General features: G+C 36.6%; 18 protein-coding genes, 2 long non-coding RNA genes and 2 pseudogenes across 30 annotated transcripts; 11 read left to right on the plus strand and 11 right to left on the minus strand.

Moving 5' to 3' along the window:
• Positions 1-11,183: 11,183 nt before the first annotated feature.
• capu (formin protein cappuccino) lies at positions 11,184-23,263 on the plus strand. Of its 2 annotated transcripts, XM_028178442.2 has the most exons (10): positions 11,184-12,159; positions 14,103-14,279; positions 17,201-17,376; positions 17,467-19,231; positions 19,574-19,962; positions 20,053-20,262; positions 20,866-21,006; positions 21,096-21,279; positions 21,933-22,275; positions 22,585-23,263. In XM_028178442.2, exons 1-10 carry the CDS (start codon positions 11,232-11,234, stop codon positions 22,691-22,693), a joined length of 4,422 nt encoding a protein of 1,473 aa, XP_028034243.2. In that variant the 5' UTR covers positions 11,184-11,231; the 3' UTR covers positions 22,694-23,263. The 2 variants fall into 2 exon arrangements, with proteins under 2 accessions (XP_028034243.2, XP_089588121.1); XM_089731995.1 differs by lacking the exons at positions 11,184-12,159; positions 14,103-14,279 and adding an exon at positions 15,582-16,148.
• Positions 21,721-24,929, minus strand: LOC114246067 (uncharacterized). The gene is made up of 3 exons (XM_089732005.1): positions 24,526-24,929; positions 23,271-24,341; positions 21,721-21,933 (listed from the first exon to the last, which is right to left on the minus strand). The coding sequence occupies exons 1-3, from the start codon at positions 24,596-24,598 to the stop codon at positions 21,767-21,769; spliced, it is 1,311 nt and encodes a 436-aa protein (XP_089588131.1). The 5' UTR covers positions 24,599-24,929; the 3' UTR covers positions 21,721-21,766.
• A 799-nt stretch (positions 24,930-25,728) lies between these two features.
• On the minus strand, positions 25,729-29,318 carry LOC149501830 (uncharacterized). The gene is made up of 3 exons (XR_016324019.1): positions 27,911-29,318; positions 27,335-27,455; positions 25,729-27,243 (listed from the first exon to the last, which is right to left on the minus strand). It is a non-coding gene; the product is annotated as an uncharacterized LOC149501830 (long non-coding RNA).
• A 156-nt stretch (positions 29,319-29,474) lies between these two features.
• Ssb-c31a (single stranded-binding protein c31A) lies at positions 29,475-30,905 on the plus strand. Its single transcript, XM_028178501.2, has 2 exons — positions 29,475-29,616; positions 30,612-30,905. Exons 1-2 carry the CDS (start codon positions 29,533-29,535, stop codon positions 30,867-30,869), a joined length of 342 nt encoding a protein of 113 aa, XP_028034302.1. The 5' UTR covers positions 29,475-29,532; the 3' UTR covers positions 30,870-30,905.
• Positions 30,906-32,226: 1,321 nt separating this feature from the next.
• Positions 32,227-54,290, minus strand: LOC114246126 (ethanolaminephosphotransferase 1). The gene is made up of 9 exons (XM_028178534.2): positions 54,064-54,290; positions 53,922-53,990; positions 53,453-53,645; positions 45,147-45,273; positions 42,235-42,364; positions 41,178-41,335; positions 40,009-40,189; positions 36,478-36,663; positions 32,227-35,438 (listed from the first exon to the last, which is right to left on the minus strand). Exons 1-9 carry the CDS (start codon positions 54,112-54,114, stop codon positions 35,376-35,378), a joined length of 1,158 nt encoding a protein of 385 aa, XP_028034335.2. The 5' UTR covers positions 54,115-54,290; the 3' UTR covers positions 32,227-35,375.
• LOC149501831 (uncharacterized) lies at positions 54,288-58,172 on the plus strand. Of its 2 annotated transcripts, XR_016324021.1 has the most exons (3): positions 55,306-55,997; positions 56,454-56,574; positions 56,666-58,172. It is a non-coding gene; the product is annotated as an uncharacterized LOC149501831 (long non-coding RNA). The 2 variants fall into 2 exon arrangements; XR_016324020.1 differs by having other exon boundaries at positions 54,288-56,574.
• Positions 58,173-59,978: 1,806 nt separating this feature from the next.
• LKRSDH (lysine ketoglutarate reductase/saccharopine dehydrogenase) lies at positions 59,979-91,568 on the plus strand. Its single transcript, XM_028178503.2, has 20 exons — positions 59,979-60,174; positions 67,906-68,052; positions 68,585-68,761; positions 69,757-69,909; positions 70,979-71,125; positions 71,715-71,793; positions 73,098-73,225; positions 75,175-75,326; positions 75,643-75,765; positions 76,175-76,346; positions 76,949-77,019; positions 79,045-79,169; positions 79,782-80,016; positions 80,404-80,540; positions 81,269-81,381; positions 84,762-84,930; positions 85,293-85,387; positions 86,619-86,820; positions 89,463-89,639; positions 91,305-91,568. The coding sequence occupies exons 1-20, from the start codon at positions 60,100-60,102 to the stop codon at positions 91,421-91,423; spliced, it is 2,796 nt and encodes a 931-aa protein (XP_028034304.2). The 5' UTR covers positions 59,979-60,099; the 3' UTR covers positions 91,424-91,568.
• A 2,682-nt stretch (positions 91,569-94,250) lies between these two features.
• On the plus strand, positions 94,251-115,739 carry klhl10 (kelch-like protein 10). 3 transcript variants are annotated; one of them, XM_089731999.1, is made up of 12 exons: positions 94,251-94,483; positions 95,264-95,515; positions 96,002-96,266; positions 96,338-96,502; positions 96,940-97,173; positions 97,317-97,509; positions 98,448-98,593; positions 101,599-101,816; positions 103,366-103,546; positions 107,104-107,250; positions 111,409-111,493; positions 115,474-115,739. In XM_089731999.1, exons 1-10 carry the CDS (start codon positions 94,269-94,271, stop codon positions 107,230-107,232), a joined length of 1,998 nt encoding a protein of 665 aa, XP_089588125.1. In that variant the 5' UTR covers positions 94,251-94,268; the 3' UTR covers positions 107,233-107,250; positions 111,409-111,493; positions 115,474-115,739. The 3 variants fall into 3 exon arrangements, with proteins under 3 accessions (XP_089588125.1, XP_028034338.2, XP_089588124.1); XM_028178537.2 differs by lacking the exon at positions 111,409-111,493 and having other exon boundaries at positions 94,326-94,483; XM_089731998.1 differs by lacking the exons at positions 107,104-107,250; positions 111,409-111,493 and having other exon boundaries at positions 94,326-94,483.
• Positions 115,583-117,416, minus strand: LOC114246135 (mitochondrial basic amino acids transporter). 4 transcript variants are annotated; one of them, XM_089732001.1, is made up of 3 exons: positions 117,209-117,416; positions 116,910-116,974; positions 115,583-116,696 (listed from the first exon to the last, which is right to left on the minus strand). In XM_089732001.1, the coding sequence occupies exons 2-3, from the start codon at positions 116,918-116,920 to the stop codon at positions 115,946-115,948; spliced, it is 762 nt and encodes a 253-aa protein (XP_089588127.1). In that variant the 5' UTR covers positions 116,921-116,974; positions 117,209-117,416; the 3' UTR covers positions 115,583-115,945. The 4 variants fall into 4 exon arrangements, with proteins under 4 accessions (XP_089588127.1, XP_028034346.1, XP_089588126.1 ...); XM_028178545.2 differs by having other exon boundaries at positions 115,583-116,796; positions 117,209-117,415; XM_089732000.1 differs by lacking the exon at positions 117,209-117,416 and adding an exon at positions 117,049-117,177 and having other exon boundaries at positions 115,583-116,796.
• Positions 117,417-121,822: 4,406 nt separating this feature from the next.
• Positions 121,823-136,655, plus strand: LOC114246098 (uncharacterized). Its single transcript, XM_089732007.1, has 13 exons — positions 121,823-122,310; positions 122,553-122,725; positions 123,136-123,218; positions 127,551-127,623; positions 127,917-127,939; positions 128,947-129,029; positions 129,221-129,404; positions 130,381-130,549; positions 131,272-131,439; positions 131,851-131,981; positions 133,553-133,673; positions 134,889-135,016; positions 135,477-136,655. The coding sequence occupies exons 1-13, from the start codon at positions 122,065-122,067 to the stop codon at positions 136,034-136,036; spliced, it is 2,142 nt and encodes a 713-aa protein (XP_089588133.1). The 5' UTR covers positions 121,823-122,064; the 3' UTR covers positions 136,037-136,655.
• Positions 136,120-138,828, minus strand: Scox (Synthesis of cytochrome c oxidase). The gene is made up of 5 exons (XM_028178487.2): positions 138,411-138,828; positions 138,220-138,343; positions 137,549-137,630; positions 137,097-137,223; positions 136,120-136,352 (listed from the first exon to the last, which is right to left on the minus strand). Exons 1-5 carry the CDS (start codon positions 138,681-138,683, stop codon positions 136,203-136,205), a joined length of 756 nt encoding a protein of 251 aa, XP_028034288.2. The 5' UTR covers positions 138,684-138,828; the 3' UTR covers positions 136,120-136,202.
• A 1,881-nt stretch (positions 138,829-140,709) lies between these two features.
• CPR139 (cuticular protein RR-2 motif 139) lies at positions 140,710-143,363 on the plus strand. The gene is made up of 4 exons (XM_089732009.1): positions 140,710-140,846; positions 140,919-141,017; positions 141,983-142,159; positions 143,085-143,363. Exons 1-4 carry the CDS (start codon positions 140,829-140,831, stop codon positions 143,262-143,264), a joined length of 474 nt encoding a protein of 157 aa, XP_089588135.1. The 5' UTR covers positions 140,710-140,828; the 3' UTR covers positions 143,265-143,363.
• Positions 143,364-143,923: 560 nt separating this feature from the next.
• Positions 143,924-165,060, minus strand: LOC114246065 (uncharacterized). Of its 2 annotated transcripts, none has more exons than XM_028178440.2 (14): positions 164,470-165,060; positions 162,932-163,207; positions 161,322-161,469; positions 159,409-159,581; positions 159,229-159,323; positions 153,854-154,040; positions 153,013-153,220; positions 151,999-152,139; positions 151,474-151,643; positions 150,803-150,900; positions 149,889-150,029; positions 147,898-148,117; positions 145,887-146,010; positions 143,924-145,356 (listed from the first exon to the last, which is right to left on the minus strand). In XM_028178440.2, exons 1-14 carry the CDS (start codon positions 164,519-164,521, stop codon positions 145,224-145,226), a joined length of 2,166 nt encoding a protein of 721 aa, XP_028034241.2. In that variant the 5' UTR covers positions 164,522-165,060; the 3' UTR covers positions 143,924-145,223. The 2 variants fall into 2 exon arrangements, with proteins under 2 accessions (XP_028034241.2, XP_089588132.1); XM_089732006.1 differs by having other exon boundaries at positions 144,623-145,356; positions 145,887-146,013.
• LOC114246141 (U2 spliceosomal RNA) lies at positions 154,983-155,101 on the minus strand (annotated as a pseudogene).
• An 8,172-nt stretch (positions 165,061-173,232) lies between the features above and the next one.
• On the minus strand, positions 173,233-184,525 carry LOC114246127 (leucine-rich repeat-containing protein 40). The gene is made up of 11 exons (XM_028178536.2): positions 183,949-184,525; positions 183,068-183,252; positions 181,707-181,910; positions 179,991-180,114; positions 179,187-179,356; positions 178,639-178,781; positions 178,101-178,283; positions 176,721-176,864; positions 175,923-176,111; positions 174,233-174,424; positions 173,233-173,408 (listed from the first exon to the last, which is right to left on the minus strand). The coding sequence occupies exons 1-11, from the start codon at positions 184,109-184,111 to the stop codon at positions 173,300-173,302; spliced, it is 1,806 nt and encodes a 601-aa protein (XP_028034337.2). The 5' UTR covers positions 184,112-184,525; the 3' UTR covers positions 173,233-173,299.
• A 6,047-nt stretch (positions 184,526-190,572) lies between these two features.
• Positions 190,573-192,850, plus strand: GPB5 (glycoprotein hormone beta 5). Of its 2 annotated transcripts, XM_089731809.1 has the most exons (4): positions 190,573-190,874; positions 191,179-191,396; positions 192,046-192,204; positions 192,568-192,850. In XM_089731809.1, the coding sequence occupies exons 2-4, from the start codon at positions 191,187-191,189 to the stop codon at positions 192,667-192,669; spliced, it is 471 nt and encodes a 156-aa protein (XP_089587935.1). In that variant the 5' UTR covers positions 190,573-190,874; positions 191,179-191,186; the 3' UTR covers positions 192,670-192,850. The 2 variants fall into 2 exon arrangements, with proteins under 2 accessions (XP_089587935.1, XP_028034344.2); XM_028178543.2 differs by having other exon boundaries at positions 190,573-191,396.
• A 1,551-nt stretch (positions 192,851-194,401) lies between these two features.
• On the plus strand, positions 194,402-199,283 carry Ror (tyrosine-protein kinase transmembrane receptor Ror). Its single transcript, XM_089732010.1, is given in 5 exon segments — positions 194,402-196,146; positions 196,149-196,823; positions 196,901-197,043; positions 197,117-197,266; positions 197,805-199,283. Coding segments are annotated over 5 exon segments (2,910 nt in total). The 5' UTR covers positions 194,402-194,574; the 3' UTR covers positions 198,175-199,283.
• A 323-nt stretch (positions 199,284-199,606) lies between these two features.
• On the minus strand, positions 199,607-210,008 carry LOC114246075 (uncharacterized). The gene is made up of 10 exons (XM_089732011.1): positions 209,799-210,008; positions 208,968-209,093; positions 208,217-208,358; positions 207,927-208,049; positions 206,654-206,886; positions 206,007-206,125; positions 205,435-205,543; positions 204,478-204,627; positions 203,378-203,573; positions 199,607-199,849 (listed from the first exon to the last, which is right to left on the minus strand). The coding sequence occupies exons 1-10, from the start codon at positions 209,892-209,894 to the stop codon at positions 199,716-199,718; spliced, it is 1,428 nt and encodes a 475-aa protein (XP_089588137.1). The 5' UTR covers positions 209,895-210,008; the 3' UTR covers positions 199,607-199,715.
• Positions 200,605-202,386, plus strand: LOC114250938 (uncharacterized; annotated as a pseudogene).
• A 555-nt stretch (positions 210,009-210,563) lies between the features above and the next one.
• Positions 210,564-224,227, plus strand: Syn1 (Syntrophin-like 1). Its single transcript, XM_089732012.1, has 6 exons — positions 210,564-211,426; positions 215,251-215,445; positions 215,796-216,013; positions 216,281-216,366; positions 216,511-216,949; positions 217,838-224,227. Exons 1-6 carry the CDS (start codon positions 210,931-210,933, stop codon positions 217,943-217,945), a joined length of 1,542 nt encoding a protein of 513 aa, XP_089588138.1. The 5' UTR covers positions 210,564-210,930; the 3' UTR covers positions 217,946-224,227.
• Positions 224,228-250,389: 26,162 nt separating this feature from the next.
• On the minus strand, positions 250,390-254,658 carry LOC149501832 (uncharacterized). 2 transcript variants are annotated; one of them, XM_089732015.1, is made up of 2 exons: positions 253,234-254,319; positions 250,390-250,809 (listed from the first exon to the last, which is right to left on the minus strand). In XM_089732015.1, exons 1-2 carry the CDS (start codon positions 253,450-253,452, stop codon positions 250,729-250,731), a joined length of 300 nt encoding a protein of 99 aa, XP_089588141.1. In that variant the 5' UTR covers positions 253,453-254,319; the 3' UTR covers positions 250,390-250,728. The 2 variants fall into 2 exon arrangements, with proteins under 2 accessions (XP_089588141.1, XP_089588140.1); XM_089732014.1 differs by lacking the exon at positions 250,390-250,809 and adding an exon at positions 251,169-252,338 and having other exon boundaries at positions 253,234-254,658.
• A 4,467-nt stretch (positions 254,659-259,125) lies between these two features.
• Positions 259,126-259,735, minus strand: LOC149501833 (uncharacterized). The gene is made up of 2 exons (XM_089731797.1): positions 259,724-259,735; positions 259,126-259,470 (listed from the first exon to the last, which is right to left on the minus strand). The coding sequence occupies exons 1-2, from the start codon at positions 259,733-259,735 to the stop codon at positions 259,126-259,128; spliced, it is 357 nt and encodes a 118-aa protein (XP_089587923.1).
• Positions 259,736-286,152: the final 26,417 nt, after the last annotated feature.

Consider the following 286,152-nt stretch of genomic DNA (forward strand, 5'->3'; position numbering starts at 1 on the left):
GCTGTGAAGGCGCGAATTCAAAGAAATCTCAAACGTAAGCAGAAACTGTTGGCCCTTCAGATGGGGTTAAGCAGAACCACGGTGAAAAGGGTGTTAAATGAAGACTTAGGGCTTCGGGCATATCGAAGAAAAACAGGACATCGTTTGAATGCTCGTCTAATGGACCTGAGACTGAAGAAATGCCGCGCTTTGTTGAAGCGGTACGCGGGAAAAAAATATCGGGAAATTCTTTTTTCGGATGAAAAATTTTTTACCGTAGAAGAGAGCTACAACAAACAAAATGATAAGGTGTACGCACACAGTAGTGAAGAAGCGAGCGTATTCCACGTGTCCAACGAGGTCATTTTCCATCCTCGCTCATGGTATGGTTGAGAGTTTCTTATTGGGGCTTAACAGAGGTACATTTTTGTGAGAAAGGTGTAAAAACGAATGCAGTTGTGTATCAAAATACAGTCCTGACGAACCTTGTGGAACCTGTTTCTCATACCATGTTCAATAACAGGCACTGGGTATTCCAACAAGATTCGGCGCCAGCTCATAGAGCGAAGAGCACACAAGACTGGCTGGCGGCGCGTAAAATCGACTTCATCCGGCACGAAGACTGGCCCTCCTCCAGTCCAGATTTGAATCCGTTAGATTACAAGATATGGCAACACTTGGAGGAAAAGGCGTGCGCAAAGCCTCATCCCAATTTGGAGTCACTCAAGACATCCTTGATTAAGGCAGCCGCCGATATTGACATGGACCTCGTTCGTGCTGCGATAGACGACTGGCCGCGCAGATTGAAGGCCTGTATTCAAAATGACGGAGGTCATTTTGAATAAACTTTAGTGTCATAAGAATCTATGTTTTGTTAAGTTCATTTTGGTATATGAATGGTTACATAATGAATAAACTTGTTTCAATTATTTTACATTAAACATGTGACAGAATTTATGACCTGACTAGGTATATGGGTATGTAAGGTGAGCTGAGATCACGAGTGGATCAGTGGCGAGCCCTCAATGTGTAAACAAAACCGCACAAATTCTATTCATATGCATATCTACCTTCCAATCTATCTATGCTACCTATAAAATTATAAAGGTCTTTAATAATTGTATTAAAAGTTTAATTTAGGAAAGTTAACAAATAACGGTACACACATAATCCATCTCATTATTCCCGAGAATATTTAACAGGAAAATATTCACCGCTTTTCATTTACATCGCCTAGTTCCTTATTAAACTTCCTTAACAAATTACTATTTTATGCTTTTAATTAAAAAGAATATGAAAAAACGGTCACACACACACACAGCGAGATATTAAGCTCTTAAATGATGATTTCGCGGTTAATACGTATCTATACGATGGGCCGTAAAAGTGGATATGCATTAAACCAACCCACATCCCGGTCTCTGTGAGTTAAAGTGACATTAAAATACTCACATTCACCTTTTCTTGAAGTTATGAAGACAGTGCATTAGCGGCTCTCGAAGTGAGCAAGGATACTTTACTTTATACTTGTATTGAACAATACAAGTATAATAGATGTGTGGTGCTATTTTTTTCTTTTTAGATATTCAACGAGCAGAGTTCTACCGGGAAACGATGACGCCATAGATAATACACTTAAATATGCGGTATACGTCTTAATGCAATGCAATTAAGATTTCGAGCTAATTATAGGAGACGCTGATGTGACGTGAAAATAGCTACACCGTATGTTTTGTGAGGCACCACAGGCAAAGTAAGTTTTGTGATTCAGTGAACTAAAATTAAATAATGTTTTTTTTTTGTTGGGCGAAGTAGCTCACCGCCCACCTGGTGTTAAGTGGTTACCGGAACCCATAGACATCTACAAAGTAAATCCCGCCACCCACCTTGAGACATGAGTTGTAAGGTCTCAGTCTTAACAATACAACGGCTGCTCTTCAAACCGAAACGCATTACTGCTTCACGGCAGAAATAGGCAGTGTGATGGTACCCACCCGTACGGACTCACAAGACGTTCTACCACCAGTAAAAAAAACGTATTCTTCTGACTCACGTGATGATCTTCAAGCCTCTTCTCTCCAGCGATAGGATTACTCTTTTTTTCCTACCTATTCGAAGGGTCATATTATATTCATCGGGCGAGTAAGTGAGCTCACGGGGCTCTAACCTGGAATTTTTAACTCGCAAGCTAGAAACAATCACTCCACAATAATATCTATCATCAGTACTAGTACGTTGCATTTGTGATGAAATCAATCAGCCTAGTTCATCTTGAAAACTAGGCTTTAGTCTTCTGTGATCTCTAAACAGATGTCTTAACTGATCACTTTGACGTGTTGGACCCAAGGCTGGGCCTGCAAGCATCGAAGTGGGCTAACTAAAATAAAATTAAGTACATTTTACAATATCACGTATGCACAAAAAGTATGCACAAAGGGGACTTTAACTAGAACTTCGGTTATGTACCAGCAAACCTCAAATTTATCAAGGGAAATAAGATATGAACCGGTCTAAAGTACAATTAGTAAAAATAATCAAATAGTGATGATTACTTATTTAGTGACGCGCGAATCTTTTTTTTCTTCTTTTTTTCTACCTATTCTGATAGCCTTGAGAGGCTATTTCAGCTTTGCCCTAGCATATAGGTGAGCTCACGGGACTCAAACCGGAGTATTGCTAACACTGGCCCTAGCAAGAGCAGTGCTTCGCAGAATCTACCACCGGATCGGAAATGCGACCCACAGAAGATCCGGCGAGAAACGCGGTGGGCTGTGTCTGTGAGTTGATTCGCTCGTCGAGCCCTTCGTCGCAAGCGACGGGTTCGACGAGGACGGTGACCGGCGAATCTGGCAATGAATTGATATTGAATACTGTAACACATTGGTGTAGTATGTATTTGTCGGTTTGATGAAAAATCACAGTTAAATGTTACACTGATATGTACTTACATAAAAGATACTATATTATAATCAGTCTACAAATTACAGAAGTTGAAAGTAGTCAAACTTTGAACAGCTTTATATTATCATCGAAGTAAGCTAAGTAACGGCCTATCTAGTAAATAGTTACCGTAGCTCAATTTTATTACCAATGCTAAGTTTCCCAAAGTTATATTAATGCTCATTTCGCGCGCTATGAAATGCCTGCCTATCTTTAAGGGAAGCACTATGGAAGAAATTTCATTCTACAGATTGATGTAACGTTTTTTTTTATTGCTTAGATAGGTAGACGAGCTCACAGCCCACCTGGTGTTAAGTGGTTACTGGAGCCCATAGACATCTACAACGTAAATGCGCCACCCACCTTGAGATATAAGTTCTAAGGTCTCAGTATAGTTACAAAAGCTACCCCACCCTTCGAACCGAAACGTATTACTGCTTCACGGCAGAAACAGGCGGGCTGGTGGTACCTACCCGTGCGGACTCCCAAGAGGTCCTACCACCAGTGATTACGCATGTTATTCCTTTACCGTGGAAGTCAATCTCGAAGATTTGTTGAGTACGTATTTCATTAGGAAAATTGGTATCCGCCTGCGGGATTCGAACACCGGTGCATCATTACATACGAATGCACCGGACGTCTTATCCTTAAAGACGACTGAATCGTAATCTTACGTGGCAGAATCGTATCTGAGAACGATCTGAAATGACGAGATAACTCAAACCAAAATTTAAATCCCTTATCAATTATGGTAGTAGTACTGAAATGTTTTCGAAAATAACTTTACAAAGCATTTTTGCAAATAAAACATCGTTTTGTGAGAAAAACAGAAAACAGCGCAACGACTTTTTGATTAGTTCGTAGGTACTTAAGAAATAATATTAATTAACTTACGTACAGAAAAACGTTTGTGCTAAATACCAAGAGTTTTTTTTTTGCAAAGCCTAATGCTCCCGGAGGCCTCTTGAGACCGATTCCGCTTAGTCACTTCTAAAGGTCGTTAGGTGATAATGACTTAAGTTATTTCAACAGAAAAAATATTGAAAATATATAATTTTCACAATTTCGTTGACTTAGGAATAAAAGAGAGAGAGAGGTTCTACTGGTGGTAGGACCTCTTGTGAGTCCGCGCGGGTAGGTACCATCGCCCTGCCTATTTCTGCCGTGAAGCAGTTATGCGTTTCGGTTTGAAGGGTGGGGCAGCCGTTGTAACTATACTGAGATCTTTAGAACTTATATCTCAAGGTGGGTGGCGCATTTACGTTGTAGATGTCCATGGGCTCCAGTAACCACTTAACACCAGGTGGACTGTGAGCTCGTCCACCCACATAAGCAATAAAAAAATAAAAAATAAAGAGAGAGAGAGAGAACATACTTTATTGCACACACCAAAACACAATTAACATCAGAAAACAGTCAACAAGCAGATACGTTTGTACAATAGGCGGTCTTATCGCTAAAAGCGATCTCTTCCAGACAACCGTTTAATTACCCGAAATTCTGGACAGATAAAGATACAGCAGGTATGTTACGGTGTACTATTAACAACACATTATTAAAGAAAATACACACATACAATAAATATATACCTATATACCGTTAGACACAATCAATAAGTTTTTTAAGATTATGTAATCATTTGGCATAAAACAATTTGTCTGTCGCAGTCCTTCCACACGATGCCGGCACTACATACAGGTATGTGTTAAGATAGGCGAAGATCAGGAGCCGTGCTGGTATAGTGTTGTTTGGTTGAGATTGATGATTACCGCATAAGTTAGTCGCACGCCGTCACCGGCTCGTATCACTCCTGTGCTATATACGTAGAAATCTGTTTTCTTTAATTATACGTTATTAAACCCAATAATCACATCTGTCGAGCCAGCGACGCCAGGTGGGGGAGGAAAGTCCTCGAATGGAGGCCACGGATGGGTACCAGGAGCGTGGGGCGTCCTCCAACCAGGTGGACTGACGACTTAGTGCGCACGGCGGGAAGTCGTTGGATGCGGAAGGCGGAGGACCGCATTATGTGGAAGGCATTGGGGAAGGCAGTGGGCAGATAAAAGCTGATGATGATGAAACCCAATAAAAGTCTTAAATAAACGTTCTACTGTGTTTCGATTCACGCCCCAATAGTATGTATAGAAATAATTACTATCGTGCGTTTACTAACAATAGTAGGCCATTCAGAATTCTGTTTTCTAAAACGATGGTCAACTGAGGTCACAATAAAGTGCCAAACTAATTTTTGAAACTAAATTAATGACGACCGTTCAAAACGGAACAACCTACTCTTGCTAGTAGTTGTAAACCATAGATTATACACTGTTGTAAACTGAACCCAAAAATTTCATAAACATTTTTAACGTCAAATAAATGAAACGATTGAATAAAAACTTTTCAAGTGAAAACCAGGCTTTTGGATTGTAGCGACATCTATTAATCGAACCTTGAACTACAAAACGCCTTTTAGAAACTAGCAACTTAATATCGCAGTTTACGTCTATCGGACCGGAAAGATAACCCAAAATGTGTTAGAAAGTGATGAAATCGCAGACCAGACCACTCCTTATTGACATGTCAAATCTCATTATAACCCTCACACAGTGTTTCGTCCGCTCAGCAGACTACGCAGTACGCGCGTCATTGTATGTAAACTGTCTTAAAATGGCATGTTAATGAAATTCATGATCGAATAAAGAATCTAATATAAGTCTATTTGAAATCAATAAAAGACGGAGCACTGTTTTATTTTGAAAATCAATTGAAATAACTTTTATTGAGCCGAAAATCGGCTAAAATAATAAAAACGCGTCAATTAAAGTCATTCAAAGAAATTACACTATTGAAGTTTTGCGTTTTTAACCTTATATCCATATAACAATAATACATATTATGTAATTTATTCAAGCTCCGTGCCAGTCTCGCCAAATTTAACAAAAACTAATCATCAGCTCTAGTCTTGATTCCATAAGAGAAACTGTTCTTGTCTATCAGAAATAAGCCTTTCGCATTTACATATTTTGAAAATTATAAACGTAATTAAATTTATGAAGATGGTAATACCTTAATTTTTCAGTAAGAATCGAAGTCATTTGTTTTTGTTTTTTGTTCATAAATAGCATTTGTTAATTAATTATTTCTTGAAATTTTCAGTACAGGAAACATTTTGCTTCTCATAACTCACTTGATACGAAATATACGCTTTTGAACAAAATGCCACCAACCGTGAAACATTATAGAACTCTACAATAGCAACCTGAAGAACTGGCTGCCCTAATCTTCAAGCCGGAACGCTTCAGTGCTCTAAAGCAGAAACGGGTGAATCGATAGGATAAACTCGTGCCGACTCTACATTAAGTGAGAGTAACTCTACTACTCTAAAAATCTCGAACTGTTCATGTTAATACCAAATAAAACGGACATTTAATTATAAAGATAAATGTCGCATGTTAAGTGAAATTTCACCCCTCGATATGATTATCACTTTACCTGTTCTGATGTGTTAACGCCTTATGTTCATACTGATCTTTTTAATTCGTATATAATATTAGCGCCATATTATATTTGTATTACTATTTTTATTGCCCTTGTAGGCCGACGAGAATACGACCAACCTGATGGTCATGGCTCATGCACGTCAGCAATGCCAGGGGCAGAGCCAAGCCGCTGCCTACCGCTTAATACTCTCCACAAGCCTCGTTTGAAGAAGGACATGTCATAGCGCTCGGGAAACATCGTGGAGGGGAGCTCATTCCAAAGCCGAATGGTACGTGGCAAAAAAGATCTCTGTGAAACGCACTGTGGATGAACGCAGTGGCTCCAGGTAGTATGGATGAACTCTAACTCCAGTAGCGGGCGGTGCGATGGTAAAAACGAGATGACGGTATCATCTCAAACAATTCCTCCGAGCACTCCCCGTGGAACATACGGTACGGTAAGGGCTGCATTTATTTTGCGTTGTCTACTCGCTGCAATAGCCAATAATAATTATACAGTACTCTAAGTTACCGCGGAACTATACTTATCTACGCCAATGTCAAAAACAAATAAAATCTCTGAAAATGCCGATATACTCACATAGTATTAGATATGATTAACGAAACAAAACCTTCAGAGAATTTTCTACAAAGCCCTCAACTAAAAGTTCAAAAAGTTCTGTTAAGTTTCACGTACCTAGCTTTAAGCTTATCTTACTTGTGAACGAAGTATTGTAATTCAACGAATTCTTGTGTTTTATATTTTAGTTACTCTTCTACTGTTCCCGGCTATAATAGATCTAGGACAAGAAGAACAAAGATAAGTTATGTCGCCTGGAATTACAGATTTTCGATACCTAAATATGTCTTTGTAGCATAATTACTTCTTAGAATATTGAATAAAAGATCAAAAAGATGTTCCATATAACATCATTAAAACGTGGATTGCGTAACAGTTAAGTGTACCCAAAAAACAATATACTGACCCGCTCTGGAAAGCTTTCGACTGGAAATTGTTCACGATTGTTTTCTTTACAGTTCCCCAAGGACAGTCCTTCTTGTAAAGAAGTATAAAGAGGCAAAATATCGCTTGTACAGTTTCGCTTCAACTTATATATTTTTTTTTTATTCTTTTCATCGGCATGAGAAGTCGTTCCTTTATTATTGTTAAGCGTTGTTGTACTTTATTTATTTACGAGAAGAAAAGTCCACGACTTTATGCGATTTTTGATGATATGAATAAATTAATGATTTTTTGCATTAAACGAACATTAGTTCTTCTTAGAATTCGAGTTACTGTTAATTCGAAATAAGGTCGAATTCACGTACACGGATGTTCGGAATCCATACACAACACAAAGTTAATGCCGCCACTCACTTTGAAATATGAATATAGGTAGTCGTCTCAATGGTATTGTAATACAGCTCTAACCTTCAGACTCGAACATAAAAATTGTTTCATGGCAAAAACAAACAAAATAGAATACCCACTAACGCGTTTTCGCATCATACTTTGCCACCTGTGAAAATGAGGCGGTACAAATTTGGATAAGGGTAGATACTTAGTGTCGAAAAAAAGCTGTAATAGTCGAAATCTTTTTATTATTTTATTTTCCCTACCTTTGCCTTGAGAGGCAATTTCAGCTTCTCCTTGACGTGTAGGTGAGCTCACGGGGCTCTAACCGGGAGTGTTGCTAACACTAACCCTAGCAAGAGCAGTGCTTCGCAGAGTCTACCACCCGATCGTAAACGCGACCCACTGAGAAGATCCGGCGAGAAACACAGCGGGCTGAATCTTTCTTTTTTTTTATTGCTTATATGCGTGCACGAGCTCACAGCCCACCTCGTGTTAAGTGGTTACTGGAACCCATAGACATCCACAACGTAAATGCGCCACCCACCTCGAGATATAAGTTCTAAGGTCTCAGTATGATTACAACGGCCGCCCCACCCTTCAAAACGAAACGCATAACTGCTTCACGGCAGAAATAGGCAGGGTGGTGGTACCCACCCGCGCGGACTCACAGGAGGTCCTACTACCAGTTTTATGGGTTAATTCACTCGTCGAGCCCTTCGTCGCAGGCGATGGGTTCGACGGGTACGGTGACCGGTGCTTGTGGTACCTAACAGCACCGTTAATGGATCGGGAGGATCCGTAATGACGTGATTAGGGCGACCTCGACTGTTTCCATTCGGTCCACAGGATCGGGTATGAGGCCGAAATCGCGAGCCGTATACCATTATCTATATATATAAAAATGAAACCCGTTTTCCGTTGTCACGACATAACATGAAAACGGCTTGACCGATTTGGCTAATTTTGGTCTTGAATTATTTGTGGAAGTCCAGAGAAGGTTTAAAAGGTATAAAAATATGAAAATTCTCGGAATTAAATAAAAATAACAATTTTGTTTTCCCTTTGACGTGTCCCCCGTCGGACGGATTCCTTTTGTTTGTTTTAAGTTTATTCTATATAAAAGTTTAGGTCTTTTATTTATCGATTGAGGCACTACGAAGTCTGCCGGGTCAGCTAGTAAGTGTATAATTCTTAACATGATTAATTCGACACTAGTTCGGGTACTGATAATTTTAGTTTCAATAAATGCAACGGTAATCTCACAATAATCACCTAAATGTCTACTAATTTTAAAATAATATAAGTACTATAAAAAATTACATTAATTTTTCGTATGTTTCATGAACGTATTTGATTTGTGCGCGATCCGAAAAATGCAATGACAACTTACGTAGGTATGCACATAGGTAGAACTTAGTTATGAACAATGTATATTACGTAGTGTAATCAGGAAAATGTTTATTGTTACACAATGTCTTTCCGTCTCATATCGTCTATAGAAAAAAAAAATATTTTGTGAAATAAAGATGACGTAGTTTTAACGTGATATTGGAGGTAAAAAAGAGAGAGAATAACAAAATATTTGTAACAAAAAACATATCTAAAAGTTAGGTACACAAAAACATTTTTATTATTACTTAAATTTCTCTTTAACGTAAGGCTAAATCTAAAAATGTATGAGGAATTTTGCCTTCGTTTACGAAATTTTCGGATATGATTAACAATTTTTTTTACACATTTTTAATAGTATAAGTAAAGTAACGCTTCCTTGGCTTATGCCTATTTTTTCTCTACTATTCCTAATTTTTTTTTTGGGATGAAGGCCTGTTTTCCCGGGTTGCTTTCCAATTTTACCAGGACAGGTGGGCGAGTAAAAGTTCAGCCAGGAGAGAAGGGATTTGCTAACAGTTACACAGAGGATACCCAACAACTCAAAAGCAGCTGCTTCGCTAATGAACTTACTACCTGACTGAACGGAATCGCGAGACGCTGAGAAAATCCGATGAGAAACTCAGCGGGTTGATGATGTATGGGTTAGGTTGCACGTCGAACTTTTTGCGGAGTTCGACGAGTACGGTTACATAGTCCCTAAGCCTGCTCTCAGTGTTAGAGCTGAAAGCGTCTAATGCAAGAGTTATTGGATCTGATGGATCCGTTAATGACTTATCTAGACCGTCGACGGTGCGTGGCTCCTGTGTTGGCAGGAGTCAGGGCTGTGTCTATTGGACATGTTTGTATTTTAATGCATCGAAATTTTTGAGAGATTGGATTCTAAATATTTAGTTTTTCTGTCATAATACATTGCATATCAATACAATCATTTTATTGCGCATTTTGAACTTGTTAAAAGTAGTTTGTAGGATATTTAAAATACTATTTACTTTCCCGAGTTACGAACTAAGCGATACTGACTTCAATGTTCATCGTATTCGCGCTTCATTGCATTCAGGTTTGACGAAGCTTGAAGCATTGTTAATTTCCAAACCATTGACGCCTTAGGATTATTTGTTGTGAGATCTAAATCAATCGTTTTACCACCGGTGGTAGATTCTGCGAAGCACGGCTCTTGCTAGGGTTCGTGTTAGCAACGTCGTCAGGTTTGAGCCCCGTGAGCTCACCTACTAGTTAAGGTTCCGCTTATATAGCACCTCAAGGCTATCAGCTTAGGTAAGAAAAGAAAAAAAAGTTTAACTTATTTGTAGTAGGTCAGATAACCAGAGCTAATCACGGCCTACCCTTTGAAAAGCTGTAAATACAGCCTGAAGAAAGATACGACGTAATAACCAGCCCACTTTGATACATAAAACTGGAGTCTCACCACAGCATCGGGTGCACGATTGCTTCGCTGCCAAAATATAGACTATGAAAGATGATTATTCCAATTTGGAAAGTCGTTTTTATCTAGTTTTCTAATTGGCTAAACAAATTTTACTGTGGTAAAAATGATTAAATTTTATCAAGGAACTTTAATCGTGAAATAATATATTGTTTCACAAGATAATGACTTGCGGTAGGCAGCGGCTTGGCTCTACCTCTAGTATTACTGACATCCACGAGCGGCGGTAATATCTCATCATCCGATGGGCGGTATGCTCGTCTGCCTACAAGGGCAATAAAAAAACGTAAATTATTTGATGACAAGTTGGCTAGAAAAACAAATGCCGAATGCCATCTAGCGGTAGATAATGTCTTTCTATGATTAGTTTCAGTTTCGAACCTTTTCACGGCAGGCAACCTTTATCAATTCCCTCAAGGTTTTTCAAAAAACTCTTTAAGTTATTTTCTTAGTTCTTAAATATATATAGAGGCGGTTTAGTAAAAAGTAAAAATTCTAATAACATTAGTTCATAGTGTAATTATTGTTAAAGATGTAAACAGCTTTATTTATTGATTTTTCATTGCGCGTAATGCGCATGTCCGTCAATGGGTACGAACTGAAAATACTACAGATACTATTAAATGATCGTGAAGGTTGTATGTTTTACAGTTCACTTTTTGGCTCAGTTTTAAGTGAAACAAGATTTTCTTCCTATTTTCCAAACAGTATTCCCAAAATGGGAAATACACAAGCTAACGAAAAACAATTAAAGACGGGAAAATCACCCGCTAAAGGTAAACATTTCATAAGAAACCTCAATAGGAAATCGCCCGGTCGGGACAGCAAAAAGCACGGCAGAAAGAAAAGTGATGCGAAACGAGATGCGATCGACAGGTGCTATGATAAAACGCCAGATTCAGATAACCACGAGCCGCCCGATGCGTCAGATAACGATATGTTCGAGTGCGTGTTCAAAATATTGGAGCGGGAAGGGGGCGAGTCGAACGAGCAGTCAGAGGTAACGGTGACCAGGTGCGAGCCGTGCGCGGAGCCGCGGTCACCGACCCGCGACCAGCCACCCGCCGCGCCGCCTGCTTGCTCGCCCGCTGGCGACTCCGCATCAGAGTCAGTGTTCACGGACCCGCTCACGCCGCTCGCCGTCGAACTAAATCAGTGTTATTATTCCGCCGAGAGTGACAGCGCACTCGACGAGCACCTGCGCACCCTCACACCCTCCCCGACAGATGCGCGAGCGGCGCCCGTCGCTACCTCAACACCGCGAGTCATAGACATGCCGCACGACGACGCCGCCTCCCTGCTTCCTACCGATCACGCAGAAAAAGAAGACAAGCTTGACACATTCGACGACGTAACTGACAGGGCCGATAATGACAGAAACATGGGTGGAATATTCTCCGGGAACCGCATCGAAAACGCAGTACGTGACCCTCACGAGTGCAACCACGACTTCCGCGACAACAGACTGAAGGCTTGTCACACACAAACATCATTTACGCTGTCGAAACATAGAAAAGTAGAACTACCTCCGGTGGCTTGTGACCCGTCACTTGCGTTACTTGACCATGGTCAGTGTTTATATAATTATATTTTTGTAGTTAATCCAAAACGCAACCTGTGCACCACTAACAAACAACTCTAATATAGTTCTTGAATAAATCATTGGTGTAAACGTGATCAAGTTCGGTTACAACAAAAACAGTTAGAGAACTTATTAACCATGGCATGTTCACAATTATGCAACTATTATCCACGGCATGTTCACAGTTATGCTGATTTGTTTGGAGACTTTTATAAATCTTCACTGTTATTAACCGACTGTGAATGGTATGACGCTTCTTTTACCGTACTACGTTTTCTAATTATAATTCTCACACATCCGAATTAGGTTGATGAGTAAGATTTCATTGAAACAAACACTATTTTTTTTAGTAATATAGTAGTTTTTTTTACAGTACTAGAATCGGTGTTAAATATATAAAATCATATTGTTTAATTTTAATAGAAAGTTACACACGGTGAAACAATTGTAAAAACCTTTATAGTTTCGTTTCCCATGGGTAGAGTTGTCTACTATTCTAATCATTTTCAGATCGTTGATAAGTACAGTTTCTGATATTTCTCGCAACGTTTTCAAACTGATAAAAATTTACAGATACTGTTATCGTTTTCGTCAACAAGTACAAACGCATTTAAATCATCTACCGGCATATCTGTTGGACGGTTAAATTTGAGGGAGATTGGGTTCTGTAGGTTGATGAAGGGCTATTTAAAAACACACTGCTTCATTATAATTATATTGCAGATAGTTTGAACACTGTTACACCATTTTAAAATTATTATCTTTATATTTTTATAAAACTATTACATGTTTCTTTGACCGTGTCTAGATTAGAAGTCTTGACTTTTTCTTACTAGAGGACAATCATCTGTTTTTTAAACATTTAAAATAATTCTAATATTCGAAATCTGTAATCATGTGTCAAGTGTTGCCTGCCATTACATTTATATTCAAACTCCAACAATATCAACACACTACCTAGTTATTCTCGCTTTATACGTATCTGTATATATAAAAATGAATCTGCGTAATGTATGTACGCGCATAACTTCAGAACGCCGACAACAAAATTGGATAATTCTTTTTTTGTTGTGCTTATTATTGTAAGAAGGTTCCTATGAAAAAAATTTTTAATAAAATTGCGAAAATTTGAAAAGAAGAAGAAATTAATTTAAGAAAACTTAGCTACCATTATTAAATTTTGTAATGGAACCTTTTGGCGTTTGACATAACATTGACAGAATGCGTGCTGCAAATTTCAGATTTATATAAAAGAAAATTCAATAAAATCAATGATAAATTTTAATCTCCGAAGCAAAGCGAGGTCGGGTCGCTAGTTTTGTTTAATAAAATTCTTTCCAATTCCAAGTAACCTGTTTTGATGATCTTGAATGCATTGAATGTGAAGGGCATCACCAAGCAATTTTGAAATCTAATACTATTCTTTAAAGATCTTTTTTAAAAGTCTTATTTTTACCCCTACCGTACGGCAAAGAAACAATGAGATCAAGTTGTGTTATGAAAGTTGAATGAGAAATAAGAAAATGTTTGTAAATAACAATGCTAGCAGCGTACAAACATGTACATATTTTTGATTATAGATAGATACATAAGTTTACTTAGATTCAGAAATACTTTCAGATTTATCGCTTTAATGCATCAATTACATTTTAACCGACTAAAAATAAGAGGAGGTTCTCAAGTTGACTTAATATTTTTTTACCTTAGAACTTTTTCTAGGAGAACGATTTTAATGATTATTATTTGCATTCCGTTGCTTCTCATTTTTTTCGGCCCTATTCAAATTTATATCAAAATCTGACCAGTAGTTGTTGACTAATTCTTAATTTTATTATTAATAGATTATATATTTAGTTCACTTTGATTTCATTGATTGAATTCCCTTTTTATTTCTTGTAAAAATTTTGTATTACATATCCCTGTTTCCAGCTATTTCTGAAAAAGAGAAGCGGCCCGCGAGCGTCAGTGACGTTCCAGTGCTTCCAGAATCGAACGTGCTACGGAAGGTTGCCTCCTTGACCCTTGAGAAACACTCGGACAACAAAATAGTACGACCAAAATTCGTTCCGGACAAACTGGATTTCAGGCTTTACGAGAAATTTGAAGGTAATTTTAGATTAAAGAGCAAAAATTTTATTTTTGGCAGTGTATTTATGTAAGCAACGTTGAAAATACGATGTTACTGAGCAAGTGCTGAATTTAAATTAAAATGTCTAATGACATTTTAATTTGTTCCTGGTGTCGATTGCTAGATGAGCTCATGATACTATTTCTAATAAGCACTTATCGAGTCCACGTATAATGAATATTGCTGCAGCGACATTGAGTAACAAATATAGACTAACCCTTAAAACTAGAACTAATGATTGATCCTCGTCAGAAATATGGAAAACTGTGCTAATAAAGTATTTTGTGGCTACCTATCATCGAAAACTTAGTAAAAATACGTTTTAAAATGTTATCGAAGCTTTGCTTTCATAAAATAGCTATAACCCATGTGCTATTTTACTCAGAGATGTTAGGTTCGAAGTCGTCGTGGCCTAAAAGATAAGACGTCCGGAGCATTCGTGTCGAAGCGATGCACCGGTGTTCGAATCCCGCAGGCGGGTACCAATTTTTCTAATGAAATACGTACTCAACAAATGTTCACGATTGACTTCCACGGTGAAGGAGTTATTCCTTCACCGTGTAATAGAAGTGAAACCCGCAAAATTATAATTTGCGTAATTACTGGTGGTAGGACCTGTTCTGAGTCCGCGCGGGTAGGTACCATCGCCCTGCCTATTTCTACCGTGAAGCAGTAATGCGTTTCGGTTTGAAGGGTGGGGCAGCCGTTGTAACTATACTGAGACCTAACAACTTATATCTCAAGGTGGCGCATTTACGTTGTAGATGTCTATGGGCTCCAGTAACCAGTTATCACCAGGTGGGCAGTGAGCTCGTCCAACCATCTAAGCAATAAAAAATTAAAAAAACCTATAGTATACCAAAGGTAAAAGCTAGTGCACATACCTAAGTATGAAAATTATTAACCTACTTCTCGGGAATCAACCCTAAGCTCAGTACAATAAAAGTCACATGGTTATAACGATTGTTGGACGTTTACCTTCGTATTTAAAATTCAGTTGGACAAGCGAATTAGGACTACGTTAATACTCAAATTCTTCATACTTCTCTTTAACCAATATTTATTTAGGATAGGTAATAAAATTATGTTTTCTAACATTTCTTATAATAATCACGAAATTTATCACTATACCTATTGTTGAACATTTGGTTATGCCAAAGAACTTAAGAGTTTATTTAGTTATTGTTTCTAAATAATCATAAAAGATGCATTTTTTGCGTCAAAACGCTAACAGGTGAATGAACATGAATCCTTATCTTTTATTAACCCCTCATTCTTATCAGTGTAATCATTGTTCTTGTAAAGATAGGGCTCATTAGTAGCGACGATGCATACGTGACTAAACAGTGTCTTCTAAAATTGGAAACCAAGTAATAATTTGGTCATGCAAATTTCAACGAGCCGCGTCAATTTTACTAGTTCATCGGTGGCACAAATTAATTATGTGGAATTTGTCAATAAGTTCCGGACGACGAAGAAAGGCGTTCAAGACATAGTGACGATATTAGGTGTACACACTGAAGATGTTTTTATGAAAACCAAAAAGAAATCTCCCAAATCATTATGGAGGCTGTCGTTAGACAAGTGTTTAATAAAAAAAAGCAAACAAAACCAACTGGCGCTGGTAAAATGTGTACCGTTACAAAGGATAAAGGTTAATTTTGAGCGGACTTTAGAATGGTTTCAGTCTGTGATATTAAATATTAATAATAATGGATATAATACTGAAATGAGATGTGATTTACGAATGGCACTGTTGAAAACAAAACTTTGGATGAAAAATGAACGTTTATATGTATTTGTTTTGCAACAGTCTAATCGAGTTACGCCAATAAAATTAGAACGTGGTAAGCGGAATTATCCTATATAAAATTAATATCCAAAACTAAATCAAAATGAACTTTTTTACACCTATTGGAATTTACGTGTCATGGTAGTTTTCTCAAGTTCACAGTCGTAAAAGGAGACAGCTTCAAAGGGTCTTTTTTGAGAGGAAAAACGTATTTAGATCAAACTGGTGTTAAATCATAGTTAATATAGTCACATAACGTCACTAATAGTTGTGGTCAATTTGGCGATCTATGAGCAAAGATAAACATGCTCTCAGTTTGTCAGGTTTGTAAAAGTGAGGTTATACTTTAATTATACTACATTTCTTCTAGAAGTGCTACTGATTGGTGGTCATTTTTTGGTAATAATGATAAAGTATGAAAAAAAAAAACATATTTTTATAGCGCCAGAATGTTAAAACATATACCTAACTACATCGTATTTTAAAATGAGTTTAAAAAGGTTTTTATTTAATTTAAAAAGGCATACATACAAAAACTGAGATATGTCTTGATAGATTCCTAGCCAAACTTAGGCACCATACTATAAATGTTTTAATTAAATAGCGTTCTCCAGTTGTGTTGAAGTACGATTCGTTACCAAAAGTTTTTATCAACATATAAGACGCTTTCGTTCTCTAGCTATGTTAAGAGCCTGGCACAGAGATAGTCAGTCTTGATACGGCACTTATCGTGAGGATGCACCACACTTTAAAGCTTACTAATGGCTTCGACTGTTAAAATGCTTTCAACGGAAATAAGTGCATATATAGTATAGTGATTTACAAATATCTATATAATTTTCGTCTAGAGATTTAATTTCAGCCTTAAATAAAAATACTTAATTGTATGGAATAAATTCCTTTTGCTAGTCTAATAAAATAAACAATCAAACGATTAAATGACTTTGACAATTGACAATCGGCAACATAAATTAACATAATATTCATTCTGTACCGTGATTTGGGATTTAATTTATTTCATGAGTTACATACCTACATAGCTTAGTTTAAATATAATGTTTGCAAATTACTTAAAAGTTAATTTTTAGTTTTTATATACGCTTCCAGGGCAAATGCTTCTAAATTGGTTTATGTCGTCGATATCAGAAAACAAACATCTCAAAACTGTGTTAAACCCACAAGATTTAAAAAATCTTGGAATACAATATTGTACGCATCTTCTAGCAGCTGGTGTACTCAGACAAATCTCAGATAAAGATGCCCCCACCGAAAATCTATTTAAGGTAAAGGTCACATTCTCTGCTATTTGTATTTAGTTAACATAATGATAACAATTATTAATTTTAATGACTCATGATTATTATGAATTTCAGCCTAATCTAATGTACTATTGGGCCCATATGGAGGTACCACCTTCACAGCCAGTAACACCTGGCAGATTGCAAAGTTCAGCATGGCCCCCAGATAAAGACAGTAATCGAATAGTGAATCAAGAAAATGTCACGAACGGGGCCAATGTGGACAACAGGTTTTTTAATCAAAATAACAGTGAAGATATTAGTGATATTGGTGAAGCAAAAATTATAATTGCTGACTTAAAACGAAAACTACAAGAACTTGAAAATCAATTGGAAAGATATAAAATTCATTCAGAAATTGACACACTTAATAAAAACTTGGAAAAAAGCTTTGACAATGTACCCGGATACAGTTTAGTTAAAAATCGAAATGATTTGATAAATAAGGAAGTGCAAACACTATTTGGTAATGAACATAAGTTGCTTAGTAAACCTGTGATAAATTTTCCTGAAAATGATCAACTCAAAGAACATATAAAAGATCATAGATCAATAGAATTAAGTAGTTTAGATATGAGCATTAAAGACTCTGTAAATAAATTAGACAAAAGATCTGAAAAAATAGAAAATTACTGTAAGCTAAATAAAAGTAGGGATTGTGAAAAAACATTGAAGAAAGACAGTATAAATGAAAATAGACAAGAAAAAGAAGAGATTCAAAACCAAGATCCCAAAAAAGACATTGAGAAGGATAGTAAAACTGAGCAAAATTTTGATAAAGAGTCAAATACATCTTTTGTTAGCACATGTTCATCTACCAAGATTACAGATACTACTAGTACATATTCTGAAACAAAAAAAATTTATAATAAAGATATTATAGAAAAACTGGATTCAAATGTACGAGAATTATATGGCAGCATTGGTAAACAAATGCCATCATCTGAGGCTAACCATCTACCATCTGAATTATTGCAAGCTGACATATCAAAAGATGTAGATAGAAATAAAGAAAAATCTCCAGTATGTTCAAATGAAAACATTTCAACAAGCAAATCTCCAACTGTAGAAGTTGAGTCTTCATCAATTCAAGATGATGTTTTTGTTTTTCCAAGTGATGTGAAAGTTCAACAAAGTATAAACCAACCTGTACCAGAAATCAAGTTAGATCTTCCTCTTCATTCACCACCTCCTATGCCCGGGAGGCCACCGCCCCCACCTCCCATGCCAGGAACATATGTAGACATTGCATCAGATGTAAACAAAAGTGATCTAAACCAACCTACATCTTTAATATCTGTTATGGGTCCACCTCTGCCACCACCCATGCCAGGCATGGAACCTTCATCATCACTAATGACTGATATGAGACCACCTCCTCCACCTATGCAAGATATGGGACCACCTCCGCCGCCAATGCCTGGCATGGGTCCGCCCCCTCCACCTATGCCAGATATGGGACCACCTCCACCGCCAATGCCTAGTATGGGTCCTCCCCCTCCACCTATGCCAGGTATGGGACCACCTCCACCGCCAATGCCTAGTATGGGTCCGCCCCCTCCACCTATGCCAGGTATGGGACCACCTCCACCGCCAATGCCTGGTATGGGTCCGCCCCCTCCACCTATGCCAGGTATGGGACCACCTCCACCGCCAATGCAAGGGATGGGTCCACCCCCTCCACCTATGCCAGGCATAACCCCTATGCCACCTGCAATGCCAGGTGCACCCCCTCCTCCAGGTATGCCAGGATTGGGGCCTGGTCCCCCTCCACCACCGCCGACAGGACCAGCACCATTTCCAGCACCTCCTGTAGGTGGTTGGACTACACAACGATCAAGTTAGTGAATCTTACATCTTACCAATTGATTACAATTAATCTTTTGACAAAACTTTCTTATTTAAAACTTAAAACTTATTTTGTTTTTTCATGTAGTTTTTAGGTTTCTCTTTCCATCAAGAATTAAATGGTTACTAGAGTTTATAGAAACTAAAATGTGAATGTCTCTACTACCCTTCAAATCAGAACAAATTAATTACTTCTTCACATTTCTTAACAATCTGTTGCCCCCAAAAATGTTGTTTTTAATATAATTTAAATTATTATGTCTAATACATATATTAAATTATTATGAACCACATATTACGGTATACATTTGTCTTAATTAAAAACATTTTTCAGCACTTCGAAAAACCCCAGTGAAACCTGCTGCCCCAATGAAACCTTTATATTGGACACGTATTTTAGCTCAACCCAGTATTCCAACGTGTCATGGAGAATTAGATTCTATATTGAAACCACTATGGTTAGAAATTGAAGAAACTAGTTTAGATAATATTGACGAGTTTACTGATCTATTCTCGCGTCAAGTTATAAAAGCCCCTACCAAAAAGAAAGTGGAAGTCAAAACGAAAATTCAACCAGTGAAGATTTTGGATAGTAAGAGATCGCAAAATGTCGGAATACTTGCCCAGAGCTTGCATGTAGAATTTTCAGAGATTGAAAATGCAGTTTACAATTTTGATACATCCGTTGTTAGTTTAGAAGCATTACAGCAAATTTATGAACTGGTAATTAATCTTTATAATATAATATATTATTTATTATCTTAATTGTTATATAGGCTAAATCATTAAAATTAAATATGCTATGTATTGCAGCGGGCCAGTGAAGAAGAACTTGCAATGATAAAGGAACATCTAAAATGCAAGCCGGACATACCACTGGATCGCCCAGAGGCGTTTTTGCACGATTTGTCCGGTATACCGAATTTTGCTGAAAGAATATCGTGTTTTATGTTTCAAACTGATTTTGAGGATGCCATAAACACAACCATGCACAAATTAGACAACTTGAAACATACATGTGAGGTATATCTAAATACAAGACAATTAATGGTATCTTATACCCACTGAGTTTCTCGCCGGATCTTCTCAGTGGGTCGCGTTTCCGATCCGTTAGTAGATTCAGCAAAGCACTGCTCTTGCTACGGCTAGTGTAAGCAATTCTCTCAGGTTGAGCCCGTGAGCTCACGTGCCAGTCCGCGCGAAGTTGGAATAGCCCCTTAGGCTGGCTATCAACGATTAGGTGGGGGGAAATAGGTATAATAAGCGAAACTAATTTTAAAAAATCGTAGATAAATCAGGTAGCGAAATTACAGTACTGTATTATTTTCAGAAAACTTAAATCGTCCGTTATTTTCAAATGTGACTAGACGTGTTCCCCGGTTTCACCCGCGGAACATTTGTAATTCAAAATTAATAAAACTCGTTGCCTTTTCCCGGAATATTGAGTTGCTATGTCACTTAGGTCCATTCCAATCTGCTCCGCATGGCATCAGGATACTCTATTTTTTTGTTCTTACCCAAGTACACCACTATTATTTGATGGTACTGACTGACTTTATTAAAATTGTAATCCAGTTCTTTATTCATATCCAGTGCTTGAGGCAAATTAATGTATCCTTATTTCAGTTTCTCATGACTAGTGAATCTCTGAAGAAATTGTTTGCAATTATTTTAACTCTGGGAAACTACATGAACGGGGGTAACGGACAACGGGGCCAAGCCGATGGATTCGGCCTAGAAATACTTGCCAAACTAAAAGATGTCAAGGTAATTAAATATTTTTTAATTAAATAACTCAAATTGATATTTTTGTTTCAGTGTTGCTATACTAAGAACTTTGTTTTTGTGTTTTGTAGTCGAAGCAATCGAACGTGACGTTATTGCACTTCATAGTTCGCACGTACATGCGTTGTACGGGCGGCGCGTTGTCGGCCACCTGCGTGCTGCCGGTGCCGGAACCCGGTGACGTCACCCGAGCCGCCGCCATCGACTTTGCCGATGTCGCTTCGAATTTAACTAATTTAGGAAAACAACTTGACGGTTTGTAGATTAATAACTAGTTCGGTTTAAATTGTTTAAAACATCCGAGAATATTATGAAAACGTTTTTTTATTTTTATTACTTAGATAGGTAGACGAGCTCACAGCCCACCTGGTGTTAAGTGGTTAATGCAGCCCATAAATATCTACCTAATAAATGCGCTACCCACCTTGAGATATAAGTTCTAAGGTCTCAAGTATAGTTACAACGGCTGCCCCACCCTTCAAACCGAAACGCGTTACTGCTTCACGGCAGAAATAGGCAGGGTGGTGGTACCTACCCGCGCGGACTCACAAGAGTTCCTACAACCAATAAAATGATTGATTGATAAAGCACATAGTAACAGTTTTCTTCGTATATCACGCCTGTATAACCTCATGTAACGCGTTGTGTATGGTGGTTAAATGGTGTTTAAATCGATACTAGGAAGTGAAACTATGATAAGAACGAAATATGTGAAGGTTTATTAAAATGAAATTAAACTCATTTAATATACACACAGACATATCTGTGGAATCACCGTGTCTGAACGGTGATATCCACCTGAACTGCCAGTCATAATAAAAACAGTCCTTGCAGTAGCAACAGAAAAGATTAGGAGGGTTTGGAGAATTATATTATTTGGCCATCTATGTTTTTTTTTTTTCCAACAGCCTGCAAAGAAAAAACGAAAAAGGTAATAGAATCAGATGCTCAATCACGAAATACAAGCAACGAAGAACCCCCTGGTAATATGAGTAAGGGTAATCTAGAAGTGTTCAAAGACAAAATGACCACATTCCTAAATGCTGCTGAAGAGAAACTTAAGACTGAAAACGAAAATTTAGAGGAGTGTCGCAATAAATTTATTGCAACAGTAAAATTCTATCAATATTCATCAAAGTGCGGTAAAATAGAGGAATGCGAACCGAAGGAGTTCTTCTCTCTTTGGACGTCGTTCTGTAGTGATTTCAAGGATATATTTAAGAAAGAAGAACAGCTTGCTATAAAAGAAAGGTAGGTGGTATTTGTTGGATGTGCGGTTTGATAGTCTAAAAGGTTCCCAATTCAGCATGAATGTTCAAGGTTAAAATAAAAAGTGCTGATCCATGTAAAAGCTGATGTTCATCTTGAGTTAGTGATATCAAATGTATCCATACAGCAGTTGCTTAATAGTTCTGCTGTAGTATTAAAGACAATTATGGGAGGCCAGGCTCGCATATTAACGACTAGCAATGGCAGATCGTCATTGGTAATAACAAGAGCATAACTATACCAGTCTTTGTAAAGAAATTGTGTTTGAAAATAGAAATGTTAATTTTTCAGATTAAAAGAAACCAGAAAGTTACAGGATGAGAGGAAATCTCTAACACAGCCCATTAAAGAAGGTGGACTCAAAGCTAGACTGCAAAAACTCTCCAGTTCTCGAAAATAGCTCTTAAACAATACTTAAAATATTAAAAACCGCTTTAGCTCATATAAATTTATCAATTGTTACTAAAAGTATAAAATAAAACTTATAAAACATTACCTTCAGCTGTCGGAATATTATGTCAAACTCAGCATTTACGCAATACTTTAAATATATATTTCATTATCAACTTTACTGTATATTAAATTATTTAATATGACAAAGTTCAGCATTCTTATTACAAACTATGATTATACATAAATATGAGTTTTCTATGAATACCTGTTTTACAGGCCACAAAAACATTTCAATAGTGTTCTTATAAATAATAAAAATTAAAAATATAATGTTATAAGATTTGACAAAGAACTAAATAAGCTATATATAAATAAGCCTTGTTCTTCATGCATTCCAAACTAGGCAGACTTCAATAGTAATAATAAAAGCTTGGAAAAATTGTACCTGAACATGCTGTCTAATATCCATAGATATTTTTTTTTATATAAAAATGGTGCTGTATTTACTGTTTTTGTAAATATAGTTAGTAAAAAAAATTTTTAAATTCAATAAAATTTTATTCATTAATATAAACAATCCTCACATTTTTCTTTCCAGATATTTTTTATTTTCTTTTCAATGTTCTTGTTTCCTGATGTATTACGCAAATTGTTTAATGCCCTTTTCAATGATTCCCATTGCATAAAACTCAAATGGTTTGTTAAAGACATTGCATTATTTTCATTTCTGTATATTTCTTCTTTGTGTAAAAAAGTTTCCAATGTTGGTGTATCTTTTATACCATTAATATCATGCTTACAAACTATAGCTTGTTTTTTAGTTTGGCAATTGAGTAACATGTTGAAAGTATCTCTAGAAACTGCCTCACCATGATCAATTTTGGTTTCACCTATATCTAACTGCTGAGTATCTCTCTTTTCATTTACAGTTAATCCTAAATCTATTTCTTGATTATCTTCACAGAGTTTATTTACATGACCAAGTAAATTCTCAAATATACCAATATCATTGTCATCATCTAACGATAAGTCAATCTCAACACCATGTTTTTGAGACCATTCAAATCTTCCAAAGCAATCTAAATTTTTCATATTGAGCCATAATTCTAAATTGTCAGGTAATGTGTAATTTTCAGGTAAGAAATTCAAACCTTTTATTTGTAACTGGTTTACATACTGGTGTAAAGAGTTGTACCATCTAACAGCATGTTTAGTAAGAACCAAACTTAATGACCAAATTCTGCTCAACAATGCATATGGCGTTAAAGACATCCAGTAACTTTCTCCATTCTTTACTCTATTCAAATAAAATATTGCTGCCTGCTTTGTACATATACATATTCTCACCATAATCTTAGAGAATGTCATTAACCTAATCAAAATATATTCTAGCATTTGTCGAGTAGGTAAATAATCATTGTTTTTTTCTGGAAGAATACCAACAAAATTTTCTATGTCTTTTAATAGTTTAATTGCCAAGTACCTCTTCAGTCCAATGTTGACTTTTTTAAAGTATCTGTAGCCAATATCGTGTCGAAACTTCTTGTCATATTTATACACAAGTCTAGAGAAAACTGCCCCTTCTCTATGTAATGGTGACTGTCTGGACAATATCAATATAATATTATTGCAGATATGCCGTAAATCTTTGACATCTGCAAATAAATTAGATGTTTCAATAAAAAATAACAGTAAGTGCTTTCGTTAATTAATAGGGGTTTCTGTTGAGGAATTCCACAAGTAAACCATCAAATCGAATTTGACGTTCCACTTTCATAATCAACCTGTCCATCTGACACTAAAAATTATGTTCTGGAAACTAATAAAAAATATATTTACCTGCACTAGTTTCACTTGAGCATGTATTAACCGGTGGTGGTTGAAGATTAGCATCATTCCACGGTTCTATCATCTTGATGTCAAACCTCGTTTTCTTTTTAATATACCCAATAATTCAACCACAAATTACCTCAGTACATAATGTTTCTAGTAGCTTATTGGCAGTTTAGCGTTAATGAAAGTAAGCACAACGTGGGTAAATGTAACTAAATCACATGGCTTCTGTTAAAAAAATAATTGAAGTCTTATTAAATTCGCACTGCTTTATTGAGAGTTTACACAACAACTTGCGACTTCATTTCAATCATTTCGCTACAGATATGGCTTCATTGGCTTCAGTGTTTGTTATGTACAAAAAAAAAGGATGTAAAGAATAATGAAATATCCCTTTGCGTAACAGATCAAGTAGCAAGTGACAAGAAATGTCAATTTCAAATCTTAATCGTGTTGTCTATGGTACAAAAGTAGGTACGGTATCAGGCCCTTTTTGGCGGGAGCGCGAGGAGTGAAGTTGTGTGATTTGTTTTATTTTGTCTATTTAGTGATTCTTCAGATTTAAATGTGTAATTACGGTGGTTTATTAACTGTTTAGTATCTGTGAAAGTGCACAAATGTAAGAAAATTAAATAAAGCCGCTTTACGTAACTTCTCGGAATCCGCCAAACAGTCCACTGAAAAATCTCAGTAAATGATCACCATTTTACTGAGATTATATTTCATCCCATTTCATTTAATTTCATCCCAGTTGATAAATGCCTCAAATTAATCATGTTCATTTCACTCCATTTATTTCATAAAAATAAGAATATAAATTAAAATAAGACATGACCGAAAGATCTCAGTTACCAGGTCCTAAAATCCATTAAAAAAATACATACCTATCATTAACGGCATAGATTATACACTTAATATATTAGAGATAGATGCGCAACTCTCGTTTTTATTTTTGCTTTAGTTAAAGCCCGGTCCAGCAGGCGTCGCTACGGTCGATTATTAGTCTCCCTACCCCCCACCAGGTGGCTTTTTTAGTAATTTTAATATTTTTAATAACTCTCTTTATGAAAAAATCTTATCGTTTAGAATCGCTGGAATTCCCGGTAGTACTTATGAGATATTAAGGAATGTTTGATTGTGTTCAGCATTCTAATCGATAAGATCTTTTCATACAGAGAGAAAACAGTTTTTTAAAATAAAAAGCTGTAATTCTCTGTAAGCTATTTAATTTCCCTATATTACAAACAATTTTCGGTTAAAAGATTGTATGAACGTACAATTGTATAAAACTTCGAATAACAATAACTCCTCTAGATTAATCCTACTAGCGTACTTATTAACATTAAATCGAAAGTTATCTAAAAGTTAATTAAGTCTAGATAATCAAATCATTCAATGTCAATTAAGTCATTTGTGCGAAATATAAACATGTCAGCTTTCCATTATAAACATAGTAGACAATTTGAATTAAATTTAATAAATTTGTTTCTTAATGATAGCAGTTCTTGCTTAAAGTTGATCGTGACAGATCATGACCTTGTATGAAAATATTACATCTATATATACCTATGCTTCGTCATACAATAATTGTCATTTAAACTAGCATTGTAGAGATAATACACACACTAAAGTGAATACTAAATTATTCTTAGCATTCTTATAAACATTTAGAAATTTAAGAAACGATCAACCCACAATCATGTTCATAACATGTGACATTTTGTTCTGCACAAAAGTTTTGTTACATGATTTGAAAAACAAAAAAAAAACAAAAAATGTTTAAAAAATGTAATGATGATTTAAAGTACTCTTAAATATTGATAGTTTGTACTTAATGACACTTATAGTAATCTTAGACATGATTACAATAGTTATACTTTTATTCTTTAACTAAATTATTTCTATTCTGACGTTTCTGATGCTTTAGCTTTGGTAATACTAGATGAAACAAACAGCAGATTGAAAGAAAATCATCTTAAAGTTAATTACATTCATTACAAACCATTAGTTTGCATTTTGTTACAAAAGAAACTGATGTTCGTTACATGCAAATGAATTATAAACATACACATGCAAACATAAAATGTAAATTTATCTTTTAATCCAAATTAAATGTACATTAATATTACATCTAAATAATAGAAAGGGTCTCGAAAATTTTTATTGCACTCAACAGCAGACGAGCACACAACCCGGCTCATGATAAGTGGTCACCAGTGCTTATAAACTTCAGCAGTGTCATAGGGGTTGCTGTCTATCACTTAAGTTTTAATAAATTATTAATATACTCAGTCACAAGCATATTGATTTCACATAATGAAAATGTAAGAAACATAATCATGTTTGGGCATTTTCATTTATATCTGCTCATACAGAAAACACAAGTTAGCAAATATATTCCACAGTTAATCTAAATAATTGCAAATAATGCTTTTGAAGATCGTTGACTTTTGATCATTAATTAAAATCATCTTCTCGTAGAATTTACAAAAGCTCATTTACAAAAATTTATATCAGTATTTTCATATATTACTAACTTACTAATTACAACTATTCAAACGTAATAGTATAACTATAAGAACTAAACAACCTATTTTAAAACAAAATTGGCATCAATTTAGTTCTTATGAACTATTTCATCTATTAATTTATAAATTATAAACATATTTAAAAAAAATTAAGATCCCTTGTGAGTTCACATTCCTTGCTGAATCAGTTTCTCTTCTGAAACGGAGAAACAAAGTATCTTAAGTATGTAACAAATATAGAAAAAATACGACCATGAAAAATTTAGTGTTAATGTAATCATACTTACAAATTAATATATTACATAACACGTTCTGGTTCAAATATAGTGCATCAATCTTTTCATGTTTCAGACATTTTAGTGCTCCTTATAATTTTTCCATAAAATTTTGTCATTATCAAACCTTTGTCTACAAAAATAAAAACATTATTTTATATTGGGTAGAAGGATGAACGTGGTCACAGGCCACTTGGTGTAACTTGGTTATCAAACACCAGGAAACAAAATGTGAATGCCATCATCTAACTTTGGATGTGAGATCAATTGTGCTGTATTTTATTTAAACAGGAAAGCATGACTGATTGATCATTCCAAAAAACTAGTTCGGGCCCACTTGACAATAAGCATATAATACGCTGAGTTGCAAAACATAAATACTTCCACCCACTCGAGACAATTTTATTATCTGAGTTGTGTGTGTGATAGTACGAGACTTAACACCGACTGTTTTAATCAAACTTAACATATATGATAGCTAGGCAGCAGAAATAGGAAGGACCATTAGTTGGTGCTAATTCATTTAATTATATTATGAATAATAATTCTGTTAGCAAATAATATACCGGGAAAATAGTGTAAACTCACCGTTATCAAGGCATCCGAAATAGCATTTCATTTTCGATCTTCGAGGCATGCTGATTTTTAATAATAAACTTTCTGTAAGAAACGAAAATAGTTACACAGGCTTACGAAACGCTAACGAAGAAAAAAGTATTGGAACCAAGTTATGTCTAAAGAGAATTCAAAACAGAGTTTCTCAATGTCTAATCGTCTAATATTCTCATAAAGCTAAAAGATGCTCTAAATTAATACTACAACGTAAAATAACTCACACCAAGACCAAAAAAAAACGATTTAAAAAATTAAATCGTTACGACATTTTGAAAACTTTTTTTTTTTTTTTGAGATTGTTTTACGGCCCTGGAATTTTGAAAACTTCAAAGCAGTGTTTCCACTTAAGTTTTTTTTAACACATTTTACCCTAGTTTCTTTTGAATTTATCCCTAAAATTTCCTAGACAACTTTCATAAATCCTTTATATAGAAAGCATAAATAAAATACAGAAAATAAACCACAGCATATTATTTAATGTAGGTATATATAATATAAACGCCCCCAGAAGATCATAGATCTATAGGATTAGAATTTTCAAGGAAGTCGACGCATTTCTTTTATATTCTTTTGCTGCACGCAACCTAACACTGTTCGGTTCTAAAATTGAGCAATTGTTTGCTGCCAAAGTTGGGAACTTTCTATGAAGCAAGCCGTTCAGGGTTTCATTAGAAAGCCTGTTTCTTTTGTCAGTTTTTACATTTGAGAACACTGAATAATCTTTCCACCTCAGTCTTTGAAGAAGGAACTGCTAGCAAAAGTGAAATGACAATTACAAGGTTTTTGTAAATGAAATTACCATGATAATCTTTCATGGTACATGAAGTACCTGTATATTACAATACAAGTAAGTTCTGGTGACATCAACGAAAATAGGTAAATAAAAGTTTGGCGGATTATACTTATTGGGATTCTGGGGAATCCCTAAGAAAAAAGCAGTGGCTTAATCTATGATTTACTTTACTAGAGGGTTACTGTTGAATCAAACCTCTTAATAGTTTTTATACACAACTCTGTTTTATTCTTTTACTTGTCAACTCGACTTAATGTCATTCTCTCTCCATAAAATAAAATGTTCATTGTTTTACTTTAAAAACCGTTTATTTTAAAATTCACAACAGTTACTAGTATAGGCTTTGCTTTTTATATTTTTTAAATTGTCTTTATCATCCAAAATATCAGCTATTTTTCCCTAAAAAAGGGAGAATTCCCTAAAAATGGAAGCACTGCTTCAAAGTACGCTAACCTTTTTTATTGAGTCAGAACTCGTATCTGCCATCTAGTGAGTTTATTAGTTCATTAAGGCCAAAACGTTTCAAAAATGACCTCGCCGGTTCCTAAAGATGACGCTAGTTGTATGTTATTTTCCTTTGTATGGGAGTTGCACCCCCCTGATTAACGGCGTTATAAGGCAAACATTTAATAAAGTTTAAAAATTACTTCTACCTTCCTTTTGTTTTTTGAAATTTTCCTTTAAATAATAATAGGAAAAAAAAATTTTTCCTTAAACATATTAATTCTACCTTGTGGTACTGCCGGTTAAGTTTAGTTAGGTTATATCTTATACAGAATTCAATCGTTTGCAATTTTCAATAATGCCTAAACAAAAGAGAGAAGAAAAACCTAAGAACAAGAAAAACGATAGTTCTAGTAGTGACAGTGATGACGGCCCTGAAGATGTAAGTAACTTTAATTCTATCTTTATACAACGGCAGTATTTTTTGTCTACGTGGATGACAAAAAATAAAAAAACATGCGTAAAGATAGGTTGCCGGTGTTGTGGCTTTTTGTCATATATAAGATTGATAATGTGCATCGAAATAAAGTTTCACTTCAAAATTACATATATATATTACTATTAATTAAATTGTCGGCGTCTTCATTCTCTCCAAATCTTTAAGTAATTCCTTGGGTACTTCATTTTGAAACCCTTTATTCTCAACATTTTTTTCTCAATATCTGATCACTAATTACCTACCTACCTTTAGCACTGGAAAAATAACTTAAAAAATATTACCTCCAAAAATAAGAACTTGTCTTTTGGTAAAGTAACTGATATTATTTAGTGGTTTTGTTTGCTGCAAAGACTTGTTGGTACAATACTGAAAAATTCCTACGATTTTTAAGTATTAAATCCAGAGTTTTTGAGGGACTTAGTGAATTAGGAATACATAGATACTATGCCCTGCCAAGGTTTAGAGGTAAAACCAATTATACCCCATCTTTTGAACAAATAAAAATGACACCTAATAAACCTAAAATAAACTGCTCATGTACTGCTTCCATTGACCACTGGGCTATTCACTAATTTAGTTAGTTACATGAAGAACTCTTTGGAAGAGTTGGGATCTCAGTGATATGCCACCCATCAGCAGAAAATCATGAGAATCAGAAAACTATGCAAAAGTATGCCTGTCTGTGTATAGACATCTACTAAATAATGTAATATCCATATTAAAGGGTCTTGACTATGCCCCTGACATTGCTGAGGTCTACGAGAGACCCAATACCAACATGTGTGTTGTACGTTCATGCACATGTACATGTTGGACCAATAAAAAAGCCTACTAAGTTGACTATTTGTATTTAATTATAGATTTTATTTATTTCAGATTATAGTTTTATTTATTATAAAATAACTCACTTTTCATCAATGTAAAATTTTTGCTCCCAGAGGAACCCTCCTGCTGAAAAAAAGGCAAAAATGGCAGACAGGACTAATGATAAAGAGCCAACATGGGTGTTACAGGGCAAGAAATTACTGAAAGTCCGAGAATTCAAAGGAAAAGTATATGTAGACATAAGAGAATTTTATGAAAAGAATGGTGAACTTTTACCAGGTAAAAAAGGGATAAGTCTCACTCCAGAACAATGGAGAAAATTGTTATCAATAGGTGAAGAGGTTAATGAGACTGTTAGTTCTATGTGTTAATTGTTTTTTTTGTTAATAAATGCATTGATTATAATATTAACCTTGTTTTTATTTCTGCTGCTGTTTGTGCGGAGGTCAAAAGTCGACCATAATTTTTAACACCAAATGTTTCTTTTATTTATATTGCTTAGAATAGCTTAGATGGGTAGAAGAGTTTACAGCCTACCTTGTGTTAACTGGTTATGGTAACACAAAAACGTCAATAATGTAAATCCCCATGAACCTTAAAACACATGCACTAAGTGTCAATTTTATAGTATAATTGCTGCCACAACTGTCAAACCGAACCGCATTGCTGTTCCATGCCAGAAATTGGAAGACTAGAGACTATTACTATTGATCATGCAGATTAAAATTATGTATTGCGAGTTCGATTTTCATTACACAATTGTTGCTTCTTTACTATGGTAGTTATTCGTGAACATGTTTTAGTTGCGTATTTATTAGAAAAATATATACTGGCCTGCGTGATTCAAACACCAGCGCAGTCGCATCGATCGATACCGGGCAGCACCAGGCGTCCTTATCCTTGGTCACAACGACTTCAATATTCATCTGTCTAATGCATTTTCTCTTTTGTATTATTAATATTTTATTGTAATTGTGGAATTTTTTGTATTTACTAAAACATTTGCCAATTGCTAAAAAATAATATCTGTTGACAAACGCAGGAAAATAAGTTGAGGTTCGAGGACGCTTTAAAAAAATACATGTTTCATTTCATAAGGCGATTAATTGCCACCGAATTCAACTTAGTAATAATCTTATTTAATTTTTTGCATTGGACCACCATGACACTGGAGAAATTTATACTTTTTTTTCCTACCAAAGCTGATAGTCTAGTGAGACCAGATCGGCGTCACCGGGCTAGTAGGTGTGCTCACGGGGCTCAAACCTGACCATGTTGCTAACACGAATCCTAGCAAGAGCCGTGCTTCGCAGAATCTACCACCGGATCGGAAACGCGACCCACTGAAAAGATCCGGCGAGGAACTCAGTGGGCGAAATTTATACGAACTCTGCGTTTACATACGTTTACGTTTAATGAGTTGAGTAATGGCCGCTGAGTACGGTGTCTACTAGATATCTTCTTCTTAGTCGAATACTTCATTGCTGAAGGTCGTGTCGCTGAAAGCCCTTCGTGCCTCTTTGTACCATTTGCTTCGGTTTTCGGCTTTTTTCAGGGCATTTGCAAGAGTCCAGTGAGCGCAGTTATCTGATCCGACCAAAGGTACTAGAGATAACTGAGTTAAATTTTGTACTGCACTCTTTTGTATTTGCTTATTTGTTTTGAATTTTTTTCCTCATTATGTATTTTTTTTATTGCTCAATATAAGATAAATAAAACACGATCAAATTGTAAATAAATAATCTTTATTGCAAAGTAAACAACATTCTGCCACTTGAAAGATCGTAATTTAATAACATCTACACAATCTTTATGTAGTCACCATAACATAATTTAACCCCCAAAATAATAAAGTCCACTAGCTTTGATTATATACCTACATAATCAAAGTCCACTAGTCCACAAAGTCTACTAAATAAAAACGAAAAATATAATAAATGGAATTATGACATTTAAAAAAATACCATTTGTTTGAGTACAACATTTACCATTTCAAATTAAAAGAAAATTTGCTATAAGCATTCATTGGGAAATGTTAAATTTTGCGTGGCCTCCGCTCAGTCTAGGATGAGCACAGGAACAAAAATTTGGATTTAAAAAATAAACTGATAGCTTGCGACCTTTTTTTCTCACTTATTTTTACTGTTAAATAAAAGATAGCAACTTCAAACAGTAAATTACTAATAAAGGCAGTAAGATAATCCACTGAGACCATATTCAATCATTGACAGTTTAGTGCATAAATTATACACTTCATATATTAGGTTTTTTTAATTGGTAATAGAACAAGACGTTTATCGCCTTCACATCAATATTTCATAGTATCAATGTTAAAGAAAGTAGTGACGTATGCAGATTCACAAAATATCCATGATTAGTAATTATAAATTTAACTCCACCGCCTCCTTGGTCAAATGGTTAGTTATTCTCACTACGGGGGATACCTGTGTGCTTAGTGCGAGTTTCTTGACGTTCTCCATAGCGTAAAAGTGAAGCCAATTTTGTATGCAGTTGGAACAGCGCCCCTAGTGGCAGACGAAGGCAAACGATCCCATTCCATACAATATGAGCTAACTTTTACGCTATCGAGAACGTTAAGACGTAAGAACGATCTTACTGGTGGTAGGACCTCTTGTGAGTCCGCGCGGGTAGGTACCACCACTCCGCCTATTTCTGCCGTGAAGCATTAATGCGTTTCGGTTTGAAGGGTGGGGCAGCCGTTGTAACTATACGTGAGACCTTAGAACATATCTCAAGGCTGGTGGCGCATTTACGTTGTGGATGTCTATGGGCTCCAGTAACCACTTAACACCAGGTGGGCTCTGAGCTCGTCCACCCAAATAAGCAATACAAAAAAAAAACGCACTAAGCACACTGGTTGGAATCCCAGTCGATCACCTTTGTGAAAGTTATTTGGAATCTGGCTGTACTTATTTTGTCTTTTGTATTTCCAGGACCCATAAAAACATTAGAAAATCCTACATTGAGGCTATTTTTATTACATTGCGAACATTGAGTACTTACGTAAATTTTTACAAACATGGGTATAATGCTTGTCCCAAATGGTTATAATGCCTGTACAAGTACACGTACATTTATTAGGCCACTGATATTTCTGGCAATATCTGCTACCACATATTCGCGTGTAGCATATTTTGTTACGATGAGTCCAATATTTTTGGATATTCTTTTAAATGTTACATTTGAGTAAAACCGGTAAGAATTTTGGATAATTTTAAATTCATCATTGTATAGTTAGTGTAAGTGATGCGTTTTTAACATTATCATTTCTTATTTATATATTCAGAATTCGCATCACCGATACAATTTATACATTAAATTGAAATAATAATAAGAGATTCCATTTTGAAGACAATGTAAAAAAATAATGTGTGTAAGAAACAGAATAACGTTTTTATTACACTAGTCGTGAGTAGAGCATTCAAACAATATATGGACCGTTTATTTTGAAAGTGCTGTAAGTCCATTTTTGAGAAAAATGAGCTATCACGTAATTCATGTAATTTTTTTATATATAACTAGCCCGTGTTTAATTTCTCAAAAAAAAATCCCATGTTTTGTACAACTTAAAATCGGTCGGTAAATGAAATTGCATAATCATCGATTATGAAAGTGGTGTAAGTCCAATTGACAGAGGTAGGTGGCATAGCCAGACCTCATATGATTTGCCTGTAACAAAAGAAAATGGACTTACGCCACTTTCAAAATAAACGGTCCATATATGCAATGCTATTGAGTGCTGTGTTGCCTTTTAAATCAGCATGCACAATTTCATATACCAAAAGCATATAATAAACTATATCTAAAATAGTACAAAATAAACATTGAAATTTAATATATTATCATAACAAAATGAAACGTCAGATAGTTTTTTAATTCATTTTTTGTACAGCTATAATTTCTCACAGTGATCAATTTTACTGTAGTATGTGACATATTGTTTAACCAATGTCCAATATTAATGTTTCCGGAAAAAGTTCAACTCATTACAATCCTTTCGAGTACAATTTTACTATTTAAAATATAATGGTAACATGCAACAAAAACTACTAATTCAATTCCACATCAAATAAGTTTTCTTGTAAATGCTTAAGCGATTTTTGGTATTGAAAAAATATAATACACCAGGGGACAAAACAGTGTATATTAGAACTAAAGATCACGATAATTATTTTCTAAAATAGTAGGAGATGAGGATCTTTAGTTACATGAATAATTTAATTCAGATTCGTATTACAGGATTCCACACACTGCACAGTAACATCAGTTTAGTGAAATTTAATCTGAAGCACACCATTTAAAATTAACAGATAAAAATTCTGATGGTGGCTACAAGAGTCCTACATACTATAATTAATGGCAAATTAAACAATATGTATATATATATTTTATAATTAGGCAAATAAAATCGATAATGACTAGTTTCACTAGTTTTATGACCACAAAGATCAGTCCCTCAGAAAAATTAATAATAAAAATAATGTTTAGTAGACAAAAAATTCCTACAATTTGTAATTTTGAATTTAATGTTAATTTCTAAGTCTTGACACTTCCCAGGTCAATCCAAAATTATAATGGTCTACTATAAACAAGACCATAATGGGCTCGCCCTTCCAATTATTAAGGTATTCATTATTATAAACTTAACTATGAGTCCGTATATCACATAACAATAGTATATCTATAAGACTTGCACATTCACCTACAAAATTTCAAATTTCTAAACGTTTACCATCACAAGTGACACTACCACTACATTAACTATGTAACATTAAATACACATACAACCACACAATTTTAAAGAGGTATAATATGTTGATCAGATCAATAGATTAAAAACTAATGGAATAAAATAGTTACTTTATCTTTGGCTTGATATGGAAACATTCGATTTTGAAATGTTCGCACATTTCTTGCACCTGAAAAATTTTGATTAATTCAGTACAGATAAACTTGTAATTTCGTTTTTCTTATCAAAATTTTCTGTATTTTTATTATGGTATAAAGTTAAGTTTCTTAATTTCATTCTCTGAGTCGAAATGCTTTAATTTTATGAACTGATGGTAAGGTATCTCGTGAGTCCGTACACATACAAACCAACACCCTTTTTTTTTTTAACGCCGGGGAATCCATGTACAAATACCCGGTCGAGGGGGGTAACGGGGTTATGTCGGACTCCGGCGCCTCCTGAGAGGAAGAAGGGGAGAAGAGAAGGGCCGAGGTGATACCACCACCCTGCTCATTTCTGCCGTGAAGCAGTACGTACTGCATTTCGGTTTGAAGGGTGGGGTAGCCGTTGTACTGTAAAACTGAGACTTAGAACTTACGACTCAAAGTGATTGACGGTATTTATGTTGCTGATGTTTTTTTTTATTGCTTAGATGGGTGGACGGGCTCACAGCCCACCTGGTGTTAAGTGGTTACTGGAGTCCATAGACATCTACAACGTAAATGCGCCACCCACCTTGAGATATATAAGGTCTCAGGTCAAAGGCTGCCCTCACCCTTCACCGAAATGCATTACTGCTCCACGGCAGAAATAGGCAGGGTGGTGGTGCCTATCCGCCAGGACTCACAAGAGGTCCTACCACCAGTAACCAGACCACCAGTCTATGGGTTCCCGTGAGCTGGTCCTAGAGATTTATACACGGTAACCGTACTCGTCGAACTCGACAAAGAGGTCGACGTGCAACCTAACCCATGCATCAACCCCCTGAGTTTCTCGCTGGATCTTCTCAGCGGGTCGCGATTGCGATCGGGTAGTAGATTCATTCGCGAAGCCATTGCTCTTGAGTTGTTAGGTCTCCTTCGGAGGCACTCGGGCAGCTGTTAGCTAATCCCACCCCTCCTGGCTGAGCCTTTGCTCGCCCACCTGTCCTGGTGAAACTGGAAAGGCCTTCGGGCCACCAGTAATCTTTCAATCATAAAAAAAGGTTTATACACTAAATAGAAACTCACCACTTTAGTGCCATAGTATATGTGTGCGAGGGAGCTGGCGACACACAGCCCAGCCAGCATCATGAGCTCGGTGGAGGCGGACACGGGCCGCCACAGCGCCACCGCCACCACCGCCGCGTACGGAACCAACAGCTCGTTCAGCGCCTCACAACGAGTGTCACTCATCTGAGACACGATTAGGCGACACTAGAAATCAACAAAGACGTGGTCATTGGAACCCGTAGACAACACGTGAACAACCGCCCCCCAACTGTGAGGTCTAATTAACAAGTTTAATATGAGAGAGAATACACTTTATTGTACACCAAAACACAATTTACATTCAAAAAACAATCAAAAAAGCAGATACATTTGTACAATAGGTGGTCTTATCGCTAAAAGCGATCTCTTCCAGACAACCGTTTAATTTATAGAAATTCTGGAAAATATAAAATATAGCATAAAATATAGCAGGTATTTTGCGGTGTACTATAGATAATACATTATTATATAAAATATATACATACAATAAACAAAATATATATACCGTTTACATATAATAATAATATGAAATATATTCCAATATTTATATACCAATTATTTACATACTAATGTACTTTCATACACATAATACACCAACAGTATGGAAATAATAAATGATGATGCAAACAAACAGCACTAAGCAGATAAGTAGTGTTTCTTCACAATTCTTTTAAAACAGTTAAAAGTTGGAACACTTCTCACTGCATCCGGCAGAGTATTCCACAATCGAACCGCTTGGACGGTGAATGTATATTCAAAGATATGATAAGATATGATACTCTTCTATGGCATATGATATATTTCTGGTGCTCAGTTAGAACTATTTAATATAAAATTCAATGTATTGCGAAAGCGATCACAACTTATTAATAAACATGGCAGGGATTATCTCACGAAGTTACAGATTTTTACTGTCTGTAGCGGTGGCTATTTTTTAATATTGTTTAACATGTGATCACTTGTTCTTCGTAGGATATCAGAAGCTTGCCAAGTCATTTGCACAAACATCAGAGCAGACTGCGTTAGTGCGCCAACTTCGAACTAAAGTTTCGTGTAAGGGTGAGACCCATATATTAGTATTCATTATGATATTCGTAATACAGCTTGTATTCGTGTATCGGTAATCCGTCGAATTCTGATATGCTAATATTCCGTATTCACTTATTCATAATATTAGCCAACTCACATCCGTCGGGTTGTATCTCTATCCACAGAACACTGTTACTTCTAGCGAAGTATTTATCACTCGAAAATATACTGGCATACGCCGTACGTGTCTCGCGGATATCTGTCTATCACATTCATAACAATACTGCATGCGCTAAGAGTAAGTGAGATAAACTATATGTTTATATACTGAGCAATGCAAATAAGTACATATCACTATGAGTTTAAGGACTATTTTGTATTGCACTTTTTACATGTCAAAGATGCTAGTGGGATTTTTTAAATGCATTACTTTTTAATGTTTGAACCTTCATTTCTTGATTCAACTAAAGATTCTACTCAAGGCAAAATACAACATTTTTACATTTATTGGGATAAAATCGGGGAGCTTTATTTTCATTATTTTAATTTTATTTTCTGTTCCCTTCGAATTAGTTGGTTTTAAAACGATGTTTGAAAAACGGAAGTAGGTAGTTGACATTGTTTACCAATGTCATAAATTAAAATATTTCTACACAAAACGTAATACGGCCAGAACTAAATTAAGTCTTTTTACGTAATAAATTATGATGACCATATATTTTTGCGGTGGTATTTAATTATCTTCTAAGAACTTCTCAAAGTATAAATAAAAGTTTGATTTTTGAATTGAAATTACTTTCTAAACATTCTAAACAAACGGTTCGTGGATTATAATATTATAACTGTTGTGTACCTACTGGCCACCTAAGTACCGTGTGAGACGATTTTTTCAAAATCTCGTAAACTCATTTCTGACCGACGTACCAGTCTTTCGGCAGAAAAAGTAAAAAAGCTGATGTTTTTATGCACCAATAAGAAATAAATAATATTACTAACTTGTTGTTTATATTAATGTACAATGTTGACCAAATTCTGATTTAATAATAATATTAATTTTAATGTACATAATATTACTTGTAAAATATTTAGTATGAAGTCAAATTCAACCTAGATACAATATACTATTTATATTCTTAAGAACTAATTTATGTGTATTATCTATGATTATCAAATTATTTCACGAATACCGTATTAGGTTTAACTCGTTTACCCGTTTTATCGAAGTATATTAAGATATCAGGATATTCACGTATTAGTTAAGGTATTATAATATTACATAATGAATATATTAGTATTCGCTAATATTAACAAATATCGGTATTAACCCATCTTTAGTTTCGTGTATAAGCAATGAGAGTAGAGACAAGGAAAACACTCTGTGTATAAAAACTTGTCGAAATAGGATGGCGCCACCGTAGCAAGTGGTGTCATTTCAAAGATAGCGCCAAAAATTATTGTATTAAATCGTTCAACTCGGCATACTTCTACACTACACCCATTTTACACCACTTGCTACGGTAGCAATGCTTCGGTGGGTTTTTAGGTTATGACTCTCCGCTTACAGCTCGACATTTACTCTTTTTTTTAGGAATTTTATGACCTGCTAAGACCTTTAGGTCAAGTCTATTTTAATTTTAATGAAAACTGCACTATGACTTTTATATATAAATGAAAAATGATAATATGAAGTGGAATGAAATGAAGTTGATTAATATGAAACATGGTATGGCATGAAATGAATGAGATGAGATGATATGGGATGAAATATAATCTCAGTAAAATGGTGGTTATTTACGGAGATTTTTTGGAGGATCTCGAGAAGTTACGTCCAGCGACTTTGTTTTATTTTCCCACATTTGTGCACTTTCACAGATACTAAACAGTTAATAAACCACCGTTATTACACATTTAAACCTGAAGAAACACTAAATAGACAAAATAAAACAAATCACACAAGTTCACTCCTCGCGTTCCCGCCAAAAAGTCATTTACTTTTTTTAAGGGATTTTATGACCTGGTTACTAAGACCTTTAAGTCATGTCTTATTTTAATTTATATTCTTATTTTTATGAAAAATATGGAGTAAAATGAGATGAAATGAAATGAAGATGATTAATTTGAGACATTAATCAACTGGGATGAAATTAAATGAAATGAGATAAGATGATATGGGATGAAATGTAATGTCAGTAAAATGGTGGTCATTTACTGAGTCTTTTTCAATGGACTTCTTGGAGGATCCCGAGAAGTTACGTTAGACCCTCCGTCTACTAAGCAATTTCATTCGCATGTTAAATTTTTTTGTAACGGTTTTTTTTTATTGCTTACATGGATGGACGAGCTCACAGCCCACCTGATGTTAAGTGGTTACTGGAGCCCATAGACATCTACAACGTAAATGCGCCACCCATCTTGAGATATATGTTCTAAGATCTCAGTACAGTTACAACGGCTTCCCGTTTGTCCCTTATGTGAACTAACATTGATATTGGAGAATATAGTCCCGGTGAGCACGTAGAACAGTCTGGGCCCGAGTTCGATGATGTTGTTCGGCGAGTAGACCGCCCAGGCCGTGCTCAGCGCCAAGAACGCGACCAGAGGTACGAGAGGACGTATCGCCTCGGTAATCGAACGCATCTTGCCGGTTCCGTCGCGGTACGATCTGGAATCAATACGGTGCACATTGTACGTGACAATTTTACGTACACTTGGTAAGTACACAGAATTTCGTTAAAGATTAGTGCACGTTGCATTAAACTGTTCCAATGATCGGCTGTAATATTAAAGGTCTAGAACGGTTTCGTATTGTTAGTACCTTATGATGGAATGTTTATAGATTTTTGCTTGATTATTTCTCTTTACATAGTTGCATCTTAATAGTATTTTTAAGTAAATTTAAGAAGTATTTTAGTATATAATGAGTCTTAAATAAAAAAGGCAGAAATTTAAATCGAGAAATTGAACATTTTAAAAGACGAATTTGAATCTATACTAATATATAAATGTACAGTGGTTTTTACGGATGTTCCATTATAACTACTGAATCATACATCCGATTGACTTGAAACTTGGTATCCAAGTTGGAAAAACATGGACTTAATGGATAGGCTAATATTTATATGAGTATTGGACTCCCTACACCAGTTGCGGGGGCGTTAATGATGAGAATCTTTGTGGGGGTGAGAAATAATAATGTTAATTTTAAATGCCCAGCGAAGCGGACGGGTACAGCTAGTATTTCATAAAATTATATTCTGTCTGGATATTTATCGGATAATAAAATATGTAACCTAGAGAGTTCCAAGTATTACTGGGTCTTCCATACAATTATCTAAACTTTTGCCTAAACTTTCCTTTCAGACTTCCTCTTTCTCTGAATTCCTATCTATCGCGGTAGAGCGTGAAGCTACGTGAAATCACTTATCAAACAACTGGTTCCTCAAATTACCATTCTGATTTATATCCGATTTCATTTGGTTGATTAAACTAATCTTTAATCAAATAAATAATCTTATTATTAATGACTATTACTTAAACTAATTTTTAATCAACCAAGATGACGCACGTCGGGCAATATGCGGCCAAGGCATTCAGTCACACAGACGAGCATCAAACTTACAAAACACTAAATTAATAAATTCAGAATATACTTGTAGATATTCCAGAGTATGACCGTTTGGCTGGTGATAATTGCGGAGAAGTACAGCACGAACTCGAACACGATGCCGGGCGTGAGGCCCCCGGGCAGCGGCACGTGCCACGCCTCCGGACCTGTCGCCGACGTCACCAGCAGCAGGACACACGAACCCTACCATAAAAAATATCCGACTATCAATTTTTTTTTTTTTTTGTTGTTGCTTAGATGGGTGGACGAGCTCACAGCCCACCTGATGTTATATGGTTACTGGAGCGCATAGATATCTACAACGTAAATGCCGTCACCCACCTTGAGACATGAGTTCTAAGGTCTCACTTTTAACTACGGCTACCCCACCCTTCACACCGAAACGGATTACTGCTTCACGGCAGAAATAGGCAGGGTGGTGGTACCTACCCGTGCGGATTCACCAGAGGTCCTACCACCAGTAAACTAGTAATAATAGATAACAATAAAGAAAATGAAATACATAAATAAATCTAAAAAACGAGCGATTAAGGTCGAATTTCGATAATCGTGAATTTTCGTATTAAAGGGACATCGCTCGGTGTCATATGTTTTATTATGAATACATATCAATACCTAGGCACAGTCCAAAGACTGTTTTTTGCAGCTTTATTACAAGAGGAGATCGTCACTTATCGGATCAAGCCTTCTAAATAAAAACCTTTTTCATTCGGCATTTAAAATTCGCGCCAAAACCGAAGGCAAAATAATTACAGTTTCAACGGGAAATCGAAATTTGATTTAGCTACAAAGACCGTACATGCGTAGCTTTAACGTTTTTTTTTCCATCGGATGTTCAGGATTTATGCATATTACTTTTTTATTGTGTAGATGATTGAAGGACCTTCCGTCTCACATGTTGTTAAATGAATATCGGAACCCATCGACATTACTAATTTTTTTTCAAACGTAAGCTATACCTTATACGGCTATGCCAGCGTAACCACAACAGATCCAACCACAAGTAAATTAGGCCGCGACGACCTTTAGAAAAACGAAAAAACTGGTAGACGTTCTAAATTTCTAGTAAATTACCAACTTACGAGCATAGTGAAATCGTATCCCCACGGCAAGAACATGACGCCTGTGTTGTACTTCTCCCAGTGCGTCAAATAGAAGTTGATGAAGATATTCCATATCACGAAGAAGAACCTCAGCGGGCTGACCTCGTCCCTGTAACATCGTGTTGCTTGTGACAACTTGAAGTCGGGAACGAATAAAGAAGACAATATTTTCAACGGACCCAAACGAATGCACCTTTAAGACAAAAAGGCCGGTACGTTCGGATCGCGAATGCAAATAAATATGTTTTAAAAAGATGTCTACGGGGTACGGTGACCCCTAGTCACATAAAGTGGACTGTGGCTGGGCAAGTGCTCTTGTTAAAACTGGACGAAACTGACTTAACCTATAGATACAGCCCACTGAGATTTTTACCGGACATTTTTTTTTATTGTTCAGATGGATGGACGAGCTTACAGCCCACCTGGAGTTAAGTGGTTACTGGAACCCATAGACATCTACAACGTAAATGCACCACCAAATGAGACACAAGTTCTAAGGTCTCAGTATAGTTACAACGGCTGCCCCACCCTTCAAACCGAAACGCATTACTGCTTCACGGCAGAAATAGGCGGGGTGGTGGTACCTACCCGTGCGGACTCACAAGAGGTCCTACCACCAGTAAAAATGTGGGTCGCGATCCTGATCCGGCGGTAGATTCTGCGAAGCACTGCTCTTGCTAGGGCTATTGTTAGTAAATTTTCTTGATCCTGTGAACTCGCCTACCCGTCCGCTCGAAGCTGAAATAGCTCCTTAGGCCTACCAGCGAATAGTTAAGGAAAACAAAACGAAAATTAATTTTGTGAACAATGAACGAGTGAATACATTTTCGCGTGTTTTAATGTTTTAAATTCTAACAGTGCATAGATTTAATGACTTTTCTTTTGAAAAAATCAATTTAACAAAAAATCTGCGATGACGTCACATGACAAAAGATACGCGTACGACAACGAGTGCTTATGTTGTATTCTCGACTTTAATATTTGGTACAAACTGCTTACATTGGAAGGAACGTTGAAGACGTAGACAAAAAAATAACGTACATCATTTAATTTAAAAATGGTAGTTTCTTAATAATCGATAGTCTTGGATTTTATTAATAAACTCACTATATCGAAAATTTTTATGATTCTTATTATTATTTTTTATTTACTTTTTTATTTTTGTAAAAGACTACAGTTACAAAAACTATAGTATAAAACGAATATTTACTATAGTATGTAACGGACGTGACGTCATAGCTGCCGCCAGCCAAGCCGCCATGCCATGTTAACACGCCCCCTTCCGCCACTGCCGCTAGCCAAAGCTATGGAGGGTAGAAGTACCCTCCATAGCCAAAGCCAACGAAGGGGGGATAGTGTTAATAAAACAAGCCATGCCGGCCATTTCTACCTGCTTTCTGCTTTCTCGCACAAATAAAAGAACTTGTCGTTACGCTGCTGGTTTTTTATTGTCACATCATTTGCAACAAGTATAAAACGATTATTTCAGTCTTCCTTTAGTATGTGTTTGTTTAAAGTAATTTTATCAGTTTGCGTTTCTAATCACAGAACTAGCGTTTTTATCACAAAACATGGTAACATGGTGACATAGATGATTAAAATTGTAATTTGTAAATGTTTAACTGATAAAATAACAGCTGTACGTATACTGGACGAAATAAGTGTTTTGTTGCTTTAAATTGGAATTAATAAACACGTTCCGATGTATTGCGTATTGGGAATGAATACTAAAATGGATTAGAAAATTACAAAAATCTAAATGCAAATGTATTCACACGAGTAGGTACATTTAAAAACACAACACACAATCTAAATTTGTCCAATAGAACGCAATGCATAGATTTGTACTGTAAATTAGCATATCCTTGCTATATTATTCAAAATTCATTGTTAATTGTGAACGTGAATTAATTCGATTACAGTGAAGAAGTTTTACCTATACATGTAAAGAAAGATAGGTGACGGTCTTTTGTTTTAAATTCAGGGACGACCTGAAGATATAGGTAACGTTCAATTGTGACGACTAGAAGGTCAATCGAGAAGCGATACTTGATCATCACCCGGATTTATTGACTAAATCTATAGACGACATATTTTATTTGAGGCAAACTAATATTGTGCCCAGCGAAAGAGGCCTTGTCTGCAAAAAGGTTGAGAACGGTGTAATTTCTGCTTAACCCTTTCGCTACGGCAGGCCTGTAGCTGTAGTGTTTCGCAGGAAAAAGAGCTTCGTGCTGAAAGTGCGCACATCACCCATCGCGTATAGGCATTGCTTTCATCAGGTGACTATAGTCACCGATAGTAGCGAAAAGGATAATGGATTGGATAATCGGATCAGCGAATTACGAATACGTGGTTTTTTTGCACATGTGAAGTGGAAAGTAGTGGAAATCTATGTGCGTTCACTTTAGGGTTCATAGCATCCGAACTAATTACAAATTTGTTTTGAAATTTTGTAAACATTCATGGAATAGTTTTATTAATAAGTTATTCGTTATTTATTGATTATATGTTTTCCCCCTTTAACAATAAGATTAGAAGCAGTGCTGATTGCTTCTAATCTTATTGTCAGTGAAATTATTCCAAGCGCGAACCAATTTTAAGCTGATTTCTACTATATTTCATTCGAGTCTAAACATAATAATATGTCTATAAGTGTAACATAATGTTTCACTTATACACGGTTCGGTAATACACGAGCAACTTAGCATGAAACCATTATTATGCATAACAAAAAATATTTTGAATTTTTGTCATCAGCAAACAAATTATGAAAATATAGCGTTGGTGATGGAAAAAAAAGCGTACACTTCAAGGTCACGCATTCTTGAAAGACAACAAATTATTATCAATGAAAATGGTGATGTTTAAGTTAATAATATATTGTATACCTTCCGAATATACTGTAAAGACATGTCGGTATGAGGACTGCGGAGTAGGAATCAAGTCCGTGGTCGAAAAGTTCGCCCAAAGGACCGCTTGTACCGGTGCGACGCGCTTGTTTCCCGTCGATACCATCTGCAATGGAATTTAATATTATAAATAGAATGAGCTTAAAATTGAAAATTTTGTTTCCATTACGAGACTAAGCAAAGGGTTTTAAAGATTTGTTTGACCAAATACGTAAATAGCTTACAAAATGAATAAAGAGTATGAACTAGAGGAAGGTCTTCTGATACAATGAACGACATTAGGAGTGATTTTCTTTGAACACTTTTTCTTTAAATATACTTCTTAAATAAAATGGTTTTATAGTTTTCATCGTGTCGTTTCATGACATAAATATAATTTATATGAATACAGGTGAATGGTCATGTTTCATCCCATTTTATTTATTTACCTAATGAATTTATCAATTATTATTAACTCAGCGCGACATACGAATGTGACATTACAAGTTTTTTTGGAATGGTCATTTTAGAACCTATCTAAATTATAAAACAGAAGCCTCTTATTATAATTCAAAAATAAATGAATAATGGTTATATGAGATATAAAAAAAAATCTACTGTCAAACTAGTTTTTTTTATTTTATAAACCGCCAATTCTAAGCGGCCAAGGATTTTTGCGGTATGTTTTTTTAATAATTTTCGCTGTACTACAATCCAGTTCAGCTGAATTTTCGAGATGAGGCATGTCTCGTACCACTGTTCACAACTGGTTTAACGAATAGAACCGTGTACGTGTGGTGGTCGCGCTGCAATTGCGACTACTGTTCAATGGTAAAAGCATAAACATATTGGCTTAGTTATATGACCTTAGACATTTTTTTTTTATTGCTTACATGGGCGGACGAGCTCACAGCCCTCTTGGTGTTAAGTGGTTACTGGAGTCTATAGACATCTACAACGTAAATGCACCACCCACCTTGAGATATAAGTTCTAAGATCTCAAGTATAGTTACAACGGCTGCCCCGCCCTTCAAACCGAAACGCCTTACTGCTTTACGGCAGAAATAGGCAGGGTGGTGGTGCCTACCCGTGCGGACTCACAAGAGGTCCTACCACCAGTAAAAAGGACCTTAGTGGCTTCATCGATGAAATGGTTGAAATGTTTGAATTTAATTAGATACTTCAAGTAGAGGTGTGCTTATTGTTTTTTTGTTTTTAATTTATCATACCAAGTCGTAACAGACGAGAGGACGTTGCGAGAGGAAACTTTTTTAGGGTTCCGTATATTGTATACAAAATTCAAATTGTATAAAAATATGTCATTTTTTGGCTGTTGAAATGAATTCCGAGTACGTTCGAGTAAATCTGAATGACTGCGAAAGTAGGTTTTATTTAGTTGTAAATTAGATTCAAATTACCTTATCATTCAAATTTAACTTAGCAACAGGTAGTAATGGCCATCGAACAGCCGTAAAATAATCAATTAAGAAACCAGATTTTATAGCGATCGTTCACAGAAATAATCGAGGACATAATGGTCTAAAATATAAGACGCATGGAGTACTAGTATCTAGTGATGCGACTATAGTAGGGTTCAAATTCCGCAGGCACTGCGCGGGAATGCTAAATGCACACACTGAACAACTGCATTGCATTCAGGCTCGGCGTTCGAACTTCAGCTGGGAGAGGTAGGAGAGGCGACCACGGTCAACATTGTATCCTCTACTTCAAGGACAAAGCGATAGGTCGAGCCGTCCAGATGGTATAATTGGTGTTTCTGAGTATACCGCTGGACTAGAACGACACTGCTGATCGTTTGATATACGATCTGCTCTGCGGCATGCCAGAGCGAACCCGAGTCACCCAGAGTTGATCTGACTGGATACGCTGATTTTTAGACGATTTTAGGCTAATTTTGTCAGACCATTTTTCTCCCTTCGTTTTATAGGATTATCCTGGGTTCTTTGGTATTAGGAGAATGCGTTTAGAGATAAACCAATTTATCCTTTCTCCGCGTTTGTAAATATCCACGCAATCCACGTGTTTACATTTACTTTATTAAGATGATTAAAATCCATTAACTAAACAATTCATTATCAGTTTAGTTTTAAAACGGCACAAAATACGACTTCACCAGCTAGACGAACTTGTAGTTCACATATTTTATTCTCGTGAATGCCCTTTCTTATCTAATGTTAAAATTTAATATGTCGCTTCGATAAATTTACTGGTCCGTTTCTTAACATCCTCATTCCTTAAATAATGTTTACGAAAACTTTATTATCAGAGTTAAAAGTGTCTATGAACAATATTTTTTGCTCGTTTACGTATCTTTGATTAGACATTTGGGAACACATAGGTAAATTTAGGAGTGTTTTAGTGAACTGACTTATATTTAATTACACTTTAATGAGCAATACCTCGTAGATACCCGTGTTAAAGCGCCCACTTTTCCTATTTTAATCCATTGAATTTAAATAGGACTAGTTGACCCGGCAGACTTCGTAGTGCCTCAATTGATAAATAAAAGACCTAAACTTTTGTATACAATAAACTTAATACAAACAAAATGAATCCGTCCGACACATCAAAGGAAAAACAAAATTTAATTCAGAGCATTTTCATATTTATCTACCTTTTAAACCTTCTCTAGACTTCCACAAATACTTCAAGACCAAAATTAGCCAAATCGGTCCAGCCGTTCTCGAGTTTAGCGAGACTAACGAACAGCAATTCATTTTTATATATACCTAGTCAGGTCATAAATTCTGTCACATGTTTAATGTAAAATAATTTAAACAAGTTTATTCATTATGTAACCATTCATATACCAAAATGAACTTAACGAAACATAGATTCTTATGACACTAAAGTTTATTCAAAATGACCTCCGTGATTTTGAATACAGGCCTTCAATCTGCGCGGCCAGTCGTCTATCGCAGCACGAACGAGGTCCATGTCAATATCGGCGGCTGCCTTAATCAAGGATGTCTTGAGTGACTCCAAATTGGGATGAGGCTTTGAGCACGCCTTTTCCTCCAAGTGTTGCCATATCTTGTAATCTAACGGATTCAAATCTGGACTGGAGGAGGGCCAGTCTTCGTGCCGGATGAAGTTGATTTCACGCGCCGCCAGCCAGTCTTGTGTGCTCTTCGCTCTATGAGCTGGCGCCGAATCTTGTTGGAATACCCAGTGCCTGTTATTGAACATGGTATGAGAAACAGGTTCCACAAGGTTCGTCAGGACTGTATTTTGATACACAACTGCATTCGTTTTTACACCTTTCTCACAAAAATGTACCTCTGTTAAGCCCCAATAAGAAACTCTCAATCATACCATGAGCGAGGATGGAAAATGACCTCGTTGGACACGCGGAATACGGTTGCTCGCTTCTTCACTACTGTGTGCGTACACCTTATCATTTTGTTTGTTGTAGCTCTCTTCTACGGTAAAAATTTTTTCATCCGAAAAAAGAATTTCCCGATATTTTTTTCCCGCGTACCGCTTCGACAAAGCGCGTCATCTCTTCAGTCTCAGGTCCATTAGACGAGCATTCAAACGATGTCCTGTTTTTCTTCGATATGCCCGAAGCCCTAAGTCTTCATTTAACACCCTTTTCACCGTGGTTCTGCTTAACCCCATCTGAAGGGCCAAAAGTTTCTGCTTACGTTTGGGATTTCTTTGAATTCGCGCCTTCACAGCTTTTATCACTGCTGGAATCCTAACAGACCGAGGGCGACCACTTCTTGACCTGTCATCTACACTAGAGTCTTCATTGTATCGTTTGATGGTACGATAAACGAATCTTTTGGTTATATTCAAATTTTTCAGTATGTTAAAAATTTGAATTGGCGCGTAACCGCAACGATGCAACGCAATAACTGCAACACGGTCTTCTTTAAGGGTCCACTCCATATTTTAAAAATGAGTAAAATTCTAAAAGTATACATTTTTATTTTCATGAACAATTCGAAATTGGAATTCAATAAACTTTTTTGTGGCCAGCATTCTAAAAGAAAAGTTTTTACTGTGTGACAATACTTATGACCTGACTAGTTATATAGATTGCTTAGATAGGTGGACGAGCTCACGGCCTGTTAAGTGGTTACCGGAGCATAGACATCTACAATTCATTTTTATATTTAAATAGGATTGAATTTAACATTATAATTAAAACGGGATTTAATTTAAAATTAGAATTTAAATTGGTACGTGAAAAGCTCTGTGGTTGTTACCGATTTGAAAGAATTACTTTTAAATTTTATAATATTCGTTTGATATAATCAAACAATCTTAATAATGATCTCCAATTAGTTATTTGTAAAATTGTTAATCATCTTGATACAAGATGCATGATTAAATTATACACTCAGTTCCATTATAAGGCGAAATTTAATGAGAATATCAAATAATGTTGTGGACAAACGGATCGTTTGGAACCTCTGGGTCTGCGGAGGGACTTCGGTTCCATCTGTATTTTGTACCGTATGTTCCATGGGGAGTGCTCTGAGGAATTGTTCGAGATGATACCGGCATCTCGTTTTTACCATCGCACCGCCCGCCACCGGAGTAGAGTTCATCCATACTACCTGGAGCCACTGCGGTCATCCACAGTGCGTTTCCAGAGGTCTTTTTTGCTACGTACCATCCGGCTATGGAATGAGCTCCCCTCCACGGTGTTTCCCGAGCGCTATGACATGTCCTTCTTCAAACGAGGCTTGTGGAGAGTATTAAACGGTAGGCAGCGGCTTGGCTCTGCCCCTGATATTGCTGAAGTCCATGGGCGACGGTAACCACTCACCATCAGGTGGGCCGTATGCTCGTCTGGCTACAAGGGCAATAAAAAAAAAACATAGATAGAATATAAGTAACGTTGTGCGGTTTCATCTCATTCATATTTTACGGAATCACGTTCGATTCACGCCATATGCCATGTGAGGTACGCGGTCAAAGTTTATTTTTAATATGTATTCTTTTGACTTAATTAAAATCACTATACCGTCATGATTTCGATCACTTTATGTATACAAATTTACAATAATACGCAATTCCCACACGAGCTATTAACATCACGTATAACTAACGTGACTATTTATATTTTTACTCAAAACGGGACGTCGGTTTATTTGTATTGGGAAATTGACAGGTACATAATGGAAAAAACAGTACTTTTTTTAAATTATTATTCGGCAAAGTTAGCTTGAAATTTACGAATTAAAGAACATATAGACTCAAGACGTTTAGTTATATTTGTATTTATTAGAGGAACAAATTTGCTTTAATATAGGTTCGGGTTCGGCCGAAAACGGGACGATTTTGCGTTCCAAAGTTCATTTCGGGGACACCGGGACTCTTAATTATAAAAAGGGACAAAGCCGTTCAAGACGGGAGGTCTGGTCACGTCACGTATAACACAAAATTGGTGAAGGAATTTTAACATTTTGTACAAATACATTTTAAAAATTTCGAACGTTTTGTCAATTTAAAAAAAAAGGTTACCTATTTAGTTTTAAGCAGAAACCGCGAATAATTCTCATGGCCGTTCACTGTATGATGTCGACTATTATATTAGACCTTGGCTAGATATATATACCTAGTTAAATGTATTATGTACGCGCATTTACATCATGCAACCCATAAATGTGTTTTCATTACGAATACTACATGTGTACAAAAATATTCTTTGGTTATGTTTATGTTTATTTTCTACGGATTAAATGATTACTGTGTAACACGAATTTATACGAGTATATCGAACGAAATTAAATAAATGAATGTGCCTGAGACGTAAAGTCCTCGTTGTCATGGTCATGTCAATGGTATGCAGGGAGAAACAATGAGTAATTTAACTTGGATGAACTCAAGAAAAACGCTGCTCGTATCGCAAATAACAAACAAGGATAGCAGTAGGCAACACTGACATATTGTTCGTACTTAATTTAATAAGAGATTGCCTTATATTAGTGCTTTTTAGCTCTCCAAGCATTGGTCAGCGTTACGTCGAATACGACGTGCGAATACGAATAATTAAACGTGCAAACTAATCCATAGACACAGCCCGCTGAATTTCACGCCGAATCTTCTCGAGTGGATCGCGATTTCGATCCGTTGATAGGTTGGTAGCCTTTTTCCAAAGTCTGCTCAGTAACTTCGAAGAAAGTACCGAATGTAGGGTTGCACTGTATTTTGTACACCTATTTCAATCGCATCTTCCCTGTTATTGGTGTGTGTTACATGCACTGTACTGTACAAGGTACCGGAATTTCGCCACTGCTTTGTACTTTGTATTTCCGAGAACTAGGTCTTCTCACTTTCATCTTACATTGTTATATCGACGCATGGGAAGATATTCCGTCTTTTTGTGGCCCTTTGATTGGACAATCCGAGAGACTTCCTGTTGGAGGCAGTTGAATCCGTTTATAACGTGCTGCTTTCATTTCTCCTAGCAAAGCAAGGTCATCGGTGTACTCTATCACCTTATTCTATTCATTGAGACGCACTTCTCTATTAAGTGTATACACTTTCCGTATAACGTTCAAGTGCCAGGTTGAACAGCATTGGTGACGAAGCGTCTACCTTCCTAAGTCCAGTCACAACGTCAAACTCATCAGTGAGAACAGCCTCAACTCGTACCATCATTCTACTTTCCCCAGTAGCAACCCCTACCATTCTCACAAGCTTCCGTGGGATTTAAAAACCGGTGAGGATTCCATACAGTCGGTCTATCTATGCTGCCGTAAGCCTTAGCAAAATCTACAAAGATCAAATGTTTGCTTTGCGTACTCTAATTTTTTCTCCATTAATTGTTCCAAATGATCGACCGCGCCGATAAAACTGTGCAAATAATTATATTTGTTCGCATCGAAACTAATAACTATTATAACATAGCAACAATGTAAAAGATTACGTTCTGCATGAAATACGTTGATATATACGTAACACTATCTTGAAAATAAGAGCCGCGAGCGTCGATAATTTTGAAGAATATCTATTTAAAATAGTCCTAGGAAAATGTTACTTAAATGTAATAAGTTTATTTCTTTGTTGTTAAACACCAAAAATGGTACAATTGGTTACTTTTGGAAAAAAGTTATTACCTAATTTGGTTTTGCCCATGTTCAGGGACAATTTTTTTATTATTAGATTAGAAGTATGCACGAGTTCACAGCCCACCGTTGTTACGTGGTTACCAGAGCCCATAGACATTCACAATGTAAATGCTGCCACCCACATTTAGATATGAGTTCTAAGGTCTCAGTATAGTTACAATTTGCATGGATAAAATCTGCTTACGCTTCTTACAAGAAACCATGTAGGTTTGCCATTATTTTCAGTAGCATAGTATAGTGTTTTTTTAATAAAGGCTAATCACACTTAATTTTCTTAGATTTTTTATTTTAAATTACATTAATTGTATAATTAATATAATCCAAGTTTCACACATCTATACTTAATATTATAAAGAGGAAAGGTTTGTTTGTTTGTTTGTTTCGAATAGGCTCCGAAACTACTGGACCGATTTGAAAAATTCTTTTTCCATTAGAAGCCGACATTGTCCCTGATGAACATAGGCTACTTTTTTAAATTTTTTTTTTTTTGTTTCATGTGTGTTTTAATGTTTCCGAAGCGAAGCGAGGGCGGGTCGCTAGTTATATATATGTATTAACCACTCAATTATTTACTATAATTAAATATAAAATATTTGAGTGATATTGTCTTATTATTAATCTCATTAATATTTTTCAAACATTTGATGTATTTTCCTCATATTATAGTCATTCTTGGATCAATTATGAAACAAAATTCTATTTCATCTCTACTTAATGTTTTTTTTTTTGTTTTTTTTAGATGATAGTAGCAGATTATAAAATTGTTAAATTACATTTACCACATCTTCTGGAGAGCAAACCCAAAGTCAAATCAACTGTCAGGCTTAAATATATTGTTAGTTTTTTTCTGTATGTAGTAAATACCAATAAATTATTGCATAAATTTAATGCAGTAGATATGCATAATGTTCAAACTTCAATACATAACACTGGAATCACATAAGTAACCATGTCATGAAACCAAACTGTAAGTATTAAATACTTTAAAAATACTACAATGAAAATAATAAAAGCAAATTTTAGGTTGTGTTAGAAGCTTGAGCTGTTTTATAACACAAAAAGAAAAAAGTAAGATAATAATACATTGTAAATCAAAATTTGATCTTTCAACTTACTATTAACTTAGTTATTATATTTTTGTGTTTTATACAAATTATTATTAATTACTGAATTAAAGTTAATTGTTAACTCACTCACCTAAAGTATATGCAACAAAGAGATTCACAGCAGACGCGGCCCACACCCAAGGTGGTATCCTGCCTTTGGTAGCATTATCTCCAGTCAAAGCGTAGAATCCATAATCATAATATGAGAAAAGCAAGAAATTAAGGACCGTGAGGAGGAAGCCCATAAACGTTAGCAAGTTCGGTGCTACCCACACAGGACAAAACTGCAAATTAATTATTATTTACAGTGCGAATGTGTATTAAGCAATTTTTTTTATATGTATATTTGCATGAGGATGCCATTCGTTTCGAAACATTGTTTGAATATTTAAAGGTATTATTTTAATAGAAAAAAAATTTTTGAATTTTTTTTTTATTACTTAATTAATCGAGTTAAAATTTCAAGAGTTTGTAAATATTTATAAAATTAAAATCAGTGAATTTTATACTGCTGATTTACAGCATGTCAATTATTTAATCAAGGCTAGTTGGTTACTTACTTGGACGCACCAATTCCAAAAAGGGTGCATAACATAATTGCTGAGTACACTGGTGTCCACTGAGTTGTACTGAAAAAAATCATCCTTTACAATTAAAAAGGCAATTTTAATTAAAGGCTTTAAATTAAACCATTTTACTCACTTTGTATTTCTCGAACCCTTTCAATTTATCCTCAGACAGGAAACGAACCATGGTGTTCGAAATGTATGTTCTTATTATATTTTAATTTACTGACATCTTTGTATGATTTGTCAAATAATCTAGAATTAGTTGTCTTTATATTTAAAATTTTATTTTTATTTTTCGTATTGTTTCTCAGAGAAACGATACCTTCACGCTCAACTCAAAGTGACAACTACCCAGGGGGGTGCAACTCCCATACAAAGGAAAATAACATACAACTAGCGTCATCTTACTCCTGTGGCGACGTCATTTTTGTAACTTTTAGGCATTAATGATCTAATAAACTCACTAGATGGCAGATATGAGTTCTGACTCAATAAAAAATGTAGCGTACTTTGAAGCAGTGCTTCCACTTTTAGGGAATTCTCCCTTTTTTAGGGAAAAATAGCTGATATTTTGGATGATAAAGACAATTTAAAAAATACCAGGATTTAGGATATTTCGGGGTAAAAAGCAAAGCCTATACTAGTAACTGTTGTGAATTTTAAAATAAACGATAATTAAAGTAAAACAATGAACATTTTATTTTATGGAGAGAGAATGACATTAAGTCGAGTTGACAAGTAAAAGAATAAAACAGAGTTGTGTATAAAAACTATAAAGGTTTGATTCAACAGTAACCCTCTAGTAAAGTAAATCATAGATTAAGCCACTGCTTTTTCTTAGGGATTCCCCAGAATCCCAATAAGTATAATCCGCCAAATTTTTATTTACCTATTTTCGTTGATGTCACCAGAACTTACTTGTATTGTAATATACAGGTACTTCATGTACCATGAAAGATTATCATGGTAATTTCATTTACGAAAACCTTGTAATTGTCATTTCACTTTTGCTAGCAGTTCCTTCTTCAAAGACTGAGGTGGAAAGATTATTCAGTGTTCTCAAATTTAAAAACTGACAAAAGAAACAGGCTTTCTAATGAAACCCTGAACGGCTTGCTTCATAGAAAGTTCCCAACTTTGCCAGCAAACAATTGCTCAATTTTAGAACCGAACAGTGTTAGGTTGTGCAGCAAAAGAATATAAAAGCAATGCGTCGACTTCCTTGAAAATTCTAATCCTATAGATCTATGATCTTCTGGGGGCGTTTATATTATATATACCTACATTAAATAATATGCTGTGGTTTATTTTCTGTATTTTATTTACGCTTTCTATATGAGTCGTCTATTATCAAAGGTGGCAATCTGTGCATTTGGACAAAAATTTTTTATTGATATGTCAATACAGATTTATTTGAATATAATCGTCTCCTTCAAAGAATACGGTTCAAAACCTGCATTAAATAAAGGTTAATAGTTAACCTGTTATTTATCTAAGATGTCGTTCCGAAGAGTTTTGTGACTGCCAATGGAATATAAAGTCAATAATTCGTTTTTCTGATTTACCAATCATTGTCCAAAAGTCAGATTGCCGGCTTTGATAATAGTCGACTCATATAAAGGATTTATGAAAGTTGTCTAGGAAATTTTAGGGTAAATTCAAAAGAAACTAGGGTAAAATGTGTTAAAAAAAACGTAAGTGGAAACACTGCTTTGAAGTTTTCAAAATTCCAGGGCCGTAAAACAATCTCAAAAAAAAAAAAAGTTTTCAAAATGTCGTAACGATTTAATTTTTTAAATCGTTTTTTTTTGGTCTTGGTGTGAGTTATTTTACGTTGTAGTATTAATTTAGAGCAACTTTTAGCTTTATGAGAATATTAGACGATTAGACATTGAGAAACTCTGTTTTGAATTCTCTTTAGACATAACTTGGCTCCAATACTTTTTTCTTCGTTAGCGTTTCGTAAGCCTGTGTAACTATTTTCATTTCTTACAGAATGTTTATTATTAAAAATCAGCATGCCTCGAAGATCGAAAATGAAATGCTATTTCGGATGCCTTGATAACGGTGAGTTGACACTATTTTCCCGGTATATTATTTGCTAACATAATTATTATTCATAATATAATTAAATGAATTAGCACCAACTAATGGTCCTTCCTATTTCTGCTGCCTAGCTATCATATATGTTAAGTTTTGATCAAAACAGTCGGTATTAAGTCTCGTACTATCACACACACACCTCAGATAATAAAATTGTCTCGAGTGGGTGGAAGTATTTATGTTTTGCAACTCAGCGTATTATATGCTTATTGTCAAGTGGGCCCGAACTAGTTTTTTGGAATGATCAATCAGTCATGCTTTCCTGTTTAAATAAAATACAGCACAATTGATCTCACATCCAAAGTTAGATGATGGCATTCACGTTTTGTTTCCTGGTGTTTGATAACTAAGTTACACCAAGTGGCCTGTGACCACGTTCATCCTTCTACCCAATATAAAATAATGTTTTTATTTTTGTAGACAAAGGTTTGATAATGACAAAATTTTATGGAAAAATTATAAGGAGCACTAAAATGTCTGAAACATGAAAATATTGATGCACTATATTTGAACCAGAACGTGTTATGTAATATATTAATTTGTAAGTAAGATTACATTAACACTAAATTTTTCATGGTCGTATTTTTTCAATATTTGTTACATACTTAAGATACTTTGTTTCTCCGTTTCAGAAGAGCAACTGATTCAGCAAGGAACGTGAACTCTCAAGGGATCTTAATTTTTTTTAAATATGTTTATAATTGATAAATTAATAATTGAAATAGTTCATAAGAACTAAATTGATGCCAATTTTGTTTTAAAATAGGTTGTTTAGTTCTTATAGTTATAGTATTACGTTTGAATAGTTGTAATTAGTAAGTTAGTAATATATGAAAATACTGATATAAATTTTTGTAAATAACCTTTTGTAAATTCTACGAGAAGATGATTTTAATTAATGATCAAAAGTCAACGGTCTTTAAAAGCATTATTTGCAATTATTTAGATTTACTGTGGAATATATTTGCTAAGTTGTGTTTTCTGTATGAGCAGATATAAATGAAAATGCCCAAACATGATTATGTTTCTTACATTTTCATTATGTGAAATCAATATGCTTGTGACTGAGTATATTAATAATTTATTAAAACTTAAGTGATAGACAGCAACCCCTATGGCACTGCTGAAGTTTATAAGCACTGGTGACCACTTATCACGGGCCGGGTTGCGTGCTCGTCTGCTGTTGAGTGCAATAAAAATTTTCGAAACCCTTTCTATTATTTAGATGTAATATTAGTGTACATTTAATTTGGATTAAAAGATAAATTTACATTTTATGTTTGCATGTGTATGTTTATAATTCATTTGCATGTAACGAACACCAGTTTCTTTTTTAACAAAATGTAAACTAATGGTTTGTAATGAATGTAATTAACTTTAAGATGATTTTCTTTCAATCTGCTGTTTGTTTCATCTAGTATTACCAAAGCTAAAGCATCAGAAACGTCAGAATAGAAATAATTTAGATAGGGAATAAAAGTATAACTAATGTAATCATGTCTAAGATTACTATAAGCGTCATTAAGTACAAACTATCAATATTTAAGAGTACTTTAAATCATCATTACATTTTTTAAACATTTTTTGTTTTTCAAATCATGTAATAAAACGTTTGTGCAGAACAAAATGTCACATGTTATGAACATGATTGTGGGTTAATCGTTTCTTAAATTTCTAAATGTTTATAAGAATGCTAAGAATAATTTAGTATTCACTTTAGTGTGTGTATTATCTCTACAATGCTAGTATAAATGACAATTATTGTATGACGAAGCATAGGTAGTGTTTATAGATGTAATATTTTCATACAAGGTCATGATCTGTCACGATCAACTTTAAGCAAGAACTGCTATAGTTAAGAAACAAATTTATTAAATTTAATTCAAATTGTCTACTATGTTTGTAATGGAAAGCTGACATGTTTATATTTCGCACAAATGACTTAAGTGACATTGAATGATTTGATTATCTAGACTTAATTAACTTTTAGATAACTTTCGATTTTATGTTAATAAGTACTCTAGTAGGATTAATCTAGAGGAGTTATTGTTATTCGAAATTTTATACAATTGTACGTTCATACTATCTTTTAACAGTAAATTGTTTGTAATATAGGGAAATTAAATAGCTTACAGAGAATTACAGCTTTTTATTTAAAAAAACTGTTTTCTCTCTGTATGAAAAGGTCTTATCGATTAGAATGCTGAACACAATCAAACGTTCTTTAATATTTCATAAGTACTACCGGGAATTTCAGCGATTCTAAACGATAAGATTTTTTCATAAAGAGAGTTAATTATAAAAAATATTAAAATTACTAAAAAAGCCACCTGGTGGGGGGTAGCGAAACTAATAATCGACAGCAGCGACGCCTGCTGTCCTGGGCTCTAACTAAAGCAAAAATAAAAATGAGAGTTGCGCATCTATCTCAAGTATATTAAGTGTATAATCTATGCAACTACCCATAGAATATATAAATTTTTTACACTTAGACCGGCAAAGAAAATACTACCACATACAGCCAAGTATTATAATAAATTTGTTTTATAAGCCGATAAATATGTAGAAACTTTTGCACATTCATTTTTATAAATACATAGCTTTATTACTTTATTGTTTGATTTGTTTAATTAGAAATGGACAAGGAATATAGACAATAGGATATATTTTTTAAATAAGAGCCCGAAGCTATTTCTATGAATATTGTAAAAAAAGAGCAAGACGTTAAATTAAACATTAAATGACTCCGAAAATTACGCCGAGAAGGTACCATTTTTATTAACTTCTCGGAGCACTATCCCCAGAATAAATGGTCATATACAAATAGAAATGCATTACTGCATATGAGTACTTAAAAGCAATATCTTTATTAGGCACGGGTTACTTCAACTTGACACTGTCTCTACTAGCGAAGAATTCCCAACTTCCATAAGGCTTCTTAACTTTTGCCTTTCGTGACCATGAGCTTTGATATTGGGCATTGCTCGGTATATTAACGTCAATGATCCCAATATCCTTGTAGATTCCCAGTGGTACTTCATGGGATGGAGGTGCCCCGGCAAATGGATTGTTTGGATAGACTGATTCATAACTTGCAAACTGTAAATAAGCTTCAGTTACCTTAAGTGGAAATCATTCTAATTTTAATACGTCTCTTCTGATGTGAATCAAGATCCATATTCTTTTAAAATACCCAGTTATACATTCAGAAATTTCCAAGTATGATACGTCGACGAAAAAAAATATTCTTAAAGTCATAATACAGCCGTTGTAACTATAATCAGACCTTAGAACTCATATCTCAAGGTGGGTGGCGGCATTTGCTTTGTAGATAGATGTCTATGGGCTCCGGTAACCACTTAACACCAGGTGGGCTGTAAGCTCGTCCACCCATCCAAGCAATTAAAAAAACTGCTGCTTACCGCTGAGTGCTGTTCGTAATATCATTTGAAGAAATACATGTCACAGCGCAGCGTTTAGGAAACATTGTGGAGGGAAATTCATTCCAAACCCAGATGTTATGTGGCAGAAAATATATCTGGGAACGCAGTGGTTCTTGGTAGTATGGGTGAACTTGCTCAGGTAGCGGGTGGCGCGATGGTAAAAACGAGATGATGGGATCATGTCTTTTCATTAAAAACTAAAAGGTGTTCTATGTAATCTTAATTTTTTGGAATTACCTCCGTATTCCTAATGCTCATATACACAATGAACTAATTGTGCAATTCTTTAATACTTTAAGTATTTAATTTGTCAGATAAATGTTCAAGCTTAGAAATTAGAATAGAGTATTTAATCTGTATAATTTTGATAGGAGGCAAATTTATCTAATAAACACGATTATAAATCCACTACGTAGCAATCTCGTTCTGTAAAATCACTTATTGACGTGTAAGTTCGGGGCGAACTGGCGGGCTATCGTTGAAGTGATAATGCCGAGCTGATTGTTTTCTTGAAGTAGCTTCGCATATAGAATATAAACACAGTTCACCAGAAGCGGTACTGTGGCTTACTGGTTCGTTATCAATTAAATTCATTGTGAAGTGTTTGATAATTTTAAATTACAATGTTACACAAATCGGCGACTCTCCGTTCAAAGGGTCAAATAATTCAAAACGTTGCTTTTTATTCTTCGACGAAGGTGAGTTATGGATTTTTTTAACTAATTTAAACAAATTTTTGCGTTTATTAGATGAATTTTTTTATGTAATTTTACAGATTTAAAATCCTATACTAAATATATTGAACATAATATGATATTAAAATTGGATTGTTACCATTTGAAATATACAATTTATTAAAGCTTAGAGCATTTTTCTTGAATTTCGGTCTGAAAATTACGCGAGAGCTTAAAAACCATTTAACCAAATCTATACTTTACAAAATCATAGATTTAAACAAAATAAGCGTTAGAAACGTGTGTTTATACCAAACAGTTATCGGTCACTTGCAAGTTGCAAGTGGACCGTCATTCATTATTTTGAATTCAGCTTAATTTTACTATACCGAAGTATAGATAGTAGGTTTGTCGAAGTACGGTAAAATTATTTAAAAAGAGCCACAATGTCGCTGATATTCGAAAAATACTTAGGCATAACAAATGTAAAAAAAACAGATTCAGTGAGGGAAAAAATCATCTGTGATTTAGCAAATCAAAGGCGTAGGTACTTGGTGGCAGAAAATATTTAGTCGGAATTTAGGGCTTTTCCATTTTTAACTGAAGCTGATATTAATTGTCTCTACAAATCAATAGTAGGTTTTCAGTATTCAATTGAGGAAGAATATTAAGGGTGCTAACAATATTAAGATCTTTTGATTCTGGAGAAGGTATACGTGACCTGAATTCAGGGGAAGATGTGATTGACATAAATCCGGATTCTGACAAGGTCTTTCCTATAATGGATAGTGACGATTTTGTTTACATTTTTTTCTAATAATTGGGACTATAGAGTTGTGTCGAATTGCTCGTAGATTACGAAGCGCTTGCAACATATTTTTAACTGGATCTTGAAAATATGGACGAACGCAGAAACCAAAGATGTACCAATGAATGGGCTGATTAAGACCAATTTTGTCAACTCTTTGGTAAATATCAATGTTTAGTTTATTAACGTACATTAATACCAACTAGAGGTCCCGCAGTAGTCGAAATTCGACTAGAATTAATTGGAATAGTAAGTTTGTAAACTATTATGATTGTATTTTATACTTCTATAATCACAAATTTCCCTAAGGCTACACTATAAAAAAATATTAATAAAGACAAACAATATTTAATCTATTCTCAATTTGACCACAGACGTCAAGAATAAAAGTTTGACAATAAATAGTATGCATGCGTGTGTGCGTCAAATACACGGTATGTAGTGTGTGTAATGTTTTCTTTATTGATTTAATGTATCTTTTATGCATTATTTAAAAAAAAAAATTAGCATTGTCCACTTCTTCTCCATATTCTCAATAAGTGTAGAAAATTTCATACTCCTCCGTCCGCGCAATTTTCGTAAAAAGGGATACAAAGTTTTTGCTTCACGTATTAATATATAGATAACGAGAAAAACGTCAGTTTTTTGTATGAATATTTGACGGTCGAATCTATGAACTAATCAAAGGAAAACTATTGGTTCTTAGTAATTTAATAAATAAAAAACGAATCTAATTTTATTACAAAATTACTCGAGTGTAAAGTTTCTAAGCATAATCCGGACCATTCAAGTACCTAATTATCTTTAAGCTGATCATGGTCATGGCGACCGCTTATAGCCATCGTTGTAGATACGCTAATATTGGCTTTATTATTTATAAATATCTAAAAACATAGAGGTCGCAACAAATATACCGCTAAGTTTAGTCAAATAATGGAATCATAACAGGAACATTAGCGGTGGGTAAATTTTGAGGAACGGTTAATCATGTCGGTGAGAGATGAGAAACGCGTGTCCTAAAATATCGCGAACTCCAGATCGGCTGACCGTTATGGCTTAGTAACTATTACGTTCTTGAATAATCTTCGTGTTAAAGATGCTCCATTTCTGTATGTAAAACGATGAAAAACACCGAAAATTTACACTGAGCTCAGGACATGGACAAAAAGATAGTCGGAGATGTGGAGATGACATTAATATACCTAGATACCAGCTGTAACGTGAACCAGGAAAACATAATAAATAATACAAACGACCGGAAGGTTTTAACACTATTCGATTTTGTGTCTGCTGCAGAGGTACCTAGGATAAAAATTGGCGATACATCAATACATACTAGTGCCAAAAAATACTAGGTGGCTAAATTAAATACTTTTTCTTACATGGATCGGTGAGCGAGGTCACGGCTCATAATATTATACCGGAGCCCATAGACAATTCTACCTGAATGCTGAAACCCACCCGAGCTTGAAATCTCAATTATATATTCCTTTACGATAGATATAGATAGGGTAGGAAAGTGAAGTTTAACTGCTAATGATGGTTTGATAAGCATTTCGTTTTGAGTTGTGAAGTTCTGAAATGTAGTCACATACCTTGATTATTTTCACTTGTCACAAGCACAAATGGTGCTAATAGTAGACGCTAAACTTATCAAAACTAGCCTTATGGTGTCTCTTGATCTATTGATACATATGAATTGATACTTACACGTTGATATTGAATACATTGATACATATAGGTAAATGAATTCTGATACCGATGCGATATTTACCTATTGATCGTCTAGCATTCGATCAGTAACAAAAAAAACCCTATAAGCTAACGTATAAGTATTTAATTTTTAAGCAACAGAATTAAAAATTAAAAATCAGTCTATGCCAATATTTTTATAACGCTGTTAATAAAACGAAGTATACATACATAAAATAGTATTTCATAATTGCAAATATTAGTTAATGAAAATGAAAATAAATGAGAATGAGCGAAATGAGCGAAATAAGAACGCCTAAATAGACAATTTCAACATGTTCATTTAACCTTATTCATTAACTAATATGTATTAATTGTGGTATTTAATGAAAAGATTTACATACAGCCTCGTATAATAATAGCTTATTTTCTTGATTTGAGCCGCCGGTGAAACAAGCGCACGTCTGCTTGTAACATTCACTTTAAGAACTATGCATGCAAATTTGTTAAATGTTTACTCTGTAAAAATGGTGTTTTACAACTTTCGCGGTATTTTTAGAATACACAGACGTTCTCCAAAATGAATTTTAATTAAACATAATCGCGGCTTTAATCTTAAGATGTTGAAATTATTTGACTACTTATAGAGCAGTCTTACACGGGGAAAGAAGCACTAAAGAAAAAATCTGAATTAATATTTATTATCTCATGATCTATATTATATAGGTAGACCGATACTAATATGTTTATTATATTATGAAGTAGGTTATTCTACTGACATGATAAAATTATCGATACCGAAGTAAGAACTTTAATCTTTATTATAAAATGATATGTGCAAATCATTGTAGTAATTTCGAGGACTTTAATCTTTAATATAAAATATTATGTGCAAATCATCGTAGTAATTTCGAACGTATGCCCTATATATTATTAGTATTAATATTAAAATAAAAAAAATGGTTTTGGTTGTGGTGGTTTGGTTTGTGGAGCCCAGATGTAACCTCAGTAAAATTTAATTTAAAAATTAACAAATCATTTTTAGAAAACGAATCAATCAAATTGAAGAGTTCGCTAACGGTCTTATCAACGTTGTGTAAACTAAGAACAGTTACACCGAAGCCTATGCATCGCTATTATGAAGGGCCGTCAAACATTAATACGCAAACTTAGCGGCTGTGCAAATGGGTTCGGTACTCAATTTGCGAACCCGTTTGCGCTTCCTCCTACACTTGTTTACGAATGTCTCACGAATTTCTCCTCCTTTTTAATTCGTCAATAGAACATTGAAGAGAAAAAGAGTTTTGAATTCTTTCCCAGACATCATTAACAGCCATGCTGTTTTTATGGGATTTCTTTTGATGAAGATACGCTACACAGTAGACGTCACGATCTATGGAAATAGCGAAATGTCCGTTGCCTTCGCAATCCTGGGCACAACTGGTCACACGAATGTGTGGGAGACTACGGGAAGGATCGCGGTTCGCGCGCTTTGATGTCTGTTAAAAAACCGACAGCTTGGAAAACCACGAATGCAGCGAAAACTTTGCATAATCATTTGCAAATGTCGTCCTACACTTGCGGGTTTGCTTATTCATGCGAATGTGAGTGACCGGTATTACAGTAAGTCCTGAAAGAAATATTTACTTTTTCCCTTGCTACGGTGTGATCTAAAAATGCCACACGTGCAGACAGTTTATTTCATTTCGCTCTCCACACGTGAATTCTCCGCGAGATAAATCGTACGAAATATTGGTATTTTTTTTTATAGATGAGCATATTTTTTTTCCCGTTCAAGACAACATACAGTCGTCGTGGCCTACAGGATAAGACGTCCGGTGCATTCGAGTTGAGCGATGCGCCGGTGTTCGAATCCCGCCGGCGGGTACCAATTTTTCTAATGAAATACGTACTCAACAAATGTTCACGATTGACTTCCACGGTGAAGGAATAACATCGTGTAATAAAAGTGAAACCCACAAAATTATAATTTGCGTAATTACTGGTGGTAGGACCTCTTGTGAGTCCGCGCGGGTAGGTACCACCGCCCTGCCTATTTCTGCCGTGAAGCAGTAATGCGTTTCGGTTTAAAGGGTGGGGCAGCCGTTGTAACTATACTGAGATCTTAGAACTTATATCTCAAGGTGGGTGGCGCATTTACGTTGTAGATGTCCATGGGCTCCAGTAACCACTTAACACCAGGTGGGCTGTGAGCTCGTCCACCCATATAAGCAATAAAAAAAAAAGAAAACATACCGGTCAGTCAGATCTTAAATGGTTACTGTCGCGTCATTAATATCTAAAATGCTGGGCACATTATTAGCCATTTTAGCTTTGACGGGGCTCACAATGCGTAACAATTTCTTAATCTCTATTTTACCTGAATCGTTTCGAAGTCCACGTGATATGAATACGTGCACAATAACAATCAAACTGTTATCTGTAAACGTAAACATAAGGATTTTCTCTGAATTAATACAAACAATATTTCTGTGATTTTCCACTCCGACGCCATATTTGATAAGCTTCTGCACGAAACTGTATCTATCGACTTTAAAGTCATCGAAATGTTAATTACGATTATGATGAAAAATTATCTTCTCGAAATGTAATGGATCTTTGGTATTTTATTTACAATGTGTATACAAATTTTATATATCTATGTAAATTTTTCGAAGCTGTCACTGTTATTGTGATTAGTGATGATAGCTTTAAACGCCAAGGAGGCGATGCGTAAAGAATTATTAAAAATCTAAGACATTTTTGTTAATTAATAGTTTCTTAAAACGAATCGTATTAAAATTAGTATCGATAAATTGTTGCCACGATAAAAATAAATGGATTATTTCTAATATTTATCGATTGTTATCTAAATTCGTTGCTTTGCCTTATTGACTTTCTTATCTTTAGGGTGTGTCAAGAGCTAGCCACTGCAGCACTCGTTTGCTTTCAAGCTCGATAACAACTGAATTTTTTGTATTTTTATCATAACCCTTGATAAAATTTGACCCAAGCGATGGTCGTATTTTGAAATTGAGAATGGTTGTATTGTAACTTATGGAAGCTATAATTAGCGAATTGGTTCACAGTCAACGTGTTTAAATATCTATAATTCAATACAAGCAGACCTACATATTTTTACTATATATTATTTATTCCTTATTTATTTATTATTTTCATGCTTGATTAATAAGAATTACGCTAACTCACAAAATAAGGAACATTGCGTATTTTTATCTGATATTTTCAGAAATTCAGCAAAACAATTTAAGTGCTTTTAGGGGGTAACAGACAGACAGAGGGAAGATCTTGCACCGAGCGGGTAATATTGATCGGTATACCGACACTCCGAATGTTATTGTTCGGAACTTGTTTCTGTGCAAACATATCAAAGTCCAATTTTGGAGACGTGTGACCCTAAGTGTTGATGATACGGTCGTGAACACCTTGGACAGTAGTTACCTGAACAAATATGTCTATCCATAGGTTTTTATATCCAAACACTAATGCAGGATTTATCCGGGCGATGTTTGGATATACAGGACAGGGGAATGATCCAAAGGGTTGAAGCGTTGGGCAATCGTAGTCCCCGTTCGTAAAATCACGAATAAGATAAGATAAGATGGGCACTATTTACAAAACCGAGTTCAGGGTTATGTTCGATTTTTATTAAAACCCTCTCGTAGCTTCTTTCGCCATCAAATGAAAAGATTTAGGTTCTCAGCCACCTCCTGAAAATTAAGCTCACTTCCGCTTTTTTTGGGTAGTAAATTTTTCCGTTTAGCCGAAAAAAAAGGAAGGAGTTCTCAATTGAACTTTCCTTTTTATTAATGTTACCTCAGATATCTTAAAAAATTTAACCGATTTTTATTATTATTTTTATTTGAAATATGGTGCTTCTCATGCGGTCCATTTTGTTATCAATTTTATCAAAATCTGACGAGTACTCTTCGAGTTATCCGTAATAATACATATTGAACTGTCTTCGACTAGGTACATACATTGATGATGATCTTCTCATTTAATTTTCGGAAGTCGGTTATCTTTTTAGTATTATTTAAGAGTACGACCACGGTCTTGAAATCCAAAACAGTATTTAGGGTTGTAGCATTTTAAATTGTGAAGTACTTAATAGATGTTTGTTTACTGAATTTAATCAGGGTCACGTTTTTTGTACATGATAAGATTTGTGAAGGTCGTTCCTCAAGTGCGGTCACTAAGGAGAACGTGGCTATCGATAAGTGATAATTTGCCAATTATATACACGTCTTTATACATGAACACAGATCCTTCATTATTTTTTTATTTTTTATTGCTTAGATGGTTGGACGAGCTCATAGCCGACCTGGTGTTAAGTAGTTACTGGAGCTCATAGACATCTACAACGTAAATGCGCCACCCACCTTGAGATATAAGTTCTAAGATCTCAGTATAGTTACAACGGCTGCCCTACCCTTCAAACCGAAACGCATTACTGCTTCACGGCAGAAATAGGCACGGTGGTGGTACCCACCCGCGCGGACTCACAAGAGGTCCTACCACCAGTAAAATCGTGATCGTGGGACATACACATTACAGTTCGATCGGTTGGTTTCTTTTGCTCTAATATTCGCAGTGCCCGTGAATCAAACAGTTTTCAAATAAACTAGAAAAGCCTTTGTTCTGTCTGTTGAGATAATTTCACATGCGCCTCACAAGTCCTATGTTAGGGTGGGCTATAAATTTCTTCTGTCATACTGCTGGTGCTATGTCGATAGAAAAATATTCTTTGAGCCTGTGTGGATAGGAATCATCATCGTTCCTATATCAAATTCCAAGCCTCATGGTTTTTGAAAATTTTAAATGCAATGTAACAATACCTGTGTCTCGTTTGTAATAAGCTTTGTTTTATTGGGTCGGTTTCAACTCTAGTAATACAAAGCAATTCAGACATTTCACATGGTGGGCGTGTCACAGACGTTTTTAGAAGGCCTTTATTAGCTTGGTATGTATATATGTATGTACGTATGTACATATGTTTCGTTGTATTTAATGGAACCTTTGATCGTCATTTTCACCGAAATCAAGACGACCGCTTAACTTGAAAATTTTCAGACTCATCAAGGACCAATTACAATGCAATAACTTTATTACTTCGCTCTGATATCCTGACCAGTATATAAGATAAAAGATTGAATTATTTGTTAGTTCGATTTTCTAGTCAAGCGTGCTTTTTGTTTTTGTTTTTAAACTCAATTTACTCAACTTTTTTTCAGACTCGTCGAGTAATCGCGATAAGAAGAGAAGATCAGTCAGTATGGGAAAGACGAGCGCCGTTTTCACCATCGAACGTGAAAAGTCTCGTCAGAGAAGGAGTGAAGGTCATCGTCCAGCCTTCCAATCGACGGGCATACCCTATGCAGGTAGCATTCAAATACTCTTTTTGCCGAAAACAAAACATCGTGTCTGCAGTTTGTTTGTCGCCCAAAACACGTCATTACGGATCCTCCCGATCCATTAACGGCCCTTTAGGTACCAGAAGCAACGGTCAGCGTCCTCGTCGAACCCGTCGCTTGCGACGAAGGGCTCGACGAGCGAATTAACCCGCAGACACAGCCCACTGAGTTTCTCGACGGATCTTCTTAGTGGGTCGCGATTCCGATCCGGTGGTAGATTCTGCGAAACCAACATAAAAACAAATAAATACGTCATCTAAATATGCATGTTAAATTAGATTATGGATTTTGAAAGTTATTTAAAACAATGGTATAGGTAGTAATGATAATATAGTTAATTGAAAGTACTTTTATAAATATTCGCATATAAAATACTGAACCTTGATTCACATAGATCAATATACAAGAATCAACAAAAATATACTGCGCAAATTTAGTTTTACATTGTTAGACTTTACCATTAAATTTTATGACGTTCGTGATCTATCTTCATTTGCAGTCTTACATAAATGCTGGGGCGATAGTGCAGGAGGACATCAGCGAAGCCAGCGTTATATTTGGAGTGAAGCAAACTCCTATTGATTTACTTATACCTAACAAGACGTACTGTTTTTTCTCTCACACAATCAAAGCACAGGAAGCCAACATGCCAATGTTGGATGCTATGCTGGCAAAGGTTGGTCATATTAAATTTATCGTAATTTTTTGTAGAAGTAATTTAAGCTTACTGTTTACCATAGTGTAGTATAGATAGAGAAGATAAATCGTGTAAAATGAAGATCTTATAGAAGTGTCTTAAGCAAGTAAAAACGTTATTCTCGAAACAAAAAATGCTTTCCTAGTTTCTTAAGTTAAACCATATAGTCTACCATTACTCAACTCCACTAGTCCACTTTGTATAGTTCCTTGAGAACTTTACTTCCACAAATTGTACGCTATACGAATCCACATAGATTTCTTAGCAAATTTTTCTTCTTGTTAAAAACATTACTAATCTTACTAGAAGGTTACTTTAATATCGCTTAAATGTATTCTTTAAGCTCAATACTAAAATTAACACCTATAACAACTTTAGTGTTAGTGTTAATCAACAATCAAACAAGTTTATTAGCTTACGGAAATCATTAAATTGTATGCCCCTTTGGCAAATGGTTAGTAGAATAGATGGCCCGGGATCAAACATTGTCGAATTACGACCGTGCATCGGAAGACGTAGCATGGATGTACCCCCATAAATAAGGTAAATCGATGACAGTGCAGGCAGCATAAGAGCGAACGTTGCGGCGAGCCTTAGTGGAAGCCTATATCCAGATGTGGACCTCTGTGGGTCGATAAATATATAGATGCACCCTTAAACAAAACTGGCTATATTTAGGATTTGATGAACGGACTGGAAAGCCGCGAAAAGCGGTTTAAGGCGGTAGGCAGCGGCTTGGCTCTGGCCCCGGCATTGCTGATGTCAATGAGAGACGGTAATCACTTACCATCATTTGGGACGTATGCTCATCTAACTTTTTTTTAATTGCTTAGATGGGTGGGTGAGCTAACGGCCCACCTGGTGTTAAGTGGTTACTGGAGCCCATAGACATTGACAACGTAAATACGCCACACAAAATATGGAACAACATATACACAATTACAAACAATACATAATAAATCTACAATTTTCAGAACATTCGTTTAATAGACTACGAGAAGTTGATGGACGACAAGGGGAATCGGGTAGTCGCCTTCGGGAAGTACGCAGGAGTTGCAGGAATGGTGAACATTCTGCACGGACTCGGTCTGAGGCTATTGGCTCTCGGACACCACACTCCCTTCATGGTAAGGATTAGGTGACCAGATAACGGTTATTTTGAAAACAACTGATAACGAAATCCAATGGAAAACAGCACAATTAAATGATAAAGAAATATTTGTTACGATTATAAAATATTTATACGAGCTTTATCATATAATTATGTAAAATACATCCATCATTACTCGTCGTGATCATATAATTTTGTTTGTTACGTCACGAAATAACAAGTGTATCGAAAATGTTGTCGTTGAAATTTTATTTGTTGATGTTTCTTCCATTCAAATTATTTATTTATTATTTATTATTAACACAGAAGTAGAAACACAAACATAATGTGCATCTGTGCTTGAACTAGGTGATAAAACCAGTATCTCAAGCAGCAGTGCTCCTCGTACAAAGAATACAACAGCTTTACTTCAGATACACAAATGTAGAAAGTTAATAGACAAGAAATACACTGAAATTCATGGTTTGCATTGAAGTCGTCGTGGCCTAAAGGATAAAACGTCCGGTGCATTCGTATGTAGCGATGCATCGGTGTTCGAATCCCGCAGACGGGTACCAATTTTTCTAATGAAATACGTACTCAACAAATGTTCACGATTGACTTCCACGTTGAAGGAATAACATCGTGTAATAAAAATCAAACCCGCAAAATTATAAATTGGGTAATCACTGGTGGTAGGACCTCTTGGGAGCCCGCACGGGTAGGTACCACCACCTCACCTATTTCCGCCGTGAAGCAGTAATGCGTTTCGGTTCGAAGGGTGGGGTAGCCGTTGTAACTATACTGAGACCTTAGAACTTATATCTCAAGGTGAGTGGCGCATTTACGTTGTAGATGTCTATGGGCTCCAGTAACCACTTAACATCAGGTGAGCTGTGAGCTCATCCATCTACCTAAGCAATAAAAATAAAAAAAAAGTGACAACATGTAAGCTTAAAAATATAAAAATTAACAAAAAATATTGAAATGAATGTATTAATGTACCCTCTGTTTGTAATGAGTCTGAGCATGAGTGAGTGTAAGAGGGTGTGTGTCAAAACATCAATGCTATTTCATCCGTTTTATTTAATTGAAGACGTTCCCAGCATATAGGTCCCGCTCACAACTACCGGAATTCTAGTATGGCCCGCCAAGCTATCCGGGACGCGGGATACGAAGTTGCCTTGGGAATGATGCCCAAATCCCTGGGACCACTGACATTCGTATTTACGGGATCCGGAAACGTCTCGCAGGTACCACCACACTACATACCTTTCAAATAACTAAATAAGTAACCACTTTACACCAGGTGGGCTGTGAGCTCGTCCACGCATCTAAGCAACAAAAAAAAAAAAAAAAATGCCGTAACACCAATAGGTTATTCACACAATTTTGTGTGCAATCAATCGCTCTCAATAGTCAGTCGAAAAGAGCTTTTGGAAACATTTTTATACTAGTAGTGAATTAAATGTAAGATATGTTTCGGCATGTGCGTCATCTTGAATATCCCCAAAATGTGCATTTGTTTACTAATATGTGATTTTTTACTGGTGGTAGGACGTCTTGCGAGTCCGCACGGGTAAGCACCACCACCCTGCCCATTTCTGCCGTGCAGCAGTAATGCGTTTCGGTTTGAAGGGCAGCCGTAGTTAAAAGTGAGACCTTAGAACTCATGTCTCAAGGTGGATGGCGGCATTTACGTTGTAGATGTCTGTGGGCTCCGGTAACCACTTAGCATCAGGTGGGCCGTGAGCTCGTTCACCCAACTAAGCAATAAATAAAAACTAACATTGCGGCTCTCAAATTGTAAAGTACAAGTTAAGCCCTCGTTTTGTATGACAGGGTAGTCAAGAAATCTTTCAAGAACTCCCACACGAATACGTTCCGCCTGAGATGCTGAGGAAAGTCGCAGAGCACGGGAGTAAGTATCATTAAAAATGTATCACATTTTTTGAATATAAGAATATAAAAAGAAAATAATCTGTTAGTCCATTAATCCCAGAAGACCATGGTACTATAGTAATATTAATATTTAATAATATGTATGCAAATAATACTTCACCGTCATCCGACAGTATTGGTATTAACTTTTTTATTCTTAATACCTTTACGTTTAAGCTATTCGATACTTTTGATATAATACCAACTGCCTTTTAAATCGAAAAAAGTTTCTGAACGTATATTTTTTTTATGTTTAATGTATTGCAATTCTAAGAAAAGACAATCATATGAATATAAAAACAATCAGTTTTACAAAGTATTATCAGTTCAAATAATGTTGAACAGTATTTACAGACAAACAAAACACATGTATCAAAATGAATAATCTACAATATAAATTGTTTTCGAATGAACCCATCTTGACGATTTCTAATACTCCCGGTAAGCGTTCTTTTAAACCGTACTTTTGTAGTCAACAATATTACAGGTGATAGGGTGAACGGTAAGTGCGTACTGATAGGTATCATCCTGTCTATTTTTGGAGCGAAGTAATGATAAATTTGGTTTTGAATGGTGCGATATACTATACAGTAGAGAGTCGGACCTCATGTCTCAAGGTGGGTTCTCATTATGATATCTACGTCTCAGTGACCGCTAAACTGTCCAACGATTTCTTCTTCTTCTATATCGTTCCCTCTCTACTGAGGATCGCGACCACATGTGACGTTCTTCCACTGTGTTCGATTATGGATGGCATGGACGGCATGGTACAGATTACCACCAAGTGCTTTTTTTAAGGGATTTTATGACCTGGTAACTAAGACCTTTAAGTCATGTTTTATTTTCATGTATATTCTTATTTTTATGAAAAATGATAGTATGAAATGAAATGGAGATGATTAATTTGAGACCTTAATCAACTGGGATGAAATGAAACGAAATGAGATGAGATGATATGGGATGAAATATAATCTCAGTAAAATGGTGATCATTTACTGAAATTTTTGCAGTGGACTTTTTGGAGGATCTCGATAAGTTACGTCCAGCAACTTTGTTTCATTTTCCCACATTTGTGCACTTTCACAGATATTAAATAGTTAATAAACCACCGTTATTACACATTTAAGCCTGAAGAAACACTAAATAGACAAAATAAAACAAATCACACAACATCACTTTTCGCGTTCCCGCCAAAAAGTCCACAAGTGCTTCTCTTACTAGATCTGACCAGATTTAGTGCAACAAAAAAATCGTGGCTTGGTATTAATGGTAGAGTATCTTTAGGTCCAAACAAGATATACGGTTGCGAGGTGCGCAGACGTCATCATCTGGTGCGGAAGAACGGCGGCGGTTACGACGCTGATGAATACGAAGAGCATCCAGAGAGATACATATCCACTTTCGCTCAGAAAGTAAGTGTTATTATTGTGTTAATGTAAATTAAAGTGTTCATTTTTATAAATTGACAAAAAAACATTATTCAGTTATCATGGTAGTCTAAGGGGCTATTCCAACTTCGCGTGAAACGGTAGATGAGCTCACGAGACTTAACCTAAGCGAACTTGATCAAACAAGATCCCTAGCAAGATCAGTGCTTCGCTGAATCTACTGTAGAGATATACGACAAAGGGAAGATCTTCCACCGAGCGGGTGATATTGCTCGGTAGACCGACGGTCCGAATGTTGTTGTTCGGAACTTGTATATATGCAAGCTTATCTTGAAAATGTCGTAAGCAAGATTCCTGACATCTGTCAAATATCTTGCGCTGTATGATGGCTACCCGCCACACTACCACCGGATCAAATTCAGAACCCACTGAGAAGATCCTGTGCGAAATTGAGTTCGTTGTGCCAGCTATTCGACGGGAACCGTAACAGGTACTTCGTGAGCTAAAAGCATCTAGAGTGGATCGGGAGAGTCCGATAAGATTTTGTTAGGACGACGCCAGCTCTGCGTTCTCCCATCCTCTGTGTCGGTTACTTATTATTTATAAATAAGGATAGTATTAGAAGAGACAAGAAGAGTTCGCCAGAGACAAGAATAGATGGAGAAAGATCGTGCGTGTGAAGATAAGTACGAAGGGTGTACAAAAGGGTGGTCACGACCCTCAGCAGTGAGGAATACGAATACGCAAGGAGGATCACAAGAGACATACGAATTGAAATGTGGTGTTTAATTGAAATGTGCGATGGCCGTATTTTCGATAATCCCATTCTCGTGGATCGTTTGGAGTATCTCGTTCTGTAGACGGACTTTGATTCTCTGTGTGTTTTGTGTCGTATGTCACATTAATAGTGTTTTGAAGGTTTTGGTCAGGGTATTAAAATTTCCTGCGCATGTGCCATGTTTCTTCTTCATAAGAGACTTGAAGATATTTAGCGTTTTAGCTGTCCTGACGGTGACCACCCATTGTCACATGAGCCGTATGATGTTCTACTTGCAATGGTAATAAAAAAAATCTTACAAGAAAAACCGATGGTCTGTTTGTTTACATTTTATCATGAAAAATGATTGTGGATTCCGTGTGACTAACTTCTGAAATTCGACTTTATTTTTGGGCGGGTAGTAAAAGTAAATAAACATCCAGACCGCTTTAAGATCTAAGCATCGCATTTACACTATCAATAAACATGTTATAAGACGCACATTGCTGATACAATAATATTGTTATCATTAATATCGGTCAAAAGCATTTGTAGGTCAACGAAACAGTGCCATTAAGTAAAATTCACTTACCGTCTTATCGAAAAGTCAATTTGCGAATACGATAAGCTACAAATGACATACACATACTAATTTTGTCTTCAGAAACAGTACTTTGACCATATTAAAACCTTTGGGGTTAGGTAAAGAGACTTCTTTTCTCTCTATGTTCTGTACAGCGTGTTTCGTAAAAAGTTGTTTGTGAAATTGTTCAAGATGATGATCGTCATTTCCATCTTTACCGTGCCACCATTCGTCAGCAGCGCAGACTTCATCCTCCACTAACTGGAATCACAGCATTCTTCCACAATTTTTAATAAGATATTATTTCTTAAAATACAAACTATTTCTTTTCTTTTTCTTTAAACGAGGTTTGAGAACAGTATTCCACGGTCATCATTCTCCTGCCCTTCTCCTAGTCACCTGGGGTCGGGGCAACATGTTTTCTCCTTCCATACTCTTCTATCATATACCATTTCTTCGCTCACTCTCCTCTTACCCATATCGTCTTCCGTCTTTCGATAGTATTCCAAGGTGTGCAGTTAAAATTGCAGTTAAAAATAACACCACTTAAACTGCAAAAGCGTTTAGAAAACACAGTCAGGCTTTTTGAATTTATCTGCACCAGTGTTATTTCTTACTTATCTCTTTATTTAGATCGCACCGTACACATCCGTGCTGGTCAACTGCATCTATTGGGCAGTTGACAGTCCGAAACTACTCACGATACCTGATGCGAAGCATCTCATCATGCCGGCACATACCCCGTGGTTACCGAAGAGCATCGGAGCCCCGGCGTTACCGCACAGGTAATTTTTGACGTTCATGAAAAATGTACATGTCTTTTTTTATAGCTTACTGGTGGTAGGACCTCTTGTGAGTCCGCGCGGGTGGATACCACCACCCTGCCTATTTCTGCCGTGAAGCAGTAATGCGTTTCGGTTTGAAGGGTGGGTCAGCCGTTGTAACTATACTTGAGACCTTAGAACTTATATCTCAAGGTGGGTGGCGCATTTACGTTGTGGATGTCTATGGGCTCCAGTAACCACTTAACACCAGGTGGGCTGTGAGCTCATCCACCCACATAAGCAATAAAAAAAAAAGTGACCAAACATTAAATTACAGAATGCTGGCAATCTGTGACATATCAGCAGACCCCGGAGGCTCCATCGAGTTCATGAATGAGTGCACTACAATTGACACGCCCTTCTGCTTGTATGACGCTGACAGAAACAAGGATACGAAGAGGTGGGTTCCGGTGTTTATTTCGTGATGTCTGCCTATGTATCGCTGTAATCTTATCCTATCTTATACCTTTAAACGAGCAATTCTTGTATATATATAATCTGAATCTTGGAAACGGCTCCAATGATTTTCATAAAATTTAGTATAGAGGGGATTTCGGGGGCGATAAATCGATCTAGCTACGATTTATTTTCAGAAAATGTTGTTTTATTCGTGTTTTCAATAATCAACTCTTCCCGACATCTATTGGCGAATAATAATACTATTTTTCTTAATTGAGGGCAACTAACCGCTTCAAAGACACAAGAAGATGGCGTTATCAAAAAAAAAAAACGAGCAAAGCTCGGTCATCATCAAGTAAATAAATAAAAAATCCTAGCAGATGTGTTTCTACAGATTTTCTTTTGTCCAGTTTCAAAGGTCCAGGAGTACTTGTGTGTTCCATCGATAACATGCCAACTCAACTGCCTCGTGAGTCGACCGATTTCTTCGGGGACCTACTCTATCCGTACGCAGAGGACATCATGAAATCTGATGCTACCAAACCACTGGAGGAACATAAATTCTCGTCCGTTGTTCATGGGGTGAAAAACATTCTTAATTTAAATTTAAATTTGAAGTCGTTATGGCCTAAAAGATAAGACGCCCAGTACAAAATATTGAGCGATGCGATTAGGCTAGTTTTCAAATCACGCCGATATGTTGTGTACTACATTTTTCTAAGGAAATACGAGGTACATAACGTGCATTCAAGAGTTCCTTCCATGATGAAGGAATAACATCGTGCAATAAAATAAAATCCGTATAAAATATAATTTATGCAATTACTGAAGTCTTGTGAAACCGCATGGGTAGGTACCACCACCCTACCTATTTCTGCCGCGAATCAGTAATACGTTCCACTTTGAAGGGTGATGTAACCGTTGTACATAGAACTGAGAATTTGAACTCCTGTCTCAAACCGAGTAATGGCACTTAATATCAGGTAGGCCGTGCATACGTTCACCCGTCTAAGCTTTTTAAAAAAATTCAATTTTTATTGAATTTGATATGAAAACGTTTGTTCCAAAATCCAGTTAGTTCTTTTCCATTCTTTATTTTCATTCCGAGCTATTTTTAAGATTTTAGCCTAAATTTAGTATATTAATTTTGGTATAAACGTTTATAAATTATACTCTTATTTCAGTCTATCATCACTAGCAATGGAAGATTGACTCCATCTTTTGAATACATTAATGAGCTACGCATGTCGAATACGTAAGTGTTTTACATACATGATCATTCTAACAAAAAAAAATCAATTTTCGTCACGAAAACAATTCCAAATTTCGCAGGCCTTCTTTAACCAATCGATTTACTACTAGGCTGCACTAAAAGTATCGGGAATGGAATATTTCCACTGTTCCTGTCATATTAAAATCTTTTTAATTAAAAACTCCTTGGTTTTAAAAATCGAATACCATTTATTTATTTAAAAAAAGATTCTCGGTCTTGTCACGAGGTTTTGTCAAACTTGTTTAGTCGTTGAGAAAATGGAATTGACTCGAGAAAATTCAAGAGCGATGATTTATTATGACTTTCGAAGTGGTTTAATACAAAAACAGTGTGTTGACCGGATGATTTCTGCATTTGGTGATGAAGCCCCAACCAAAACCACAATTTATCGCTGGTTTGCTGAGTTTCAACGTGGACGTGTCAAGCTCAGTGATGCAAACGTTGATGCTGTGCGTAAGCTGATTGAGGAAGATCGACATGTGACATACCGCGAAATTCAGGCAACTTTAGACATTGGCATGAGTCAAATACAAATAATCTTGCATGAACAATTAGGTGTAAAAAAGTTGTTTTCCCGATGGATACCGCATTCGCTCTGTAAAGAGCAAAAAGCGGCTCGCGTTACTTGGTGCGTCAGAACTCTCGAAAGATTCCACGCAGGATCCTCAAATGCTGTATACAACATTGTATCAGGTGACGAATCCTGGATATACGCGTACGAACCCGAAACAAAAAACCAGTCACGAGTTTGGGTGTTCGAAAATGAGTTAAAGCCAACAAAAATTGTTCGTTCACGGAGTGTTGCAAAAAAAATGGTGGCCACGTTTGTCTCCAAAACCGGCCATGTTACGACTATTCCTCTTGAGGGACAAAGAACGGTTAATGCAGAATGGTATGCTAGCATTTGTTTGCCACAGGTTTGTTTGTCACACCGCGCACAGAACAAAAGAGTTTTTAGAGCAAGAAAACATAGAATTATTAGACCATCCGCCGTACAGCCCCGACTTAAGCCCTAATGATTTCTATACTTTCCCTAAAATAAAGAATAAATTGCGTGGACAGAGATTTTCATCACCTGAAGAAGCTGTGGACGCCTACAAAACGGCCATTTTGGAGACCCCAACTTCCGAATGGAATGGTTGCTTCAATGATTGGTTCCATCGTATGGAAAAATGTGTCAAATTTCGCGGAGAATACTTCGAAAAGCAATAAATACATTTTTAAATAGTAATGTTGTGTCACTTCGTTAATTCCCGAAATTTTCAGTGCCGCCCTCGTAATGTATTTCTATACATACTAAACATAATTGTGATGTTTCTTTTTAAATAACAGACAGGAATAAAGGAAATAACAAATTACCTGAAAACAAAAGATTTGTGAAAGGGGTGACGTCCCCTGTTGAAATTGTTACCAGGCTCCATAGACAATACGTCGTAAATACCGTATGACATATGAGTCGAAGTCTGAATTGTCTAATATAGCAGCTGCTTCATCTTGCAAAACGGAATGCATGATTGCTTCGCGGCATAAATAGGCAGGACGGTGGCAGCGACCCATGCGGACTTACAATACGTCCTACCACTAATTGGCCGGAGTACGCTGGTATATGCTCTGCAAACGCTGCTAACCATTCTCCCTTTTTTTCTACCTAAGCTGGTAGGCTTAGAGGGCTATGCCAGCGAAACAAAGCGAGTAGGTGAGCTCATGGGGCTCTTGCCTGAGGACGTTGCTAACACTAGCCCTAACACGAGCAGTGCTTCGCAGAATCTACCACTGGATAGATAACGCTATCCACTGAGAAGATCCAGCGAGAAACTCATTCTCCCGTGAATTAAGAAACGATGGGGCAGTACTGTTCTAGGTCATAGCCAAAATAACTAGAACCCTAATGGCCTATTGCCTAATGGCCTAAAATAAAATAAAATAAAATAAAATTGCAACGTAGATACAGTACAACGGTCAAACAATTGCGTGAGGTACTAACCAGAGAAATATGCTCTATTTCAGTCGTTCCCGTCACAAAGTGGAAGGTAACGACCAGCAGTCGCCAATAGTGATCCTCGGCAGCGGATTGGTGTCCGCTCCCGTTGTGGAATACCTGTCCCGGGATAAAAACATTGCTGTGACAGTCGGTATGTTCTATGAGTATATTTTATTGACTGTTGATTGGCTTAAGCTGGGATGTGAAATGAAATATGTCGTCGTAGTGATGATAAAATTTGGATCATTCACGTGATTATGGCTCACCGAGTAACTGACATCAATATTTTTAATGTGAAAGTAACTTGGACATGGGTCTTTGGACTAGAGGAGAGTAGAGCAGGCTGAGAAGCGCGCTTTGGTAAGCCGTAACCACTTCAATGAGGCAAGCTGCTTTCGATGATAACTTTCCTATGCCAAGGGTCATTGTCTATATTAAAGACATGAAAAAGTTATTATCCACAATATCCGGTATTGATTGTGATAGTATGATATTTTCTATTTCATGTTTATTTTTATTTTCTCATTATTTGATTGCTTTTTCGTGTTGCAATTGCTCACCGTCGCTCAAGCATACCGGTTATGACAAAAGTACAGCCAAGTCGCTGTGAACTATCAATAAATCGTTATTAATTATCCCTTGGGCCATTAAATGAGAACACAAGACTACTTCGCATCAGTTAGAGGCAGGAGGGTATCCGTACTAGCTCACTAGCTTTACATTTAAATATCGTATCAGCCTTACTCTCTGAATTTATTTCCAGCATCAGCAGTGAAAGAGGAAGCAGACGCTCTAGCAGAGAAGTACGGTGTCTCATCTGAATACTTCGAAGCTAATGACGAAGCAGCCCTTAAGGCCCTTACCTCTAAAGCCAGACTGGTAATTTCTCTTTTACCCTATGGCCTGCACGGAACTGTGGCTAAGGCGTGCCTCAATTCTGGAGCACATTTGGTGACCGCGTCATATGTTAGGCCCGAAGTACAGGAATTACACAAAAGGTACGTATTTGATAATTTTTTTTAAAACAGGTAAATATTATTATAGTTTTCATTCTTTTATCGATGTGAATTCGATCTTTTAGCCACTAAAACGTTTATATTTTTTTTCTTTCAATTATTTTGCTATGACCGTATATTTAAAAAAGTTCATTTTTTCGTAATTTATACACTGCCATACTGTTTTATCAGATTGCGATCAGTTTTGTAGGCTTACTGCTTGGACTAACGAAGCTTACGGATTTAATAGAAAATTTTGGATGTACATTAAATCGGCTCTGACTCTATTTCTGCGTCTGATCATCGTTTTTGTTGAACTTTAATTTGTTCGTAATCGGTAATAGTACAGAATCAAATAAAATTATTAATATTAAGTATTATGTGTCTTAGCGCGAAAGAAGCCGGTCTGACGTTCCTCAATGAAGTAGGACTCGACCCCGGCATCGACCACTTGCTGGCGCTGGAGTGTATTCACAACATACAGAGCCACGGAGGAAGGATCGACTCGTTCGTCTCTTACTGTGGAGGTCAATATTACTTTAATCGATTATATTTGTGAAGTGAGGCAGTGATTCGAACCAATTTATTACCGGTAGTACGCTGACCTAAAAGCCCGCACAAGTAGGTACCACACCCTGCCTATTTCTGCCGTGAAGCAGTAATGCGTTTCGGTTAGAAGGTTGGGGCAGCCGTCGTAACTACACTGAGACCTTAGAACTTAGGTATGTCTGAAGGTGGGTGGCGGTATTTATATTGTTGACATCTATGGGCGCTAGTGCCCACTCAATATCAGGTGAATCGTGAGGATAGCCTACCATCCAAGTAATAAAATAAACAGAATTTAAAATTTCTTAACAAACGCCAATTAGCAACTAACATGGTCTAAAATGTAACGATTAACTAGAGCGACTGTGTACTTTGGTCCCACACTATTCCACATTCCACTCTAGATAATAATTTAATGGTGACTGCTAGGCCAAGGGTTCGATTCCCATTGCGGGCACACACTGTGGCGAATAGATTTGTTTGCTCATTGTGTCGGTGTTCAATATCTAAATATTTTTTTATAGACGTACTAGCTGTTAGTCGCGGCTTCGCCCGCGTGGTCCAATCATGTCAATCCGTTGCTTCATTTCGATGTGAAAGAAGAACAGACAAAGAAACAAACAGTTTTTCAAATTTATGTAAAATATTAAAATAGTATGGATTGCAGTGTAAAATCTTTTGACTGTAATATATATAATATATTTTCAAGGTTTACCGGCACCGGAATTTAGTGACAACGCACTCCGTTACAAATTCTCATGGAATCCTCGTGGAGTTCTACTGAACACGATATCCAGTGCTAAATATCTGAGTAAAGGACAGGTCAGTTTACCAATCAGTCAGAGTTGGTCTGATTCATTTATTTACGAAGAACACAGTTTATTGTGTTATTAGAAAGGAGACAGACAGGTATACATTATATATCGCACCGTTAGAATTGAAGTGACTTAATCCAAAATTCATTTAATAAGAAGCAAAACAGAAAAATGGGCTAAATTAGTAACTGAATGGTACTCTCGAGAGGGGAAAAGATTAAAAGGACGACCGTTCCAAAGGTGGGTAGACGATATAAAAGCCGTTGCAGGCTCTTTATTTTAGTTTCGATTTTAATACTTTAAGCCTTAAAATTAAATTAAATTGCTATAAAAGAGATTGAAAGTGTACTTTATCCTTTTCTAGATTAAAATTTAAATTAAAAAACTAATATTTATAAACTGATAGAATACATGTTAACATAAGTTATTTACGAGGGCGGCACTGAAAATTTCGGGAATTAACGAAGTGACAACATTACTATTTAAAAATGTATTTATTGCTTTTCGAAGTATTCTCCGCGAAATTTGTCACATTTTTCCATACGATGGAACCAATCATTGAAGCAATCATTCCATTCGGAAGTTGGGGTCTCCAAAATGGCCGTTTTGTAGGCGTCCACAGCTTCTTCAGGTGATGAAAATCTCTATCCACACAATTTATTCTTTATTTTAGGGAAAGTATAGAAATCATTAGGGCTTAGGTCGGGGCTGTACGGCGGATCGTCTAATAATTCTATGTTTTCTTGCTCTAAAAACTCTTTTGTTCTGTGCGCGGTGTGAGAACTCGCATTGTCGTGATGGAGGATGATGCGGCGGTTGCAGTTCTCTTTACGGAGTTCAGAAACGACCTGTGGCAAACAAATGCTAGCATACCATTCTGCATTAACCGTTCTTTGTCCCTCAAGAGGAATAGTCGTAACATGGCCGGTTTTGGAGACAAACATGGCCACCATTTTTTTTTGCAACACTCCGTGAACAAAAAATTTTTGTTGGCTTTAACTCATTTTCGAACACCCAAACTCGTGACTGGTTTTTTGTTTCGGGTTCGTACGCGTATATCCAGGATTCGTCACCTGATACAATGTTGTATACAGCATTTGATGATCCTGCGTGGAATCTTTCGAGAGTTCTGACGCACCAAGTAACGCGAGCCGCTTTTTGCTCTTTACAGAGCGAATGCGGTATCCATCGGGAAAACAACTTTTTTACACCTAATTGTTCATGCAAGATTATTTGTATTTGACTCATGCCAATGTCTAAAGTTGCCTGAATTTCGCGGTATGTCACATGTCGATCTTCCTCAATCAGCTTACGCACAGCATCAACGTTTGCATCACTGAGCTTGACACGTCCACGTTGAAACTCAGCAAACCAGCGATAAATTGTGGTTTTGGATGGGGCTTCATCACCAAATGCAGAAATCATCCGGTCAACACACTGTTTTTGTGTTAAACCACTTCGAAAGTCATAATAAATCATCGCTCTTGAATTTTCTCGAGTCAATTCCATTTTCTCAACGACTACACAAGTTTGACAAAACGTCGTGACAAGACCGAGAATCTTTTTTTAAATAAATAAATGGTATTTGATTTTTAAAACCAAGGAGTTTTCAATTAAAAATATTTTAATATGACGGGAACAGTGGAAATATTCCATTCCCGATACTTTTAGTGCAGCCTAGTAAAGTATAAAATTCATCGTCATAAAAATTTATTTACGCCACTTCAATTCAAAAGGTGCGATATATATTACATAATATGTGTATATTGTAGTACATATGTAGTATGTGTGTATTTTTGTATAAATATTTAGATTTGTGTTTTTAATTCATATTCAAATTCAAATTCAAATTCAAAATCATTTATTTCAACTTAGATGTCAGTATGACACACTTGTTGAATGTCAAAATACAAATAACAATGTTAACTCTACCACCGGTTCCAAAAAAAACCACAGTCCTGAGAAGAACCGGCGAAACAAACTCAGCGGGCTTTTTTTTTGTTTTTTCTCAAATATTTTCTTTTTTTTAAATAAATAGAAATATTCACAATAAAAGAAAAAACAAGTCAAAAAAATACAATTAAAAAAAAAAAAAAAAATGAGAAATGAAAAGGCCAGGAGCGAGCGCCTCATTCCCACGTAGTGCCATCTAGTAAATAATCCTTAACTTTATAATATGCCTTGTTGCACAAACGTTCCTTTACAGTTTTCTTAAATCTATGAACAGGTAGTAATTGAACGTTTAGTGGGATCTTGTTGAAAAGCTGTACACCCAGCCCCCTAAAAGAGTTGCTTATTTTCTTAATTCGAGCCGCCGGCAACGCAAGCCTATGTTTGTTCCTAGTGTTCACATTGTGCAAATCGCAGACTCTGGGGAATTCTTCAATGTTTTTACGCACGTACAATAAATTTTCAAAAATGTATTGGGACGCTAAAGTTAGAATTTTGATTTCCTTAAACTTGTCCCTCAAGAATTCCCTCGGGTGCATATTATAAATAGCACGAATAGCCCTCTTCTGCAGGATGAAAATCGTTTCGACATCGGCAGCATTGCCCCATAGCAAAATGCCATAGGACATAACACTATGAAAATAACTAAAATAAACCAGGCGTGCCGTATCTTCATTAGTATACATTCGTATTTTTTTTTACCGCAAACGCTGCAGAACTAAGCCTACTCGCTAACTTGCATATGTGAGGACCCCACTGCAGCTTGGAATCAACTGTTATACCAAGAAAAACTGTCGAATCCACAAGCTCCAGTGTCTCTCCACTTACAGTAATATTAGTGTCTACTTGTCTAACATTAGGTGTGGTAAATTTTGTACATTTTGTTTTTTTGTTATTTAATAACAGATTATTAACACTAAACCAATGTACCACGAGCGAGATAGCATCATATGCAGCATACTTGCACAATATACGATGCACCTACCAATAATTAGTCTGCATTACCTTTGGTTGAATGGTAGAGAATGCCTTAAGCATTAAGTACGCCAATGTAAATAATATATGAAGTGTATTAAATAAATATTGTTTACATAAGCATCTTCCATATAAAATATGACTTTTAACTTTACGAATGATAGTTACTTAAATGAAACTTAATGAAAAAAAAATTTTTATTGTTTAATTTGGTGGACGAGCTCACTGCTCACCTGGTGTTAAGTGGTTACTGGAGCCTATGGACATCTACAACGTAAATGCGCCACCCACCTTGAGATAAAAGTTCTGAGATCTCAGTATAGTTACAACGGCTGCCCCACCCTTCAAACCGAAACGCATTACTGCTTCACGGCAGAAATAGGCAGGGCGGTGGTGCCTACCCGCGCGGACAAGAGGTCCTACCACCAGTAAAAAAGGTTACATTCGGCTGTTCATATTCAGATAGTAGAAGTATTGAGCGGCGGTGAGCTGATGTCGGTGGCTCGAGAGCTGGACTTCCTCCCTGGATTCGCGTTCGAAGGGTTCCCCAATAGAGACAGCACGATCTACTCTACGTTATACGGTATAGAAGAAGCACACACAATGTTCAGGGGCACTATCCGATACAAAGGTGAGATTTAAGAGAGATAGAAAGAGAGGGAAGATTTTTTTATATTAGGTACGTGCGTGCGGTAGGAACTTGCGTAAATTAGTCAGGAGGAACATTTCATCACGAAAATTTCTTGTGAAATTCTTAATGTTTTTGATTGTATTTTCTTTCCATGCTTTTTATGGATATATATACATCTGGTGGTAAATGGTCACCGGAGTTCATAGATATGTGAGTTCATAACGCGAATGCTTGAGGTATTAGGTCGTAGTCTCAACTGTATAGTGTATTGATTGTACTTCCCTTCAGATCTGAACGCATGACTGCTTCACGCCAGAAATATCTACCACTTTACGCTTTGTAATTGAGTTTTCTCTTACCAGGATTCGCTGAGACGATGAAAGCCTTACAGCTCTTCGGTTTGGTGGATCCAAACTCACATCCATCTCTACATCCAGACGGACCTAACATTACATGGGTACGATACGGTTAATTTCTCAGCTTACCGTCTATCTTATCTTATACATTTAAACGAGCAATTCTTGTATATTAATATATACTTATATCATCTGAATCTCGGAAACGGCTCCAACGATTTTTATAAAATTTAGTATACAGGGGATTTCGGGGGCGATAAATCGATCTAGCTACGATTTATTTTCAGAAAATGTTTTCAATAATCAACTCTTCCCGACATCTATTGGCGAATAATAATACTATTTTTCTTAATTGAGGGCAACTAACCGCTTTAAAGACACAAAAAGATGGCGTTATCAAAAAAAAACCGAGCTAAGCTCGGTCATCATCTAGTAATTAATTAAGTAGTAAAACTAAGGAGCTAGTACCCAGTCTGAAGACAATAGCAGTAGCCTTACTATATATAAAAATTTCACATCTCTTGTATTTTGTAATCTAGAATAACGTTTTATAAAGTTGTACGTTTGGTTTCATCGAAAGACAGTTTTACTCTCTGGGTCTTCTATATACTTGTTCTAAACTTTTGCAGTTATACTACAGCTAAATAAAAGTTAAAAGCAGTTAGATTATGCACAGTATCTAAAAAGGTACCAAGATTTTCACAATGAGTTCCAGATATTTTGGCACTGTTACAAGTGCCACGATCAGGGGTGGGCTGGTAAATCTAAATCGACTAATTCGTCTTAAGTGCACATTAAACAGGAGATTGTGCATTGTGTCTATATGTTTTGTTACATGCGTGTTTATTTGTGATTAGCGCCAGACATTTAAAGTGTTTCTCAGTTTTAGTGACGGCGAAATTAAACTACAAACCATTCATCATCATTTTCCTGCCCTTCTCCCAGTCACCCGGGGTCGGCGCAACATGTTTTCTCCTTCCATACTCCTCTATCATATACCATTTCTTCGCACACTCCTTTCTTACACATATCGTCTTTCACGCAACCCATCCTTTTTTCTTAGCTCTTCCTCTTCCTCTAAAGCCTGCCACATTCATAGTTAAAACTCTCTTAACAACCTCAGTGTCATTTCGTCTCATCACATGTCATACCATCCCGAACGCGAGCTTCTCAACTTATCTGTCACAGGTGCCACTTACAGACTTCCTCTACCATAACTCAGTAATTGTAAGGTTCCAAATAATAAGACATCAAAATGATTTGACTTAAAATTCACGACTATTATCCTCTCGAATATTCTCACGAATATATATATGGTTTTGTATATTTTAGCGTCAATTTGCCTGTGAACTTCTCGGTCTGCTGGACCAGTCGATATTCTATGACAACTTGAAGTCCCGGGCAGCAGAACAATTGGGGCCAGTCGGAGCTCAAGCTGTAGAATCCTTGGGACTGCTCAGTGATAGCGAAATCGTCAAATGCGGCACTCCGTTGGACACGATCAGTCATTACCTTAGTAAAAAGCTGCAGTTAGGTGAGTTGGAAATTATCCATTGAGCACTGTGAAATTATTGAAAAATTTGAAGGCTAGAAGGAACCATCATCCCGTCCTTTTCAAAGAGCAGCATAGCCATAGCAATTCAATTGAGTCTTCGATTTCGTGCGATGCCATGTCTAAGGTCTCTGGGAATGAGATACTTTTTTATTATTACTGCATGGCGCTACCCTCTTTCAGAAATGATCAAAGTGTCAAATGTATTAAACAACTTAATTCCATGGGGAATGCTCTGAGGAATTATTCGAGATGATCCCCTCATCTCCTTTTTGTCATCGCAACTCCCGCATATTATCTGGAACCGCTGCGTTCATCGACAGTGCGTTTCCAAAGATCTTTTTTGCCACGCACCATCCGACTTTGGAATAAACTCCCCTCCACGGTGTTTTTCGAGCGGTATGACATGTCCTTCTTCAAACGAGGCTTGCGGAGAGTACTTAATGGTAGGCAGCGGCTTGGCTCTGCTCCTGGCATTACTGACGTCCATGAGTGACGGTGACCACTTACCATCAGGTGGGCCGTATGCTCGTCTGCCTACAAAGGCAATAATAAAATAAAACAACGGTTGCATCGAACCGAAAGGCATATTCACAATACGTTCTACTATAAATTTCAAGTATAAAAAATTAGCGAAATTAACTGCTGTAAGCCTAGTATCTGCTCAATTTATTTGTAATAATGGTCGTCCGGTAGTCGAAATTCGACTATAATTAATTGAAATTAAAAGTTTGTACACTATTATGATTATATTTTCAAAGACTATTATACTTATATAATCACAAATTTCGCCAAGAAAATACTATAGAAAAATATTAATAAAGACAAACAATATTTAATCTATTCTCAATTTGACCACAGACGTCAAGAACAAAAGTTTGACAATAAATAAATAGTATGCATGCGTGTGTGCGTCAAATACATGGTAGTGGGTGTGTAATGTTTTTTTAGATTTAATGTATTTTTTAGGCATAATTAAAAAAAATATTAACATTCTGCACTCCTTCTCTATATTCTATATAAGTGTGGGAAATTTCATACTCCTCCGTCCGCGCAATTTTCATAAAAAGGGATACAAAGTTTTTCCTTTACGTATTAATATATAGATTCTAATATTTCGTCTACATCAATTTCTGTCAATAAGTACGTTAATTTCGATTAAAATGCTGCTTGGCAACAAAATCATTTAAAGCTATGATTTCACTGTAATGGAATTTAATTGGACACTTATTCGAAAATACATTCAGTAGTAAGTTGTTGTTAAACAAGAGTCGTCAGAATGCACGATAACCTAAACAAAAACTGTGCGTCTGATGTGTTTGTGCCAACTTTGAACTCCACTTGATAAAAACCAATGCATTTATTGCATACTAGCAGCCCGCTCTGGCTCCGCTCGGGTCTTTAACAAAAATTTCAACGATATTTGACGTTTTTTTTTTTTTTTTAATAAAATAACACTTATAGCGGCATAACTATAACAGTTAGACATATGCTGTCGCAACACTTTTTGTAAATAACAATGTGTTCTACAAAGTCGTAGTACATTATTTTATTCTATCATCAATAGTTTTCGCAGGGCACGCGATGTGAAGAATATTTTAGGTATTTTTTTTACACCTTGGGTTACATTATTGTAGTTTTAGTAAGGATCTCTAATTTTTTTCAAAAAAGATTATAGTCTATGTCACTCGGGAATAGTGTAGCTTCCAAACAGTGAAAGAATTTTTCAAATCAATACACACAAACAAACAAATCTTTCCTCTTTATAATATTAGTATAGATTAGTTTATGATGAAAAATGTATTTAATTTAACGACAGCTTTTAAAACTTTTGTTTTGTATTTTGACCGCAACAGACTCCAATTGGTTCTTAAGTTATATTTTCTAAAATCATAATAATATGTCACTTTGCTAAGAATATCGCTCATATTGATTTTACTTAGTTTTTAGCCGAGACAAAAAAATCAATAAATTTTAAGAATTTTGAAGTCGTCGTGGCCTAAAGGATAAGACGTCCGGTGCATTCGTGTTGAAGCGATGCACCGGTGTTCGAATCCCGCAGGCGGGTACCAATTTTTCTAATGAAATATGTACTCAACAAATGTTCACGATTGACTTCCACGGTGAAGGAATAACATCGTGTAATAAAAATCAAACCCGCAAAATTATAATTTGCGTAATTACTGGTGGTAGGACCTCTTGTGAGTCCGCGCGGATAGGTACCACCGCCCTGCTTATTTCTGCCGTGAACCAGTAATGCGTTTCGGTTTGAAGGGTGGGGTAGCCGTTGTAACTATACTGAGACTTTAGAACTTGTATCTCAAGGTGGGTGGCGCGTCTACGTTGTAGATGTCTATGGGCTCCAGTAACCACTTAACATCAGGTGGGCTGTGAGCTCGTCCAACCATCTAAGCAATTAAAAAAAAAAAAAAAATTGCCAGATTTATATTATGATTTCATGTATATGTAAACATATGCTAGATTAACAATTTATAGACGAGTCACATTTATCTAATACCAGATAGATAGATAGATAGATCAGTTTTAGTTACTTATTTACTCATATGTAAGTACATATAGCGCAACGACAGATCATCATAAATTACAATATTTTTTACACACAGACAAGGACGAGACAGACTTCGTGGTTCTCCGACACGAGCTCGGGGTTACGTGGAGCGACGGTAAAAAGGAGAAACGAGAAGTCACCATGACGGTCAGGGGAGATCCTGCGTCTCATACAGCTATGGCCAGAACTGTAGGATTGCCGACCGCCATTGCCGCTAAGATGGTACTTGATGGTAAGAAAATAATATATCGAGGGGTGAAAGGCTATTCGGTTTAAGCTACGTTTGGCTTAATACCCGACACTTATCTTTGAAATTAAAGGTGCGTTTTATTTGGTACTAGCGACCCGCACTCGCTTCGCTTCGGAAACTGTAATTTACTATTGATTTCTCCACTATTTAATGGATGTTCTTATACATATAAGCCCTCCTCTTCAATCACTTTATCTATTAAAAAAAAACCGCATCAAAATCCGTTGCGTAGTTTTAAAGATTTAAGCATACACAGGGATATAGGGACAGAGAAAGCGACTTTGTTTTATACTATGTAGTGATTAGCATCAACAGTTCGATGTTTTTAATTGAACTTCTATTAAACTTACTATATTCAGATAGCTGAAGAAGTCTTTCGTTGTGTTCGTGTTTCCAAATTTTAAAATTTTTAAATGGCTCTGCTATAAAGTTTCAAAAATGTCGCTTAAAATAAATAGCCCTTCACCTGTTGATATCATTCTGAATCAACGAAGGTTTTTTTTAAATAAGGTGCCATTCTTAGTGATTCAATGCTCACGTTCAGTCATACACTAAGGTACAAACGTATTTATACATACATTTCTTGAAAGGATGTAGACGGACCGTCTCCGTTGTAGACACAATACCATAGCACCTTATCGTTAACGGTACATAGTATGCAAGCACTATACATAACAAGTTCTCGTTCATGTGCTGTGAAACATACTTGATCCTGTGGATCGAATAGTAAACAGTCGACGTCGCCCTAAGCACGTCATCACGGATCCTCCCGATCCATTAACGGTGCTTTTAGGTACCTCAAGCACCGGTCACCGTCCTCGCCGAATCCGTCGCTTGCAACGAAGTGCTCGACGAGTAAATGAACCCATAGACACACCCCACTGAGTTTCTCGCCGGATCTTCTCAGTGGGTCGCGTTTTCGATCCGGTAGTAGATTCTGCGAAGCTAGGGCCAGTGTTAGCAACAATTCCGGTTTCAGCCCCGTGAGCTAACCTACACGTCAAGGCGAAGCTGAAACAACCTCTCAAGGCTATCAGCATAGATAGGAAAAAAAAGTGTTGTGAACTCAATCAGAAAAGTTGACTGCTGGCTAACGAACTCGGTCACGTGACATCACAGGTCAGCTCCGTAATTTGTGATCCATTGCGTGCTACTAAGATGATACAGTTTTAAGTTTCACGTATCAGAAATCACTAGCACGACCAAACTATGTTTTCGTTTTCGGGAGTCGTTCTAATATGTTCATAACAACCAATCATAATATGTGTTAGTTACTAGCTACTTTTTACTACATTTATATATTGATATATAAAAACCGTTTTTTAATACATGAATGCATATCGTACTAATATTTTTTAAGACGATTCTCATTTCTAATGTAAATGACGGAAAAGAAATTTATATACAATCACATCAATATATGTATATTATAGAAATTATATCAGTTAGATCTAAACGCGACGGTAAAGTTTTTTTTTTTATAGACCATCGCCTGCCACTTATCGTGTGAGTACTCGTGAACACATTATACGTTGTGTACTAAGACTAAACTGTAGTCACAACCAAAGACTACATGAAGTCCTAGAAACATTACATTAAACTTAAACTTATGTGATGTAAGGAAATTCACATTTTTTTTACTTTCAGGTGAGATCCAAGAACGCGGAGTGGTCCTTCCATTCGCGCCGGTCGTGTACAAGTCTCTGTTGTCCAGACTCAGGTCTGACGGAATCACCGCCAAAGAAACGTCAAGGCCACTCAACTGAATCTTATTTGTAAACAATAAATACGACAACTGATATTATCAATTCACTTTCATCTGTAAATATAAAATCGGTGACAATCGTTTTATGCGTAATCAGTTGTAAATTAAATTAAGTTTTGAGATTAATTATACGTGTTTAAAAATAATGATTTTCATTTTATTTATTGTTTTATTTTTTTATTACGCTGGCAGAGATAATCGGCGCAACGGCAGCCTAAAATTTTAAATACATATGTCACCCATTTAGTCGAGAATAACAATCGCAATTACTGTGTGTTCGAACATGTACCATCTCGTATAGCAGCGAGTTGAGTATCAGCCCGGGGTAAGAGTACATTTTATGTTAGCGATTTTCACAGGTTGTCGGTATATCGGTTTGCAAGCCCTAATTATAACCAGTATTTTTTAAACATACATTTAAACCGGTTTTTGGCAAATGTAGGTAACTTTATTACAAATAAATTATTTATTATTCATACTTATTTTATTTCTTAAACCAGTGTGCTTAGTGCGAGTTTTTTAACGTTTTCGATAGCGTAAAAGTTAGTCCAATTTTGTATGTAGTTGGAACAGCGCCCCTAGCGGCAAACTTAGGCAAACTATCCCATTCCATACAAATATGAGCTAACTTTTACGCTATCGAGAACGTTAAAAAACTCACACTAAGCACACTGACATCTCGATTTTATATCTACTTTATAAATGACGTACTCGTAGTAGCGTGACGTAGAGGACAAAAACTAGTGCCGTTTGTAAAACTCGAATCGAATATGAACAAAAATCAGTTAGATGTTTGTCCTTCGTCTGGAACTCGGTACATTTTTGTTGGCGCTCCAAGGAAGATCATAGTACCATTAACGTGCGAGAGGTGACGTTCGAGTAGTTTCAAGAAATGCATGATATTCTAACAAGTTGCGATCAGCGGAGTATGACTGCGTTTAGTAGACTAGTCTATTTATAAGTGTGACACTGCCTTTTAACATTGTATTCAAGTCGTTGTGAAATAATAAAGATAAACCTTGTTTTCTGAAATAGAAAACGGGCCTCCTTCGTAAGAGCACGAGAGCACCCATAATGAAAAAGCTATTTAACACAAGTTTGGCAACAAAGCCAACACTGAAAATGAAAATCTTGTTATCAAGCAATGTCATCTGGAAAAAAAAGGTGTGACATGTTTGACATTTTGAAATCATTTTTTTGCTAACCTAAAATGTTTTATCAAATGACTTGATTATTTATTTTCGAGTTATTTTTTACGGTTTTATTTTTTATTAAAAATTAATTTGACTAAATCTCGTTTGTGTCGCGACAAGTTACTTTCGTTACGCGATTTTTTTGAAAACGTGACCTATTTTAATGATGTCTTTTACCTGAACTCGCGAAGAAATGGAAAACGACCCAAATAACAATGTAAGTTTTATTGTCCTGAAGGGAATTGAGAATCAAAACAGTTGCAAGCTCAGTGCTGAATAAATAGATACGAATAAACAGATTAAACCTATTCAAGGGTCACTCTGTTTTCTTTAGTGTTTTATTATTATATTGTTAAATTGTTGTCGGTTGGATTTGACCCGTGTTTATCAACAATAACAACAACAGGTTGTTCGAAACATTGACTACTACGTCTACATTCTGATTATTTTATATAAAGAGTTTTTATAAAGATGTAGGTTTTTAAAAAATGAATTCAATAAATTATTTAGTACAAAACACTTAAAAGTCTAAGAGCTGGTACTGATCAGGAATTGGTATAAGAATCGTGTATTTTGTTTTATTACTCGTCAGACCTTCATCGTAGATTTATCTGACTATTGCTTGGCGTAGCCGAGCAGACAAGCTCACGATTCATTTGATGTTAAGACTTCAAGGGAGTTTATAGACCACACAGTGAATCCTGCTTCCCACTATAAGACATGAGCTTGAAGCATCAATTGATTGAAATTTATGGTATTTCTGCTTTTCAAAAAGAAATAATTGCTGTACGAAAACAAGATTAGCAGGTTATATAAATATAATATGTACAAGCAATTATTTTCTTTATAGCAATTACAATCGGAATCAGAATAGACCTTTAGTTCGCTGTATAGACGAAACTACAAAGAATGTGTTTTCGTTGAAGGTGAATTTTTATCGATTTAAAAGTCATAATGTTATATAAACAAAGTTCTCTTATAATGTTACTGAACCGCGCTATTTAATAATAAAGACGGTAAAATTTTCCATGCCTCTCTTCAAATGAGGATTGTGGAAAGTACTCGGCAGAAGGCAGCGACTTGGCTATGCCACGGGCATTACTGATGTCCATGAACGATAGTAACCACTCATCATCAAGTGGGCCTTATGTGTGTTTGCCTACAGGAGAAAAAGTAAACTGATTGATGCCTCATTGAAGTGTATTGATGGTACAATAAAAGTATATTTTCTATTTTATCATCTAATATGGTGGATAGCTACCCACAGACACAGGCCACTGAGTTTCTCGCCGGATCTTCTCAGTGGTTCGCATTTCCGATCCGGTGGTAGATTCTGCGAAGCACGGCTCTTGCTAGGGCCACTGTTAGCATCTCTCCGGTTTGAGGCCCGCAAGCTCACCTACGTTTTAGGGCGAAGCTGAAATAGCCTCTTAAGGTTATCAGCATAGGTAGGACAAAAACAAAAGTTGACCGCTTTACTTCAACAATTATATTTCCTAACATCACAGCGTAACATAATGCAAACGACGAATATAGTTTTTAATTTTTTAATATTGTAATAAGTACCAATAATGTGGGAGATCCAGGATAAGAGCATGAGATAAACTTTATTAGGGAATTGTGAGAGTGGCTCTAACGATCGTAATACTGGCGATGAGCACGTTATTGGTTACGATGATGATAACGGTGCACTGGCAACAGCAGACGGCGGGTCGGGAAACCGGTCGGTGCATGTCGGTGGCAGCGATGCAGGCGCTCCATCGACTGCGCGAGTGTCGTCTGCTATGCGATGCTATTGTGCGCGCTGACGATGGCGCTTCCTTCCCCGTGCACCGCGCTATACTCTCAGCCTGCAGCCCATACTTCCTGTAAGTCTTTTTAAAGTGAAACTTTTATTACATTGTCTCAAACTTTTTCGTCTGTGTGTTGCATGTCGCGTGACGGTCGGCCGCGGAGTAGGAATAAAGTCAAAGGCGCTCGTCAGAGCAGCCAAGGTCAATATGGCGGCGCCTATAGTTCGTAGCAGCTGACCGTGTAGTTTATTTTTGTTTATTTTTGTCAGTGTTTAAATGTTCTTTGTCAGAGCTATATGTCTATAATATGAAAAAAAGTTTCACTTTTACCGTGGTTTCATAAAACCACACAATCCTTTTTTTAATTGCATTGATTGGTGGACGAGCTCACGGCCCACCAGAGCCCGTAGACATCTACAACGCAAATGCCGCCAGCCACCTTGAGATATGAGTTCTAAGGTCTCAGTACAGTTACAACGGCTACCCTTCAAACCGAAACGCATTACTGCTTCACGGCAAAAATAGGCAGGGTGGCGGTACCTGCCCTTGCGGACTCACAAGACGACTTCCCACCAGTAGGACCTGTATTTATCTGTAGAGAGAAAGAAAACTCGTAATAACGAGAAATTCAATATTATCAACATAATCTGTTAAAAATATAGTAAAAAAAATCACTGAAAGTTTGGTGTAATTCGATTCTGGAAAATTTAAATGTAAATTATGCGATTTCGTCATTTAGTTTCAGCTTAGCTATTTCTTTCAATTACATTATTTCGTCCTGTAGAAATAGACAATTTCAAGTACTAGCATGCGTAAACTTAGATACGTCGTTCTAAAATATTCACTTACCACTAGGGCACTGTTCACAACAACTCTTCATTCTCGAGAGCAAAGCGACGTATTGATATCCGGGGTGCGTTCTGAGATATTACTGCTGTTGATTGAGTACGCCTACCTCCGCCGTATCGATGTGACGGATACCAATGTACATGAGCTCCTAATGACAGCCGATTATCTTGCTTTCCTTGGCGTGCTCCAGCTTTGTTGCGACCATCTCAGAAGTTCATTGAACCCAAAAAACTGTCTTGGGATTATGACTTTTGCAAGGTAAACAATCACAATCAAATATGATTACTTTACCTTTTTTTATTGCTGACACGGATTAACGACCTCACTGCTCACCTACACAACGGCACCTATTACAACAGCAACATAGACACATCTCATTGAGTTTGGCACCGGAACTTCTCGGTGAATCGCGATACCGATTCGGTGATAGATTCTGCAATGCTTGTTAGGGCTGGTGTTAGCAAATTCTCTTAGGTTGACCCCGCGAGCTCACCTACCCGTTCAGGCGTAGCTGGGATAGCCCTTCAAACTGGAACGCATCAGTATTTAGTGGCAGAAACTGGTGATGAGAATGGTGATGCCTAACCTTGGGAGCTCACGAAGCGTTCCACCACCCGTAAATCTCAACAGTTAGTTCCTGTACAATATTTGGAAACCGATAAAATTATTGACCCGTTGTAAATAAAATTGTAAATTGTGTATTAAGCTACCGTTGCATATTTACATTTAAAATGAATATTTCAGGCGTGTTTTCTGTTACAAACTCGAAGCGGATGCACGAAGGTATTTATTGCGTTACTTTGTAACAGTCGCAACACAGAGCGACGAATTCCTTCACTTGCCACTGGACGAACTTAATTCTATTATACTGGAGGACGAATTAAACGTTAAAAGTGAGGAAGCAGTTTGGGAATCCGTTTTGCGTTGGGTTAATTACGATCCAGACGGTCGATGGCAGCACACGGTAAAATTAATGGGCAGCATTCGACTGGGATTACTCGACACGCAAGTGAGGTTACAAACATTTAAAATCCGGCCTCATCGTTTGAAGCCAGTTATAAACATTGTCTCTGGTTTCAGTTCTTCCTAGAGAATGTTAAAGATCATCCATACGTTGCCGGGAATGAAGGATCTAGGCCAGTTATAATAGAGACGCTGAAGTTCTTGTACGATTTGGAAATGATTGCTCAGAGAGATGGAGAAGTTGCCACACCAGAAATAGCCCGACCAAGAGTGCCGCATGAGGTATACTTCTTACATATATGAAAGAAAAAAGATGTGTGGTGTCGTGGGACACCGGGTAGGAACGAAGTTCTTTATTATAAAAATATTAATTTTAAGTCCTATTCGAGGTATAAAGAAAACAAACCTGGAGGTTTCGCAACAACCCACGGTCATTTGGGTAACGTGCGAATTTATTTTGGTACACTTCTTTGACGGTTGTTTGCATAAGAGTTAGTGTATTGCGCAAACGAACGCTCAGAGATCGTGATCAATGACTGATAAAAATATGTTATTTTTTGTAGGTTATTACATGTTAAGTCGTACACTGTGTGCATTACTAATAAAAATCTTACGTTACGGACTTTTTTTCCCGGATAGGGCCCGCATCGTCCCATAAGGAACTTCGTTCCAAAACAAGATCGACTTTATTTCATTTAGTTCAAATTAATTAAATGCAGGTCTTGTTTGCCATTGGAGGATGGAGTGGTGGGTCTCCGACTGCTTTCATCGAAACCTACGATACAAGAGCTGATCGCTGGATCAAAGTCGAAGAAGTGGACCCGGCTGGTCCACGAGCCTACCACGGAACAGCAGTCTTAGGATCTTGCATATACGTTATCGGCGGTTTTGACGGCATGGACTATTTCAACTCGTGTCGCTGTTTTGATGCCGTCACAAAAATATGGCGCGAGGTAAGTCCTTCGCAAATAAATGTAATTTTTCGAAATAATAACACGTTTATCTTAAATAAATAATTATTTAGTAGTGTTCATGTAATTAGTAGCCTTATCCTACTTTAAAATATCGACACAAATCAAGACTTTTGTGATAATAGGTTGCACCCATGAACGCAAGGCGTTGTTACGTGTCTGTTGCTGTCGTTGGTGAGACAATCTATGCAATGGGCGGTTACGATGGCCACCACAGACAGAACACGGCCGAAAAGTTTAATCATCGAACAAATCAATGGTCGCTGGTGGCACCGATGAATGCACAACGTTCCGATGCAAGCGCCGCCTCTCTTGACAGTAAGTTTTTATACAAATACTTTATTTGGTTTGTTTGTATTCGAATACGTAATTTTTTTTGTTGCTTAGATGGGTGGACGAGCTCACAGCCCACCTGGTGTTAAGTGGTTACTGGAGCCCATAGACATCTACAACGTAAATGCGCCACCCACCTTAAGATATAAGTTCTAAGGTCTCAGTATGGTTACAACGGCTGCCCCACCCTCCAAACCGAAACGCATTACTGCTTCACGGCAGAAATAAGCAGGGTAGTGGTATCTACCTGTGCGGACTCACAAGAGGTCCTACCACCAGTAAAAAAGATTCTGATCAGTTTTCAATTTATGGGTTGCTTGATCTTCTATCTACAAGGTTCTTTAAGGGTCTTTAAGGTTTACACTTGTTTATTATTTCAATTCTGATAAACTTTTTAATAAATTTAGTTTGACGAGTTATCGGTCCTCCATATGCCGTACCTGTGTGTTTGTATTTAAGATTCAGAATGATTCCGTAAATCGAGAGACCTGAAGCATTTTTATTTGATTAGCTTTGAGCATGAAACCTATTTAATTTTCAAGTTCTAATATTTAACATAGCCGACTTAAACTAATAGGTGTATCTTATATATATATAAATGAATTGCTGTTCGTTAGTCTCGTTAAAACTCGAGAACGGCTGGACCGATTTGGCTAATTTTGGTCTTGAATTATTTGTGGAGGTCCAGGGAAGGTTTAAAAGGTGAGAAAATATAAAAAAGCTCGGAATTATATAAAAAGAAACAATTTTGTTTTTTCTTTGATGTGTCCCCCGTCGGACAGATTCCTTTTGTTTAAGTTTATTTTATACAAAAGTTTCGGTCTTTTATTTATCGATTGAAGCACTACGAAGTCTGCCGGGTCAGCTAGTAAAAAATAAAGAATAAAAAAATAAAATTTAACATAGCACTTCTCTTAAACTAGACAAGATATACATAACCGGTGGCTTCAATGGTCAGGAATGCATGAACAGCGTCGAAATGTACGATCCAGAAGCGAACCAATGGACGAATTTGACCCCGATGAGGTCGCGCCGCTCCGGCGTGTCCTGCATCGCTTACCACAACAAGGTATTTAGGTATATTCATTGCGTTTTTTATATTAAATTAAAACATATTTATTTTTTATTTTCTATTATTTTAATCGAGTAGCAGTATTTTTTATTGAGAAAAAAGAACGGCATTATCGCTATAATGCCGCTCTTTTCTTCTTTCTCTCAGGCAGCCCTCTGCCTGACTATTTTTGATAGCTTTTAATCATTAAGTTATTTGCTCAATCATAATTATAATGAAAGAGGTTTAGAGATTTTTTACTGGTAGTAGGTTAGATTATTTACCCTGACTATTTCCGCCGTGAAGCAGTAATGCCTTCACCCATCAAGGCAACAACAAAAAAAATAATTAGAATGCTTATTTCAAAATAAAATCTTCAAACAGCCGCCTAATTTAAATGTTTATTTTTATTACCGAAACTTTTACAGGCAAATAGCAGCACGCATTCCTATTTACCATTGTTATTAGATTCATTCGCGAGCAGCTGCTCTTGAGTTGTTAGGTCTCCTTTGGAGGCGCTCGAGCAGTTATTAGCAAATTTCATCCCTCCTGTCTGATCCTTTGTTCGCCCACCTGTCCTAGTGAAACTGGAAATTCCTGCGGGCTACCAGTAATTCTTCCTTAACAAAAGAAAAATGTTATGACAGCGGAAACGGGTGACATAACGGCGAAAAAACAATTGACGTTCTATTCCCCGACCACTACTACTATTTTTGAAACGGGTAGTCAACCTAATAAACATTATTCTATCACATTCACAATAAATAATTCGAATACCTAAATTTTTTTTTATTGCTTAGATGGGAGGACGTGCACAGAGCCCACCTGGTGTTAAGTGGTTACTGGAGCCCATAGACATCCACAACGTAAATGCGCCACCCACCTTGAGATATAAGTTCTAAGGTCTCAGTATAGTTATAACGGCTGCCCCATCCTTCAAACCAAAACGCATTACTGCTTCACGGCAGAAATAGGCAGGGTGGTGGTACCCACCCGCGCGGACTCACAAGAGGTCCTACCACCAGTAATTACGCAAATTATAATTTTGCGGGTTTCATTTTTATTACACGATGTTATTCGTTCACCGTGGAAATCAATCGTGAACATTTGTTGAGTACGTTATTTCATTAGAAAAATTGGTACCCGCCTGAGATTCGAACACCGGTGCATCGCTCAACACGAATGCACTGGACGTCTTATCCGTTAGGCCACGAAGACTTCAAATTTTTCTACATACATTCTACGTTCTTCAAACTACATTGACCATTAATATAATTTGTGAGTTTATAATTATTATGGGAGAAATCGTAATTTCTGTTTGGGTTATCTATCAATGTAGACTGAATTTTATTATGTTAAGAATGTTCGAATACGAATCATTTTCAAGTAAATTCTTATATCTTTAAACGCGCAACTCTTATATATAAATAATCTTAATCTCGGAAACGGCTCCAACGATTTTCATAAAATTATAGTATACAGGGGATTTCGGGGGCGATAAATCGATCTAGCTACGATTTAATTTCAGAAAGTGTTGTTTTATTCGTGTTTTCAATAATCAACTTTATCGATAATCAACTTAAACATAAACTTTTTTTTATTGAATGAAAATAACAAAATGTATAATATAATATCCATATGTAATTCGTATTTAAATATAATTTCTAAAAAACACAATTTAAAAAAAAAACATTCCGTGCTAAGCTCGGTCATCCTCTAGTGATCATTAAACTTACACTAGTCTTATCTCAAAAAAGTGTAGGAATTATACTGCTCGTTGAAACGTATTAATTAAACAGATATCTTCAATGGCCTCATGATTGTTTTAATTTGAATTAGTAATTTACAATGAAAATTACAACCTAATTTAAAAGTATTGTAGTTTTAAATAGATCGATCGGTTTTTGTTTAACTTGAAATGGTATTTAAAACGAAATTAGTGTTGACATAAAGCTTTCATTTTCTCCAGTCATAGCTGATTTTAGGGATTGGACAATACCAGCTACTCCCATTTGACTCCATACAGAAAAGAACCGTTCGGATTGTCGATAGTCCCATTCTCACGGATCGTTTGAAACCTCTGCGTCTGCAGAGGGACTTCGGTTCCCTCTGTATTTTGTACTGTATGTTCCAAGGGGAGGGCTCTGAGGAATTGTTTGAGATGATACCATTATCTCGTTTTTACCATCGCACCGCCCGCTCTCAGAGAGAGTTCATCTATACTACCTAGAGTCACTGCATTCATCCATTGTGCGTTTTCAGAGATCTTTTTTGCCACGTACCATCAGGGTTGTATGATCGTCTGCCTATACGACAATAAAATAGTACATTGTGCACATACTATTTTTTCTCCTACCAGGCCGAAAGTTCGTGAAGTACCGAGCCGGGGTCCAGGGGCGAAGCCCTGGCCGGGGGTAGGCCGGGAGTACTCATAAAAACAACAATTTAACTGTTTTTTAATAAACTACTACTAATTGAATAAGAACTGTCTGATGAACTCATCTTTGTTTAATACTTCACTATTAAATTTTATTGCCTTTTGTTTATTTCACTTTTACACTAAACACAATATTGCAAATTACCCGAGCACAACAATGGCGGAGAATTTTAGGTGCGTGAGGGCACACGTAGACACCAACGCAAATGCGCACTTGTACCCGGGAGAAAAATTTACACTTTCTTCCCTGTACAGCGGGAGGAAAAGTTATACTTTATTCCCTATACAGCGGGACGAAAACCGAACTTACGGCGTCGGTAGGAGAAAATAGTACATTGTGTACATTTCCCGCGGTGCACTAATTATTTTTTTTTCGCGCGTAGTTGTCGGAGTTGAACCGACCTCCTCCTGTCGCTCAACAACCCACGTCCGAGCCTCGCGAGAGACAGTACTCATGAAAAGGCAAAAGGGGAGAGGGAAGCGCTTATTGGGGAGCACATCTCTCCCATCACCCGTAGGAATGTATCTACCGTGTTACGGGAGGGTTGCATGTACATGGTTTTAATCAAACGCGTTTTCTTTGTAGGTCTACGTCATTGGTGGCTTCAACGGTATCTCGAGGATGTGCAGCGGCGAGGTGTACGACCCGACGACGAACACGTGGGCGCCCGTGCCGGACATGTACAATCCCCGCAGCAACTTCGCCATCGAGGTCATTGACGACATGATCTTTGCGATCGGCGGCTTCAACGGAGTCACCACTATATACCACGTCGAGTGCTACGACGAGAAGACCAACGAGTGGTGAGTCAATATTTCATAAATGATTTCTCGTTTATAGAAACTCGCCGTTCGTGAGACAGTTTTGGAACGAAGTTCCTTATGGGACGATGCGGAGGGGTACCCTAACCGGGAATAAATGTCCGTAACGTAAGATTTTTATTAGTAATGCACACAGTGTACGACTTAACTTTGTAATAACGTACAAATTAGTAATGCACACAGTGTACGGCTTAACTTTGTAATAACGTACAAAAAATTACATATTTTTTTATCATTCATTGACCACGATCTCAGAGCGTTTGTTTGCGCAATACACTAACTCTTATGCAAACAACCCTGAATGAAGTGTACCACAATAAGTTCGCCGTGGGTTAATGCGAAGCCTTCAGTTTTATTTTCTTTATACCTCGAATAGAACTTAAAATTAATATTTTTATAATAAGGAACTTCGTTCTTATCTGGTGTCATCACACATCTTTTTAGCAGACGAAGGAATGTTTATAGCGGAATATTGAAGGAGCAGAAAATGAACGTACACCACTAGCAAAACGTAATCGACTCTGTTATTTGACACAAAAAAAACAATGAGCAACATTCTATAGAGAGCATTCTTAATTCATAAATATATTTCATGTTACATAATCATAATTTGTTACACAAAATATTGGTTTCCGAAAAACAATGAAACAATGTATAAGCCACTATGCCTTGAATAGATTTAGAAATCTTCGTAGTCTAAGAGATAAGACGCCCGATGCGTTTGTATCTAGCGATTCGACTGTGCCGATGTTCGAATCCTGCAGGTAGGTATCAATTTTCCTAATGAAATACGTACTGATTGACTTCAACGATAAAGGACGAATGTCGTTTAAACAAGATCAAACCCGTAAAAAAATTAATTTGCGTTTTAACTCGTGGTAGGACTTGTGAGTCCGCACGGGTAGGCACTAACACCTTACCTATTTCGGCCGTGATGAAGTAAAGCAGTAATGCCTTTGAGTTTGAAGGATGGGGCAGTTGTACTGTAAAATTTGAGACTTAGAACTTATGTTTCAAGGTGGATGTTGGAATTTACGCGGTTGTTGTCTATGGGCTCCGGTGACCACTTAAACACAAGGTGGCCATTAGTTCTTCCATCTAACTTAGCACAAAAAAAACCTCGCGCTAAAGTCACAAGCGAATTAATTATATGTATTGAATGAACGATTCTGTTTTGTATATAAATTAATACATTAAAAAGGCAAAAGATATACTCACCTAGAACACAGTGTCATATAAAAATTTATTAGACTATAAGGAAACATTTAATGCGCCTTCCGTGTGCTTAGTGCGAGTTTTTTAACGTTCTCGATAGCGTAAAAGTTAGCTCATATTTGTATGGAATGGGATCGTTTGCGTACGTTTGCCGTCAGGGGCGCTGTTCCAACTGCATACAAAATGGGGCTAACTTTTACGCTATCGATTACGTTAAAAACTCGCACTAAGCACACTGAACGAGACAATTAAGTTTACGTTTACATCTAGTAAAAGATATAAAATTTGATATGATTACATTCATTCATAATCTTAGGTATGAAGCGACTGATATGAACATATATCGTTCGGCGTTATCGGCATGTGTGATCATGGGCCTTCCCAACGTGTACGATTACATACATAAGCATCGAGAGCGACTCATGGAGGAGAAGCGACAGAAGATCCTGCTGTCGGAGACGGCTCGTCAAGGACAACACAGACCCACGCTACCTGACGTAAGTTTCATTATTTATATTCATTCGAAAGGCAAAGGAAACCTTCAATGATTGTTAAAAATACTACGTCTATTCAGGATATAATTTAAAAAGATAATATTATTACATTTATAGTATTAACTATAAATGTAATCTTCTTCTATCTATCTATATATATAAAAATGAATTGCTGTTCGTTAGTCTCCCTAAAACTCGAGAACGGCTGGACCGATTTGGCTAATTTTGGTCTTGAATTATTTGTAGAAGTCCAGAGAAGGTTTAAAAGGTAGATAAATATCAAAATTCCTTTTGTTTGTTTTAAGTTTATTTTATACAAAAGTTTAGGTCTTTTATTTATCGATTGAGGCACTACGAAGTCTGCCGGGTCAGCTAGTAATATTATATATTAACATACTTCTAGTATTAACTCGGTCACATATATAATAGAGATCGGATCGATGGTACGGGCTTAAGACAAGTGATCATCGATAGCAAGATACACTTTTTATTAGTATTTATATTAAATTATAGATATTATATGATATATTGCACATGCATGGATATTAGGTTATAGATGTAAGACTATTTATTGAATTGTTTTCTATATAACTAAAATGAACAAATCGCAATCAAGAATAAATCAAATTTATATTATTTATATGTACTTTAAAAAAAACGTCACTAGAGAAGTTAAATTTTGGCGAATTTAACAAATCGTAAATCGTTTCTATAATATCTAGAATTCGCGAAAATAGATGAACTTACTAAAATCGGTCACTCTCTACAAACTTCGTCTTGAATTAAGACATCACGTTGAGACAATCAGAACTTATCTAGGGGTTATCAATATGTTTCGTTGTTTCAGTAAATTAGTCTGTTTAGTTTTATGTGTGGTCAACTAAGAAATAGCGTTTAATAACTTTTATTCCACTAATAGCATAATATTTCGTACAACGCATTAAATATATTATTGAAGAGAAAATTATGTTTAGATAAGACAATTACTTGTTTTCATCAACAATACAATCATAATATTTCATTTTATATTTAAATTCTTTTTATGCAAATAACCTATGTGAACTTTTTGACGAGTGTCCGTGGATTTCTTTTAAACTAGGCATGATTGAATATGGCTCTTAAATTTTTATGCTTCCTTCTGCTGTACTCGTTGATGATACAATCCAACTATCTACTCTATATATCTACTGTTTTAAATAGTACGACCAATATGTTGTGTACGGTTAGCTAATTTAAAAAAAACATCAAATAACTAATCAATTTTAACTAGGTCAGCATTGAAATAAAATTGAATGTCCGATATTTGCGCGCTAAAAAAATCGATTAAATAATAATTAGCGATTACTGCCAAAAACATGTTTTTTTTTTTATTGGCCTCTACGAACAGAAGTAACTGGGGTTACGGACGTCATAATACAACTGAGACTACGATTTTATACCTCAAGCAGATGGCTGAAAACGTGATTATTTTTACAGACTCTGGTAGCCGTATGTGTGGGTCTTTAGTTAGTTAATCTAACTACGCAATAAAGATAAAAAAAATATGCTAATCAATATCTAGTACAAAAAAGCGATTGCGATCGAATGCTGACAGCTGAAGTGGGAAATGAATAGAGTCAAATACGCACGTTTAGGCAAAGAAATGATTGCTTTTTAATGTTTTTAATGTAAGTTGTAGTCGTTGATGATGCAGCTTTTGGCTGCAACTTGGCCATGCTCCTGACATTGCTAACGTCCATGAGTGATGATGATCATTCACCACTAAACGGGCCGTATGCTCGCTCGTCTGCCTATTAAGGCAATGAAAAAAAAAACTAAATATATATTTTTTGTTTCACTTCGCTGTCTTCGCTTCGCTTCATTCTTTGTATGAACGTGACCTGAATATAACTAGTATTGCTATGTATTTTTATTAAATTTTATTGTTAAACATTCATAAATCTATACTATTTACGGATGTTCCGTTATAACTACTGAACCATGCATGCATCCGATTGACTTGAAACTTGGTATCCATGTAGAAAATACATGTACTTAATGGATAGGCTAATATTTATGTGAGTGTTGGACTCCCTACACCAGTTGCGGGGGCGTTAATGATGAGAACCTTTTTGGGAGTGAGAAATAATAATGTTAATTTTAAATGCCCAGCGAAGCGGACGGATACAGCTTTTTTTTTTTTTTTTTTTTTTCCCACAGGAGAAAATCGCCGGATCCCCACCCGCGCGGCTGGTGGGAGTTGTATGTGGGAGTTGAACCTCACTAAAAACTCCTGCCGCTCACAACCGGCGCCCTACCTCGGACCGGGCCGGAGCCCAGTCGGGGTCATTGAAACGGCGGGACAGGGTTGACGCAGAGCACATTACATCCATCCCACCGTCCCACGGACGCCGGACCGGTGGCCGCCAGAGACACGACCACCGGTTCCCTCGTTCAGCGGGCCAAAAGCCCGCTTTGATGGCGCCGCGTTACACCTTCCCCCAGAGCGGTCAGGGGAACGCGGTCTACCATCACCCGGCTTCCTATTGCGGGTGGGCGTGCAAAGCACGCCACCCCACGTCTGAGTCTCTCCCCGCACAAAACGGGTGGGACCCCTAGCTCTTAGGGGGCCAGGTCACGGATACGACCCCGGTCCTGACCCCCTGCTCGGCGGCGGCGGGTTTCTGCGTAGTGAGGAGAGCTTTCCCTCACTCGCCCCGCCGCCTCCTTCTGCGAGATGGTGCACTCGCAGAAGTCGAGCATAGCCTTCCATGACTCATCGCTGCCAAGCATCGACGCCACGACGCCAGGCAGCGACAAGTCAGGTCCTATCTTTGCGACCAGGACACGGCGCTGCACCTCCCAAGCGGGGCAGACAGCGAGCGTATGCTCCGCCGTGTCCAGGTCGTGTCCACAATGGTGACACCTCGTCGTCGGCTCAGCCCCTATCCGGCGCAGGTACTTCCCGAAGCATCCGTGCCCGGTCAGCACCTGCACCAGACGAAAGGTGAGACGTCCCTCGCCACGATTCACCCAGTCATCAAAGACCGGGTAAACCGCCTCGACCGTCCGTAGCCCCCACGTGGGGTTGGCCAATCGCCTCGACGGACGGATACAGCTAGTTTTATTTATAAAATGGCATTTTGATGCCTATATGCCAGTAGCCACGAGGAGTTATTCTGGCTTCGAGTTTAAGAGCGATTATGGGTAAAAGGAATTATTGAAAAGCACGATCGCCAAACGACTGATATCATCTAGAACCGCTGCGTTCATCGACAGTGTGTTTCCAGAGATATTTTTTGGCACATACTATCCGGCTATGGAATGAGCTCCTCTCAACGGTGTTTCCCGAGCGCTGTGACATGTTCTTCTTTAAAAGAGGCTTGTGTAGAATATTAAGCGGTAGGCAGCGGCTTGGCTCTGCCCCTGACATTGCTGAGGTCCATGGGCGACGGTAGCCACTCACCATCAGGTGGGCCGTATGCTCGTCTGCCTACAAGGGCAATAAAAAAAACCGGTAAGAACGACGGTTTCGCAATAGAAAACACAAGATATTTTCATAAAATCGACGTTTGTACCAGGTCCATCTCATAGAAGACAACGATGATATGCTTGAACAGCTTGGCTTGATGGAGAACCAGGATGCAAACAACGATGCGCCTCCTCCCCCTCCGCCCCCATTTCCCCCGCAGCCCATGGAACAAGAATAATAAATAAATAAACCTATGGTAAGACTGCTTTTTTATCGTCGTGGATGAGCGAACTAGCGCTCAGCCCACCTAGAATGTTACGGAACCTATTATCATCATAATGCCGTCACCCACCTTGACATAGGAGGTCGAAGATTCTATTGTACTACAAAACATTTGGTAGGCAGCGGCTTGGCTCTGCCCCTGACATTGCTGAAGTCCATGGGCCACGGTAACCACTCACCATCAGGTGGGCCGTATGCTCGTCTGCCTACAAGGGCAATAAAAAAATAAAAAAAAAACGACTGTCTTACCGATCAAACTGGAATGCAGGGTTGCTTCGAAATATTTAGGTGAGATGGTTCCTCCTTGGCTCATCCTTGCATCCTGATGTTCTTAATACCAATTAGGCCTGTCTATAGAGGTCAAGAAAACTAAAACTTATTTTAGGGAACAACCGTATAAAGCATACCATAGAGTGCATAACCAAAATTTTAGTTTAGTTTGGTTTAGATTCGATTGGAGTAATTATGTGAATTGGTCGCACACATTTACAATAAAATCAAACCTCGTTAATAATAAAAACTTAGCACATTATTTTAGGAAGTTATTGTTTTAATACATGAAAACTTTTTTTTTTCCATTTTTTATTGCTTATGTCGGTGGACGAGCTCACGGCCCACCTGGTGTTAAGCGGTTACCAGAGTCCATATAAATCTACAACGTAAATCCACCATCTACCTTGAGATATAAGTTCTATCAGTATAGTTACAACGGCTGCTCATACAGAGGTCCTACCACCAGTAATTACGCAAATTATAATTTTGCGGGTTTGATTTTTACTACACGACGCTATTCCTTTGCCGTGGAAGTCAGTCGTGAACATTTGTTAAGTACGTATTTCACTAGAAAAGTTGGTACTCGCCAGCGGGATTCGAACACCGGTGCATCGCTAGATACGAATGCACCGGACGTCTTATCCTTTAGGCCACGACGACACTTTGCTGTACACTGTACCTTCGGTCGTGTAAGCGTTTTCGTCTAATAATATAAATATTAGCACTTATCATGGCTAAGTTCAAGGTGTGCGAACTTTTGTAATCGCACGCAACACTTCACGTGTTTGTGTCACGGGATATTTACCAGCCTATAATATTATAATAAGGTCACGGCGAATTCGCCGACAAAGGTAGCTTTATTAATTTGCAATAAACTATTACAATTACAATACGAACCAGTATTCCGACTAAGGTAGCTTTACTAGTCACCAACTGGTGGTAGGACCTCTTGTGAGTCCGCGCAGGGTGGTACCACCACCCTTTTTTTTTTTTTTGGTCAGGAGGAAATCGCCGGGCTTCCGCCCTTTTCTGGGAATACTGGGCGGGGTATGTCAGAGTCGAACTGACTAAAACCTCCTGTCGCTCAACAACCAACGTCCAAACCTCGCATGAGACAGAACTCATGACAAGGCAAAGGGGGGAAAGTGAAGCGTTTAGTGCGGAGCACATCTCTCCCATCACCCTCCCCCTCGGGACGCCGGACTGGCGGTCGTCGGCGCCACGACCACCAGCCCTCTCGGTCGGCAGACTGTCCGAAGCCCGCCTAGATGGCGCCGGTTAGAGTGGGTTACCCTACGGAATACCCCGCTGGGCCAGAACCAGCGTGGGTCGAGGATAGCCGGCCTTCCATCACCCGGATGCTCTTGCGTAAAACGCGTGCAGAGCAGCTTGCACGTCGTCTTCTTAGGCCCCCCTCGCCGGTCCCCAGACCGACATGTGAGGGGGACCCTTTTTTTTATGATTGAAACATTACTGGTGGCCCGGAGGCCTTTCCAGCTTCACCAGGACAGGTGGGCGAGCAAAGGCTCAGCCAGGAGGGGTGGGATTTGCTAACAACTGCCCGAGCGCCTCCGAAGGAGACCTAACAACTCAAGAGCAATTGCTTCGCGAATGAATCTACTACCGGATCGGAATCGCGACCCACTGAGAAGATCCGGCGAGAAACTCAGCGGGCTGATGCATGGGTTAGGTTGCACGTCGACCTCTTTGTCGAGTTCGACGAGTACGGTTACCGGGGTTCCTCAGCCTGCTCCTAGTGTTAGAGCTGAAGGTATCTAATGCAAGAGTTATTGGATCTGATGGATCCGTAAGGACGTGTCTAGGGCGACGACGGTGACTTGCTCCTGCGTGATCAGGATTCGGGGAGTAATCAGCGGCGGCAACGATAAGGCGATTATCATGACGCATAGCCTTATCGAAGTAACGTTCCGACACTAACTTCATGTGTTTGCGGATCGATTCGAGGCCCAGATCGTCGTGTAGGTCGACGTTCCTCACGAACCACGGAGCCCCGACGGCTAACCTGCAAAAGCGGGATTGTAGGGATTGGAGGGTGTCTATGTGTGTGCGGGCCGCGTGAGCGAACACTACACTCGCGTAAGTCATGACGGGCCTTGTGCAAGTTTTGTAAAGTGTCACCTTGTTCCGAAGGGACATTTTACTCCGCTTACAGATCATGGGATAGAGTCTACCGAGAATAAATGCGACACGGTCACGGACTGTTTTTATATGCGGGCGGAATGTCATGGATGCATCCAGGGTGACTCCCAGGTACTTGACCTTCCTGGTCCAGGGTATAGGTTGGCCGAAGAGGGTGATCGGGGGTGTGATATTTCTCCTCCTAATGCGGGAGGAAATAAGCGGAGAGTTTCCCCTTTGAAATAACACTGCTGTGCTTTTCGCTGGGTTGATGTCTATGCGCCATTTTCGGAACCACTGTCCGAGGGTTAACGCTGCACTCTGGAGCTTACTCGCGATTAGGGACTTGTTTCTACTTGAGTAGTAAACGGTTGTGTCGTCAGCGAATAAGGCTAGCTGGGTCGGCGGCGACCGGGGAATATCATTGACAAATAAACTAAATAGGAGCGGAGAAAGAACGGAGCCTTGCGGGACTCCAGCCGTGAGTGGTTTCGGGGAGGAGCGGGTTCCCTCTACTCGATATCGAAAAGAGCGGTTAGACAAGAAGTCCCGTATGATGAGCACGAGACTGTCCGGTACGCCCATGTTGAAAAGTTTGAAAATCAAACCGTTGTGCCAGACTTTGTCGAACGCTTTTGCGACGTCGAAGAAGAGGGCTCCCGTGTAAATCGGTTTTGGTCGGTTAAGTCCCACGAGAATGTGCTGCGTGAGGCGGTGCACCTGTTGTACGCATGAGTGATTTGCACGGAATCCGAATTGTTCATCGATAAGAATGCCCTTTGATGAGACGAAGTCTCTGAGGCGTTTGTAGAGCAGACGCTCATACAGTTTGCCCAGAGACATGAGGAGGCTAATCGGGCGGTAGGGGGACCCGAAACACTTAGAGGGCCAGGGCTTGGGCGAGATCCACCTTCCTGGCCCCCGCTCGACGGCAGCGGGATTGTGCGTCTCTCACGCGCCCCACCGCCTCCTTCTGCGAGATGGTGCACTCGCAGAAGTCGAGCATCGCCTTCCACGACTCGTCGTCGCCAAGCATCGATGCCACAACACTCGGCAACGACAAGTCGGTTCCTATTTTTGCGACGAGGACACGGCGCCACCCCTCCTATGCGGGGCAGGCGACGAGCGTATGCTCTGCCGTGTCCAAGTCGCAACCACAATGGTGGCACTCTGCCGTCAGCTCGGCTGTGATCCGGTGCAGGAACTCACCGAAACAACCATGCCCAGTGAGCACCTGCGTGAGCCGGAAAGTGAGGCGTCCTCTGTCACGATTCACCCAATCCACAAGGACCGGGCGAATCGCCTTGACGGTCCGTACCACCACCCTGCCTATTTCTGCCGTGAAGCAGTGATGCGTTTCGGTTTGAAGGGTGGGGCAGCCGTTGGAACTATACTGAGACCTTAGAATTTATATCTCAAGGTGGGTGGCGCGTTTACGTTGTGGATGTCTATGGGCTCCAGTAACCACTTAGCACCAGGTGGGCTGTGAGCTCGTCCACCCATCTAAGCAATAAAAAAAAACTGCAATCTCTATAGAGTGCGGTATTATTGGTTATCGATTTTCATTTGACCTCACAAACGTCTATGGATAGATGTCAGTTTACGATTGCGTTTAGAAGATGCTAATTGTTGATAACTATGAGCTTAAAGTTAGCAGCCATATGTATGTGTGTATCATTTAAGGCATCTCCATTAATCTTATGATTTTAAATTGATCTAGAACTGGAAGCTTTGCAAAACGCAACATCAAGATCCGATTTACCTCCGGATATCCAGCAATGTGTTCGTTTCTACTCAGGACCATGGTAATAATCCTCGTATTGTTTCCTCATTATGACCGATTAGTTATTAGTTTAATAGCCAAAGTCATTTAGAAATTCAGAAGAATATTTGTTTGTAACAAAATAAATAGGCAATTTAAAACAAAGTGAATTTTACAAACTTGGGCAATCCCAAGTTCTAAGATTTCCGTGGATCGCAGACTTGACTAAAAAAATTTGTATCGACGCTTGAAAGGCAAACGTGACTAAGCGACCATGCGTGAACTTTAGAGTAAAACACCCAGTAGTCAGCCTTTTAGTGGGATTTTTAACTTGATTCACCTGTATTTTTAAAAATATAGGACTTTAAATGAAAAAAATTATATTTTAACGAATCTAGCTGAAGGATTGAAATGATTTTAATAGACCTAGAAATAATTTTTTTTTTGCGCATCGAATATGGTTATTGCCTATCATTTATATGTACAGTGCAGTTATTGTCGCTTAGTCACGTTTGCCTTTCAAGCGTCGATATGGTCTTTAATTTAAACTATTCCCGATGGTTTTAATATTTTTTGTACTTTAATACTAAAGAGCGAAGTGAGACCATGAGATCAATATTTTAAACGTGTTTTAATTGTGTAAATTGAAGTAAATATACAAGATGCTACAAATAGAGAAAATCAACGTATTGTTTGTAATTTATGTGAGATAGAGTAATAATAATTATTGTAGGTCCTCACTTACTACCTTTGATCTCACTGCTAAGTACGAGCATAAAGTATGGTACAGGCGGGCGATGCTAGTCCCGAAAGCTAGTTTATTTATAAATAAAAACACAAAAAATATCATTGTTAATTGAACTATGAATATGAATCTTTTTTATAGCTTAGATGGGTGGACGAACTCACAGCCCACCTGGTGTTAAGTGGTTACTGGAAGCCCATAGACATCTACAACGTAAATGCGCCACCCACCTTGAGATATAAGTTCTAAAGGTCTCAGTATAGTTACAACGGCTACCCCACCCTTCAAACCGAAACGCATTACTGCTTCACGGCAGAAATAGGCAGGGCGGTGGTACCTACCCGTGCGGACTCACAAGAGGTCCTACCAATCTAGTAAATTGGTCGCTCGTTCATTCAACACAGTTGCAAAAATCACAACACGACACAATCGTGTCGACGTTAGTGTCGTGAATCGTGATAATATTATTACGGTGATAGTAATAAACTAAAGATAAGCTGTTTTACAAAATGTATTTAGAAATTTCCAGAAAGAAATAGTAGCTTTTCTATATTTTGCAAAACGTATGAAGATCGTATGTCTTGTTAATTTAATAGTCTAGTTGTATTTTTTTTTATTAGATAGGTGGACAAACTCACGGCCCAGCCGTTTTTAAGTGGTTACCAGACTCCATAGACACTTTAACTGCTTTGCGATATCATATCGAAATTTTAATTGTAATTTAACCACGTATCTGGAGTATCCGCATAAGTGGAGTTTCTGCTTGTGCGCGTGACGCCCTGCCAATTAACAGAATGGATGTATTCGATGACAGTTACACAATCCATGGCGTCTACGAGTCCTCCCCGCGATGTCCACGCGAGCTGTATTTAGGGAAATGGAATAAATGATTAGGTACACAGAACATGTTTAAAAGTAGTATCGGGTGGTTCGTTATCTCAGTCCGTCTAATACAAAATAAGTTCCCGGGCACAGGTTCCCAAATTTACAATAAAATAATCGTAGACTTCGGGGGAAGTTCTAAATACTCTGTCCCGTTTCTATTGTTTCCCCATTACGTCCTCCTATTAATATGTGTTACATTACGAGTTAGCACGAGCGGGGCCAACAGTCCAGCTCCTTTCTGTCGTGAAGCAGCTACATATGCAGTTCAGTTTGGAGGGACAACTGTGATATTTATGTGGAGCGTGGAATGGAACGTTATTCCTGCATTCAAGTCTCGCGGGTCGTGAACTGATACGCCTCCCTCAGTTAAATATAAATAATATAAAGTTAAAAATAAAGATACATAATATAACTGAATGTAATTGTATCATTCAGTAATTTTGTTCTTTGCATAATTCTTATAAGGGTCGTAAGGTTGTCAGCTATCCGGTCGGACGAACCTATAGATAATGTTTTTGTAGTTCGCGAACTTTTCACAAACTAATAATACATACATATAATTGGAATCTACTGGACATTTAAATTGTTTAGTTTAAAATGTGAATGATAAAAAAATTGTCGACGTTAAATATAGATAAAGATTTTTCCTATCAGTACTCCGTTAAAAGCAGTGTCGCTATCGCTCTTAAAACAATCTTTGCCCACACTTTTGGTCCACGGGGAAAAATGCTTAGTATTAAACGTTGCAAAAAAAACTTTGAAATAAGACTAAATTTTCCAATGAGTTGAGGTACATCCAATTTATTATATAATATCTTCAATTCCATACAGAAAGAGTACTAAGACTACACTTTAAATATCGGAAATTTTATCCGTAATCTAAGAAGATAGCCTTTTGATAATTTTTAGTGTTTCAATGGTGCAATGAAGTACATAAAATAAATATACGATTTATAATAAATTACAAATCTGATGTGTACATACATACCTACATTAGATCTATCTTCTAGTTAACCTTATTGTTCAAGCGCTGATCAAAATGTGATATCAACTTTTATAATGTAAAATAGATTATGATAAGATTTTCGTACACCGGTTTGGGTTGTGGTGAAATATAGTGCTCACTCACGCGGCCCGCATGCACATAAACTCCCTCCAGGTCATACAATCCAATTTCCGCAGGATAACTATAGGAGCACTGTGTTACGTGAGGAATGTCGACCTTCACAACGATTTAAATTTAGAACCGATACGTAAGTATCTTAAGGTAGCGTCAGAAAGCTACTTCGACAAAGCGGCACAACACGATAATCCTCTTATCGTGGCCGCCGCTAATTACTTATTGAAGGCAGGCGAAGAGACAACGAAAAATCGCCGTCACCCGCAAGATGTCTTGTCGGATCCTCTGGATCCACTTTCCGTGCTTTTAGGTCCCTCAAGCACCGGTTACCGTGCTTGTAGATCTCGTCGAATACGACGAAGGGTTCGACAAGCGAACTAACCCATAGACATAACCCACTGAGTTTCTAATCAGGTCTTCTCAGGAGGTCGTGATTCCGATCCGGTGGTAGATTCTGCGAAGCACTGCTCTTGCTACGGCTAATGCTAGCGAGCTAGCGAGCTCTCTCAGGCTGAGCCCATGAACTCACCTACCTGGGCATAGCTGGAATAACCCCTTAGGCTACTAGCGAATAGGTAGGGGGGAAAAATAGGCCAAAAAGTCCCTTAGCCGCGCTTTACGATATCCACGCGAAGAAATGGGTCGGTCCGATAATTCTATGCCGGGAATCGCATGGTTTCTTTTATCATTTATCTATAAAATAATCCTCATTATTCTCAAAATTACTTATATAACTGAGGTATGACTGGATTAACAAGAAATAAATTTACAACGATACAAAAAGAAAGCTTTAATAAGTATTTATATATTTTTATGTCCAACGAAAGCTTCGTATATTTGTCCCGTCTGTCTGTGCTGTGTTATTTATTATTGATCTAAACGAATGGTTGATGTTTGATTTGGTTTGGTTGGTCATGATTCACCTGGTGTTAAAAGGTTACTAAAGCATTTAAAAGTCACTACGAAAAGGCGTCCTACCTTCAGATCTAAGTTGTACCGGAAAGCTTGAACATTTTTGCGGCAGAAGTACGCTATATTGTGATATCCTACTATCATAAAAAATAAATTTGCACTCCACACCCTTAGAAATAGAGGAATTAGATGTATTGAGTGAAGCGGCGCAAAATACTATGAAAAAATCTGCGACTACAAAAACTGTGAAGTGTCGAAATTTCAAAAATAACAAACGTGAGAATGAACCGTAAAACTATTGTTGAATTAAGTACATATTTGTACATAATAATTATGATTCATAACTTTCATTTCATTCCAGGTAAACAATATCCAGTTCCAAAATGTGTTGTACGAGTACTGTGGTTTAATGTTAGGACAGCGAATGTTCCGGGTTATTAGATTATAATCATGATGAACAAAACAGTTAATAAAATTATAACAGTCATTTATTTGTAAATCTATTTTACTCTAGTTTTTGGCATTTGTATTTATAACGAATATTCTTAATGTCAGTTATCTTGTACTTTTGGAGTCATTTATAAATTGTACAAAAAATTGTTCTGATAATTATACGATACATAAAAATCACTGGTGTTTTGTTTTCTTATCGACGCTATAATAAAATAATTAATAAATATTTTTTTTACATAATCATTTAAAAACCTTCAACTTGAGATTACACTTGGCCTCCAGTGGAAACATGTAATAGTTTGGGTACCTATTGGTGAACATACCCAGGATCAAAACAAATTCACATTTACGTTGACGGGGTTGCAATTAGATTTCAATTTTTAAATGTCAAATCGTAAATCGGGACTTTCGTGGTGCCGCACTGCGTCGCTGATAACGGCCGCCTGTGCCAGCGTTTTGACTGCGGAGCCCGATGAGCAATGCTGCCAGGCTTGCTCGGTCCACGCCACTGCGGTGAAGCACGCGCCGTTGCTGATGAAAGCTCGCAGCGTCACAGCAACCACGCCTCGGGTCATGCACCGCCATCCGTCGGAACGGATCGATTTCACGAAACAGTCCCAAGCACCAGAGTATTTGCCAATAGCGTCGCCTTGCAAACGTGATTTTACGACGTCTATCGGATACAAGATCACCCAGGAAAGTGCCCCCGCCACCCCGCCCGCTGTGAACACTCTAGATACCGATTTATCACCTCTCGTCATAAACTCGTATGAGGTAAAATAAATCGCAAACGCTGGGCTGTCACGTGCCACCGTTATTCCAAGTCCCCGAAAAAGAGCTTTAAATCCTCCGATCTTTACTATATGTCTCGCTCCAGCCCAGGCTCCATTGGGCATACCCTCGCCGGCACTGGCAAGCTGCTGCCGAGTTTTAATAAGTTCTACAGGTGCACAAGCTAGACTTTGGAGAGCGCCCGCTGCTGCTCCCGCCATGGCATGGGTCTTTAATGAATCTGGTTCCGATAGAGCCCTTCTGGTGTTTCCGTATGCACCAAAAACAATTGCGTTAACAGCTGCTATGCCACCTAGTGGAGCCCATACACCACGATATATGTTGCTGATCGTACCGCCCCTGAGAAGAGATTTTGCACATTGTAAAGGGCTGCCTCTACCCGACTGTATGTGTACTTTCAGGGTGTCTAAGGGATGGCCGGCTACGATTCCCGCACAACCTGGAAATATTTTGGTTGTGTAGTTGTTGTATGTATTTCTATAAAAATATTTTGCTCAAAATTAAAATTGCATAACAATCAAAATTGGTTTGACATTATTATTTATATCTCACCTCCAATACATCCAGCAACGAAATCTAGTGCCATTTTAAGTGCAGCTGTTTTCAATCGATGGTGCCTAAAAATAAATTATTTTTATTATTAATATTAATAATCAAGTACTTAAATAAATAAATTATAATGATTGATTACAATTGCATAGCGAACCATCATGCGTCCATCTCGTGTTACATTGCGCGAAGACACACAATATCGATATCTATAGCACAGATATGTGACTATTTACTTGAACTTTGTCAATTTGACCGGATCGCGTAGCTCTATGATTTCAATCAAAACAAAATGCACTCACCGTTTCGTAATTCAAATCAGGTAGTCGTAGTGGGAGTTGACGTTGTCTCCACTTGATGTGATGCCAATGAACATATTGGAGTCGAGAGCGTCGGCGTCCGGGGTCCGGCGACGGTCCAGCCTTCTGAGCGAATGTGTCTCGTATGAGAGCTGGATCGCCGGCCGAAACGCTCTACCGACCATCAGCTTGTGATACTTGGACAACCTTATCACTCGGGGTCACCGCCCTTATCTCCGGGGCAACATACGTCTTTAAACAAAATATATTTATCTACCTACCACCTTCATCATTAATGTTCACAGCTAATGATACAGCTAAGAAAGTACATACGACATGATTAAAAATAATAATATAATTAGTGATGAAGACAAAGTTTCGCCTTTAATCCTATATTCAGTTCATGTATTAAGTTTTCAAGTAAACAATCACTGAATTTTCGTATTTGTCAATAGTTCGAGAAAGATGAATATGAATATAAAGTATGAATTATCAACAGTTTCGATATCAGTGCTATGAAATTAGTTGAAGCTTTGGTCACAAGTAAACGCTACACTATAAATACATAACTTTATAATTATTATTATTGTAACTTGTTTGCATTGCCACACCCTTCTCGTGATAATTTTTTAATTATATGATACTTTGGGATCGTCTCATAAGATGTGTTTTATATAAACTTTATTACCAGCATTGTAATTTACAGGAATATATCACAAACATAAATGGTGACAAAAAATATAACCACAAATACAAAGACGAGGTTGGCTCTGTTAATTATTGTTTAGATGGGTGGACGAGCTCACGGGCCACTTGGTGTTGAATGGATATCAAAGCCCACTAATGTAAATGCCGCTCCCCACTTTGAAACATGCGGTCCAAGTCTTAGATTTATAGTACAACGGCTGCATCACCCTTCAGACCGCAATGCCTTACTTCACGGTAGAAATAGGCAGGATGGTGGTACAGTCACGTGCGGCATTTATAGATACCTTACCACCAATAATAACGCAAAAAATAGTTTTTGCTGGTTTGATTTTTTATTACACGACGTTATTCCTACATCGTGGAAGTCATTCGTAAACATGCATTGAGTACGTGTTTTATAGACGAATAGGTCGATTGAATATTTTTGAATTTAGCTCCTCGAAGCCACGGACGGGCTTACTGCGAAAAGGGACCCCTTTACTATGATACCTAAGTACCAAGAGTTCTGGTTTAGTAGCCGATAGACAGATTTGGCTACCTTACTAAACTGAAGTCAAGTAGATCACTAACAAGCAGAACCGTAAAATTTCATTTGTTGAATATTTGTTTAAGTTTTTATAAATAATGCACTTATTATTATTCTTAATCAGATAATGTACTTAAAACTTTTTTATTTAATTCTAAAAATAAACGCTTTTCTTTTACACGTTCAATACTTGAAACTGAAAATTATAGCTTAGGTACATGTTTCACACCTCGATAAATGGGAACAATAGTTTGCTAAAATTTTCAATATATCAAGGTTTTAAAATTTTTAATTAAAATAATTTTTTTAAGACATCGTGACCTAGGGCATAGGACGATACATTGGAGCGGTTCCACAATGCCAGAGCTCGCAATAGTAATAGTATCAATTTTCCTGATGAAATATGTACATGTCGCCGCAACGATTTTTAGAAACTTGATTTTAAGTTTATTCATTATAAAATTATTGTTTAAATTATTTAATGACGATTTGTTGATTTGTGAACAATGTCGCAATGTCAATGTCGTTAATAATTAGGCGTTGTATTACTACGAGGCCGAATTCCTTTAACTACTTCCATTTTTGTTAAAATGGTGGTAGTCACATTTATTGTGATTGGTCAATTCTAAGACATGAATTACTTTCGCTGATAGATTATTTTAGTGCTAATATTTTAAAATCAATTGTAATAAAATCAAATCAATTTAACAAAGTAAAACTGCATCGATTACCTTAATAATTATTTTGTAAAAATATTGTGGGTAACACTAAATGTTATGATGTTGAACAAATGGTATAAAAAGGGAGTGACCTGCGTCACACTGGCACTTTTGCTCCAGCTCTCGGAAAGGAAACATTGGGAGTACAATCTATGTCGGTTTGCATTTAAAAATGTTTAACTAGGTAATTCTTGTGAGTTCAAAATTAAAAGTTGTGAAAAAATTATGACTTACTTCTCATTATTAAAATCATTTGCATACCTTCCTTCCAAGCCACGATTTAGTGGTTTGTATTTCATGTAAATTACATACATTGAAATCACGTCTTCCCTTTTATTTACACCCATAACCTCATTCTATTCGACATACATGTTACCGGAAATGTATGAAATCAAGGAATTGTATACAAATCCTAGGTAATGTGTACAATTCCGATACTATTTAGGAAATGTATAAAATATTGTTTGAAAAACTATTTAATGCATAGATATCCTAGGAAATGTATAAATTTCCTCGGAATTGTATATAATTCCAATATCGTATTAGGAAATGTATAAAGTAAATGCTTTCTGTAATAAAACACGTTGTTAATAATATTTTTTTATTATAACACTTATTGAGACTGAGACAATCGGGTAACAGTCATACCGTAAAATAATAATATATTCATATTATCTTACTAATTAAAACTTCTAAATCAACTATCTATTAACTTTTAACGTATCACAAAATCAACTTCATTTGGCAAGTAATCAGTCTGATAATTAAGTAATTATAAATGTCAAAGTATAGAAGTAAATCTTTATATTATAATACTTAGTCAGTCCATATAGCTATTTATTTTTGCAGGGTAAGCTCGAATGGCATTTGGAAGTTCATAATACTTTATTTTTAAAACACAGACATCTTGATGTAGCACAGTTTTTCTTGCAAAGGCACTTCTTAAATCCCTGGCCGGTTCCAGTGGATTGCAAGTTGGCAACTGACCGTAGTGCAAGACTCGTCCCGCTGTCCCCGCGTACCCACCAATATCTTAAATGTTTTACATTTTCGATTGCTATTTAGGAAATGTATAGATTTCCTAGGAAATGTGTAATGTGTAAGTATAATATAATTTATTTCACACATTTCCGTGCGATTTTAGGAATTACGTAGGTACATTTCCTAGGAATTGTATACAATGACGGATTACATACATTTCCGTTAACATACATACTTAAAAAAGAATACGTGTGTGTGACTTACACGGTGAAGGATTAAATAACATCGTGAAATTTGAAAAAAAAATATTATTTTCGTAATCACATGTGACAGGGCATCTTGCGGGTACCGCAGCGTCTTGTTCGAGGCAGCGTGCGTGCTCGCTGGTACGCCTCCGTTGGACCTGGAAGCGGATGCGCTCGCTGCGGATTATGCGTGGCGATACGATCTCCGTTGGGTGCGGAGACCTTGTAAAGGGTTGTTCGGCCTCCGGCCCGCAAAAAATAGGGCATCTTAGGAGCCCACATGGATAGATACCACCACCCTGCTTATTTCTGTCGTGAAGCAGTAATGCGTTTCGATTTGTAGGATGGGGCCGCTAATGTAATGTAAAAAACTTAGACCTAGAACCGTGTGTCATTATAGGCGGCGGCATTAACATGGTTGATGAGCATCAGCTGCCATCTTAGTAATAAATAAAAAAGTAGTAAATGTATGTCTGTGCCTTGACCTAAAGCTTTTTCAGACCGAATAAGTTTATCATCTGGCTTTTTGGCGGGAAATGAGGAACAAAGTTGTCTGAATTGTTTTTGTTAATTTAGTGTTTCTTTAGGTTTAAACGTCTAATAATAAGAGGAAATGTAAAGTTTGGGAAAATGAAACAAATTCACTCTAATTGGTTTCTTGGGTCCCTCCAAATAGTCTACTAAAGTCTTAGTAAATTACCACCACTGTATGTACTGAGCCTTTATTTCATTTAATCTCATTTCGTTTCATTTAATTTCATCCTAGATGATTAGTCTCAAATAAAACAACTTCAACTCATTTCGCTCCATTTCATTTTTCAAATATCAGAATAAATGTATGTGTGTACCTATGTACTGTATAATTCAATATTTTTAAAGGATTTGACAATGGCCCAAATGCACACAGCTATTGAAGTAAATTGCCATTTAGAAAAAAGAAGACATAAGAAGCTTATCATCTATGGCCTAACTTAAGTATTGGGTGTATGGGGACTTTTTGGCGGGAGCGCGAGGAGTGAAGTTGTGTGATTTGTTTTATTTTGTCTATACACACGGTGGTTTATTATCTGTTTAATTTCTATGAAAGTGCACAAATGTGGGAAAATGAAACGAAACAAAGCCTCTGGACGTAACTTCTCGGGATCCTCCAAAAAGTCCACTGAAAATTTTTCAGTAAATGACCACCATTTTACTAAGATTATATTTCATCCCATATCATCTCATTTTTTTTTCACTTAATTTCATCCCAGTTGATTAATGTCTCAAATTAATCATCTTCATTTCATTTCACTCATAATATCATCATATCATTTTTATATATTCATATCTTCATAATATCATTTTTCATAAAAATATGAATATAAATTAAAATAAATAAGACATGACTTAAAGGTCTCAGTTACCAGGTCATAAATACCCTTAAAAAAAATTGGATGTATGGCTTAGTTCTATTGCCTTTCTCTTTGAGAAAAACCCTACATATGTACTACTGTCATAACTGTCTACTGTCTACTACATATATACTATATAGCCAGCCAGGCTACAACATTCAACAACAATTGAGTTATTGTTATATAAATACCTATTAAAAAATCAGCTTCTAATATGTATGCAATGGGTTTTTTCCCACATTTATAATTTTAAACTATTAGTTTGTCTTCATACAATTAATTTTACAATATGGACGTTAAAAGTGTTTCTCCTGAGACATATTTGCAAACAGTAGATATCATGAAACCGAATATCCAATATCATAAAATCGACATACCAATTCATCTATTTGACTATTTGAATAGTGACAACTGCAATTTGGATAAAATATGCCTGTCCTGTCTGTCTATTAATAGCCAATTGATGTACCCGTTATCATTGGACAAGGATGAGAATTTATTATCAAATGCTTACACTGCTGTTACTGCTATTAAGGTTAGCAGTTAATATAACTTATGTAATATAATACAGTTAATAATATAATTTTAATAATTTGTATTTTCGAATTAAAATACTAAAGAACTAAAATAATTTAGAATTTTAAATTCAAACCTAATTAAGACTTATCTGATAGTACTGTAAAGACTAGTTTTTAACAATATGGGAAAAACCAAAATTGCTTGTGGTTCTAAGCATAGCTCGCTTATTATTACTATTCTATTATTTTATTATTACAGCCACATTATGAGTTACCCTCGAAAGTGTGTGCTGCATGCCAAACATCAATACTACAATTTTATGATTTTAAAATTCAATGTGAAAAGTCACATTACATACTGAAGACTACTCTGCTTGGAGAATGTGCTTTAGTACATGATAAAAAAGAAAAATTGTACAAAGGAAAGAATGAGTAAGTATTTGATTAATGTAACTTTATATTGCATATTTATGCTGTGAAACATTCATATATTTAGTTTTGTATAAAGCCATGAACTAATCAGGTGATCCCTGGCAATAAAAAGTCAAAATACACCAATTATATAATTATTTACTATACATAATAAAATACTCATATAAATAAATAAAAAAGTTTATATGAATATCCCATATATGTCCCTAAACCATTTATTTAATCATAATATATGAAATTTGAACATTCCAGAGGTTTCTACCATAGTACCATTAGCATAGAATAGATGATGCACAAGTAGTTTCAAGAAACAAAGTGTTTTACAAACAATTAGATATGATAGCAGAAAGTGACAGGGATTTACTATGATTAATTGTTTTTTTGTAATATTCTCAAAAATTATTTTACAGAAATTCACAAATTGATATTTCTCCTAAATCTAATCAAGAAAAAATTGAATTGGAAATTAAAGTGGAATCACCTAAAGATGAAGGTATGAACTGAAGGTGTACTCAGTGTATCCTGTAGACTTTTTTATTGTAGATAGGTGATGAGCCTACAGCCCACCAGGTGATCACCAGACAGACATTGTGAATGACACCACCAACCTTAAGACTCGAGATCTTGGACTTAATTATATAGCTGTCCCGCTCTTTAAAGAGCCTTACTGCTTTACTAAGAAACAGGCAAGGTGGTTAAACCTACTTATCTGATCTCATATAATGCTCTACCACCTATAGTAATTTGTAATGACTTTTCATAAATGACATGATAGTTTTCTGGCTTCCCTAATCACGAAGTATAATTTATGTATGTAAAATTGTGACATAGCAAAGACATTCATCAGTGTGATAGTTTTTTGACGGAACAAGCCAACAGAATAAAAATCAGTTTTTCGTAGTTAGGAATTTGAGTCATGTTTAATGTTACTGGTATATCATTATTTACCACATTCTAGGTAAAAACACACTTCAGTAACAATATTTAATATTATTAGAATATAAAATAAATAGATTGTTGACATTGACATTGTGACAACACCCCAATCACCTTGGTGAGTCAGAACTTTTCTGAATTATATTAAATATTTGTAGTATGGATTAGGAATAGATTTAGTACTTGTTATTTTATTGTAACCTTCTGGTGTGTGATTAACTTTTTGTCAAGTAACTGGAATATTATGGGGTGAAAGGCTATTTGGTTTAAGCGACAATTTTGCTTAGTACACGACATTTATCTGTGGTAATTAAAGGTGCTTTTTATTTGGTACTAGCTGACCCGGCAGACTTCGTAGTGCCTCAATCGATAAATAAAAGACCTGAACTTTTGTATAAAATAAACTTAAAACAAACAAAAGGAATTCGGCCGACGGGGGTCACATCAAAGGGAAAACAAAATTGTTATATTCTGAGCATTTTCATATTTATCTACCTTTTGAACCTTCTCTGGACTTCCACAAATAATTCCAGACCAAAATTAGCCAAATCCGTCCAGCCGTTCTCGAGTTTTAGTGAGACTAATGAACAGCAATTCATTTTTATATAGTCTAGCCATAAATACTGTTACAATAAAAAATAAAAAAAAATCTATTGCAAATTACATTTATTACTTTTGCAGTGTGTTACTTTAATACATAAATTTAAAACAATTTAAAGTATAAAAAGCTTATTCAAAGTGGTCTCCATTGGCTACAATACAGTCCTTTAAACGTTGAGGCCAGTTATCAATAGAAGCACGCACTCTTCCCATGGGAAATTTTTTCACTACCAATCGTACGGATTGTTTTAGGGACTCCAAATTATCATGGCGTTTAGAGCAAGTCGTACTCTCTAAAACTGACCATAAATCATAACGGATTAAGATTGGGACTAGACGACGGCCAGTCTTCAGCTCTGATGAAGTCCGAAACGTTCGTTTCTAACCAAGACTGCGTAGACCGAGCTTTATGACCTGGCGCTGAGTCTTGCTGGAAGGACCATTCTTGATTATTGAACATGGTGTTGTTAAGGGGCTTCACTACCTTCTCAATAATGGTATTTTGATACACTTGTGCCGATTTTTTGATACCTTTTTCACAAAAGTATGGCTGTCACTCCTTCATAGTTAATACCCCACCAAACCATCACTGAAGTCGGATAGTGCCCACGTTGCACTTTGTCGACTAATTGGGAAGCTTCCTTAGAGCTTTGAGCATAAATACGGTCATTTTGTTTGTTAAAATGTTGCTCAATTGTAAAAATATTCTCATCCGTAAACAAAATTTTTCTATGACCTCCCTTTGCGTAGGTACCGCTTCAGTAGTTGTTTCGATTTTACCACCCTATTTTCTTTTAAATTATCAGTTAAGAAATGACCAGTACGTCTCTTATAGGCTACAAGTCCTAAATCATCTTTTAAAATACGCGACATGGTTCTAGGTGCTATCTTCATCTCCCGAGATAAAATCTTTTGCTTTCGGACAGTATTTCTTCGAATTCTTTCCCTTACTGCTTTTACCACCTTTTTCGTACGAATACTACGTGGACGGCCAGATCTTTTTCTGTCACAAACAGAGGAGGTCCCATTGCACCTGTTAATAGCCCGGTACACAAACATTTTACTAATACCAAGCGTATGGAGAGTTTTAAAAATTGCATTTGGCTCCATACCTACTTTGTGTAATGCAATCACAGCGATTCGGTTCTCTTTATCACCCCACTCCATTTTAATATCGCAAAATATTGTATAATAGCCGGCAAGCTTCTTGAGTATTTGTTGACGTAGTGGGGGTAAGTTTGCGCATGGTACACTCACGTGCAAAAACATTATTTACTCTGCGTCATAATGCAATTAAATTATTAAAATCAACATATGTATTTATTTATATATTTATTAGAACATCAACAAAAAATATAGGTTAATAATTGTAATAATTTAATCTTGGGGTAAAATAGATATTCCTTCTATTAAGTCAAAACTAGAGCTGTTGCCAGGTCTTCGTTCAGTTGAAGCGAAGCTGGTATTTGTAATTTTTTTTTCGTTATCATAATCTTGACTATTATCATCATCACTGTTTTCATCACCCGAGTCGCCATCATCGTGATAAGTCGACATAGTTAGTCGGTGTAGTTTACGACTCGGTCGGTTCGATCTTCTTTTTTGTCTATAATTAATTATTTTTTGAAGATATTCGATTCGTAGTAATCGAATGTTACTTTTTTCAATTACCAGCTTCCGATTATTTTCTGTTTTTTTTTTTTCCATCTGAAGCCTAGCTCTTTCATAATTCGTCGTAAGCTTCATTCCGAGCCATTAAAATGTATATCTTCTTTAAAATTTTCGAAGCCTTTCTACGGTACGGAGTTTCGCTGCTTTTTTTTTTTTTTTTTTTTATTTTATTGCTTAGATGGGTGGACGAGCTCACAGCCCACCTGATGTTAAGTGGTTACTGGAGCCCATAGACATCCACAACGTAAATGCGCCACCCACCTTGAGATACAAGTTCTAAGGTCTCAAGTATAGTAACGACGGCTGCCCCACCCTTCAAACCGAAACGCATTACTGCTTCACGGCAGAAATAGGCAGGGTGGTGGTACCCACCCGCGCGGACTCACAAGAGGTCCTACCACCAGTAATTACGCAAATTATAATTTTGCGGGTTTCATTTTTATTACACGATGTTATTCCTTCACCGTGGAAGTCAATCGTGAACATTTGTTGAGTACGTATTTCATTTGAAAAATTGGTACCCGCCTGCGGGATTCGAACACCGGTGCATCGCTCAACACGAATGCACCGGACGTCTTATCCGTTAGGCCACGACGACTACTGTTATGTAGTTATTATGATTACATCTTTTTATTACAGATTGAACGAAACTATCCATTCCGGTAACTTTCTTCTTCCCTGATCTTTTCTTACCCGGAGTCCCAAGCACAACGAGCAAGCCAGAGCCTTTAGCTTCGTTAATAATGCACCTAACAGTACTCACTGATGTTTTTGTTGCTTCCGAAGTCTGTTTTACTTTTTCCATAATATTATTCTTCCCCTGTTTTATAATGAAGCAATATACGTCGTACACAATTTTTCTACCCTTTCTTTTGAATACTACACCAGTTTGTCGCGGCATAGTGTATTTTTTATAAAAAATCAACAAACACTCAACAAGTAGCAATGGTAACAAAGTCAACAAGCAATTATAACAAATAACTTAACGATTAATAACGATAGACTTTTCACTGTACGCAAGCGTACTTTTGGGAGCAATCGGAACGAAGGCGCGGTGCGGGACGCAGGGTTCGACTGATCTACCAATAACGCGCTCGATACGATTTCCCCTGCCGTCGCGCCTCACCCTCACCACCAAAGTGATCTAAAATTCGGTTCTGCGCAGTCAAGGTCATTTGCTCACGATGTTTGCCGGTTACTATACAATGTATTGGCGCCAAAATGAGAACTCAATGAGCAATCATATAAAAATGACAGATTACAAATTCAAATGTAATATTTTGTTTATTTTTAATTGTAACAGTATTTATGGTCAGACTAAGTATATAGATTAGCATCAACAGTTAGATGTTTTTGAATTGAACTTCAATTAAGTTTAATCCATCGAAATAGCTGAAGAAGTTTTTTGTTATGATATTTTTTCCAAATTTTAAACTTTCTCCCCTCTCTGCTCTCCTGTAAATTTCCAAAAATTTCGCTAAAACCAAATACCCTTGACTCCTCGATAGGTACAAAACTCTTCCATGAGTAAATACAATTAAATATTGCTCTATATTTTTGATATTGATTCATTATATGTATAGCTCTACGTTAAATGGTAAATTATGTCATATTTTAGATGCAGTTGAATACATTGAAGATATCAGTGATGATGAGAAACTTTCTGTCATCGTAAATACAATTAAAAAGAGGTAAGTTAAAATTATATTTTTGTAAAGGTTGTATCGGGAAATTTAAAAAAATACGAATATTAGTCCGATACATCATGAGAATTCTCCTAATCAAAGATTAGGTTAAATAAAGACACAGCATTAAATTCATAATATCAATAATTAAATTACTTTTAAGTAAAATTTAATTTAGACATTAATTTTGAGTACAAATAGTTTTAATTATGATTCTTCACCAATTATGATGATTCGTGAAATCTTAATTTAAAAAATACCAAAATCAATTGAATTACCGAATGTATTTCATATTACAGGGATACACCGGAATCAGTCACGGGTACGTATTGTTGCAATATATTTCGCATAAAAGGCAAACAATCCTTTGAGTTTGATGTAGTCGTCGTGGCCTAAAGGATAAGTCGTCCGGTGCATTCGTATCTAGTGATGCACCGGTGTTCGAGTTCCGCAGGCTGGTACCAATTTTTCTAATGAAATACGTACTTAGCAAATGTTCACAATTGACTTTAGTAAACCGGGCTCAATGGTGTGGATTGGAAGAGGCCTATGTCCAGCAGTTGACGACTGTGGGCCGTTGATGAGGATGATGATGATCATGACTTCCACGGTGAAGGAATAACATCATGTACTAAAAATACAAAGCCGCAAAATTGTAATTTACGTAATTACTGGTCGTAGGACCTCTTGTGAATCCGCTCGGGTAGGTACCACCGCCCTGCCTATTTCTGCCGTGAAACAATCATGCGCTTCGGCTTGAAGGATGGGGCAGCCGTTGTAACTATACTGAGACCTTAGAGCTCATATCTCATGGTGGGTGGCGGCATTTACGTTGTAGATGTCTATGGGCTCCGGTAACTTAACACCAGGTGGGCTATATGTATGCAATAAAAAAAATTACCACAACTGTAAACAAGCTAGAAACTACCTGTTGGATGCTTGGGATTCTTGAATGAAACTTCCAAATCGATCTTGAGCTTGTATTTTCTTTATACAGGTTTTTTCTAAATTTTTATGTTGCGAACAAGTTATCTTGGCACGGCGATTAATTGAAGTGTAAATGGTGTAGGTAAACATTAATAAAAATTTCAACATTGCTCCTTAAAATTTCGTAGGAGTTAACACTACCAAATTATTTTGAATTATGTTTATGATGAAGACTGGTGGTGATAGGACGACCCGTCTGATTGTAGGGGCTACTGCTATGCAATGCAAAAATGTTGTGGACACAGCCAGCCAGGAGAAATAAAGGAAAAATATGGCAGAACATTCATAATTAGTACTGTGAAATATTTACTTTAATATATCGTTTAACTTTTTATCTTACAGATATAAATGGACCAATCCTAGTGAAAAAAAATAACACCAGAAAGAAAAGGAAATCACATTATAAATGTCAAATTTGTTCAAAGGTATTGTAGCATTTATTAATTTTTTTCAAATTATATAATTACTAGTTTTATTTATTATTTAAACTCGTTTAAAATCGCCTTTATTATTTTCTTTTCGGATATATTATTATAGTTTACCTGGTAACGGACGACAAAGGTGCTATTTATCGATGTATGTATATGCTATCTACTGTATAATAATATACTTTCAGAGCTTTTTGACATTGAGCAAACTTCGAAGCCATGTTAAGAAGCATGATGAAATAACTGATCTACCTTATTCATGTAAACACTGCCAAGATTCATTCACCTCTGAGCATGATCTAAATCTACATTTATCTTTACACACTGAAGGATCTAATTGGAAGTGCAATAAATGTCAAAAGGAATTCAACTGTAAGTAAAATGCAATCTAAATAGTACTCTAATTATTTGTATCTTTAAATACAGTTGAAATAGAAAAAAATCAAGTCACTTATACGGTAGTTATTATACATACCAGGTCCAAGAACTCGCGTTAGGCCCAGGAAACGCTGGTTGGATGTGGTAAAGGTGGATATGGAGGAGAATAACCACATCTAGAAAGATGCCGAAGACCGGGCAAAGTGGAAGACTTTAAGTAGGAGAGCAAACCCTAGCACTAGACCGGAAGAACGTTAGGCCCAAGATACGGTAGAGATCTGGTTTTGCAATCTTATGTCTCGATATTGATGGAAGTATTTATGTCATGCCTTTATGCCCCAGTGATGGCCAATATCATCATAATAGCCCCAACATTGACAATTTTTTATTTTTTTTATTTCTTAGATGGTTGGACGAGCTCACAGCCCACCTGGTGCTAAGTGGTTATTGGAGCTCATAAATATCTACAACGTAAATGCGCCACCCACCTTGTGATATAAGTTCTAAGGTCTCAGTATAGTAATAGTTATAATAAGCCCATTTTATTTCCAAAAACAAAGAAAGATAAAAGAAACATATCAAATAAAAAATTAAAAATTACATATAAACTTGTGTTGTTGGAACCCCATTCGGGTATAGGCCTCCTCCAGCTTACTCCACTCTTCCCTATCCTTGACTTTGTTTCTCCATTATTTTCCAGCTTTTGTAGGCAGCGGCTTGGCTCTGCCCCTGGCATTGTTGAAATCCATGAGCGACGGTAACCACTCACCATCAGGTGGGCCGTATGCTCGTCTACCTACAAGGGCAATAAAAGAAATAATAAAAAAGTTGCTGCTATTATTTCGTCGATCCATCTGCTCCTTGGTCGTCCTCTTCTTCTTTTGCCCACTGGTCCTTCCCCTCTCAGTATAGTTACAATTAATTATCGAGCTCCACCTATAAAAAAGCTGTGGTGTGACGTTGTTTTCAGCGAAGCCTCTGCTCCGGCGGCACATAGACCGGCACATGGATTCGAAGCGCTACTCGTGCGAGACGTGCGGGAAGCCGTTCGCGGAGCTGTACGCGCTGCGCCGACACTCGCGCGTGCACACCGGCGAGGCCGTCGAGAAGAAGTACAAGTGCCATCTCTGTGACAAACGGTACGCACGCACTGCCCTTAGCGATACTATACTTGGGCCATTACATCTTCAGTCGGCGTCAATGCGCCACATCGATAAAGCGGCACGACACGAGAACCCTCTCATCTTGGCCGCCGGTAACTACATTCCCGATCCTGCGGACAAAATGGAAAGCAGTCGACGTCGCCCCAAACACGTCATTTCGGATCCTCCCGATCCACTAACTGTGCTTTTAGGTTACATCAAGCAAAGGTCTTCGTTCTCGTCGAACCCGACGAAGGGCTCGACGAGTAAATTAAGCTTCAGACACAGCCCACTGAGTTTCTCGCCGGATCTTCTCAGTGGGTCGCGTTACCAATCCGGTAGTAGATTCTGCGAAGCACTACTCTTGCTAGGGCAGTGTTAGCAACACCTTCGGTTTGAGCACTGAGAGCTCATCTACACGCTAGAAGAAAGAAAAAAACGCGCTAAATGAGTCATAAAACATTACGTCATAGAAATCTTTTTTTGTTTTCCTACCTGAGCTTATAGCCTTGAAAGGCTATATAGGCGTGTATAGGTGAGCTCTCGAAGCTCAAACCGGAGGTGTTGCTAACACTGACCTTAAACGCGACCCACTGAGAAGATCCGGCGAGAAACTGAATGAGCTGTGTCTGTGGCAATAAAGACTAATATACTACAGCGGTCTGATAGTAGAGTGGTGTGTTATAAGCCAGTGACGTCACCGAGTTTGTCCGTTGCAGGTACTCTGACAGTAGCGCGCTGGCGGCGCACGTGCAGCGGTACTCGGGGCTGCGGCCGTGCGCGTGCGACACGTGCGGCAAGGGGTTCCCGTCGGCGCGGCTGCTGGCCTCGCACCGCCGCGTGCACTCCGACCACAAGCCGCACGCCTGCCGCTACTGCCACAAACGGTACACCGAACAATCGTATGAGGCCGGCAGTGTAAAAGTGGCCTAACCCACAATTGTTCATATTCGTGCTTATATAAAATAAAAACGCCCTTTATTCCATGCAATTTTTTTGTCATATGCATGGACCCCTCTCAGGTAAAGGCCTCCACCAAAGATTTCCATTTAGTTTTTCAACTTTTCTAATGTCGTCCTCCCAACGCGTGTACGATCTACCGACGCGCCGCTTGCCCTGTGGACCGTCCCGTGCTTATATATTGCAATTTATTTAAAACATAATAAAATTTAATGCAAATAAAAAAAATTGCCGGTCTACCCGGCGATTTCTTTTCAGTAGGACATACTCTTAGGGTCATCTAGGAAATCCCTTTCGTGGTCCTCCTCCAATGTTATTTTTTTTTGTAAATTTGTTAGATTCCGCCACGAGTCTTCGCGGAACACGCACCACCGCACCCACACCGGCGAGAAGCCGTTCGTTTGCTCTCAGTGCCCGAAGACCTTCATACAGAGCTCCAACCTCAGGCAGCACATGAGGACGCATACTGGTAAACAGCCAAGTATAAAAATAAGGAAAAAGTGTGTGTGTGTGTTGTGTGTGTGTGTGTGTGTGCAAGTCACACACGGTAGAAGTGAAACTTATAAATAAGATATAGATATACTGACTATCCCACTACACATGAGCTTACATATGGACAATGTTTAGTAGACGATAATGGGGATGCTACGAGTCGCACAAAGAGGAGACCGAGAACGTCTAATGTGTTCTATCTCATTCTCTCGCCGGCTGAATCCTATACATTTATGTGTTTGTGCCTCTGTGGACTTATTTTTTCGTTTCATCGAGTTTGAAATCACGATTCTAAAGAAGTTTCACTTCAAAAAGGAAAAAAATGCTACCAAAGATTTTTAATAATACATACATAACTGCCTAACGGTAGGCAGCGGCTTAGCTCTGACCCTGGCATTGCTAAAGTCCATGGGCGACGGTAACCACTCACCATCAGGTGAGCCGTATGTTTGTCTGCCTACAAGGGAAATAAAAAAAACACATATTGTTCTTGCAAATTTTTGTCTTGCTTTATTCCATGATCTGGACAGAAAAAGCGAATGATTCATGACGTCATATTCAAGCTACATAATAAATAATTTAATTTAGTCTAAAAATTGAGTTTTTTTTTTATTATTATTATCCAATTAATCAGAAGAAACACCCTCATTTGGTTACTACAGTACTGGAATTGTCATACATTAACCTTAAGACATTTACGTCGTAGTATCAAAAAGGTATGATGAAAATACACGGAAAAAACCCGTGCGGGCTAGAGAATGCTCTACCATTATCGACTACAAACCTACCTTTACCAGTTTCAGTGGAATTCATTTATGAGGTCCGATGAGCATTTAACATCAGCTGGTACTCCTAGTCGAACTCGTCGATTACGATGCAAGTGTTCGACGAGCGTGCTAACCCATAGACACAGCCCACTGAATTTCCAGCCGGATCTTCTTAGTGGGTCACGATTCCGATCCGGTGGTAAATTTTGCGAAGCGATTACTGAACCAATGTGATAAAACGTTTCCCTTTTAAACAAACGTGAAAATTCCATTGTGAACCTCAAGAATCGCATTAATAATACTCCCGTTATGCCCATGGGCTCCCGTAACAGCCACGCCTGTGTAAAGCTATGATTAAAAAAGCAGTGCATGTGAATGAAGTGAAACGTGAAACTTCTTTTTTGATGTGTAGTATTGTGGTTTTCTTCATTTTACATCCTTAAATCAGATTGATCTTGTAATAGGGAATGCTGTGTATAAGGGATGCGACATCTTCAACATTTGTTATATATATATATATATTTTTTAATTATGGATAGAAAAATAATTATATATTTTTTTAAATACTTCTTATTCTTTACTACTCTTAATTAAAATATGGAACGCTACTCATTGCTATCGCTCGCGCTGGCCTGCAACAGGTACACTGCGCGCATGCTTTCGAGTGCCACGTATTCACTCTCGCTCTGTCTCTTTCTATTCCATAGCAGCGTTAAACGTTTAACGCAACCTTGTTTGAAGTCGCATTAGAAGTTTCACTTCAAAAAAAGAAATGTTTCAGGAGAAAAACCACACACGTGCAAAGTCTGCGGTAATTCATTCTCGTCGAGCTCCACGCTGAAGGCGCACGAGCGCGTCCACACGGGGGAGCGACCCTACCAGTGCAACGTCTGCGGGAAGCGGTAATAATACCTTGCAGAGTTTTGAAACACGATCACTACACCAAACCAAATACATACACTGGCCACTAATAGAAGGAATTTAAAAAAAAAAAAACATATTTTTTTTTGGGTGATTTTCAAACAACTGAGAGAAAAATTATCGTACAGCAAAAAAAAAGGGGTTCTTGTAGGTCCAAGTCTTTAATTTTCAGATCTTATTATATGATGTTCGGTTCCGGAGCATTCCTAAGAACATAACCCCAAAAAGACCGCAAGGGTTTTAAAAAAATAATTATAATTGTCTCAATATAAAGTTTTTAAAGATATTTGAAGACCCCTTCAATTTGAATTCATCAAAAAGCCTGTTCGATGATTCGCCCCGAAGCTATCATAATATAAGCAAAAACTTTTTTGTTAATAATTTGTTAATAATAAATTGAAGGAGGGTTTTGAAAACATAGACCTTTCCCTATGAGACAGCATGCGTGGCTCTTGATGAAAAGGATATTTAAATTCTTCGGTATAACTTGGCCCTTAAATTTCACCCAAGAAAAAAAAAAATTGATAAACATGATTGCTAAATATTGCATATGTTCGTATAATGAACAGAACCGTATCGTAATATCCTATACTTCTAAGCTATTCAAATTGCGACAGGATTTTCATTAACAAGATCTCTCATTGAACTAACTATAGTCTTGAAAAAGTTCAAAGAAAATTGGTAAAAAAATAAATAAGTTTAAAAAAAACTAACAAAATACGCTTTTATAGAAAATCCAAAAAATGCGTGGGGTGGATGGTATAAGTAGTTATACATATTTTAAAACAGAGTGAGTAGAAGGGTTATTTTGATAATATCCTGAAAGGCGTCCCACGCTTTTTTACAATAAAATCATTTTAAAATAGTGTAAGAAAAATTACACTATTTAATTCAAATTTATTAAAATTTATTTTCTAATCTTTAGTTGCATTTTCTATAAAAGCGTATTTTGTTAGTTTTTTTAAACTATTATTTATTTTTCATTTTTAGTTGAATATTGAATTGTCACCGGTCCTTAATAAGAATACCAATTTTCGAGTTAATCCGACGTTTTGAAGGGGGTCAAAATCACGTTCAAAGATTCCGTTACACACATACATACGTCTGAAGCTAGTAAAAGCGTATTCATTATATTATTATTATCATTAAATTTTAACTCGCCTAATAATCTGATCGGTATTATGTAACGTGTACAGATTCAGTCGTATGAACCTGCGCGCTCACATGGCGACACACACTGGCGAGCGACCCCACGAGTGTAGCGTCTGCCACAAGCGGTTCCTGTACCTCACGCGACTGCGGGACCACGCACGGGTACATACAGGTGACGAACACATAAAAAACATATTTTTTTTTTGTTGCTTAGATGCGTGGACGAGCTCACAGCCCACCTGATGTTAAGTGGTTACTGGAGCCCATAGACATCCACAACGTAAATGCGCCACCCACCTTGAGATACAAGTTCTAAGGTCTCAATCAAGTATAGTAACGACGGCCGCCCCACCCTTCAAACCGAAACGCATTACTGCTTCACGGCAGAAATAGGCAGGGTGGTGGTACCCACCCGCGCGGACTCACAAGAGGTCCTACCACCAGTAAAAGTGTTCAACCAGTCAGCCTGTATAGGCAAGACAGTGCGATATCATCATACACCCCACTATTAGCAAGTTGCTGATATCCCAATATCAGCAGTTGAATATTCTGTTTCATTTCAACGGTAGCTGATTGAGGCGCTCGATCAATAATTATACCATTTGATTCACTAAAGATCGAATGTATTTCAGGTGAAAGACCCTTCGTATGTGAGAATTGCCAACAAGCATTCCCAACAAAGTCGCACCTGGTGCGGCATGTTAAATCTCATCATAACGACAAAGCGAAACAACAAATTATTAAAAACAGAAAAACGAAAATACTGAACAGATTAATTAATGAAACCATATGTGATAATAATAAAGGCGTTGAACATATTGAGGAGATTGAAAAAGCAAACGACACTGAATGTAGAACAATAATGTTTGACACCGAAGAGGGACCCCTGGAGGTCAGCGGCGAATTAGTTCTTGAAGACGATAGCAACATTAAAACAGAAGTTTTAGTTTTTGATAACAGTCAAAATTTCCAAAGTGCGAACATACTGAACGCTAGCGAAATAATCGTCAATGATTATGCTAACAATTTAGTGGCGGTGAGCGACGGTGATACTATATCCGCGACAAGCGCAGTTCTAGAGGGAACCACAGTAAAGCTCTACCAGTTAGACCAAAGTTTATTACAAATTCACAATGCAGGTGGGCGGGTTACTATTAGCAAAATAACTAGTAAGATGACTGCTAATTTTTAATGAAACTTTAAATATAAAAAAAAGGATTTGCATTCTAAAATTCATGTTGTTTTACTTCTCCAAGACGTAATAATTCAACAGGAAAGAATAAATCACATTTTTATTATAACTTAACAGAATACTGTAAATTAAAACTATAATCTATAAACTAGCACATTTAAATGCTTTAAAACCATGTTGATTTCTTTGCAGCTTCATATTTCTTAATGTTCACTAACATTGATTCATAAATTTCTTTGGCATTCCTATTCTGTCCATAATAATCGACAAATTCACCATCTGGATTAACTAAATAAACTATAATGGTGTGGTCAACCTGGAACAAAAAAATGTGTCTTTTAACTTAGCTTTAGCTGGACATGATAAAGATTTTTTTTGGAACGAAGTTCCTTATGAGACCATGCGGAGGGGTACCCTAACCGGGAAAAACGTCCGTAACGAAGATTTTTATTATTTATGTATAGTCTTAGTATGATGGCTATACAGTGTCTAATGTATAGTCTACGTGATGACGGTTATTATTATTATTATTCATATAAATAGCTGTTTCTTTGTATATTATTATTATATATTTTTTATAAATGATTGTGAATAAAATAACGTTGATAACTTTGTAAAATAGTTTTTTTTATCAATAAAAAAATCATGATAATAAATGTATACCCGAAAAATTATTTTCTTTAGACCTCGAATAGAACTTAAAATTAATATTTTTATAATAAGAAACTTCGTTCCTATCCGGTGTCCCACGACACCCCACATCTTTTTTTTCACCAGAATATTGAATTTAGGGTAAATGTCAATTTACAATGGATCCTGATAGTCTTACACAAAATGATTTTTAGTTTCTGTTTCAAAAAAATTAAATAAAAAATTAGGTCAAATTTCAACATTTATCAGCAACTTTTTCAAATTTTCTTACAATTTACACAGATTGTTCATTTTTCATTTTAGTAATCACCACAGCAAAACATGCGCTACCTATTGTATGATTTAATCTAATTAAATTATAGTAAGGTCTACTATCAGAAAATGATGTATAATGATGAAACAAACTTACAATATAATCATTGTCAACATCTTGTGGCCCGGCACTGAAGTACACTCTATAAGACTTGCAAGCTTGCTGGACTTGTTCCTTTGTTCCAGTTAAACCTAACAATCTTGGTGTAAACTCCTTACAGTACCTAAAATGATTTTTAACAAAAATTAATTTCATTCAGATTAAATGTGAATTCTTATATGTTACCTATTTATAGGATAGAACTAACCTAAGATAATTAAAACTAAGATATTCCATAACTATTTCTTTAGATGGGTTGAAATCCTTCTGATGACTATTTTTCATATCTTATGTGATCATTGTCCAATTCTAATATCTTACTTCTCATTGATTGTAATAATAACCAAATTTAATATTACGATAAGAATACTTCATTGCAGATTTATTGAGAATTTATAAAAATTAAACTAAATATATCCTGAGAGCAAAAGATTAAAGGTTTAACTTACTTGCCAACTAACTCTGGTGTGTCCCTCTGAGGGTCGACTGATATGAAGACTGGTTGCAAAGGTGGTGATGATGGAGTTTTGTCTGCAATAATCATTTCAACTTTGAAATTTAAAATTAATGAGGAATTGGGTGGGGAATTCAGTCTTAAATTGATGAGATGTGACAATTACAAATTTAAGCAAGTAAAATTGTTCAATATATTTAGTTGTTTGCTGTTTTTTTACAACAGGTACATAAAATCAGATTCACATATTTTCAACTTCACAACAACACTTCTAATTGAATTTGATTCCATAATATATATCTGTGAACATGTTAAGAATAAGGTTTCCTAAATAAAAATAGATTTAGACAGTATAAATGGTAATATAGTACAGTACAGAGGGTGAGATCCTAATAAAATTGTATGTGAATTTACTGTATAAAAATGATTTTTTGGGAAAAAAAAAAACAATCTATTACTTCTAATAATGTCATTATAATGTCACAAGACAGTTGTATGTTACTGTGCTTTATACTTATACACCCTAATCCATCCCATCAACACATTAATTGATCTCTATACAGGCAAGTACCTTTTTAAAGAAGATAACGTAATTCATTTATTATACATATAAGGTGTATATTTTAAATCAATAAGTTGATTAATTTTATTTTACTTTTAACTTACCATGTAAATCCACAACTTCGGCTAGCTTTTCCAACTCATCTGGACAAATATCTGGGCAGTGAGTGAAGCCAAAATAGATTAACATCCATTTTCCTAAGAAGTCAGCGCTTTTAACTAATTTGCCCTGAAAACATATTTTTGGTCATTTTTTGTTCGCCAGTAATTTAGTTAAGGAATATCGACAAAATTACCTCCGAATTTACTAGCTCAAAACTGCCACCTATTTTTGCTTTTCCAAGTTGTTTTTTTCTTTCTCGTTCAAGCGCCTCCTGTTTTTCTTTTTTGACATACATCATAAAAGCCGTCAAGCCTCCTCCAACTACAACGGTTGCTGCCATTGACTTCCATGTTATCGGCATAAGCGTTTTAGGAGTTCTTTTAGGAGGAACAGCACATTGTCGCACGGAAGTTGTACTTAATGCACGAAATACAAAACTAACTCGATTCCGTAGCATGGAATTCATTTTATTATTTTAACAGTTTTAGGTTACCTTGGATAGTAAGAGCTTAATGAGTTTTATCAGACCCGGTTTATCACCGATAATTTCATAATTTTCATAAAAATCCTCGCATGTATTCAATAGTAACAGCCAGTAGGTGATTGACGGTCAAATATTGACACTGTCACTGTTCTTCTGACATTTGACAATACTGTAGTTTACCTTTCTTATTAGACGGGCAAAAGAAACCCAGCAAATCTTTGAAATTCAAACCGATATTTATTGAAATTTAATACAAAATATGAAGATTGAAATTCATAAATTTACGTGTGCCAATTCATACATGTTATATATGTGTGCTGTAGCAAAATATAACGATAATCTTGTAAACTGATATGAGCTGCCTTGAAACAGAATACGTGCCGATAAACTTAGACTTTGATTTAGGAATCATACTTTTAAAGTATTTAAGGCATTTTTCCATTATTTACAACTATTAATGTATTAGAATTTTCGAGGAACACAACTCTATAAAAGTTTTTATTTCTGTTCCTTTATATGAAACATGGAGGGTAGAGGTAAGGAGCACGATGGGAACAAGTTGAAAAAGTGTCCACCTGTAAACAGAAAGTTATTGTTTGAAGACTCTTTTTTTTCCTACCCATGCCTTGCCTTGCCTTGAGAGGCTATATCAGCTTTACCCTAGCGTGAAGGTGAGCTCTTGGGGCTCAAACCGGAGGTGTTGCTAACACTGGCCCTAGCAGGAGCAGTGCTTCGCAGAATCTACCACCGGATCGGCAACGCGACCCACTGAGAAAATCCGGTGAGAAACTAGACTCAGCGAAATAGTGCTAGTATAGGAAGTGGAAATGATATGAATATAGCAGTTTTAAACAGAGTGAAGTGTGCTGGATTGAAGTGGTAGTTTATGGCGCTGTTTTTAAAACCCTTCTACTTGCTACTATGGCACCACCTAAATTGAAACCTTTTCAGCGGACACTTACACTGGTCCTCCTTATTTCTACTCTGCATGATATGAAACTTCAATGTCAAATTCAATCTATTTCTGCCATGAGGCATTCATGCACTTAAATATTCCTAAGTGCAATATGTATGTTCATACATTTTGTTTTAAAGATTTAAATACAATTAAGAATGTCAATTATGTCCCAAGAAATGCGACACCACCACTAATCGCTTGACATTAGATAGGTCTTACAGCTAGTCTATGCACCCACGCAAACCAGAGATTTTTGTGGTCTAATTTCAACAGTTCTTACTTCTAAGCGTGCAGCTCTTACTAGAAAATCATATTAGGGATATATTCGAAACGTTACTATACTTGAGACCTTAGAACTTGTATCTCAAGGTGGGTGGCGCATTTACGTTGTGGATGTCTATGGGCTCCAGTAACCACTTAACACCAGGTGGGCTGTGAGATCGTCCACCCATCTAAGCAATAAAAAAAAATAAAAAAAACGGAATTTGACGAATAGTTGTTGTTGTTTTCGTCCTAGGGTACCCCGCTGGTACATAAGGCCCCCACAAGCTATTTCCACTTGACCTTGTCTTGCGTTTGCTCCTTATTTTCACTTCCAGGTCATACCGTCAGTCCTCATCTCGCTCTCCACGGTGCGTCGCCAAGTATGTACAGGGCGAGCAGGTCTTCTCCTGCCAAGCGTTTGTATTCTCGAGTACTATCCTCCACTTACCCGTAAAGACTCAAAACATGAACTTCTAGCACCACTAGTAGTATAGTTTTGCTTCTTCTACTACGACTATCAAATTTAAAAGTAATAATATAACGATGGTTATACGAAGTCAAATCATAAGTTCAAAATACATATAATCAAAGATGCTATTAACTGAACTAGCAAAAGAAAATGGATGGAGAAATATGATAGAAACTTGTAAAACGAATCGAAAAATTTGATTTAAAAATTCCCTCAAAATAATAATTACGACCTTCTATACTCTTCACCCAGATGTCGCCAAATTACTGGTTGCATCTTTTGAAATTTCGCACAGTTCGTGCTTAGTCTTAATTAAAAATACCAGAAGGCGGATTCAGTTGCAACCGCAAACCTAGCAGGTTTATAAGCTGGCACCACACAGAATGCTCCACAATCCTCATTCACGCCGCAGACGGACCACGGACTTCAACTAAAAATGTTTCGAATTTTATGTGTAAGTTTTTTTTAAATCGAAAACCTAGAACTGTGACTATTAATATTTTTTTATTATTTTGTTTGTTTTTAGATCACTCTTTTGGCGCTAAGTACATTATTGATAAATACGTCTGCCCAAGAATACCTACCTCCTAAAGTTGGGCTGAAGAAATCTATAGCAGAACCAACGGTATGTTATTACATGAATTGTTAATGAAGAAAGAAAAAAATGTATTCTTGGTGATATAAAACTGTTTGGTACTGTTTTTAATACGCTTTTATTAGCTTCAGAAAAATTGAATAATATTATTTTCTATTTTTTAGTTGGATTTTCTATAAAAGCGTATTTTGTTAGTCTTTTTAACTATTATTTTTTTCAACACTTTTTTCATTTGGTAACACAGGAATCGCGTATTCGTCGAAAAATGTAACACAACGTGTTTAGTTTATTTTCCGAAGCTCAAATTTTGAGTTATTTTTATTTGTGATTGCTAAGATGGATGAACGAGCTCATGGCCCACCTGGTGTTAAAATGTCACCTGAGCCCGTAGACATCAATCACGTTAGTACCACCACCTACCTTGGACACGAGTGCTAGGTCTCAGTTTTTACAGTACAACCGCTGCCCCGCCCTTCAAACTGAAACGCATTGCTGATCACGGCAGAAATAGCCGTAGTGATGGTATCCCTGCCGGCCCACAAAAGCCCTACCATAAGTAATTACGTAAATTAGACGATGTTACTCCTTCAGCGTTTAAGTCATTCCTCAATTTTTGTTTAGTATGTATTTCATTAGAAAAATCGGTACCTGCCTTCGGGATTCAAACACCAGCACAGTCGGTTCACTCGAATGCACCAAGCATCCTTTAGGCCTTGACGACTAGTTCAATCATAAGTCTGTTATTCACATGAATACTATTTATGAAATCCGCATTTTCCGATGTTTTCAAAATTCCGTCGTCCGCGTACCACGAAAACCCATAGATGCAACAAATTGATAACTTCTGTCCACCTTGGATCTCACAGCTCTACAGATTGAATTAAAAAAAAATACTATTGTATCCAAACTGGAATGCAGACCGTTCTGAAAGAGAAACACCTAAGCGTACCTTGATTCGTCTACCCATAAAGCTGATTAAATTTGATTTTAATCAGCTGCCAGCCAATTACGATTTTGCGTACGACGTGCAAGATAACGCAGTCAGCTTAGACTTCGGCCACAACGAGAAGAGGAAGGACGATCACGCGTCCGGCTCCTACCACGTGCTTCTCCCCGACGGAAGGACGCAGCTCGTCGAGTACGAAGCCGGACCAGACGGATACAAACCACAGGTGCTATATTTATTCAAACAGTAGCTCACATTTCGGTCTTTACGGTGTAATCTGTACAAAGTAAACACTACCTTTTGGGAACTTTTTGGCGGTAACGCGAGGAGTGAAGTTGTATGATTTGTTTTATTTTGTCTATTTAGTGTTTCTTCAGGTTTAAATGCGTAATAACGGTTGCTAATTAATTGTTTAATATCTGTGAAAGTGCACAAATGTGGGAAAATAAAACAAAGCCGCTGGACGTAACTTCTCGGGATCCTCCAAAAAGTGCACTGAAAAAATCTCAGTATAAATGACCACCATTTTACTGAGATTATATTTCATCCCATTTTATTTTATTTCATCCCAGTTAATTAATGTCTCAAATTAATCATCTTCATTTTATTTCATTTCTCTCCATATTATCATTTTTCATAAAAATAAGAATATAAATTAAAATAAGACGTAAAGATCTTAGTTACCAGGTCATAAAATCCCATAAAAAACCTTTTGATTGACTCGGTGGTGCGATAGGTAGTTAGCGGCTCTAACTGTTGCGACGAGGGTCGTGGGTTCGATTCCCACACCGAGCAAACATTCGTGTGATGAACAGATTTGTTTGCTGTTTGTCTAAGTGTTGATTTATCTAAATATGTATAAATTTAAACGTATATAAATATGTATGTCTGTCTCTGGGACCCATAACACAGGGAATCCTAATTTAATGACTGTGCGTGATTTGTTCCGGGCTTTTTTTTTCGGAATTCGTTCGTTGTAAAAAAAAGACACACTATTCTCTAACTTCCCTTCAAGAAGCTTTATAAAGCCTGATTTTATCATGTTGATTAGTGAGAATCGCCTTATATATTCACCAGCAGCTTCGTTTGTCATAATAATTATGACGGTATGTACAAGTAATAATAAAATTACGTACTGTTTTATTCACAAGGTAATGTACATGGGTACGGCCACGTTCCCGGCAGCAGGGTCCGGTGATAAGTTTGATGGTTACCACTACAACGCGGCCTCGAATCGCCAGAGCGTGAGGCAAATAGCTCCACGAACTCCGCGTCAGCCGTCTACCCAAGCACCCACCGCACAACAATCGTCCAATAACGCTACACAATGAGAGATCTTTGACACGATAAAATCGAATTAACAACAATCGGATTATGATGATATTTATCGACAGTAAATCGAGCACTGAGAGGGTATTTGGTTTAAGCGATAATTTGGAATTTGGAATTGGAATTTGGTAATTTGGAAACAAAATCATAACCAAAAAAAAACTTCTTCAGTTATTTGAATGGAGTAAACTTTGAAGTTTTATTACAATCATCGAACTTTTGATGCTAATACCAAATGAAACGCACCTTTAATTGCAAAGAGAAATGTCTCTTAAACTAAATAGCCTTTGATCCTTCGTCATGTATTTTACTAGAAAAGTTTTTGTGTCAGAATTAAGTGTGTCATAAAGCGCAATGGAACGTCAAATATTTTGTATTATGTTACATATTTATTGCTTCTTTTAAAATTGTGTAAAATTGACAGTATGTTTATACATCAGTGTTATAATTCTGTACCTATGTTTTTACAAAATTAAGAATATGGTAATTGAAATCGGAACGAATATTCGTTACTGTGAATGAAACTTAATTACAAGATTGTTTTACGAATAATGTATGTTTAAGTACTTACCTACTATCAAAGTAATAATATTAAATTCTACAATGTAGGTGTTTGTTTTTGTATGAAGGATTATTTCTTTTGTGAATAAATCATCACACCAATGTCACAGGTTTTTTAATACGTATAAAATTGAAAATAAAAATATTTCTAACAATTTTCGTTTTAACAACTATACGACATACGTATTATATTAGAAAATTAAAAAACTGTAGATTCGCATTTGGAATAGTCATTAACATGTTATTATTTTTATATATTAGGGTAAAATTTTTGAACACTAATTACAATATGACGTTTACATATAAAGAAGCATTATTTCATACTTGTATTTTATTTGGCATCAATATACTTTCGATTATTACAAGTAGGTACACTACACATTAACTTACCTTGGGGGGATATTATGACATTTAGCTTAAACCTATAATACTTTGTCATAAATGAGATAAATCGGACGCTCATTTCGAATTTTTTAAAAATAAAATAAAAACACGAGAATTCAATCCAATGCTTAAAAATTCCGAAAAGTACCCTATTAATTTAAAATTAAATTTTAAGTATGATTTTTTTTAAATTAAAATTTTAAGTATGTTTTTTTTTTAATTAAAATTTTAAGTATGTTTTTTTTTAAATTAAAATTTTAAGTATGATATTTTTTAAATTAAAATTTTAGGTATGATTTTTTTTGCCTACCTGTCGCTAGTAGTTTTCGACAGATTCTAGCTTCACCGAACGTAGGCGAGCTCACAGGACTCACCTATGGAGCCTTTGCTAACATCTGCCCTAACACGAGCTGGCTTTTTCGCTGAGTTATTTTGCAAGTATCGTATTTGTAATATAATATTTTGTGAAGCCACAATACAAAATTCATGAGTAAACAAACCTTCTGAAATAGTTCAACTATGATATTTTTTTGATCTAGTTCTATTTACAATTATCGATTGAAATCGTCTTTGTAATGTAATATTTCGTGAGGCCACGTAAATTCACAAGTAAACAAACCTGCTGAAATAGTTCACCTGAGATTTTTAATGATTTAGTTCTTTTTACCATTATTGATTGAATCAAATTTAGAAACTGATAAAGATAGGTATTGGACGTAATGACTCAACAAAGGCAATATTTAAAGTAATATTTTACCCAAAGTATCGATTTTGGAGAGTGCTTCTCTTAAATTCTATTTAGAATCATTCATAATTCATCGTTTTGGCACGTTGTTATTTCCACTGACGCCAAGTTATCTATAACATAGTTAAATCTACCTATCAAACCTATAGTATACTACACTATTTTCAGCGGCATATCAATTATTTATTTAAAAGAATTTTCATAATAAATAATTATTAACCAAAGTAATCTAATCGTGTTGTTACTTAGATATCCGAGTATTATTGGTTCTTTAAGTAGCATGTAGTATGTCGATGTTCTGGTCGGGCCAGTGCACGCGTCTGTGCGTTGAAACTGTATCGAACCCAACATTATCGAATGAATGGTAGTCCTTTTGCATACTCATTTCGGCCAGATTACGGTACCTGAAAATGAAAATACATAATGCCTTCAATTCTAGTGTAATCAGTAATAATACAAAAGGATATTTCCGCGCAACACCGGGGAACTTCTCGCAGCACATGTGAAGATCTTCTCGTAACACAGGAGAAAATTTAAGATTGATGACTTAGCTGAGGTTTTTATTCAATAAATTAATTTAGGTATTTTTTTTTCCTACCTACGCTGATGGTCTTGAGATATATCCAGATCCATATCAGCGTCACCAGGCGAGTAGGTGAACTCACGGGGCTCAAACCTGACGTTGTTGCTAGCACGAATCCTAGCAAGAGCAGTGTTTCGCAGAATCTACCTCCGGATCGGAAACCCGACCCAATAAGAATATCCGGCGAGAAATTCAGTGGGCTGTGTCTGTAGGTTAATTTACTCGCCGAGCCCTTCGTCGCAAGCGACGGGTTTGACGAGAACGATGACTGGTTGGGTTGCCTAAAAGCACCGTTGGTGGATCAAGAGGATCCGAAATGACGTGTTATTAATTTAGATGAACACCGCTAACCTTTTGACTAAAACGCAGCAACCGAGTAAGAGCAGTAGTTGTACGGCGAGCCATGTTAGCGCCAACGCTACTAACAGCAACTCGTGGACACATACCACGCCATCTACCGGACGAGACTCCTCCGCTGCTTTGAGAGAGAGAGAGAGAGAGAGAAATAGAGAATATATTTTATTGCACACCAAAACACAATTAACATTAGAAAACAGTCAACAAGCAGCATATATTTGTACAATAAGCGATCTTATCGCTAAAAGCGATATCTTCCGTTTAATTTATAGAAATTTTGGGAAAGATAAAGATATAACAGGAATGTTGCGATATACTACTAGCAATACATTATTATAGAAAATCTAAACATAAAATAAATAGATATACTGGGTGTTAGGAGACTGCTTCCGAAAACGAAGACATACAATCGTTCTAATGACACCTTTCATTAAAGGTGTCATTACAGGACGAAAAAAAATATCGACCCTGATTTAAAAAAAACATAAAACGTTTTATTAGCATTAATTACGCTCTATCATGTTAGTACAGATAATTAAACGATAGTTTCATAAAAAATACATTAATTTACTAAAAAATAAAACAAGCAATGAAACACAAAATCAAAAACAGCTGATGCTAACGAACGCCCGGGCGCGATTTTTCTTTTACACGCACACCGGCGCGGCGTGGCGTGGGCGCGGCGCTGATACCGCGCTCCCCAAAATTTACAATTTACAGGTACAAAATGTTCGTTTTCGGAAACGGTCTCCTAACACCCAGTATACCGTTTACATATTACTTACATACTAGTTAATATTTTAGTGCATTAATTTATTAACTTCTGTTTTACTTACATTTTTAATGCTTAGCTGGGTAATCAAGAGGCCTACCTGGTGGGTAAGTTATATTGAAGCGTGAAAGGCTATTGTTTAAGCGGCATTTCGCTTAATATGCAACATTTATCTTTGTAATTAAATGTTTTTTTTATATGGTATTAGTATCAACATTTCAATGTTTTAATTGAACTTCAAGTTTACTCAATTGAAATAGCTGAAGAAGCATTTTTGTTTTGATATTTTGCCGAAATTTAAACTTTAAAATGACTGGCTCTCTTATTAACTTAAACCTAAATAGCTTTTCACCCATCGATATTAACTTGTAGACATCACAACGCGAATACCGTTGAGAAATGAGGTTCAAGCCACAATTGTGTTATGTATGAGCTGTTCCACCCAAAAATTTTGAAGGAATCACATAGTAAACTGATGATATGGTGTGATAACTACCCATGCGGGATTCTTCTCAATCTATCACTAATACAATTTAAGGTATTTATCATCACTTAGTTTCATAACTTCAATACTGACGGTACTATCCTACCTGTTTGTGCCACGAACCTATCCTACGATTGAAAGTGGGACAACCGTCGTACCAATGCACTTCAAACGTCAATATTATGTCTTTGGAGGAACAACCACATCCACGTTGATGTATCTATCAGTTCGGATGACTAGTTAACATTAGGTGAGCTATAAACTAGTAATCAAAAGCGACCAGTATTCTTCATTTTACACACAGCTTCTTCAGACAGCTTTATTTTACAAAATTAATTCCAAATGCTGTTCACATTGCAGATTAAATAAAAATTGCGGGTAATTAAAAAAATGAGTATATTTTAATAATCCGTGTAAATAGAATGCAAAATTAAATCCTAAATGAAAACTTTAATCACGCTTAACATTCCTAAAAATTAATTAGCATTGAATTAACTCAATCCAATGACGAGGTTTAAATTTTACATTAGATTGACTGACAGATCTAACCGTGGCTAATTACCGCGCATTGAATCGTAAACAAGGAACGTATTATGTACTTATTTAAACGCCACAGAAGAATAACTTCGAAATATGTACATAATGCGAGTTATTTGATTGATTACTGCTTCACGGCAGAAATAGGCAGGGTGGTGGTACCCACCCGTGCGGGTATATTATAATAAATATCACTTCGTAAAGCAACTCACGGTAGCTTGACCGATGATCAGCCCTGACGAGTGCGTCAGAAGACTGAATGCCTTTAGAGTCTACGGCCAGCTCTAGTTCAAGTGTCAAAGGGTCGGTGACCCCGATGTGGCACACGTGTGTTCCTCCCTGCGCCACGACGCGACCCTGCTCCGTGTCTTCGCTGAAGTACGTGACGTTAGCATCACGAGTTATCCTGCCTATATTCTCCATGCAATCTACCTGAATAAATAAACCTAATTTATTATAAAGTTGTTCTTCTTTTGCTTGAAATTCTCAAAAAAAAAACCCGACGTAAATTCGCAATTGTTATCATTGGTACAGACGACAGGTCGCGCAGCTGCGCCTATGCGTCTCGTTAAAGGAAACTATTGTATAAAAAAGAAAGTAAAAATGCTATATTCGTGAACGATGGTGGATGATAATTTAGCTAATGTAAGCCTGTTTCATTCCGTCACAAAAAAAGTTGTAATGACTAGTGTTCTAGTCTTTTTTTTATTGCTTAGATGGGTGGACGTGCTCACAGCTCATCTGGTGTTAAGTTGTTACCGGGGCCCATAGACATCTACAACGTAATTACGCCACCCACCTTGAGATATAAGTTCTAAGGTTTCCGTATAGTTACAACGGCTGTGCCACCCTTCAATCCGAAACGCTTTACTGCATCACGGCAGAAATAGGCAGGGTGGTGGTACCCGTGCGAACTCATAAGAGATCCTACCATCTACAAAATCTTCTAATCTTCTCCCCTCCTTATATACGTGCAACGGTGATCGCCGATCATTGCCGAGGATTGCTGAAGCATTAGCGTTATACGCGTTCGATGTAAATCGAATTATCTGAATCTCGGAAACCGAAACCCCACAAAATAATTTTTTGTCACAAAATTAATCAGTTCTTTTACAGTATTAAATAAATGGCATTGAGCCGAGTAGCCATTAAAGTTCAAAGAAAAAAGAACGTAATAAGGATATGGCACCGTTGGAAATCAAGGTGTGAATTCGAAGATCAAAGAAAAACGGAACGGACTAAGGATGCCGCAACGTTGGAAATTAAAGTGTGAATGCACCATTTCCAGCAGCAATGCTTTCTACCTCAGGTGGTTACAAGTGTCGGTTATTAGATTTATAGTCACAGCCGATGGTTTTTATTATCGCCTAACAAAATCAGCCTATAGTCCATTTCGCCATCTTGAATAGCCAAGAAAATCGCCAGGCTCAACAGCAGTTCACAAGCGAGCAACAAAGTGGTAGGTGTAAAGGCATAATGTTTATATATAACCAGACTTATTGCTTTCCAGTCACCATTTTTTTATATTATATCCTTGATCTATAAGCTTATTAGAACGACTAGTTTTCATAGCTTTGTATATGAATAAAGTTTTCCATTGACATACAGGTACTAGTAGGCAGAAGATAGTCTTCTTATAAACTATATTTAGCAGCTTAGCTCTGCCCTTGGCATTGCTGTAGTCCATGGGCGACGGTAATTACTCACCATCAGGTGGGCCGTATGCTCGTCGGCCTACAAGGGTAATAAAAAAAATAGAAAAAAAAACGTGTGGCACTCGGGAACTGCCGCGGTAAAGCTATTGCATAGCATTTTTTATCAACTTATGCAGTTATAATTAGACAATGATAATTTAATATTAAAACAATAATAATAAAAAAAGAAGTTGTAAATGTATCTGGGCTCCAGTAACCACTTAAAATCAGGAGGGCCGTGAGCTCGTTCACCCTTCTATGCAATAAAACAAACAAAATGCAGTGTGACGTCACGCCACGTGCTTATTCGCAAACACTACACAAGCGCAACGTGTGAATGCTTGAACGCGAGCTACATAGTAGGCGGAGTGAGGGGTGGAAGGTTTTTTTCGTTACGGAATTTCATGATTTCGAGCACAAGGCCCGCGATAAAATATATGCAATAGCTTATAAATCATAAAAGGTTTCAAGTGCTCATTTATTTACAAAAATCAGAAAATGGTACGTACCTTTTCGCATTTGTCTTCACAAAATCTCACCATGAGCGCAAATCGTACGATGTGTGACGTAGGAAAACGGAATGCTTTGAATCGTACACTCAAGCGCTGGGTCCCGTCCAACCAGGTACGAGTAAATTCCGGGAAATCCACCTTTGTTTATTAGGAAAAGATAAATTCTTTTATACACGTCAGTTATCGACGAAGTTACGGGCCATAACATAAACGCTAGAGATTTTAGAGCTGAAGTGACGTCATTCTTTCTTTTTATTCACAGATAGGCATACATAACATTCATTAGCTGTTGTTACTGTTCCAAAAAACGAAGGTCGGTCGGAGCTCATAATGACAGTAAAAATCTATTTTAATGTACATATACTACTAAGAAGACGTCCTATGACGAAAAGTTCAATGACGCTTCCAAAAAGTCCAATCCGCTGGTCAGACCAGATACGCTCTACTCTCAACACCTCAGTCCATGCAGCCGAGGATAGGCGGGGCTGGCGCAGGATAGTCCAGGAGAAAGTTATTAAAAGAGAGACCACGATCCTCAGCATTGAGGATTATCGACACAAGGAGGAGGAGAGATACTACTAGTAATCATGGCAAATATTATTTTCCGTTTACTTCCAGTGTCATGTTTCGCGACGATCCCGCTACCTTTATATCGCATAATCCATCATTCTTATTACTTGGAATTATTGTGTTCATGCAGGTTGCTTTTCTAGAGATCGTTTTAGACAGGTATTAATACCCTGACTTTCCCAACACGGTGTTAACCTTATAGCCTTTTTCAAACAAGATCATAAGTCGCTTGGTTGTGCTATTATGATCCTTAATGTCTATGAGCGATGGTTGCCATCGGATGTATCATGTTCTATCTGTCGGTTGTAGAGGTAGCTTACGGCTTCAGAACGTTTGCTCACCTGACCAGTAGGACAGCCTTTACTGTCCAGCAATACAACAGAGCTGTCGCCGAGGCGAGATGAGGCCACTAAATAATAGGGTTGAATCTCCGATGTATCTGCATTAAGAAGATTAGGTTAAGTTTAATTTGATTAAGGATTAAGTTAAATGCCCACGAAATTAATCTTCGAATCTTATACAATTGAGAAATCACAGGTAAAACTACAGAATATTCTAACCTTGCTATTGATAGGTAACTTTTAAAACTCTATAGACATTGCTTCGAGACATGAAGCCAAATATCGAGTAGGTACATTTGACAACGGCTATTCCATTCTTCCTACCTGCTTCGTTCAGGACTTACAAAATGCTTTTTACAAAATTATGAATTCATGATTCATTTTTACCACACCACGGTATGTACAATAGCATTGACTTGACACGCGTTCAAAATTTCATTTGACTAAAATCAGTTGTGATTTTTTTTTATTCCTTAGATGGGTGGACGAGCTCACAGCCCACCTGGTCTTAAGTGGTTACTGGAGCCCATAGACATCTACAACGTAAATATGCCACCCACCTTGAGATATAAGTTCTAAGGTCTCAAGTATAGTTACAACGGCTTAACTAAAATATGTCAAATGATACAAAACAAATGTCAGTTTGAATTATAAGATCAGTAGTTCAGTACCAGTAGTCTCAAGCCTCAATTCGAGTGGTTCCCCGAGTGAGACGGCCGCGGACGGAGGCTGCACGGTTTCCGCGCGTACCACGTACAGCCTCAGGGGAGCGTTGCCCCCCACCACCGCACTCGCCGCTCCGGTCCACGATTTCCGACCGGAATTCGTCGCTGGGGCCCGTCTAAGCATCAACATAATATATATTTTTAACGATTAATAATTATACAGTACTAGCTGTACCCGTCCGCTTCGCTGGGCATTTAAAATCTATCTCTATATATAAAAATGAATTGCTGTTCGTTAGTCTCGCTAAAACTCGAGAACGGCTGGACCGATTCGGCTAATTTTGGTCTTGAATTATTTGTGGAAGTCCAGGGAAGGTTTAAAAGGTGAGAAAATATAAAAATGTTGGTTTTCCAAATAAATAAATAAATAAAATTGTCGTTTAAGCCAAGTTGGCTTTCACGTCTCAGTGTGTAATAATATAATTCTTAGAAGATGTGTAATAATATAACCCTTAGAAGGTAAGTTCTTACCCGTTATCAGTAACAGCGAGCGTGGCGTCTACATGTGTGGGTGTGCGAGGTCCAGGCGAACATCCTACACGAACCCATCTGTCTCCTGCCGTCTGTATTATGGGATTGTTCTGGATCATAACCATTACGTACGCCATTGTTCTAGGGACGATAATTAAGATTATAGGACGCGAGAAGGTTTTTTAACTGGGCCGTGAACCCGAAGTATTTCTATTTATGCATAAAAATATCTGAAGTTATATTTTTTTCCTAACTTCTCGCTGGTAGCCTAAGAGGCTATACCAACTACGCCCGGACAGGTTAGTGAGCTCACGGGCTCAACCTGAGAGAATTTGCTAACACTAGCCCTAGCAAGAGCATTATATGTTAATAATAATAATAAATAATAATAATAAACTTACTACACGTAATAAAAACTAGCATATTAACTCATAGCTAATGTATATTACTTGGCCAAAAGCCCGTATATACAGTTCTACAGACTCTTTTGACAGACTGAACTGAGAAAGGGGAAAACTATGAATAAAAAAAATAAAAAAAACTCATTTATTGCCTTTCACATTAAATATAAAAAAAAAGGCAAAAGGAGGTGGCTCAGCTAATGTTGTTCAAGGTCGATAAATCGAACAGCGCTGTTTTTCAGTCACTCCCGTTTCCCTTTGGTTCTTGCCGGAATGAAAGCTAGGTACGTGTGTACAGACTTAGAAGACGGTATAAAATAGTATAAAAATAAGAAAAAACAAAACAAAAATTAATTTAAAAAATAAAATAAAGCACGTTAATATTATTACTGGCAAGCAACATAACATTTACACTTATTTACACTTACAGAACACTTATACATGTTCCATTTCATGTCCCGATATAGGCAATAATGTCTAGCTTTTTTCTGAGACACCAATGCCTCCTATTTTGTAGGGTCAAATAAATTCCATTTCAAGCGTAAGTTGGAACTCGAGTTTCAAAGTGGACAACGAGCTATTTACCAAATTGAGAAAGAAAGATTTTCCTCACCTATTAATGACACCGGTAGGTCCATTCGAGATTCCGTATGCAAAATTAACGTCACATTCTCCGTGCATCGGTAACGTCAATTTGACAGGACCTCCCTTCCCTCGCGCGCCGCACTGCTCCCCTCTCCCCGGGACGTACATACGACCCCGAAAAACTCCGCGCGGCTTGTATGTTATGTTCAAACCCTTGTTGTCGCAATCCACGCTTACTTCAAATGAAAAAAAATTCTACTATATACCAATATACCAATTTTTCCTATGAAATACGCATTTAACCATTGTTCACGATTGATTTCCACAGTGAAGAAATAACATCGTGTAATAAAAATAGAAACCCGCAAAATTATAACTGGTGATAGGACCTCTTGAGAGTTCGCACGGGTAGGTACCACCACCCTGCCTATTCCTGCCGTGAAGCAGTAATGCGTTTCGGTTTGAAGGGTGGGGCAGCCGTAACTATACTGAGACCTTAGAACTCATACCTCAAGGTGGGTGGTGGGATTTACGTTGCAGATGTCTATGGGCTCCAGTTGTTGGGCTGTGAGTACGTCCACCCATCTATGCAAAAAAAAACATACGTACATGTTGTCCATATGCTTGGCCCTTCTTAGTGATGAATAGAAGGAAAGTAAGAAATTAAGAATAATAATAATAATAGAAGGTAATAAATTTTGTCAAGAAAACTAAACAAATATTCATATGATGACCAGAAAATGGACGAAAAATAGCCGTGGAATGATTTTCATTTAAAACAAGTACACGTCATCATTATCAGGGCAACAGAATAAAATGAAAAACTGCCTCTATATAACAAAAGCCTTATAACTGCTTATATCACTTACTATTCAAACATATGACCCGCCTATAATAGGTTGCACCTGACGTTTTCCGAAGCAGCCAAGAGCCAGTAGTAACTAGATCTTCACTGTGCAAGTCGCAAATGCCTCGAACTCCACTTTTTTCTTCCTTGGAGATCCAACTAAATCCTCGACATATGAACTTTTGTTCCGTCTCACATGCTTTCTTGCACTGTATTGAGGGATCATTACATTAATTGGTTTTTATTGCAATTTTATTGCCTAGACGGGTCAATGAGCCTGCTGCCAACCTAATCTTTAACGGTTACCGGTATCATACCGATTCTTTTTTCCCTAATTTATCATTGGTACCCTATGGGGCTATTCCAACTATGCGCGGATGGGAAGGACAGTTCAAGGGCTCAACCTGAGAAAACTTGCTACCACTAGCTCAAGCTAGAGCAGCGCTGAATCTACGACCGGATCGAGATTGCGATCCACTGAGAAGATCCGGCGGGAAATTTAGTGGGTTGTGTCTATGGCCTAGGTGACCGCTGCTTGGAGAGCTTAAAAGAACCTCGAGAAAATCCGGAGGATCTGACAAGACATGTTTTGGGTGACGGCGGCTGGGTCGGATATGATGTCGATTCAAATCTCTCATGTCGGAAAACCCCCATTAATCTTGTGTATATTTTATGAGCGGGAATTATCCTCGGCGTGATTTTACTCGACATTTCTCATGATTAAGCCACATCTATTCATCTAGTATTAATAAAAAATGTGTAATTTTAAAGCTGTTAATTTAATTTAATGTTTTCTCGATGCCCATTATCAGCACGAAACTCAACATAGACTTCTATTGACCTACTTATTTCATTATAATTTCTACCGTCGTTGCTTGAATATTTTTATATTATTATTCTTAGATAGGTGGACGAGCTCACGGCCCACCTGGTGTTAAGTGGTTACCGGAGCCCGTAAACATCTACAACGTAAAACCCACCGTGAAACATGAGCTGTAAGGTCTCACTTTTAACAGTACAACGGGTGACCCGCCCTTCAAACCGAAATGCATTACGGCTTCACGGCAGAAATAGGCAGGGTGGTGGTGCCTTCCTGTGCGGACTCACAAGACGTCCTACCACCAGTAATTATGCTAGCTAGGAATTTGCGTGTTTGGTTTTACAAAAATTCTTTTAATATACTGGTCCCTCAATGAGGCTTCTTCGAGGCGAACTTTCAGATATTAACAGATACTACACTTTGATCTCAGCCAAAAGGCCGAAAATCGATAAAAGAAGCGAACAAATTCAATTTGACGAATATTACCAGGGTACCGTAGGAGGGCTATGTTTTTCGAGTGTGTACATATGTGCATATCGACGCTTGAAAGGCAAACATGACTAAGCGACAATGCGTGAACTTTACAGTAGAGCAATTTAAAGTTGAAATATCTGAAAAAAAAATTATTTTGACGAATCTAACTGTAGGATTGAAATTATTTTAATAGACCTAGATATAGTTTTTTTTTGCCCATCGAATATACTTAAAGGCTATTGCCTATCATTTGTGTATATAGCAGTTATTGTCGCTTATATATATTGTCCATAATTTGATAAACAGGTAAAATTATCTGAATTTTATATAAAAGGTTTCTCGTCACAAGTAAAATTATCTAAGCCAGCATTGAAAGATTTGGAGTAACATGTAAAACAATATGAGCTATCGTTGAAAGATTTTCAGTAACATGTAAAGTTAGACAAATTCGCACAGCTTACAGTTTCGTTTTGGGTATATTGGACTAAAGTGATCCCATAGTTCACAACAAATCGAGTAAATGTATCTAAATACTATTCCATTATTTTATGCATGTAGAAAGTGTAAAGAATTTAACTAAAATGTAATAAATACCATAGTAAATCATGCAAAAGAGCGAAACCAAAAGAGCGAGACGTTTATGAATAAACATTTATTGTAAAAAACAATAGGGATATATTTTTTTGCAACAAAATCACGCTATTGCTATTATATTTTATACAATATTTTGCCAATATTAAATAAATAAACCATAACACATTGTAGTGTATTCCAATATAATACCAAAATCTAGTTATTGCCTCATCAGTCTTAAAAACAATAGAGAATTATTAAAACTCATAAAAGCTCTAGTTTTCAGAGTAAATCAAAAACAATAATAAATTGTATTCTGCTATTGAACATAACCAAACTTAACAACACTATTGTACCTAATATAATCAGTCTCCAAAGGCATACGATAGATATGCGACATGAGATCTTGTTATTTTTTGTTAATCAATCACAATCGTACAATGTCGTGCACGTGGAATGCTCAGAAACTCTTGTTTAAGACAATTAGGAATGACTTTTTCAGTGCAAAGTTTGAGCAAATCATCATATTTGGCTTTTGATATGGGTAGCTGAGACCTATAACAAGATGTCAGTGATAACTTGATTTTAGGCTGAACTTCGACATCAAAAGATAATGCAGAAGCATTCATAGATGTTTTGTATTTAACGCTTTGCTTGTATTTTTTGAAAGTCATAACACGGATCTTACCTATTTTCCCGGTTTGGTTGCCTTTGAAGTACTTATCGCTAATACTATCCCATTTATAAAAATCTTCATAGCTCAGTCTTTCCACCTGAAAAGGTGATGAATCTTGCCTAGCTGTTGAAAATACTGTAAACCATTGTGATGATGCGTAAACAGTGGTATTTTTTGATCGATTCTCTACAATGGCACGGTATCGACATGTAAGTGTGTCCCGTCAAAAGAAAGTTTATTTGAATAATGCAACATTGCTAATACCGTATGGTTTTGGCCTGGACAACAGTCGCAATAGAGAAGTAATCGCGTAACGTTTCTTTTAGCATCAATGGACTGAATATATTTATGTAAAATAGTTGCAATCTCATTGGCACCACGCTTGCCAATACTCTCATCCCAGTAGTAACCAAAAACATTACGAGTTCCGTTTCATAAACACAAAAATTATATACGGCTAGTTTCCTACTACGAGCATAATACAAAAGCATAGATTGTGCAAAAGGCGTATTGAGTACTTTTTCCGAAACTAGCATATGAGATGACGGATCCTCTCCGTCTATATTTTTGTGGGCTCTAAAACGGGTATAGCTTTCTTCTTTTTCTGTTTCATGTTATTGCTTTTCTCTTTGTTTTTCGAGATTTTTCATTTTTTTCGTAGTGAAGAAAGACGCTTTAGACATTTGACTTTTATAGGTACATGAAATCCGATGTTGAAATTATCTAAGAATATTTACGACATTTACGATATTTATACGAAAAATTCTCTCGCTTACAATATTGTGTTGTGCTTTTTGTATAGTTTGTATATAAGTTGGAGATATTTCTAATTTCTTCAGAAAGGTAAACTTTGCTCGTATTTTGACTATAGTAATGCGAAGGTACCGCTGGTATTTTTTTCATTTTTAGTGCTCAGTTGGGTGGACGAGCTCACAGCCTAGCTGGTGTTAAGTAGTTACTGGAGCCCATAGACATCTACAACGTAAATGCCACCACCCACCTTGAGATATGAGTTTTAAGTTTTCAGTATAGTTACAACGGCTGCCCCACCCTTCAAACTGAAACCCATTACTGCTTCACGGCAGAAATAGGTAGGGTGATGGTACCTACCCGTGCAGACTCACAAGATGTATCTGCATAACTTTAACTAGTAGGTGAGCTCACCGGACTCAAACCTGACGATGTTGCTAGCACTGGCCCTAGCAAGAGCAGTGCTTCACAGAATCTACCACCGGATCGGAAACGCAACCCACTGAGAAGATCCGTCGAGAAACTCAGTGGTCTGTGTCTGTGGGTTAATTTACTCGCCGAACCCTTCGTCGCCAGCGACGGGTTCGACGAGAACAATGATCGGGGAAGTCAATCGTGAACATTTGTTAAGTACGTATTTCATTCCAAAAATTGGTACCCGCCTGCGGGATTCGAACACCGTTGCATCGCTACATACGAATGCACCGGACGCCTTATCCTATAGGCCACGACGACTCTGTAAACTTTTGATAAATCATTTTACGGAATCTATAGTCGTTTCTTTGGTCTTATTTGGTGGTTCACATCTCCCTCATGGGAACAAAATGCAAAATAATGTGACAAACGACTTTACTAAGCGACGCCCAGCTTACGAATGTCACATTTTACCAGCCCGCCAAAACGTGGTACGCGACTAGTTGCGCATACCCACGCGACGTATTTAAAGTTGCGCAGTTCCTTAGCGATAAAAAAATATATTTTGTTTACGGGTAAACATAACTAAGCGCCAAAAGTAACCATTGCAATTAATCAAGTAAAATTATCTAGGTGACGTAGTTATTAGAAATGTTGTCATGTAAAAATATTTACGGATGGAAAGGGATATTATGTTAAACAAGTAAAACTATCTAAGATTCAATAGTATTCCATTTTGTTTCAGGTTAAATTGTATAGCTGTACCAATTACGACTACTTTGTATAGGTACAATCTACTAAGTGGTTTCAAAGAATAATTTCATAACAAGTAAAAATAAATAAATACAAACAAATGAAAATTTAAAAACATGAATAACTGACTAAGTGAATAATACCTTATTATTAAAATGTCCTAACTGCGGGATGTCTCTAAAATAACTTTTTTTTTGTCGTTTGGTAGGAAAAAACTCTGCATTTTTATGAAAATCACACCATATCTAAGCGACATAAAACACGTCACAGAGTGATGAAACCTATACTAAACGACGCAGAAAAATCAGACGATTCCAATGGTGTATCTAACTCATTTTACCTACTTTTGTCGCTTAGTCATGTTTGCCTTTCAAGCGTCGATATAATTTTTCGGCATGAACAGCCTGCATTTTTTACGGATTTCAACATATCCCTTCATATCTCTCGAGCAATTTATGAAGCGAGTGAACGAACTCACGGCGTGCCTGATGTTATGTGGTTGCCGAAGCACAGAGACCACATACCACCACCCTTGAGTTATTTCTTATTTAGTTATTTCTCAAATTTATACCAGCTGTCTCTTACAAACATTTAATTCAATAAAATACCTAAATAAAACGAAAATTTTAATCGAAAATAAGCGAATCAGGCTTTTTTCTTTTTTATATGCTATCTGCCGATACATATGTAACATATGGCCCACTGTAGTAAACTAATTAACATATATTGTGAGTATGTGACGTTACAACACTATTTATCTATGCTACGATCGTTATGCGCTCATAAAATGAGTTATGTCGTGGTTATGGCACAGAGATAAGACCCCGCATAATTTTATTATAATGAACCTACAAGTTAAACGTGAATGATCCTAAAAAAAATGGGGAAAACACTGTGAAAAACAGATGTAATTGACTTAAACATATAATGGACGTGCCTCGTCTTTGGTGCGATTCTTCAGTGTGAATTCGACGTGTCTCAGCGTTTGATTGTTGTATTCTTCGTATGAACATCTATCTATTTTTATTAAATCTGTAAATATAAATTTATTATTGATTTATGAAGATGCGTTATTAAATAATGACCTTCCTTGTAAGTGCAATAAAAACGTACTCACAGTCATGTTTACATTGATTCTCGATGTAGAATGTATAGTAGTTTGATACTCTGTAAGATTCCGGTTCAGTGAACTTATCCTCGGCGTTGACGAGGCAGCTACCGACGGTTGAATCTGCCGCTTGTATCAGCTCCGCGTTGAACGAGCCGTCTGGTCCCACCCATTGGCCTGAACTATAACGTAGGATAGTTGATTTTGCAACACAGACCAGTGTGCTTAGTGCGAGCTTTTTAACGTTCTCGTTAGTGTAAAAGTTAACTCAAATTTGTATGCAGTTGGAACAGCGCCTCTATCGGCAAACGTTCATACTCCATACAAATTTGAGTTAACTTTCACGCTATCGAGAGCGTTAAAAAACTCGCACTAAGCATTCAGAGGTAGCTGGGTGAAGGGTGTAGGTTGCACATGGGCGCAGCGATGTTAGGGACTTGGCACATTCAATGAACGTGTTACATTTGTACCCATTCCATTTTGACCGCGCGCTTACTAGAGGCGCTAAGGAAATGATTGCACATGGGCGTTACATTTTTTTAATGCCCTTGCCGGCAGACGAGCCTACGGCGCACCCGATGGTGAGTGGTTACTGTCGCCCATGGACCTCAGCAATGGCAGGGGCAGAGCCAGGCTACTGCCTACTAGAGCCTACATAGGCTAGAGACGCCATTGACACGGATTCAGCTGTTCCTTCATTTTATTATCATTAGATTAAATTCAATATAACGTTTTGCAGTTACAAATTCACCAGTTCAAAATTTTACTTATTCTCATCTTGAAACTTTCGTTAGAACGATTCAAGTCAAGGGCGATTAACGTTTTTCAAATTCACGAAACGCAGTACAAATACGTAAGCCTCAATTCACAGGTCTTAATATGATTTTAAATTAAAAGAATAAATGTTTTTTTCTAACACGTCGCAGAAGTAACAATTGACTCTGATATTCAACTCGTAGAAAATCCATTGTCTCGATGTTAATAGAAAGTGTTATGTTTTTACATGTATCGTCTCATTTGGACTTTAACTTACAGTCGACACGAAGCATTAACAACAATAGTAATGAATACAACAGGCTATTATAAATTAATACGCAGCTTAGATCTGAATTCATGGATGATACGATTTTTTTATTATCACACACATCTTTTACTGGTGGTAGGACCTCTGTGAGTCCGCGCGGGTGGGTACCACCACCCTGCCTATTTCTGCCGTGAAGCAGTAATGCTTTTCGGTTTGAAGGGTGGGGCAGCCGTTGTAACTATACTTGAGACCTTAGAACTTATATCTCAAGGTGGGTGGCGCATTTACGTTGTGGATGTCTATGGTCTTCAATAACCACTTAACACCAGGTGGGCTGTGAGCTCGTCCACCCATCTAAGCAATAAAAAAAAAATCTTCTTATTCATTTGTCGCAATCTTTTTCTATATTACGGGGACCGGAAATATACATAGAAAACAAGAACGTGGACACCAAAACTTATATACTGAATATCCGCGACTGTTGCGTTTAAGGCTACCTATTGTCTAGCAACGTTGGATCCTAAAACTACTTTAGGTATTTAGATCCTATGTAGAAAATTTATTAACTGAGTAAGAAGTAAGATTTGCAAACTTTATTTGAAACTGGTGGTCCATTCCGTAGGGCGTAACATATAAAATTTTCTGTCAAGAAGCAGTTTGGCATTTCGACAACACTATTGAGAATTAAACTTTGTATTTCAAGATGAATGGTGTTATTCCCGTAGTGATCCGAATCCAATAGCTACTAACTAACACCAGTCAAAGCGAGAGTCCGCTCATTTGTGCCATAAAAATAATTACACATTACCTTATTATGGAATAAACTTTGTCAATTCTATTGTACGGTCTTGTCGGAAAATCCCGTACTTAGAAAATCCAATTAAATTATATTACGTACCGATATGAAGTTCTACGGGCTGAAAGTATTGAATCGTAGCAGTCTTGGATGGTAAAGTTTGGTAGCACCTTCACTGCGCTCTCGGAATGTAAATGGTAACCAGGAGTACTCTCTAACGCCCACCATTTCGTGGAACACTCTTCGGAAACTAAATTAAGAACATATTTTAAGATTCGTTTAGTAATATAGGATAGTATGTCAAGAATTGCGTATAGAATATACTGGTGGTAGGACATCTTGTGAGTCCGCGCGGGTAGGTACCACCACCCTGCCTATTTCTGCAGTGAAGCAGTAATGCGTTTCGGTTTGAAGGGTGGGGTAGCCGTTGTAACTATACTGAGATCTTAGAACTTATACCTCAAGGTGGGTGGCGCATTTACGTCGTAGATGTCTATGGGCTCCAGTAACCACTTAACACCAGGTGGGCTATGAGCTCGTCCACTCATCTAAGCAATAAAAAAATAAAAAAGAATAGTACATATTCAATTTCGATATATGTATATATAGAGTAATAACTCGAACATATTTAGAGCTAATGATAGTTTAGTACCGATGTTCGAACACCACATATGTATTATAGAGGGCTCCGGCAATAATGTACGCTGTGCGTGTTGAAATTCACATCCGTCTCGACTCTTATCAACATAAATATTAGGAAATGCGTGTTTTTCTTCGCATTTCCTTTTGGTTGTGTTTAAGATCACGTAGCTTGTGAAGGTTTACGAAAATCGTAACAACTAAGACCCATTGGCTCTCCCCCTCGGGTTATCCATCTTCATCGCGTATTGACCAAATATTTTTTTTATATTACGTAGCTGTTTATTGCTCGATTTTAATAATATATTGACGATATTGTAGTAAGCCCTTCGTAACTATGCAGCCCTTTACGTGGTGCGACACGCACTTGATCGATTTTATTTTGATAATTCTCGTTTTTACTCCAGTATTTTGAGTAAATTATCCCAATGAATATGAATATGAATAATGTAATGGTATGAATTAGAATATACTCTACTCTACAGAGTGTAAGGGAGCCGTCTCTGAAGCTATCAGTAATCAACTAATTATATAATATAAGCAATATGTACACTTATTCACATCTAAGCTTAGAAAAAATCATGTTTTCGTAACTTCATATTATGTATTTCATAAACTCGAAATGGAAAGCAAACGAAGTTGGCTCAGATGGCCCTAAGCCCTTTCTCATTATGTTTTTAACCGACTTAAAAAGGAGGAAATTCATATTTCGACAATATTTGTTTTATGTACTGTGCTACGTCAGAACTTTTTTTAGGTTAACAGATTTTTGATTATTTGAAAAATGACCCTTCTCCTGGTGTAGGTATACCATTTAAATTTTATCAAGATCTAAACATTCGTTTTTGTACTATCCTTAATAAAGTAGATTTAATTCATTGATGATACTCTCATTTTATTTTGTTGAATGAAGTAAGTTTCCTTTTTTGTTACAACTTTATATTATATTATAATTTTTGTAATCTACATAAATTTACAGTTTTAGAAAGATCTAAAAAAAATCAATTTTAAGAGTATCTTAGGCAGACCTATAGTTAGTATCATAAGCAGACTTCAATGCTTTAAATACATACCGTGCAAGCAAATCTTTTTAAAGTACGTGACATCGTGATCAGTTCTCAAGTGGGGTTCGGGTGTATTAGCTACCCCGACACAATTTCCTTTTCCGTACGCGACGACCACTGCGGCGCAGTCCTCCAGTTCCCTGCATTGAGCTAAGCAAGCTCCGACAAGGGAATCTTCTTCGCCGCTAGCCGTGTAGACGAACACTGGCGGCGCTCGCTCTGACGTCACTCCGGACCATCGCACAAATGTCACCGACCGCCCGTCGCTGCACAGTTGGCCCGCAACTGATTAACATTACAATATAAAAAACGTAAAACAATATATTAAAAACAAAAAGCACGGCCATCAGTTAAGTGACGTGTAAAAACGGCAGCTCTGTATAAAAAAAAAAAAAAAGTCGCAAACACATTTAAACTTAATGCCCGTTTGACAGTTTGATGTTTGAATGTTTTTAATATTTTATTATCAAAAATATATTGTTTTATCGATTTCGAAATGAGGGAATACTCCGTTAAAAGTACTGGTTCAAAGTATTTTGTCGTTTGTAAGATCACATTATTATTATTTTTATTTTTATTGCTTAGGACGAGCTCACAGCCCACCACGTGTTAAGTGGTTACTGAAGCCCATAGACATCTACAACGCAAATGCGCCACCCACCTTGAGATATAATTTCTAAGGTCTCAGTATAGTTACAATGGCTGCCCCACCCTTCAAATCGAAACGCTTCACGGCAGAAATAGGCAGGATGGCGGTACCTACCCGTCCGGACTCACAAGAGGTCCTACCACCAGTAAAGAAGTAAAGTAGTAACTTTGAGTGGCCAACTCTTTCAATAAAAAAACGATTATGAGTTGCAATGGCTGTGTTCGAAGAACCACCGAACTGTCTACCTGTGATGGCACAATCTGACATGGCAACTTAAGTATTCCTGGTTGTAACGATTATAAACTCACACGGCTTAAGACTACCATCGAACTTTTTACCATCGCAGAGAAGTCCTACATTTCGATTGGGATAGGGTACCCTTTATTCCATTACAGTTAGTCTCCTCCTCAAATGTCAAAGTCTCCTCCACGGCGACGGTATTCATGTCTATAGGCTCCAGTAACTATTGAACAACAGCTGAACTGAGCTTGTCAGCTCGTCTACGTTAAAACAAATATCCATGACTCATGCATACAGAACGAACCATATTCGAGTCTATGTTCATATTTATTTGATGACAATTCAAGTCGAGAAGTCAGAGGTAAATTTAAAAATCATTCAGAATTAGCAGGTGACTCAGGTTTGCGAACCCATCATCCTGGCAGTCATGAGCAGTAATTATTAAATTTTGCTTTCAGGGTACATAACTATTATCAGAAGGCCTATAATATAAGCCTTCAAAAGGCCTATAGTATCAAATATCGGATCTGAGACTGTGTTAATGTGGTAAATTTTCTTGTATGGTTTAGAATGTCTCATGGCATCAATATGGCTATGTATATTTTACAAAAGTACAGTTTACAAAAGTAAACAATTACGCTTTACAAAACCAGCTTACCTGAAGAGCATAATGTTAATATTACAAAATAAATGATTTCGTTTGAGTTCATAATTCCTGATAATCATCAGATTGCTTGAAGACTTCGTGTAAGTAAAACACTTCGCACAATATGAACCATTATTTAAAAGTCAGATTTTGAGGAAAATTCTGGTAATCGCACAGCTTATAATTACGACTATGATTATCGTGATTTTCTTGATACACTAGGAATTTTCAATTTGATTTGAATCTCTCACAGGGCACTAGAACTTTAAAAGGGTAACGAGTCTTCATCAAGATCACTTGTGTAACCCCCTACGGAAGGCTCTACGCGGAACATCTGAACAAACATTACAAATGCCTCGATAACATATTTCAAATCGTTCGAACTGTAATGTTGAATCGACGTAAGTTTGATTTCTATTACCAATTTTAAATACACTGTTGTTTTTATACGTATAATTACGTGAACGTCGTAACTTAGAATTGCGGTGCACTAATAATGCGATGCAAGTCGATACGTTGCGGGCAAAACGCGGCTACTGGTTCATAAGTTGCAGTTGTCATGTGGTAGCTCCCCACTACGCGCTGCCATACGTACTCTACTGCGACCTTGCAGTTCATTATTATGGGCTTACAGACTACAATTTACAATGGAGTGACGAGTCAACGACAAACGACGCTGATAATGACTATGTCACATCAATAAAGACGTATTTTGCAATAACGGGCCATGCGGGATGGATAACAAAATACTACGTATGTACGGAAGTGTGTTTACCGATCTAACCGTTTATTTCGATACTTCCACCGATTGTGCAATGAGTCGAAATTGCTGAATCCTTAATCCGTCCGTCTCGTGAGTAACGACTTGTGTAAGACAGGAAACGGGCGAGATAGGTGCATCGAAGTTTGCTTTTTCAGTCTAGGAGACAATGAGCAAGGAATGACTAATTGAGTTACTGTTTGGATTATTCACCTGTCCTGTTTTGACCGTCCATTGTTATGCAAATGTGTTATGGACGGCTCTGTGTAGATTCGCGTAAATATTATATGTCAAACTAAATTACGTGTAAAATAATAGTTCCTATTCATCATGATAAAATGAAACTCCTTAAAAATCAAGCAAAGTGACTAATGTAAAATTTTACATAAAAGACCTTTCAAGACGGTATGGCTTTAACACATTTTATTGCTCTAGAGGCTGACGAGATCCCGATCCACGAATACTGAAGCCAATACATATCATTACGACATTTTTGACACCGCTTCTTTGAGACCAATTATTTTCTTTGTATAATATCTTTCAGACTTTTTAAGCCCGTAATCTTCGGAGCAGAACAGGAGAGGACTTTGGTATCTGCCACCAACAATCACACACAATTTTCTTGCGGTAAATTTTCACTACACAATGTTATACCTTCATAGTGGAAGTTGTTCGTCAACTTTGCCATAGCATCATATATACGCGGAAACCAGCTACCCTTCAAACTACGACACTCTTGCTTCAATCCAATTTAAATACCCTAACCCTAACATATAGTGCCGATAGTTCGTCCATTTGTTTCAAGTCTGAGCTAGGATTTTCTTTCATAAAAAACGCAACGGTATCCGACAAATTACGTCAACTGTAGAACAAAATCGTGTCCTTCTTGTTACACATTCATGTCCGTAATGTTTATATCAGTTACTTGTCAAACATTCTGATTAGCACTTCATTAGAATATTGACTCCTTCCTCATAATATATGATACTGACAATACGTAATTCAGATTATTCGTGTGAAATTAAAAATTATGATATCACAAATCAAACTATTAGGTTTGCATAACTGCTGATGGTAAGTGGTAAGACCGTACTAGTAGGTAGGTACTACATATTACTGATGTAAATCTGACACGTGTTCCAGCTTGAAGGGTGGCGCAGCTGTTATAGTACACAAAATAATTGAATCTCAAACCATAGGCCTAGAGGAGGCGGTAGCCAAAATTTCTTAAATGTCTATGACATAGCGCTATAACATATCCTTCTTCAAACGAGGTTTGTGGAGAGTACTTAACGGTAGGCAGCGGCTCTGCTCTGCCCCTGGCATTGCTGAAGTCCATGGGCGACGGTGACCACTCACCATCAGGTGGGCCGTATGCTCGTCTGCCTACAAGGGCAATAAAAAAAAGTTCAATGATTTCGACATTGTTTCCAAGTTTGGTAGCGGCGTTCTCATTGTGATGTCTATAAGCTCCGACAGCCAATTAACACCAAATGGGCCCTAAGCTCGTTCACACATATGTATACGAATTTTATAAAGATAAAAATACATTCAATGAATGGGGTAAATACGCTAATCTGTATTTTATAACACAAGTGGTCTTCTTCTTTTTCTTGCCCTCAATACACATTAGGTATGCGAGGTATGGGCATTATGTCCTCTTATCATGCTGCATAGGAATTTGTCCTGAGTTTTACGACCGGACGTCCACTCTCCTTAGGTTCCTCCTCCATACATCCATTGCAAAGTGCCACAGAGAGGGACTTTTCTGTTTCTGCTTTTGGTTTCTTTTTCTTCATCCATTTTTGGTTAGCATTTGCATTTTCTTATAAAAATAACAGTAAAATTAAATTTTTAATAGAAAAAGATAACTATCACATTTCATTAGTTTTTCACAATTCATCACAAAGTCTATTGAACATCAATTTGGGACATCTTTTATAGTTGGTTCGCACGCGCCTGTGCCATTCCTAAATAGTATTGAATGAATCTAAATCTATAGAAATCGAACGACCTCCAACGTGTTTATAGAAAATATTTAATTGTATTTGCATTCAACAAAGCCCGTAGATGACATTGTGGCTTCGCCCAAATATGTCACTGGTGGTAGGACCTCTTGAGTCCGCACGGGTAGGTACTACCACCCTGCCTATTTCTGCCGTGAAGCAGTAATGCGTTTCGGTTTGAAAGGTGGAGCAGCCGTTGTAACTATACTGAGACCTTAGAACTTATATCTCAAGGTGGGTGGCGCACCTACGTTGTAGATGTCTATGGGTTCCAGTAACCACTTAACACCAGGTGGGCTGTGAGCTCGTCCACCGAAGTAAATAATAAAAAAATAATAAAATCTGACTATGGATCAGTGTTTTAGGATCCCTAGTGCCCTATCCTAGTGCATTTACGATAATGAAGATTTTTAAAGTGCTCTAAAATTATTGATATTTTCGGCTTTGTCGACCTAACTTAGCAACGCCCCACTTTTTTCAGTGTCTCGAGACGCGACAAAGAGATTCACCGCAGAATTATTATACCGACATTCTAAGATGGCCAACTTGCATTTATGATTTTAAATATGGAACTCCTGTTATGTACACAACACAAGTGAGACTTCGATATTACCTCTGTAGGTATGCAATAATAAAAACACCATAATATACAGTTATACTCTATTCCAATTACGAAGTCCCATGAGACAAATGTTATTATTATTTTATTGTGTGTGTGAATTAATTGTATAATGATTTAGATTGATTGTGTATTTTTAAATGATGTTTACGACCATGAATAAAAAATGTTTATAATTATTTCGAATTATGTGAAACGTGAAGAGTTACGCTCTAAGAAGTGTCAAAAGGGACTTTGTAATTGGAATAAAGTGTAGTATATTTTACCTTTGATATTACAACTACATATGTATAAATAAGTCGAAAGAAAAAAGTGTGTGTGTGTGTGTGTGTGTGTGCGTGTGTGTGTGTGTGTGTGTGTGCAAGTCACACACGGTAGAAGTGAAACTTATAAATAAGATATAGATATACTGACTATCCCACTACACAGGTGCATACATATGGACAATGATTAGTAGACGATAATGGGGATGCTACGAGTCGCACAAAGAGGAGACCGAGAAAGTCTAATGTGTTCTATCTCATTCTCTCGCCGGCTGAATCCTATACATTTATGTGTTTGTCTCTGTGGACTTATTTTTTCGTTTCATCGAGTTTGAAATCACGACGATTCTAAAGAAGTTTCACTTCAAAAACACATAAGATTATAATTTGTTTACGACCACTCGTGCGTGTTCACTAACACAGCAAAATTTACGTAAATGAACTGTTAAAGTCAGATATAACTAAAACGATGATAAAATCCGATGTCAGTGGCGCACATTTTTTTTTATTGCCTTTGTAGGCAGACGAGCATACGGCCCACCTGATGGTGAGTGGTTACCGTCGCCCATGCACTTCAGCAATGCCAGGGGCAGAGCCAAGCCGCTGCCTACCAAGCCAAGCCGCTGCCTACATCGGGAGAATTCTCAGAAGTGGACAAGCTTGCACTGGTGACGATCATGATATTTATCCGTAATATAACGTAATATAATCGTGTTCCCAACGACTAGATTCCCGATAAAAATAACATAGTTTCCATTTCAAAATAGCTTCATCCGATCTAAAATCACATACATGCGGGACACGAAATAAAACACCAGTTTCCTTAAAGCGTTTATTCCACGGATTCATTGAACATTAAAACTCTTAATAAATCACATAAAATATTGTGCTCTAAATATAACAACAAACACGCGCTTTTGCGTTAAGCGTAGCCAACTAGCCAGTTTAAGTTGAAACACGAATTATTTTCACTCACGCTAAACATACGATATACGCAAGACGTATCGTTAGATATCATTTGATTGTTTTGCCTAAATTTTCATGTCGAGGGTTGAAAGATTATTTGGTTTAAGTGACATCTCACTTAATACGCGACATTTATCTTTGTAATTAAAGGTCCCTTTTAATTGGTATTAGCATCAACTGTTCTAGATTTTTAATTGAACTCCAATTAAATTTACCCCATTCAAATAGCTGAGCAAGTTTTTTATTGCGATACTAGCTAACGCGACAGACTTCGTAGTGCCTCAATCGATAAATAAAAGACCTAAACTTTTGTATAAAATAAACTTAAAACAAACAAAAGGAATCCGTCCGACGGGGGACACGTCAAAGGGAAAACACTATTGTTATTTTTATTTAATTCCGAGCATTTTCATATTTATCTAGCTTTTAAACCTTCTCTGGACTTCCACAAATAATTCAAGACCAAAATTAGCCAAATCGGTCCAGCCGTTCTCGAGTTTTAGCGAGACTAACGAACAGCAATTCATTTACATATATATATATATTTGTTTCCAAATTTTAAACTTTAAATGGTTCTCCTGTAAAATTGCAAAGATGTCGCTTCAACCAAATACCATTTCACCCTTCGATATATGTAGTTAGTTATTTTGTACAAAAATATTTCTCAGGTACATGCAATACTTTGGTTTTGAACGTTTTAGTTTTCGGTTAAAATGGCCGATGTTTCGGAACGTCGCTTACAAAAGCATTATTGTCATAAAACCGAGGCCATAGGATCGACGATACGTCAGTAAGGTTTCTTTACAAAATTTTCTTATTGGGAATTCTGTATCTTAGTATTTAATTATAACACACGTTGCATGCATTGTACTTGTTACGTGAATACAGACTTTTCTGGAAAAAAAACTTGATGTGCCCAGATGGGGTAACATTTCAATACGTTATCTTTCTCACTCAGATGGACCCCAAAAATTTGTAGCTAAAAGTAAATTGACCCGTATCGTTTTAAAGTTTAATGACAAATAATCTTTTCATATTTCATCAATACAGCCACGATATGATACTTCTATCTTAATAATAATTGTAAATATATTTATATGTTTATACATTTTTTTAATACTATAATTCTCATAATAAATTTATTATTTGTCTCGACGCGACCATATAAAGTAGCAAAGAACGGAAGCGTTAAATGTATATAACACTAAAAATATAATCAAAAGTGTGCAAAAACAATATGCATTATATTCATCTTGATATAAAAAGCAGAGAGGCATATTGACCCCACTTGAAGTCCGCGAGCCCAGAAAGATTACAAAAAAAAATCAGTAATTAGCATCGCCAGACTTTTACATATTGACATGTGATGTAGGTACTTTCAATTATTACCAAAAGTCGGATCTAAAACTTTATTTAAAAAAAAACATTTTACATCGTAATTGGATCTTGTCTATGGTAGTTTCTAGAAACAGTTGATCTATGGGAGCATTGGAAACCGTGTTTGGTTCAAATTGAATTAAATAATTTATTATGAAAGAAAATTTGTTCAAAACGATATCGTAGTGTAGTGTAAATACACAAGACCATAATTATTTCGAATCCGGAAAACGATTTTTGTAAAAAGTAAATAGATCAGACATTTGGTTTTTAGAAAACACAAAACATACCCGCATATCGCGAAAATTGATATTGCAATAGCAACTTGGATTCATCTCTTGAATGATGATTAAAATTAAACATTTAATCACAATTTATTAAATAATAATCATTGTGCAGCAAATTAAATGATTTAAAAAAATCAAGGTATCTTTCATAAACTTAAATAAATATGTATTTTGATTCACTATTCGATATCAACGTTTAAATCTTCAATGGTTTGAAGCATTGAATTAATAAATAGTTTCCAAAAAAAATGTTTATCACAAATACGTTTTTTTTTGGCAATTTTATTGAGTATCATTTCAAATACATTGTTCGACTTTGCGAACTCCAATTAACTGTTTTACTTATTAAAAATAGGCTTCGTTCTTTTTATAGTCAAAACAAACAAAGCATATTTCATTATAATATATAAATCCGTGTAACAATAATTCACACAGTACACGTATCACAACCGAACACTATTTTATTTTATTATTAAAAAAAGAAAACAATTTAATTAATAATCAACAAAAATCAACAATAAACGAAGCAAATGAATATAATGAATAATTTATCTTATAATTCCCTAGAATTGGTTCATAACTTTTTTTAAGCCTCAAAATACTTTATAACAAATATTAAAACTTATTGATAAACAAATTTAACAAAATGAATAAAATAAAAGTACGTTTTTCAGGTACGTAACAAAAAAATAATTGAAAAGTAAATATATTTGGTTCAGTAGCTAGCCGCCTTCATGTCTGATATGGCTTCAAATATTTTTGTTAATGATAAAAATATGGATCACATAAATAAGAACATTGTGGGCTACTCGTGAATTAATATTTAAACATGTCATTAGAAATGGGACATAAACATATGAATTAAGAATTATACTTGATCCAACAATATACATAATATTAATTAATTTTATTGGTAACTTTGAATTAATGCAGACATATTGATATGCAATTTTTGTACGACAAATATAATAAAAAATGTAAAACTGCTTTACGTCTATTCTCTTTGCCTTGTGGTTTATCTCTTTTTTTTTTAATAATAATTTGTGTATATTATAGATTTTAAATTCACTAAATTATAGTACTATTTACTATTTTTAATTCGATATTATTATTCGAAATTGGTGACCAAAATTGTATCCAACTTGTTTATGTGATCTATACAATAAACTAGATAAGTTATTACTAATAAAAATAGGGTGTTGCGACATTTTGTTTTTGTTCTTTTTTGTTTTTCCCTACATGTTTGATGGTGGCTATATCAACTATGCGCGAACGGTGGAACATTTTGTAATTATTAAGTTGTAGTTAAGGACCGCCAAGACTAAAGGAGGAGTAACTAAAGATTCAGTATTAAGATTGACTGTAAGAAAAATCGAATTGTTAACGTAACGTCTAGAACATTCTAGAGCGGTGTTTCCCAACGTAGGGCCCACGCCCCACAAGGGGACAATTTGATATTTAAAGGGGGACAATCGCACTAAAATTAATATACATAATATGTAGAAAAAAATGTATTAAAATTATTTTGAATTTGAATTTCAGTTCCTTATTATATCTTTTGAAATATTTACTATGTTTTGATAACAATTTCATAGTAATTTCTTCCTAAAACGTATCATTTATGTTACTCAAGTGAACAAATCAATTTTTTTATGTTAAAAATTATGCATAGGGCGCATAAAAATTTTAGAAATGTTACAGTGGGACATGACACAAAAAAGGTTAGGAAGCACTGTTCTAGACGCTAGAACGCACAGGAGTCAAACGAATGTTGAATGATCAAAGATGATGTTGGTTTCGATTTTGGCCACTTAAGGCGTCAAAAAAGAGACCTTTTGAACGAATAACCTATCAAACAATATCGTAGCTGAAATAGTGTTAACAAACAAAATATGAGGCGTCTTCCTATTTGATCTAAATACCAAAGGATCAAATTTGATTTGTGTCCGATACTGAAACAATACTGTACTGTGTGTACAATACTGAAACTTGTTATATTAAAACAATAATAAACACAGGTAATTGTAATCACTTATCTACGTACAATTTATTAGTAATAACTCAACTAGCGTAAATATATCACGCATACAGCCATTGAACGATTATTAAAGGTGGCGCCTTCTTATAAATTCAATAACAGTATCAAATTGTATATAAATATGCATATGTATATCACACTTTTAGAATTGAAGTAGCTTAATCCAAAATTTTGTTTTTTTTTTGTAAACGCCAAAAATGTAATTAAAGAAATGTAATTTTTCAGTTTCAATTTTAATACTTTAAGCCTTAAAGATTTAAAAGTGACGAAAAGTTTAGGTTCTAAATTAAAAAATTTAATTTTAAATTTTAAAAGTTTAGTTTTATAAACTCATAAAATAAATAATTATATAAATCGTTCATATTATTAAAACTCATTTTCTAATTATTTTCTATTTAAGCTAGTTAAATTCTAAAGACATGATATATATATAAACTCGTATATCTCTGCAGCTTATTCTTTCTTTTGTATAAGACAAAAATATAATAAATAAATGAAAAACCTGCATGTGCATTCATTCGTAGGGCTAGGCGGTAGGGATCCGGTCCCGCAGATACGAGAGCACGGAGGCGGTGCCCTTCGCCAGCACGGCGTGCCGGGGCTGACGGAAACAGTTGCCCATCAACTCCAGTGTCCTGCAACAGAACGGTGCTTCAGGATAATAGATATCGAGAGCTATTTGGCTTAATACGTGACATTTACTGGTGGTAGGACCTCTTGTGGGTCCGCACGGGTGGTGGTACCGACCGCCATCAGGAGGCACCGATCGTATGATGAAGTTTCTGTGAGATTATATCACGGAGGATATTATAGCTGAAACTAGACTGGGAAACGAATAGTCAGACAAATAAGCATTGTGGTTTAAACAATTTTAATAGGACAATGGGATTCAGCCGTTATAGATGATAATCGGAATGTCGCATTTCTTATTCAATTGTTTCTTTAGAACTTATATTTGTATGGAGTCGGAACGTTTGCCTACGTTTGCCGCTAGGGGCGCTGTTCCAACTGCATACAAATTTTGCATTAACTTTTACGCGATCGAGTACGTTAAAAAACTCGCACTAAGCTCATAGAACACATAACTGATATGTATTTCTTATCTATGTATCGTTGTATGTATGTATCTATGTATTTGTTTTGGAAATGTAATTTATAACCTATATAGTGTTCATTTTACTCATGTCTACTGTAATTCTTTAAATTATCGCCATGTATTAACTTCATCACAGCTAACGCACTTCTTGAATCTTTCACTTCATCAACGAGGGTTAACTGGAAGAGAATGCCTGCATGGCGTTAAGTTCGCCTTTGTACACTATTTTGTGCAATAAAGAATTTTCATTCATTCATTAATTCATTCAACTGCTTCACGGCAGATATAAGCAGGGCTGTGATACCTACAATTGCGGACTCACAAGACGCCCTACGGACCAGTAAATAAACAATAGGAACGAACCTCAGATGCGTAAAGTTCCCTAGCTCGGGCGGTACGGTGGAGATGCTGTTGTTGGCCAGGTCGAGGACGGCCAGCTTGCCGAGCCGGGCGAGCGCGTCCGACGATACATTAATTTCCTCGATCTGATTATCGGCGGCCAGCAATATCTCCAAGTTCTCCAAATCATAAACGCAACGAGGGATTTTCGTAAACCTTAAAAATATATATATAGATATACTAGCAGACCCGGCCACACGTTGCTGTGGCTAAGATTTTTGTTTTTAAATAACACGCGGCCGGCTTTGCTAATACCAAAAATTCACAAAGTAAGAACAATTCACTGTAAGAATTTCACTGTATTGCGTTTACTACGAAATAAATTTCACTTATACTTTGGCCTCAGCAACACGTGGTGTTTACGCCATTAAATTGTAGCTTATGTGAAACGTTGGTATTTTTAACACAACGCCATCTATGAGATATTAATGTCAGACAGTATTACAATTGTCTGTAAAAACTGATTTAAGGCGCCATCTGTTTTAGAATTATGAAACATACAATTAATAACAAAAATCAACATAAGAAATAATTTTGTTGTTAATTAATAAATATTGCGACCATTAATCGAAATAAAAACCATTCTATCTTTCAAGTTGGAGCAAACTGCACACGGTGTGCAATTTAATTTAAAATCGTTTAAGTAGTTTAGGAGTCCATCGCGGACAAACAACGTGACACGTGATTTATATATATTAAGATTTTTACCTTCTTTGTCGTAAAATTTTAAAATGTATCGAATTTCTTCATTAGGCTCACTCACTAGACAGTACGAAAAATAAATAAAAATCACACATTTTCCTAATTTGAATTTGGAATTATCTTCTTTAAAATTCAAACTTTTAATGATACCAAAAACCAGCCAGATACAAATAGTATAGGCAAAGAGATTTTATTACAAGTTCATACATACTATAATGCATGTATATATAATATAATATATTGTTACTTTCAATGGATATCTAGTTTTAACGGATCCCATAGACGCGGTAAGGTTTGCATCGTTGTTTAAATTAGAACGGATGGTTTTTTTCCTACCTACTCTAGTAACCTCGAGGGGTTATTCTAGATTCACCGAAAAAAAAAGAAAGACATGGACAAAGAAAATATCAGGGCACAACCATGTATGTTCCTATATCTTTATAATTATATGGATTATTTCAGAACGAATAAACAATAAAAGACTTAATTGCGTTTTATGTTATAAAGTAAGAAAAAACCATTTAAAGCCCTTAATCTCTTTTAAAATTAATATAAAAAATTAAACAATATTAATATACTATAAAAAACTGAAATTTCTTTTCACTGAATGACAGAGAGGTGAGTGATTCTAAAAAACATTTTTTTTAAAACAAAAGAGTTTTAATGATTTTAAATGATAAAGGTTTTTCTTTACATATATATATTTTGAAACCTGAATACTCTTCTCAAACCTTGTTAATTTAAATAAAATAACACTGAGGAAAAAACCACATACGAGTCAAAAATTCATGTTAAAGTAAAATAATTAATGAGTTCTGGTGTCAGGTACTACGGTGATTAAGTGATTAAAATTGAGACATAAGCATCAGTACCATTCGTCTATCAGTTTATACCGTTGGCTTAAAGGACCAAAAGCCATACATTTAAAAAAAAAGTTTAAAGTAACACTCACTTGTTATTCGATATGACGAGTTCCCTCAAGTATTTCAGGGAACCAATCTCCTTTGGTAATTCGGTGAGACAGTTCTTCCCCAAGTCTATATACTGGATATGTACGCAGGTGCTTATCTCCGATGGAACACTCGATATATTGTTCGACGATAGCACTAATTGTGTCAGCGATTCTTTAACTTGACAGATTCTGCAAAAATAATTAGGTTAATTTCGATTGAACCCAAGTAAATATTCTTATAAAAAAAAAACTTGGTGCACGTGAAAGAAGTAAAACTTCAATGTACCTTAATAAATAACATTCGCTTAGAAAGAAGTTAATGCCGACAATCAATGATTACCGAACGAGAACCTTAGGTTTTATTTAATAATATTTTTAGTGATAATTTAATACATCACTTCTATTTAAAATACTGCTCTCTGTAAATATTTTAAAAACTAATCTGTTCACTTCGTTGGCCTTGCAATGTAGTAATTTATATGAAATCCTATAGATGTCGCTAAGCTAAATAACGACCTAGGTTGCTTTGAATTTCCCTCTCCACGGTCGAGTGGTTGCGAGACGCTCTATTTTCTCACTCTCGCTCTTCTTAAAATGTATCTTCTCCCTTTAGCTGTGAATCTGTCGCGAGTTAAATTTTACTCTCAACGTGCCCAAAGAAGTTTCACTTCAAAAATAATGAAGTAGGTGTAGCTACAACAGCCCCATGCTAAATTTTCTCCCGATTGCCGTAATATGTATCTGTATAATCTGTTGTAACATACAATCTAATTGTATTTTAAATCAACAGAAACTCACCCAAAAGGCACACTGGTCAACTTGTTCTTGGACAGATCTATAATATGCACCTCCGCATCGGCCGCCGCTTTGAACACGTCGTCTGGTACGTTTTGTAGCTCGCGCGATGGCAACATCAGCGCCTGACTTTTCTTCAACGTGTATCTGTAACAACGGAAATACAATCAAAACTGAAAACAGTTAATTTCCATGATCCGCGCAATGGTTGAGTGGATTTGGATAAAACTTAGAAGTTTTATAGTTTATGTATAGATACAAAGTTCAACAAATCAAATGTTCCTTGAAACTTAAATCCGAACTGTTCGGCGATCAGGCTTTTCGAAGTTTTTTTTTTGTGTTAAGTGGTTACTGGAGCCCATAGACATCTACAACGTAAATGCGCCACCCACCTTGAGATATAAACTCTAAGGTCTCAAGTATAGTTACAACGGCTGCCCCGCCCTTCAAACCGAAACGCATTAGTGCTTCATGGCAGAAATAGGCGGACTCACAAGAGGTCCTACCACCAGTAAAAAGGTTGAAGTCCCAAAGGCTTTTGCATAGTAGCCGTTCGAATAGCTTGCCTAGCGCTAGGAGGAGGCTGATTGGGCGGTAGCTCGCAGAAATTCGAAGTGAAGCATAATGCAATACAATATAAATTTCCTGCTTCATTCACGTTGCGATGTTTCCATGTTTTTTTTAATTGCTTAAATAGGTGGACGAGCTTACGGCCCATCCGGTGCTAACTGCTTGCCGGAGCCCATAGACATCAGCAGCGTAGATGCTAAAATCCACCTTAAAATCAGAGTTCTAAGATTTACAGTACAACAGCTGCCCTATGCTTCAAACCGAAACGCATTACTGCTTCACGACAGAAACAGCCAGGGTAGTGGTACCTATCCGTGCGGGCTCACAATAAGGCCTAACATCAATATATGTTTTAATGAAAAAAATAAATAAAAAATGCGACAGTCCGATTATGATGAATATGTCAGTTTGAATATGCAAATAAAATTCGAAAATATCAATTTTAACTATTCCGTGCTATAATTGTGCATTGTAATTGTAATTTTTTATAATTTAATATAGGCATGTATTTCAATGTTTTTATTGTTGTTGTTGCAGTTATTGTTACCAGATAATGATTGGTCGGTCCGATGCTGGTGCGCACGTCTCTCCGCAGGTGCCGGCGGAAGATCAGCGCCCCAGTACCGATTGTCTCGATACTCTTAGGCATTGCTGAGCCGGTAACCCTTTCCAAGCCTCGTTATTTTTCTTTTAATTTTTGTTTCATTTTTTGTAAATTTATGTTTGGAATAAATGTTTATTATTATTATTATTATCATCTAGGACAGCTAAAATCCATTGTACTATTAAAATTGTTTAAACCACAATGCGTACTTATCTGGCCACTCGTTTTCCAGTCTGGTTTCAGCTAAAATTTCCTCTGTGATACGATCTCGAAGAAACTTCATCATGCGATCGGTGCCTCCTCTGATGATGTCCTGCCTCACGAACGACAGCCTGTTACCGTCCATGTTGATGCTTTGTAATTGTGACATTAAACCTAAATTTCTTGGCAACCTGTTAAAGAGAACATCTCTTGAGAAGCACGCCTTATATCTCTCGCGTCTTCGTTTTCGCAAAAAAAAAAAAAATCGCTAATATTACAGAGCCCGCAATGTAGCGAAAAGAAATTACATTTGTATTTAAAAGTATACAGGAACCTGAACAAAAATGAAAATATCTGTTTTTCTTTTAATTCATCATAGAATACCAACATACTTTATTTCAATCTAAACAATTTTTAAATTACAAATAAGTATACAATTTTATTACTATGTTTTTTTTAAACTAAGTATAATAATAATACACTACTAGATAAGACTGATCAGATAAATACTCATCTAGAAATATTGTCGGAACAAACTAAACTTACTTATTTAAATTGTTATTAGTTAGGTCCAGCCTTTTCAATTTTTGCAATAGTGATATGTTCTCTGGCAACACTTCGAGTTTATTGTCGCGTATGTTTAAGATGCTCAAGTGTTGCATTTGGTCGCAAAACTCTTCGGTTATCTCCTAAAACGTAAACAAGGTCAAAAACGATCTTAAATTAATAGTCTGATCTATAGATCAGAATTATAGGAGTTTGTGATGACCTAAATTATTTAAGGTCCTAAACCTATTACTCCCATTCATATGTGGTGCTAGGCATCATTATCCTATTTTGAAACTTATAATTGATAAACAACTAATTTGGTGGCGAGAACCTCGAAAATTCACAAAAAACACCTCTGATGTTCGTACAGCTTTACATTGGATCAACACATTACAATAAATAAATAAATCTTGCAATTATTCTGCTACTCTGTTGACTACTCTGTTGACATTTCTTGTCTTCTCTCTTGTTTTTATTACATTTTTAATAATATTTACATTGACTGAGGAACAGTGTACAATTAACTAGTAGAACTCGTAACTTACTTTGATATAATTGTTCGCTAAATATATTTCCTTGAGCGCCGTACAACCGTAGAAGTCTGGCAACTCTTCAATATCATTATGGTTTGCGTCCAAAATTTCCATTTTTCTCAATTCGCCTAGCGGAGGCATCTTTTTTAGATTATTGTTACTAATGTTTAACTTTTTCAAATCTAGAATAGATGGAATTTATATGACATATTTATGTTGTTAATTTTACAGTCTCCTATTTTGTATTCCAATTAGGTAACATATGGTTGTAAAGTTATTGTACAAGAGGAAGCTATGTTATGAATGTAACTATATGGGTTAGTATTGTTGTGTTTACATTTCTGTGGTTTAAGGGGCGTCTTCCAAGCGTTCCAAACAGTTAGTTACGAAAGTACAAAAATTGATAGAAATTTCTTGGATAGTACACTATACAACCTAGCGGAAGTAAAAATGACATTAATTCTTCTTCGTTGCTACTCTTGGCAGTAGTCGTGGCTGTCATATCATCGGTGACGTATTTCACAACCCTACACTACTCTTGCTTTCCGGCTGCGCGTCTGGTGCTTAAGTGTAGATAGAAGACAATCTATTACATTCTTGACCTGGTCGGTCCACTTTGAGAGAGATGTGCTGCACAGTCTGTCTCCCTCTAACCTGCACTGCACCACACTAGACGCTTTTTGCACTTATGTAGTGGCATGTGCCACAGGACGCAAGATCAGTTATGTGAGAGAACGTACAGGCGGCGTGATAATGTCAATATCTCATTACAGAATGTTGATGAGTAATTAAGGTTATAAATTTACGAATACGTACCTCTTAAATTGACAATATCAGGCGGTAGCTCAAGTAGCTGGTTGTGCGAAAGATTCAGTTCGACTAGACGCACGAGATATCCCATTCCGGGAGGTAATACTGTTAGTTTGTTGTGCGACAAGTCCTTAAAATAACAAATAATCCATTATATACTCTACATACTTATTTTAGGGTACATTTTAAATTATATCTCAAGGTGGGTGGCGCATTTACGTTGTGGATGTCTATGGGCTCCAGTAACCACTTAACACCAGGTGGGCTGGGAGCTCTTCCACCCATCTAAGCAATAAAAAAAAAAACTATACTGCTAAAATAGGACTAACCTATCGACAAGTGACTATATGATCTCTATGAAATGTTTCAGTATTAAAGGATGAACAGAGATAAATTAAAGCACTAGAGACACTACAGAGCAGAGCAGAGATTACAGAATAAGCATTTTGGTGTCTCAAAACTTGAAAAAATCTAAAGGACAATGCCGAAAAGTGGGCCAACTTCATGACAAAACTATTTGTACTTAAAAAACTATGCCTTATTTTTTCATGTTGTTTAGTTTATGTATCAACATTTCTTTCGCCCTGGCATTGTTTTACAAATAAATAAATTACTTATTTGATAACATCCCAAAACTGAGTGCCATAGTTTTTAAATTCGCCAATAGACAAAGGGAAAATTAGCCCATACAGCCTTATAGTAAACCTATATGCTGACAAACGAAAGAGTTGTCTGTGACTTGAACAACAAATTAAAAAAATTGCTAATGGTTATAATTCACAGACATTTTAGTTTATTGTTGTTCAATTCAATATTTATGTATTGTAATAATAATTATTACTTAAAACCATGAATTATTTAATATTTTTAGATATTAATGATTCCATTAGTAAAAATCTCAATGGCCTACCATTACTCTATTCTTATATATGATCAGAGAGTTTTGGCAGCAACCCGAGTGAAGCGTCACTTGAAGTTTTATTTTAATGTTTTTTTAATAGCTTATTGTGATGTATAATATACAAATTGGGTGTTGTTTTGTATATTAAATGTCAATAATCGTTGTTCACGATTATTGAGGCATTGGAATAAAACTGTGGCTAACATAGCAGTGACTGTTTTTTTTTTTCAAGATAAAAGGTCTGCGGAAATTCACGCTCACTCAATGTGCTATTCATCAAGTTGACGTCAAAACTCCCAAAAAGCAATAAAAAGAAATACACCGGATTTTTATTAACATAAAAAAAAATATAAAAAATATAACTATGACAGACTAGACTGTATAGGCTACGCTCTTTGCCTGCTTGTTGGCGAATTTAAAAACAACAACAACAAAATCGTTTCCGGCTTCCGGATTTCATTTCATTTTATTATTATTATGAGGATATAATAATAATAAAATGTACGTAAGGGCTTATTTCTAGCAACATTAACCACAATTAACTTATTTAATACTGTAAATAATGATGAGAGCGATTATTGATTTCGAAGAAAACAATTAACAACTTAATTTTAGCTGCAAAAAAAAACAGATTTCTCTTAAACCTGGGTGAGAATATAAAAATCGTTTTCTGAATATGAAACGATATTTCTTTGTCTATCAAATTAAGTTAAAATCATCATCACCCGACCACTTTTTTTAGGGGCCCAAACGCCCATAGAAAATGGGCATTGTCCTTTAGGCAAATAAATAATTATAAAATTATAGCAATGTGTCCTTACTAAAAAATTTAACATGACAAGATCTCCGAAATCTGGTTCGATTTTTTTCAGTGCATTGTGTGATAGACCGAGCCACCTCAGTTCCGTTAATCTGTAGAACTCTTTAGGTAGAACTGACAGTTGATTGTGGTCTAAACTTAAATTCGATAAATTCTTGAGGTCACCAAATTCCGGTGGTAAGCTTTCAATAGCGTTGTCGTGCAACTGGAATGGTAAAAAAGTAAATATTAGAAATAAAAACTATCAAAATTAATAATTGTTTATTTGGATTGTTATAAATATTTCCAAGAAAACCAAACCCTTCAAATTCAAATTCAATTCATATTAATCAGCATTTATGTCAGACCCTTAGCTTTAAAACTTTAAAGGGTTAAACTTGGAAAGTAGAAGAAAATCCTATGAATTTAGGAATAAAATATTCTTATATTATATATAACTATTCTTATTTTAGTAGTATAAAGATATTAGATCAAAGTATATAAATCACTAACTGCTCTAACAACTCTAAGTAATACACTTGTATAAAAGCACTACTAATAAAAAAAAACTTCACCAAAAATAGTTTAAAAATAAAGTGCTTTGACTGTTCATTTTAACCATAGAACCTATAAGAACCACAATACTACTAGTCTACTTGATACCACAAAACTCAATTTCAATGAATAATGCCCCACCAGGTACCTGCGAAGAGCCTGCTAAGCACTTAAGCTTCTGCACTATGCTTCTGAGCAAAACTAAGCTTGATATTGCTGAGCAGGCTCACAACTACTTTACCATGTGCCATGTACCATGTTTACTGGTGGTAGGACCTCTTGTGAGTCCGCACGGGTAGGTACCACCGCCCCGCCTATTTCTGCCGTGAAGCAGTAATGCGTTTCGGTTTGAAGGGTGGGGCAGCCGTTGTGACTATACTGAGACCGTAGAACTATATCTCAAGGTGTGTGGCGCATTTACGTTGTAGATGACTATGGGCTCCAGTAACCACTTAACATCAGGTGGGCTTTGAGCTCGTCCACACAGGTAAGCAATAAAAAAAAAAAAAAAAATGTGCCTTTTACCAAATAAATAAGAGCATAGTCACTTATGAATATATAATCAGTATACATTTTTATATCCAAGAACGAGCATATGCATGACTTGTAACAACAGTTCAACTATCATCTTACCTGTTTGTTACACTACACAAACTGAACACATTATTTCCTTCTTTGACATTTTTCTAGTTGATGTTTATATAGCCATAAATACAATAAATAAATACTGAGTTAAAGAATATTATTGCAAATGAATAATTCATACTGAAATCCTCTCAGTGTTAATCATTGTCATCAACTATAATATAAAAATAGGTTCTGGTTTACCTTGAGTGTAATAAGTTGTTGTAAAAGTCTCACATTCGGAGATATAATTTTTATAACATTTGAGCTGAGATCCAGAGTCTTTAATGGCTCATAATTCCACCAACTCTGTTGATCTGATCTTGTAAAATCTACATCTTTAGTTTCATCCATTACTAATTCATCTATCTTCCAAACATTTTCTGGTACTGTAAGATAAAAATAAATAAGCATCTTAATGATATTACACATTTTCACTATCCAGTATAATGTTATATTAAATGTAGGCTTACTGATGTTTAGACTTTAGTTTTTCATAGCCGTTTTATGCCATAATGATTTAGTGATAGTTACCATAATTTTATTACATATCAGTACAAATATTAATCAGTTTGATACATTATATTTATAGCTGGGTCATGGTAATAAACAAGCTCACACTGCATCACCAGTATTCAAAAGGGAATAAAGGTAAAAATCCAGTAAAGAAGTTAACTCCTGATGGTTGATCATGATTAACTTACTTTTGTAGTGTGTTGTTGTAATATATAGAACTGTTGATTTACTTTAAAACGCAGTGTCTATGTGCAGAATGATTTTTTTAACTTTTATGGAAAATGTGTTATTTAATGTATTAAAACATATTATAAGTACAGACAGTAAGACGGAAGTCTTATTTTTGACCTTAGTAATTTACAATTGCACTGTGCAAGAATCAAATAATTATTTTACACTATAATCATAACAATATATTTATTTCTACATTTGGTATTATTATTAACGCTAGATTTAAGTAGCGATTGTCGTAATATATAAGTATATTGCGGAGTAAATAAAATACGTTTTATAGCTACATAATATTGGAGTTTACTTTATGATAAGAATGATACCTAAAATATTCTCACCTGTTCCAAGACCTCTGTTACACAAACTTAACTGTCCAGTTCTCTTCGCTGATTTTACCAAGCCCATTGATAATTCATTTTCGTCAGCCTTTTTATCTTGAAGATGAAAAATTGATCTATCAGTTACTTTTATTTTCGACCTCACAGGTAATTTTCGCGACATTACTACAATGTTGTTTGTTATGGAAACAAATGTTTTTTTGTAATACTCCGTAGACAGATAAGGTTTAATTAGTAGAGCTGTTTTCTGTTGTCGCTAAAGTCTGGTAAAATGCAGTATGAATATGACAATAACATAATGACTGTAAATAATGTCCCCTCATTCAACAGCCAATCCCCATCCTGGCTAATACATTAAATCAAAGAGTAAGGTAAATAGGCGGTTTCAATTAAAATCTTTAAAAAGCATATTACTGCACTCTTTGTTAGATGTTAGTAACGTATACGGTTGAAAATTTAGATATTAATTAAGCTTTTTTTTCATATTACTGTTAATAACGAAGAGTTTTAAAAGACTATTATTAAATTTGCAAAATGACATAGTGTAGGTACTACCTACATGATCTGTGACAATACTGACAATCTAATTCAATTTAAGTTACCGTAAAATGGGGCGATTAGGGACAAATTCCAACTTTATGAGCAATTTTAAGGTAGTTGTTGATGTATATAATGCTATATCAGGATCAAAATGATTGAGTCTTGGGGGCATCTTTGTTGTCTAATTTAAAATTATGCAACTAGCATTCCAGTTTAAGCAAAAAATGCAAAAATAGGTGTAATCCCTATTTACCCGAAAATTACGGTTAATTGGGATGAAATGAGAAATTTGCTAGGGTTGGCACTACTTTTATTTTTATATATAGTTTTAATTTATTTATTTATTTAGTTGCACAAACAAAGTGATCATCAATAAAAAAAATTGAAAAACTGACAAAAGTACATGGCAGACATCACCTCAATTATAAGTGCAATCGACAGTGCATTAACAACTAAATATATATATATATATATATACATATATAGTGGGCTTTCTTAGAAACGGTTTATATTTCTCCGTTCTTGGTAAGTACTTAGGGGCTGATATTTCTATCTAGGTTAAGAGATTAGGTGTGTCAGTTATTCCATGTATTAATCAGATGAATACCCCCACTCTGAACAAATATTAAATATTTTATTATGTATTACTTAGACATTTTTGTCCACCTTGAGATTTCATTGATCTTGTTACATGTCTCTGCAAAATCGACTTACTTACATTAAATTGCTTATCTATTTCAACTAAAGACTTATTCCCAATTTCGCTTCGAATAAACCAGATTTTTACCAACAAATTTAAAAAATATTGTTATAACTACATAGACAACCCTACAAACCTGTACCTATTTATACTTAGGTCGTTTCCATTTCACGTATTCTCATCCCAATTGACCCCTTTTTCGTTGTTATTTATACCTAAGACGTCCCCAATATCCCCAAAAACAACAGATTTTTACATGTATTTTTATTTAATCAAATACATTAAAACCAATAACAACTGAGACTTACCTTTAATATATATGCTGGTTCAAATACTAAATAACGTTTATAAATCATAGTCGTCTTCTATTATTATCAAATAAATAAAAGAGAGCAAAGTTTCTAGCACTAAAATAATGACCACCACAGAAAGTTAATTTGAAACGCGATTTTTTATAAGTTAGCAGCTATTATCATGCATATTCAGAGTTGTTTTGTGAACTTTCAACATTCTACTATTAAACTACAAAAAATGGAAGATTTTGCAACGAATATAAAACTTATATTGAGCGTCGAAAGATTTTCCCGGTTTTTTCCCGATTCGCCTCTCAATCCCTAATCGCCCCATTTTACCGGTACCTATCAAACCGACTTTTTGGCGGGAACGCGAGGAGTGAAGTTGTGTGATTTGTTTTATTTTGTCTATTTAGTGTTTCTTCGGGTTTAAATGTGTAATAATAATAATAATAAGCCCATTTTATTTCCAAAAACAAAGAAAGAAAAAAAGAAAAAACACCTTATCAAATAAAAATTACAAAATTAAATATAAACTTATGTTTGGAACCCCATTCGGGTATAGGCCTCCTCCAGCTTGCTCCACTCTTCCCTATACTTGGCTTTGTTTCTCCATTCTTTTCCAGTTGCTGCTATTATTTCGTCGATCCATCTGCTTCTTGGTCGTCTTTTTCTTCTTTTGCCCGCTGGTGTTCCCATGTTGTAATTTCTAATGTCCATCTTTTATCCGTATATCTCGCAGGATGTCCTGCCCAGCGCCACTTTTGTGTCAGAGCGTACCTGAGAGCATCTATCAGCTTTGTTTTTTCTCTAATGTATTCGCTTCTTATCCTTTGTATTTTTCTTATATTCAATATACTTCTTTCCATCGCTTTCTGACAGGTCGCTAATTTTGTTTTTATTTTTGTGTTGTAAGTCCATGTTTGGCACCCATATAAGAGAGTCGGAAGAATACAGGTATCCATCACAGTCTTTTTCAGGTGAAGAGGGAAGGACCCTTTTAGAATTTCCTTTAAGCTCCAGAATTTTTTCCAAGTTATATTGATTCGGCGTTCGACTTCTTCTTCATCGTTGTTGTCTTTAAATGAAATTAATTTTCTGAGAGATATATATAGCTGTTTACGTACTCTAACGGTTTGCCATACAAGCTGATTTTATCCGTACTACTGTTTGTCATTACTTTGGTTTTGTCTTGGTTCATTTTGAGACCAACTTTTTCGCTTTCCTCGCTTAAAATATTTATCATTTTTTCGAGTTTTTCGTTTGTTTCAGCGAAGAGAACGATATCATCAGCAAATCTCAAATGTGTAAGTCGCTTCCCATTTACTTTGATTCCGTTCGATGGCCAGTGTACATTTTCAAAGATAAGCTGTAGTACTACTATAAACAGCTTAGGCGACAAATGATCACCCTGTCTTACTCCTCGGCAGATCTTTATGTCCTCTCCCCGTTTTTCCAGTTTGACTCTGCTGATATTTCCATCATAGATGTTTTTTAATATTTTTATGTATTTATCATGAACGTGACAGTTATCTAGGGCTTTCCATATGAAATTATGTACGATTGTATCGAAGGCTTTAGCATAGTCGATGAAAGCTATGTACAGTGGTCTATTGAACTCTTTATATTTCTCTATAACTTGTTGTATAACATGTATAATATGATCTATTGTGGAAAAACCCGAAGGGAATCCTGCTTGTTCGATCGGCTGGTGTTCATACATTTTTGGAGTCATTCTGCTTTGTAAAATTGATGTGAATAGTTTGTACATACTCGAAAGGAGGCTAATATGCCTGTAGTTGCCTATGTCATTTGGATCTCCCCTTTTGAGCAGTAAGATTATATCGGATCTTTTCCACTGTTCTGGCACTTCCCCAGTATCGAGTACTTTGTTAAATAAGTAAGTAAGAGGGTGAACTAACAAAGCAGAACCAGTCTTTATAGCCTCATTCTGTAAACCATCGGGTCCTGGGCTTTTTGTCTTGCTTCATCTTTTTAATGTGTTTGATAATTTCCTTACCGCTTATTGGTGCTATATCTACCTTCTCCGAAGCGATTTTACAATACTTGCAATACTTACTAGAATAATAAGCAATTGAACTCGAAGAGATGTCAACTTTCCTGCCATATAGTACTTTAAAAAATTCTGTAGCACAATTTATTACACTGTCTCTAGTTTTGGTCTCTTTGGTGCTTGTTTTACCGTCCGATTAGTCTCCTCCCAGCGATAGGCAAAATTTACGAACGGCTCCTTCGGAAACGCCTCTGGGACTTCGTTACCGCGAATAAATTCTAATAGACGAGCAGTTTGGATTCCGCGCCAAACACTCGTGCGTACAACAAGTGCACCGCCTCACAAAGCACATCTTAATAGGGCTAAATAGGCGTAAACAAATCCCGACCTGCGCCCTCTTCTTCGATGTAGCGAAGGCGTTCGACAAAGTCTGGCACAACGGTTTGGTCTACAAACTGTACAACATGGGAGTGCCAGACAGGCTCGTGCTCATCATACGAGACTTCTTGTCGAACCGTTCGTTTCGATATCAAATAGAGGGAACTCGTTCTCGTCCCCGTCATCTGACTACCGGAGTCCTGCAAGGCTCCGCACTCTCCCCGTTACTATTTAGTTTGTATATCAACGATATACCCCGGTCTCCGGAGACCCATCTAGCGCTCTTCGCCGATGACACGGCTATCTACTACTCGTGTAGGAAGATGTCGTTGCTTCATCGGCGACTCCAAATCGCAGTAACCACCATGGGACAGTAGTTCCGGAAGTGGCGAATAGACATCAACACCACGAAAAGCACAGCGGTGCTATTCAAAAGGGGTCGCCCTCCGAACTTGGCCCTGGCATTGCTGAAGTCCATGGGTGACGGTAACCACTCACCATCAGGTCGGCCGTATGCTCGTCTGCCAACCAGGGCAATAAAAAAGAAGAATAAATTCAGTATCTATACTCCATAATTTACTCTATAATTACTTTAACTTTAATTTTTAAATATAAATTATACTTAGGCCGTCTTTGAGCTTTTGGAGATGCTACGTAGAATTAGGTATTCATGATTTAATGAGACTCTAACAATGAAATAAAACGTAACTTTTTATAACGTCGTTGTTAGGTAACATGTTAAATGAAATTATCACTTGTAAACTACAACATAAAAACTAAAACCTTTTCATGTGAATGACATTGGAATATTTCAACCCTATTGATTTTATCAAGATTTTTTATTGACCTTTTAATTTAACTTATCAAATGCTGAATGAATTTTTTTTATGAATGAGGAATTACTAGTGGCCCGGAGGCCTTACCAGATTCACCGGGACAGGTGGGATACGATTTTCTAATAACCGCCCAAGCGCCTCCAAAGGAGACCTAACAACTCAAGAGCAGCTGCTTCGCGAATGAGTCTACTACCGGATCAGAATCGCGACCTGCTGAGACATTTGCGGCGAGAAACTCAGCAGGCTGATGCATGGGTTAGATTGTGTGCGAGTACGGCTTAATGAATGTGACACTGTTTAACCACTCACGTTTGCAAATATAAAAAGATGAAGAGTAGGTTAAAATGGCACTCAATAAAAACTCAATTTCTCAATTGCTCAATTTCTCCGTTTTATTGTTCCTCTGTTAAACTGATCTAACGTCCATTTATTACCGGTTACCGTCCTCGTCTAACCCATAGACACAGCCCACTGAGTTTCTAGCCGGATTTTCTCAGTGGGTCGCGATTCCGATCCGGTGGTAGATTCTGCGCAGCACCGATCTTGCTAGGGCTAGTGTTCGCGAGTACTTTCCGGTTGAGCTCATGAGCTCACCTACCCGGCCAGGCGTATCTGGAATAGCCACTTGGCTACCAGCGAATTGGTAGGGAAAAAAGCCCTTTGATTTACAGATCAATGCAATACACGCATTTTACTAAAACGAAAAAACTTTTACTACTGTATTCATTAAAAAGAGCATACCTTCAACGCTATTCGATATCAATGAATTTTTTGAAAAGCTTAGATTATTCTCCACAGCAGATGCAATTATTTCTTCCATGATTACAATAACATAATCAAAACTAATTTTACTAAAACTCCATTACATACTTTGAATAATTTTAAAATAATAAATTCATAGCAGATTCGATTAAAGCTAGGTACCTATTTGTTGTGAATGTGACAAGTATTAGACAAATTACCAAAGATATTAAAATAACTGAGAAGGTATGTAGCCACTACGCAGTAAATAATTTTCGCCCAGTTAAATATTAAACCGTGAAGTTTCATTATAAACTAGAAAATACTTTACAAATGTGAATATTCCAAACTAGATCATTCACTACATCACAAAACAAAATTGTAATTTTATGATTAACCGTTAATTAAGTTCCTTCTCTTGTACCACTTTAGGATATTAGGGATTTTTTACGGCAGAGACAGTGCTGCATTTATGGTATTTGCCAATAATCTTGAGCGTAGGTAGTCAGCTTGGGTCATCTATAAAATAAGTTATACAAAACTTATGATTCAGTTGTTCGTAAGCTCATCCACCCAACTGGATTCCTAAAAAAATATTTCCTCCACATTTGCGTATGTAGGTACGTATATTGTGAAGGATCCCTGCATAGCAAAATTTTTTTTTTATTGCTTAGATGTGTGGACGAGCTCACAGCCCACCTGGTGTTAAGTAGTTACTGGAGCCCATAGACATCTACAACGTAAATGCGCCACACACCTTGAGATATAGTTCTAAGGTCTCAGTATAGTCACAACGGCTGCCCCACCCTTCAAACCGAAACGCATTACTGCTTCACGGCAGAAATAGGCGGGGCGGTGGTACCTACCCGTGCGGACTCACAAGAGGTCCTACCACCAGTAATTACGCAAATTATGATTTTGCGGGTTTGATTTTTATTGCACGATGTTATTCCTTCACCGTGGAAGTCAATCGTGAACATTTGTTGAGTACGTATTTCAATGCGCCACTTATGACGACAACGAACTTAGGAAGTTTATAAATTTATTAAATTTTAAATCCTAGCATACCCGAAACATGACTAAAAGATCGAAATCAATACAATACAATTTTAAAATATTATGTACAAGGACAGCAATAAAAATCTTCAGAGCTTCGTCAAAACTTGCTCCCATTAAATTAAGATACGGATCGCGAGGGGTTGTAGGAAAATTGTGCTAAAATTAGATATTCAAATTACAATCTGAATGTCGGAATTATCTTTTTTATCCGCTTGTTAACGGCTCAGACTTGAATCTAATGGCTTGTACGATATTACTATGTGAACCAGAGTGTAAGAAAATGTTTTGACGTCCATTTCGAATCCATATAAAAACATTTAACATCAAGATTTTTGTCAGAAGCCTTTGAAAGAGCATCGGCTCAGGTATTGCATACCAAACTTTATATTTTGTGTTTTCTTCTTTAACTCTGTTTTTAGATGTACCATTTGTTTCTGAAATCTACTAAGTGTAATGACTTCCTACATTAAGTTTTCCTGAGGCCTGTGTTGCACTTGATGAACCAAATCCGAAAACGATAGAATCAAACAGAATGATTGTGCCCGTGGCTTTGCCGATGTCCCTGACTTACGATCGAGTTGGTTGTAGACATTTGATAGCAATAACAAAAACTTTTAAGAAAATTCTAGGTAATTCCTCTAACTTTTATTTTTATTTGTGCATTTACAGTTTTCAAAATGTTGAACAAAATTAACAGACTGAGTATGATGACCGTTGGGCTTATGGCGTGTATTTGCTGGGCCTTTTTCTGTGTTGACGCATCAATGAGTGTACGCTGCAAATTAAAGCGCCATTCACACAAAGTTATGCAGACTGATTTAAATAGTCGCCGTTGTTGGGATGACGTTAAAATTGTATCATGTTGGGGATACTGTCTTTCTTATGAGGTAAGAATAGGCATTAACTTACCGAATATGCAATTCTTTAACGTGATTTGAAGTAGTTTGTAGCTCTGTATATCACTAATTGTATCTGTAATACTATCAAATATTGTGTCTGTTTTTTTTTTATAAAAAGACGCTTTTGGCTTGTTAAAAAGATCTTATATTGTATTTTTATACAGTGGGTAATTAATTTTGGAAAAAAGGGGATTAAAAAGTTTTTTTTTATTGCGCTTGTAGGCAGACGAGCGCACGGCCCACCTGATGGTGTGGTTACCGTCGCCCATGGACTTCAGCAATGCTAGAGGCAAAGCCAAACCGCTGCCTACCGCTTAATACTCTCTAAAAGCCTCGCTTCAAGAAGGACATGTCATAGCGCTCGGGAAACACCGTGAAGGTTCATTCCATAGCCGGATGGTACGTGGCAAAAAATACCTCTGGAAACGCACTGTGGATGACCGCAGTGGCTCCAGGTAGTATGGATGAACTCTACTCCGGTAGCGGGCGATGCGATAGTAAAAACGAGGTGACGGTATCATCTCGAACAATTCCTCAGAGCACTCCCCATGGAACATACGGTACAAAATACAGAGGGAACCGAAGTCCCTCTGCAGACCCAGAGGTTCCAATAATCAAAGTTTATAATGTATTTTAGATATCCGATTGGCAATTCCCGTATAAAGAATCTCACCACCCCGTTTGTGTGCATGGCGAACGACGACATGCATCGGTGAAGTTGCGCAACTGCGACCCCGGAGTTGAACCAGGAACCGAGATCTATCACTATGTTGAAGCTGTGAATTGCAGATGCCAAGTATTTATTTTCATTAATTTTCAATAGATATTTTAATAAGAAATTTCTCTTCACATAAAAACAAAATAATTCTGATTTTCAAATAAGTATAATGGCGAAAAATATTTTTTTTAACAACCGAATTTCATAAACAACACCGGTCTTAATAATTTCAGTAAAAATGTTTCATTTATAAGCTAGTGATTTTGCTTTGTCAAATTTATCAGAATAGAAAATATAACATAATTACTAGAATTTATCAACAAACCTCAATAATCAGCGGCATATGCAATTCAAGGACCAATTCCAATTTTTTTTAGTTCACGCTGACCCTTTACGATTTAAATTTATTTAGATCCCATGAAAACAAATCTTATTTTTCAGGTCTGTTCGTCCGAAGATACAAGTTGTGAATGGCTTCCACCAGATTCGTCTCTTTTAGGAGGACTCATTCTCAAAGAAGAATTGGAAGAAGAATTGGAATGAAAAATTGCAACTTTTATCTAATGACAAGATTTACGACAAGCATGCTGTTTAATAATTGTACATTACCATCGTGAACATTCAACAAGTTACTATGATCTTCATTAATATTATGTTTACAATAGATAATTAATTATGTTTTATGAAACAATTTACGTTGATTAATAAACAAAGATAAATAATATTTTCACTTTTTTGCACCACGGAAAATAATGTTTTCGTTCCCCGTAGGGTGTATTACTTGCTACTAGTAAAAACATTAAAACATGCTCCATTCTATTTATAGTTTTTACCGCTTTCTTTTGATGTAGGTTGCTAATGGTTGTAGCATTTATGGTTGAACATAATTGTGGTCGGTCGTTATTGTCCTCTTGTATGCCATTTACAAGAAACAACTCAGTGTGCGAGTGCAACTCAAATTTGTGTGGAGTTAGAACGTTTGCCTATGTTTGCCACTGTTCCAACTGCATACAAATTCGAGTTAACTTTTACGCTATAGAGAACGTTACAATACTAAGCATACAGTACTGTGAATATTAATTTTATAATTGTTATTTTCATATAAGTACTCGTTAAAACTGCAATTTCAAGGGCATTTTATACTGCTCTCTGAAGAAAAAAGGTTATCTAATAGTAGTTTTGTAATAACCATAAAAAGAGAAATAGCTGTAATAGTTACAGCATGTGATAAGTAGGTAGTCTTTTAGTACTCATGCAGTAGCCAAGTTTCGTAGATTATTTTGTTTTGATAGTTTAGTGCTACTCCATACTTTCCATTAATTTCTATTTTCCATCCTAGGCAGATGAGCATACAATTCATCTAATGGTGATCGGCAAATGGCGCTCGTGAATATAGCTTTATACAGGAATACAAAACGTAATTTGTTTGAGATCATGCAATAAACGCTGATCGGATTTGAATGAAATTCTCCACTTATATACATTGATTATAAATCTGCATCAACATACATGTCTATTTTTTATCAGAGTGTTAGGTACTAGTGGTAGGACCTCTTGTGAGTCCGCACGGGTAGGTACCACCGCTCTGCCTATTTCTGCCGTGAAGCAGTAATGCGTTTCGGTTTGAAGGGTGAGGTAGCCGTTGTAACTATACTGAGACCTTAGAACTTATATCTCAAGGTGGGTGGCGCATTTACGTTGTAGATGTCTATGGGCTCCAGTAACCACTTAACACCAGGTGGACTGTGAGTTCGTCCATCCATCTAAGCAATAAATAAAAAAAAAGAGTGAAAGACATCATTTCGATGTAGGGTAGTGCAGTGCAAAGTATTTCAGTATTTATGAATTGAACTTTAATTTTGGGTTAAACTATGGATGACTTATATTTTAATAAGTAATAAACTAAACTGGCAGCAGTGTGAACGTGATAAACTGATTACTATACTTTATAATAGGAAGGAATAAATAAATAGGAAGTACGCAAGTACAGGCCGTTTTCCAATTACTTGGAAAACTACCATTAAGTAATGGTTAATTACAGAGCATAATGCGACTCAGGGACGCACAATGCCGAATTATGCTGAAGCTTAGTCGAGCATTATGCCGCATAATGCGCTCTTGTGCTGTAATTGGAAAACGGCCACAGTTTGCTACAGTAAGCTGTGGGTAGGTTGTCAATCTATAGGTAGTTATTCTAGTATTTATAAGTCTGTGTCGTAGGTAGTGTAGGTACTCTAATAAATAAATTATCTATGATCAAGTTAAGTGTGTAATTATGTATTATCTATGGTCAAAACGCTCGATCGAATGTTAGGATTATTGTGAGAAATTTCATAAAACTTAATAACACAAAATATAACTCTTTATTTTAATAAAAGAAAATGTGAACAAAAGTTCAATTGTTGCTATGTTTTGTTAACAAAATCAGTGTTATGGAAAACCATAACCATGAAATGTATTACAGTGTTAGTTATGTGCCTGTGTTTACATGACATTCATTCATCAAGTGAAGAGAAAACAGAATCTATCTCTCCTCTAAGACTTAATAGTACATCAGAATGGAACATCAAACTGGATATATTCTTTTCTAAATCTTTACCTCAGCATGTAACGAGATCTCCTGGTAGTGATGTTCGTTTTAAATGTGAAGCTTACATAAACTTTACGAAAGTTGAAAAGTACACTAAAAATGAACAAGGTATAGAAACTTTACATGCTGAGCTACCCCCGCAGCATATACAGCAAAGACTGTTGAACAATGTAAAAGTATATTGGCTCAAAAACAATAAAAGTATTGAAATTTCAAACAAAGTTAATGTTACAACTAAAATCAATAACATAACGATTTCCACAAATTTAAAGATCAGAAACATAAGTAATGGTGATGCAGGTAACTACACATGTGTTTACAAACAAATGTATGAAAAAAAGCAAACTTCCTTACTCAAAGTTGAAGATAGTGTTGACATACCCACCCATGCACCATATTTTCCAAATTCAAATTTTGTAAATGAATTAAGGATTACAACCCCGGATGTGGTGTCAGAAAATATTAAAACTATGAATATAAATGTTACTGATTCTCCTAATATACCTCTTCAAAAACTTGAACCAATTTGTCAAGAATATGTTGGGAAAGTTTGTGCATTTCACTTAAGAGGCCAATCTGTTTATATCCCATATGATACCACACAGATTGAATTGGAAGAGAAGTTAAGAAAAGCAATACAAGTTACAAGATTTTCTAATGAAATAAGTTCACACTGTGAAAGATATGCATTACCTAGTTTGTGCTACTCCACTTTTCCCATATGTAGAAATCCTGTAGCTACAAATGCTAATTTCTTTAAAGATGCAAGACAGGTATTTCTCATATCAAATAGAACCAACAGTGCAGATTTTCCTGAAGTTGTATTTGAAAATATGCCTAATGGAAATGTACCTAATACTTTTTACTTGAAACCAAACAATATTTCAAATGAAATGTTTAACTATCGTCATAATACAACAATACTCAGGAGAGTATGTAAGAAAGAGTGTGAAATTTTAGAAACAGAATTATGTCAGAAAGAATATGCCATAGCGAAAAGGCATCCCCATATTGGTCAGCAATTAACTTTAGAAGAATGTCAAGATTTACCTGAAGATGATCCAGACTGTCTTAAAATTGAAATTGGAGCTTTAATGATTTCAGATGATGAGTGTTATTGGGAAAACGGCAGTAGTTATTTGGGCAAAGTTAATGTTGCCAGTAATGGGCTGGCTTGTATTGAATGGTCAAAGCAAATGTATGTTACATTATCAAATTACCCTGTACTTGCTGGTAGACACAGCTACTGCCGTAACCCAGGAGGAGTCAATGAACAGCCTTGGTGTGTGGTAGATAAAGATGGTAAACTATATAAACAATTTTGTAACATTCCAAAATGTGCTCACAAACTTTGGATATACATAGTTGTTGTCTTGGCAGTATTGTTCATAGTTATTGTGGGATTTGTTGTTTGTCTCATTTGCAGACATAAAAAAAGAGTAATGCTGCTGCAATTAGAGACATTAACTTACCTAATGCTGATAAGAATATCTATGGAAATTCTAGATTGAATTCTCCAATAGAAATGACTGACTTACTGCCAAACCATAGTAATCAGCCCCATTTGACCAGGAGTACTCGTGGAAATGGTGTACTCAGAATACCTCAATACTCACTGTCGCAGATAAAATTCCTGGAAGAGTTAGGGGAGGGAGCTTTTGGAAAAGTTTATAAAGGAGCACTAAAAAAGAGTGGAGATACACAGTTTATAGCAGTCAAAGCACTCAAAGAAAATGCTTCAGCTAAGACCAAGGCAGATTTCAGAAGAGAAATTGATTTGATTTCTGAACTTAACCATGACAATATTGTGTGTATTGTTGGTGTTGCTTTAAGTGAAGAACCACTTTGCATGTTATTTGAGTTCATGGCTCGAGGAGACTTGCATGAATTTTTAATGGGAAGAGCACCTCCATCAGGAAAGGGTTTACCTCCCATGAGACTGCTGAACATTGCACATAATATTGCATCAGGCATGCAGTATTTGGCCTCACACCATTATGTACATAGAGATTTAGCTGCAAGAAATTGTTTGGTTTCCGATGATTTTGTTGTGAAGATATCTGATTTTGGCCTCTCTAGAGATATATATAGTTCAGATTATTACAGAGTAAGTAGACATCAAATCATAAAAAAATTAATTTACCATAATAAAATTTATCTAAAAATAAACTGAATGAATTTCAGGTACAATCAAAAAGTTTATTGCCCGTTAGATGGATGCCACCAGAATCTATACTTTATGGAAAATTCACTACTGAAAGTGATATATGGTCATATGGGGTTGTCCTGTGGGAAATTTACAGTTATGGCCTCCAGCCTTATTATGGGTATGTACTATGTATAGACAAAATTTCTCCGTTATTATTTCAGGCAGATATTTATTTATCTATGTATTTACAGTTATAGTAATCAAGAAGTAATATCGATGGTGCGGAGTGGTGAGTTTTTAGCAGCACCATCAGCATGTCCATTGCCCATGTATGAACTCATGAGGGACTGTTGGAAACACACACCACATCGAAGGCCATCATTTGAAGATATAGTTAACAGGTACGACTAATTGAAATTTTAATATTGCAATTTATATAATATCTATTGTAGGATTTAGTACCTAAAAGCTGTTATTATTTACAAAAATACAGGTTTTTGTAATGAGATAATTTTATTTTGAAGAAATTAATTATAATTTTCCAATTTCCCAATTTCATTACAAAGTTATACATGGGATTTAGTTTTAAAACTTATCTACATATGTTGCAACTCCTCTTCTAGAGCAATTTCTGACTATTGCTGCACCATTTGTTAGTCCACACTTCCACTGCCACATTATTTTTGCTATCTTCCTGTGTGCCTTTAATTCCTATACCTTGATGCAATAATGCATTCTGGTTTTAAGGATAGGATAGTTATTGTGCCAAGACTTCAAACTTATGCTTCAAGATTGGGTTATTCACATTGTGTTTTTTACTATAACTGTTTTTTAATATAATAAGCAGTTAGCTAGTCTGCTCATTTTAGCAAACTAAGAGATTTAATTTGAATATGAAGTTTATTATTGGAGTTTGACTTTGCTTTGACTTTATTTTAGAATTCAAGAGTGGATCCAGATGGGGGGATGTTCAGATGTCGGACCATCAGAATCTAGCAGCAATATAAGCGCGTACAGAACGACTAGTACTAGCAGGGATCTTCAGGAAAGAGTTCCACTATTGCCCCCTCATTGCTCTTCATCTAATGGCTCTCTTGCCACCGGGAGCTTAAAGAAATTTAGTGTAGCTGGTTCAAGTTCGAAGGTAACTGATGATAATTGCTCTACATGTAGTGAAGTACCCCCATTAGCTCCAAAATCTAAAAAACACAGTGCAGCATCGCTGATAGACTCAGACAAAATAGGCAACATGAGTACAAGGGAGACAATCATTAGAATACCTAATGCACAGCACGGTAATGAAATTTAGATAGTAAATGCCTCATGTTAAGGATGTTTTTAAGCAAATAATTTGCTAGTTGCATTCAAAACAAAATGATCAAAATATCTTAGGTATTAAAGGTATCAGGCCAATTATTATTTTGTAATCACAAGCAATTTATTATTTAAGAGCCATAGTATTATTGCAGTATGAACTAATTTATAAGACAAGCATATTTATCTGGTGATGAAATGGTATGAAAAATCATTAATTTGTTTAATACAAGTGCTCGTGAAATTTTGGTTGTCTATGTATGTAAGTAATTGAGTGATTTAATTTATTCTGTAGTTAAATTAAAATTAAGTATTGTATTTACTAAGACTGGAACTTTTAAGATATTGAAGTATAAGTACTTAAAACTGGTAGTTATGTACTTTTTTACATTCAAATCAGGTATCACTGCCAAAATAAAGTAATATTTGACAGGTGAAATATTACTGGCCTATGACGTCAATAGACATCGGTCCTCTCTTTCCGTCAAAGTAAGGATCGTGTGCTTCTTGGGCGTTGAGATTACATTGTGTATTAAGACATTTTTTTGGCATATCTTAAGAATAACATTAGCAAGTACATTATGAAATCAAGAAAATGATAAGTTTGATCAAGATTTATTTGATTATGAATTTCGTTAATGAATATATTTTTCGCTTTAGTGGTCGTACAGCCTACTCGGAAAGCGCAAAAATAAGTTTCCTCATCTATTCATATATGATCTATCTCCAGTTAATCGGAATTTTAGATACTATGTGATTTGTTGGATTATTTTCTTCTAATATATTATTATAATACAAAAGCACTTGTACTTAATAATTACATTATTTGCTCAACAATGTTTATTATTCACTTGTTAAGTTTTCAGTTGTTAACAAATAGCCAATGAACACACTTATTTCTAATATATCATGTAGTGAAATGATATTTGTTTTGTTGCTTTATTGATTAATTCCTTGATTTTATTTTTATTTATACTCTGAATTGTAAAAGTCAACATTTTTGACACCGAGACTGAATATTTTAAAAACACTCCCTAGCTATTAATTTGGTTTGTCTTCTTTAATCAACGAATTCTTAAATAAAAATATATTGTTAAATAAAAACAATGACCTTTTATTAAGGCACACCATGCAACTTACATACAGAAATACATTATGTTCATAGAAATTTAAGATATTGCTGTCCATTTGCTTGCCTGTAATTAAGTGCTTAGTGTGATAAGTTTAGTATTTAATTTAATCATAATATGTTTTCAATAATCATACTTCGTATTTTTGTTAAAATTGTTACATATCTTTATTAATTTAGTATACAATTATTATGTTTCATAGTACGTTTTGTACTTTGCCAAAGACTTTTCTTTTTGTATGTGATATATACATTTTTTACCTTATACATTATGTACTGCTGTAAATGTAATAAATAATTTTGTCAAAAAAAGGACAGTTTTATTTCCGAAAATATTTTTAGGTTTCTATAAATAATTCATTACATTATATCATATATTCTTGAACTTTTAGTAACGTCGACGTTTGCTAAGCTATGGCAACATCAGCATCTTTGTTTTTCTTTTTGATGAGGAATTCGCCGTGCACCCTCATGTGGAGCTTTAAATTATGGTTCCCGGTGAAAGCTTTGCTACAAACTTTACAAACGTACGGTCTTTCACCTGCAACAGAATAGACATTTAAATTTTATTCATTTATTTTATGTAGTTTTTAATGTGACATACAAACAGATAAGACGAGGTGTATAGTATTTTTAGTAGGTTTATTGTTTATGTCATGCCCTACTTAAATTATCATACTTATCTACTTATGATTTACATTGTTCTAATGAGCATTGTTTCCTACTGGTTTATGGGGTGCGAAATGGCTGTCGATAGCGTACCTGACAAGACTACCGAAGATATTAAGGACTTATCATAAAAAAATATGTGCGATTTTCACTGCGGCGTGACGAGCTCACAGTCTATCTGGTGTAAGTGATTACCGGAGCCCGTGGACATCAATTCTTGATTGCCGTCAACTTGTGACATAATGATGGTCACTTAGCGAATTTAATAATCAACAATTACGATAACTTCTGCTTTATATATTTTATTTCCACAGAGTAGAGCAATTTATGATGAGGAATTAATAATCAAAATTATGAAACTGTCCGTAATTTTTCTTTTCAAAAACAAATAACTAACTTTTCGGGCATCGGTCTGTCCCTTTTCAGGTATAGTAACCGGCAAACTTCGTGAGCAAATGACCTTGACTGCGCAGAACCGAATTTTAGATCACTTTGGTGGTGAGGGTGAGGCGCGACGGCAGGGGAAATCGTATCGAGCGCGTTATTGGTAGATCAGTCGAACCTTGCGTCCCGCACCGCGCCCTCTTTCCGCTTGCTCCCAAAAGTTGCGTACAGTAAAAAGTCTATCGTTATTAATTGTTAAGTTATTGGTTATAATTGCTTGTTGACTTTGTTGTTATTGCTATTAGTTGAGTGTTTCTTGATTTTTTATAAAAAATATACTATGCCACGTCAAACTGGTGTAGTATTAAAAAGACAAGCTAGAAAAATGGTGTACGACGTATATTGCTTTCTTAAAAAGCAGGGAAATAATGATATGGAAACGGTAAAAGAGACTTCAGAGGCAACAAAAACATCAGTCAGTACTGTTAGGCGTATTATTAATGAAGCGAAGGGCTCTAACTTGCTCGCCGTACTCCAGGTAAAAAAAGATCAGGGAAGAAGCAAGTTACCGGAATTGATATTTTCGACCAATCTGCAATAAAAATATGTATTCATAATTATCACATAACAAACAGCGAACTTCCTACCGTCGAAAGACTTCGTAAAAAATTGAAAGAATATATAAATTTTAATGGCTCGGAACGAAGTTTACGACGAATTATGAAAGAGCTAGGCTTCAGATGGAAAAGAACAGAAAATAATCGGAAGCTATTAATTGAAAAAAGTAATATTCGACTACTAAGGATCGAATATCTCCAAAAAATAATTAAATATAGGCAAGAAGGAAGACCGATAGTGTACACCGATGAGTCCTATGTCGACTCATCACATGCAAGTGGTATGTCGTGGTCAGATGGATCAACTGGGGGTTTAAAAAAACCAATTTCGAAAGGACAGCGTGTAGTAATAGTGCATGCTGGCTCCGAAGATGAATTTGTTCCCAATGCCCTTCTTTTGTTTAAAGCTGGCACAAAATCTGGTGACTACCACGATAACATGAACTATTTGAACTACGAAAAATGGCTGCGTTGTCAATTGCTACCAAATCTGCCACCAAATTCCGTTGTAGTAGTCGACAATGCGTCATATCACAATAAACAGTCTGACCCCGCCCCAACTGCCAATGCCAAAAAAGTCTATATGAAGAAATCGTTACGAGAAAAAGAAATTCCATACGATGAAAACATGTTGAAACCCCAGCTTTTTAGCTTGATTAAAGCACATAAGGAACAACACAAAACATACAGCATTGATAAAATTTTATCAAACCACAACCATTCAGTGCTTCGCTTAGCTCCATACCATCCAGACCTCAACCCAATTGAAATGGCTGGGGCAGCTATTAAAGGGTATGTCAGTAGCAAAAATGTCAACTGGAGCACTGGCAAAGTAATAGAGCTAGTGAAGGAAAAGGTCGCGGCGATGGGTGCTCCGGAATGGGGTAGATTATGTCAAAAGATAAAAGAGATTGAGGCGGAGTATGTAAAAAGTGATCATGTGGTAGATTTAGTCACTGATGAGTTTGTAATTTTTGCTGACGATGATTGCGACACGGATGAAGAAAGTAGTGATGATGATGATGGTCTTGATTATGATAGCGAAAAAACAATTACAAATACCAGCTCAGCTTCAGCTGATCCAAGACCTGGCACCAGCTCTAGTTTTGACCTAATGGAAGGAATATCTATTTTACCCCTAGATTAAATTACTACAATTATTAACCTGTATTTTTTGTTCATGTACTAATAAATATATAAATAAATACATATTATGTTGTTTTTAATAACATAATAACATTTTTGTACGTAATTGTACGATGCGCGAACTTACCCCCACTACGTCAAATAATGCTCAAGAAGTTTGTCGAGTATTATACAAATACTTTTAAAATTAATTAATAAAAAAATCGAGAAATTTTGATAATCTTCGTATTACACTTTCTAAGAGTTGTCACATCCTTCTTGAATATTAAACATATTATCTATGTCCAGCCCTCAAGCCCGAACGCATGACAACTTCACGACAGAAAGAAGTTCAACGATGGGCCTTATCCGTGCAAACTCACAACAATACCCTATCATCCTCACGCGATTCCGATCCGGTGGTAGATTCTGCGAATAAAATTTTTTTTTTTGCTCCTAGCTATGCTGACAGCCTTGAGAGGCTATTTCAGCTTCGCCCTAACATGTAGGTGAGCTCACGAGCCTCAAACCGGAGTGTTGCTAATACTAGCAAGTGCTGCCCTAGCAAGAGCAGTGCTTCGCAGAATCTACCACCGGATCGAAACGCGACCCACTGAGAAGATCCGGCGAGAAACTCAGTGGACTGTGTCTATAGGTTAAACTACTCTTGCTAGGGCTAGTGTTAGCAAATCCTCTCAGATTGAAACCGTGAGCTCACTTACCAAATCGTGCGTATCTGGAATAAGCCCTTAGGCTACCAGCGTTGGTATGGAAAAAATCATCCTAGCTACACAAAATCCAAGTTTGACTCCCGCTCGGACTCAATATCTATATTAGAGACTAGCGACCCGCCCTCGCTTCGCTTCGGAAGCATTAAATTTTATTATTGGTAGGCGAGTCCCGCCATGTTGCGCGCGCTACGACAATAACTGCGGGTAACGCCGCGGGGCGAAGCTAGTCTAAAAAAAGTAGCCTAAGTTACTCCTTATATCATCAGCTACCTATTAGTGAAAGTTTCATCAAAATCGGTCCAGCCGTTCCAGAGATTAGCCGGAACAAACAGAAAGACAGACAGACAGACAAAAATTGTAAAAAATGTTATTTTTGTGTATGTACCGTATATATATTCATATGCATGTAGTAAAAAGCGGTTATTTCAATATTACAAACAGACACTCCAATTTTATTTATATGTATAGATAAACAGTAATTCCCTCTATCTTAGAGTCGTCGACAGTGGAACGTCTTTTATTTTTAAGTGATTGTTTAATAACCTGTATGTGTTCGTCGATGTTTGATGAGTACGCTGGCACTATAAAACTTAGCCGGACAATATTCACAGTGTTTCGTCTTATTGTTCTCGTGTCGGTTGATGTGCACTTTCAATCCATTTGACGTTCTGAACTCAGCCGGACACCTGTGACATTTATATATTGATTCTGGATTGTGTTTCTTCATGTGTTTTAGTAACTGAAACAAAAAAAAAGTCCTTTTTACACGATTTCTATTAATTAGCCTTGCCTGTAAACTATGTATGTAACTATAAATTATACGCTTATGTTGACAACCTACTATATCAACTATTCAAATTCAACATGAAATTTTCATATAAATCTAATGCATCTTATGTTAAGTATGTCATAATTTTTTACCATTAAATATTTTAATATATTTTATGAATGATTTCTCTAATACTGTTTTATAAAATTATCATTAATACAGTACAGTCATTATACAGTATATTATGTATTCTCATTGTGTGCATGTATTGATAAGTTAACATTTGTACAACCGCACATTTAATTATTATTATAAAACTCCCTCCGTGAAGATCTACATGAAGGTTTTTTTTTTATGTGGACGAGCTCACAGCCCATCTGGTCTTAAGTGGTTATCGGAGCCCATAGACATCTACAACGTAAATACGCCATCCACCTTGAGATATAAGTTCTAAGATCTCAGTACAGTTACAATGGATGCCCCACCCTTCAAACCGAAACGCATTACTGCTTCACGGCAGAAATAGGCAGGGTGGTGGTACCTACCCGTGCGAACTCACAAGAGGTCCTACCATCTAAAAAAAAAAGGAACAAGCAGTGACGTTATTTCTGTTACTTTTTTTTATTCTAACCTATTATATTTTTACATGTACTTAAATATCTGTTCAAAAGTGATTTTAGCTATAAGAACAAACAACCTTATGATAATGTGACGACTAGATCTATGAATAACGAATGTGAGCTTTCAATTAAATACCTACAACCTCTAACTGCTGCGGCATCAAATTTCACAAATTTCACACTCATAAGAATTGAACTCTGATCAACGGTCAGAATCCACTAACGAGGCGATAGTAAATTCTATATCAATTTACCTTTCGATTGGTTTCTTCGATACCGCAAACATGACAAACAGTCGTTGCTTTATCACACTTATGTTTGTCACAGCTCTCTTGATCCTTAAATATTCTCTCGCAAGTTTTACAGTTAACTTTGCTCATTGTATGGTATCTGATCTTGTGATTCTGTAATTATTATATTATTATCTTTTACAAATGAAAAATGTAGTGATCAAATTCTAAGAATTTACTGATGGTAGGACCTCTTGTGAGTCCGTACGGGTAGCTACCACCGCCCTGCCTATTTCTGCCGTGAAGCAGTAATGCGTTTCGGTTTGAAGGGTGGGGCAGCCGTTGTAACTATACTGAGACCTTAGAACTCATATCTCAAGGTGGGTGGCGGCATTTACGTTGTACTTGTAGATGTCTATGGGCCCTGGTAACCACTTAACATCCGGTGGGCCGTGAGCTCGTCCACCCATCTATGCAATAAATAAATAAAACTCCAGACTACCTCCGAACCAAAGCTCCAAGTTAAGCACTAGTCAAAGGATATATTTGAAATCCGGAAGAATGTCGTGCTTATTCCTACAACTAAGCTTTCCGATTTGAAGGGTGGAGTGGGACCCGTCGTTATATAATACAGCTGAGACTTGGATCTTATATCTCAGGGCGAGTGACGGTGTTTATGGTGTAAAGTGTATAAGCCCTAGTAATCGACTAAGTTCGGTCATCAAATTACGCAATAAAAAAAATTAAAAAAAAACAATGTGCAATTCATACGTGGTAGAAGTGAAACCTTAAAAAATTTTGGCTTCAAAATAATGACACGAATGTAAAATTTCGGGAATTTTAGCAATGAACGTAGTGATACAAAGTTTGATAATTATTTTACATTTTATTCGAATTCCGACATTCATACAGAATAATGAGGCGTAGAGAGTTATCGTTCGAAGCTTATTCGCGAATCGCGTTTTATAATTTCATACTCACTAGTAGTCCCGCATGGTATTTGGTTTTATATTCACACAAGTCGCACGACAAGTGTTTTTGCGTTTCATGCTTTAGTATGTGTACCGCTATGCTTGTTTTAGAACGGAATCTGAAATGTGAGATTACAAACAAAATCAAATTTTATGTACAGGGTGAAGTTTTTTTTCTTCATATATATGTACCTTATTACAGTACGCAAAAAAAATAAAATAAAAACAAACAACTAAATGTTATTTACAAAAGCAAGCATAACCTATATTTAAGGGCTTTCTTCAAGAAAACCGAGGGTAAAAAAAGCGATCTACATATATTGGGGGAAAATTTGATTGATACACAGAAATCGAGTGAAGAGTTAAAGTGATAAAAAGGAGTAAGCGCACCATAATCTTGCTCTTTTTTGCCGCAATGCAGTCATAGGTCCCAATTTGAAGGGTGGAACACTTGTTAAATAATTCATATGAAAAGTTGACATCGCGTCTCTCAGGGAAAAAGCGTTATCTCAGGCGTTCAATGCTACATAAAAAAAATCATATGCCGCCGTTATCTAGATTTTTAAGTACAATAATAGTCACCCTTTAGAGCAATAATCACAGAAAAACTTAATTTCACCGTGTATAACGTTCATGTGTCGATACAGTTTCTTTGGCATCTCAAATTGTTTCAAGCATTGCTCACATTTCCAACCTGGTCCCTGAAAATTGTATTCAATTTAAATCTAAATTTTAAATTAAATTTAAATTATTAAATTTAAAACGGTAGGCAGCGGCTTGGCTCTGCCCCTGGCATTGCTGAAGTCCATGGGCGACGGTAACTACCCACCATCAGGTGGGCCGTATGCTCGTCCGCCTACAAGGGCAATAAAAAAAAAATAAAAAAAAAAGAACTGAACAATATGACAGAGAGATTCAGAGACTCACTTTTGGGAATCATATTTCAAAAATTTTCTTCTACATTAGAAAGACTTCACTATATGTCACATGTTTTTCACTGGAGATCATGGGTTGTGTGCAACACCAATCGTTGATATATATCTGGGAGATCTATCTTTAGCGATACTCGATTACCACTCATATTACAAATAGTATAAAGTTTGATTTAATTGCTCTTGTTTGTAATTAAACCTTCATTAAGACCTTACGTTTATCGGTTTTTTGTTTCTTGTATTCAAGTAATCATCAGCTGTTTTGTGGAAATAAATTCAATGTAGGCCATATTTTACCTGATGGAAATGATATATTTTATAATGAAGCTCCATATTTGAATTCCGCCACCGATACATGGAACATATGTGACAACGCTGTTGATTATTTGGTAAGTGTTCCATCCTGTGAGCTAAAAGCTGTGCCCAGTTACTACATTTCCTATCACATAATTCACAATTTCTACTGTTCTTGTGTGTCTCTATGTGAGAACTTAACAATATGTTGGAGCTGAAGTATTGTGTACAAATACCTGAAATAATTAGCGGCTTATACCTTTGGTTGAGAGGTTCTCGGTAGACTCTTTATGGTCTGCCTAATTACCAGTAGTGTTGTAGGAAAACTCACATCAGCCTGCAATACTTTGCTAACACCTGCCTTAGTGACAGCAGTGTTTAGCTGAATCTACCACCGGATCAGATTCGCAACCCACTGAGAAGATCCAAACATTTTCATTATGAAGTTATTATGATCTAAAGAATAAAGTGCTTGATGTACCTACACATATTAAGGGTTGAGACTATGGTTATTTTAAAATACAACAGGTACATAAAAAATCTAATAAAATACATACTTAACTTTACTGGTGGTAGGACCTATTCTGAGTCCGCGCGGGTAGGTACCACCGCCCTGCCTATTTCTGCCATGAAGCAGTAATGCGTTTCGGTTTGAAGGGTGCGGCAGCCGTTGTAGCTATACTTGATACCTTAGAACTTATATCTCAAGGTGGTTGGCGCATTTACGTTGTAGATGTGTATGGGCTCCAGTAACCACTTAAGCCCAGGTGGGCTGTGAACTCGTCCACCCATCTAAGCAATAAAAAAAGTCATGTTCATTAAAGTCTTAGCATATCTATGAACTTCTGTAACCAACGAATACCAGATGCCCCTGAGTTTATTCACCTGTCTAAATCTATATGAATAAATAAAATTGGAGTGTCTGTTTGTAATAATATAATAACCACTTTTTACTAAATGCGTAAGTATGTATACCACAGAGCATATTATATCTTTTTTATTTTTGTCTGTCTGTGTGTCTGTTTGTTCTGGCTAATCTTTAGAACGGCTGGACCGATTTTGACAAGACTTTCACTAATAGGTAGCTGATGATAAAAGGAGTAACTTAAGCAACCTTTTTTAGACTAGCTTCGCTCCGCGGCCTCGCCCGCTGTACGACAATAACCGCGGGTAACATCACGGTAGGACTCAGCTATCAATAATAAAAATTTAATGTTTCCGAAGAGAAGCGAGGGCGGATCGCTAGTGATAAATAAAAAGAGAACACTGAACTTACCACACCGTAATGATCTATTTATTTCCTCATTTTTTATTTTACAATGTTTATTTTTAATTCCAATTTGGTTAGCTCGAGATTTTTTATTTGATTGTTTTTCTTTTCTCAAATTATGGATAAGATCTGGAATGACAAAAAACCTGGTTAACATTAAATCAATCGATAAATGATTGACCGAATTTACATTATTTAAGTAGTCTGATCTCATTAATCAACTATTGAAGAATAAGATTTCAAGTATACACATGAGGTAGAACCTACTGTTAAGAAACTATGCTCAGGGTAGGTACCTTTTTCAACTAAAAGGTTTTTTGCTTCACTTATATCACCAATTACATCAATATCTAATGCTGTTTGAAAATCATTAGCATCTTCATCTTCTTCATCAGTTTTAATTTCAGTTTTTAAATCAATTTGTGTTTCTAATTTAACCTGGAAAAATTTGCATGTGATAACTTTAGTGATAATATTATCACTAAAAAAAGGAGTTTGTTTGATTCATATACATCTAAGATTAGGTATACAAAAAAGGTCTTAGAGTACCTTTAATCCAGAAATTCCTTATTATTGGTGGTAGGATGTCTTGTGAGTCCAGACAGGTAGGTACCACCACCACCCTGCCTATTTCTGCCATGAAGCAGCAATGAGTTTCGATTTGAGGGGTGGGGCAGCTGTTCTAACTGAGACCCATATCTCACGATGAGGTGGCATTTAAGTTGTAGATGTCTATTGGCTTGAGTAACCCCTTAACACCAGATGGGCTGTAAGCTTGTCCACCATCTAAATAATAAAGAAAAGAAAATACCACAAGTTCCTAGGGACTTATTTTTGTACATTGACAAAAATTAAAGTATATTTAACTTCTTACGCCCTGTACAATATTGCTTATCATAAAATATACAGTGTATTCAACGGTCTTACAGGTCTTACGTTAGAATTATATTACGTATGATTCTTTTGTTTCAGCTAATTTTATATGAAAATTTGCCATTCACCACTAATACAACTATATAGTTCTAAGATTTATCAATTAAAACTTACTGGCGTTATATTTTCACGAAGAGTAGTTTCAGATGTATGGGACTTGTCTCTGAATTTTACAAATTCGTTTATTGTTTCTTTACATTTTTTACAAATGAACTGTGGCATTCCATCCAATATTTTAATCTAGAAAAAAAAACCTATTCAGCATTATTATGATAAATAAACTAAGTTTGACTTAATAGATTACCCAGCTATTAGTATATTATATAAAGGCACACAAACACAAGCACATAAAATTTATTGCTTGCACTTGTATTGTATGTTTTAGTAGTAGTCTTACTACAATTTTTATGCCGTCTCGTAGATGTGAATCATAATATGGCCTGATTCATCTCTCTTGGTTTACCCATGTTTAGCTTTCCAATGCAGCGCTTACTTCAAATAAGTAGTCGGGCAGAAAACTACTAGATAAATTAAACTAGAACATGGATAAATGTTCTACAGACCTCACTTAGTGGCAGAAAAGACAGTGAATGAGCCAAAGGCTGCCATAATTTCTGAAATTTACCAAACTTCTTTTATCAAATTTGTTTACAGGGTAGTTTTTTTTTTCTATAAAATGTTTCTATGTCCACTTAGTCAGAAGTCGATTTCTTTTCAAATAAAGAGGCGCTTAATCTGATAATAGATTTTCGTTTAAGATGTTTGTTGGCTATTTGTATGCTTAATATGGAATTAGGAATTCTTAATAGGAATTAGAATAATGAACTTGGAATTAGTATTTTTTAAATGAAAAATGAGTATCAGGCCATTTGGAAAACATGTTTATTTACTTCATTTGCGGCACAAAGATACTTTAACATTTATCATTATTTTAACATTACTTACATTAAGATTTGTGAGCTTATTATATTCGGTGACAATTTCTTCTTCTAGAGGGTATAAAGATTTATCTGACAAACATGCTCTACAAACTTTCATCATTATAATTTCTGATAAAAAATAGGGGTTTCGTTAGAGGAAATTATTTGTAAATTAATAATTTGAATTGTGAACCAATGTGCAATTGTTGTGGATACATAAGTTTATTATCTATGGTGGATAAACTGGAACATAGATAATATGTACGTTAAGTCTTAATTAGGTGTTGGGCAGGCAAAAGAAATAAACACCAAACAATGTCAAAACGCCAAATCATGTCTCACACAGAAGTGAAACCCGGTTTTCGTTCAGATTTTTGATTGCTTGACGTGCTCACAGCCCAATTGGTGTGTTATTGCCGGAGTTTACCGACACGAATGACGCAAATGTCACCCACCTTGAGTCTTTAGTTCTGAGTGTTTTACAGTACAGCTACTGTCCCACTCGTCAAACCGAAATGGGTTTCTGCTTCACGGCAGAAATAGGCAGGTGACCTAGTGGGACATATGGGTGTGGGTTTAGAAGACGGCCACCAGTAATTACGTAAATTATGATTTTTGTGTTTGATTAAACATCCCGTATGTTATTTCTTCACCGTGGAAGTTATTCGTAAACATTTCATAAAGACTTATTTCATTACTTGTTACTTGGCTGCGAATTGTGAACACAAGCACAGTCGAATCGCTTAGGAATCGATACAAAAGCACCGGACATTTTATTCTTAAATCTAAGATCTGACTTGACTATTTATTTAATGTTTATTTTACGTTATAACTCTGAATTGAATTATTTTTAATATAAAATGTTAATTTCATTGAAAATTCTATTTAGGTAATTCGAGTAATCTATATCATTTGCGTGTATGACGATTTAAAAAGTTGTGGAATTGTCAAAATATATTGATTGTTGGACATTTGCGCAAATAAATTCTTATTTTGAGATGAACACTGAGTATTCATTTACAAATCTGGTTTTTAAAAATACCTCATGTTAGTTGTTGTTAAACTGATATTCATGCTGTTTTTCTTGAGTGATCTGTATTCTTTTAAGTCATCATTCCATTGAAGAGTTAACACTCTTCAAGCAATTATAGTAAATTATGGTGGAAAACGGTGCCTCGAGTGGTGGCAGTGATAGTCCTAGTGCAACATGTGTTCGTTCTGGTCTTCTAGAAACGTTAGTCCGTGGTGTTTGGTATCGCGTTCATTGTTCATTAGAAGACGATTACCTGAGCGTCTGTCTCGATGATGGGTATGATGCGACAACGACTTTGAATGGCACTCTGAACAACAACAACGTCGAAACTCCGAACAGCGACTTCGCAGAGGTACCCGAAGCAATTGCAAACCAAAAACGTTTAGTACAAGTTGTGAAATCGGACAACAACGGGCTTGGTATATCAATAAAAGGTGGAATCGAAAATAACATGCCAATATTGATATCGAAAATATTCAAGGGTATGGCAGCTGACTTGACTGAACAGTTGTATGTTGGTGATGCTATATTGTCTGTAAACGGCGAGGATCTCAAAGATGCGACACACGAAGAAGCTGTAAAGGCATTGAAGAGAGCTGGAAAAATGGTACAACTGGAAGGTGAGTCCTTATCATATCTTTTGGTTAAATATTTATTATTTATTGGGTCTCTTAATTTAAAATATGTTATAAATGAACAATTTGAGAATAGTCATCGTCATTGATGCCTCTAGTCATTCATTGACCTCAATAAAAATAGCCCTGTATTACACATAGTGTCAATTGACTTAATTAGTGTAGTCTATATATGCTTAATTGGTTTTTAAATGTTACATTAGAGGAAAAGTAAAAATATATTAAGGCACTTATATAGAATATAATATAATTGGTAATGAAGGAAAATATGATGTAGGATGAGCAATGTATTAAATTAATAAGATTGTTAGAAAGGCATGAAAGATTATTATTACCATTAAAAAGGACTTTGAAAAAAAGAATCTGTCAAGAGAATATACTAATTAGCTTTGTTCTCAATAACATTATTAGGATATAGTCAGTTAAAAAAGACTATTGTCCGTTAACACTTCAGTTTGTCATCAGATTTCCAGTAAAATATTTTTGCTTTAAAATCTTGATGTGGTGATAGTGGTGGTTAATATCAAATACTAGTAATAGTAACTAGTAATTTTGTTTTTATGACCAGCTGGATGTGAATGTATATCTGATCTCCTGGCCCTAAATAGTTTCTGTTACTCTTGAATAGGTTTAAAGAATTCTCTGCCTTTATTGTTTTTTTTGAGTCCTTGTCATGCTTAATTTCATTAAAGCTAATTAGAGCTGATCTGACTGCATACCTGAATCATATTTGAGACCAAGTTCTTTGCTAGCTTGCTCTAAACACCAAAGATCTTTCATCTTTGCTTCAGAAGTGGCCAGTAGATTTGTGAAATCAGAGTATGTAAGGTTGAAAATTGTTATGCCGTCAATTTGGACTCCACCTTCTGATCATTCTTGAATTTTGCATAATATAAATATTCTCCATATTTGTTAAGTAAGATGGAAGATATTATACAGCCTTGTCTTACACCTCTCCAAAACTCAAAATGATTAGACTGAATCCTGTTTCACATAGATATATATCTGATCAGATGAAATATCTGAATCGATATACCAATTTAACAGAGAACTTCTCTGAGATGTTGCTATCTTATGAATAGAAGATTTTCAGGTAATCCATGAAACATAAAGTAACAGGTGTTGAATCTTAGCAATTTTTATGAGTCTGAAATTGGTAGTTTCTATCCTGATCCATTTGCCCTATACAAAACCAACTTAAGCAGTATTTGCCATTCTAGATATGATCTCAGGACACTATTAAGGATGTGCCACATAATTTTACTCAAGTAGGTGATTAATCGATAATTCCTCATCTATATTATATTTTTTCTTTTTCATTTAATGGGAAGACAGATTAATGACCCTATTTAAGTGGCCATTCCTAATTTCTCCATATCGAGATTTTGTGTAACAATTTTACATCTTTGAAGCCAAGTGCTTTTATTGTACCATTACCACTTATTACATAATGCATATATACACACAAAATCTTTGGGATGCAGTGTATTGCATTGTACAGCTTTAACTGTGTGATAATGATACTGACAGGTCAAATGATTATGTAGGGGCAAAAGCTTATGATGAGATTGTATTTGAGATACAAGGTAGGGTCTACTCCTTTGAGGAGTATCTAAATAATCTTTTGCACACAGATATACTAATACCCACTACATTATTTTCCATATACTATACATTCTGATTGATACTGAATAATTGTTAGTAAAAATAGGCATTTTCATGTAATTAGAAACGATTAAGTATACTCTGTATTGTCTTGATCGCAATAATAAACATAATATTTTCAGTGATGCACTAAGATTTAAACTTTTCAGAGTATGTAACTCTTCATAATGATAAACTGCATATTATCTATTTAGTGATTTCTCATTAAGTGCATTAAATAAATGTAATACTTAATATGATTAAAATCAAAACAGCTTCCAAATAAACTGTAAATACAATAACAAATAACAATGTTGCCAAATAACAATGTTGCAGAAGAAACATCTATCTTCCTCGCACATTCTTATTATATTAGCTTTTTTATTGTTTAAATCAGAGTTCCCCAAACTTTTTTGTGTTGTAGACCCCTTGCCATGTTTTTTCATATTGGGTAGACCCCTTTACCTGATATTGATTTCCTGTAAATTTCTAACTGTAGTAAAGTTTAGTGTTAAAAACTTAAAGTAAAAACACATGTTCATTTATACATCTATTAATTGAATTTAATTTAAAACTACTCAAAATAAAATTTTGTATCTGTTATGTAAAATATACGTAACATGAAATAAACATAAAATAAACTATAAATAAAATAACATAAGCAATAAGTCAATATTTTTAGTGAGAAGGATGAACCTGATGCTTTAATAATAAATTATCAACATTTGGCATTAATGTAAGGGTTAATCTTAAATCTCCTCGGCTAATGATGTCTTGATATTATAAGATAGTATGATGGAAGTAAATAGGTACTATCAGTGTATGTGTTGAGATCCACTATCGTGGACCCCCAAATTTTTTAAGCTGACGTAGACCCCTTGCAGGTTGTCATAGACCCCTAGGGGTCGATATAGACCACTTTGGGAATCACTGGTTTAAATGGTTGGACAAACTCATGGCCCATCTGGTGTTGAGTGGTTACTTGAGCTCAGAGACATCAACAATGCTGCCACCTATCTTGAGACATGAGTATCGGTTTTTGCAGTTCAATGTCTGCCCTACCTTTCAAACCAAAATGCATTAATGCTTCATGGTAGAAATAGGTAGGATGGTGGTACATACCTGCGTGAGCTCCTGGTGATATTCTGGCATGTTATTACTTTTCTGTGGAAGTCAATCAATCAAGTTAAGTACGTATTTTATTAGAAAAATTGGTACCTATCTGTGATACAACTGCCCGGGACAGTTGTATCACTAGATACTAATGCATCAGGTGTCTTAACTTTCAGACCACAACGACTTCATATTGCATTGCATTGCAGTGTTGTGTTGTATGTGACTAGTGCAATTTCCATTTGTGTTAGTCATTTTATAATTTCTGAAAATATCTATAATTATTTGTGTTAGCCATGTTGGGAGGGTTGCCATAATCGCCACGCTTGGTATGCGGGTTGGCAATCGCAATGTGCTGTTATGATGCTAGGAGCACGCTGCTGCCCATTTTCTGGATAATTCTTTAGTCGCCTCTTACGATACCCGCGGGAGAAGGGGCGGTGTTATACTTTTTTGGGACCGACAATACTGTGGAAGAGCAACTCGGTCGGCGGTGTATCGCGTTTCGACCCGGCAGGCTGATTCTGACCCAGCGTATCCCGGGTACCCCGGAACACCAGCGGCACCGCCCGGGCGGCCTGGTAGGGCCGCCGTACCGCGGAGACCGACGTCGTTGGTCGTCAACTATCGTCTCGACGACCCGTCGGTCGGGCGTCCTCGGGGTGGCGCCGTGTGTCTGGTTGTAGTGTTGACCGCGGGAACCCCCCTACTCTGACCATGTTCTGACCCCGGACGGAGATCGGACGTCGGGTGTAAGAGTGCAGGGGAGTCGTTTAGTGGGTGGGCCCTAAAATCCTTGGGCCCGCGATCTGCTCTCAACACCTGCAGATCGTTGAGTCTCACATACCCCGCGCGCCCTAGGCGCGGGGACCTTGTAAGAGGTTCGGCCCCCGGCCAAAAAAAAAAAGGTCTTTGTTAAGTAGTGGCCGTCTGTGAGTTGATAGAATAGAGGAAAATCTATAATTATATCTCAATTTTGGCATTTATAAAAATTTCATTTAAGAACAATAGCCAACATTCCAATGAAATTGTTGCGTGTTTATCCTTTACAGTGAAATATCTTCGTGAAGTGACACCGTACTTCCGTAAGGCATCCATTATAAGTGAAGTTGGATGGGAGCTACAACGTGGGTATATGGCAGATACACCACCGTCGCCACCATCTCCACGCCGTCGACGGGCAGACACTCGTTATGTACCACTTTTAATGGCATGCGTTGCCAAGAATCTCCGTCATAATGACCCAGGTCAGTTTTTAATAATAATAATAATAATAACAACTGGGCACAAATCACGGGCTGTCATCTTGGTCCCAATTAAGGATTACCTCTGTTATGGGTACCTGATAACTGATAAACATACATGTTTATAAATATATGCATATACAGATAACAAACACCCACAGAAAGAACAAACAAACCTGTTCGTCAGACAATGCTTGCCCGATGTGGGAATCGAACCCGTGACCCTCTGCTTCTGACAACAGTCAGGGCCGCTAACTATTGCACCACCGAGTCATTCACTCACTTTAAAAAAGTATATAGGTATATATTTTTAAGGTTTCAAACCACATATTTTGATGTAATGCCATTTTCAGAGGATCGCACAATCGAAATATATTCACCGGACGGCGTCCACGCATTAGCATTACGGGCCAGCTCAGCGGCCACAGCATCAGGGTGGCATCGCGCGCTACATGCAGCCGCACGTCGGGCTGCACGCGCCGCTCTTGCTCGCGCCAGGCCGAGACTTCGCCCTCTTGTAGGCGATGTGCGATATGCTGGTTGGATGGCAAGGCGCCCACCGCAAGATCATGTAAGAAAATTAATCAATGTAGGATGGGTAAGAACGGAACGCATGTAAAGCGTTTGGAATGGAGTGTTAAGGTATGAGAGAAAACGGTAAGAAAGGGACAAAAGAATGAAAGACAAAAGCAAGATGGCGAGGGCTATTGAATGAGCGAGGTGGGAAAAGGGTTTCAGTTAATTTTTAATTATAATAATAGAGAAGATTTGGAAAAAGAATAATAAAGCTACAAAAGTGGAATAATTTTATGAATCGTGAATGCTCTGTTAAATATAGATGAGCGCTTCAGGAGGGTCCGACAGCTCCGACGAGACTGAAGGTTGGCAGCCAACATTCGTTGCAATCACAGACAGAGAGTTAAGGTGAGCTTAATAGCGCTTTTCAAATTTTGCCATTTTCAAATTTGCAGTGGTGTCGATGTAGGCTTACAGCAGAGAGATTTTTATTTATTTATTATAACCGTGGTTTATGTGAATTTTTGGAGTATAATGGTTGTTATTGAACAGGTTGTATGAGGCGGCGCCGTGGTCGGCGGAGGCATGGTGCGCGCCGGCGGAGAGCCTGCGGCTGGCGGCGACGCGGCTTGCCTGGTGGCGGCGAGCCGGAGCGGGCGGGGCGGCGGCGTTGGGGCTGCGGGCCGGGTGCGTGGACGGGCTGGTGCAGCGAGCCCTGCGCGCGGACTCGCCGCACGACCTCGCGGCCGCCGCGTCCGCGCTGGTGGAGGGGGCGCACGCGGCGGTGCGAGCGCAGCCCGAGTTCACGTTCCGCTGCTCGGTGGGCGGGGCGGCGGCGCGGCTGGCGCTGGGGGCGGCGGGCGTGTGCGTGTGGGAGGCGGCGGGCTCGCTGGGCCGCGCGCTGTACCGCCGCCCGCTGCACGCACTCCGCGCCTCCGCTGACGACGACAACAACAAGCTCTGGCTGCACTTCGCTGACGACGACACGTTGGTTAGTACCTATTTATGCCGCTCCTTTATAAATAAGACTTGAATAGGCATGTGACGTGCTATTTAAAGATTGAAGGTCAATTTCTTTCGGCAGAAGTTACACTTCAATAATGAAGTGAAATTTCTAATGCGACTTCCAAAATAGTTGCGTTAAACGTTTAACGTTAGCTACCATACATACTAGAAAGAAACATGCGCGTGCAAAAGCGTAGTATACCTATCTATAATAAAAAAATATATATATATATATATATATATATAATAAAATGTTGAAGATGTCGCATCTCTTTCTGATTCTCAATCTGATTTAAGGATGAAAAATGAAGAAAACCACAACACTGCATACATATTGAAAAAAAAGTTTCACTTCATTCACGTGCTCCAAGTTGCACCGTTTTTTTAGATCTGAATATTTGATCTAGGAAAACCATTGAAAGTGGCATTTTTCACGTGACGTAGATCAAACTTAAGAAATATACATTCTTACGTTTGATCGAAAACGGCGATGCAAAGTGAAAATGTTTGCCCAAACACAGCTACAAGATAGCGTCACCAACTTGTACCAAAGTAGTACCAAACTAAAACTAAACGCTTCTGATGCAACCGAGACAGAGATGACTTATATAGTGTTACAGAAGTGATCGTTTTTATGTGTTTTTTTTATCGTTAAATATATAACTTATATATTTTCTCGTATATAACTTATATATTTTCTCGTTTAAAAACTATCGCTTCTGTCGTATCAATCGTTTCAATTCGTATCAATATATAACTTATATATTTTCTCGTTTAAAAAACTATCACTTCTGTCACATTCTGTGACATCCGGGTTTTACGCGCGATCGTGTATTTTTTTCATTAAAATGCGTTGTCCGTGTAATTTTGCCAGGAGCTGGAAATGGACGGTAGCCCGAAGCCGGCTGTGTTCATTCTGCACAATTTGCTGTCGGCTCGCGTCCATTCGCTGCCGGGAGATCCGACACCGAACCCGCTATAACCCGAACAATTTAAAGAAGGCATAAAATCATCACCGAACGATAACAACTGCCCGTCGAAGCTGCTCTCATCGATATGATCAGGGTTGTACGAGTTTTGATTTGTATGATCAACGCATTGGATCGTACTCAGTTCGAAATTCAAATTGGATCGCACTCGACTCGATTTGTAGGGTTGGTTTGTAAAATAACTAGGTCGTAGTTTAGTAGAAAGGATTCAGTCAAGGATTATACCAAACGAACTCTTTGGAACATAGTAGTTTTGCAACAATTATCTAAGAACGAAAATAATTGTTTTTTACACTGGCAACCCATGCGGCTAAAACAAAAATATATCATTCTAGAACTAAATTTAAAATAATTGTAATGTGTGCTATTTGAGTGTGGCGGTTTGAATCTTTTGTGCTAAATACCGGTCTATTTTAAATATCGGTACAATAATCGACAAATACGCTCGGTCATGCTTTCAGCACCTGTGAAAGCAGGTAAATATGTAATAAATAGTAGCAGATCCAAGGGAATTAATACTATTCCTATAAAGTCCTCGTGTACTCTAACACTTTTTGGCCTAATAAAGTAACTAAAAAGCTCACGATACAAAAAAAAATCCTATATTTAAATAAGGAACATTTGAAAGTTTCATTTAACGTCAGTTTTCATTTAATATTAAGCGACGAAGACAAAAAAAATATCGAATAATTATATACTCGTATTATGAATTAAATTGATGAATACATAATGCCACCTAGGCTACATCAAGCCGAAGTTAAAAAGAGTATAAAAATCTACGAATCTTCTAAATAAATACTCAATAAAATTATATAATGTATTCCGTTGAAATTGAATCTCTTTTATCAAAATAAACGTATCTGTGATTGTGCACAATTTATCAAACGAAAATTCTGCATATCTGAAGCGAATTCTCAATTCACTCACTTCACTAGTATAGTATATACAATAAAACAGATTGTTTTTTTGCATAGTTTTGACTGTATATTTGTATGGCTAATCTGTAATAGTAAACTTTTCGGCATATACATTTATCGTCTGTATCTATTTTATATCGTTCATGAAAAATTGTATTCTGGACGGTTTCGAGATTCGATCGCGATATTTAAGTATATAAATAGACATTTAATTAAAGCTAAAGCAAAGAGTTGCGACTTGGCACCGTTGACACTTGACAAAGAAGCCACTTGACACTTGTAAGCGATTGACAGAGACTAACGCAAAGGCACATTTTCTGGCCATGATTACCTACATATACATTCGTACAAGTCTGAATGCCAAGAAAATGCAAAATTCTAGGGGGGGGCGTGTTCTAAGACGTTACATCGACTCCGCTCAACCGAATTTGAGCAATTCATCATGCTTAGAAAGAATCTCCATCTGACATCCCTGGTTTTAGTCACACAAGATTAGGAACTGACTGTCGAATTTAAAGTATGTTTCGAAGTTCCCTAAGGGATTCCCGGAGAGACAAAGTTTAAAAATCAAATTATAATTCAATAATTTTGCAATCTAGAGGATTGTTGATTTAAAATCTAGCTATAAATACATAAAATATCGATCTCGGCAATACCTGGATGCTATCTCCAACAACGCGTTCTTTGAGTCGAGGCAGCGAAAGCTTATATACTGGGTGTTAACACGTGTCTAATAACGAAGACAGACTATAGTACTAATGACACCTTTGATAAAGGGACGGAAAAAAAATCGATATTAATTTTAAAAAAAAAAAACTTTTTTATAGCGTATTATTAGCATTATTTACGCTCCTTCGTGTTAGTACTGATAAATGAAGCGATAGTTTCATAAAAAGTACATTATGTTAATATTTAAAAAAAAACCAGCAATGAAACACAAAATAAATAAAAACAGCTGATGCCCGGATCAACGAACTCCCGGGCGTTGCGTTTCTTTTACACGCACACCGGCGCGACGCTGATACCGCGCTCCCCAAAAATTACTTTGTTTACTATCGTCTGTCTTCGTTTTCGGAAGCGGTTTCCTAACACCCAGTATAGGTCGGTAACGTCTTAGAATATGAGTGTTAGATTCAGCTCAGCGGTCGGGGAACTTTTTTAATTATTACACCAAAATATTTTTTGTGTTAGTTGATATTACCTCATGGCGAAGAACAAAAAAAAAACGAAATCGTTTCCATTTAGCATCTTTTATATTATAGCCCCCATGATAATTTTGAAAAGAAAACAATAACTAAAAATTTAACGATTCTAAAGAAGCTTCACTTCAATATATATTTTTTACTCACAAAAGTTTCATTTTTACCCCCCAAAATTTCATTTCACCCCATTTGGGGTAATTTACACCGGTTCCCCGACCGCTGGATTAAATTGACGCTATATCCAGAATTTTGAAGAGATATTATAATTTTAAATTATTCGTAATCGGTGAAAGTAATTTTTTAATGTGTGGTAGTACTGATATACAAACGTATATAAATAACATTTATCATTCAAGTACATGAACACCACCAGTGAAACGCAACATAATAATTAAACCAGTGCTTGTTTGGTTAAAGGTCGATCTTTAAAAACAGCTCCGGCAGTAAATATGAGATAACCTCCGTTAGTAAGTATGAGTTACCTATAGCTTGCTGTATATTCAAATCTGTAAATGATTGATAATAAAACAGTGAAGTAATTATTGTAGTAATTGTGTGTTCGAATCTCATGGTATCTTTTAAGATGCTCAAAGTGATGATCGCCTCCATGACGATGATTGAAACGAATGATAACGATCATTCGTTTCGATATAATATCGTTTTCCTATATGATGCTCAAAGTGATGATCGCTTCCGTGATGACAATTAAAACGAATGATCATTGCAATTTGATATCATATCGATTTCTTGTTGAGCAGTGCCGAGAAGAACGTTCTCGAATAATTTTTAATTCGAAAAAGAATTGAACACCAAAATCGAAAACGGGACAATAATTATCATATGATTTTACAAGAAAAAAAAACATATGATTCTAAATATGTTTCCAAATGAAAAATATAACTTACTGGTCATAATCTTCCAAAGAAATTGTTTTTAATGATAATTTTATATGTTTATTGATTGAATTTGAATTTTAAAATGTATTTATTTATGTATTTAGTGGATGTAAAGGTATCCGAAACATTCCAAGAGTTAAATCTGTAGATATATTATACTTTATTTTAATAATGAATGTTATGTGTATTTGGTAAAATAAAATTAATAGTAATTTAAATAAATAAATAAACGGTTTTGACCACATTGACGTCTGTCTGTCAATGTGGTCAAAACCGTTTTTTTTTGCGTTAAAGCGACCGATGTAGTAGGAATGTTTTATTAATTATACCCTCTTTAGCAGCAAGACTTATTTGATAATAATTTTATGGTCATGAGCATTTAAAAACAATACTTTGTTGAATTAAAGAAATAATATCATGTCCTTCGTTAAACGAGTTTTGAAGCGCCCTTAACAGTAGACAGAAGCATAGCTGTGGCCATTCGCATTGCTGAATTCACGAGCGACGGTGCTTACTTATCATCAGTGTGCTTAGTGCGAGTTTTTAACGTTCTCGATAGCGTAAAAGTTAGCTCATATTTGTATTGAATGGGATCGTTTGCCTACGTTTGCCGTTAGGGGCGCTGTTCCAACTGCATACAAAATTGGGCTAACTTTTACGCTATCGAGAACGTTAAAAAACTCGCACTAAGCACACAGGTGGATCGTGTTCTCGTCTCTCCTGCACAGCAATAAAAACAACTTTTCTCGTCTCATACAACTTTTACTGAATTTATTATTATAGCATTTACAAAGCTCCTATTGAGAAATATCGAGAAGCTTTGTTACGGGTACGATGTTCTAAATATTTATTCTTAATAATTAACGAAATTGGTTCACCAAGTTCTCCCGTGGATACAAAAGTAATGTGAAGTAGAGTAGTAGTGTGAACTAATAATGATAAATAATATGATATTGTATAATCTTTCCTTTAAAAATGTGAGCCATACGCTAACTAATGAGAAATTCGTATTTTTTTTAAAGTAATCTAATTGTTGATTAATGCGCTCGACTTGCCTAAGTATATATATTATTCATTAAAAGCTGCTCTATACCTATTGGGGTAATTTGGAATGTAAAATGGTCACATTTTTCTAAAAGAACTAAGTTTGCGTGGGTTAATAGAAAAATGTAGGCAATCTTGCCCCTAAATAATAAAGTCAAGATCATAGCCATTTTTCTTGTGAAGATTTTACGGCCTGGTAATGAGACCTTTAAGCCAGATCACAGCCAAAGACACTAGACCATAGACACCCAAAATGAGCAATAAAATTCGTTATTTTTAATTTACCAATATTTTTAGTATAAAAATCTGTATTAATAAAATAATTGGTGGATAAAACACTATTGATGATGTTTTAACTAAAATATATTAAAGTTAAGTTTTAAAACTTTTTAAATATGTATTCGCTTTTGCTCTAATCGCGAGGTAAATCCTAAGCTATAGACTCGACTAGGTACGTATAGTTAACCTATTATATCATATTAAGTGACTTGTTTATCGTCTATATAATAAATGTGTGTAAACACATGCCATCTTATATCAAATAATTTAAGGTATAATCTTAGTATTTTTACTGGTGATTTTTTACTACTCTTTTAAATAAATTTTTAGTAGTTATCCAGAGTATAATGTTGCCTATTAGTATTTAATTCGAACAATGCGGTAGATGATATTTTATGCTATTTGAAATAAATAGAATCGAGATGCCGTGAGATAAGTGCTATAATTTCTAATGGTCTTATATTGTGCGTATATTGTACCATAAATAATTGTATAATTTATATTATTGAAATAAATCTATCTTGCCTATGAAATGTAAAAAATAGTGACTTTAATTTTGAAATAGCGCCATCTGTTGATTGTACTTGTAAATTAGATTATCATAGTTTTGGTCGATAGATAGCAGCGCTTGAAGTTTTTTATTAAACCGAAAAAATGTACACGCAACATCGAACATGGATTGAACGAGTTAATAGATATAGGATGTAAGGTAACTGTTTCTCACAGATCTGAAACTATGTACTAATGTAACAAGCAGAAAGTAATATGAATATAATTTATTTAAAAAAAACATTTGATATTTTAACATCGCAAGACTATCGAATATTTAGAGCCGAACATAACCTTAAACAAAAATTTCCTCTGCCGTCTTTCCCCGCGTGTCAAGCTAAATTTGATAAACAAACCAACCATGAACAAGTTTGCCGTATCAATAATTTCATATTCCATGAACCAGCAAACTAAACCATAGTTATGTATGGGCCGCCTTGTTTGTGTTACATTGCGCGTTGTATACGACCACCAGTTTCCTTATATCCTATATTTTATATTTAGGGACCTTTTAAGCAATAAAGACAACGATTTGGGATATTAAAGCAGTTTTAAACTATTATTGTTGGATGCAGCAGTGTATTAATAACAATTGATTTACAATGAGACATAGAGTATAAACGAAATCAGCTTATTCCAGATGTCAAGGTGAGTGACGACATTCTGGGTGCACTAATAATAGTTCCTTGTGATTCAGAAATTATAGTATAGATTTACTTAGAATAGTTTTCATTAAATTAATAACCGTTCATAGAAAAAAACTACCCACCGTTATTTTTTGTCATTTTTTTTAAATTAAAAACCAAACAAATGTCTTTAACCTGTAAACTACATCCCGTGAAGAAAACCGTCCCCGATACCAAAACGGAAAACTTCATTAATTTATTTTGTCAAGCAATAAAATATTTACGAAATAAATTTTAAAGTTCATTAGTCCGTAAAGTAAGTGAAGCTATATTCAAAGTCGGTTAGATCGCGCGCGTCACCCGGTTTCACTGACTATTCATTTTCTACGAAGACAGAAGTCTTCCGTGACGTATATGTCAAGTAGGTATTCGAGATAACAATTAATGTAAAAATACTAGTAGACAAAACTAGAAATGTTTTCGATTCTTATTTTTATATATAGCTTCTATAGAGGAGTTTGTTTATTAATTCATTTCATCATCCGATAATGAAAAAGTATTTAAAATAGTTAATGCAAAATTTGTCGTAAGTGCAAGTGTTGCGTGTTTACATACATACATATTATTAGGGAATTAATGATTTCGTGTTAAAAATGCTAGTTGTTTTATATTGTGATATATATTTTGTAGAGGTCTCATAGTAACGGCATTGTCATTTGTATAGATTGAAATCATAACAATGCAATAAAGCAACGAAGAAAATGTTATTGTGTTTTTATTTATTTCCTTTAGATACAAAATTTGGTTGATATAAATAATTAGGAATAAATCACATATGGTCGTCGTACTCCAAACTAGCAATCACTTACTGTAAGGACCAGAGAAATATCTAATACCCAGCCAGTGCAATCAAACGTCACTGTAACGTGAATGTTTGCCAGAAATTGGAATCAAACCCACGACTCTCGGCCCAACTGTTAGGGGCGTTAATTATTGCGTCACTAAGTCTGTCATTTGCAAATTATTATTTTTCCTACCTAAGCTGATAGCCTTGAGAGGCTATTTCAGCGTAACCTTGACTAGTAGGTGAGCTCACTTGGCTCAAACTGGAGTGATGCTAACACTGAGCAAGAGCAGTGCTTCGCAGAATCTACTACCGAATCGGAAACGCGACCCACTGAGAAGATCCGGCGAGAAACTCAGTGGGCTGTGTCTATGGGTTAATTCACTCGTCGAGCCCTTCCTCGCAAGCGACGGGTTCGACGAGGACGGTGACCGGTGCTTGTGGTACCTAAAAGCTCCGTTAATGGATCGGAAGGTTTGCAAAGGTTTGCAGGGGTCGTAAAGATTTTCAAGAGTAGACATTCATGTCTGTATTTTAATCATAACGATTCAACAGTAAATCTTTGTTGATGTATTTTAAAGACTAAATACTGGAAATGTTGTCTTTTACACGTAGTATAAAATGATAGAATAAAATGAATTTAATAAGTGAAATGAATGTAAACTTTAAGGTGTCTGTCAATCGAGAATTTCAATCACCGAGCGAACAATAGTTATTATTAAATAGTGGAAATAGATTGCAAATTATAAGAGGATTGTACTATGATGGCAGTCTACGATTCATTAGGTCGAGTGTCGTATGGCGGAGGCCGGTGTCCGCCCGAGGGCCCTCTGAGCATACTCCAAACGGCTTATTATTACTCTACAATGCTTCATCAGGTTTATCGGACTTTCAACCTTACTGAGATTCGTTTAAAATTCAACGTTCAACGTATCGAGATGCGAAGTATCAATAGTCGTGTCTACGCCATTGTCTAGCCTTCCGCTTTTCAATTGAGTTGATGTCACGGAGAAATAAGATGTTCTGTGGATTTCCGTAGACCCCCCCGGGGCATTACAAACTAAGAGAACTGAAGCTGATGGGATAATTTTTGGAATTATGTACATTTCAAAAAGCCACCGGCCTGTAGTACAAATAGGTTTCCGTAAAGGCAGACTCTAGACGTACACAATGTAATTTGAATTAATAAACCTTGAGAAAGTTTAAGCTTTATGGGGATTCATGGCCGACCTAAAACTTTTGATGCGTATGTGTTTGGTCTAATAAGATGCCCGGGGTGCCCGAATTATAAGTTATGCGTTTGTGTCGACTTTTGATTCCCGTAGGGTTTTTTAGGGCCTTGTAGTAGTTACACGTTTTCCCAAACGAATTTTACAATAAAGGAATAATACACATGAATGTATTATCTACCCGCAAAAGAACTTTGCAGTGTGTTTAGTCCGAATTTTTCTAACATTCTCGATACCGTAAAAGTTAACTCAATTTTTTATATAGTTGAAACATTCGCCTACATTTCCCGCGAGGGGCGCTGTTCCAACTGCATACAAATGTGACTTAACTTTTACGCTATCGAGAACGTTAAAAAACACGCACTAAGCACACAGATTTCCTCTGCGACGAAGCATGTTTGCGTTTCAGTTAAAAGACAGCCACTGGTACAAGAACATCTAGACTGAGCTCCATGTTTTAAGATTCGATGATAGATAGCATTCATAGTGTCATCATCGTTATCTCCGGTAACCACTTAACATTAATTGGGCCGCTCGTTTGTATAAGTCCTAAAAATACGCTAAAATATATGTTTCTTGCAATATGGTAACTATCTTTGACTAATCGACTTGCTAGAATAATTAAAGACACGAGTGGATGAAGGGGCTAAGTACCATTTTTAAGATTTTTGAGTTTTTAAATTGAATGAAGGTGCTCTGTGCCCATAAACCATTTTAGGCCTTCAAACTCTACCTTTTTTTTAATTTTTTTTTATTGCCTTTGTAGGCAGACGGGCATACGGCCCACCTGATGGTGAGTGGTTACCGTCGCCCATGGACTTCAGCAATGCCAGGGGCAGAGCCAAGCCGCTGCCTACCGCTTAATACTCTCCACAAGCCTCGTTTGAAGAAGGACATGTCATAGCGCTCGGGAAACACCGTGGAGGGGAGCTCATTCCATAGCCGGATGGTACGTGTCAAAAAAGATCTCTGGAAACGCACTGTGGATGATCGCAGTGGCTCCAGGTAGTATGGATGAACTCTACTCCGGTGGCGGGCGGTGCGATGGTAAAAACGAGATGCTGGTATCATCTCGAACAATTCCTCAGAGCACTCCCCATGGAACATACGGTACAAAATACAGAGGGAACCGAAGTCCCTCCGCAGACCCAGAGCTTTAAGGGCTATTTTTAGAAATTACATGTGATGAAGGATCTAAGTGCGAAGAAAAAGTACAAGTAACAGAAGTTTGTTGCCCGTTTTCTCAAAATTAACAAATTGTATCATATCCTCTTCATCCACTCATTCTTCAGTTATTAGTTATCGCCTAAATATTGCGATTTGGAAATAATAGCCACTAACTAGTACATAGTGACTGCCAAACATCCGAAGGGCCCTATGTTTGTCTTTCTACAACGCCAATTTAAAAAGGTTAAGGGTAACAAGACCATTTTATTTCCACGGATCCAGTACTTTCCAGTGATCATGGTCAAAGTCGAGAAAAATGAGAAAACGAATCAAAGAATAAAGAGATTAATCCGGAAATGCTCTAATAATTTAGTCATCGGGTAGGCATAAATACATTAGTTTTGTGATTAAATAAAAAAAAACATAAAAAAATGAAATCCCATTATAAATATTACTGAGAATCTGTGCCTGAGCACGATTCATTTCAGGGCAATAAATTTGGTTTAAACGTCGTGTACTCTCCACTAGCCAATGATTAGCGGATGTCTGCTGAGGACGTTTTCAATTGAGTTTAAATTATTCAGCTTCTACATTTTAGTTAGAAGAATTACGTAATATTTTAATATAGTTTTAAAGTAGTAGTTCGTAAGTTTTTATTATTTAAAATCGAGGTTAAGGCAGCACAAAGTCATCCCCGGTCGGTAGTGTATCGCATTCAGACCCGGCAGGCTGGTACTGGCCCAGCGGGGTATCCCGGAACACCAGCAGCATCGCCCGGGCGGCCTGGTAGGGCCGCCGTACCGCGGAGACCGACGTTGTTGGTCGTCGACTATCGCCTCGACGACCCGTCGGTCGGGCGTCCTCGGGGTGGCGCCGCGTGTCTGGTTGTAATGTTGACCGCGGGAACCCTCCTACTCTGACCGGGTTCTGACCCCGGACGGAGATCGGACGTCGGGTGTAAGAGTGTAGGGGAGTCGTTTAGTGCGACCCTAAAATTCCCTGGGCCCGCGGTCTGCTCCCAACCCCTGCAGGTCGTCAAGTCCCACATACTTAAGCACGGGGACCTCGTAGGAGGTTCGGCCCCCGGCCCGAAAAAAAAGCACAAAGTCATCAAGCACGAATCAGCACAGACTTGCTTTTCGTCTTGTCTTATAGGAGAATAGCAGTAAAAAATTAGCTGTGGCGGTAGCAATCAAAGAACACAAGATATTTGACGGATGTCTGAATCTAGCTAACGACATTTTCAAGATATTTTTGCGTATACAAAAGTTCCGAACAACAACAGTCGGGTCACCAAGGTGAACAACCACGTTTTTGTAGGATAGCCGTTGGAGCGTCGGAGGCATATGCAAATAAAATGAAAATAGTTTTTATCAAACGTGTCTTTGGTGAAATTTCTATTACGTCACATTTGCCTCAGTCGGTTCATAGCCGTTCTGGTTGTAGCCATGTGTCGATTAATTTTATCTACACATTCACGACCGCTCGAAATTCCCAGGTGTACTCCCAGGTGTTCCCAGGTGTATTCCCAGGTATTCCCAGGTTCACTTTTCTAGTTGCAATCTGGCTAATTTATCTAGTCCCACTATGTAAGTATATGTTTATTAACTGGCAGACAAAACACTTTAGTACCTTTTTCTCGTCTATTTGTGAATAGTTTCTTTATTTCTGTTTATTATCTATCGGAGAGCTTCAATGTTATCCAAAAATATCTACGGTCCCTAAAGTACAATACGGAGATTTCAAAAATATATATAACGTTATTTTGTCCATACACTGAAATGTAAGTTTTTTTTTAAATAAATATTTTTTACCGAATAATCTAATGGTATAAGAGAATAAATAAAGATAAAGTCGTGACTCTTTCGCGGCAGGTTTATAGTCAATGATACTAAAAATCAAGCGCGCAAAATTATAATTTGCGTAATTACTGGAAGTAGGACCTCTTGTGAGTCCGCACGGGTAGGTACCACCGACCTGCCTATTTCTACCGTGAAGCAGTAATGCGTTTCGATTTGAAGGGTGGGGCAGTCGTTGTAACTATACTGAGACCTTAGAATTTATATCTCAAGGTGGGTGGCGCATTTACGTTGTAGATGTCTATGAGCTTCAGTAACCACTTAACATCAGGTGGGCTGCGAGCACGTCCACCCATCTAAGCAATAAAAAAAATAAAAAAAATACTGTAATTAATCATAGCATGCAAGTAATGGTTATGAAAGGAATTTCGTATGGATTCACAAAATTAACTTTATTTATTAATAAAAAAATGCATGTAGTAATAAATGGGTACAAGATCTTGAAATAGATTTCATCATTTCAGCCTATCGCCGTCCACTGCTGAACATAGGCCTCTCCAATAGATTTCCAGTGCGACCGGTCCATTGCCACCTGCATCCAACGAGACCCAGCGCTTTTTACTAGGTCGTCGGTCCATCTAGTAGGTGGCCGTCCCACACTGCGTTTGCCAGTACGTGGTCGCCACTCCAGGATCTTTCTGCCCCATCGACAATAGAAAATAGATTTAAAACACATTTACACAAAAAAACATATTATGTATACCTAATATGTAGTTGCCTATGAAATTTCGTACCTGTGAAAGTTTGCGAAGTTACAACCTGCTGGAGTTAATCATAATTTTGCGATGTAAATATTCTGCAACGTGCAAAGGAGCATCTACATAAAGTTATGCTAAGTTAATAAAGTAGGCTTTAGATGTGTGTTGTTTCGTTTGCCTTCGGAGTTAACCTACTGACCTAGGCCACTTGTGTATCTATTCGTCATTAATAACATGTTGTGAATTTTGTTCAAATGTATTCATTCATATATCTACAAAACATTTTTGATGGTGAAATTACATCAAAAATCGGTGGTAAAGTCATAAATATTTGAAAGCATCTGTAAAAATCGACCCGACCGAAAAAAAACAGATGAAGTGATCATAATTAAAACTCATTTTTTGGCTTAATCTCCGCCACGTCATAATTAAATTTTCCACTAAAAAATCAACGAAAACATCTTGGTCATGCTAAATCATGAAAACTGTAAAGCATTTGAAAAGTCGGAATTTCATATTACTATTATAAAAACATTAAACACGAGATTAAGCCGTAGAAGTAAGTAGCTTTATGTATTCACAAAAAAAATCCGAAGAAAATATAAGCAACTTTTATTACAGTATTTTCAATTGCTTCCAGAAAAATATAGAATGAGAAACTAAAATGGAAAACGTTTATCTACTAGTTTTGATATGTATGAAGCTACCAAAAAACAAAGAATCGGGAAATTATTTTGAGTATTATTTGTTAAGTTCGTTAGGACTGTCATTATCATCAGTTCAAATGTTTCAATTAAGAGCGATATTGCAACTTTATTTATAATGTAAGTAAATCTAGACGATCCAGTGTACCAACAATGAGATGATCGCGAGGCAACTTCCAATTTTCCGCTCGACTGCCGGATACTTCGGTGGCTCGGTCTTAAGCTTCCTTGGCCCAAGCAAGATTTATGTTGTCGAGTTAGAACTCATTTATATAGGGATAAGCAAATTTATAAGAAGTACTTAAATCAAATGCACTTAATAATACGACTAATAATGTTTTTTTTAAATATGGAATTCACTTACTACGAGTAGCACCTAGAACCATGTCGCATATTTTAAAAGATGACTTAGGACTTGCAGCCTATAAGAGACGTACTGGTCATTTCTTAACTGATAATTTAAAAGAAAATAGGGTGGTAAAATCGAAACAACTACTGAAGCGGTACGCAAAGGGAGGTCATAGAAAATTTTTGTTTACGGATGAGAATTTTTTTACAATTGAGCAACATTTTAACAAACAAAATGACCGTATTTATGCTCAAAGCTCCAAGGAAGCTTCCCAATTTGTCGACAGAGTGCAACGTGGGCACTATCCGACTTCAGTGATGGTTTGGTCGGGTATTAGCTATGAAGGAGTGAGTGAGCCATACTTTTGTGAAAAAGGTATCAAAACATCGGCACAAGTGTATCAATATACCATTCTTGAGAAGGTAGTGAAGCCCCTTAACAACACCATGTTCAATAATCAAGAATGGTCCTTCCAGCAAGACTCGGCGCCAGGTCATAAAGCTCGGTCTATGCAGTCTTGGTTGGAAACGAACGTTTCGGACTTCATCAGAGCTGAAGACTGGCCGTCGTCTAGTCTCGATTTTAATCCGCTGGATTATGATTTTTGGTCAGTTTTAGAGAGTACGGCTTGCTCTAAACGCCATGATAATTTGGAGTCCCTATAACAATCCGTACGATTGGCAGTGAAAAATTTATCCATGGAAAGAGTGCGTGCTTCTATTGATAACTGGCCTCAACGTTTAAAGGACTGTATTGCAGCCAATGGAGACCACTTCGAATAAGCTTTTTATACTTTAAATTGTTTATTTATTTATTTATTTATCTATCGTATGGCATTCGTTTACACTGCGTGGTTATAATTTAAATTTACAGTTTGTGAAATAATCGATAGCTTCTTCTGTTACATTTTTGAGATCTTCCACTTGGCCTGCGAATTTCGTTAGTGGGCATTCCATGACAATGTGGCGCATAGTTTGCTCTGGGCATCCGCATTCACAGCTTTCGTTTTCCGTCCAGCCCCATCTCTTCCGCAGTTGGTTACAGTGACCAACTCCCGTTCTCAGGTGGTTAAGCATGCACCAGATTGGGCGTTTTTCTTTGAAACCAGGTGGGCGGGAGTGTGGATTCAGCTCGAACAGTTCAGGTGGGATACATCTGGCTGGCCATTCTTTAACCCAGGCCTCATTTGTGTTCCAATCGGAGTGTGGTTGGTGTGCCTGTAATGCCGGTGGGTTTCGTGACTTCAATCTCGTCCGTTTGAAGTTGGCTAGGTCCCTGTTGATAGGCAGCTCGGGTCGTCTAAGCGCCTTTTCTATCTCTGCGTATAGGTGGTGGGTGCGGCGAAGGTGGGGTGGGGCAATGCTGCTCAGAGCCGGAAGCCAGTGCAGAGGGGTTGGTTTTAAGCACCCCGTGATTAGGCGCATGGTGTGGTTTAGTTGCGTATCGACTACAGTAGTGTGGGAGCTGTTTAACCATGCAGGGGCGCAGTATTCTGCCCTCGTATATACCAGGGCCAGGGCGGATGTCCTCAGACAGTTGGCTGAGGCTCCCCACGTTGTCCCTGTCAGCTTTTGTAGGATATTGTTCCTGGTTCTCAGTTTCGCTGCGACGTTGTTCATGTGGACACTGTATGTGAGAGACCGGTCTAGGGTGACACCCAGATATTTGGGATAGGGGTTAAAGGGGAGAGTTTTGTTTTATATTTATGTATTAAACTAACACACTGTAAAAGTAATAAATGTTATTTGCAATAGATTTATTTTAATTTTTAATTGTAACAGTATTTATGGCAAGACTAGGTATATTTATAGAAACATTAACACTACATCATGGATACAAAATATTGGGGTTTATTTACATAATCTAAAAAATAATATCCCTTTTTCCTTCACCACTTTCTCTGTTTTGTATTATAATATAGGTATACAAGTTTCTAGAATCGTGCCGTTAAACGTGATTCAGAGTTAAAGAATCCTTATAGAAACCGAACACAAAAGGAACGAGTGGTTCCAACTTTTGAAATCGCACCCACGTCTTAATGAAGAGGTGGTGAAATGACTTTTATTCTGAAACATATTATACAATGAACATGAATATACATCAGTATACACAAGTATTTTTATAGAATTTATTGTTTTATCTAGACAGAACTGGCCCATTTTATATGAATGGTAATCGGAGCCCATAGATGTTAACAAAACGTGAATCCATAAAGGCTGATCCACATTTAAACCCAGAATGCATGATTGCTTCGTGGTATAATTCTTTGACATTTAGATGAGCGCCTACTTAGCTTCAACAAAGTTTTAAATTTAGAGTTTACACGCTTGTGTTGCCTCCTTTGTGAGATCCAATAAAACCTCTTTTGAGGACCAACGCCATTAAAAAAAAAAAAAACTCACATCTATATATTAATACGTGAAGCAAAAACTTTGTATCCCTTTTTACGAAAATTGCGCGGACGAAGGAATTTGAAATTTTCCACATTTATAGAGAATATAGAGAAGTAGTGCACAATGCTAATATCTTTTTAAAATAATACATAAAAGATACAATAAATCAATAAAGAAAACATTACACACACTACATACCATGTATTTGACGCACACACGCATGCATACTATTTATTGTCAAACTTTTGTTCTTGACGTCTGTTGTCAAATTGAGATTAAATATTGTTTGTCTTTGTTAATATTGTTTTGTAGTCTTGGCGAAATTTGTGATTATAGAAGTATAAAATACAATCATAATAGTGTACAAACTTACAATTCCAATTAATTATAGTCGAATTTCGACTACTGCGGGACCTCTAGTAAATTTTATTTTACATTTCTTGTGTTAAATTTCTTGTGTTCGATGGTATCTACCGCCACACGTGTCCTAGAATTCAGGATGTGTTTTCCTAATTCCATCGCGCCGTCGAAAATATTTCTACCGCCTTCGCATCGCTTCTCATCATTTTGAATCATTTTCAAAGCGCACACGTGGTATAGCTATTCACTCGCCAACCAAATATCCGTGCGGCCTCTACATACGCCTTACCGCTGAAAAAAAAATCGATTAATACATTAAGCTGTTACTTATTTTACGCTAACGACTTCCTAAGTTTATTCTTTTGGTTTTAGTATAAAGACTCTGCAGGCAAATTTTGATGTCATTCATGGCGTTTATCACTGTTTCGGTTATTATATTCGGAAACTTAATATTTTAATGGTACAAATATACTTAGTTTTGGTTTCAGTCATGTTCATATCCTTAGTTAAATTATTTACGACAGCTTTTTTGTGTACAAAACTTTCCATCCAAGCATATTTAGTGAGTACGAGGGTGGAAAAGAGAAGTGAGGGATCGGGGTTCAAATAATGGCTTGCCACCTACGACGCGATTACGTAGGTTGATGTTCTGGCGGTGAAAAGGAAAAAGTATTAAATAAAAAAAAGTCAAACGTGTCCTCACTCATACATGTTACCAAAGGACGAATCAACAGTTTATTTATTTATTTGTTATGCAATCTACAATCACCATGATTGACTGTAAGATGTGGCTGTTTAAGTTTGGGCTCCAGTCAGGGCTGATCTTCACTGAAGACAAGACCTACGTCAAAAAAAAAAAAATTTTTTTTTTATTGCCTTTGTAGGCAGACGAGCGTACGGCCCACCTGATGGTAAGTGGTTACCGTCGCCCATGGACTTCAGCAAAGCCAGGAGCAGAGCCAAGCCGCTGCCTACTGCTCAATACTCTCCACAAGCCTCGTTTGAAGAAGGACATATCATAGCGTTCGTTCAAGATTGCTTTAAATGCAAACGGTTCATTGGTGGATTTTTTTTATTGTTTAGATGGGTAGACGAACTCACAGCCCACCTGGTGTTCAGTGGTTACGGGATGCCATTGCCATAGACATCTACCACGTAAATGCCGCCACCCACCTTGGAAATGAGGCAATGGGAAAATGGGCATTTTGTCTAATTCTGCCGCGAAAAATTAATGTATTTCAGTTTGAATGATAGATGTTAGACTAATGCAATTAAGGCGTCGAGCTAACGTTTTAAGGTGGGCAATTGCATCCGTTATTATCGATGGGTTTTATTGACTAATAGAAAGAACAATAGTTCAAGTAACTATATATTTGCTTATCAAGCAATAAAGCAATAAACGCATTCTTTCCTTTTTTTTTTAATGTGCAGAAAAACATATTCAAATCGTATTCTAAAACATAAACTTAACTGTAGTTCGTTCGAATTTAAATTGAGCACTTAACTAACGCCTTCCACCCGATTATTGATTGCTTATAAAAGACGTATCAACGTTTGTTTTGCAAATAGGTGTATACGTCACGGCGTTTTAGCAAATTGGAAGCTGAGCTTTTCCATTATTCATGACAACTCGTTTTGAAACTGTATAAGATTGTATTTTTAATTAATCACCACTGAAACGCCGGTTTTGATTTAGGAATAAACGTAAAAGGTAATGACGATTTTAATCGAATCTTGTTTTCTAATCACACAGTGTTTTTAAACTACGGTATAGGTGAATGTAATGTTAAGAATAGAAATTGTTTATCGTGTGTTATGAAGATTGTTCTCAATTGTCTTAAGTCCAACTTTTCATAATATTATTAACAAAACCAACACTCTTAGCAGATGGTCAATGGTTAGTGTTCGTAAACTTTACATAGAATTATCAGGCAACTGAAAAGATATTTGTAATCTTGAACTGAATGATCGATTGAGAAAGCCATATGAGGCTACTGTATCGAGAAAGTATAGTTAAAATTTAAAAATTTAAAACATAATAAAAATAACAATTAAAAAGTTTATCGGACGATCACAATTTTCGTGTTGATATTTTTCAACTTGAAGTAACGAATTCCTTAAATAGCCTTTATTCTATTACAACTGACGCATAAGTTCATTCATTTATCCTTGCAGCTTGGCATTTCTGATGTCTAAGTGCTCCGATAAATCAACTAAAACAATTATATAATTTAAATTTAATTCTCCTAACTGGTCAACAACGGGTTTCCTCTTAAATATCATGTAGATAATGACATGATTTTTAAAATTATTAAGGTATATATAAAATGAGCCTACTTATTATTGATGCGATGATCTCACGTTGGTATAGATTCGTACCGGGTCTGCTACATAGCTTATTATAATATGAACTATCAAATTAATTAGCATTATTATCGTATAACACATGAATTAGATATCTTGATCAATATTATCTTTATTGAAAGTCAAAATAAAAACAGATCAACAGTTCTAAGAAGAAGTGAGACCAATTCAGAGGTTTTACCTATTGAATTTCCTTTCTAAAACTAATAATATTTCATGGAAAAAACAAGTAAAATTGGGTAATTTATGAAACGAAATGCCTGAAGCAATAATTACTTCATCCCCAAGTTGCGATGTTTATCTAATAATTTTACGTGAATAAAGATAAAATTAAAAAAAAAAGTTTTTAGGAACCAATCCTGCCTAATTCCGCCGCTAAGGTGTCGTGTGTTTCGATGTGAACAGCAGCATAGAGACTTAATATATTCGAGAAACAGCAGAATGGTATTTTTGAAGTGAAAACTTTTTTAGGATTGTTGTGGTTCGAAAGTCGATGAAACGAAAAAGCGACAGTAAAAAGAGACAGACACATAAATTCGTAAGATTTAACGCGTGAGAAAATGAGACAGGAAGCATTACAGTGTTTCTTATATTCGTGGTTCTCTTTGTGCTCTGCTTCGTACTTAATACATTCTGAATAAATCTATGTAATTTAAACTAATAAAATGTAAAATAATTATCAAACTTGGTATCATAATGATCATTATTAAAACCTACAATTATCCTCTTCCCGAAATTTTACATTCGTCTCATTATTTTGAAGCTAGCATTTTTCTTCACTTCTACCACGTGGGAATTGCACACCTGTTTTTATTTATTTATTGGGGTCAATCAAGATTTCGCTTTCATGTCTCAAGGTGAATTGGTCGTGAGCTAAATGTCTCATTGACAGTTGTCAAGTTCATATTAATGAAGCTTGTTCCATAGAATACAATGCTCATTACGGGTTTTAAAATTATAGCTCTCGACTCATCTAGCCTTAATTGACTATCGAAGTCTTCGACTTCTAACAGGAAGTCAAAGTATGCTTATTATAATTTTACACTTTCAAAGCTAAACGTGTATACCTAATCAATATGATATTGGTTTTTATGTTAATCCACTTTTTTATACGATATGTGCTGACTAAATCCCATGGCTTGGATACAAAGCTAAGCAAGAGCGATGAGGCTTAATAAATTACAAAGATTTTTTACTATTTTACAGTTACAGCTTATTTGTAAAGGGCAAAATATTCGAAACGTCGGTAGTAATATTATGAATACAATTAAAGTTTTAATTGTGTCTGCAATTCGCAAAAAGCGAAGAAAATACTATAATGATCTTTTATATATAAATTGAGCTACAAGAAATATAGAGAAGTAAGAATTGAATTTCTCTTTAGTACATAATTATCTGAATTCGTACCTGCACACGAAAGGGCAGGAGGCTACAACAGTATTTTTATAAGGTGTTCGCTTGCGACGTGCTCAAGAGAGGTCGTTAGCAGTGGGATCGAGTGGCGCCCTACAGTTTTGAATTAATTCCTTTCCGATCATGATTAGCCCTGTTAAGGAAGAGGGCCAACAGCCACTGTGTGACGTTCGTGACTTAATTAAAGGCGACAAAAAAGATTCGCCATTTCGATTCTGAAGCATCCTTGCTTTTGTGCCTTAAGAGTTCAGAACGTTTTTTTTTTATTGCTTAGATAGGTGGACGAGCTCACAGCCCACCTGGTGTTAAGTGGTTACTGGAGCCCATAGACATCTACAACGTAAATACGCCACCCATCTTGAGACATAAGTTCTAAGGTCTCAGTACAGTTACAACGGCTACCCTGCCCTTCAAACCGAAACGCATTACTGCTTCACGGCAGAAATAGGCGGGGTGGGGGCACCTACCCGCGCGGACTCACAAGAGGTCCTACCAACTGTAAAAACTTGATAGATAGTTGCATTTTCACAGAAGGGAAAACCTAAACTTCAAGACGATACCTAATTGCGATTTAGCCTCGACGCGACGTTAAGTTGAAAATCGCGTGTTTTATTTAAGGGTGCGTTTGAACTGGTATTCTTTTTTTATGATGATTGAATTAATAGAAATGTAAAAAAATGTGTTCGAAAATTAGTGCTTTTTTTATTATAAAATGTTCAACAGTCAAATTAGGATGTCATTAAAACTCGGAGTAGTTTGATGTTGTATTTTAAACGTGTATGTAATCGAGAACAGAATGCTTTTGAAGATAAATCATTTCGGTTTATTTCTTTATCTATTTTGTTTCTATTTCACTTAGTTTTTTAATTTTGTCACGTAAAACTAATACCAAGTTTTTTTTCTTTTCATTATGTGATTAAACAGCGCCTTAATTGATTATAATTTAATATTTTCGTACTCGCCTTTCTAGTCTTAAGAGTAATAATATTCACCTTAAAGAATAATTTGCGGGTTAAGCTTGCTTGGTTTCTAATTTATTTGAATTTCAATTTCGCGAAAAGAAGATCTGATATAAATTACTTTTGAAGGTGCTCTCGAAATAAATCTAAGTTTCAATTTAGCTTTCTCAATAACTGGCCGTAAAATCTCAACGTTACTGAGAGGCTCCGGTTATGAATAATTGTTTAATTAGAAACATTAATGTTTCTTATTATTTCAAATTAGACTTGAAACCTGAAGCATTCCGAGTATGGGGCTGACGGATAGATAGATACACAGGGTAAAGTTAAATTACGCCTACATATAACCTCAAAAAGTAATGTCATTCAAAATATGAAACAACAATTATTGTTTAAGACCATTGCGATATAACTAAGCTAGCTCTCTGATATGAGTCGCTGACAAATAAAATAAAGATGGAGATATTAATTCTATCGTCGCCGTCATCCAATTGATGGCGCGCGATAGACACACTGATGTTAATAGACTCTCCTTTTTCCATAATTTTAAATATAAATTGTTTTGTAAAACAAATCGATTCTCTAGTTACGAAGAACCTGTACTGTAAAAACTAAGACTTTGGAAGTCATGTCTCGAGGTGAGTGGCGACATCTACGTTGTAAACGTCTTTTTTTGGGAATGAAGGATTACTCGTAGCCCGGATGCCTTTCCAATTTCACCAGGACATGAGTCTGTCTATCTGAGGAGGATGTCTATGTACTTCGTTTACCACTTAACACCAGGTGGACCGTGAGCTATAGAAAATAGGCTATAATCTAAGCAATAAAAAAAACCTATTGCTGTTGCACAATGACGCACACAACCAACGCGAAGCAACCCTGCTGAAGCTAATGGGTAGGAAATAAGTTATATTCGTATCGAATAATTCGTGGTTCGAATTCTCTAGTATTTAAAACTATAGATGTTTCGTTTTATGATAGCATCCACCCTGACTGTTTGAGATAATAAACACGTCTAACAGAAGCACATGTATCCAGAATTCGCTCTAGAAATCAATGAGCGTTATTATGTACAATAACACCAATTGTGTACAATACTGATTCATTTTAGCTTGTACAGATAGCAAAAAAGTTTAATATAATATAATACACCTACATCTAATTGTTTGTAACATTGACAGCTAAGTCTCTGCACTTAAGTGTTTTGTTAGTGTTAATGAAAACCATTATGGAACGCATCTCACGCTATTCCATCGAAACGGATTATTGCTTTACGGCAGAAATAGGTGGTGGCACATACTGTTGCGGGTTTACAAAACGCCCTACCCCGAGTATGTTAACTTCTGATTTTTATAAAAATTAAATCTGTCGATTAATTTTTGTGTCTGTGACATCATAATGCGTACCGCTTAGGAAGTTGAATTGCTTTTAACTTCCCATAATTTTTTTAAATTTTCGTCTAAGTAATGAACGTAATCATTTCATTGTATACATATTTTGTTTTTAAAATCGTCTTGGAGAGGCGTAAGAACACTAAGTTGATGGCTAGACATTTATGTGTTTCAAACAGAATGTTTTATTATACCTCTTAGTAGCATAATTCAACGAGGTGTAGGTACAAAGCTGGTGGAAGAGTTTAAAAAATTGCAATCGGTTTCTACTTTCTCTAATGCTATAATAGCTATTCGGTTCCCTTTGTCACATCACTTAAAAATACACTGAACAAGATTCCAAATTTAAATGTAATATTATGATTGTTTTTTTTTTAAATTATAATGATATTTAATGTTATGATTTGTGCACACTAAAAAGACTGCATTTAAAAATGATCAAATGAAATATATGAATATGCAAGGTTTTTAAAGTCTCACATTTATTTAAAATAGTTAGGTACATACTTCTTGAAGATTCTTAATTTTTTTTAATTTTTTTTTTAGTCTTGCATTTCAAATTAAAAGCACTGATAAATTTATATTTCATGGCATATAGCATGTATCCGTGGGTACTTTAAAATGATTTTAAACGTGAAATTAATTTTGGATAAAACAATAATAATTATATTTTTCAATATCTTTGACACTATGTAGGATTGTTATAATGAAAACGTTCGGTTTCTATCAAAAACAATTGTTTTGCGACGCAGTTATGACAATCAGAAAATGAAAGAAAATTAGAAAATCTACGAACATACTCAACGTCCCTTTAAGGCGAATTTACATTACGAAATTAGTGGCATGAAATTAATTTCGTGACATTAGTTTTACCAACAGTTTCACGTGTAATTTAATACTTTCGTAATGCATGCATTAATTTCATGCATGCAAATTAGTTTCGTGTCCTGCGCGATTTTTTGGTGAAATTAGTGTCATGCAACTAATTTAATAGTGTAGACGCGACGTGAAACTAATGTCGCGAAAGGGCCTGCGCTGTGCGGACGTGTGTATTGTTAGTTCGGACGCGCTTCAAGCGTTGAAAATGTCAACGATGGAGTACAGAAAAAAATATATAATTCATTAATGAATATCAGCGACAAGAGTCTCTCTGAGACCCGAAACACCTACAGTAAAAAATCAAAGTTATCTTCACTCATTCGAAAATAGCTTTTATAGCTCTCAGGATCTTCATCTGCTAATTCAGAGACTAACTTCATTGCACCTAAATACTTTCTTGTTAACCATCCTCGAATCCACTAACGTCTATTTTTCTTGACAGTCTTTTTTTAAGTTTATATATAAGCATTTCTTTAGCTACATTGAATATAGTAAATTATAGCTTTGATGCTGACGGCGCCATGGTTACTGCGATACTGTGGATTTCGCGACACTATTTTTTTAACGAAATTACTTTCGCATATATCGAAACTACTTTCGTGAAACTGAGCTCAACATGCATGACACTAATTTCGTAATGTAAACTCCGCATTAATTCTGAGGATTGAATGGTAAAATTAAATGTTTTTCCGGATATTAGCTCCTAAAGCGACTCCGAGGTAAACATAACATACCACCTTATAAACATAAGTAGCTAAGAGAAGTGTAATGAAAACAAGTGCCTTATTTAAATGGCTGGTCTTTGTTTGAGTTAGGGCGATTTCGCACCTGGGCGCCGGGGCTTAAGGAAAGGATGCTAAATAAATATTTTCTAAATGGAAAGGATAAAGGGCACGGCCCGACGATAAGTTTCCTGAGGTAACGTGAACAAGCAAGCCAGTTTGCGTAGGTCCCGACAACATTTCTAATTAAGCGATTTGTTGCCGCAAGCGATTCCGATGACCAAAAACGAATCGTGACGTTTCATCAACAATATTAATTTACATTGTTATGGACATGTAGGTACTACGACCACACTTATTAGTCGACCAGTTCGAGGTACAGGTCTTAATACTATTGAGTTATTAATATGTAGTATTGCTTTTTTTAGATGGGTGGACGAGCTCATAGACCACCTGGTGTTAAGTGGTTACTGGAGCCCATAGACATCGACAACGTAAATGCGCCACCCACGTTGAGATATAAGTTCTAAGGTCTCAGTATAGTTACAACGGCTGGCCCCACACTTCAAACCGAAACGCATTACTGCTTCACAGCAGAAATAGGCAGGGTGGTGGTACCTACCCGCGCGGACTCACAAGGGGCCTTACCACCAGTTTTGTGAGTTCGTTCTAATGTTACAGAGCTGGTGGCGGCATTTACATTTTTTTACGTCTATGGGCTTTTTTTCCTTTGAATCTTTTTACTTTTGACAGAGTAGTCGTGATCGCTATCTAGCACTAGTGGAGCAGATCTGACGCGTTTTACGGATCCACCGACATCTCTCCCTGGTTGGGGCTATTCAGATGGTTCCATTTAAGAAACCCCGTTGTAGTCTTGATTGGGTCGGTCCATTGAATTAAAGACCTTTCGCGCGAGATCTGGTGATTATTAAATACGATGTAAGCTGTTAACTTGTCAAAAAAGTAGTCAAAAAAGGCAATTAAAAACAAACCATAGCAAAATGTAAATTTTTGATTATGGTATAAGGGATTCATCATACGTTTACATTTGACATAATATGCCCTGCATTGTAATATGCATATATAATTTTTTAAGGTTTTTTCCGGTTTTGGGAGTGCTAAGTTTGGTTTCGTATTTATTTCTAAATATCACTGTCTAAATATTTTTTAAAATTTAGAACGCCACTATACCTACTACATATATTTATATTCAGACAGAATACAGAATAAGATTATACACGCAAGGTAATTTCTACATGAACATTAATATTGTGTTTTTGTTAGCTGACTTGGGCAGCCAAGCTTATAAATCTCCTTGTTCAGTGGCTCTCAAACCTATAGATACCACCACCAGTATAATCTCATTGCCAATATACATACGTAGGTCCGCAGTTTTTATACCACGACTACAAGTATTTTTGTGCAACAATTGTACATTTTAATAAGATAAATATTTGACATAAACTACTCTGTAATCAGCTTTTTGGGAAAATGTTAAAATTGGTAGAAATTGTTGCATGCTTTATCCGCTTTTACTAATTATCTACAAATCGGAATGCCGTGCTAGGGTTGTCATTTAAATATTTTCTCGGAAGGAAATAATTAAAATGTTCTTTTGTATTATTATAATACAAGTTGAAGTGGAGTGTATATGCACAATAACTGTCATATTATTGATATATAAAGGTCTCCCTTTTGCTCGTCTCGATGAAATACTTACTGGTAGCCTAAGTGGCCATTCCAGCTACAGGCAGACGGGTAAGTGAGCTCACGGGCTCAACCTGAGAGAATTTGCTAACACTAGCCCTAGCAAGAGCAATGCTTCACAGAATGTACTACTGGATTAGAATTGCAATCCACTGAGAAGATCCGGCGAGAAACTCAGTGGGTTGTATCTATGGGTTAGTTCTCCCGTCGAAATGTTCGTCGTAATCGAAGAGTTATTGTGATTAAAGTTCATTTAAAATATAGGAAAACTGAAGATCTAGTGATGGGTGCACCGCGTGCTACGCGTGCTACACAAGGCACACATCTAATCTGTAAAATAATATTTGCAGATTTGTTTATTTTGTTCGTGGAATTGTTCCTCAAAATAACTTGAAACTTTGTATAGGTAGTTGTTTTTACTAAAGGTAATATTTAGCATCGTTCACAGCAGACCTTGGTTTGGTTCAAATTTAACATTTGAATTCTTAAATCTGTTTAGTCACCTAATAATACTACAGCATATCTTTGTAGGTGACATATCTTTATCAGACAGACGAAATTTCATCTGTTATATTTTTCAAACGCTATATCCTTCATTGCTCTAGCTTGGGGCTACAAAGCCATATAATTATACAAGTTATGTTTTTCGTGTTTTCATTTTGCGTCCTTCCCTTACCGTAGACATTTTTCAAGATATATTATTCATGATATACATAATATGAAGTAAATAGGCGGAAAATCTTCAGGCACCAGTTAATTAATATGTAAGCTTAAAGTTTGGTTTACAATAAGTAACTTAATAATAATTTTAAATTGTAGTTACAAAAAGATTTTCAACCTAATTTTTTATTACTAGTGGACCCGTAGTAGTCGAAATTCGACTATAATTAATTGAAATTATAAGTTTGAACATTATTAGGGTTATATTATCAAAGATTTCTATAGTCACAGATTTCGCCAAGACTACCTATAGACAAATATTAATAAAGACAAACAATATTTAATCTATTCTCAATTTGACCACAGACGTTAAGAACAAAAGTTTGACAATAAATAGTATGCATGCGTGTGTGTGTCAAATACATGGTAGTGTGTGTAATGTTTTCTTTATTGATTTAATGTATCTTTTATGCATTATTTAAAAAAAAAAATTAGCATTGTGCACTTCTTCTCTATTATTCTCTATAAGTGTGAGAAATTCCATACTCCTCCGTCTGCGCAATTTTCATAAATAGGGATACAAAGTTTTCGCTTCACGTATTAATACATAGATTATTATTTATTATTAAACATAATATCTTGTTTTTAATATTTAAAATTTAAATACGATAGTTATCATGATTTCAGAGATGTGCCAGACGTGCTTCATAAGTAAATTATTTCACTATAATTTCTTTAAGTTAGGTACATATTTTAAGTTTATTAATTCGATGTTTTATTTGTACCTAATGCGTTTGATGACAGTGTTAAGCGAATTTAAGGACCTTTCGCCGCGGCACTTATATTTGTAAGCTTTTTTTTTTTTTTTTTGTCAGGAGGAAATCGCCGGACTTCCGCCCTTCACTGGGGATGAAGGGCGGGGCATGTCGGAGTCGAACCGACTAAAACCTCCTGTCTCTCAACAACCAACGTCCAAGCCTCGCATGAGACAAAACTCATGAAAAGGCAAAGGGGGGAAAGTGAAGCGTTTAGTGCGGAGCACATCTCTCCCATCACCCTCCCCCTCGGGACGCCGGACTGGCGGTCGTCGGCGCCACGACCACCAGCCCTCTCGGTCGGCATATTTGTAAGCTACCTTATAACATTAAATTTATCCAAGTTTTTTATTTATATTTTCTTTTTCCTTCGAACGCCGAGAAAAAAAAACACTTATTAGGTGGCATATCTCACTTTGTGTCTTATCGCAGATTCACGAAATAAAAACATAGTGTGGTATAAATACGGGCTTAAAGGGACAGCCCTGACCGCTATAATCCACGGCCTGCCTTATCTGTCTCCGTTCATCTTGTAAGCAATAATTTTACAAGCGAGATTATTTTTCACTCGTGACAGCAACTTTTAATGTCTTTTGAAATAAGATTAACCGGCGACGGTCCGACGTTACGTTCGTTCAGTTTTTGAAATGCATCTTTTTTTTTTTTAATAATTGATGCGATATCATTGTAGTGAGTCTCACGTTTTTAAATGTTAGTCGAATTTAAACGCGTTTTAATTGACTTTTGGGTTTTGGGATTAACGTTTTGACTTCATATAATTTTAATCTATGCCTATATATTTTTCTTTATTAGACACGTATTAAAGTTGAGTAAATCATAATTCGAAGCTTGAAGCCAAACGTGACTAAGCGACAATAGCTGCTTTATACATAAATGATAGGCAATAACCATATTCGATGCGCAAAAATATATATTTCTAGGTCTATTAAATCATTTCAATCCTAAAGCTAGATTCGTTAAAATAGAATTTTTTTCAGGTATTTCAACTTTAAATTAGTCTACTGTAAAGTTCGCCCATTGTCGCTTAGTCACGTTTGCCTTTCAAGCGTCGATATGTAACATCACATTTTAGTCGAATAACGCAATAAGAAAACTAAATTCCAGCAGAGTGATCGAGGGCACAGCACGAAACCTATCTCCTCACGGTACGCCATATAAAATATATCGAGACATCCGCAAAGTTTCCTGCATAAATTTTTGAATAATTAAGTAGAATGAATAACAAAATCAACGTTTTCGCTTCACGTACAAAAATGGCGAGTAATTATTTCGGCGCCGAGTGCTCTGTTCGAGTTGTGATAATGTCGAAAGAAGAAGTGGTTCAATTAATGGGGTCCCATGTTCGACAGCGTCCCGTTCGTGACCTAATTAAGTTCAGCTCGTTTCTAATATTGTTCCAACTTGAACCTCGTTTTATGAATCCTATTCCTTTTCTGTGACTCGTTCGTTCCGAGATGACTTTGAGTTTTGGTGAATTACCCTCGTAATCTCTATAATAACTCATAATTTGGTCCCAATTCAAATGATTAGGTTTGTTAATTAGCTTTGCAGTAGTTAGGAGCTTGTTCAGTACAAATGTTGGCGGTAGATTCCAAAATGTCTTCCTATACATAAAATCTAAGTATAGTACGTCATTCTTTGAAAAAAAACATCCATAAAAAGGATAAATGGACTGTAGTGTATCACAAATATCAAAATTAATATGTAAACAATACTTTGGAGAATTTTTCGTTACACATTCTCTTTATTTATTACCGAGTATATTTTAAACAAAAGGGCGTATAATATAACATAATAGCTCTTGAAGTTGAAATAGAAATTATATACCTATACTTTATGGTCAAGTCGTGATTATCAAAATCCATTTTGAATTAAAATCTTTTTGGTTTACTTTTCGAATGAGCGTAAGTGGAAAATGAAATTCATTTGCTTAGATAAGCATAAATATGTCCCGTTTTAGTTTGTATTTTGTAAACGCGCAATCGAATGCGAAGCGGTTACGGGACGCCATAATATCGGACGAGATCATTGACACAGCGATTGCGTTGAGGGTAAAAAAAATTATATCAGATAGCGTTTCTTTATATGTATAGTTAGGAATTACTATTATTGACTGTACCTGTCTTCGTTTTTAATACTTGTTGGCTTATTCTTTTTTTTTTATTGCTAGATGGGTGGACGAGCTCACAGCCTACCTGTTGTTAAGTGGTTACTGGAGCCCATAGACACCTACGACGTAAATGCGCCACCCACCTTGAGATATAAGTTCTAAGGTCTCAAGTATAGTTACAACGGCTGCCCCACCCTTCAAACCGAAACGCATTACTGCTTCACGGCAGAAATAGGCAGGGTGGTGGTACCCACCCTCGCGGACTCACCAGGTCCTACCACCAGTATTCAAAATCATTCGTGGCATTGTTTAGTATTTGTGGTCAGATTCAAAATGTGTCCAAGTCATTTATTATAATGTTGCTTTTTAAATAAGTAAGTAGATTTAAAGTAAATAAATTCGCTGTTTTTTTGCGGTAATAAGTAATTTATTTCTTTAAAACGTAGGTACTCGCGTATTTGTGTTTTCGCAATGATATCATTAAATCAAGCTTGTAGGGCACGTTAACGCAATACATGAAAAGCGCCGCTGTCGTGTGCTTTAATTTCAATAAAAACTCATAATGAGTGACAAATATAAATTTCTCGAACAAGCAATGTAAACAGGATTGTAACGAACCTTTTTATTTCGCCGTGAAACCAATTTATTTCTTGTTTGACGCGTAATTTGTTTTGATTTATTGTTTAGCATTTAAACTGATTTCGAAGATCGAAATGAGAAAAATGTAAAACGCATTTTTCAGAGAAATTTTTGAATAAAAATTGCGAGGTGTCGCCGATAAGTTTGTATGAAATTAAGTTCTCTACAATTTACGTAGCGGCTTAAGTATAATTTGTGGAATTGAATTATATTTTTTTACAAGATAAAAGTTATTTCAACTGTTTTAGAAATTTTAAGCTTCTAGAGACATTTTGTAGTTTATAAAGGCTACCGATAAAAGCCTATATAAGCCTATAAACATATGTTGAACATTTATACAATAATATCAATGATGTGATTGTATATGAACATTATTACAAGGGTCAATCGCTAGATAGCCCAGTAATAAAATTTACACAATACCCGATAGCTGTGCCTTGCATTAGTAATCAGTCCCTTTTAGTGGTAAATCTTCCTTAGATTACACGTCTTTGTTCAAGAGTTACTGTATAAAATTTTGAAATTTTTGTTTTTGGTCTCGTCCTGATATCCAAATGAAATGACGAGTTTTTGTATTTGGCGAGGTATTGTTGATTGCTGTAGTCGAGCAGAGAAGTTGATAGGGTGGAGATATAAGTAAAAGTAGCTCTGACCTTGCCTTTAAGTCTTCCTTTAGGAACGCACTCTTTTCTTCGGTAGTTGTAGTTGCCGCTAACGTTTTTTCACCACTAGCGTATTTCCACAAATCGTATCTTATGAGAATCGCCTGCGCTTGTAAGCACCAGGTATCATAATTTGATTTTGTCAACGGTTCTATGTTTCTGATACTCGAGCTCATTTTAAAATTTTTATTTTCTCATTTACTTACTATTTTAAAATATGCTTCTTCCATTTGCCACTAGATATTCATCCAACAACGCTCTGCAGCCACTGATAGGGTGGACTAGTGGCTATAGCAATTAATTAAAACGTAAATAATAGTTGAAACATTGTCTTTACTTGTATATGAGAAACTCAAAAATATAAGTCAGAATGACACCGCACATTAAAAGTATAAGAACATAATTCAAATTCAAATGCAGTGCATCATAGACAATTATACGTGAACAGCATCACGATCTTCCAACAGAAGTTGGTCTTCTAATGTATATATATCGAAGCTCATAGACTTTTCAGCGCGATTGTCGTGTACGGACCAAAACAAAATAACATTGGTCGTAATTAGTTAGTACGAACATCTGTAATATTTTCCTTTGTAAATACATCTGAGATTAATTGACCAATGGATTTTCTGAGGCACGAGTGAACAACAATCACATCCAGAAGAGCCACTTTATAAAACGGGACGGAAAGAAAACATTTTCTTTTAAAAATTACATATCAATATGGACCTAAATATTGTTTTCCATAGTAAATATTAATAAAGGAGGACCTTTACGGGAATTTAATGAGAAAATTTCGCTTTCTGTTGATAAAACGTACATGATGTTTAACTGAATATTATTGCTTTAGTAAGTTCGTGAAAAATTTAAATTTCCCTTTAATTCCAAATTAATCTGAATTCGGGAACTTTCGATGGTCTAATAGAATCGATTGCCAAATACTAGGCTTCGATTTTCAATTTCGTGCTAAATACCAATAGTTTTAAATTGGTTGTTATTGACTCTTGAAATATTTTTGTACTTATTTAGTTACATATTTAGTCTCGGAAAAGCACTGGATGCAGGCTGCGGTTATTGTGGTGACCCTTGGAGTAGGCCTATGTCCCGCAGTGGACGTCAGTGTTGTGTAAGAAAAAAAAATGGATGAAGAAATAGCGTTATTTCAGTCGCTTTATTTTACTGGTTGGAAATTTTGTGAGACCTCATTTATGCTGTTTCGAATGGTCACATGCGACCTTACCAAAGGTCAAAGCGGGCGGCGGCATTTCCACTGTGATGTCTATCAGGTGGGCCGTGAGCTCTTCTGAGCACAAAGCATATGAAAAGGAGGAAAGATACTCAGAGACAACAAGAAAACTAAGCAATAGCGTATATGTCGGAGCCCCTTACAGTTTTGACGCAGCCGATGGTATCTCGACGTTGTTTTCCGGTGACAGCCGGGTTTAGGTACAAATCTCGGCGTAGGCCTCATCTTAGCTCGTGTCCTACCGGTTCGAGAATTTTCGATTTATTGGAACGCTAGTGACGTTCGATTATTGCGTTCGACGAATGAAATAAACACGCTGCCAAAATCTTGGAAAGCCTACCAAACAAAATCGGTTTGTTATGAAATGAATTTTTACATTTTTAATTTTACGCTATAATACAATCAAAAACAGTAAAAAAAATATATTTTTTTGTAAAAAAGCAACATTAGATCACCGTAATTCTTTAATACATGTGTGTGTCTTAAGCGCTACGTCATGGTCATGTCCTTCTTCAAACGAGGCTTATGGAGAGTACTTAACGGTAGGCAGCGGCTTGGCTCTGCCCCTGGCATTGCTGACGTCCATGAGCGATGGCAACCCGTCACCATCAGGTGGACCGTAGATTTGTCTGCCTACAAGGGCAAAAAAAACTCCTCTTATTTATTTACTTGTGCTACAAAGTTTTATTTGTACTAGTGGTCCCGCAGTAGTCGAAATTCGGCTATATATAATGAATTGAAATTATAATTTTGAACATTATTATGGTTCTATTGTCAAAGACTTTACTCCAATAATCCCAGATTTCGTCAAGACTACACTATAGACAAATAATATTAAAGATAAACAATAATAATCTATTCTCAATTTGACCACAGACTTTTAAGCAATAACAAAAGTTTAACAATAAACAAAGAGTATTTATCTGTGGATGTGTGTTGAATACACGGTAGTGTGTGTAATGTTTTTTTATTGATTTAATGTATTATTAATGCATAATTTAAATAAAATATTAGCATTCTGCACTCCTTCTCTATATTCTCTATAAGTGTAGGAAATTTCATACTCCTCCGTCCGCGCATTTTTCGTAAAAAGTGGTACAAAGTTTTTGCTTCACGTATTAATATATAGATAAGTCGTATTCAGGAATATATATTTAATTCAGATGGTCCAAGTACATATCATCGCATCGCCTAGCTCGTATCGCAGCTGTCACGAAGGACAAGTAGTTGGGCGGAAACAGTCGTGGGCGGGAGGAAGCGAACCGACAGAGGCGAATATTTATTATACCCTGTGTTTCAGTGTTCAAGAAATCTGAAAGAAGGATTCGTAGCGTATGTTGTTTTGTTGTATCCATTTTTTTTTTATTCGGTTACAAACGAACATTTGACATCACTTTGACCATGTTTGACCAGTAAAAAAAGCCAAGCCAATTTTTTTTTTTATGGCGAATGTATTTTTTTTACTACAAACTTTAGTTGAATCGGATCGTGGATTTCCATGATAAAGTAATTAATTTATAGTTTTTTTTTTAATTATTTATCCTCATTCGAAGCATTTTTTGATACGGACGAAAAGAATACAAGCCACGATTCATGTAACCCATATCGATTCCATCGAAATACCGGCTATTCAATTTGTAAATTTTGTTGTTTTCATGTACACTCGAGTTTTCTTAATCCTATTTCCATCTCAAAAATTTAATAGAGTATGGACGATTCAGTGATATATATGTAAGCTTGAGGGTAGATATTATCTTGTTGAACACCAAGTAAAATGATGTCACCTTTGGTTTCTGATTTAATCAACAATATGTTATCTTAACAATTCACTTTAACACTTGTCCAACTTTAACCAGTACGTACAACAGTCACTGAATCACACAACGTAACACGGATATAGTAAGTGCACCAGGCAAACGCAGTCCAACGAATGTTCATTTCAAGGCACGTTCCGCCTTTTTATACTAGCCGGCGCAGCTGGCTTATGAGTCACTTCTGTTGCAGCTGTTGTTTACGAGTGGAACGACACGGCCGGCGCACCTGGCTTGTGTGAGTCACTCCTATTGCACGTGCTATATAACATAAATATCGTTAACGCCGTCACGGCCATACTGACGTGCGCTCGTCCTCGTGCGCGCATTCTTATGGTATGTCTGTGAACAACAAACATGTTCGTTCATCCTGACATTAACGGATGCAACTTAAAACGTGGTCTATGATATTAACAATCTAGTACGGTTCGGTTCGCATAATTCTTCAGAAAATCCTATACTGGCTATAAATAACCTTCAGACTGCTTACATACCTGGGCCAGTTCATTTAAAACTCTTCAGGTATGTAAGTATGTCCCTTTTAACTTAGACCGGAATTGTTATCCCTTCAGTTTTTCGAACTGGACCGGATAATGCTAGACCGAATCGCAATCCCTGTAGCTAATTGTTGTGGCTAATCTGGATGAAAATCCCTATAGCCAAGCCATTGGACCGGACAGACCCTTCAATGACTTCACACATTCTTTTTTTTTTTTCTTTTTTTTCTCTTTTTTTTTTGCTAGTCCGGATTAACATCTCTCTAGCCACATACAATTCTCTTTTTTTTTTTTTTTAATCTGCGTGTACGGTAGTGTTTGTTAAAACATTTCTTAAACCAGAACATTTATACGGAATTTCTTCAGAAATAGTGCGAGACCGACCATCGTTTTCTACATTTCCAACACCTGCACCTGAGGTGCCTGAGCTTACAGACATTGTATCACTACCCACAGACTATGTTTGCTGTATCGCTATTTGCGGACAAAAATGTCGCTTCTATTGTCAGTGATAGAGTCGTCATCATTAAGATCAGTTTCATGAACAAGATTAATTAACCCATCTGTGTACGCCGTCACGTCATCGTCACTATAATTTTCAGAAATTTCTAGTAGGCCTGACGGGCCTCGAGGTATTTCACGTAAGTTTTCATGGGGAAATTTGTACACTCTATTAGAACTATTTACATGTCTCAATTCATACCTATCGTTTTCCAAAACTGCAGTAATGTTGAAGGGACCTTTACATTTTCGGTCAACTTACGAAAACAAAATCCCCAGCGGAAAAGAGGTTGACTTTAGCTTTGCCTCGACTAAACCAAGCTTCTGTTTGTGCCCTTTTTTTATGTTTTCGCCGGTCTTCGACCGTGCTAAATCAAGATCTAATCTAGAGGGATTATCACTCTGTTGAAACTTTAAGATATTTCAAGTGAACTACCCTGAACGGCAAACGTCTATTCTATTGGAGTAAACCCTGTTACTCGACAACGTGCACTATTAAGGGCGAGTTGAATATCACCTAAGTGCTCTTACCATCATGATTGGTCTAAGTTACTTTCAGATCAAAGAGTGACTTGTTCATGAAACCGCTTACCATTGAATAAATTACTATGACTTTGTTTTATAAGACTACATTCTGACCCTGAATGGAACATAAAGGGGAAGCCAAAACCACTTATCTGTAACACACTGAAGCTCTGGAACACACGTTGACGTCTCTGGTTGCACCTGCCACAGCACCTGGAGCAGTGTCGTTTTTCTTCTTGTAGCGCATGGAACACCCAGAAGCTACGTGACTCGCATCACCGCACACGTAACAGCTGACTTGCAGGCGAGAGCCGGGCGCCCACGGATGAGGAGGTTGTTCAGGTTTTGCTGGAATATCGAAAAAAGTTTGAGAGCAGTATCTGTCGCAACACCCTTCGGCACGATGCCCAGGTTTTCCGCAGAAATGGCAGCTTCCACGGAAAAAAACTTCGAGAGCGTTTTGGTTCTTTATCAGGATCTTCGTTTTTTCTTTTGAGGGTAAAGCCACGTAATGTGTGAAATAGACGATTTTTTGTGGTAATAACGACAGAGTTCAATTCCCGACGGATTCTTTCATCACACTGCGACAGTATTGATATAACAAATCCGGTGGCTATTTGTTCTGGCACATTAGCGTCGGGAATCTTCTTTATAAGTTGCCATAGCCGGATACCGGCTTCAGCTGGTCCCTTTTTGCTTTCCATTTCAAATTTAATAACCAGGTCGAAGTGGTCTTGCATCATTAGATAATTTTGTCAGCATCTCTTTAATAGTAGGCCAGGATATCTTACCAGGCTGTATTTTTGCGAGGCAAGTAGCAGCTCGAGCCTTAAGCGAATGTGTGAGAGTCAAAATTAAATCGACACCATCCAATACTTCAACTACTTTAAACGGCCCTTTAAACTTCGTATCTAATTTCGTTTGATTATGCTCTTCGTATTAATGTGTGGACGAGCTCACAGCCCACCTTGTGTTAAGTGGTTACCATAGACATCCACAGCGTAAACGCACCACACACCTTGAGATAGAAGTTCTAAGGTCTTAGTATAGTTACAACCGCTGCCCCACCCTTCAAACCGAAATACACCACTGCTTCACGGCAGAAATAGGCAGGGTGATGGTACCCATGTGGTCGATGGCACTATAGGGAGCACCCGTCTGGTGCCACGTCCTTACCCACGAGAACGTCGCCGCGCTGCGACGCCGGCAGCGCGCGATCGCAGTCAGAGTTATTCAATGATACCTCACAGTCTCCTACGAGGCGGCGCGCCCTAGCGCAAGTGCAGCCGGAGCGCGGGGGCTCCAATATCGGCAGTCCGTGCTGGAGGCGTGGTCTCGTCGTTTGGCGGACCCGTCGGCCGGCCTCCGTACCGTCGAGGCGATCTGCCCGGTTCTCGCGGACTGGGTGGGCCGCGACCGCGGAAGTCTCACCTCCGGCTACCTGTGCAGACTCACAAGACATTTTACCGCCATGCAAACTTCTTACCGCAACAAATCTTACCAGCCACCACGCAAACTACAATTTTACGGGTTCCACCTCTCTTACACGATGTTACTCCCACACTGAGGAAGCTAACCGCGAACACATGTCAAGCACGCACAAGCACGCACTTCACCGGAAAAACCTGCATCCGCCAGCGGAACCCGAACACCGCCGCATCGCCAGACACGAACGCACCGGACGTCTTATCTTACAGGTCACGACGAGTTCAGATGTGTAAATTTTTCTTCCCCACGGAAACTTGCTTGCTTTCTTGTTTACTTGCTTGCTTGCTGAAGCCCGAAGTCATCGAACGTGTAGTGTTATTGGTATTGAATCGAGTAGATTCTAAAATTTCAGCGACAATTCACAGTCTCATGTCCTGGTTTACTGTACTAGTGCCATGTAACTCTAGCAGTAGTCATTGGCTTAAAAACGATTCGTGTCGGAACTACCCACTCGTCATGACAGATCCATTATTGCGATCGAAGTTTCACTTGAGATTTGCACTTGCCTTAATTTCTTGCAATAGCTTGTTACGTGTTGTATTTCCGTTAGTAAATGCCATGTGATGAAGTCGACAGTCAAACTGGGCAACATGAGCCAGAACGTAAGATGTGACGATTTCTTCGTGGCTCAGATCTTCCATCGAGGTAACAGAGAAGTTATTACACGACTTACGTATGCTGCATTCACGCTCTTGTGGCGTACCACTACTAGTATTCTGATCTGCATCATGTTTTTTTTGCTGTACTTCGAACATGTTCAAACACGTCACGCCAGTGAGAGTAGAGTCCTGATCTCACTTCTGATGTAAGCTTGAGGGTAGAACAACATCTTGTTGAACACCAAGTAAAATGATGTCACCTTTGGTTTCTGATTTAATCAACAATATGTTATCTTAACAATTCACTTTAACACTTGTCCAACTTTAACCAGTACGTACAACAGTCACTGAATCACACAACGTAACACGGATATAGTAAGTGCACCAGGCAAACGCAGTCCAACGAATGTTCATTTCAAGGCACGTTCCGCCTTTTTATACTAGCCGGCGCAGCTGGCTTATGAGTCACTTCTGTTGCAGCTGTTGTTTACGAGTGGAACGACACGGCCGGCGCACCTGGCTTGTGTGAGTCACTCCTATTGCACGTGCTATATAACATAAATATCGTTAACGCCGTCATATACATAGGTATATCTCGATAAATAGCTTTAATATGAAAGACGCTTTATTTAATAAGCATACATTTACAACGTGGAATATATATTTTATAAATCATAAATATTTTCGTGGATAATTCTTACCAGACTTTAGATGTTAGAAATGGACGGTTTCATCTCATATCTCAATAATCCGTAGTCAATCAGGAGATAAAATTCAAAATCGAAATATCTAAGATTAGTTTCGAACCAAATGGAACTGTTTCGCAAGAAAGGCAATATTGAGTAGAATGAAATTTTCGCTTGATGTAATAATGTGAGTCACGCACGTTTCGAAATTCATCAAGGCACTTCGGGTGTTTGGATCCCGAAATGGGGTAGATATTTTACTTAAAGTACTAGCTAGTATAGTACATTGAAATTTATGAGTGACCCAGGGCGGACAATGTATTGTGTAAGTTCAAAATGGCGGCTTTACCGATCGGAATATACCACGCTGTTTTTGAATGAAAAACAAATTTTATTTTATAAATAGCGTACGTACATTTAAGTATCGACGTACCTCGTGCAAGATTATGATGATGATGATGTTTATATTTACTACATTTACATTATTCTTTTGTATTGTGTTTGAAGTTTAAATAAACAATGAGACGGACCTTTTGCAAAATTATTGCTGTAGAAAAAAAAAAATGTAATTTGTCAGTAATAATTATTTAGATGAGTAAAATGAACATGTCTGTGCCTATGAAGTGCTTTCGTGTGGCAGTTCATACGCTGACGGTCGTTCTGACTCAAAACAGAATGACAATCACAACTCCTTTGTAACAGATTGGATTCGTCTCCACACCCATATATATTAAAGATTGTATGTCGCTTTCTTCTTACCTTCAACTAAGCGAGTCGATACTCTAAATGTTTCAACAATTTATTTATTTATACTTTATGCACAAAACAAAAGTTGTACACAGGCGGTCTTAATGCCATGGGCATTCCTTTCCAGTCGACCATAGGGTGGTGCAGAGATAATGCATGGTAGGTGCATAAACAAAAGAATAACAAACAACAACAAAAAAAGAACAAAATCAAAACAAAAATCTTCTTTAAATTAATTTTGGTTTAGAATACGAGATAGCTAAGTATCGCTATTTTCTTTCGGCATAGAAATATGTACTTGGCGTATGATACAGCTTAAAGAAAAAAAAAATAACAAGAAATATGTAAACTGATAAAAAGAGAAACAATAATTGTCATTAATTCCATTTTGTATATTACGAGTATATACTTTTTATTTGAAGTAAATCTATCTGTCCCCGTTGTCTTTTCTTCGAACGAAAGAAGTATTAGCAAATAGTTTTAATGAAAACGTTTCATTCTGCTCTCTACGAAAAAGTACAAAATCTCGAGTTGTAAGTCGGTACAATTCTACAGAACCTAGATTCACGGAACTGCAGAGTGATTTTGAGGAACTAGTTCACTTTGCGTAACGAGATTTTATGAATGAGCTTACTAAAGTGAACTAGATTCGCTGAACGATTTCACTAACGTGTACATATGTGCCATTTTTATTATTTAAAATGTTTAAATGTTTTTTTTTTTTATTGCCCTTGTATGCAGACGAGCATACGGCCCACCTGATGGTGAGTGGTTACCGTCGCCCATGGACTTCAGCAATGCCAGGGGCAGAGCCAAGCCGCTGCCTACCGCAAAATTATTTTAAAATTTATTTTATGTATGGTATGGTACCGTAAAACTATATTTGACTTATCTAATTGGACAGGCAAAAGGAACATAGCTCACACAACCATGCTATTTGTAATAAAAGCTCTAAACCATAATATATGTACTGTATGAAAACTAAAATGATATGAGTCTCAATTGCTTAAGGTAACGCATGACTGAAATTAGAAGGTCCGTGAAAATGCCGTACCATCAGAAATTGACAATGACATTTTGTTTATTTATTCGAAAAGCATTTCTAGGGTTAGACATCCTAGCTTATTATAGAAATTTAATGAAAAATAATCTTTAATTAACAATATGCTTAGTAAAATATGACCTTTGTCTGTCCTCGTTGACGACATCATTGGCTCTATTCAAAGAGATACTTTAGCTTAAGTACAATTGTGTACAATTGAAATGTAAGTTTTGATATGAGCGACCTTGTGAGAATTGTTTTGTCACGAACGTTATGCGTCAAATTTGAATAAAATATATTTATCGATATGATAAAGATAAAAAACTGTGTTCAAAAGGAATCCTAAACTAAGGATGATGTTTGTTTATTTGATCTACAAATAATCAGGTTTTTGTTGTTTAGGTACTCGATGGGCTATCACTGGGTTTTTTTTATTTTTTTATTGCTTAGTTGTGTGGAAGAGCTCACAGCACACCTGAGGTTAAGTGTTTACTGGAGCCCATAGACATCTACAACGTAAATGCGCCACACACCTTGAGATATTGTTCTAAGGTCTCAGTATAGTCACAACGGCTGCCCCACCCTTCAAACCGAAACGCATTACTGCTTCACGGCAGAAATAGGCGGGGCGGTGGTACCTACCCGTGCGGACTCACAAGAGGTCCTCACACCAGTAATTACGCAAATTATAATTTTGCGGGTTTCATTTTTATTACACGATGTTATTCCTTCACCGTGGAAGTCAATCGTGAAGATTTGTTGAATACGTATTTCATTAGAAAAATTGGTACCCGCCTGCGGGATTTGAACACCGGTGCATCGCTTCAACACGAATGCATCGGACGTCTTATCCGTTAGGCCACGACGACTTCGTATATTCAAATACAAATGAATTCCAGAAAAGCGAGAAAGATAATAATATAACTTTGTTTTCGCTTAGTTCTTCTCGTTCGAAGAACCAATTCAAACTACATTCCACATGTAAAAACTAGTTATATAACAATATAATTACTATGTAGTTTAGCGAGTATTAAGAGACGGTTGGGAGTCCAATTTCACAGTTCTTACGTTAAGGCGATACGATTTAGCGGGCTTGTTACGTTCTATTATTTTAAAGCTCTTTCCTTTTGTAACTCATGAAAAATCCTTCGCAGCGGGATGACGGTAAAATCCGGATTGTGCTTTGAGGTTTTTTTTGTCTTTTCCTCTTATTTTTCCCCTCAAAATACGATATTGAGACATTGTAAAGATTTTTGGTTTTCTTATTTAAAAGGCGGGTGAACGAACTTATGGCCCGTTCTTCAAAACGGGACGCATCAATGTGTCGCAGCAGAATAAGATAGATTGATGGTACTTACCCTTGCATACAATATCATGTGAATCATGTGAATGAGTTTATACATATTAATTAATTCTTTTTCTAAAAAAGTTGTCGAAGTCGTCTTGACCTAGTAGATAAGACGCCCGGTGCATTCGTATCGAGCGGTGCGATTGTGTTGGTGTTCGAATCCAGCAGGCAGGTAACAATGTTCAAACAATTCTATCTCTCATCAATCGAATGATCGTTGGTCTATACTCCTCGTATATATTGTGTTACTTATAATATTTTGTATTCAAGTTTAACAATATGTATTTTGCTATGTGTATGTGCATTACTATAATTCTCATGTTGTATTTGTTATTTTAGCTGTTCTACACACACTCATCACTTTTAATTATTATTCTCATAATCCTCACGCAGGTCTGCTGGAAGAGATTTCTTAAAGAAGTAAGCAGTGCCTTTGTACATAATTTTCCTATTACTCTGTACTATGACTTCTTTTTTGTGTGTTTATAAATAAATAAATAAATAAATAAAATAAATAAATAAATAAATAAATGTTTTCCAAAGAATTTGGTACTTAATAATGACTTCCACGATGGAGGAATAGCATCTATATATATAAAAATGAAACCCGTTTTCCGTTGTCACGACATAACATGAAAACGGCTTGCCCGATTTGGCTAATTTTGGTCTTGAATTATTTGTGAAAGTCCAGAGAAGGTTTAAAAGGTATAAAAATATGAAAATTCTCGGAATTAAATAAAAATAACAATTTTGTTTTCCCTTTGACGTGTCCCCCGTCGGACGGATTCATTTTGTTTGTTTTAAGTTTATTCTATATAAAAGTTTAGGTCTTTTATTTATCGATTGAGGCACTACGAAGTCTGCCGGGTCAGCTAGTTATGTAATAAAAATCAAACGAGCAAAAATTATAATTTGCGTAATTACTGGTTGTAAGACGCCTTGTGACCGGGACCCATATGAAGGAACTGAGACTTATGTGAGTCCGCCCGGGATTTGTATGAAGGAACTGACACTTACAGCTCGTGTCTCAAGGTGGGTGGCGGCATTTATGTTATTGATTTATATGAGCTCAGCTAACCATTTAATACCGGGGTTGGTTCCTCCATCTAGGCAATCAAGAATATTAGCTTTTGCGGTTAAATTTACAATTTTAATTATTTTCATTTTGATTGTTTTCGATGTTCCGAACACTTAACAGTTTTTTTGGTCACGAACGAGCAAGTAGTTATTCGTCGACATTTGCATCTTCTTCTCCTTCGTAGCGTTTTCCCGGTCTAGTGCCATGGTCCGTTTTCCTACTTAAGCTCCTCCACTGTTCTCGGTCTTCGGAAACCTTCTGGGTGAGGTTATTCTTCTCCATATCCGCCTTTACCACATCCAAGCAGCGTGTCTTGGGCCTACCGTGGGATCTTAGACCCGGTACGTAGAGGTTGAGGCATCTATTTCCGACGTACTCTAGGGGCTTGCGGCTTACGTGGCCATACCATCCGAGAAGACTTTCTTTTGCTACGTCACGAACTCCAACGCTGTCGCGGATGTAGTCCTTACGTTTTGTATATTGCCTAATTACCTTAAATGATATTTAAATTTCTTGAAATAAACGCTTTGAAAAAGAAAATGAAAATAATAAAGACGAGATTAAGCCGCAACAGTAGTTTTATTTATAACCACGATTTGCAAAAACCGAAGAAAATACTCAAATAATTTATTATTATGCGCTTATTAGTTAGTGTGTATAATGCCGTCAGACTTTTACATTTAATAATTTGTTTTATTTCATCTATTGATACAAATAAAATTAACATCTGTATATACATAATTACGCTTGGTCTCATTGTGTTGTTCAAATTCAATTCAAATTCAAATTCAAAATTATTTATTTCAACTTAGATGTCAGTATGACACACTTGTTGAATGTCAAAATATAAATATGTAACAATGTTAACTCTACCACCGGTTCCAAAAAAAGCCACAGTCCTGAGAAGAACCGGCGAAACAAACTCAGCGGGATTGTTTTTTCTCAATTTTTTTTTTTAAATAAATAAAAATATTTACAGTAAAGAAAAAAACAAGTCAAAAAATACAATTAAAAAAAAAAAAATGAAAAATGAAAAGGCTAGGAGCGAACGCCTCATTCCCACGTAGTGCCATCTAGCAAATAATCCTTAACTTTATAATATGCATTGTTAAACTATTCATCCGATTATGATGAAGTTCGGTACAGTTGTTGGGACTTCAGGAATAGTTTCTAATATGGTACCAGTAAAGTGCGATAGGTAAGGCACCATTAGTTTCAAGGTTTTTTTTTATAGTATTAATAATGTATAACCATAGTATTAATAAATAATCAAGATTTTTCGATAAGACATTATTTTAAAACTGAAATAAAAAAATAAAAAAAGCTTAGTTAAAGTTGTAGAATTTACGAGGTTTTCGAAATAACCGAATCGATCAAGTTCGTGAAAATGGGAAATAGGGATAAATATGACTCACCCTGCTGGTAAGAGATAGCTGGCGAATACCACAATATCGTCTAAGTATGTCGTTTTCCTATCGCACCCTAAACTTTGGATACGCTGGATGGCCGTGTTAAATTATAAAATTAATTTTATGCGTACGTGCAAAATTTAGAGGAAAGACATTGACAAAAACTGTCCTTATTGAAACAAACCGATTTCATACCGACAAAACGGAAAGGAAATTCGCGAATACAACAAAAAACATTCGTAATTTGCGGTAATACATAAAAGCAAGATTAAAATAAAGTGTCGTCGACAATGAGACGTCATCCTGATATTATTGTAACCGGATTCCACAAGATTGAGAAGGGTAAGCGTCCCAGAACGCGGCCCGCGACACGGAGTTTGTTAGCACACACTCGTGAATGAAGAAAAATGTCTCGGCTTAAGCCTTTCCAGTCGCCGAGCGCGGAATTGTAAATAGAGATTTATAAACGGGACAAAGCGAAATTTGCGCTTACACCCTCAGCTAGAGCACTAATGGGCCACGCCAAAAGTTTCTCTATTCCAAGATATGTGTTTCGGAACGGTTTCTTTATAGAACATGCCTTTTTATTTGGGTTTATATACACATCTTTTTATTTCACGTGCTTGATATTTTGTGATGCGGCTAGCATAGTCGATCCACTGACATTATTATTATTATAAAATTATTTTTATGCGTACGTGCAAGGTTTAGAGGAAAGACATGATTATAAAACGGTCCTTAATGACAACTGTAACTCTAGCACTAGGGGCAGGCTTAGGAACCTTAGTAACCCTATTCGTCAAACTCGGCGAGTTTGACGTGCAACCTAACCCATACATCAGCCCGCTGAGTATTTTGCCGGATCATGTCAGCGGATCGCGATTCCGATTCGGTAGTAGATGCATTCGCGAAGCAACTGTCCTTGTGATGTTAGGACTTCTTCGGAGGCGCTTGAGCAGCTATTAGCAAATCGCACCCCTTCTGGCTGAGCCCGTGATCGCCCATCTGTCCTGGTGAAACAGTCGAATCTGTTTTGGCCACGAGGCAGTCAGTTTTCAAGTCGTCGTGGCCTAAAGAATAAGATGCCCGGTGCATTCGTATCAAACGATGCGACTGTGCCGGTGTTCGAATCTCGCAGACAGTTACCAATTTTCCTAATGTAATACGAACTTAACAAATGTTCACGATTAACTTCCACGGTGAAGGATCGTGTAATAAATATCAAATCCGCAAAATTATATTTTGCGTAATTACTGGTGGTCCCTTTTGTGAGTCCGCACGGGTACGTACCGTCGCGCTGCCTATTTGGTTAACTATGGTAATGCGTTTCAGTTTGAAGAATAGGGCAGCCGTTGTACTATTAAAAAAAGGAGACCTTAGAACTCTTGTCTTAAGAAGGGTGACGGTATTTACGTTGTAGATGTCTATGGGTTTCAGTAACCAATTAACAACAGGTGGGTCGTGAGCTCGTTCACCTATATAATCAAGCAATTATCGTAAAATATGTAGAGAAAGTATAAATAGAGAATTGACCTTTTATCTCAAGATGGGTGTCTGCATTCGCTTCGTAGGTAAGCAGCGAATTCACTAGCGTAACAAAAAAAATCGACAAAAAATCAATGATCTATTTGACTTCCCACAAGAGTTAGCCTCTAAATACTTTAGCTACTCATCGCGGTCTACGTTTGCTTTACAATAGCATTTATTTACGTAAGTAGTAATGTAATGTCGACAAAACATGTGACAAAACGTGTTTAGCAAGCCAATTAATAAGTACATTAAAACTTACTTTTACGTACATTTAAAGTTGACTTTCACGTTGTTGTTGCGAACAACTTGTTAGTGAGTTGCTTCACCCTTTTCAATGTCTGCGTGTCATGTGAAATCAAAGGGTATACCTATTGACTGTTGAGCGGAAAAACCGCTTTGACCACAAAGAGAACATTGATATCGACTCGTATTGTTTCATTGAAAGATACAATATTTGGTAGATTGTGATTTGAGATATTTTCTTGTTTCCTGTTGAGTTTGTCAGTCAACTAATTCTAAAAATTAAGATGAAAGAGCCGTAGTAGTTTAATTTTTAAATCTTGAAATCGGAATGAAGGTTTTAGTTCTTTTTTCTTCTCAGTCGTGTCACTCTTGACAGAGTGGTCGTGATCGTCATGTAGTGTTGGAAGGGGCAGAGTTGATGCGTCTCACGATGTCGCAACATCTCTCCCTGCTCGAGGCCATTCTACTAGGTTTTAGTTGTGAAGGTATTATATATGACGGAGTGGCTGGTTCCATAGTATTTTTAAAATGATGACGTCAGCCTTCCTGACGCCATTCTCTTCATCACTATCATGAAGTCCATAGTGACAGTAATTAAAACTTACTTTTTCAAACAATTCCTTTTATTGAATTTTTAGTGTATAACAATAACCACAGAGAGCTCCACACCGTTCGGCTGCTCGAGTCGGAATGTCTTCTACGTTTTTTTTCCCTACCTAAACTGGTGTTAGCCTTTAGAGGCTATTTCAGCGTAACCAAGCAAGTAGCTGAGCTCACGGGGCTCTAACTTAAGGACATTGCTAACACTAGCCCTAGCAAGAGCAGTGCTTCACAGAATCTACCACCGGATCGGAAATGCGACCCATCGGGAAGATCCGGCGAGAAAGTCAGTGGACATGCTGTGCGACAAAAGTAACTCGTATTTATAGTACCTAGGCGGCACTGAAAATTTCGGGAATTAACGAAGTGACACAACATTACTATTTAAAAATGTATTTATTGCTTTTCGAAATATTCTCCGCGAAATTTGACACATTTTTCCATACGATGAAACCAATCATTGAAGCAACCATTCCATTCGGAAGTTGGGGTCTCCAAAATGGCCGTTTTGTAGGCGTCCACAGCTTCTTCAGGTGATGAAAATCTCTGTCCACGCAATTTATTCTTTATTTTAGGGAAAGTATAGAAATCATTAGGGCTTAGGTCGGGGCTGTACGGCGGATGGTCTAATAATTCTATGTTTTCTTCCTCTAAAAACTCTTTTGTTCTGTGCGCGGTGTGAGAACTCGCATTGTCGTGATGGAGGATGATGCGGCGGTTGCAGTTCTCTTTACGGAGTTCAGAAACGACCTGTGGCAAACAAATGCTAGCATACCATTCTGCATTAACCGTTCTTTGTCCCTCAAGAGGAATAGTCGTAACATGGCCGGTTTTGGAGACAAACGTGGCCACCATTTTTTTTGCAACACTCCGTGAACGAATAATTTTTGTTGGCTTTAACTCATTTTCGAACACCCAAACTCGTGACTGGTTTTTTGTTTCGGGTTCGTACGCGTATATCCAGGATTCGTCACCTGATACAATGTTGTATACAGCATTTGAGGATCCTGCGTGGAATCTTTCGAGAGTTCTGATGCATCAAGTAACGCGAGCCGCTTTTTGCTCTTCACAGAGCGAATGCGGTATCCATCGGGAAAACAACTTTTTTACACCTAATTGTTCATGCAAGATTATTTGTATTTGACTCATGCCAATGTCTAAAGTTGCCTGAATTTCGCGGTATGTCACATGTCGATCTTCCTCAATCAGCTTATGCACAGCATCAACGTTTTCTTGGGCGACTGCAGTTTTTGGACCACCTTGACGGGGATCATCACTGAGCTTGATACTTCCACGTTGAAACTCAGCAAACCAGCGATAAATTGTGGTTTTGGATGGGGCTTTATCACCAAATGCAGAAATCATCCGGTCAACACACTGTTTTTGTGTTAAACCACTTCGAAAGTCATAATAAATCATCGCTCTTGAATTTTCTCGAGTCAATTCCATTTTCTCAACGACTAAACAAGTTTGACAAAACCTCGTGACAAGACCGAGAATCTTTTTTTAAATAAATAAAAGGTATTCGATTTTTAAAATCAAGGAGCTTTCAATTAAAAAGATTTTAATATGACAGGAACAGTTGAAATATTTCATTCCCGATACTTTTAGTGCAGCCCTCGTAAAACAGTGGGGTAGTTCGTTCATTAATTTTCCTGAATACCGTCTTAAATAATTATTGCCTTGCGTTGGTCTTATAACCGTTAACCAAGAATTTTAACATTGAGGAAACAGTTAACTACTAATCTTAATTAACTAAATAGCAGGGTTGCGCCGATATATAGTTACATATGTTTGAGAGTGCTGGCATAGTAGCCATGTTCATTCGGGTAGGAGCACGGCTTGTCGTGCTATGGTAAAATATGTATAATAATATGTATATATAAATATGTATAATTTGGAAATTACTGTTGTTATTATTTTAATTTCCATAAGTTGGAATTTGCTGGTCATAGGGTGCACTGTAAGCATCGGTAGGCACTACTATCCTGTCTATTTTAGTCTCATGTAGTCGCGAAAACTAAAGTGATCGTAATGTCAGAAACTGTGAAAAGAAACAATAAACCCCGAAATTAAAAGGAAAAGTTTTAAACATGTCTACGACTTGCCAAAACGACAGGAAATTTAATTTATTATATTAAATATCCTTCTAACTGAAATTCGCTTATTTTGTAAAAAGCGCTAGTTCATCTGTGGACGCAGGAATATCTAATAAGATATTGGAAGGTAGGTGTAAAAGACGAAGCTAAATGAGAAAACTGTAATTTTTTTTATTTTTGTATGGAATATTTTGTCGCTGTTGACATGCAATCATCAGTCACTGAAAATAAATGCAGCCCGCATAATTTATAAATTTACTCAATTACTGGTGTTTGGCAGGTATTGTGAGCGGCACGGGTAGGTATCATAATTCTGCCTATTTCGTCTGTACAGTAGAGTCGACCGCTCTGATTCGAAGGATGGCTCACGTATAATATTATTGCGATCACAATGGATGGCGGGCATCAATGTAGAGTCTATGGATCCGTGTAACTATTTTGCATCAGACGAGCCGTGAGCAATTTTACCCATCAGTAGGAAAATACTCGCACACGACTAAATGCATTTCCACATCTTTTTTTTATGTGTAAGGTTTACTTGTGGCGCGGAGGCCTTTCCAGTTTCACCAGGACCGGTGGGCGAGCAAGGGCTCAGCCAGGAGGTGTGAGATTTGCTAACCACTGCTCGAGCGCCTCCAAAGCAGACCTAACAACTGAAGAGCAGCTGCTTCGCGAATAAATCCACTACCGGATCCGAATCGCGACTCGCTGAGAAGATCCGACAAGAAACGCAGCGGGCTGATGCATGGGTTAGGTCGCACGTCGAACTCTTTGCCGAGTTCGACGAGTATAGTAACCGGGGACCCCAAGCCTGCTCTTAGCGTTAGAGCTGAAGGCGTCTAACTCAAGAGTTATTGTATCTAATGAATCCGTAAGGACGTGTAACATCGTATGACGCCTACCTCATATAACTTGACGTTTTGTACCGGCCAGTAATATTATTGTGAATTAATTTTTGTATATAAGTGCGTCTTGTGTTTATTTTCATACAGTTTGTTTTGTAAGAAGTAATAAAAACCTCGTTATTTTTTATTATTCGTGCACTGCTTCATGTCAAATCTGTTTTGAGTATTTATTATACAAAACAGTAAACTGTAAGTGGCTGAAGGCTTAGCACAAACAGCCACTTCACCCATGTACAACCAAAAAGTATTCTATGTAAATAATGTAACCTTATTTCGAACCCTTTTAAATCTCAGGGGCGATTTAGAAGAGCGCCTTCTTATTTTCAAATTACTTAGAAGGCCTTTCTCTCTACAAGAACGTTTCAGCTCCGTGACCGACAAATTGTTATTTCGACGACCGTGATGCTCATAGCATGTTAAGAGTTTTTACAGGTTTCTTTTTTTCAAATGATTACTATAACTCATGGGCGTCATAATGTGCCGGATGCTACCTACCATTTGCGTGATTACTGTACAATTTAGAAAATAGATCTTAAGGCGGTATTCACGTTGGGATATCTATGCATTTTGGTAACCCACTTAACACCAGAAGGGGCGAATGCTTGGTCATCCGTTTAAGCAGTTAAAAATAAAACTTACGCACATTCAGTATACGCTATACATTCTTAATATTCAGCGGGTAATGAGTTGATACAGCTTTACCTGTGTTTGCCATTAAGCTATACTTTTTAATTCTAAGGGTGGTAATATATCGATGTTCTAAGGACAATCGTTATTCAAAAGACAAGACTCGTTGGCGAAACGTCATAACTAAACATTGTTGTCCAACTAAACGAATAATAAAAAAAACAAATACAATCAAACAATATACACAAAAAAGGGATCGACAATGCCGTTACCCGCGTTTTTACGAGTTGTTTTTTCTGCAAATTGTGTGAATTATGTCGGGATAGCCAGGTTGCCGGCGAGGGAATACCCGCAGATATGTTAATACACGGCACGGTAATGTAAATAGGCTTACGCTATTTATGTGACTGGAACACTCTGAGGGGATAAGTTGAGAGGAGTCGCACGTCACTAGTTACCGGACGAGGATAGCTCTGATTATACAGTCACACATTCCGGTCCTCGTATGCAAATAGCCCGGACGTTATTTGTAACGAATTTGTCTACACGCAGTTGCGGTTTGCGGTTTCGTTTGATTCTGAAAATTAATATTGTAAAAAAATTATGTTACCACACGGAGATCGTGTACACATGATCTTTATATACATTCAATGAGGTTAAAATTTAAAACAAATTCATTTTATTACTTTTCGTAAATAGTGTTACGCCGATAAAAGTAACGCCATCTATCGCCGAATAGTCGAGCGAATATCGAAGGATCTAGAAGCACCTAGAACGCTCGAGAGGTACAGCGCCATCTATTGTCAGATAGTGGAAACTACTATTGAGTGGTGGAATTTAATGTAATATGTATGGGCTTCGGTAGCCACTTAAAACTCGGTAGATCGTGAACTCAACTGTCTATTGAGTTCAATAAAAATATATTGAAATGAATATGTCGGAGACGGTCATTAGTTTGGTAGCTAAACGAAACGCAGCACGATTCCCGAGAGATGGCAGCACGATTGCGGTATCGTCGGAACTTGATTAACCTCGTCCTACGACAGAGCCTAGCCGATGAAACGTCAAGAGAAGATTTCTAAATTGTTTTAAGACAAAAAGCGTGATTGGTGTACTCAATATTTCTCTTAGCTCGATCATCCTATTCGCCCCTATGATGTCTGACGATAGTGTTAATAATTATGGCTTCTCCAACAAATATATATAATACGTATAAAATTAATGAAAAAAAGAATCATTATACATTTAGTGTCAGATAATTAATGTTTTTAGTTACTAACTATAATAGCATCATCACTACATAGTATAAAACAAAGTCGCTTTCTCTGTCCCTATATCCCTATGTATGCTTAAATCTTTAAAACTACGCAACGGTTTTTGATGCGGTTTTTTTAAATAGATAGAGTGATTGAAGAGGAAAGTTTATATGTATAATAACATCCATTAAATAGTGAAGAAATCAATAATAAATTACAGTTTCCGAAGCGAAGGGAGGGCGGGCCGCTAGTATAAGTAATACTAACAAAATGTATGGTTTCCATAGAAATAAAGATTTATTGTATTTAATAAGAAAGCAAAGAACTAAATCATCTTACATTATATAAGGAAAAAGACATGCAGTCATCCGTGACCACGAAAGCCGTAAAGTATACGAAATGTCACAAATTATATTACAAGAACAAAAATGGGAGATTAAGCCGTGAAAGTGGTTTTATTATAACATCTACTTGACTCACGAAAACCGAAGAAAAGGCTATATTGCATTACTTATATTAATTAACCTAATGCCTATTCTAATATACAAGCTTAAACTAACAATTCAGTACACACCTTAGTCATTAAGGGAACAAAATTTATGCAGGTTTCATCAGAACGCTATTACTATTTTTGCAAATAAAAATGAATGTTACATTATATGTTTGTCCTGTATGTCTACTTTAACTGATTGACTGATAATACATTAGATTGTGATGAAATTTAGTGTGATAGCTATTGATACTTGAAAGAGGATTTCTGTGATGATACCAAGAATGTAGAAAAGAGTAATGCTTATATATTTATCATTGTTAGTGAAACCCGAAATTTTGAAGTGAAAGCTTCTTTAGAATCGTTGTGATTTCAAACCGGATGCAACGGAAAAAACGACAGGTAAGAGACACAAATACAAAAATGTGTAGGATGAAGCCAGCAAAGAATGAGACAGAAATATACATACTATTTAATACAGCGCCATCTGTGAGATTTTTTAATACTAACGTGTGTATGAAAGCTCTTGTAGTGAATTTTAATTTATGATTATACGTGAAATTAAAATATCAATTCACAGAGGGCGCTACCTTACAATTATTTACTAATGACAAAATTTTACATATACTTAAGACGTTTAGGATAATTGTATTTTAATGTTGGAAGGTTTCACTTCTACCACGTGTGAATTGCACACATTTTGTTTTTTTTATTTCACTGTATACAGAGTAATTATTCGACTTCAGTTTATCATTATAAAATACTATTCACGATTTTAATTTCAAATAATGAAAGATTCGATAAAAAGAATTTGAATATTTAAGCTTTCTCCAAAATAATTTCTTAAAGGAATCTGGAATAGATTTCTTAAATTATAGGCTCAAAGAAACTGGACCTGGCACTTGTTATTGTAATCAGAAAATCGTTTACTTGGATAACTTTCATCGAAACAATTCAAGTAATGGCGTAAAATTATTTCTTTTTTTAACCGTCAATTTTATTTAATCACAGATTCTTATAATTTTTTTGTCATTAAAATGGTTATGTACCCCTCAGATTTTATACTATTTTTTTTATTGCTCAGATGTATGGACGAGCTCACAGCCCACCTGGTGTTAAGTGGTTACTGGAGCCCATAGACATCTACAACGTAAATGCGCCACACACCTTGAGATATAAGTTCTAAGGTCTCAGTATGGTTACAACGGCTGCACCACCCTTCAAGCCGAAACGCATTACTGCTTCACGGCAGAAATAGGCAGGGTGTTGGTACTTACCCGTGCGGACTCACAAGAGGTCCTACCACCAGTAATTACGCAAATTATAATTTTGCGGGTTTGATTTTTATTACACGATGTTATTCCTTCACCGTGGAAGTCAATCGTGTGAACATTTGTTAAGTACGTGTATCATTAGAAAAATTTGTACCCGCTTGCGGGATTCGAACACCGTTGCATCGCTAGATACGAATGCACCGGACGTCTTATCCTTTAGGCCACGACGACTTCAAAACTTGTAAAACAAATAAGTAATGTTACGCAATTACCTTGTTCGACGTGCGTATCCTTTGCGCAATAACGAGCGTATAAATAATACGATGGAAGCCATCCTACCTTCGAGGCTTTACTTGTCACCAACTCGTTAACACTGTATTTATTAAGATGTTTTCGGTGAGGATTATCCGTGGACGTGTCTGTTGAGGATTTAAACGTTACTCTGTTAACGTCTATTATTATTCATGACATAAATTTTCTTGGCAAGGAAGGCATTACGCGAAAACTCATTAAAACCGAGACGCGATCTGACTTTTCAAACTAGATACGTTAAGACCACGCGTGACGCGACGTCAAAGTAATTACAATTCGCAACAAGTAACCGGTTGCTTATTAAAACGGGGTTTAAACACTAATTTGTTCTCATCATCAAACTAATCATCTCCAAACTAATTTATTTTATTTTTCAATTATTATTATTATTATGGGTTCTGGTATTTTTTTCTCAGCTAATGCTGGCAAGTGTGAACCTAGCACAGGCTTACACCAAGTGAGTTGGTTCATTGTGTAGTGTTGTAGGGGTTTGAGTAGTGGATGTAAGGAATCGTCGCACTATGGAACAGGTGTCGATTATTACAGATTTTTGTAAAGTGATGTATGAATATTTATTAAGATCGAGTTCTGAGAGCGCTGTGTGTAATGATTTTGGAATGAGTCCGGTTGATGAAATTATTATGGGTATAATTTTAACGGTGTGTTGATGCCACATTTGTCGTATTTCCACTGCTAGTGGTATATAACTAGTCAGGTCATAAGTATTGTCACACAGTAAAAACTTTTCTTTTAGAATGCTGGCCACAAAAAAGTTTATTGAATTCGAATTTCGAATTGTTCATGAAAATAAAAAGGTATACTTTTAGAATTTTACTCATTTTTAAATATGGAGTGGACGCTTAAAGACGACCGTGTTGCAGTTATTGCGTTGCATCGTTGCGGTTACGCGCCAATTCAAATTTTTAACATACTGAAAAATTTTGAATATAGCCAAAAGATTCGTTTATCGTACCATCAAACGATACAATGAAGACTCTAGTGTAGATGACAGGTCAAGAAGTGGAAGTCGGTCTGTTAGGACTCCAGCAGTGATAAAAGCTGTGAAGGCGCGAATTCAAAGAAATCCCAAACGTAAGCAGAAACTGTTGGCCCTTCAGATGGGGTTAAGCAGAACCACGGTGAAAAGGCTGTTAAATGAAGACTTAGGGCTTCGGGCATATCGAAGAAAAACAGGACATCGTTTGAGTGCTCGTCTAATGGACCTGAGACTGAAGAGATGCCGCGTTATGTTGAAGCGGTACGCGGGAAAAAAATATCGGGAAAATTTGTTTTCGGATGAAAAATTTTTTACCGTAGAAGAGAGCTACAACAAACAAAATGATAAGGTGTACGCACACAGTAGTGAAGAAGCGAGCAACCGTATTCCGCGTGTCCAACGAGGTCATTTTCCATCCTCGCCCATGGTATGGTTGGGAGTTTCTTATTGGGGCTTAACAGAGGTACATTTTTGTGAAGAAGGTGTAAAAACGAATGCAGTTGTGTATCAAAATACAGTCCGGACGAACCTTGTGGAACCTGTTTCTCATACCATGTTCAATAACAGGCACTGGGTATTCCAACAAGATTCGGCGCCAGCTCATAGAGCGAAGAGCACACAAGACTGGCTGGCGGCGCGTGAAATCGACTTCATCCGGCACGAAGACTGGCCCTCCTTCAGTCCAGATTTGAATCCGTTAGATTACAAGATATAGCAACACTTGGAGGAAAAGGCGTGCTCAAAGCCTCATCCCAATTAGGAGTCACTCAAGACATCCTTGATTAAGGCAGCCGCCGATATTGACATGGACCTCGTTCGTGCTGCGATAGACGACTGGCCGCGCAGATTGAAGGCCTGTATTCAAAATCACGGAGGTCATTTTGAATAAACTTTAGTGTCATAAGAATCTATGTTTTGTTAAGTTCATTTTGGTATATGAATGGTTACATAATGAATAAACTTGTTTCAATTATTTTACATTAAACATGTGACAGAATTTATGACCTGACTAGGTATTTTTGTATTTTCTCAGTGTATTTTTTCCTTATATTTTCAGAATTAGGTATTGCAATATCTATTAAGTATGTAATTTTTCTATCTTTTAGTGTTAGTATAATATCCGGTCTATTATTTGTCGTGGTTTTGTCGGTAATTATGTCTCGGTCCCAGTACAGTTTTACTGACTCATTGTTGAGTACACTTGTAGGTTTATATTTGTAGTATGGTTCTGTTTCATCTAATAGGTTATAAATATTTAAGTGTTAACTGTGAGTGAATTTGTTTTGCAACGTTATTATGTCTTTCTGTGTACTGTTTATTGGCTAAAAATGGACAAGCCCCTGTTATATGTTCTCATGTTTCTTGATTTGAGTTGCATAGGCGGCATCTATCTGAGACTATTGATGGATCTTTAATAATATACTTCTGATAGTTTCTAGTTTTAATGACTTGATCTTGGATCGCCAACATAAATCCTTCAGTTTCTTTGTATATATTGCCTTTGGATAACCACGTGTTTGATGGCTCTGAGTCTATATGTTCCTGTTGGAGTTGGTTAGGATGTTTTCCGTGTAGTGTTTTTTGTTTCCAGCTAATTATTTTTTGTTCATCTGCTATTGCAGCCAATAGGCGGATCTATAGTATAACTATTATCATTTAGTTTCAAGGGTGTGCCAGATGTGGATATTAATGTAAGAGCTTTATGTATAGGATTATCATTAGATTTGTTGTACATGTATGCGCGAATGTTATGTACTTGTCTATTGTGTAAGTGTTTTACGTTTATTATTATTATTTTTAACTTTTGGCCATTCTTAACTATAACACTAAATTGTGTATTTTCATGTGTATTTATATATTATTGCTTTACATGTATATTATATTGTTTGTAATTATGTGTATGTATGTATTTTACTATTTTATGCATAGGTATATTAAATTGTAGTATGTTTATTTATGCATACAAAATCATATGTAATCTATATCAGTACCTATATTTAAGATTATGTATATTCTATAATACTGAGATGTTATTTTAAGAAAGATTTTTGTTTTGAGTTTGTTCTTTTTTGTGTTGTTGTTGTTGTTGTTGTTTGTTTTTGTTGTTGGACAACAAAAGTGGCGGATGAAAGGCGATTGCATGCAGCAGAGATGCGAATGTTGCGATGGATGTGTGGAGTAACGAGAATGGATAGAATACGAAATGAATATGTTAAAGGAAGTCTGAAAGTGGCACCTGTGACAGAGAAGCTGAGGAGTGCGCGTTTGGGATGGTATGGACATGTGATGAGACGAAATGAAAATGAGGTTGTTAAGAGAGTGTTAACTATGAATGTGGAAGGATTTAGAGGAAGAGGTAGACCTAAGAAGAAATGGATGGATTGTGTGAAAGACGATATGGGTAGGAGGGGAGTGAGCGAAGAAATGGTATATGATAGAAGAGTATGGAAGGAGCAAACATGTTGCGCCGACCCCAGGTGACTGGGAGAAGGGCAGGATAATGATGATGATGATGTTGTTGTTTGTTTTTCTTTTGTTAATGCACCTACCATGCATTATCTCTGCACCACCCTATGGTCTATTAACGCATGGGACGGTTATCGGTTGTGCGGCTAATATGGCCAGCCCGTTGCCACTTCAACTTACTAATTCGCTGTGCTATGTCTATAACTTGGGTTCTCTATCGATCACCTCGTTCCAGATTCGATCTTTCAGAGAAACTCCAATTGTTGCTTAGTATAATTGAGACTTTGACCTTAGTGGGTGGAATTCACATTTTATAGTCTGCGGCAATTACTTAATATCAGGCGGGAAATGAGTTCCAATATAAAGGTAATAAGAGCCTTGTATGAAAAACGAATATTAAGCTTAACTGCTCAAAGAGGCTTTTCGGTCGGCCACATCAGTAATCGACCCGGTTTATATGTAGTATCGTGTAGTCAATTTAATTTTGTATTCGATAACCTTAGAGGCAATTGAGACAGCTTGTTTGTGCGGTAGATTAGATGTTTACCCCCGAGCCGCGATGTCCCGGTTGATAGCGCGAGGGTCGCCTCCGACGTGCCTAGCCTGACCCAATATGTGAAATCGTTACATTGACGACTCTATTGCCGAGCTCCTTATCTTTTTACAGTCCAATTCAAGATAACTGGAAGTGTGAAGTTGACTTTAGACGTGCGCGAAGCGACGGTTGAAAAAAAAAACGACGTTAAAGAGCATCTTAAAAAGTATTTATTATAGAAATTTCTTCTGTTTTCACGAGTCTTAGACATAATTAAGACTACATTTACCCTTAAATCTGGTGCTTTTTTAATTGTCATTATATTATTTTTGACATTTCGAATCCTTTACAGTTTTCGTGGTCGCGGACGACTAATTATTTATTATTACTTATTTCGTTGAGATTTATCAGCACAATTTTCAAGAGACAATAAAAAACGCGCGATTAGAGATTCGATTATAACTAGTTATAGGACTATATACTGGTGGTAGGACCTCTTGAGAGTCCGCGCGGGTAAGTACCACCACCCTGCTTATTTCTACCGTGAAGCAGATCTGAGACCTTAGAACTAATGTCTCAAGGTGGGTGGCGCATTTACGTTGTAGATGTCTATGGGCTCCAGTAACCATTTAACACCAGGTGGGCTGTGAGCTCGTCCAACCATCTAAGCAATAAAAAAAAATTTGTTAAGTTCAAGGTTGAGGTACTCTCCGCCTCAGTCGAGCGCTTTAATTAATAAGCTGACGATCGATTTGAACGATTGTAAACGCGTCGAGCGAGTGCAAAGTGCCACGTCAATGTGTCAGCGACGCTTCCCGGTAATTTAGATTGACTTGTTTCGGGGTCGTCGCGAAATTGTTTTTCAGCTCGGAGCATACACAAAACAACAGGTTTGGCACATTGCTGAAGTACGCAATTTATTATTCACAAATAGACTACGGAAATTGAGTTTTAACGAAGACAAATTGAACTAAAGCGGAATCAATTACGGGAGATTTATTTTCACTGAGAGAAAGAATTAAGTAAGAGCGAGGCAAGAAGATGTAAATTGAATTTTTGTCGTTGGCCCTTAAAAAGAACGAGTTTCGGGAATAAATACAATGCGGTGGCACATTAAAAACTTTACCATTTCGATGTTGTTTTTTTTGTTGTTGTTTTGACGAATTGTGTACCTCTCGATATTAAACAATAACATTCCATCAAACGAAATGTAATTATTTTCGCAAGCTTCGTTTTTTAAAAGCTTTGATGCTTTGAGCAGTTTAGTTCACTAAGTTACAGTTAGCTTCTAAGGTATGGAACTGGCAACAAGATGTAGGTAAGTCCACTGAGTTTCTCGCGCTACTCTTGTAGTGTTTGAGTTCTTGGAATAAATGACAAACGTTACGATCGGGTGTACATTTTTATTCTTATATACAAGTAATTATAAAACAATATATTATTTACAGGCAGAGTTTTGCATCCTTCTAACAACTACGACGTAATGAATATATCGGATCCGTCCGGAAAGAGTGTATTTCGTAGAGTAGTCATTAATGATTGATGTTATGAGAATCGACATTAGGTTACATACAAACGTTACACTCTTGCTAGGGCTAGTGTTAGCAAATTCTCTCAGGTTGAGCCCATCTTCCAGTCCGGGCGTAGCCATTTTTTTTTATATTAGAGTGAGGTTTTTAGTAAGGAAAAAAGACATGAGACGTTTCAACCTATTAAAAATTTAATAATTTATACCAGCTTATGATTTATAGTCGCATTGTTAGTTTAAATTTTAATTTTCATAAACTAAATTAACCATAATATTCAATTTTATTTCACATCACGATCCATCTGGGATTATTTTGTTACCGAAGTTCGTAGACATAACAGCTTGAAAGCCGCCATACACCTAGAGATGTGAGGCCAAAGTGTCAATTGAATTGTAACTGTCGGACAGCGGTTCCGGTCTGAAGCCTAGGGTAGCTGCAACACGTATTGTATTGAGACTTCAACTTCACGGTGACCGGTGTCATTCTCTTTGTATTGTTCAAGGGCATCGGTCAAACGGGCGTGTCCTTTTGACGCAATAAAAAAATAATCATTAAAATAGTATATTCATAATATTTAGACGAAATCGAAAAATATGCTCCAGAGTTTTATTAAATTACATTAAAACCGACATTGAGTTTACAATTGGTTTTAGTATTTTATTCGATATTCGCGCGAGTATATACTTAGTCTGGCCATAAATACTGTTACAATTAAAAATTAAAAATAAATCTATTGCAAATAACATTAATTACTTTTACAGTGTGTTAGTTTAATACATAAATATAAAACAATTTAAAGTATAAAAAGATTATTCGAAGTGGTCTCCATTGGCTGCAATACAGTCCTTTAAACGTTGAGGCCAGTTATCAATAGAAGCACGCACTCTTTCCATGTGAAAATTTTTCACTACCAATCGTACGGATTGTTTTAGGGACTCCAAATTATCATGGCGTTTAGAGCAAGCCGTACTATCTAAAACTGACCAAAAATCATAATCCAGCGGATTAAGATCGGGACTAGACGACGGCCAGTCTTCAGCTCTGATGAAGTCCGAAACGTTCGTTTCCAACCAAGACTGCGTAGACCGAGCTTTATGACCTGGCGCCGAGTCTTGCTGGAAGGACCATTCTTGATTATTGAACATGGTGTTGTTAAGGGGCTTCACTATCTTCTCAAGAATGGTATCTTGATACACTTGTGCCGATGTTTTGATACCTTTTTCACAAAAGTATGGCTCAGTCACTCCTTCATAGCTAATACCCCACCAAACCATCACTGAAGTCGGATAGTGCTCACGTTGCACTCTGTCGACTAATTGGGAAGCTTCCTCAGAGCTTTGAGCATAAATACGGTCATTTTGTTTGTTAAAATGTTGCTGAATTGTAAAAATTTTCTCATCCGTAGACAAAATTTTTCTATGACCTCTCTTTGCGTACCGCTTCAGTAATTGTTTCGATTTTACCACCCTATTCTCTTTTAAATTATCAGTTAAGAAATGACCAGTACGTCTCTTATAGGCTGCAAGTCCTAAGTCATCTTTTAAAATACGCGACATGGTCCTAGGTGCTATCTTCATCTCCCGAGATAAAATCTTTTGCTTTCGGACAGGATTTCTTCGAATTCTTTCCCTTACTGTTTTGACCACCTTTTTCGTACGAACACTACGTGGACGGCCAGATCTTTTTCTGTCACTAACAGAGGAGGTCTCATTTCACCTATTAATAGCCCGGTACACAAACATTTTACTAATACCAAGAGTATGGAGAGTTTTTAAAAATTGCATTTGGCTCCTTACCTACGTTGTGTGATGCAATCACAGCGATTCGGTTCTCTTTATCACCCCACTCCATTTTAATATCGCAAAATATTGTACAACTAGCGACCCGCCCTCGCTTCGCTTCGGAAACATTAAAACACACATGAAACCAAAAAAATAAATAAAAAAAATTAAAAAAAAGTAGCCTATGTTCATCAGGGACAATGTCGGCTTCTAATGGAAAAAGAATTTTTCAAATCGGTCCAGTAGTTTCGGAGCCTATTCGAAACAAACAAACAAACAAATCTTTCCTCTTTATAATATTAGTATAGATTTATTGGCGCCAAAATGAGACAACTCAATGAGCAATCATATAAAAATGACAGATTCCAAATTCAAATGTAATATTTTGTTTATTTTTAATTGTAACAGTATTTATGGCCAGACTAAGTAGACAAGTTTATGAAAAATAGACAATTTTTTTTTCATTTCACTATATTTTTTTCGACGTTTTGAATACAAATTTCGTTTCGACTGTGTCATTTGTGATCACGAAAGCTTTGGATTTGAATGCGAGAGACTTAAAATACCGATAAATGAAACAAAAAAGAAAAGGGTTTAATCCATTATAACCACAAATCTAATATCTGATGCTTGTATATAATACACTATTGATTGTAAAATCGAGGTGTGCACCGAGACCGTAAGATTAATGGTTATAGTTCAAAAAAATAACATGGAATGTATCTTTATCGGTGATGCGTGTTAACGACAGATGTTCCGGTGCTCACCTGGCGTCATGCGCACGCGCCCGTCCGGACACACACATATGTCTGGCGCTTCCATTATTATTATAGCCATGATTCAACCATAGATCAAACCGAATATATTAGTGAAACCGATCAATATTATAAGAAATACTGTACTGGTAGTAGGTCCTCTTGTGAGTCCGCGCGGGTAGGTACCACCGCCCTGCCTATTTCTGCCGTGAACCAGTAATGCGTTTCGGATAGAAGGGTGGGGCAGCCGTTGTAAATATACTGAGATCTCAGAACTTATATCTCAAGGTGGGTGGCGCATTTACGTTGTAGATGTCTATGGGCTCCAGAAACCACTTAACACCAGGTGGGATGTGAGCTCGTCCAACCATATAAGCAATAAAAAAAAAACAAAAAATGGCATGTGTTTAGAGATATTACATAAAAGTCTAGTTTTTCCGCACGTTGGTGGCTTAACGCTAGAAAATTTACTTAAGGCGCCAACAATTATTATAGTTTATTATAATTATATGATAATTTCATTTTTTTTTAATTGAAGATCCTGATAGTCCGGAGGCCTTTCCATTTTTACCAGGACTGTTGTCGAGCAAAAGTTCAGTCAGGAGGGGATGGGATTTGCTAACAGCTGCCCGAGCGCCTCTAAATAAGACCTAACAACTCAAGGGCAACTGCTTCGCCAATGAATATAATTTGTACGAAACCCATGTAGACACGAACGAATAAATATAGACACAAAATTAGCAGTACAGCGTTGGATAGTTTCTTTATTAGCGTATAATACATAGATATGTAAGTAGGTGCCATTTCTACATTGATAATAACCATTTTAAACTGAAGTAGTGGTGAATATAAGTATACCATTTTAATTATGAATATTAGCAACTTTATGCATGGGAATGACAAACGTAATATTTTTATAAAACCAAGTTTGTATTAATTAGGAAATTCAATTAGACAAGTAAAAGTTTTATTTAGTTTAATTAATGTTAATACGAAGAAGCCGTTGAAAAAATTTGGTTTAATCATTAAACATCGATGCTGCTAATAAGCCAAGTTCATCTTCGTACGCTTGTTTTAGAAAGAGACGGAAGAGCATCTCAGAACAACTTATAAATCGTGCATCTTATTTTAACATTCTCGTTTCACCCTCATTGACCCGTTTAATTTGGGTCTCACTAAATTTAAGTAGGTGTCATGTTTGGAACGTATGTTTGGTTTTTTTTTTATATTAACTTTTTCTGAAGTCAACCTATTCATTTCATTTGGATACCTACTTTGCTTTTCGTTTCTTACAGTATTACTTGCGAGACATTGTGCTTTTTTTTTTAACAGATTTTATGACCTGGTAGCTAGGACCTTTAAGTCATGTCTTATTTTAATTTGTGTTCTTATTTTTATGAAAAATGATAATATGGGGTTAAATGAAATGATATGAAATGAAATGAAGATGATTAATTTGAGACATTAATTAACTGTGATGAAATGAAATGAGATGAGATGAGATGACATGGGATGAAATATAATTAATTTTCCATAAACATAGATTATGTTTGCAGTTACGTACTCGCTATTTCATACGCGCTTCAGAATCGAATATTTTTATTAAGACAGTTCAATATCTGAACCAGCCTCTCTACAATCAAGCAGATGCTTGAACGGGGGATATGTGAGTTCTTCGGCCACATTGTAAGAAAGAGTGGTGACAATCCTAAAAAAAAATACGGTAACTGCCAAGATTGCAGGCCCCAATCCAATGCGGTGGTCCGACCAAATCCGCATCACTTTGGATATCACAGTCTACGATACCATACATACCGTCGAGAACAAAAGATGACGAAACATCATCCAGAGAAAAATATTGGGAGGAGATGGTCACGACCCTCAGACATGAGGAATGCCACTCAAGGAGGTGGATGCAGACACGCATACGGCCCACCTGATGGTAAGTGGTCACCGTCGCTCAAGGACGTCAGCAACGCCAGGGGCAAAGCCAAATCACTGCGTACCATTGAGTACACTCCAACTTACGCTGTTCGAACTTACACCAATTGTATATTTTACAGTACACGTATGTATATGACATGGTGTTTTTATAATGGCATCGGTGTTATTTTACCTTACAATTAATTAGATTATTAAATCCCGACATACGACTGCTAAAACGTATGAAATATATCTATATTTATAAACAACTAGAGCGCAATCTTTTGATCGCACTACGATAAAAACACGTCCTATGTACTAATTAATTCAAATATTATACATCTGGTGATCCGCAGGAACAAGTAAACACAATAATACGAATCGATTGTAAATATTAACACAGCTTTCAATCGCATCAGGCTAATCATTGTTTTCCCAGATATTGTATGTTAATGTGATGATTACACGTTCCGGATCGCGTTGTACAATCAAAGGGTAGATAGATAAATGCAGCTGTAAGTTTTGATAGTCATATTAGGTATGTTGGATCGTTTCACGCCCGATTATCGTCTATTTTTTTATTGCCCTTGTAAGCAGACGTACGTATACGTATACAACGTCGTTCATGGATGTGAGCAATACCAAGAGTAGAGTCAAGTCTACCTAGCAAAAAAATACTAAAATCGATGCTGTCTTAAAAAACGTATGGCACTCGGGAACTGCCGCTGTAAAGCTATTGCATAGCATTTTTTATCAACTTATGCAATTATAATTAGACAATGATAATTTAATATTGAAACAATAATAAAACAAGACCACGCTATATTAGACATTAATAAAAGCAAAACATTAACTGTCCGCTTCACACTCATAAGTTAGACCGCGCGAGAGAGAGATGGGCAGACTTTTCATGATGCGCATGCAGTGTGACGTCACGCCATGCGCTTATTCACAAACACTACACAAGCGCAACGTGTGAATGTGTTGAGCGCGAGCTACATGGTAGGTGGAGTGAGGGGTGTTAGGTTTTTTTCGTTACGGAATTTCATGATTCGGTAGCCGCGCTCAAGGTCCGCGATAAAAGCTATGCAATAGCTTAAAAGAAATCGTAAAAATATTGTTTTATGTTGTTTTCATGACTACGTTCGAGATTAAAGAGTAGGATGACTCGTCGACAATACTTGAGGTAGATATTGTGAGTTCATTCAAGTAGGTACCACCACCCTGCCTGTATCTGCCGTGAAATATTAATGCTTTCTAGTTTGAAGGGTGGGGCAGCCGTTGTATTCTAAAACTAAGACTTAGAACTCATGTCTCACATTTAGGTTGTTGATGTCTGTGGGCTCCAGTAAATATTTAGCACCAGCTGTGCCATTAACTTTCCGTCTAGAGCAATAAAAAGCTACCCTAATCGGGAACAACCTGCGATACGTCTTAAGCTACATTCCTATTATATTTCTAAAGCGTTTCCACATAAAAATAGTTCTTTAATACACTGGTAGTGTGCGCTTTATCCACGTATTGGTATCAGCTGGGGTAAATTAAAAGTTTGGTTCGAATTTATAATGCCATAGCGCGCCTCCAAACAAGGATAGTGTACGGAATTAAATTTCGGACCTATTTCAAAACCGTATGCATTTGTTTTGAGGACGGACCAGTGCAAACTTCACGCACGGATCGTCAAATTCTGCATTTTGATGGAAATTGCTTTTGTGCCCATAAAAATTGCGCTCGAACAGATTGCAGAGGCTGTACGGAAATGAGTTCGTAAATTTTATCCTCACAATTTATTTAATTTTATCGTTCGATTTAATGTATATCGGTCGGATGAGTATTGCATTTTGTTTGTTAATAATGTAGGATTAAAATTGACGTTGTGGGCGGGGTTATTTGATGGAACCCAGTCGTTATTCTGATTTAACCTCGGTTGGTAGTAGAATATATTTGTAATCCATTTTCATTAAATTAAATTATTTTATTTTATTTAACAAAAAAATGTCGAGGGGTTAAATACTATTTAAGTGACATTTCGTTTGATACGCGACATTTATCTTTGTAATTAAAGGTCCGTTTTATTTGGTATTTGTATCAACAATTCAATGTTTTGAATTGAACTTCAATTATGTTTACCCCATTCAAATAGCCGAAGAAGTTTTTTTGCGTGATGTTTTTTCCAAATTTTAAACGGCTTTCCTATAAAGTTGCAAAAATGTCCCTAAACCAAATATAATGGCTTTTGACCTTTCGATGTACTCAAGATACCGTATGCTTACGGTAATTTTTCTTTTTTTCCCTACCTATGCTGATAGCCTTGAGAGGCTATTTCAGCTTAACGTTTGTAGGTGAGTTCGCGGGGCTCAACCGGAGAGTTGCTAACAGTGACCCTAGCAAGAGCAGTGCTTCGCAGAATCTACCACCGGATCGGAAACGCGACCCACTGAGAAGATCCGGCGAGAAACTCAGTGGGCTGTGTCTATGGGTTAGTTCGCTCGTCGAGCCCTTCGTCGCAAGCGACGGGTTCGACGAGGACGGTGACCGGTGCTTGTGGTGCCTAAAAGCACCGTTAATGGATCAGGAGGATCCGTAATGACGTGCTTTGGGCGACGTCGACGGTTTACCATTCGGTCTACTGGGTCGGGTATGTAATTTCCAGCGGCTACGATGAGAGGGTTCTCATGTCGTGCCGCCTTCTCAAAATGGCGCAATCCGGTAATCTAAATCATAAATAAGAAGCCTCATTCAAAAGCAAATCATCAACTCAATCTTACTTTTATTGCGATCTGTTGAAACAAAGGCGCAACGTTATATAATGCTATATCGACTCGTTTTTCTGATGTTAATACGTGAAGAAGGGCTAATTTTCTGCCTGGTTAACGTCGCTTGAATTTTTATGGCTTCTGACACATGTCATTTTTATATGCATTCTTGTTGGTACTGTTATTAGAAGTTTGTTGTATAAGCGAGAATTTTTTGTAAATAAACTACGTGAAAGTAATTAAACTACTAATGTCTTAATTTGGCGATGCGCGCCGTGATAGTTTCAAGCCGATCTGAGCTAGGGCGTCGAGATAAGTTAATAAAAATTTGATCACGATTTCGGTCTAAGCTAAAGCAATTTAGATGCAAAATACTGTGTCACTTAAATTTAAATATAAATGATAGAGTTGAAATACTTTTAATTCGATATAGACCTGAATAACAAATAACTTGATTATTGTAGAATGCAAACCCTTTGGACGGTTCAAATTTTAATGGAGTAAATTTTGAATTTGTGAACTTTGAATATTATTTTATTATCATCTATACATATATTGCTATGTGTATATGCATTACTATAATATTTGCTATGTGTATGTGCATTACTATAATTCTCATGTTGTATTTGTTATTTTAGTTATGTGTTATTTGTTCTACACACACTCATCACTTTTAATTATTATTCTCATAATCCTCTCGCAGGTCTGCTGGAAGAGATTTCTTAAAGAAATAAGCAGCGCCTACATTATTTTCCTATTACTCTGTACTATGTCTTCTTTTCTGTGTGTACATAAATAAATAAATAAATATATGTATATATTATTAAATGTATATAAGTATGTGTATGTCAGTGTCTAGTATCCATACCGCTGGGCTAATCCAAATTTGAGGCGGGATGACCTTGCGTGATGCGATCACAGTCATTTTTTTATTTATATTTAATATATTTAAATTTTATTGAAACTATTAAAGGTATGGTATTGGTACCGTCTAAGCTATTTTCTTGCTTGCTTACAAGTTGAAGTTTGTACAATTTCAGCCACAAAGCAGTTATATCCGGCTAAGCAACGGACAGCCGTTACATAATTAAACTGAGACTTAGACCTCGGGCTTCAAGGTGGATATCGGCATTCATGTTTTAATTTCTATTCACTCTAGCAACCCCCTAATACGATGTGGTCCGTAAGGTCATTCACCAATTATAGTAATAAAAAATTTATATGTTGATTTTTAAAGGCTCTCGCCCTAACACCAGTAAAAATATTAGTATATTGTTCGTATTGAATAAACAAGAGTATATAGTATAGTACTGTATTCGTCGGTTTTCGTTTTCAATTTGTTGATGGAGCCACAGGCGTTTAATTGGCGGTTACCGGTCATTTTCGACGAATACGATTCGTATTTTAAGCACGTTTCTATACTAGAGTCGACGGTATCGGTATTCGTACCAAAGTTAATCAGGGTAAAACACTATATTGATGAACTCGACTCTACGCTGTCATCTATTAGCTTTGGGCTTTGTTCGCTAGCAAATATGCGGGCTGGACTAAATAGAACCTATTCCTGAAACTGTACTGTTTTGATATAGTGTATGTATGATCTATCAGTATCATACACACTAGGGCTAAAGGCTAGAAATACATTGTCACGCTGCAGTCACGCTGAATGTTCCGGTCATAGTCCTCGCCGAACCCGTCGCTTGCGACGAAAGGCTTGATGAGTAAATTAACCCATAGACACACCCCACTGAGTTTCTCGCTGGATTTTCTAAGTGGGGCGCGTTTCCGATCCGATGGTAGTTTCTGCGAAGTACTGCTCTTACTAGGCCCAGTGTTAGCAACACTCCCGGTTTGAGTCCCGTGAGCTCACCTACACGTCAAGGAGAAGCTGAAATAGCCTCTCAAAGCTATCAGCATAGGTAGAAAAAAAAACTGCGTGTTTATGAACATCGAATAGGGCCACTTAGGTCGTCACACCGCCATCATTGTTTCGTTATTTCTGCAATGTGACATTTATAGTAATATAAAATATATCCGTAATTATTAATTAGCTACAGAACTAACGCTTATTTTCGCGTACATACAACAGCGATGATGCAGTTCAACCGACTAAAGGTTCCTGACACTCAACAACTCACGCCGAGTCTAGGATAGGATAGAACCCAATCGAGACATATGAGGGGCAAGATGACGCTTAAAGCGCGTCTAAAAAGTGCATCAACTGGTGCTCTTTGGTCTCCCCGCCATCCCCAAGCCGAAATACGGAGGGGACACGAAACATTTAGGGGGCCAGGATTTTCCGCCTCCGTCTCGATTGTTCAATCCTAGGTACTTCAATTACAACGGATGAATTTTTTTGATCCACACGAAAATGCTTGGTTCTACACAATTTAATACTTTTTTGATTGTTTTTTGAGGTAGATGAGGACATTTGTTAGCAGGCCACTTGGTATGGTAGCTGTAGCGTCCTTTTAGTGGTTGGTCATTGGCAATTCCATTGTCCCCGATTATGTAAAGCGATGATTTGTGCAGGTTTTGATTGATTTGTCGACCACCAGTTAGAAGTGATGAGGACACCCGAAAATCGGGCTCAGTCGAGTAAATTGGCCGAGTTATTGTCCAGATGTGGGAAGCTGTGATGATGATGGGTAATTTCATTGTTGAAATGTTAAAAATAGTAAAATAAATAAAATAAATATGATAATTCTATAAATTAAATTAAATATGTACCAAATTAGAATAAAGAATTTTGAATAAGCCATCACGATAAATATTTCTTCGCTGTAAAATATGATTTTGTGCATATCGAAATCCTCATTGGTAACATAGCAGTATTATATCTAGTATAAAATGACGCAGCAGTTTCGAAATATCGGTTTTTGAAATAACTTTGTTTCTCAAGAGCACTCGAACTAGCTATAAAGACACTTGAAGGGAATTTTCGAAAGAAATGTTCTTACTTATTCTTTTACCGAACGAGGTTCATTGTTAGTTTCTTCGATTTATTAGTGTAAAATAAATTTAGCATTTTGGGAATTTTCAAGTGGAAAACCAGACTAATTATGCATGTATTAAACTACAGTTATAAAGGATATCATTATTACATTGAGCTAATTCCAGCGTTTGTCCACACGCGATACGATTGTCACATGACGATAGAATTTTATGTATTTACCCAGTAATTTTCATTCGGAGTGTTAGCTGTTTTATGTATTTACCCAGTAATTCGGAGCGTTAACTGTTTAAAGCGCATTCAACGGTAATATGCACTGTTTGAGCTCTTTACAATTGCTTTTTACAAAACCAATCTACTCTAAACACGACACAATTAATGTCGTCACACAACATAAACTTGTTATTGTTTTTTTCGTAATGGACCATTGGATATTTTACTGTCCGTGTCATCGCTATGAGCTGAGCCATTACATAATGATTAAATTATACTACTACCCATAGACACAGCCCACTGAGTTTCTTGCTGGATCTTCTCAGTGGGTCGCGTTTCCGAAATTCTGCGAAGCACTGCTCTTGCTGCTAGGGTCAGTGTTAGCATCGTTCCGGTTTGAGCCCCGTGAGCTCACCTACTAGTTAAGGTTACGCTGAAATAGCCTCTCAAAGCTATCAGCTTAGGTAGGAAAACAAAAATAAATATATTTTTAAATTATTAAAATGTGACATGGACTATGT

This window comes from Bombyx mandarina, chromosome 12 (assembly GCF_030267445.1).
Source record: "Bombyx mandarina strain Sakado chromosome 12, ASM3026744v2".
In the NCBI taxonomy this organism is placed as follows: Eukaryota; Metazoa; Arthropoda; class Insecta; order Lepidoptera; family Bombycidae; genus Bombyx; species Bombyx mandarina.

Excerpts from the sequence above, each read along its gene's own strand:
- capu (XM_028178442.2), top strand. The coding sequence starts at position 11,232 with ATGTTTTACAGTTCACTTTTTGGCTCAGTTTTAAGTGAAACAAGATTT. Across the intron at positions 19,232-19,573 it reads TTGGACTACACAACGATCAA|CACTTCGAAAAACCCCAGTG; the intron begins GTTAGTGAATCT and ends AACATTTTTCAG. Across the intron at positions 20,263-20,865 it reads ACTTGAAACATACATGTGAG|TTTCTCATGACTAGTGAATC; the intron begins GTATATCTAAAT and ends TCCTTATTTCAG.
- LOC114246067 (XM_089732005.1), bottom strand. The coding sequence starts at position 24,598 with ATGATAGAACCGTGGAATGATGCTAATCTTCAACCACCACCGGTTAAT. Across the intron at positions 24,342-24,525 it reads CTCAAGTGAAACTAGTGCAG|ATGTCAAAGATTTACGGCAT; the intron begins GTAAATATATTT and ends ATTTATTTGCAG. Across the intron at positions 21,934-23,270 it reads AAATATCTGGAAAGAAAAAT|GCTGTTGGAAAAAAAAAAAA; the intron begins GTGAGGATTGTT and ends TTTTCTTTGCAG.
- Ssb-c31a (XM_028178501.2), top strand. The coding sequence starts at position 29,533 with ATGCCTAAACAAAAGAGAGAAGAAAAACCTAAGAACAAGAAAAACGAT. Across the intron at positions 29,617-30,611 it reads GTGATGACGGCCCTGAAGAT|AGGAACCCTCCTGCTGAAAA; the intron begins GTAAGTAACTTT and ends TTTTGCTCCCAG.
- LOC114246126 (XM_028178534.2), bottom strand. The coding sequence starts at position 54,114 with ATGGTTCGTTTCCTGTCTGAGGATAAATTGAAAGGGTTCGAGAAATAC. Across the intron at positions 41,336-42,234 it reads GATACGATTTCACTATGCTC|GGTTCGTGTGTCCTGCTGCT; the intron begins GTAAGTTGGTAA and ends TTTTTATGGTAG. Across the intron at positions 35,439-36,477 it reads TATACTATGGCACTAAAGTG|GTGCAAGAAATGTGCGAACA; the intron begins GTGAGTTTCTAT and ends AAAATTTTTCAG.
- LKRSDH (XM_028178503.2), top strand. The coding sequence starts at position 60,100 with ATGTTACACAAATCGGCGACTCTCCGTTCAAAGGGTCAAATAATTCAA. Across the intron at positions 68,053-68,584 it reads GACGGGCATACCCTATGCAG|TCTTACATAAATGCTGGGGC; the intron begins GTAGCATTCAAA and ends CTTCATTTGCAG. Across the intron at positions 71,794-73,097 it reads GAAAGTCGCAGAGCACGGGA|GTCCAAACAAGATATACGGT; the intron begins GTAAGTATCATT and ends GAGTATCTTTAG.
- klhl10 (XM_089731999.1), top strand. The coding sequence starts at position 94,269 with ATGAGCACGTTATTGGTTACGATGATGATAACGGTGCACTGGCAACAG. Across the intron at positions 96,503-96,939 it reads GACCAAGAGTGCCGCATGAG|GTCTTGTTTGCCATTGGAGG; the intron begins GTATACTTCTTA and ends AATTAAATGCAG. Across the intron at positions 97,174-97,316 it reads TCACAAAAATATGGCGCGAG|GTTGCACCCATGAACGCAAG; the intron begins GTAAGTCCTTCG and ends TTGTGATAATAG.
- LOC114246135 (XM_089732000.1), bottom strand. Across the intron at positions 116,797-116,909 it reads CGTTGCTGGATGTATTGGAG|GTTGTGCGGGAATCGTAGCC; the intron begins GTGAGATATAAA and ends AAATATTTCCAG.
- LOC114246098 (XM_089732007.1), top strand. The coding sequence starts at position 122,065 with ATGGACGTTAAAAGTGTTTCTCCTGAGACATATTTGCAAACAGTAGAT. Across the intron at positions 122,311-122,552 it reads CTGCTGTTACTGCTATTAAG|CCACATTATGAGTTACCCTC; the intron begins GTTAGCAGTTAA and ends TTATTATTACAG. Across the intron at positions 131,982-133,552 it reads GCACATGAGGACGCATACTG|GAGAAAAACCACACACGTGC; the intron begins GTAAACAGCCAA and ends GAAATGTTTCAG.
- Scox (XM_028178487.2), bottom strand. The coding sequence starts at position 138,683 with ATGAATTCCATGCTACGGAATCGAGTTAGTTTTGTATTTCGTGCATTA. Across the intron at positions 137,631-138,219 it reads CGAAGTTGTGGATTTACATG|ACAAAACTCCATCATCACCA; the intron begins GTAAGTTAAAAG and ends TGATTATTGCAG. Across the intron at positions 136,353-137,096 it reads ATGTTGACAATGATTATATT|GTTGACCACACCATTATAGT; the intron begins GTAAGTTTGTTT and ends TTTTTGTTCCAG.
- CPR139 (XM_089732009.1), top strand. Across the intron at positions 141,018-141,982 it reads AATCTATAGCAGAACCAACG|CTGCCAGCCAATTACGATTT; the intron begins GTATGTTATTAC and ends GATTTTAATCAG. Across the intron at positions 142,160-143,084 it reads CAGACGGATACAAACCACAG|GTAATGTACATGGGTACGGC; the intron begins GTGCTATATTTA and ends TTTATTCACAAG.
- LOC114246065 (XM_089732006.1), bottom strand. The coding sequence starts at position 164,521 with ATGAACTCAAACGAAATCATTTATTTTGTAATATTAACATTATGCTCT. Across the intron at positions 151,644-151,998 it reads CTCGCTGTTACTGATAACGG|ACGGGCCCCAGCGACGAATT; the intron begins GTAAGAACTTAC and ends GTTGATGCTTAG. Across the intron at positions 145,357-145,886 it reads TGCTGCGTTTTAGTCAAAAG|GTACCGTAATCTGGCCGAAA; the intron begins GTTAGCGGTGTT and ends TTTCATTTTCAG.
- LOC114246127 (XM_028178536.2), bottom strand. The coding sequence starts at position 184,111 with ATGTCGCGAAAATTACCTGTGAGGTCGAAAATAAAAGTAACTGATAGA. Across the intron at positions 183,253-183,948 it reads TAACAGAGGTCTTGGAACAG|TACCAGAAAATGTTTGGAAG; the intron begins GTGAGAATATTT and ends TTTATCTTACAG. Across the intron at positions 181,911-183,067 it reads AACAACTTATTACACTCAAG|TTGCACGACAACGCTATTGA; the intron begins GTAAACCAGAAC and ends TTACCATTCCAG.
- GPB5 (XM_028178543.2), top strand. The coding sequence starts at position 191,187 with ATGTTGAACAAAATTAACAGACTGAGTATGATGACCGTTGGGCTTATG. Across the intron at positions 191,397-192,045 it reads GATACTGTCTTTCTTATGAG|ATATCCGATTGGCAATTCCC; the intron begins GTAAGAATAGGC and ends AATGTATTTTAG. Across the intron at positions 192,205-192,567 it reads CTGTGAATTGCAGATGCCAA|GTCTGTTCGTCCGAAGATAC; the intron begins GTATTTATTTTC and ends CTTATTTTTCAG.
- LOC114246075 (XM_089732011.1), bottom strand. The coding sequence starts at position 209,894 with ATGATGAAAGTTTGTAGAGCATGTTTGTCAGATAAATCTTTATACCCT. Across the intron at positions 206,887-207,926 it reads AAATAGATCATTACGGTGTG|GTATTTGTACACAATACTTC; the intron begins GTAAGTTCAGTG and ends TAATTATTTCAG. Across the intron at positions 206,126-206,653 it reads AAATATATCATTTCCATCAG|GGACCAGGTTGGAAATGTGA; the intron begins GTAAAATATGGC and ends TACAATTTTCAG.
- Syn1 (XM_089732012.1), top strand. The coding sequence starts at position 210,931 with ATGGTGGAAAACGGTGCCTCGAGTGGTGGCAGTGATAGTCCTAGTGCA. Across the intron at positions 216,014-216,280 it reads GGCGCCCACCGCAAGATCAT|ATGAGCGCTTCAGGAGGGTC; the intron begins GTAAGAAAATTA and ends TGTTAAATATAG. Across the intron at positions 216,950-217,837 it reads TCGCTGACGACGACACGTTG|GAGCTGGAAATGGACGGTAG; the intron begins GTTAGTACCTAT and ends TAATTTTGCCAG.
- LOC149501832 (XM_089732014.1), bottom strand. The coding sequence starts at position 253,452 with ATGTCTTGTGAGTCTGCACAGGTAGCCGGAGGTGAGACTTCCGCGGTC. Across the intron at positions 252,339-253,233 it reads GCCTCGTAGGAGACTGTGAG|CAAAACCTGAACAACCTCCT; the intron begins GTATCATTGAAT and ends TCGATATTCCAG.